Here is a 281,153-nt window from a genome sequence, read left to right on the forward strand (position 1 = left end):
GCCTAAGGTCGGATTTTGCCACGTCATGAGTTTTAGATTCACCGGTTAAGATTCAAAAGTGGTGGGTTTAAATGTAAATATAAAAATTTTATTTTATTAAATGTATTTTTAAATTTTTAAATTTACAAAGTATACCCTTCTGAATCGCGGAGAACTCATTCCGTCAAATAGTCTTCTTCCTTGGAACCGACCCTGTGTATGAGAAGAGTGAAGATTTGATGTTCTGGATTTCTCTGGAATGGGGTTGAATCTTCTTGGAATAATAGCAGTGTTGGGCTCGATCATCATCATCAGCGGATGGAGAAAGATTCAAAGACGGGTTGGACTTGGAACTGCCGACTGCGTGAAAGATACGCTTAGAACCCGGACTGGGATCTATCGAATTCTTCCATGAAGTGATACGCGTGATGTATTTGTGAGTTTGTTGGACCCAATCTTGCACCAAGCACCAAGGCGGTTGGGTGATCAAAGCTCTCCCAGATCGATCAAAGGAATTTGAGATATTTCTTAAAACAAGATTTACGAAAGGAGACTTAGTAGAATTGGAGGAGGTTGCGAGGACCAAATTCATTGATCAAATAACGATGTTCTTTGAGTCGAGGATCCACCGCATCCCACCTCCACCAACGCCCGCTGAGGAATAGTAGTTATCAATCGGGGGTTTTCCCCGTTTGCCACCCAAGTGACATCGTCCTCGAATAGAAGTACCAAATACCAATGTAGTAGTTGCCGAGATTAACAGGCGAAAAAAACCCCAAAGACCAACCACGAGACATGGCCGCCCGAATAGATCGCCGATGGAGAGGGCACCACTCCGAAGAAATCGGGAATAGAGAGAGGAGAGAAACGAACACAAGGGGAGAAACAAGACGGCTGCACCATCGACCGCCGTGTTCAACGGTTGGTCCAAGGAAGATTGGGAATGGGCCTCCGATTCAAAATGGTATACTTTGTAAATTTGAAAACTTAAAAATACATTTAGTAAAATAAATTTTTTATATTTATATTTAAACCCACCACTTTTGAATCTCAACCGTTGATTCCAAAACTGATGACGTGGCAAAAATCTCATCTTTGGCAGCTTGCGGCAGTCGCTGCCGCAAATAAAAATCCTGGTTAGGAACCTGATGGGTTCAACTCCTACTAGCGGCATATGTAATATCCATATTCCTATATATAAAAAAATGTTTTTGTACAAAAAAAAAAATCTTTTGTTTAGTTAGCCAATGAAAGGGTCCTAACTCCTAAGATGGTTAGGAGCCTGATTTTTCAGTGGAGACGTCGTGAGTTCAATCTCTACCGGCGGCAAATGTAATATGGATATACCTATACATAAAAGCACCTTGTATCCAAAAAAAAACTTTTGTTTAGGTACGAACATAGTGAATAAATACATTAGGCTACATTTGTTTGTTGAAATAAAAGTTATGTGAAAAAATAAAAATTTTTTTTAAATCTTTAATTTAAAGAAACTTGTCTTGTGATAATGAGTCAAGCGTCTTTCACCCTAAGTTTTTATTTTTTTGTGTTTTATAGGGGCTAATTTTGGCGTACCTCTATAATACATCTAGATCTTTTTTTTCCACCCACCTTTACAAACAAAGGCAGACATACGAACTATGGTTGAAAACTAGTCAAAGAGATCAAGACTCGTCAGATCGCTTGAGGGTCTTTTTGCCCTTTATTTATTGACAATCATATGTTTTTCTTTGTACAAAAATGCTTTTTATATATGGGGATAGGGATATTACATATGTCGCGGGCAGGAGTTGAACCCATGACCTCTCCACTGAGAAGTGGGTTCCTAACCATCCTACTAGTCCTCCATTGGCTTGACAATCATATGTTGTTTAAGCAAAATATAAAATTTCTTTCGAGGCCCCAAAAAGCAAAAACAAAGGGAGCAGATTACCGGCGCAGAGTCAGGGCAGTGAAAGGTCGAGTAGTAGGGGACCATTGGAAACCGATGTGACGGATCGCTGACATGTTTGAACTTTCTGAGTCGTGGATGGACGGACTCGGGTTTGTGGTGGAAGAAGACCAGTAAGGGCACTGAGTCTGCTGCTGCTGCTACTACAGCGTGAGAGGAGAGAGAGAGAGAGAGAGAGAGAGAGAGAGAGAATGAAGAAAATAAAGTGTGAGACTGTGGAAGGTAGCAATTATAGAGAGAGATTGACAGAAACACAGAGTCGAGTCGCAATCGAGGGACTGGGAGTGCCGTGAAACGCGGAGTCTAGTCGTAGTAGACCCCTTCTTACTGAGTCTTCTGTCGTCGTATCCGTTCTCGTTCTCCTCGGGAAAACCCTATCGACTCCTGTAATGTAATGATGCTCATGCTTTTTTCCCCTTCCCCTCGGCCTCAAATGCATCTGTTCGAATTCATGTAACCAAATCATTTCGGATTTCGACTTTGATCCTGCTCAGTGATGGGACATCAGGATTTCTCTTTTTCGCCTTCCTATCCACCACAGCACAGAATCCTTGTTTGCTTTATCTTTCTAATAATTAACGAACGGTACCCAAAAGGGTATATGTTTGGATGCCTAGGAAAGGAAACGTTTTTCTTTATTTTTTCAACTCAGATTTGCCTGGGAGGCTAGCTAGGAAGACACGTTATGTGGACTTCGATTGCATTTTCTGAAAAAAACTTTTTACATATTACATACAATTTAAATATAAGACAGGATTATTGACGTTTTAATTACGGGGCAGTGGTTTTATTGTAAGTTTTATCGTATATTACTAGCAAGAAAATTCCATCATTAGCAAATGCATTATCATCATTTAAGTTTGTCTATTGATGTGATAAATTAATTTTATGACTCATACACAAAGTCTGGTTAATACATTAGTTTTTATTTTTTTTTATACGAGACTAATAGTTTTTGTCAAGGTTTAAAGTATTCCACGATACATCATTTCTATTTAATTACGCTAAAATACAATATTCGATGCTAGACAATACGTCTCTTAAAATTACCTAACTAATAAGATACTTTAATGGTCTGTTTGGTTATATGAATCAGAGATTTCAAATCTCTGGATTCATGAATTTGAGAATTATCCTCGTTTGGTTGTAAAAATCTCTAGATTCATGAAATCTAGAGATTCACCTTTTTACATTAAAAACGTGAATATGTAGATTTATGGGTAAGGAGTGAAATCTAGAGATTTAAAAAAAGCTATATATTTGCACATTTACAAAAATCACGTCGATCAAATAGTTTTTTAAGATGAATCCACAGATTTCATTCCACAACCAAACATCTAATTTTATAAATTATAACTCTATAGATTTGAAATCTATAAATATTTGAAATCTCCAAACTCATGTAATCAAACAGGCCCTAAACCTCTGTTTTTGTATTGGAGGACTACGTAAAAAATTGGATAACTGGAAGTGATATTAATAGTAGGGGTACCTCAGGGACGACGTTGAGAATTTTTCTATTTTAAAATGGTATCTTTGAGTTATCACATTTTTATCAGTTCGTTAGGCTTCTCCTGCGGCACTCCGCGAACTAAACTCAAAAAGCGTAAGAAACTGTGAAATAATGGATGCTGGCGCATTTTAGGCGCTGAAACCGAGCGTACGCCTCTATCATCATCAATGCGTTACGCAGTAACTTGTCCTTCTCCCTCCCTCTCTCTCTCTCTCTCTCTCTCTCTCTCACGTCTTCTCAGTTCTCGCTCTGCGGCTCTGCCACTCTGCAACAAAGTTTCTGGGCACCCATCACAACTGCAAAGCCAAGCATACGATACTACATTCTCTTGGGACGTCAGCACATATATTCAATTTCGACAGCTTTTCTTTTCCATTCGCATGCCCTCTTTTTTCCGCCACCGTCCAGATCTCTTCCCTTCCCCTTCTTTATAATTGGGTTTTCGTGAACAAAGCAGAAATACATTCGTATCCGTGGCGTTTCCTTCTCTTCTCCTCAATCCTCACACTGTGTCTGAAGAGCATCTCCCCGTTCCTTAAAGCCACCAACCGTTTTGATTCCCTTTTTTACTCTGCTTTTTTTTAGCCTATTTTTGGTTTTTCTTCGGTGAACCCGAAGAAGCTACTCAGTTTCGAATGGTTGGAGCACTGTAAGTGTTATATTTCTACACTGATTTGGGCTTCGATTCATCATCGAACTGTTTCTAAATTTTTTGTTATTAACTTACTATCTCGAAGTAGAATCAGTTACATTTGTCAGCTACAGTTTTTGGGTTCTTTGAGGGATGGTTGCTATTCAGGTATTTAGGATTTTAGCTTGTGGGTTGGAAAATATGTATTTACTAACTAGATCCCAGTTATGGAATGCTCGAGCAAATTTTCTCTTTGCAGTTTTTTTATGTGATTAGTAGTTGTGTTCTTTGAATTTGGTTTGTTATGTCGACCTATCTGTAGTACTTTTGGCCCAGACCCCCTTTGCTTGTGTGGAACGGTTTGTTTTTTTCCTGTCTGTGTGTGGCTACCGTTTCTTCTTGTTGCTTGCTAGCTCTCTTTAGTTGCTGCTTGACTTTTTCATCCAGAAATCCACATTACTTACTTAGTAGATGAAAGGGTCACCATTATCCATTATGTAGCTTTCCTATCCAGGTACGGCTTTTCATAACCGAATGGAGAATGGGAGTAGGGAGAATTTTGCGGTTACGCTTGAAGGTTTTGGTTTTCGCAGTGATATCATGCTTTTGTCTTGTGAAGTATATATTTTGGTCTACTACATCAGCTCATTGTGCAATCTTTAGATGTTCATACTTACTTTGTCTTTGGTGAAAATTCAAAACTTGCTCTTGTTGCCGTAGTCTTTGGGTTCTCACCTTGAATCTTCATAATTCAGAGATTGTCATCTCTGGTGGAGAAAACGAGTATATGGAAATTCTTGAAGCTTCCCTGTTTCGCTCCTATTAGCTGCAAAGACAAAACTGTTTGCCCGATGGATCTGATGGGATTAAGTATATATGGAAGATTCTTGAGGCTTCCCTGTCTCCCTCCTGAATGAAAGTCAGAGCTTTCAATGGACCAGTGACAAATGACTATCCAGACAAATTTTAAAGCAAATAAAAATTTCAGAACTTTCTATTAACGGGGGTTTCTTTAGGCTCTCTTGTCTAGAGTACGAAATATAAATAGATGTATTTGGTATGATGTTATGACCCCTGTTTTTTCATTAAAATAAATTGATTAAAAGACATATTTCGTAAATGGATCTAGGGTTGTTTATGATTTATCATCATAAAACTATTAATTTTTGTTTATGTGGGTATCATTAATGAACATATCCAGAATTACTACTTAAGTAGGGGTAAATGATAAAACTACAAAAATAATAACAAAACCTTGCTTTTCTCTCTCTCAACCTCCTCCTTGCTTCTATTACCAAAAGAGAGAAAACCTCCACCCTGCTCCGATCTCCACTTCAATAATATTTTTGGTATCATGGGATACCAAAAAAACTAGCCAAACCAATAAAAGCGAACCAAAACCGAAACCAAAGTCGATATATAATATATTATTTATCCAACTATACCAAACCTATATTTTATTATATAATATATTATGTTTAGTAGTAACCAAACAATGTTGTTTATCACTCACAACCTATTATCATAATTGATTGTTGATAAATAGGTCATAAACATAACTATAGATTATTCCAAAGAGAGCATTAGTCAATGTGCCTTTCTAGATTAATTAACAGCAAACAGGAAAAAGATAAGCAATTGCTTTTTACATTCGTTTACTCAATCTTTGCTTTTCAGATGTACTGTAACCGTTATGGTCATGCATATCCAAATTTAACTGTTATAGTCATGCATATGCAAATTGAGGGATGAGTCAAAATTCTGTTTGGGTCACATTGGTTTGATTTAAGACACTTAATTTTAAGGAGACAAGTTGGTCTATGACATGTCTTCTCCAAATACCAAAGCAGTAATGTTCATAATTTCTGTGAAAAAAATTCTCATCACTCTATCCTGATTTTGAATGTGAAACTTTTTGGTAGAATACCTGATTAATTTGATCATGGCTCAAATTTCTGCTATACCTTATTAAACTTGATCGGTTCCTTGACCTTGAAAATGCTGTAGGATTATCAACCTCAAGAAAGTATAAAATAGGTAATATCTTATCAACCTAGATGCTATAGTGTTGAACTTATGACAGTTGCATAATAATATGGAGTATCCAGAAGGAGTTCTATGTTTGATGGTTTCTGCAGACATTACTGTTTTTCTGGTTTAATTCGTATGGGATAAGAGTTTCATTCTATTTGCTTGAGGTAAACAAAAAAATGTACAGCTTGATACTTAATTCAACAGCATAATATTGTTCAACTGATTGTACATTCCATATCCTGAAATTCCACAGAGAATTGTACATGCATATACATGAGGTATTAAGCCTTAAAATCAAACCATACACCTAGCAAAACTTCTATCACGTTACTGATACTCAAAATAATGGCTTTTCTTTTCAAGGGAATTTGCTATTCATGATTGGTGCAAAGTAAACAGTTCTTTTTGTTTGCCGCTGGATGGATGATTCGTGCATGATGCAATGGGTTTGTAGAGATGTAATTGATGGATAGTAATCTGAAGCCATTATAGGTATTAAGTAAAATTAAGAAAAATGGTTGAAATACTAATGGCATTTCACGCTTCCATTTTAGGTTCCTCTTTTCTCTCTTGCTTAGAACTCCATTTAAGAGATCCTTTTTGCTGTTTGAATTGAGACTATACAAGTAACATTCCCCATTCCATCTGAGGCAGATCTGATTCAAGACATTCAATCATTTTCAGGTTACACCATGAAGAATCTGTGTCCAAAGCAATGGGCAGTGGTGCTTGCTCCAGGAAATGAAGGAGAGGCAACGCTGGAGAGCTGAAGAGGATGCTCTGTTGCGTGCATACGTGAAACAATATGGTCCAAGGGATTGGAACCTTGTATCACAGCGCATGAACAGGCCACTTGATAGGGATGCTAAATCTTGCTTAGAAAGGTGGAAGAACTACCTGAAACCTGGTATCAAGAAGGGTTCTCTTAGTGAGGAGGAACAGCGTCTTGTTATCAGACTTCAAGCCAAGCACGGTAACAAGTGGAAGAAGATCGCAGCAGAGGTTCCTGGGCGTACTGCCAAGAGGCTAGGCAAGTGGTGGGAAGTGTTTAAGGAGAAGCAGCAGAGGGTGCAGGACCGTTGCAAGGCAGTTGACCCTATTGAAGAGGGCAAGTACAATCAGATTCTCGAGAATTTTGCAGAGAAGCTTGTAAAAGAGTGTCAGACACCACAGTGCCTGATGGCCACTTCCAATGGAACCTTCTTGCACTCTGACCAGACTACACCTCCACCTCCACCAAATTTGCTTCCTGCATGGCTTTCAAGTTCTAACGGTAGAACTACTGTGAGACCTCCATCACCTTCCGTTGCACTTACGCTCTCGCCCGCAACTACAATGCCAGGTTCTGCCATCCCCTGGCTACAGCCTGAAAGAGGTGGGGAAAATAATTCCATGCTCCTGGGTAGTTTGCCACCACAGGGAACAGTTCCTGCAACTGCTGTTGGAGATAGTCTGATGATATCTGAGCTTCTGGAGTGTTGCCGAGAATTGGAAGAGGGGCACCGTGCTTGGGCAGCACACAAGAAGGAAGCAACGTGGAGATTGAAACGGGTGGAGCTGCAGCTAGAGTCTGAGAAGGCAAATCGTAGGCGAGAGAAAATGGAGGAGATAGAGTTAAAGGTAAGAGCCCTCAGGGAAGAGCAAAAGATAACTCTGGACCAGATTGAAGCAGAATATAAGGAACAGTTAGCAGGTCTGAGGAGGGATGCTGAGGCCAAAGAGCAGAAGTTGGCTGAGCAGTGGGCTACAAAGCACCTGCGGCTTATGAAGTTCCTTGAGCAGGCTGGATGCAGGACTGGGCCTGCTGACCTAAGTGGCAATGGCCGGTGAGGATTGATGCTGCATTTGATTTGGGTTTCTAGCAACCAATTTGAATGTTAGATGCCATGCTTAGTCTTGTATTCCTTCACTCTGCATATGCTCAAATGGTTTTTTTTTCTTTTCTACCTGTTTTGGCTATAACATGAACAAAAGTATGAATCGTTGCTAGGACCTGAATTTCCATGTCCTGGGCACAAGTTTAATCTTGTATAATATACTTTGTCTGTGACAACGTTATAAATGGATGGACGATCCAGTTCCTTCATCAGCCTGTATGTGTATGTGGTTATTTTTCCAAAAAGCTGTTTTACGTAAAATCACTGTGCTAGTAAATGTGGAAGCTTTGGTGAGTATTAGATTGCTGAGCAGATGCTCGGAACGTATACAATTCTATTCCAAAAGTTCTAGGGATGATCTGACCTATTTTTGAATCTACAATGCTACTCCTCCAGTATCCGATTCATGTGGTATTCAGTTGATTGACTTCATCGGATTTTAAACAGAATAATATTAAAAACAAAAATAATGAGAAAATCAAATATCTGATCCAACCGATACGATACATCTCGATACGTATCTCCATTGAATTACACTAAAATACATTAGCCAGAGTGATACAATACTTGATGCAGGGCAATACATCTCTGAAAATTACCTGATACAATACTTGATACCAATACTTTAAACCTTACCTAAGATGAATTGAAGAAAAGGTAGTGATACTCTTAAATCTCATCCTTAAAACTTTCTAAAAATGTCAATATTCTCCATCTAGGTTCCATTGAATATAATCAAATACAAATATATTAACACCCCCATCCAAGCTTCATGGTAATGCAGTTCGAAAGAGTTCCTTTCATAGTAGAAGATCTTGCTCTCGAGAGAAATCTCGCTACATTGAAAAAGAGAGATCTCGACCATCTCGGTGAGATCTCGGTCGAGATATACAACTTTTTGGCGTCAACTCGGTGGCCCATCTCGGTGGGTTTTAGGGTCTCAATTGGGTTGAAACTTGGTATTTAGCTTATTTAAGGCCTTTTGAACACATTGGTAGCATTGGATTTGTTAGAAACAACCTTATGTATGATTTCTAAGTCTACCTATAGTGTAAAACCGAAATGTAGTAGGATTAGGGAATGCAATGTTATACAACATGTAATATAGAACCTTTAAGGCACATAAATGAAAAGCAAGTATATCAAATGCATCAACTAACTTAAATGTTATCAAAATTCCATCCAGTATCACAATCTCAATTTTCAAGAATAAAATAATTATACAACCATTAAAAGTTCTATATAAGTTATTAAATCATAAATTCATAAGACAAGTAGAAAATGATTGATCTTCCTTGTTGTAGATGTGCTAAGAGTAATTGCAAGTGAAAATTTAGCCAAAATCCACAAAAAAAAGGGTAAAATTTGAGAGTTCCAGCGAGATCCAGGGCGAGATATGGCGAAATCTCAAGCGAGATATCTCGCACCATGGTTCCTTCCACAATTTATCATTATCTCAATTATTTATTATTGGCTACTGAATATTTACATACATATATATATATATATATATATATATATAGATAACTTGGGGTGGGGTTCAAACTTCTTTTTTTCAAGAAAATCCGTGATAACGTTTTGTCAAGGTGCCATTTCTGGTATGAATTATTGATAATCAAATTACTTGCAAGATCAAACTATAGAACCCAAATAGGCTTCTAACGAATAAGTTGTAACTTTTATAAAGGTGCAACATTTTGTGTGCACCTTCATGACCACCTCCTGTTCATGCCCTGGGTGCACACACGTTGAAAGTCTTTCTGCAAGCATTTTAGTATAAATTGAAGTCAGATTCAACACCAAAATTCTTAAAGCATCCAGTGATGAATGTTTACCAGTACACGGAGAAACAGTTGTTGAATGTTTATTTTTGAGGCTTTGCTCACATACACTTTTCATCCATTTCAAATATAACAAGACAGACATTAGAAAAGTAAGGTACACTAGAGCAAGGGTTCATTTATACACTTAGCTTCTAATGTTCCCACACACTTCCAGGCCTAAACTGATGTCATAGAGAAGAATAACAAATGCTTCTCAAATCTGCGTTGCGTCCTTCTCTTTCAGAAGTTGTATTTACCTGCAAGTGAGAGTTGTCAGATAAAAAATAAGTGGCCCGAGATTCAGATGATACATTATGTAACCAAGGCGTTAAAATGGATGATCCCTACCCCATGTCATACACCTGAACCCGCTCACCAAGACCTTTCATCAGTCCGTTTTATGTGCAGGCTGCAACTTGTGTGGGGGTCCAAGCCCAATTCAGTTACATGATTGATGACAAAAGACTCTTTAAATCATCAAGGACAATAAAGAAAGGCCAGCAGGGGACAAATGGGTTGGGTTCATTGAACACCATAGTTCTCCACTTGATAACCTATTTAAGGGAAATGCCTGAACAGAATCAAGGCAGTTTGTGTTCATTAAACATAACATGAATCATTCCCACCAGCGACTGATGAACTGGCATCGTGACTCAGACTAGAGAAGTGCATTGTTGATGGAGTGCGCAAAACTATGTAAAGGTGATGCTCGTACCGTTGCTGAAGGAAAATATATAATTTCCCTTCACCCTAGCTTGCTTGACTCGGGCAGGGTTTCATCACCAATAAAAGGGGTCCACAACCCATTCACAGAATCAGTAAGAACCCATCGGACTTTTGCTGGCCGGCTGTTGAAATTGAAGCTTGAAGAGTTGGATCTTTTCCCTTTAGAGTTGGACCCATTTCTTCTACCATATCCAGAACTCTCTGAAACCTACAGAAGAAGTCAAAGAACATTTGATTACAATTGAACCAACAGTACTTCAAGCCAAGAAGAATTTAACCTAACTAACCATTATGTTGGTCTCGATGTTACTCTTCATTGAGTTTGCCTTCTTCCTTCCACTTGATCCTGTTTGGATAAAGGAAAGCACTTCTTTCTTTGACCGAAATTGACGTCCCGAGACTGGATCATAGAAATACTGCACGACACAGTCACATCATAATGTTTCTAGTCCACCTGAAGAAACCACGAACTTCATTGCTCCATATAGTGATAGCAGAAGTATTAACGCACTAGTAGCCATGCCAGGAAAAGAAGAATAGCTTGCAGTTTCAAAAAAATTTGGAATTCTTAGCTTCTCTAGGAATCCTATTCTTGGTCTACTGTAGAATTCCATTTTAAGTGAACTTTCATTTTCAGTCTATTTTCCTGTTTTGATTAATGTTATATGTCCTAGTTTAGGTTGGATTACCTATAACTTCAGTCATGCTATAAATAGATCTCTTTCCACTGTGTCCATGGTTTCGGAACAGCAAGTGCAGCTGGAGGTTTTTGAGGCTGTCTTGAAGTATCTTTAAGTCTATTATTCATCAATCAATTAGGTAGTCCATTATATATATAGTTTTGTCAAAGCTTCCGCCTAGGCGCCGCCGTGTCCATCGGCAACAAAATGTGAAGCATGAGCCATACTCAACATCAAGAATCAATGAATCAATAAATGCCTAGGCGGATGCTTTGACAACCATGGTTTGATGACATGAACTTATGTTTATGTTCTTTTTTTGAATAATTTTTCATAATTATGATTTTTGAATGCTTTTATTTTTATTTTTAATGAATGTGACTATTCAACATTTGTCTAGCTTATTATAGAAAGTAGTTGTATTGAAAAGTAGTGTAAAAGTAATTGAATTGCAACTTTTTACCCCAATCGCTTTATTGCTGCCTATGCGCCGCTTTATCGCCTAATCACCTAGGCGGAGCCCCCAATCACTTTGGTAGCCTTGCTGCCTTGACAGCCATGTGTGTGTGTGTATATATATATATATTCCCTTGGGGCTGTAGCCCGCCCTTTGGAATGGGTAAACAAGGTCTATGCTCAACGTAGGCGGGATCCAGAAATTAATTCTCTTACTAGGATTTTTTAGTATTCTTCAGTTTCATGGCTGATTTCAGATATGTTTTCTCTTCATGTAATAGAAGCAATTAACAATTAACATCAGAGCTTCCCCATTGGTGTAAGTGATTCAACCCCAAGTCGGGGGCCACTCTTCATGATCTCTTAAGTTGAAATCAGCAGTAAATTAGGGTTTTAAACCCTTCATAGTGGCAATTTACAGGACAGCAGATATAAGGGCTAAATACACCCTGCAGCTAGGGTTTCTAGGGTTCCAAGGGTTTTTTTTGGGGGGTAGAGGGGAATGAGGGTTAGGTTTGGCTAGAAGGTTTAGGTTAGGGTTTTGAGGATAATAAATCTGAATTCCATAATTATAGTGTTCAGATTAAATTCCAGAATTCTAGGGTTTAAACAATTAGGGTTTTCTCAACTTCAAGGGTTTCTAATGGGTGGCTAGGGTTAGGGTTATAATCGAAGTCAAGGAGAGTTTATGGAGGGTGATCCTAAGAGGAATAGGGGTTTCAATGAGTGGCTTGAAAGTTAAGAATGAAAGTAGGTTAGGGTTTTGGGGAATTTATGGCAGCAAAAGAATTAGGATTTAAACTAGGGTTTGGTTGATCTCCTTGGGATGAAATTTAGAGGGAAGGTCACTAGAGTTGGGGGGATGAGGCTGCTAAAGTTTGGGACAGATCTAACGGTCAGATTGCCATAGATCTGACCCTGAATTTTAGGTCCTAGAAAAAGTCTGAAAGTTCCTACAAAATTCCGGAGAACAGAAAAAAGGGTGATATGGGAATTAGGGTTATGGTTTTAAATTTTGCGGATGGGTAGGGGTTGACGCAAGCTACAGGGAAAGGAGAAGATGAAGGTTGCAATGGAAGATGAAGGAGAAGGTAGGGGCCGGGTTAGGATTTGGCTGTACTTACTTGAAGATGATAATGGGAGCTTGAAGAACACCCAAAACTGTGGAATCATAAACACAAACAGCCACAAGTCTCCACTCCTAGGGAATCTGATGTAAACCAGGCCTAGGGTGGTGGTAATTTGGTAATTCCCTAGGCTTAGGGTTCAGTACAGTCCAGGAGTTTCCAGCAATAGAAAGAAGGGTTCCTAAAGGTTTTTAGGGCTGTTCAAGCCTGTTGTAACTGAAGTTTCAGATCTGAAACAATGGAAAGTTTAAGTTCAGATATGAAAATAGGAGACCTAGGACTGGTCTTTAGGTTTTGGCTAGGGTGGAAGGTGGGTTAGGATGCTGGTTCTGCTTCTCAGAACTGACTTCCAACACTCTCTCCTCAACTAGAATGTATCGAATTGATTAGAAATTAAAGAAATCAGATTTCTGGAATTCTAAATTTTCTGCAAATTGCTAAGGTTGAAGATGAAGTGCAGGTTTTTTGTTAAACTTCAGAGTTGGACAGGTTTGGTTGGGAAAAATAAGAGTAGGAATGGACTCTAGAGGCTTGGGCAATTCTAACAGGTAGTTAGGAGAGCTTTGGGCTGGGACTAGAGGTTTCCTAGATGGTTTAGGATTTGCTGCCGCTGGAAGAAGAGGAAGATGGGAGAGCTTGCTGGTGCAAGGGGAAGGGTTAATGTTGGTTGAGACTAAAGAGGAAGGGAGGGAGATGACTTGCGATGGGAGGAGAAGGGTTTTTAGGGCTTAGCAGAGGGGAATTGGGGCGGGGGTGGCTACGGTCAGATGGGGAAGGGGCTGTGAGAGGTGTGTGCGCTTGGGGACGGGTGGGGAATGATTTGTACTTACTTGTGAAGGTGCTGGAATGCTGGATCCTGTGCAGGAATGTCTTGAAGATTACTTGAAGTAGTTGAAATTGAAGAAGCAGCAGAAATTCTGAACTCAAGACTCCAAACCAAGGCCCACCCGATGAAGGAGACCCTGGTCCTTACTCAACAATTCAATTAATCATCAAAAACTGAAATCATATTACAAAGAAAGGCTATTTATAGCCTGGGAAAGCAGACACATTGACTCAACTTAGGATGTCCCTTTCTGATAAGGACTCCTTTACAAACTAACTTGGACTCTTGAATTTAAAATACTGACTCAATAAATAAGATAGGAGACCTAATCCTAACTCAGCTGGACTCTTTTAAACTTAACTTGACTCACAAGTAAACTTATCCAAAACAAATCCAAACTAGACTCGAACTGGAATCTGAATGACTCAATTGCAGACTCCAAGGTTGTCAAGGAGGTAAGGCGACCAAAGCGATTGGGGCTCCACATAGGCAATTAGGTGACAAAGCGGTGCCTAGGCGGCAATAAGGAGACCAAAGCAGTTGGGTAAAAAATTTTCAATACAACTACTTATAAACTACTTTTAATACAACTACTTTCTATAATAAGCTAAACAAACATTTAATATTCATACTCATCCAAAAAAGAAAGCATTCAAGAATCATAATTATGAAAATTATCCCAAAAAAAAAACACAAACACAAGTTCATCTCATCAAGCATCGTAACAATGACTATGTACTAACAGGGTCAACACGATAAATTAATAGATCTCATTATTCCGATTTCCAAGTCATTGTCCATTTAATGATTCATTGATTCTCAACGTTGAGTATGGCTCATGCTTCACATTTTTTTGCTGACAGGTACAAGGGTCGTTTGCAATTTGGGCCTCAATTCCTAAATGATTAAGCTATTAAATTTTTTTACAGCTTTGTAGAATTAATTTTGATTTAAAAAAAAAAAAAAAAAAGTTAAGAAAAAATATTATGTACAAAATGTAAAAAAAACGGCTACTTTAGCGTCTAAGAGGCAATAAGGCGCACAAGGTGACAAAGTGGTAGCACTTAGGCCAAAAAGCAGCAAAAACATAATGCATCAATTAAGCAGTTAAAAACAAGGCGGTTGAAGAACCACCTTGCCGCCTAGGTGGACGCTTTGACAACATTGACGCAAAGCTTTGGGCAATAAGCTTATAGGACCTATACCTCTTTATCTTGCCATCCCCCCTTTTTGAGTTTATATACCCATTTACTATCAATAGCCTTTCTACCCTTTGGCAATTATACTAAATTCCATGCATTATTCTTTTGAACCACTTAAAACTCTTCTTTTATTGCATCTTCCCAACACGTTATATTATCCCCATTGATGCCATGAAAGAATGGTTCTTCATTTAAAGCTACCAATGCTCTAAGAGTATTGGGATCAACATATTCTTTATACATTTTTGACAATCAAGTTTGTAATGTAGGTCTTTCTACCAAAGGTACCCAAATTTCTTCAACATTAACTGATGCAAGATGAAAGAATTTTTCTTTGTATGCTTCTTTTTCTTTGTATGCCTTGATTATCGAGATTCATAACAACTTCATCATAAGCACCCTCATTTGAAGATCTTGTAGGTTGCATGTGAAATTAATGAGTATCCTAACAATTGACTTTTCTTATCAACTTTCTTTTCCACCATCTTAATCAACATAGAGGATTCATCAAAATGCACATCCTGGCTTATGATGATCTTATGGGTATTTGGATCCCATAATCGATACCCCTTTACATTCTTCCCATATCCCACAAAGGTACACTTATTAGATTTTGGATCAAACTTTCTCCTTCGATAAATTAGGATCAAAGCATATGGATCACATCCAAACATTTTCAAATTTGAATAATCACAAAGAGTTTCATACCATATCTCATATGGAGTCTTTCCACCCAAAGTCATTGAAAGAATTCTATTTACAAGGTAGCATGCCATTAACACTGCTTCCGTCCACAATTCTTTGTCCAAGATGCATTGCATAGGATAGCCAGAACCTCTCCAATGTCCTATTCATATAATCATATGCTCCACCACTCCATTTTCTTGTGGAGCATGCATAACCATATGATGCCACAAAATTCCTACTTCCTTGCAAAAATCAGCAAATTCATTTTTTGCATATTCCATCTAATTATCTGTATTTAAAACCTCAATGCTTCTATTGATTGTTGTCCCCACCTCAACCTTGAAATTCTTAAATGCCATTAACACAGAACTTTTTTACTTAAAAATTATCACCCATACTTTCCTTGAGAAGTCATTAATGAAAGTAACAAAGTATTGAGCACCACAATAAGACGCATTCGGTGATGGACCCCTAACATCTGAGTGAATGTAGTCAACTATCCCTTTACTTGTGTGTATGTTGGGTTTAAAAGCTCTTCTGTGATGCTTCCAATAGACACAATGCTTAAAAAATCCGTTCTCCGAGAAATTCAGATTCAGATAAGTTTGTTTTTCATCAAAACATCATCCCCTTTTCACTCATGTGCCTAAATCTTCAATGCCATAGCCTAAGAGGAACATCTCCTTTATCAACCACCACATTTGCAACATCATCCATTAAAGAAATACCAAACAACTAATTCAAGAGACCAACCCAAAGTCCCTTCGTGATAACAAGAGCACCTCTTGATACTCTGGGGACTCCATCTCCCCCCGAAAATTTTGCAACCTTCCTTTTCCAAAGTAGGTAAAGAAACTAAACCTATTGTTATATCTAGAACATGTTGAACATTTTCAAGTGTGCAAACAATATCATCAAACATCTCTAAACGTAACAATCCAATGCCAAATGTTCTACTAGTTGAGTTATTTGTCATCTTCACCAATCCTCCTTCACATGCCCATACGTGTTAAACCAAGATTTGTTTGGACACATTTGATGTGTAGCACCAATGTCGAGAACCCAATTTTGGTGAAATTCCAGATTACAACCCACCATTAACACTTCATCTTCAATAAGACTAGATGTAGTAGCCATAACTTCATTACCCGCCTTAAAATTATCACCAACATCATCTTTGCCTTTATAATTTCTGGAGTTAGAATTTTTTTTTTCTTTCTTTGTTGGGACAATTTCTTTTAAGATCTCCACTATCTCCACAAAATCAACAATTATACTTGCCATCATATCCCTTGAATGTAGAACAATGTCTTAACTTGCTCCTTAAATATCCTTAGAAGAGTCCTGACACTCCTTGCTTTTACCCCTTGGCATATTAGCTTTCAATGCCATCTCCAAAGAACTTCCCAAAGAAGCAAATTTTCAGAGTTCTTAGGTAAGTAATGTGCTACAAATCAAATCATAGTTAAGAAAATCCCCCTTGCTACAATTTAAGGTAGCTACCAAATGAAATGTGCAAATTAAAACCACCACCTTGTCTTCATCCTTTATCTTCTCTTTAACACTTTTCAATGGATAAAGCATGTTATTTTTTAACTATCCTTTATTCTTAAAGAAAATAATTTCTCATAAAAAAATTCTATCTATGAAAGACTTTGAAGTAGATACTTTCCAAATTTAACCACAAATCCGCTATTGTTTTTCATGTGCAAAATTTCATTAGACAAGCTCAACCATATAGTAAATATAGCCTTGAGATTCATCTCTTCCCAATTGTCATCCTTCATTCCCTCCTGTTTCCTATCCCTTCTTAACAACACCTTGTAACAAACATATTGGGGTTAACAAATCTTTCATCTTCGTTTTTTATAACTCTAAGATTGACTTTCCATCAAATGGCTCCACTCTAAATGTATGAACACTTAATACTCCGAAGTGGATGCACAAAACCTTGCTCTAAAACCAATTCTAGTAACCAAGACCCAATCCAAAGAATCGGGACAATCACCTTCTATTTGCTTCTTTTTTTAATTTGATGGGCCCATTTCTAGTCAAATATTAGTTAGATTATGAGTTCACATAAAGTGGGCCTTGGAAAAAAAGAAGAAGTTGAAAACTAGTTTTCTAGTGAGTTACTTTCAAGATAAGGGGGCTTTGAGAAAAATGTGAGATGAAGTTTTGGGGTTTTTTAGTCTTGTGATCAATGGTTGTCAAGGCCATGGTGGGAGATCTCGCTCTTAAGCGAGATCTTGCCACTCCAAAATAGTGAGATCTCGGTCAAGATCTACCAAAATTCTGGCATAATCTCAGTGCCCCATCTTGGTGGGTTTTAGGGCACCGGTTGGGCTAAAACTTAGTAGTAGTCTATTTAAGGCCTTTTGAACACATTGGTGGCCTTAGATTTGTGAGAAAACAACACTAAGTATGTCTTCTAAGTCCACCCTATGTGTAAAACCAAAATGTTGTCAAATACAAGGTTAGACAACATGTAATGCAGAGATATCAAGTAATTCATGTTATCAATTATCAAGTATCAAATACATTACACATCAAACAATCAAAGAACTTAAATGTCTTCAAATTTTAAAACCATAAAAAGTTTTAGACTTTTAGTAAGTCATAAATCATAATCCATAAGTTTAAAATCACAAGAGTACAAAAGTAAGATTACAAGACAACAAGAGTATCACTTAACATTCTGCATCAATTGATTCTGAACGGTGGCCACATACGACTCCCTAGTCAACTCATCACTGTAGTATGTCACATGTCGGTTTAAATATCACGTTAAATTTGTTTCCATGAAAGTGTAGATCAAAGCTAGTAAATGAACAATTATTTATACTAGACTCACACACCCATTGTAGAACATTCTATTTGAAAAAAATTCAAATTTGGGGGAAAATCTTACCTTTGTTGAAGATCTAGTTGAAATAGGCTTGAATGATGATAATCTGATGTTGTAGATGAGTTAAAGATGTTTAGAAGTTGAATCCCCAACAAATTCCAGCCAAAAATCAAGTTTCTGACAAGTTTTAAGGGTTGCAAAGGCGAGATATGCCTCTCTCGAGCGAGATAGGGGGTTTTAAAACCCCCTAAACCAGGTGTTTGGACTAGAGATGGCAAGATCTCGCCGAGATGTAACGAGATCTCCCATCTCTCTCCTCTCGTCTCGCTATCTCAAAATAGCGAGATATCTCGCGAGATCTCCCACCATGGTCAAGGCAAAGGCAAAGCTAGGCGATAAAGGGCAATGAAAACCAATGTGACACCGAGTAAGGCAATAAGGCAACACTTGATCACCTTGACCCAAAAATGGGCCTAGGTGCCTACGGCCGCCTAAGAGTACGCTTTGATAACCATGCTTGTGATTTTGCAAAAAAGGTTCCCTCCCCCCCAACCTCTCTTGCTGTCTCTTTTCAATCAAAGCTTAAGCTTGGTGTTGAAGGTTTCTTCAAAAGCTTGAAGGTGGAAGGATAGGTGTTGTTTGAGGTTTGATGAGACGTCACCGTTGTTAAGGTAACATTATATCTACTCAAACCTAGTATTATTTTGGAGTTGAACAGTGAAATTTTTTTGCCACCATCCCATGGAGTAACTAATCTTGAACATTTTCGATTAGTGAACCACGTAAAAATCTCGTGTATCTTGATTACTTTTCTCGTGTGGTCGTGTTCTTCTATTTTGCTTTGTGTTTGTCTCCATTTTATTTGCACAAGATCCTTGGGCATTATCTTCTTGTTTGTTTGGGTGATTTGTTTTATTGCCTGGTTCCCTAGATTGGGTCTTGACTGCTACACTTGGAATATAGATAGAAAAGTGGTCTACTCCAATATCCTTAAAGAAGACTGACGTGAGTCCTTTGAGCTGCTCGAAACAAAGAATCTATAAACTAACATGAACACGGTTGACCCCTCTATAATTGGGCCCAAATCTTAAACCAAAGAAGCCAATCCAAAGCTAGTCAAAATCCCATTGAAGGGCATTTTTGTCATTTTCTAGGGCTTTTACGGCTCAATAAGGATATAAAGAGAATCCCCTTGATCCAAAGGTGATGGATCTATTTGTAGTTTCTTATTTGAGTTAGTAGTTTGAAAGTTATAATCCACTTAACGTTGAGTTGACTTGAGTTGAGTTAATTAGTTGTGGATAAGATAAGATCCTTATCCAAACGGGTTCTGATCTTTTAGGAGTTTGTTTTGATTTAAAGTTATTGGTTGAGTCATAAGATATCTAATTAGCATATACTCTTAAAGATAACTTCAAAGTGAAGTAGTAAGAATTCAATCTAGGGTTGTGGTCTCGTAGTACTTTGATTCCTTTTTGAGTGAAAGTGGTCTAGAGTTGGGATCCTTATCTTTTAGGAATTCCAAAGCCTAGTCAAGGTCTTTTATTTTTAGGCTATAAATAGCCTCTTCTGGCATTGTAATTTTGAGTTCTGATGATTAATACATTTGATTAAGTTGAGGACCAGGGTCTCCTTGTTAGGTAGGCCTTGGTCCCAACCCCCAAAAAAAATTCCTTTGCCTTCCCTCCTTGTCCATGACCCCTTCCCACCCCACCCCTTTCCTTGCTTGCACAGCCCTAGAGTCCCCTCCCCTTTGCTGATGTACCTTAACAGCAGCATTCCCCAAACCCTATGGACCACCCTAAGCCCTGCCCCTAAGCCCCACAACTCCCCTAGCCCTTCTCTACTGACCAGAGCCTCCCCTTTCCCCACTCTCTTCCCAGCGATACAACAACCTAGTCCCATTAGGAAATCCCAATTCCCAGCCCCTTCCCACTCCCATTCATCCCCAATCACACTGCAGGAAACCCTAGGTTCAAGCCCTACCATTATTTTCTACAAATCAGTCCTATTCCCTAAGTTGGAAAAACATGCACTTCATCTTCCTCCTTGAGATTCCACATAAAATTTAAAATTCCAGAAATCTGATTTTTATCAAGTTCTGTCAATTAGATCCCATTCTAGCTGAAAGGATAACAATAGAAATCAGCACTGTTCAGCAGAAACTGCAAGGAGTAGCCTTCTTCTACCTAGCTGAAACCCCAATTTGGCCTCCAAATTCAAAATTCAAATCTGGAATTCTGATTACAATAGGACTCAAATTTGAAATTCAATTTCAGCAGGCTCTAAATCACCTTAAAAACCCTAAACCATCCCCCTTTTGCTGGAATTTCCTGGGCAACACCTACGTCTAGGTAAATTACCAAATTAAACCTTAGCCCTAGACCTGGTTTTCATCATAAACTCGACAAGTTGGTCGTTTTCTTAACTGTTCTCCTGCATTTCATAGCACTAGGACACCAACTTTAAGAAAGAAAAAAAAAAAAAGATATATATGATATATCCCTGCATTGCACATTTACTCAACCTACTCATAATAAGCTTCTTTAATTTCCCTTGGAATATAGCAATTCTGTGTTTTGCTAATCTTTTGCACACCATAAGGCAACATCAATTCTGAAGCACATTTACTGGATGGTGTACCACAATTTTATCATTTAACCTAGTCAGCATTTTCCAAATGTGTAGTAATAAAATATAATTTATTCGATTCATTTAACATTTCACCCGCAAAATACCTAGATGGCTCAAAATATAAAATGTGATATGCCTCGTTTTGAAACTTTTTTTGCAGTGATGTCTAGAAGTTATTCATGACCACTTCCACAAAGGCAGCAGAATGAGGTGAACAGATTGCCCGGGGGTGGAACTGGTAGATTTTCTGGCCCAACCAGATACGAACTGTTGACCATAAGGCGTTGTTACCAACTGAGCCAACCCCTTGGGCTAACAAACAACAGTTCCATTTACCCAATTTGCAAGTACAACACTGCAGCCAACCAAACAAGATGGAGCAGTAAAGGACTTCCACGTCAATATAAAACCAGGTTAAATCTCCTATGTTTTGCAGGGAATACATAAATATTCTGTTTAACAAAATTACCCGGTCTTTCATCCCGGCGGTAACACCGGATCCTCGAATTCTGCTCTCCATCAACCAACCAGATGGTAACCAGTCTGGTGTCTTGGGCGATGCCTCGATCATCGCCAGCTCCAGCCCCGTTCTAGGAGCCGCTCTCTTCCGCTGAGGCTGGGACTGAGACTCCGGTTGCGGTTCGGTGTTTTCAATAACAGGCACGGGCTCCTCTTCATTCCCACCATCCAACCCATTTGCCTCCGGAGCCACCACAGTAACTCCCTCTCCATTGATAGATGATTCATTAACCTCTGACGACGGCGGAGGAGGAGGCAGTGGCGAAGATTCGGCGGCAACTATCGGGCCGTCATCAACCGTTCGTTCAATGTCGATTTCAGCCCTTGTTGCTTCGTTGAGAGGTGTTCCAAAGTCAACTCCGCCCATCGCAGCTTCAGTTCGATAGTCTATATGAGAATCGTAAAATTCAATTTCAAGATCTAAGGTTGTGCCAGTAACGGTTCTGGCGAGCAGGTCGGATTCAGCCGGCTCATGCGATGAGGGAGGATTCATCTCTTTCTCTGAATTCTTCGAGTCTGACATGACTAACGAAGAGGCAGGCCCGGCACTCAGCAGGGTCACAGGCTTTATAGCCAAGGGACAATGTGACATGTATCGGCTCATTACTCGTCATCAAAAGTTGTAAATCGGGATTCGGAACGATCTGGAATCGCCCAGAGTCGTTGAAAAGCCCATATACAAAAATCCAAACTTAGTCAATGGTGGGTTAGTGGAGCGGTTAAAAGCCCAGACTCCTATGGGGAGGTCTTGGGTTCGCACCCATCCGGCGACATTTCAACGAAGCCCCACAAAAAAAAACGAAACAAAAAGAGCGATTGGAGGAATAATAATATGAAAATTTTCAAAAATGCACTATATAATTTAACACCCCGCCCCTGTTTTTTGCACTATGAGTGATAAGTAAAAGAATAACAGAGTGGACCATGCTGAGTAAATTATTGAACCAAACCAAGTTCGACCAAGGAAAGGTCAAATCATAAGTTCGGGAGAAATAACAGCCACAACCCTAAAGCCAATCCGAATGAAACAGGTAACCAACTCCCAAAGGACTCGAAAGGCGTAAGAGGAGAGGAGTTTGCATAAAGGAGGTGTTTGGAATCCCTCAATGAGCTCGAATACTAGAGGGAGTCAAATATCAAGATTAAACGGTCCACAATAAAGCCCCTTACAAGGTTTGATGATCGACACCCCAAGGTGAAAACTATATAAACCCTACATTCAAACTAGGGAAAAAAGCAACAAAAACATATTATACTCTGTGTGAATTATAGTTTTGGCTCTGCAACCTAGCAGGGCTCCTTGAGTGGTGCATATACTAATTTGATCATCGGAGTGGCTTCTTGACCCCGTGGTCAGCTCATGCCTAGCATTGTTTTGCAGTATTTTTCTGATCGAAGAGATCCAACACACATCACTAAGATAATATTAACTAAAAAGTAACAGCATGTGCAACAAATTGAGATAAATCACTTTTAAATTAAACTTTCTCAAGGAACTAAAAATTAGAAATAACTCTATTTCTTAGAGTTGTCAAATCCTTGGGATTTTTTAAAATTATATGTATTAAACATAGTTAAAATTACATTGTGGTGTCTCATATGCTGGTCGAGACATCATATTGATCAAAAGTCCTAAATCAATCCTAGCATATTCATTGGTTCCAGTTACTCCCGCAGTTGCTAGGGTAGCCAAAAATTCAAGTAGTTTGGATGATTGAAAAATAGAGCAAGTAGTCACTTTTGAGTTTTTCATTTTAACTACTATTTCAAGAAGACTTTCTAGATATTGAAGCGGCCACTCTGTCTTTGGAGACTTTGGTAGGAAGGAGGTGATACTTGAATACTTTCCTTCTTCACTAGTTCTAGGCCCATAGAGATTGCAAAAAGGGTAGCACCGATCTTATCATTGTCATCCACTTCACCTGACTCCACCGTCAAAAACTTTCCATTAATAACATCGGTGAGTAAAGCATAGATAATTTTTGGGCAACATCATGTAATTGGTGATTCATAATAATATCATTAATACAAGGTGGTGACGGTTCTACCTTTGGGTACTTAGATGAAATTATTTATTTGGTCATCAACCCTATCAATGTTGTCTCCATAAATTGTAGTTTTCGAAGAAACATGAGCATCTTCAGCAACTATTAACTTATTGTCCAATTGAGGACAGAGATCCACCAAAGAAGAAACAGGCAAGAGAGAGTCACAAGACAGCTTTGATGGACTATTTTCACCCGCCATGTCCTTCAAAGAGCAAGCAGTATTTAGAGCCACATCAGCCAAACAACAAAGGACTGAAAGAGTCTTCACTAGATTCCTTGGAAGGACCTCCAATCCACACGGAGAGCTTTCTAACATAGAATTAACAAATTCCTCATTAAAAACACGGGTTGGTCCTACAGATACAATTGGGGTTTGGTTCAAAGGCAAAGGATTTGGGTTTAATGAGGTCACAAAGAGCTGGCCTAGTGGTCCACAACGTATCAAATCCACCAAAAAATTAGAAATGGATTCAAATGGGCGAAGGCCGAATTGGGGTTTGGGATCCGACTCATGCAACGTGCATTATTGGAATTCATGGGTAATTTTACCACAGTTTGAATAGATAAACAACACTTCATAGGAACTTTGAGGTTGAAACATTCACCAAACCTATTTTTAATGATGACAGAAAGCTTAACAGTGCAATGGATGTCAAAGAGAATCTTCACTCTGGCAGAGTTGGAAGGTAAACCAATAGTAACAAAGTTGAGTTATGTGTCAAGGACACACCCAAGAGGTGAGGCAGCACTAAAGACCTGATCCACCGCAAAACAATTGGCTCAGATATTTCTTAACTGAATCCATATTGCAATGGGGGGGGGGGAGAGTTTGGCCTTTTTTCGATTTTCAGGGAAGGGATCGGTTGGGAGATGAACAAGATAATTCCCAACTGATCGTGTCGCTAACCAATAAAAAATAAAATCCTATACTAATATAGCAAGCAGAAAGTACGGGGTCGAACTATGGGGAACTAAAAGGCTAAGTCACAAGATTGAATTAAACAAAACTAAATTTAAACTAAATCTACTAATTAATGCAAAAACGTTAACTATAAATATGTGAAGATCTTTGGGATTTTGAATCCCCAATGCTTTTCCCTAACCGATATAACTCTACACTTCAAAGCAAATTAGGGATGGTCTTCCTAGATATGCCCTATTTTCGCAAGACTATCGTCCTTTGCAAAAGCTTGGCACGCTTAGTTTGCTGAGCTATATAACATCTTTGGCCAAACTCAAACACAATCAACTAGAAGATACAGAACAATCAAATTAATGAAATAATCATGGTTCATCTACATCCCAAGGAAAATGAACTAGTTACTCATTATCACAAAGTTCATAAGAAAAATAAAGATGAAACATAGGGAGAGAGAGAGAGAGATGAGAGCGAACGTCGCGTTCACGGTCTTCCTTCTGGTTGGCTTCTCTTTTATGTCTCCCGCACATAATGAATCTCCTCTCTTTACTCGTAGATTTGACATTTATTCGTTCAGATTTTGGAAAAACTCAAAACTAGAAAGTTGTAGATATTTTCAATATAGTTCCATAGCATCTTGAATCATCGCAATACAAGCTCATACGAGAGAGATATGCCCAAAATATTGAAGGTAGGTCTGTTTACCCGATTTTCAGATTTATTACCAATTTTGTTCCTTAGACCTCCACCTGTTTCCAATTTGGCTAAGATCTCACTTTTCATGATTTCTTGGGCAGAAATATTGAATGCCATGATTTAAAATCCACCAATATCTAAAATATTTGCCAACTTTACTCCATAATATCTCTAATAACCAATCACTTTATTCCTAAAAAATACACAAAAATACTCAATTAGCTCTCTTTAATTAAATAAATATGGGGAATTAAATCAAATAAATAATGGTAAATGCATGCTTATCACCAACCCACCAAGGAGACAGGGGACAATACGGTGCTTCGAGTTCCTTAGAGGGAAAGGTTGCACAACTATTATCTCTTCCACAAATAATAATAGTTGGGCTTCCATATTCCCTCCATAGTTATGATAAGCAACCATGGAGCATGTGAAAGGAGATGGGAGGATACCCGATAGCATCACCAAACCAAGATTGATCTAAGAGAGGATCCGGAAGAAGCTCATGTCTTCTACCATCAGCAGGCCATCGGGAAACCCTTCATGATGAATTCAGGCCTTTATCATTAGAACGAGCAGCTGCCCCCGGACCAAACCCAATAGGGGTAGAGCAATGTGAGGAATGCACCCACTTAGCAGGGGAATGAGGGAATGAAGTGGAGTTTGTCAACCTGCCCTGCATAAGGTGTTAAGAGGAGAAAAACAAACCAAGAGCATCGAGCGACCAACAATAAGAACTAACTGAAGCTAATGGAAACAATAATAAGCAAAACACCAAGAGCAAAACCAGCGAAGGCATTAACAAAAGCCAGAATAATCGAAACGTAGAGAAAGACATGACCCAACGCTATTGGATAACTTCCATTAATAGAGAGACGAAATAAGAGAAAGAAGACAAAAGGCACAACCTTAACTCACCGTGAACTCAGGATTGTCAGCCATTCAAAAAGAGCCCGCCACCTTCCTCGGGCAAGGAAACTACACAACTATTGAATGGAAAACTAGGTGAGAGGCAGAAGACGCGTGGGCATAGGAGAAGCAAAGGAGAGGTAGAAAAAACCGAGTTGTTAGGTGAGGCATAATGGAGGTAAGTGATACTCTATTACAACTTTTATTATGAGAAAAACACAAAAAGCTACCTCTACCTACCTATCACATGTTGATGATCTTTGAAGGAGGATAGAGAAGATGGGATCCCTTAAGAGTTACAAGTTATTGCAAATCCTTAGGAGTTGATAACAAAAAAAGTGAATGTACAAATTGGGGAAGAAAAACAAAGAAACAATGTCAAAGGGATTGATCTTAAAAAAGAGTATGTAAGGGCTAAAGCTAAAGGAAGTGACACTAGTTATGAATTATGGCAAAGATCCACCAATGTAAGGATTGTCTCTTTCATATAACATAGTCTCTCTTGTTCGTAAGTCTACAAAGTTTTTTGACATTCAAGCGTACCTTGTTCAATTAAATCCTTTGGGTGTCTCAGCCAACCATATTGTCGCCAACTTTAGTCGTCCTCATCCGAAACTGTGAGCTTTCCTACAATATCTTCACCAATATTTGCGCTTTTATTTTTTCAGCCATTATTTTGTGAGTAAAGCTTTTAAATTTAAAGAAAATATTGAGCATCCCTTTATGTGACTCATTAAGTGGCGTGACAGTTTGGTAGTTAAAAGGACGTGTGTGCCGCTCAAGGATCTCCCCCAAGTACACGGAGCTCCCCACAATGACATCTTCCTATGCTATTATTACATGGTCTGGTACATGAAACTCTTCTCCTTGGTGGCCGTTGATCATAAGCGATTGGGATTGTCCATTCAAAGTTTACTTGGCCATATAAAGTAGCCACATGCCTTCCACTTTTTGCAACGACTATTGTTTTGAAGCCCGTGAGAGGTTCTTGGCGAGTTATTGAAGGTCTTCCTTTGACTCTAAGGTTTCAAAGTTCTTCTTTCCCACTGTAAGTTCTCCCATTCTTGATGCTTCACTTTCTTCTAATACCATGGTTAGGAAATCGTTTCAAGGAGTTTGATGCGTGAGAGGAAATCATTCCAGCTGACCAAGGATGGAAACCTGCAATTTTTGGGGTTGTCTTCTCCAAGGAGCCTACTTAACTAGTTTCATGGTCATACTTCTACTTCCAGCGGTTTTATATAACTAGAGCCATCCTGAGAATATGATCTTTAGGAGGCAAAATGAGCTGTGAAAAAGCTAATCCCTCATTCCCAAACGGGGAACTATGAATAATAAACACCCTAGTCCTTGGTTTCTTTCAATTGTTCTTTTGATTTAAGGTTTCATACTGACATCCTCTTCTCGTTGCAGCTTCGAAAATGGTTTATCATGAAGAAATGGCTGAAAGGTACAGAGCTTAGAAGATGGCATCCAAGGAAAGTGCTGAAAAATCCACTGGCCCCCCACCACCAACCACTTATTCGAGGACTCTTGGTTAGCTTGGCTTCGTCATTTGTGATTGGAAGCTGCCTTCAATTCATGAGGAAGATAAAGGAAAGGCAAGGAAGGTAGCCAAGACAACTCCTCCTCAAGGCGAGGACATAGAAGCTCTAAAGTATTCAGAATTGATTGAAGCTGGATTATATTTTAATTTTGATTACATCGAATACATCAGAAAGCCAGTTATAGTGGTGAGGTAAAGTGTCCTAGTCCTTAGAGAGACAACATTTGTGGGCAGAATGGTAGGAACTACGTTTGCTCTCGCACGAGTACATGTAACCGTTGCAGCAACAACGACAATATTATGACCAGCGTCAACAGTAGTTTCAATGGCAAAAGTCATGCAAGGGCAAACTTCTGGAAGGGAATTCAATAGATGGGCTCCCAAGTGGGCTTTGATTGAAGGTTGTTCAGGTGGGGAGATTCTTTCAAGGCTGGGGAGTGGATAGATAATGCAATAACATCCACTAACCAACAAACTTTGAGGGAGATGGCTGATGGCAAGCTAGAATCCCTCTCAGCCATGTATGTTGTATTTGAACAATGACTTTCCAGCTTTTCTCCTTCTTGTCGCTAATTAGCTTTTCCTGCATGGACATATATCAGATTGTGTTACCTTTTTGGCTATGAACCACATTGTTTTAATTTTTCCATAGTAGCCAAAGAGCCATGATGTGCAGGTTCAACACTTTATTTTATGAGTTAATTTTCCCATGTTTAAGAATAATTTCATTCAGTTAGAGACGTAATAGATTGTTCTCATCCCAGAATTTCGAACCAAGTTGTCTCCAAACTTCTTTGTTGAATATACATCTAAGGAAAATATGATGTACATTTATCTCTAATAAGCTGTAGAAAATGCAATCTTGTGTAAGGGTGGCATCCTTTGCTGCATAGTAGATCTGCAGAAGGTAATATGTTAGAAGAGCTTTTCAAGCAAATATAAGAACTCAAGGAGCCAAGCTTAATCGCCAAAGTTTCATTCACACACTCTCTTGCGTGTTAATTGGATTTTTCTTTCTTAGTCTATGTGCTGAACAAACTGAGAATTTTCCTGAAGAGGTAGGTGATCAAATAATTTCATCATCTATTGGATAGAGAGATAGAGTGATTGTTGCAACTAAATACAATGACCACCATTCCTGTAGAATATCCACATTCCATATGTTTAATTATTGATTGATAAACTATGAAACATTGCTTATTTTTTCACGAGTCTGACAAAGGGGCAAGAATTCCTTTTGTACCCAGAATCCAATTATCATTCTATGGGCGAACATCCTTTCCATTTCCAATTAGATGAAAGAGATCAGGCATAGAAGCTTTAGCTTGCAAGAAGTGAACATCTTTAAAGTATTTTTGTTTCATTAATTTTCTCATAGTAAAGGATAAATATTTGAAATCAAATTCAAATTCAAATCTATCGTAACTAACTCTATCTTCTTGCAAGAAGTGAACATCTTTAAAGTATTTTTGTTTCATTAATTTTCTCCGAGTAAAGGATAAATCTTTGAAATCAAATTCAAATCCACCGTAACTAACTCTATCTTCGATTGATCTTTTCTCCAACTGATAAAGAAGAGTTTGTGTTATAGTTAAAGTATCAACAAGTTGTAGAGTTTGATTGTAAACAAGTTGTAATTCAAATTCAAATTCAAATAATATTAATATGCATCTTCCACTCACCAATTTGAATGTGGAAGAATTTTATCTCAAACGAAATTCTAACTCTTTTATGTGATTAGGGCTTTGCAATTCACAAAAAGGAAAGAAAAACACAAGGGGTTTGGAAGAGATGAAAGGGATGAGAAAGCCACGGACGCCACAATGGGCGGTTTCTATGGAATTTAGGGCAAAAAGGGCAAAAAGGGCAAAAAAAAGCCGTCATTTAAATATTTGAAGTAGCTACCAACGGTTATAAGTTAAACTTAAACGCCAACGTGGAAACGTTCCACGTTAGGGGAGTAGTACGTAATAAGCATACTACTAAAATAATGAAAATGTAATAAGCCATACATAGGGTCGCTGTCCACAAATTAAGACATGAAAATGGTAATAAAAAGAATGAACCATTCATTTCTAGAAGTGGCAGGACCAAACTATTTATATACGAGCTGATTTTCCGAAGTCCCTATGCTGGGAATTGTCGGTCTGACTTCCGACTTCCGAGTTTGAGAGAGATTAGGAGTGGTAAACCACTCGCAGTTCAAAGACAACATATATGGTCGGTGTCGGTGTTCCTCCGAGAGGAGTGTACGTTCCGGAATCCGGGGAGAATACATATTTACAGTTCGTGAACATGGTGGGTCGAGACTCCAGAGCGACGAACCCTAGAATCAGCTTTTCCTTTTACAGTTGTTAGCGTTTTACCTTTCCATTATCTGCAACGCTGGGGCGTGGAAACTCAAGATTCAGATTTTGGAGTTGCGCCGATTGGCTACCTTTCGTGTCTAGAATGGAGGCCGATTCCCCCACCAACTGGATTTCTCTCTCGCTGCAAGATCGAATTGTGAAGGTGCAGTGTTTGATTTTCTTTTTTCCAATCCCCTGCCCCTTTTCTGAACGGCTGCTTTCGGTTAGTTCTTATCCGGTTATTTCTCACCGCCTTGAATTGTGCAGGTGCAGTACTTGATTAGTGTTTCTACTCCCCCCCCCCCCCCTTTTTTTTCTTCTTCTTCTTTTCTCCTGTTGTAGTTCTTATCAAGTTATTCCCCTTCGTTGATTTCTGTACTCCTTCATACCGGATGATTATTGCAGAACATCGTGGGAGTGCAAATTTGACTCTGAGTTGGGGTGTCTTCACTTTTCCTGGGTTCATTCGTTCGTTTGTTTAATGGTCTTAGTTGAATTGTTCGTCTCTGAATTCGGTTTCTATCTCTGTGGTCTGTTTGTTGTTTCATGTAATTTTTACGCTGGATTCAATCCACGGTTGTCGAATAGATTAAGAATTTGGATGTGTGTTGTTCTCTTTCGAATAATATCATTCCTTGCCATTTGTTATAGAGAAATTCAAGTGAATAAAGTAGTATAATGGTTTTTTCGAGTGAGATTTTCACATTTTGTCTCGTTGTAAAACTTAATACCAGAGACTTCTTCAACGCGGGGTTCCTCTTGAGCTTGTCGATCGACTTCAACTAGGGTTAGTTGCTTCTCTGAAGGAGAACAAATCTCAGTTGGATAACCTTGTATATGCAATCTTACCGACAGACGAAGAGCTTCTGGGTCAAGCTGAGTCTGGGGAATCTGCTGGAGTTTCAAGAGGCCCTGTCTTAAAAGATCTGTTTCATGAAATTCTCTTGCGGTTACAATGGTTGATGTTTGAGGATGAACCATGCGCCTCCTTGAAGAATCTCGCAAAAATGAGTGTTGGACAGCGTGGGGTTTGTGGGGCTGTTTGGGGGCAAAATGACATTGCATATCGCTGCCGAACTTGTGAGCATGACGCAACATGTGCGATATGTGTTCCTTGCTTTCAGAATGGGAACCACAAGGACCACGATTATTCTATTATCTATACTGGTGGTGGGTGTTGTGATTGTGGTGATGTCACTGCATGGAAGCGTGAGGGCTTTTGTTCAAAGCATAAAGGAACAGAACAGATCCAACGTTTGCCAGATAAGATGGTAAATTCTGTGGGGCCTGTTCTTGATATTCTTCTAATTTACTGGAAGGGTAAGCTACTCATTGCTGAAAGTGTGAGTCATGGCAATCCTAGAATGGGTGATCATGCCAGTGAACATAGAAAGATTGCAAATGAGTGGACATTAGCATTTGTTGAAATGCTTATTGAATTTTGCAAGCATAGTGAAAGCCTCCTTAGTTTTGTTTCTAGAAGAATATCTTCATCCATTGATCTACTAGACATCTTGGTGAGGGCTGAGAGGTTCTTGGACGCAGCAGTGGTTAAGAAGCTCCATGAATTGCTATTAAAATTTCTTGGTGATCCTATTTTCAAGTATGAGTTTGCCAAAGTATATGTAAACTATTATCCAGTTGTCATAACTGAAGCCATTAAAGAGGGTGGTGATTCAATCATTGAGAATTATCCTCTATTGAATACATTCTCTGTGCAAATTTTTACAGTACCAACTCTAATACCACATCTTGTGAAAGAATTGAATCTACTGGGTGTACTGTTCGGCTGCATGGGAGACATATTTCTTTCTTGTGCTGGAGCAGATGGCAGTTTACAGGTATGGAATTGAAATTTTAATTTTCTTGTTGCATCTTTATCAAAAATTGTTCTGTTTTTGTTCCGCAAGGAAACTTTAGTTGCTGAAATTTGGATGCTCCAGACTCTTATATTCACAATCACATATTACAATTTATGTGCTGGATACTTATGGCCAAAAAGCTTATCTTGATCGTGGCTGTTAATTATATGTGAAGACACAAATATTCCCATGTGTTAGCTTATTTGGCTTCCTTTGAATTTTATACCTATGTGTCATGTAGGAAATGAATATGTTTTTTGTTTTGGGTTTTGGATCTTTCAAGTCTAATAGTGACAAATGTGTCAGTTTCTTACTTCACTTGTTCTTTTTGCTTCCACCACGCCATCAAAGCAATAGTATGGCTGAAATTTCAAGTTGTGGTAGTTCTTTCTCTTTCCTCTTTTTTTTTTTTAATGGATAGAGACAGTTTTCAATGGTTGGCCTTGTAATATAGTACTATTGGATTTGTCTCGTCATCACTGATAGTGAATGTAACATGTTTTGGTGCTGAGTTAGAACCACTGTCAACCTAGAATTTCCAATGTCTATGGCTGAACTACAACCAAGAGATGGTTGGAAAAAGAGTGGGATTGACTATGTGATGCAGGAATACAGCCTTGGACTGACCAAAACCCGATTGGGTTTCCAGACCAAGATGAATTGGGACCAATTTATATCACGAGTCTGGTAGAAATTCTGGGATTTAAATTATTTGGGGAATAATGTCTTTTAGTTTATTTTGTTTTAGAAGTTATATTTCCTAGGATACTAGTTTCTAATTACTTTTACTTGCTAGTTTAAGTTGGTTTCTTAATTAGGGAGTTAGTCTTTATCTAGAAGTCTTTTAGTTTTGTCTGTAGATATGATGTAAACCCCCATTGTTGATGGAGGTTGGAAAATATGATTTGGGTTGTGTTTGTGAGAGCCTGCTTGACTGGCTTGTGCATGTGAGCATGTTTTCCCCTTCCCATTTCTTCTGCCTATTACCCTATTCTTGAAGCCCACAATACCAGACCACTTCTCAGGTCTGCATGCATTGCTTGGCATAAGAGCTGAAGGATGCTGTTCTTCACTATCGATTTTCTTCTTCTCTACCTTCTTTGTTGTTACTGTTTTGCAACCAGTGGCAGTTCCCACTAAAAAAAAAAGAAAAAAGAGACCTGTGTTCCGGCAGCCACCCAAAAAGAAAAAATGCAGCAGAAGAGATAGTAGAAGAGAAAGAGTAGAAAAGTAGCCGCCAAGAAAAAAATATAAAGGGAAAAAAGAAGAAGAAAGAAGTAGAGAGGTGAAAGAATCTAGAAGAGAAGAAAAAAAAGAGAAAGAAGAAAAAAAGGTGAGAGATCTGAGAGAGATTCAGAAGCAGAAGTGAAAGAAGAAGAAAAAGGGAGGGTGGGGGAGGCAGAGCACAAGCAGAGATCGAGAGACAATGCAGAAAAAGGATAGAAGAAGAGAAGTAGAGCAATAGGAGAACAATAAATACTTGATTCAGAAGCCCCTGCCATCAATTCTCTCTCGGCAGTTCCTGAATCATCTCCTTCCTATAGTTCCACCTTCAGATTCCTGAGTTAAGGTATCCAAGCCCAAATGGTAAACCCCACTACATGCCTCTGATTCCATTCTCGAGTGGGGAGTCCCAACACGGCAGACACTTCCAAGATCTTCAATGGAATCAGCCCTAAAAAACAGTTTTTTTTTTTTTGTTGAACTAGGCTATAGAGTGTATTATAGGTATTTTCAATGGTCGAACTTAATTGATACTTTAAGGGATTGGTATGCAGGTCCAGAGGATGACATGGTGTGAAAATTGGCTGAATCTGATGGCTGGTTTGGAAGTCCTAAATTTGGTAGAGGTTTGAATTCTAGGACTCCTATGGTTAGTTGTAACTTGAGGGAATGCAGACCAAAGATGGTGGAAGGGTTCCTCCAAGTTTGAGGCAGTTCCGATGATCAGATTGGTAGTTGATCTGATTTTGAAATTTGTTGTCTAAGGGACCTAAAAATTGAAGAAAAAAATACAGAATGAAGAAAATAGTATGGATGGGGCAGAGGTTGAAACTTGAACCTCAAGCTTGAACGAGAAGCAGAATGTTTGAGACTCTTCTTCTCCGTCTCTAGGAATTTGAAACACTTAGAAAAGCTGGGATTTTAAATACCGACCTGAAAATCTGGGATTTTAAACACCCACCAGATTGAACTCTGGAATTTTACTATACCTTTGGTAATGTTTCTGTTTCGGGAGGCCTGTTCTTGGGTAGAACTGTTACTACATGTTTTTGTGTTGAGAGACCGTTCTTTGTTTGGAAATGGGTGTGCAATAATCTCATTTTGGAAATATTCCCAATTGGACGTGCAACATGAAAATTCTAGTTTTCGAGCAAGTCATGATTTAGGATGGCATGTTAAAGGGGTTTGTGAGTATGGCTGGGGTTAGGGTTGGTCTTGAGAGACTTTCACCATTAGGAACGGCCGTGGGAGGACCCTCAGAGAGTCTTAATTGAAATAGGACTCCTATCACCCTAATTTTTTAATGTCTTTTTTATTTTTTTTCCTAATTTGATATGTACTCCTATTACTTCTATGAGTTGTAAATCTATAAATACCTTATTAGGGTGAATGAATAAAATCAGCTTTTGGAGAGCAAATATTCTCTTGGTTTACGACATGGTATCAGAGATATATCATCTAGGGGAACTAACGATATGATGGTGGCGCTTGACGGTCATCGTCTGTGAGTCGGTTCTTTTTCACCGGTCCTTCCCTCTGTCCTTTCCAAGTCCGTTCAATTGTACGGCAATTGTTTATTGTCCAATGCCATTGTGTCTCCTCGTGTCACGAAAATCTTTCTCCGGCAAACTGAAGATTCACCCTTTTTTATCTGCTTCTAGTGTGAAAAAATAAATAAAAAAGGGGAAAGACGACTTGCTGCGACCTCCCTTGCAAACAACAAGATTTGAGCTCTATAGCTTAGGACTTATGAGAATGAAAAACAATTCCTTTTCAATGGAAAAACTCTGTTGGATTGAACTAGTAGCTCGTAAGAGCGGATAAACATAAACCCACCCATAATTGCTGGTGCTATGTTATTAGCATTCCTAGATACAAGGAGCTGCTGGGATTTTTCTATAGGTTAAAGTATGGAAAATATTTGAGGGAAACTCAAGTTTCGACCTTGTGAAAATGGAAAATTTTGTGGAAACCTGAGACTTTTTCCTGCAAATTTCGACAGGTTTTATGGGTATTTTGGTGGCGCTACTCTGCATTTAAGCTAATTAGAGTTTAAATAACACATTAGCACATTCATCTTGCTAAAAAAGCCAATGTAGGTATGTCATTCGAACTTCGAAGTACATAACATTAATGTAGAGTTTTTTGACAAATACACTATAAACATAACTACTTAAGTATATAACATTCGATATATAGCTTTAAGTTCAAAACATCAAATACAAAGTAATTAACAATAAAAGGAAGTACAACTCAGTGCCAAGAGGAGTGCCTCGGTGGATCCATCCTGTGAGCCGAGTAGTACTGTGCCTGTAATATCCTCTCCTCCGAACAACGAACAATACCCATGCCATGTTATGCCTATGGTTGTTGAGGTAATTGACAACTGTAGCTCTATAAGTCAAGTCATTGACATGCCTAAGATAACTAGTTTGAGGGAATACACAATTTGGATAGAGAAGTACTGATGGAGGGGGTATTGGTCGTGATATTTGGGGAAACGTGAAATAAAGAAAAAAAAAAGAAAATTTGGGGAAACCATGACAGAGTGCCAATGTGTGATTTATACTCTACATAGCTTATATACAGAGTCCCACTCCAAAATACCCCCTGAAACCTGTCGAAACTTGTAGGAAAAAGTCGCTGGTTTCCACAAAATTTCTCATTTTCACAAGGTTGAAACTTGAGTTTCCCTCAAATTTTTTCTCATGAACTGACTGGTCCAGCTGGGTCGAACCAGGTTTTGATCCTGTTGGGGGAAATTTTCCAGTTTCGCATGGTTTCGTTGAATTTTCCTAGGTTTCGGGGGAAACTTGAGACTTTTTTCGTTTCCCCTATAGTTTCGTTTACCATTTTCAGAAATTGGAAATTTCGTCTGTAATTTCCCGAGTTTCACGTGAATTTTGTTCCATGGGCTGAAGATGGATATTCAAATCATGAAGATCATGCCCTCAATTTTAAAAATTCGAGGATCGTTTTCCCAAGGAGTCCAGCTGATGTAGAATCAAAGGCTGGAAAAAAAGTAAACCATGGAACTAGGACCAAATAGTCCAGCTCAAGCCAGCCCATTTAGTCCATATGATCTTCTAGAAAGGCCAAAAAGAGGCCAAAACACTATTCACCTCACTTTTCACGCGAACAGTGTCACAACCCATTAGTTGGCATAGTGGTAATATTTGTAGTAGATTTATGGGCCTAGATCAAATCACGTAAAGAATTTTTTTGGGAGGTCGAGAAGTTTAGTTTAGTTTCTATTTTAGTTATTTTCCATAAGATTCTATTGTCACTAGTTATTGGGTTATAGTTTCTATTTTCAATTTTCAATTTAAAAAGTTTCTAATACTTTTAAAGCTTTAGCCTATATAGCCACTTTCATTGGGTTAGAAGGAAGACCTTAGAGAACTCAAATTTACAGGCCATGTAGCCATTGCTTATGGAGGAGTCCATGTTTAACAGCTGAGAGCCTGAGACAGCTGTGGGCAAGAGGCTCAGGGCTGAGATAGCCCATCCCCACTCCCCCTTATTCTTATCCTTTTATGTTCTTCTTTCTTTTGTTAAAGGAAAAGTTCTACGTACTGAATTTTGTCTTCAATATTTTATTGATCTTGGTTGCAACTGATCTCCCACTGGTGTATCCGGTTTGAGGTCGAGTATTATATTATTTGGTTTCTGAGCTATGGCTGAGCCTAGCTCCATTCCATTGTCCAATGATGCTTGCCGGCATGGCAAACCCAACTCCATCAGCTATTGAGGCCACCTAGAAGTACTTGCTGTTGAGCCGCAGTTGGATGACGAATGGGCTGCCAATGCTGCAGTTGAGAGTGAAGACTTGGATTATTCTTTCAATGATGTTTTTGATGACCCTGCACATGAAGTACACATTGTCTAAATGATTCTTCTTGCTGAATCTAAAGGTGAGGATTGGAAGAGACACACCATCTACAAAACATTAATGAACAGTTGGAACTCCAAGGCTCAAATGATAGCAGATAGTGGAAGTTGCATGGATTTAGTCTGTCAAGCATTTGTCATTGATGGACACTCTCAACCTTGAACCACATCCACAGCCTTAAGAAGTATCTCTACTTAATGACAACACTTTAGAGGTCAATCATGGGTGTTCTGTCTCACAACTACTTTCCGACCATGAATAAGATGTATAGTGTGATGTGATACCAATGCTATTGACTGATGTGTTATTAGGAAAACCATGGATCTACGACAACGGTGTCTTAGTGGGAGGTACTAGAAACAAGTATTTCTTTGATTTTAATGGAAACCATTAGTACTTAACCCTCTCAATGTATCGCCCTGAACCCAAAGCTAAAAGCTGCCCAAGTGTAGTGCTAACAACTCTTGAAGCCCGTAATTGAGGAGCTGCCAGCAAAGGAATAGAGTAAAGCTCTCTAACAGCTTACAAGTAAAGGGAAAAGGTTAGAAAGCCTTACTAGCTTCCATGCACACGGAGCCCTTGCAAGCTAGTAATGAAGCCAATGAAGCCCTTTTACTGGTGGAGCCCTTAATCTGATTTCCCCTCTTATGAACCAAAGGACTCTTGAATGTTGAGCATGTGGAGTTTATAATTCTTCCAAAATACCTTGAGGACACTGCTCCTTGCCTGTATGATTGCATTCTCAGATACAAGGAGTTGCCTGTATTTTGCTTTGTGCTGAAGACGATATTCAGTGCATGAAGGTCAGTCCCTTGATTTCAAAATTCGAGGATGGATTTTTCCTAAGGAAGGGAGTGCTGATGTAGAATCAAAGGCTGGAAAGAAGAAAACTATGGAACCTGGACCAAGTAGACTAACAATGGAACAGGCCAGCTCGAGCCAGCACATTCAGTCCAGATGGTCTTCTAATAGGGCAACAAGGAGGCCAAAACACTGTTCAGATCACCGTTCACATGAATAGTGTCATAGTCCATTATTTGGCCTAGACAGAATATTTATAGAAGATTTTTTTGGCACAAGATCAGATTAAGACTTTTACTTTTGGGAGATTTAGAAGTTCAGTTTAGCTTCTACTTATCATAAAGCCACGTAGTTTCTAATTTTAATTAGTTCCTATTTTCCATAAGATTCTGTTGTCACTAGTTATTAGGTTAATAGTTTCTATTTTCAATTTAAAAAGTTTCTATTGCTTGTAAAGCTGGCCCTCTCGTTGTATTAGAAGAAAGACGCTGGAGAAATCAAATTTGTAGGGCATGTCATCATTCCTTATGAAGATTCGTGTTCAACAGGTGACAGCTGTGGGTAAGAGACTCAAGGTTGAGATCCGTCTATGCTGCTTATCTTTTTATGTTGTTCTTTCTTATGCAAAAGAAGGTTCTAATTACTAAAATTTGTCTTCATCATCATATTGATCCTAGTTACGATCAATCTCTTGTTGATTTATCCTATTCAAGGTCAACCACCACGATTTCTTTATGCCCATCAAAGGACCTCGAGATGCTAATCCATGAAAAGGATATGGGAAATTCGAAATAACTCATGTGGAAATGAGGGCAACAAGTGAAAATACATCGGTTTCTTACTCGTGCAAAGGAACTATTTCTTGGCAACTTGGACAACTTCTAACAATGTTTGTCCCTCATATGATAGGGAGTGTTTGTGAGTGCACACAGCTCTTTCCACATTGAAAACATGGGGATTGGGGCATTCTTCTACTGGAAGTACCGATTTCAACCTTGTATGGCAATGATTTTGGCCAAAAACACCCAAACTGTGTTTTTGGATTTTTTTTGCCAAGTTGAAAATAGGTGCAGTGCACAGAATGTGGTACTTGTAGTCTTGTAGTATGGGGTATGAAAACTGTTAACAGTTACAACCTAAATTTGCAAAGTGAAATATTGACAATTTTGTATGTCACAGGCTTATTTCATTTAGATGGCCTGTGAAGTTGATAAATATTGTGAAATTTGGCAATGTGTGGGTAAACAACTAATCGTTAAGATATAAAATATAAGAACACATTGATTGAAGTTGAGAAGTCAACATGAAGGCTTTGATAAGTGATTGTAAAATAGTTGCATGTTAAGTTAATATTATCTGCCATGGGACTTGTGCTAAAATAAACCTATTATCCACAGCCAAGAGAAATAGGGACCACGACTTGGGATCTTATTCCTGCTCCTAATATATTACTCTGAAATAGTTGGTAAACAATTTGCATATCATTGGTTTGTAGTTGTAATGAGTCCTTGGATACGTTTAAGTTATTTTTTTTTCTTTTTTCTGAAAAATATTATTATCCATCAAATTCTTCTATAAAATACTTTAAAATATGCCAGGTTTTTCAGTGGGGTTTTTATGCATTCCAAATTACGCACTGATGTATCCTGAACCAATAATTTCCCATCCTGAGCTTACTAGGGTCTTGGGGAATACATTTAACCCAAGTGAAGCTGGTTCTGTTCTCCATCTCAAGGAAGATTGTTTTCAGCAGATCTCATGTAGTCTTTCTTGGTCTTGTTTTTGTTTTCTGTTGTACATATTGCAATTTATGATTCGTTTTCTGTTTTATTTCATGCTTTGTTTTTGGTGTACTAGGGAGAAAACAACTGATTACAATACTAATCCTTCTGCAGGTCAGTAGGTGGGCCAGTTTATATGATACAACTGTCCGTGTTGTTGAAGATATTCGCTTTGTTATGAGCCATGTTGAAGTTCCGAAATATATAACTTGTGGGCAACCAGATATTGCGAGAACATGGATGAGACTTTTGGCTTTTGTGCAGGGTATGAATCCACAGAAAAGGGTTACAGGGCTTTTTCACGTAGAAGAGGAGAATGAACATATGCATATGCCTTTTGTGTTGGGGCACTATATTGGATACATTCATTCTCTGTTGGTGACAGGGGAATTTTCTGCCTGTGATGCTGACGAAATGAAAGATTATGCTTTTGTGGACAAGGATAAACAAAATTTTGATGACACTGATGGTGTGCGGCATGCAAAAGTAGGGAGGCTTTCCCAGGAGAGCTCTGTGTGTAGCACAACAGGGAGAGGTAGTACACTGGATTGCATTTCTAAGGATGTTGAAGAGAAGGTTGATATTGGTCACCATTGTTCAGTTCCTCCTCCTGTGACTTGGTTAATGTTTGAGTGCTTGAGGGCTATTGATAGTTGGTTGTCACTGAATGTTACATCAGGAACTCCCTCTAATTTGTTAACTCCAGATGCTGGTAGTGGTGTTGGTAGTAGTTTCTCATTATTGAAGAAAACATTGTTAAAGATAAAAAAGGGTAAATATACCTCAAAGGTATACCGTGCACCCTCATCAGGAATTAGATCCACCACTTACACTGAACTTCATAGTCTGCTTGGTTCATCATCTTCCACTAGTGGTTTTATGGTGAGCAGTGACCTGGGGAGTCAAACGTTAGTGCAGGACAATAGCACTACAGATCCTAGTGAAATGGATGTTGAATGTGCCACCAGCACTGCAGATCCTGATGAAACTATTCTACAATCAGACTCTGCTGCAGATATGGAGTCCTTGCGTGTTTTGAGTTTGCCCGAGTGGCCTGATTTAAGTTATGATGTTAGTTCACAGGATGTGTCAGTTCATATTCCTTTACATCGGTTGCTTTCGGTGTTGTTATATAAAGCACTGAGAAGTTGCTTTGGTGGATCTAAAGGTACAGAGATGCATGATGCTAGTTCTGCTTTGCTGTCTAGACCATATCATGATTTTTCTAGGGAGGTTCTTGTTGGCTGCCACCCTAATGGATTTTCTGCCTTAGTAATGGAGCATCCCCTACGTATAAGGGTATTTTGTGCTCAGGTGCGTGCTGGCATGTGGCGAAAAAATGGAAGTGCAGCTATGTTAAGTTGTGAATTGTATCGTTCAGTTCGATGGTGAGTAAAGCTTTTGATGATTCCCCCCCCCCCCCCCCCCGAAAAAAAAAAAAAAAAAAAGAAGAAGAAGAAAAAAGAAAGAAGAAGACTAACGTGCTTTGGATGGTATTGGTCTTGGTCTTGATGAATTTCCATTCTGTTGGTTCTTGTGCAGGTCAGAACAGTGTCTAGAGCTTGATCTATTTCTGATGCAGTGGTGCGCTGCGTTAGCTCCACCAAACCTATATGCTAAGAGAATCTTAGAATGTTTTGGATTATCAAACTATCTCTCTCTGAATTTGGAACGACTAGATGAGTATGTATCTTATCAAGCTTTATGTAATTGAACATTATTCATGCATCCACATTCCACAAGTGCACATTTGGAGTAGGTTGAATATGCATTGGAAATGCATCCATACCTTGTCTTAGTTGCCACCTAGTGGTCACAGGTATGAGTCTGGAAACAGCTTCTCTGTGTTAAGGGTGCATACCTTGTAACCATCTGTGGACCCTGCTGTGGTGGGAGCCTCTTGCACTAGTCACGCCCTCCTCTCTTTCTTTCTTTCTTTCTTTCTTTCTTCTTCTTCTTCCCCCCCCCCCCCCTTTTTTTTTGCACATGCTTTGGGCTGTTTTTACTGTTATCATGGACTCTTTGGTAAAGTGTTAATGGTACCCATATGATGTGTTAGAAAATTTTTGTTTCCATATGTTAATTTGTTCAAACTTTCTTACCTGCTTAGTAGTTTCCCTTGATCATTTCATTCCTAGTTTTCAGTCTTTCTGGAAAAAGTAATCGATGGATCGAAACTCCCAATGAATTATTGTTAACTTCAATTCTGAAACCCTAAGCCTCTTATCCCGTTCCCCACCCAGCCCCTCACCCCTCAAAATAAAAAATAAAAACCAGTAAGTCTTGAAAAATCCAAATACAAAGTAGCACCACATCTATTATTAGCACCAGAAATGTGGTAAATTTGAGTGTGGCACAACCAATGTTGAAATTATCTGCGCTAGTCAGAACATGTGAAGTTATTAGAAAAGGCCCAGCAAGAAAACCATAATTCTAACATAGCATGCTAATTCACCTGCAATAAGAAGCTGCCTGTATATAGAGTATATAGAGAAACCCCATTTACCTTGCTTCTTTCTTCGTTTGTGCTAGCGTTTTAGAACCAAAGAGGGCTACCTTTCCAGACTCAGAAAATTAAAGCATGTGGAAGAACACCTTGACAAGTAGTAGGTTTGGGATGGAGAGCTTAAATCTTGATGTTGGCTTTGTTCTGATTTGAATCCTAGCTTGAGGATTTTTTTTTCATGTCCTTTAAAAAATTTAATCTTTTGAGACTACGACTTCATTTATTTATCCCGAGCCTTCTACCACCGAGCCAAATTCTGTCTTCTGATTTACGTACATAAATTCTTGCCTAAAGCTTAGAAAAGTATGGATGCTAAATTCAATTCTTTAGTTTACTCACATTCCCGGGCTGGCATTATGAAATTTATCATCCATAAGCTTTTGACTCAGTGTGATGGGATTTCATCTGTGCTGTCATGTCCGTATGTTGTTCCGTCTCAAATTTTGTTCACTGGATACATCATTACATCACCTCCCCTTCCCTGTCAATTGCTAATGTTTCCTCACTGTGTTCGTTCCCTTTAATTTTAGTATCCATCAAAGCTTCTCCTCACTTGTTTCCTCATGTCCGTTGCTCTTGTTGGTTCTTAACATAAGCATTCAAGCCAAGGCTAATCAAAACCTCATATACAGAAACATACTTCACCCATCTTGCTTTTGCTGATGATCTCATGATCTTCTCAAGGCCTTTCCACTTCACCAATCTCCTTTATTATGTCCCCCCTTCTTTTCTTTGAAAGTCCTCCTGGGTCCTGGCTTGGGCGATAATCTTCTGAAATCTTAGGTCTTCCTTACAGGTCTCATTTGTGCCTTTCAAGGTTTAGCGTAGGATCCCTTCCTATGAAATATCGTATGCTCCTGCAGCCCTGCTAATCCTAGCCAGGCTGACCTGCCATCATTTCAACACTGTATTGGATTCAATCAGCAAAAGTATTTAGTTTTGGAAGGCAATCTGATGTAGCCTCAATTGATTAAGGGCCATCTTCCAAGATCTGTGAGGGGCAAAGTCAACTCCAGGCTCAAAACAATGGGCTGTGATCAGTTCATGTACGGCCAATGGGGTGTTCACTGAAAGGGGATCCCTTTGAATTTGAATCTGTTGAAGTATATGCACTTTGAAATATTTACTGTTCACGGTACTGTTCACGTGAACAGTAAAGTATGATATTTACTGTTCACGGTACTGTTCACGTGAACAGTAAAGTATGATCTTTACTGTTCACGTGAACAGTAAAATATGTTTGTATGATAGTGATGCTACTCTACTTTCTATTTCTAATGTAGGAGTCTTTCTACATAAGTTTTGGTAGTTTTTAAAAAGCATAGTTTCTATTTTGGTGGTGGTTTCTATTTTCATAACTTTCTATTTTATGAGCTAGGAAGCTACTAAAGCTGTAATTTTTTGTTTTCTTTTTTCTAGAGGACAATTACTTGTCTCTCAAGTTGTATTAGAATCATTAGAAGCTATAAATAAAAGGGCTTTGTGATTCTAGACTCTTAAGCAAGAATCACGAGCCTCTTCTACTAGTTCTTCATCTCTCTTCTCTTCTTCTTCTTCTCTCGTTTCTTTGTTCAAGTTCAGCTGCTGTTTTGATTATCTAATGCTTGTTTTCTAACAGAATCACTAATCTCTAAAAATCCTGGTTAGGATAGATGGGTACTGTTGTGTTTATATGAGGTAATTTTGGATAGACTTCAGACTTTAGAGTGTCAAGCGTATGGGTTATATCGGGTGAGGTTGAGGGAAGTTCTTGGGGTAATTTAGGGGCCTTCATGATAAGAGAATGGGATGAAAACTTGGATTGGGTTTAGCTCTAATTCCCTACCAGCACATCTGGAGTATGGAAGGTTTGGGGCTGCAATATGGATCTAAGGTTAGGGTTAAGGTGGTGTTATGTTGGCTGGAGTTTTGAGAGTAATGTGATGGCTGGTTGTTGAGATATGGGGATTCATGAAATGAAGTGGAGAGAAGGGCTTGAGCCAGGGGTAGGGGATTCCAAAACAGAAATTAAAGGTTAGTAACACGGGGGAAGGCATAGGCAGCCAATGTACCTGGTTGGGGGCCTTGTAGATGCTGGAATTTAAGTGGCAGGGGGATGTAGAAGGCTGTCCTGTCAGCCACAGGAAGAAGTTAGGCTTGATCTCTCCTTAGAACCTAGGAATTTCTTTAATCTTGGATCTTTATCGACCAAATTGAACAAAACCAGAATTGCAGCAGCAAAAGACGAGAATCCTCTCGAATGGAGAAGCTTTCTTTATCATATCAATGTTCGGTGCCTTCACATCAATTGAAGGGACTTATTTATAGATCATAATATGCTGTATTCCTAATCTAATTTGGACTACTAGCTGAGCTGGGGTTAGTTAGGAAATATCTGTCCTAGACTAGGAAATACAAATATAACTAGGTTATCATAACTCAAATTACAAGGGGTAGGATCAATCATGGACATCTATTAGTGACTAAAAGCTAATTAAAGAGTTACCGCTATGTCCTCTGGTTGGGCATAGTTACAAAATCCACTACTGCCTTAGCTAGAAAAGTTAAAACAAAGATAGATGTTCTGGTGGGCGTCAACCTTAGGGGCTTTTCTTGGCCTTCTACTTGGTCTTTGTGGGCTTGGGTCCTGCATTTCTATCCTCCGCAAGAAGGGTTGAGCTAATTAGATCTGTAATTCAATCATTGTACATTTATTAGTGTGGCGTTGATGGTCTTCCAAAATCCCCCATTTGCTCCAACCTGTCTAGGTTTCTTCATCTGATCAGTTAGGCAACCATTTTCCTCCCTAAATCGGAAGTTGGCCTTGCACCTGCAGGATATGGCTGGTATCCTAAAGCTAATTGGGAAGATCTCCTTTGAGCACTCAATTTGGCTAAACTGGGCTTTCTGATATCTTCTTAAACATGATTGATATAATCCTAGATCAGTAGATAATAATCAAGTAGGAGCTAGTCTTCCAAGATCTCAATTCAAAAAGTTAGCGTTTTAGTGTTCTTGGATTTTGGGGTAGTTAATTGGGGTAAACAAGATCATAGGTTATAGTGGTTGGATGGGGCATGAAGCTTGGAGAGAACTTGGATAGTGATATATGGGGGATGGTCCTCAAAGTTTGGGACGGTTCTAATGGTCAGATACTTCAGGTTCTTTTTTTTTTTTTTTTTTTTTGGGGGGGGGGGGTTACAAAAATTCAAGAAAGGGGTTTAAAACCTTGGATACTGGATGGTAGTTTAATTTTGTACTCTTGATTGGATAAGGGGATGATATGTATAGGTAGTGGGATGTATTCCCAATATCCAAGGGTACCATGGATCCCAATATCTTGCTTGAAACCTGAATAGATCTAAACGGCTCGAGTACATATTGCAATATCATAAGGTGAAGTAACAGCAATTTTCACCTCCACTTTTGATCTTCCGCTACCACAATAAGTTTCCTGCAGGCCCAGGAGGTTGCCTTACAAGATGCCTTTTTTGTTTTGTTTTTGGTTTTCATTTTTTTTTGGGGGGGGGGGGAGGGTGTTTTGTCTTCTAAGTCCTTTCAATAACTTTACTTCTTTCTTGGTGGGATGCAGTGGTCTGTGGAGGTTAGTGTCGTTAACCCTTTCAACTTTACTTTCTTTTGCTTCTATGAAGGCTGTTGTTTCTGTTGTTGTGAGGTGGTTTTACATTATAGCTTGTGAGTAAAGGGAGTGTCTCTTTTGGCAGGGGTAATGTGGGCCATTTCCCTTCTTTTGTACTCATTTTGTCTGCAATTTGTTACGATTCAGGATTGCTCAGGGTCCTTGATTACATTTTTTGGGTTGGGGGGTGGGGATTGTATGGCAAATGGATGGGGTGGGTTTTAGCTGTTATTTTTGTAGACGCCTTATGTTCTTTGTACCAGTCGATGATGTATATCTAAGGTTCTAAAACTTGTGTGATTCTGGTATTTCAGTTTGACCGAGATAACTGAAACTTCATTGAAATCTTACTGAAAATTGGTATTTCCTCTACCAAATTTTGATGGGTTCTAAGCCACATCAAGGTTGAAAACTGCATTGAAGTCTTAACTTAGAAGCTTTTAAATATATGCACATTTAAATGATCGAATTACAAAAGAAATTGCCGGAAAAGGTGTTCGGGATTTGCGTCCTTTGTTGCTGGTATATGGTTGAATCTAAATGTATAATTACACATTTACACGTTTTTGAAGCACTAGAGTACATAGTAAGAGATTTAAAAAGCTAATAAATTAAAGATTTTTTTTACTTGAGCCCCCTCCGTTTCCACTGGAAACAGGGCAGATCCCTCTAAAATCAAAATCTTACAAATATTCCCTCTGCTTTTAACACCATTAAGTACTGTTAGTTCAGCCCAATTGGACCAACCAAACCCTCAAAGGTCAATTAGGGGTTGGGGAAGGTAATCCTAAAAGGAATTAGGATAGCAATTCCGTTCTTTTGAGTATGGTCTCAGGGATAGTGACCTTTCTCATGGCAGTAGAAACACTCATTTTGGCTGGCTGCTGTTGATGTGGCTTTTTCCCTTGTAATCTATCCTGGGAGGATTAGTATTTCATGGAGAAATTTGGTGGGTGGTGGATTCCTCTTGTAGTCTGAACCCTGATTGTTGTATCTCCTCTGGTCATGTCCACCGAAGTAGTAAGACAATATGAGCTTCCAAGGTGGGTTGTCAGTGATGATTGGGTATTTCTCTATGTGGCCGTTTTTCACCTTCATACTTGGATTCTCATACCTGGTTTTTCTGGTATGATCATTCCTGTTTCTTTCTTCTCTGTGACTTATTTTCCTTATACTTGTGATTTCCACTAGTTTCTCTAGAAGGAGGAATGACTCTATGGAATGGCTTTTTGGATGCTGTCTATTCAATTATGGCAATGATTTGTCTTGACTTCAACAAAAACCTCAACGGAATACTTTGCTTTTAGATTTTCTTTGACCAAAGTTGGCATAAACCAATAGCAATGCAAAAACACAGCGTTGGACCAACCCAAACCCAACTGGGTTTCTAGACCTAGATGAACTGGGTCCTATTTGAGCCATAGATCATGTAAAAATATCAGAAATTTATTTTATATAGATAAATTATATATTTTTACGTCAATTTTAGAAAGTGAGATACATTTGCGAGAGCTAGAGTTAGGTTGGAAATTTTATTTCCTTGTAAAGGTTGGTTTCTTAGCTTACTTGGATTCCTCTATTAGTTGGATTTTCTTCTTTTAAAATTTTAGATTGGAAGATTATGAAATTTTGTTTGTGAGAGCTTGCATGTTTTGTGTTTGAGTGTGAGCACTCTCTTCCCTCATCCCCTCCATAGAAAAAAAATTCAAGGGAATCTCAAGTTTCAACCAAGTGAAAATGGGAAACCTAGGTGGGAAACTGAGAAATTTTGAGGAAACTTGGGACTTCTTTGTGCAAATTTCAACAGGTTTTAGGGAGCATTTTAGGGTGGGACTTTGCATTTAAGATAATTAGAGTATAAAGAACACATTAACACATGCATTTTGCTAAAATATCAATGTAGATTTGTCATTCAATGTACATAACATCAATGTAAGAATTGTCCAAGAAGTACACTATAAACTTAACTACTTAAGTACATAACATTCAATATATAATTTCTAACTTCAAAATATCAAATACAAAGTAACTAACAATAAAAGGAAAGTACAATTCAGTGCCAAGAGGAGTGTGTCGGTGGATCCATCCTGTGAGCTGAGTAGTACTATGCCTATAACGTCCTCTCCTTCGACCAACCAACATAGACATCCCATGACATTTTATGCCAATGGTTGTCAAGGTAATTGACAATTGCAACTTTATAAGTCTGGTCATCAACATGCCTAAGATAACTAGTCTAAGGGAATACGCAATTTGGATAGGGAAGTCCTGATGGGGGGGGGGGTATTTATCGTGGAATTTGGGAAAACATGAAAGAAACAAAAAAATTGAAAAATTGGGAAAGCTATGAAACTTGCAGGAAAAAGTCCTAGGTTTCCACAAAATTTGAGAATTTTTTTCCTTATGAACCAGTTGGGTTGAAGTAGGTTTTGAGGTTTCGACAAAATTTCGACGGTTCCGATCGAAACTTGGGATTTTTTTCGGTCCCCTAGTTTTTAGTTTCGAGGTTCCCAAAATGCGAAATTTCAACCAAATTTTGTTATATGATCCCCTCTTATGTGATTTTGCTCTCGCTCTTCTTACTCTTCTAATTCCCTTTCTGTGGAAGCCCACCATAGCAGGTGATTCCTTGCCTACATCAAATAGTTGCAGCAGCAGCAGCAGCATACACACAAAGCCCTCAAAGGTTGGAGGGAAAATAATCTACCGTAGTCTATTCTAATCGATGGGGGAACTATTTCTAACCTTACATACGACGCCTACTGAAATTAGGATTTAGAGGCCTAGATGCTAAACTTTTGGGTGCAAAGAATAGGCCATGATCACACAAACACAAACAAAGGCCCAAAACCTATATCTATTAATCCTACGTTGATTCCATAGGGAAATGGCCAATTTGGTGCCAGATTTGCATCACTAGCGGCTTGGTAGATATTTAGATTAGCTTCCCCAGTAGAGTCCTTTTGAGTTAGTAAGCTTCATGTGCCTTGTGCATATGATCATTTATTCTTCTTTTTATTTTTCCTTGGAGTATGCTAAACATTGTAGGGCAAGGATCCACGTACCCGACTCTATTTGGCTAAGCTTCTCTTGACGTGCTGGGCTGTGCGTCTTTTCTCTTAATTTTATATATCAATTTTCCTTTAGTCTCTGTTTGCTCCCATTCCCTGGTGAATACTTTGTGGATGTATTATTTTTTATGCTGAGTGAGAAAGTTTTCCAGTGTTTCCTTTCCCCTCAAGAAACATATATTAGAACACCTTTCAACATCTTGTCAACTATGACTTGTGGAATCCTGTTTCAATTGAAATCTACGCAATGTGTGGAGTCTTGGTGTGAGTCATGACTAGTCCCTTCAGGGGATTTTCTTTTCCGTGAACTTCATTTATTACCTCTTTTTTTTTGAAGTGAAAATTTTCCACGGCCAGGTATAAATTTATTGTGCATTTGTCTTTTTCATTTCATTTTCCATCCCTCTTTCTCATCTTTACATTTCCCCTTTTTACTTTGTTTTGTTTGGATTTATAAAGCTGAGACCATTAAGTTGGGATGAGGCTGAGTTTGTTCTAAGTTGTTTAATAAGATTATGAGCACATGGAAAATGCCAGATGATTGGAGGAGAAGTGTTGTGGTTCCAATTTACAAAAATAAAGGAGATATTCAAAGTTGTAATAACTATAGGGGCATTAAATTGATGAGCCATACGATGAAATTATGGGAGAGAATAATTGAAACCCGTTTGAGACACTTAACTACAGTTACGGAGAACCAATTTGGGTTTATGCCGGGAAGATCTACAGTGGAGGCTATTTACTTAATTAGGAGACTTATGGAAAGGTATAGAGAATGTAGGAAAGATCTTTATATGGTATTTATTGACCTAGAAAAAGCTTATGATAGAGTCCCTAGAGCGTTAATTTGGCAAGTACTAGAGAAAAGAAGTGTTGCAAGTAAATATATAGATATAGTTAAGGATATGTATGATGGTTCGGTGACTGGTGTTAGAACAGTGGGGGGACAAAGTAATGAATTCCCGATAACAGTTGGGCTACATCAAGGGTCAACTTTACGCCCATATCTACTTGCATTGGTAATTGATGAATTAACCAAAGACATTCAAGATGAGGTCCCTTGGTGTATGCTTTTTGCGGATGATATTGTGTTGATTGATGAGCCCCCAAGTGAGGATTAATACCAAATTAGAATCATGGAGATTAGCTTTGGAATCAAAAGGCTTTAAACTTAGTAGATCGAAGACAAAATATTTCGTTCGTAACTTTAGTCATGATCGGGCAGATGATGAGGTGGTGATACTTGACGATAAAGAGATTCCTTAGAGTGATTGTTTTAGGTACCTAGGTTCAATCATAAGTAAAAGAGGTGATTTAGAAGATGAGGTTTCCCAAAGAATTAAAATAGGGTGGATGAAGTGGAGAGGTGCGTCCGGGGTCTTATGTGATTGGCGTATTCCATTAAAGCTTAAAGGAAAATTTTATAGGACCGTTGTTCGACCAGCTATGATGTACGGTGCAGAGTGTTGGGCTGTTAAAAAGAATCATATAGATAAACTCAGTGTAGCAGAAATGAGAATGCTAAGATGGATGAGTGGCAAAACTAGGATGGATAAGATAAGAAACGATCATATTAGAGTTTGTTTGGGAGTTGCTCCCATAAGTGATAAGCTTGGAGAAAGTCGTTTGAGGTGGCACGCCACGTTCAACGGAGACCTATAAATGCTCCTGTACGGAGAAGTGATATAATCCATATTGAAGGAACTAGAAGAGGTAGGGGTAGACCTAAGATAACCTTAGGAGAAGTGGTGAGAAAGGATATGTATAGCTTAGGCCTTGTGTCTAGCATGGCCTCAAACAGAACTGATTGGAGGGCAAGAATCCATGTAGCCGACCCCATTTAGTTGGGACAAGGCTTATTGTTGTTGTTGTTGTTGAGGCTGAGTTTGTTTTGGTGGTTAGTATGCCAAACTAAATTAAGGTGTTATTCATTTTCTGCCAATAATATCCCCCTCCCCCCTCTTTTTTTTTACTATGAGATTTTGATGACAAAGACAGCTGTTGAGAGGTTCTTTGTTGTTCCATTCTATAAAGAATCCATTTGTATTTTGTTGTTCCAATCTGTGAAGAATCCAACTGCATTTTATAATTAGTCTGCTTACTTTTGTTCATAGCCACTATGTTCTTTTTTTGTTTCTCATCACATTTTTATGTTGCTTCAAATCCATATTAATATTGGAGTTACTTTGAGGACTAGTTCTGAAAGAAATTATAGAATAATATTCCATTGGTTTCCATTTACTGAAATGTTTTGTAAATAATATTGTCTTTCAGGTATGAACCAGTTCTGGTGCAGGAAATGCTTACCCTTATCATACAGATAGTCAAAGAACGACGTTTTTGTGGGCTGTCCACCGCTGAGAGTTTGCAAAGAGAGTTGGTTTATAAACTTGCCATTGGAGATGCTACTCATAGCCAGCTGGTGAAATCTCTTCCTCCTGATCTTTCTAAGAGTGATCAGATGCAGAAGATCTTGGATGTTGTGGCCGTGTATTCAAATCCATCTGGCATGAAGCAGGTCTGGTCCTTTGTCTTAAATGTCTATTAGTTGTATGTTATTGAGTCAGATCGGACATCCTGATGGTTCTCTTAATTGCAGGGGAAATATTCACTGCGGAAGACATATTGGCAAGAATTAGATTTGTATCACCCTCGCTGGAATTCTAGGGACTTGCAAATTGCAGAAGAAAGGTACTTGCGTTTCTGCAAGGTTTCTGCTTTGACTAAACAGTTGCCACGGTGGACACAAATTTTTAATCCTCTACAAGGAATCGCTAGAATTGCGACTTCCAAGGTAGTCCTACAAATTGTTCGTGCAGTTCTATTCTATGCTGTTTTCACGGATAAAACTTCTGCATCACGTGCTCCTGATGGAGTAGTTATCACTGCACTTCACTTGCTTTCATTGGCAATAGACATATGCTGCCTGAAGAGACAATCAGGTGACAACTCATGCTTGAGTACTTCATTCCCTGTGGAAGATTTGATGGTGGTTCTAGCTTTTGCTCGTGAGGAGATAGATGTTGGAGCAACTGCAGGAATAATTGCATGGAGGCATCAAAGCATGCTGTCACTGCTTGTTTCTTTAATGAGGATGCATCATAAAGAAAGTCTAGACAGCACCACAGAAGTGGGCAGTTGCAACCTTTCCTCTTTGATTGAAGATTTATTGAAAAAAATTGCGGAGCTTGATTCTGGTTGTATGGCTGAATTGCGAAGAATTGCACCTGAAGTGATGACTCATTTGGTACAATCCAATCTGGATGTTAACGCTCACAGCTTGGGATCAGCTTCTGAGGCTGAGGAGCGGAAGGCAAAATCTCGAGAGCGTCAAGCTGCCATATTGGTGAGTTGCATGATTATTTTTACTTTCTAGTTAAGTTTCTACGTGTTTCTGCTTGCTGAGCAGCTAATTCGTCTTCTTTTCAGTTTGGAATAATGGTTCTATACAAAGAAGTTTCATTTGCATCTGGGAATGCTCACAATTTTTTGTCAATGTTTATATATGATTTTGCTTGTCATCAGTTGATAAAAGGAGGGGAAAATACACAGGCACGCAATTGTGAACATTGGTTTTATTTTTCAGTCTTGCTTTCAAGGCAAGGTAGGTGTGGAAGGTGCTTGCCTATACATTCGGTAGGGTCACATGGCTAGTTGTAGCAGTAGCCAGGATCATAGTTCTAACACTGAAATTTTGGCCAGCTTTGAAAAACTTGAGTCTCAAGTTCCTTGAGATGAGTGTATATTCGAACAGTAAACATGCACAAACTTGAATATATTGACTGGAAAAAAAACACCAACTTGATATAGACTGAGAAATTTCAATGTAACTTGATGGGGGAAGGGGCAAAACCTTGATTTCTGACTTTTTGGCCTCATCATTACTCAATACTACTAGGATAAACTACTAGGGGTTGCAACATAACAATGAAGAGTGCAATGAGTGGACTTGATCTGATGCATCATAGTTCATCAATGGTAGTTGCATACTTGTACTATTATGTTGTTGGGACTTGGGAGTTCAAACATAAAAGACTACGGTAGCAAGGCTCCAATGTCTACACGTAAGCTCTTAGCAAGAGGGCAAGTAGTTGGTAGTAATGCTGCTCACCCAAAGGCAAAAATAGAGCCTCAAATAAGGGTCTCTACAAGTCAAATACAGGTTGTTATGGACCAAATAGGCTGTATAGAATCTATAGATTATTGTGGACCAAGTAGGTAGGTAAAAGGCAGTATATGTTACTACAAACCAGGTAGGTAGGTAAAAGGCAGTATGGGTTACTGCAGACCAAGTAGGTAGGCAAAAGGCAGTTAAGTTACTACGGACCAAGGAGGTAGGAAAAATCCAACTAGGCTATTGCGAACTAGGCAGGTAGGTAATAGGCAATATGCGTTAATTCGAAAGTCTAAAAAATTTCTCTAATAAAGTGCAAGAGGGCGGCCTTTAAGCTATGTTGATGAGGCGGGGGACCTATTTGACCGGGAAAAAAAAAAAAAAAAACATTTTTTGCTTCAGAGAGGAGGGCTCTGGGGCTTTCTCAAACTTCTCTCTTGGTAATAGGCAGTATGGGTTATTGCGGCTCAAGTAGGTAGGTAAAAGGCTACTTGAGTTACTGCGCACCCTCCTCATGGTAGACTATAAGGTACATGCATGTCCCAAGCTTTAAAAATTGGTTCAAAATATCCAATATGGTAAGTTGTGGACCCATCCAAGTATGTTAATGCATAATGGCAGCGGCAGTAGAGTAGCAAAGTAGAAGATGAAATGGCAAAATATGTAGAAGGGTTTAGGATTTACTGCACGAGGAAATACTAGGTGCAATTTAATTAATGGGATTAAATAAGAAATTGACATAAAGGCAGCGGTATAATGGGACAAGAAAGTTAAAAGAATTAAAAAGCTGAAACAACTCTATTGTTGCCTATCTCAAGAGTCACCAAATACCAAAGTACCAAACTATGCAGCCAAGAAACAATGGGAAAAGCTTTTAGAAGCTGAAATTATGGAGATAATGACCCAAAAGTGTCCTTGATCAGCAGTTTGAATAAAGTTAGGTGGACAGCATGGATGGAGAGATAGATTGGACTAAGAGTAATGCCCAGCTGTGATAGAGACACACAGTACTACACAGCAGCCCGGTTTTGGTTCATATTACCATTTGAGAGCCCTTTCTTGTCAAACATAATAACCTCCGACTGGACCTGAACAATTGAACAGGCAGGGAATAACAACAGCACAGTAAGTGCCCAAAAACCTCCATAAAGCAGAGTAAATTGCAAGAGAGAAAGTGAGCAGCAAGGTAGAGGCATTGGGGCATCATAATTCCTTCAAATAGGGATTGAGTCTTCCTCTAGGTAAGTGCAGTAAACCCTAAAAACCACAATAACATCAGCAATGTAGTTAGGATGCAAATGGGATTTCAGAGATTTTGGGGAAGTGCCCAAAAACAGCAGTGGGCAAGGGTTGTAAGTCGTTTTATCCTTCATGTCATGATAAGAAAGAAAGGGTTTAACTCATAACTTGAACATAAAGTAGGTTTGCAGAAGAGCAGCATATAGGCAACAATAATTTGATGTAGGTTGAATCAAAATCTCCTTGAAATGACTCTGAAAACAGCATAAGAGCTTTACAGCCATGTATTAGGTCCAAATTCTGACTTTAAAGACTCCATCTTCATCTATGTTGTTGTCTGATTCAAAAGCAACAAAACTGAGCAGCAACTGCTGATGGATACAGAAGAGGGGATATGAAGGACGACTCCCAACATTGCAGGTGTTGTCTTCATGCAGGATCCAACTTGAGCTATGATATGATGATAGTTTTATGAAACCAGAGCAAAAGAAAGAGCATAACCAGAGGTGCAGGAGAAGAAGAATTGAATAAGAGGAGGGAGAGTTGTTAGAGATAGCTCTCCGCCTCACGTGCTGTTGTAGTAATAGCTGAAGAGATATCCCATACTTCCTAAGTCTTGTTGCACTCGATTTAAGAAAAAGGGAAACTAATCTTTCTAAGTATTGCTCGTTGGTCGAGTTATATAAAAACAGGAAGTGCAGAAAATAGAAAGTTTTAGAATCACATAATTCACATGTGAGCAAAGTTGTGGGTCATAACTAAGAGTTCGAAATCTTGTTTCATCTTGGTATCTCGAAATATCACCAAAACTTGTGACAAATATTGTCAGGTTTTGATGGTATGTTTAGGTGGGTTTTATGCATTTTCAGGTTTGGTTCTTGGAGAACTATTTTAGGGCCTCTAAACATGTACCTGGTGTTAGTTTATTTAAAGTAACAATCCACTATGGTCCTTTCGATTCACACTCTTGTTTGCTTCTATACAATCAATTCTGAATGTGTTTTCACACTTTTTGAACATTTTAATGTATAAATTCAGATTCATGGAAACTCTATTTTGAAATAAGCTTATACCCTTATACATTGGTTAGGTACTCAAGAGCATAAAGAATAAGTAATTTAAAGTTTAAACACAAAAGTAATGAAGTAAATCATTATTACATATTGTTAAACATTCATAATAAATAAATACATAATTTTCAAGGACATTATTGGAAAATGCTGTGTAAAGATGTGTAGGGAAACTGCCCCTTCAGACTCTGCTTGTGCCCAAGCCTATCTGATGCAAAAGCATCACCAAATTGGGCTTTCTTCCTTCATAATAGTCTAAACTTGGGTCATATGTATTTTTGACATTTAATTCCTTGGGCTTCTTTTGTAATTCGCCAATTTAATGGGCCTAAAATATAGGTTGGAAAACGGGATTTATTTCATGAATTTGGTTTGTAGTCCTATCTTAGATGTATCTCCTTTACTATTTCGAGCTCTTAGTCACAAGGTGAACCTAGTTTACCATGTTTCTCCGCTGGAGAAAGTTATTGGATCGAATGTAATGTCCCCTCCCTTTGTGATTGGGCGAAGGATTGGGAATTATAGTTCTTTCCAGGGGAGTTGCTACTGTTTTATTCTAATGGAATGTTAATGAAGCTATTTCCTCTACATTATATCTGCTGTTGCTCTGCTTTGGTGTTTGTATGTGTGGGGATAGTTGAGTGAAGAGTGTGAATATGTAACCAATGTTACACTGGGATTTGGGAGTGATGTAACCTAGGATCTGGGTTAACTTTCGAGGATCCTCTTTAATTAGAACCAGCTAAATAATGAGCTAACATTAAGGTTTAGGTTACCTATGAGATGGTTTGGGTGTGTTTTGAGAGGTTAGGAAACCCATGGGTAGTTTTAGGTTTATTTTGAGATGGCTAAAAATTACTGGATAACCTTTGGGATGGCTCGAGTAGGGGGAATAGGGTAATAGGTTATGAATTCCCTGGGCCCTCTGGGATGACTTAGGGTTGATGGGACCAGGGAGGGTATGTAACCCAGGGTTTAGGGTTTTTAGAAGAACCTGCACTCTTCTTGGTGTTTCGGTTAGGATTTAAAGGGTTCTACAAGGTTGTTGGAGTGCTGAAATAGGTCTGAAACTCAAGGGAATTCAAAATTCAGAATTCAGATTCTGAATTTCACGTCAACCTAGGGTTTTGGTTTGGCTGGGTGATGGATTAGAGTTGCTGCCTCTAATATTCAGAAGTAGCAGAACAGCTAGTCTGCTGATTAGAAACTGTTTCAGAGAAGGGAATTAAGTTTGGAAAGGTTTAGGGTTTTCTGAAAATTTCAAATTTTTTTCTTCTGCGACATCAATTGAAGAAGACGAAGTGCAGAAATTTCAGAATTCAGAAAATAGGACTTGTTTGGGGAAACATAGGTTAAGACTTGGTTCTATAGGCTTGGGTGACTCTACGAAGGGTATAATGAAGTGTTTTGGGGCCTGGAATGAGGGAGTTCTAGTTGGGGTGAAATCTGAAGACGTGGGAAGGAGGAGGAGATGGGGGATGGCTTCTAGGGTTTGGGAAGGGGGCTGTAACTTACTTGGGCTATTGGAAACTTGAAAAGGATGTTGTTGGACTTGATGACGGAGACTTCAAAACTTGATTGCTAGTTCGCATAAATTTTGGAATGAATGCTTGAGTGCTTGAAGTAGAAGACGGAATTTGAAAATTGCAGTAGTAGCTCAAATCCAGCCCCAGGTCACCCTCCCAGGGATCCCACGACTATACCAACTCTTTCTTCAAACTCAAGTCAATTCATTAATAGTCAGATCTGCCAAATTACAATAAGATTAGGCTGTTTTAGCCTCCTATAACTGACTCCTATTACTTGTCAAACAAGATTTCCTACAATTGACTCTGCTAGAAAACAAGCATTAGATAATCAAAACAGCAGCTGAACTTGAACAAAGAAAAGAGAGAAGAAGAAGAAGAGAAGAGAGATGAATAACTAGTAGAAGAGGCTCGTGATTCTTGCTTAAGAGTCTAGAATCACAGAGCCCTTTTATTTATAGCTTCTAATGAATCTATTACAACTTGAGAGACAAGTAATTGTCCTCTAGAAAAAGGAAACAAAAAATTACAACTTTAGTAACTTCCTAGCTCCTAAAATAGAAAATTCTGAAAATAGAAACTACCACCAAAATAGAAACTATGCTTTCTAAAAGACTCCCAAAACTTATGTAGCAAGACTCCTACATTAGAAATAGAAACTTTGCAGTTTTTACTGTTCACGTGAATAGTAACACAGTATTTACTGTTCACGTGAACAGTAACATGAACAGTAAAATAGTCCAGACTTGCATATACTTCAACATACTACAAACTCAAAAACAATCTCCTTTCAAGATGAGACTCCTAAAATTAGAAACCATATCTTCACCTACTAACGATTACAACTAGTGCCCAAATGCCGACATAACTCAACATCGAAGACTCCAAATTAAAAAATAAAAACAGAATTAAAAATCAGAAATTATTCTAAACTGAAAAGAACTGTCATGTACCCTAGTTGGGTTCTTGTTATGTGGGCCCACCTAGCACTAGGAACTGGGGTTGTGAGAGGGTGCTATGCTGTGAAGGGGAAGGGCTGGGGGTGCTGTGTGAAGAAGGGGAAGGGGCTGGGGGTGCTTACTTGGGAAGAAGGTGGCTGCTATTAGAATTTGCTGAATTTGCATAAGAATCACCCTTCAGCCTAGATCGCAGGGTTTCCTCCCCTCATGGACCAAGCCCCGGATTTTTCTTAAACTCCAGATTGCTTTCTTTATGAACACCATGGGCTATTATAGCCTTACAACCTAAGTAACTTCACTTAAATTCAAACTGGGGAACCTTATCCATAAAGGTCTCCCTTTACAAGGACTTAACTAATTAAATAAGAAAAGGACTTTTAATGAAAACCTAATTGGACTCTTACATAAGACTTCTTGAAGGAATCAAATTGCTAACTCTGAGGAGTCTTACTTGAAAATTGGACTCTAACTCAGAATATTACATAGACTGGACTCTATCACAACTCACACAATAATAATCCTAATAAGAAAATAAAGATAGATCCATGACCCTTGGATTGAGGAGGTTCCAACCAGACTCCTCTTGAGCCCTAAAAGGGCTGGGAAAATGACCAAGATACTGTTGGGGTATTCGGCCAGCTTGAAAGTGGTTCTTTTGCGTCTGGTTTTGTGGCCCAATTATAGGGGGCCCAACCCTGGTTGCATCATGGAGCTTAACATCTTATGGTGGGATTGGGAGGTGTTGTTTTTAAATAGGGTAGCATCTAAGTGCAGATCCAATGTTGCCTCCGTTGAGTTTTCCTAATGAAAACTTACTTTTTATTCATCTGCATGAGGCTTCAAATTAAAGGCTGACAACGGTATTACAGAGTCCTTTTTGGACTGAAAATTTAAATAAAAATAGTCCTAAGCTAACTCTAACGTGATATTCTGCCTAATCTTAACAACCTGCTTTCTTTTTCAAGCACAATTAAATGACACAAACTCTAACCCAACCCCCCCCCCGCCCAGGGTGCATGGAAGTTAAAGATAACCCTAAACATTTTAAAAGAGAAGGCATGAATACCCTAACTTAAATTGATCCAATAATTAAAACTAACTGAGCCAAGAAACTAGTTCAACCAACTAGCATAAAAGAAATCTGGGAAGATATTGTACTCAACCCATATAGCCTTGTCTTGGGTCCTTGAAGTTCGCTGATTACAAGAAATGTACCAACCCTAGGTCTTTCTGTAAGGAAAAGACGTCCTCTTTGCTTCCACGTCTGCCTCAAGAATTCTGGGAGCTGGATTGGGGCTTTCCTTGTATCCAAAGGGATACTGAGAATTATTCAGATATTAACCAATAATTTTTATACTTTAACACCATGATGAATTTATTTTCTATTTATGACTGATTGGTCTGTCTCTTTTTGTTTAATACCTGTTTCATAATTGTTTGAGTGCCTTGGTTAATTTTTTGTGTTCTTGACTCACTTGAGTTTCGCTTGCAGGAGAAAATGAAAGCTGCTCAGTCCAAATTTATGGCAAGCCTCAACTCGACTGCAACGGATTTGTTGGATGATTCAAAATCCAAACATGAAGAAGTTATTGTCCCCGATGGTAATCATGTCTCAGGAGATCCAACCCCAGTTATTTGTTCTCTTTGTCGTGATCCAGATTCTAAGAATCCCTTATCTTTCCTGATTCTTCTCCAGGTTGGTTATCCAATTTTTTCTTCTCTTGTTTCTTTTTCCAAGTGAAAGTCCTTTCTGAACTGTCATTTGAATTTTTGTTATAATGGCACAACATTGTTTTCTTATTTGCCAAAGCAATGGTCTGATCAGTCTCATCTGTTCCTGTCATTGTGACCAGAAATCTCGACTTGTGAGTTTCACTGAGAGAGGCCCCCCATCCTGGGATCAAGTTAATCAGTCAAGGCAGGACCGTCCTATGTTCACAACAGACCAGGTAACTGACATGGAATGAGGAAGCTTTTCTCATCCATTTTTGCAAAGTTTTCATCTTCTAACTTACTGGTATTGATTCAGAATGCAGATAATGTGTATGGACATGATGGGCTGCGTGGTGAAGTCGGTGCTATTCTGGACTTTCTGAAGACCCAGTGTTCTGATGTGAGGGATATTCATCTATCGAGTGCATCAGCAGTTACAAACATAAATACATCTTCTTTTGAGACAATGGAAGAAGGAATTTACCAGTCTATTAAGAGGGATTTGCATGATAGCTTGTCACATGTGAGTTTTCTGGACAACAATGAGGAATCTATAGCTTCATATGCTGTTGAGCAGTCAGGAGGCGATGGTGCTGAATCTTCTTTGCTTGAAAAATATGTAGCATCTCTTTCAAGAGACACATCAGAGAACCCTTCAGGCTCCAAGATTTCTCTTTCACGTAATGAAAGTGCATCATCTAAGTCCAATATTTGGTTTACACCATTTGATGGATTTGGTCCCTCTGATTGTGATGGAATTCATATTTCTTCATGTGGGCATGCTGTGCATCAAGAATGCCGTGATCGTTACTTATTGTCTCTGAAGGAAAGGTAACTAATTCCTGTCCCTTTGCTTTTCTATTCTCCTCCCCCTCCCCCACCCTCCCTAACACATCCTCATCAGGGTTGATTATTTTGAACTCATTGTGAGCTATAAGATGTAAAATGATACTGATACTGAAGAAAAGAGAAGATAAAAAACAATTCCTGAAAGATATAACCAGAACTAACAACGAGAAGAAGGGAGAGGAGACTGCCGCAAGGTAGAGTAGCAGCTTATAACCTGCATCAGTCCTATATAAACAACCAATTACAAAACTGTGAGGACTAGGAAAATTCTATGGTTGTCGTGTTTTAGAGACTAATTAACCTTAATAATGAGCATTAGCAAACTCAGCAGCAGTATTTGGAGGAGCGATCAGAAATGCCAAGGGGATGCCAATCCTGGCTTACGTGGGGAAGGAAGAAGAATCATTAGCAATGGAAACTCATGTGATTTATAGAGGGTCTTCAATTTCATACAGAAAAGGGCTTCTTGCGGTATCTATCAAGTCAGATTTTTAAGCTGGCAATTGATATAATCAATGAGAAAGTTCCAGGTCTGTGGAAGGCTTGAACCTTAAGAGGAAAATTATGCAGGAGGAAGCGAAACTCCATGATAGGAGTCTAGGCTTGTATGGCAACACAAGAACCCGCCGGCAAATTGTGTCACAGGGATGGGGGAATTAACAGAGTTTACCAAAGAGCTTAAGAATCTAATTAGGATCTACAGTCCCTATTCCCGGAGCCACATTTCCATATCAGTCATAAAAATCCCAGAAAATCCCTTACAGCCTCACCTGAAATTTCGTTCTTTGGTTCTGTTTTTCTAATTTCCCGGCAGCATTGCCCCTTTTCTTAAGCACTTCCAAGGCTTCACATGAAGCATTTGTTAGTCAAATTTCTTCTTGTTCCATTGTTGTCTTATTGTTGTGGCTCTAGTAGGGCAAAATGTAAAGTATCCACTTCTCAGTCGTAGTGATGATATTGCCTTTGCCTGCATATACATGTTTTGTGTGTGTGTGCATGTGGTTTTTTTGTTTGTCTTTTTTTTTTGGGGGGGTGGGGGGTGGAGGAGGGACTATGAATGGTATATTTCCTGGATTAGGTTGATTCTTGTTTGGTAACAAGCTCTTTTTTCCTTCATTTGTCTTCCAGTCACGAGCATAGATTATAGATTCTAGTCACTCCCATTTATTACCTATTGATCAGGAGATCGATTGGTTTTTGAAGCAAATTTTCTCATGTTCAAGCAAAAATTGTTGGGATTTTTTTATTCTTGATTTTCAGGAAGTTCCATTGATTGAACCTAAGAGGGATAAGTTTCTGATTGGTTTGGCCAGCTAGCTATTAATATATATATATATATATATATATATATATATATATATATATATATATATATATATATATATATATATGGGTAATTTTCATTTGGACCCCCTGAGGTTTGGTCCAGGTCACTTTCAGTCCAGTTTAAGTTTTCTTTTGCATATGGCTCCCCTGTGGTTTTAAAAAATGATTAAATAAGGACACACTTAACAAAAATAGTTAGTTTAATCAATTTTGTGACAAAAATACCCTTGTGTCTGTTGGACTTCTTTTTATTATTTTAGTTTTAATTTATTAACATAGATACTATCAAATTACCCTTCCGTTCACCCTCTTCGCCTCTTAGTTTCTCATCTTCTCCTCCTCCACCACCACCACCGGCATCACTTGCAACTGCCCCACCATGACTGAACTTCGCCGGAGAAGAATTACAGCTGAAAAAAAATCTCTGTTTGAAGAAACAGCAGAAGGTGAATTTAAATGGGTTTCTTCCTGCAGTAGCAGAATAGTTAGGGAGGGTGAATTCTCTGGAGTAGTCTTAGGTGGGGCTCCCGACTTTCCCTCCCTTTGCTCAATCTTAGAGTTTTTGTCTTTCAGTAATCGAATCTTCAATCCCAACTTGTTTCTTTTTGTGTAAGAACACAGGAACATCAACTTGGGTTCTCTTAGTTGTTAGTAATAATAATAACAAGGACAAGCAGCCATTGAGAGATAAAATAGCTTCCGATGCCAGAGGGGTCGATCTAATACTTCACTCTCAACAGCATAAACCAAAAGTCAAAGATTCTGCAGGTTTTTTTTCCCCAATTTGCATTCCTAAAGAATGATTTAACTGTTGCAATGAAGTGCAAAACGATAGCATAAATGTAGAGCAGTAGTAATAGAAGTTTAGGTGAGATGGGAAACAATCATTATTGTTAAGGATATCTCTTTCGTCTGGAAAATCAAACCACCATGTGTAATAATGTTGAACCCCTTCTTCTCTGATGCGAAGAATATCAAACCAAGAATACGAATTAATACACAAACCTCTCTTTCTCTCTCACTGAATGTGTTTTTCTCCCATTTTCCTTCTGGGTTTGGGGTTGAGGTTGAACGACCGTGGTGGGTGTTGCCGTCAGAGATGGGTTTTGATTTGAGTTTAGGCTTTGAGACAGATGTGGAGCCGATGAGGATGAATAGGAAAAGGAAGGAGAAGGACCAGATTAAAATCGAGCATGGCCGATTCAATTTAGAAGCGGAATCACCTTCTTAATCTTGGAAACTGTGAAATCTGTGATTTCTTTGCATTCTAACCGGCTCCATTGCTGCGGGTTTTGAGAATTTTGATGGGAGAGTATAGGAATCAAATGTTCCAACTCCATTAGCAGGTTAAGAGAGCTCAAACCTTAACTACTGCACCAGTTCTTTTCCCAAGATGCAACTATCACCAGGTTAAGAGAGCTCAAATCTCTGTTTCAAGTAATAAATTAAAACTAAAATAATAAAAAGAAGTCCAACAGACACAAGGGTATTTTTGTCACAAAATTGATTAAACTAACTATTTTTGTTAAGTGTGTCCTTATTTAATCATTTTTAAAACCACAGGGGAGCCATATGCAAAAGAAAACTTAAACTGGACTAAAAGTGACCTGGACCAAACCTCAGGGGGTCCAGATGAAAATTACCCTATATATATATATTTATTTTTTTTCTTTCAACAAAATGTTATTGTTGATCAAATACATTGCTTCTTCAATGGGTTTTGTTTTTATTTTATTTTATTTTTTTCATTGTGCAGTGTACCTAGCCTTTTTTTTTATATAGAATTTAAAGATAATGTACTAATGTGCAGTGTGAAGTCTAAAGGTCTAACTCAAATTTGAAAATTCGAATGGGACAAGTAATAAATCTCGTAAATAATATATTATATGACCTTTTAAATTTTGTCTTCTAGCGGTATGTGAAGTGACGTGGCAGATATCAAAGAATTTCCTATAAGCGTATGTTTGTTTTACTAGATCCCGCTTTTGGTAATTTCTACAATTCATTTCCAAATGAAGTACCTTTTTTTTTTTTTTTAATTTTTTTTATAACTTCTTTACTTGCTCTATGAATGGAAATTATTATCATACTTGCAAAAGTACTTACCAATTTATTGTTAATCATTTTGAATATTGTTAATTATTGTAAATTAGTTATTGCAATAGTATTAATGGAATTACTGAAATTTGCCTATACTTTATCTTTTTAGATATTTTATTAATAACTAGGGTTAATAACTAAGTAGTAACTTTTCACTAGCAACTTGATCGTCTAATTTGACTGCTTGCAACCTCTTTATTTGAATTGAAGATTAGATGTATTGGGGAAAAAATTAGATTTTTTTAGTATTAATTTTTACTTTTACAGGTACAATAGGAGACTAGTTTTTGAAGGAGGGCACATTGTAGACCCAGATCAGGTGAAATTCTCTACTTTTGTGAATGTTGGGGGTTCAATTTCTTCTTACTTCATTATTTTGCGAGTAAGAAAAGAGATACTTAACCGGATTTGTATTCTACAATTTTCTTTTCAGGGGGAGTTTCTTTGTCCTGTGTGCCGCAGACTTGCAAATTCAGTCCTGCCTGCACTCCCTGCTACTTCTGGTAATATAAGGAAACCAATAATGTCTTCAGATCTGTATTCAACAACAACTTCTAGTTCTTCAAGTGCATCAACTTCGGAAGCTACTGTTCTTTGCCTACGACAAGCCATAGCTCTCCTTCAAAGTACATCTAATGTGGTTGGGAAGGGTGTGCTCCTGAAAGCATTCTCCTCACAGCGTAGCAAAAGAATGAGACATGTTCTTGAACCTGTCTTTCGTATACTTGCAAAATTGTACTTTGCGGACAGACATGAAAAGTTTGCAGTATCTGGGAGGCTAAGCCATTCTATGGTTCTTTGGGACACCCTTAGATACTCCCTCATGTCAACAGAAATTGCTGCACGAAGTCGAAGATCTTTTATGTGCAGATTAGATTCAACCTGTGGTTTATATAAAGAGCTTGAATCTTCCAGTGGATTTATTTTGTCCTTGTTGCTCCAAGTTGTACAAAGTACACGAAGTGAGGATTCTGCTCAGGTGCTTCTTAGGTTTAGAGGCATTCAGCTTTTGGCAGAGGCTGTTTGCTCAGGTGTTTCTGTGTATGACATGTCCTCAGGCACCAGTAGTCAAAAAGGTAAGTTATCTTGCAATTCTCATTTACCTGTAAGTTGTATATATTTGCAGCTTGCAGTCTAGACTCTCGAGACATTTATTTGAGTTACCATCTTGTGTGATACCGTAGCCTGTGGTAGCCTAGTGTTTTAGCCCTTAAAATTATCTCTGGAAAACGCTTAAAGTAGTATAAATAGCCAGGTGGTGGGATTGGGTGAAGGCGAGCTGTATGTTTTATGGTTTCTATTGATTACAATTAAGTACACTTGATGGTGTAAGAACTGATTGGTAACTGGAAATGCTTTGATTTATAGCACTCCTCCATGATTGTTGCCTTGTATTGATTAGATCACTATCTTGAACTCTTTCAGATATGCAGTTCAACCATGCATAATGTTCTATGTTTTCAACTAGATACACAGTTTAACCTTCATGATGATCTCTATTTTCGGTATAACCATGCTTGATGATTTTTATTTTCCATAGTTGTCATGGTGTCTGGGGGTCACGGGAGTGATCAAAGCTAAGGTGACACCATCTGGGCAACAAGGTGCCACCTAGGCAACCAAGATGTCACTGGATGCCTGGGCACCAGTGTAGCAGCTTGACAACTTTGGTATTTTCAGTTATACTCAGACAGTTATCCCATTTTCTGTTGACCTTTTTATTTGGGTTTAATTATAAAAGGGAGGCATTTGAAGACAAAAAAAAGGAAGGGGGGGGTTCAAAGCAGCAGAGAGGTGTGGTGGCATTAATTATTCAGTTTATCCATATCTGAAGGAGCTTCTAGAGTGCTGCACACTTCTCTCTCTCTCTCTCTCTCTCTCTCTCTCTCTCTCTCTTTATCTCTCTATGTCTCACTCTCTCTCTCACTCTCTCCCTCTTATTCATTTAACTTCCTGATCTATGAGAGTATGCTCACCTTGAGTGAAAGCTCTTGTTAAATTATGAAATATTCTAATTTAGTAACGGAGATGTAAAATTTATCATACTTATTAGACTAGTGCTTTTGTATTTATTGACCTTGTTTTAACAATTGTTACAAAAACTATCAAAAGATTAGTGGAAAATCAAGAATCAGTATCCAATAGATAGTAATTGCACATTTCCTCAGGGAATGTGCAATTTTTTGATTTAGTAGCTCCTAGGATATTTGATCTCCCAGTTGCTCTTAGTATCATCTCAAGGTTTCCTTTGTTGTTTGTATTTTTTTTTTAAATAGCTTGTATTAGGATGAAATATCAGATTTAAGAATGAATTGAGGTTGAATTTATTAGTGCCAGCTTCCCGTCCCTGCACTCTTTTTCTTCATGTGCAATTTCCTCTTTCCCCTGCATCTCTTAGTTCCATCTAGGATTTTTCCTCCACTCCAACCAACCAAAGGATCAATGATCCTTTGTAAGACTAGGTTTTTGTTATTATACTCGTATGAAGTACAGAAGGTATTTATAGGTACAAGTGAAACACAATACTAAACTAGTGCTGACATAGGTGTAAGCGTAGATGCCTTATCATGCCCCCTCAAGCTAAGACGGGTCCATGACTGTGAGCTTGTCATGCATAAGTAAAAATCTAGTGGCGGAAGACCTTTGGTGAGAAGATCGGCAAGTTGATCAACATTAGAAATATATCGAAGAGAAAATTGTTTTGTAGGCACGAGATCTCAAACAAAGTGAAAATTTATCTCCACATGTTTGGTATGATGGTGAAAGATAGGATTAGCCGTCATGTGAGTCACCCCAATATTATTACACCGTATAGTACGAGCCATAGGAAAAAAGGCACCAATTTCTCCCAACAAGGACTGAAGCCATAGAAGCTTAGTAATGTAGATACCGAATTTGATTGATCAAAATAGTACCCAAATAGGACCTTCTTACAGGGAGTCAATTGCAAATTTGATGGACTTAAGGTGAAACAGAGCTTAGATGGGAAAGAGGGCTGAAACTATAATAATATTATAACGGGCTGAATAGATCTTCAAATAGGGGCAAAACTATAATGAAGAAAGTGACAATAACAATGTAACATATAACACCCGGGCTTCACACCGTAAGGTGGATCGATTGGATCGAACACCAACCTACCTTGATCAGACACAAGGGTTCTCCAAAGAGGAGGAATGCTAGCAAGCAATTTGAATTCAATTCATCAATTGTATCTTCACCTCTTACATAAGTCTCTCTATATAGCATTCTAAAGAGACATAAACACTAATGGTAACATCCAACCACTAGCTAACACCACCTACCTATTAATAACTCAACTACACAACACCACTAGTCAAAACAATCATGGAAACATCCACCTACTACACCCCACTACTAGCTCCTTTTATTGACTTTTCAAAGCTAGACTTGGCCTTAGTTCAAAATATGTGGGCTGGTCTTCTCCCACTAAAGTAATTCAAGCCCATGAAACCATGGGCTCATTTTAACCCACTACAATATTCCTAGCCCATGCAAGCCATGGGTTGTTTTGGATCATATCTTTAGGCTTTGATGGGCTTGACCATTGGGCTTTTCTCTTCCTTGTATATGTTGCCAATTCTGAATCACTTAGTAGCAGCACAAGTGATGGCCCAATGTTCTGCCTCACTGGAAGAGAGAGAAACAGCTTGCTGCCTACGTGATCCCCAAGAAATCAAGTGACTACCAAGAAAAACACAATAACCAGTGGTTGACCGATTGTCATTAGGACAACCCACCCAGTCGGCATCAGAGAATACCCAGCTAGCACCATAGAAGACTGACAGGAGTAGAACAAACCCATAGAAAAAGTCCCTCATAGATAGGGAAGGATCCTTTTCACAGCACCCTAATGTAATCAGTCTGTGTGTGCATAAATTGAGCCACGTGACTCACAACGAAGGCAATATCGGGTCGAGTATTAGCCAAATATTGCAAAGCTCCCACTGTATGTCTAAACTTAGTCCTATCCCCAAGGGAATACCATCAGAGATTGACAAAATAGACGCTAAAGGAGATGAAACCGGCTTTGCTTCAGTTATCTTAGTATGAGCCAACAAATCAAAAATATACTTTTGTTGGGAAAGAAATAGCCCCTGAGGAGTCCGAAGCACTTCAATCCCTAAAAAATAATGAAGATCACCCAAATCTTTAATGACAAAGGCAATGTCCAAGGCCTTGATGAGAGAAGAAATAGCTTCCAAACTATTTCCTGTCACTAGTATATCATCAACATAGATAAAAAAAAAAATACAAGGTAACTTGGGAATTTTTTTAGAAGAACAAAGACGTATCTATGCGAGATCCTACAAACCCTTGAGAAGTAATGAAAGTAGTAAGCTTTGTATACCAAGCTTGGGGTGCTTGTTTCAAACCATAAAGAGATTTCTATAATTGACATACATGAGTAGGATGTGCCAGGTCAATGAACCCTGCAGGCTGCTCCATTAAACTGTTTCAATGAGATCACCATGCAGAACTGCATGGGACACATCGAGTTGCCTATTAGGCCACTGATTTGTAACAACAAGAGATAAAATGAGCCGAATAGTGGTATGCTTAAGCTTAACCACAGGACTATAGGTGTCACCAAAATCAAACTGGGTCTCTGGTGAAGTCACTTAGCAACTAAACGAGCTTTACACCTATCTATAGAACCATCTGGACATCGTTTGATGCGAAAGACCCATTTAAATCCGATTATATTTTGTGAGGTTGTAGATGGAACTAACACCCAGGTACCATTTTGCATTAATGCGTTAAATTTCTCCTGTATAGCTTGACGCCATTGAGGAAATCTTGCTGCTTGAACATAAGCAGTTGGTACACTTTCATCTTCACTAGTGGCCTTAGTATTCAACAGAATCTTGGGTCTTTGAATACCAGATTTAGGCCTTGTGGTCATAGAGTACCCAATGTTAATTAGAGAAGTCTCTAACGTTGAAGATACCCCTTATTTTAATGGATCTGAAGCAATAATAGGCATCTGATCAGAATCATTATTTTGACATGTTGCTACTGTAGCTGAATTTGGATTTTCAACACCAATCTCATTATGGTGATGAGTTGGGCCAGTTTGAGGCAAAACTGGAGAACCATTATCAGCTGTTAAGCCTATATGAGGCCCGTCAGCACCCATCAGACTGTGAAGTCCAGTTGTTGGGGTTGGGGATTTTTCATTAAGAGATACAATAGTAGCTGTAGCCCTTACATCATCCTCGGCCGAGCCTACATTTAAAGGAACACCGTTTACAACCTCATTATTCACACCACTGTTGCAATCTGATTCAAAATACCTAACTGAGAAGAACAAGGCAAAACAACAGGAGCTGAAATTTGAAGCCACTGTGCAGGAGAAAAAACTGATGAAGAATGCACCAAAGACTCATATGGAAAGAGACCTTCATAAAAAACAATATGCTTTGATGTGTACACCTTCCCAGTTGTTGGTTCAAAGCAGAGATACCCTTTGTAAGCTCGTGGATAACCAATAACAACATATGGTTTTGACCTTGGCTGCAACTTATGTTTAGCATAGGGTCTCAACCATGGGTAGCACAAGCACCCGGAAACCTTGAGCAGTCCATATTCAGGCTTAACACCAAAGAGAGCTTCTAATGGGGACAAACCATTTAAAACTTGGAGTGGAATTCAATTAAGCAAATAAACAGCAGCTTGGACCGCAGTAGACCAGAAAATTTGAGGCAGATGTGCTTGAAATAACATAGCCAAGCCATACTCTAAAACATGTCTATGTTATCTTTCTGCTACTCAATTTTGTGGAGGAGTACGAGGATAGGACATCCTATGTGAAACTCCATTGTCAGCTAAGTATTTAAACAAACTTTTAAATTCAGTTCCTCCATCTGTTTGTAAAGTGCACAACTGAGTCTTATAATGTGTTTCAACAAGCACTTTGAATCTAACAAAGACAGCTAGAAGATCTGATTTATGCTTCAAAGTGGTACATCTAAGTGTATTTGGTAAACTGATCCACAAATACAACATAGTATCGAAAACGATCAAAACTAACACAGGGGGCAGTCCCCACAAATCACTGTGGACAATGTCTAAAGGACCACGACTAACACTTGTAGACAATTTGAAAGGGAGTCGATGACTCATTACAACGACTAGTGTCACAAGTGGGTAAACTTCCAAATCCTCTCAGACCCATCTTCTTCATTAACATCAAAGGTTCTAGAGGAAGCTGGATGCCCAAGTCTACGGTGCCAATCAACAACAGCAGTGTTTGCAACATGACGAGCAGCTAAGGTTGTAACAACTGAACCAGCAGCAGAACTAGCCAAAGTAGAATGAGCAGCAGCAGAACTTGAAACACCAGTGGCAGCTTTAAGCAGCAGAAAATTAACAACATACAGCCCATTAAAACACCTCGCCTGTATCACAACTGTGTGTCTCTTCTGATCCTTTATAACAAACGAATTGGGATAAAAATTAAAATAGACTCCATTCTCAGCAGAAAATTTTGACACAGACAAGATTATATCTTAAGCTTGGAACAGCCAAAACCTCAGATAACTTGAAAGAATAAGCAAAACTCTTAGAAACAAGCATACCAATATGAGAAATAGGCACAACACTACCATTCCCAACAACAACATTTTGAGATCCAGTATAAGGCTCTCGGAGGGTAAGATGAGCAAGGTTTGCAACCACATGACAATTGGATCCAAAATCTAATATCTAGCAAGAAGCATCCAAATAGCTAGCGGGTGAACAGATAATAGTAGAACACACAAGCTGTTGGATTCTATTAGGAGTCTAATAAGAGTTTGTATAGGAATTAAATTAGAGTTTGCATTCATGTAAACTTATATTCCTTGTAATAGTCTACTTTCCACTTTATTATAAATAAAGGGCTTGAGATCATGGATCAATAAGCCATTCTGCCAAACATTGTATTTCAACATGGCATTAGAGCCTAAATTCGATTTGGGAAGTGACCTACCTTCTTCTTCTTCTGATTTTTTTTCAAACCCATCGCCAATCTTCAGTTCTGGGCAGTTTTTCAGTACCATCTTGGTCGCCAACTCAAACAGAAAAAAAAAAAAGAAAAAAAGAAAGAAGAAGACGATTCTGTTCCGTCTCGATTCAATGAATAAGAACAGAAAACAGAGGAAAGAAGAAGAGAAGAAGAAATCAGCAACTTCCGCTGCTTCTGCAACAACTTCGGCTTCAGCTCCTGCAATTTTTTCTGTCTGATTCTTCATCTGAAGCCTGCGATTCTGAAGCTTGGTTAGTCATCTGAAACCTTCGATTGGGGTTTTGCTATTAAGGTTCTTCGACTGGGGCTGTTCTCCTTAAGCCTGTGAAAGACCATAACGGATCTGTTATGGTTTGAATTTGATTTTTGAATTCAATTTTTGAATTTAAGTTTTGAATTCAAGTTTTGAGGGTTATTTTGGTAAATTTGCTTTACAGGGGAATTCAAGTTTTTGAATTCAAGTTTTGAGTTATTTTGGTAAATTTGCTTTACAGGGACTTATATGTAAATTTGTATAAGTTCTGAGATTTATTTGCAAATTCCGTTTTTTCAAGGACATATTTGTCATTATTGGAAAAAAAAAAAGAGGTAGATCTGTTTGGGTTGTTTGGCTATTGCATTCTGCGACATTTCTGTTACTTCGAAAGGGTGAAGACTGAAGAACTGCAGATAATTTTGTCAACATGACAACTATTGATGATACTACTGCTCCCATTGGATCCGAATATTTTTCCACTTTTCATTCTCTTTTGGTAAGATTTGACGGCACAAATTACTTGATCTGGTCTCGATCTGCTTACCTGACTATTGCTGGAAGAGGACTAGTTGGATACATTACGGGCACTACTATCAAACCCACTACCGCAGGTGTTTTACAGGATAAATGGATATCAAACGACTCTCTTATTATGTCATTCCTTTTGAATTCCATGCATCCAAATATTGCCCAGGGTTACCTATTACTTGATACTGCAACCCAAATCTGGAAGGCTACTACTAAAACATATGGACATTTGGGGAATGATGCACAGGTTTATGAGCTACGAAAGAAGCTTCATGAGACTACCCAAAAGGAACTGACTGTGGCCCACTATTATGCTGAGTTGCGATCTCTTTGGTAAGAGTTGGATCATTATGGGGATTATCACCCACTAATCCAGATGATGTGGCAACTTATAAGAAGTACATTGATAAGATTCGAGTATATGACATCTTGGCAGGTTTGAACGTGGAGTATGATCAGATCAGAGTGCAAGTCTTAAGTCGTTCTCCCTTTCTTACACTAGAACAGTCTTATGCTCTTGTTCAGTGTGAGGAAAGTCGTCGATTAGCCATGCTTCATACTCCTATTATGGAAAAATCAACTTTACAGTTTGTTCACACTAAATCTGATCCGGCTAAGGAGATTGTCAAGTGTGAGCATTGTCACAAACCATATCATACCAAGGCAAATTGTTGGAAACTACATGGGAAGCCTGCTGATTTTGAGCAAAAACGAGTACAAAGAAAGGGAAAACCAGAGGCTAATCTTTTTTAGACAGTTTCCACCACACCCTCTGCAGACGTTGGTTTTTCACAGGAGGAGTTTGCTACCTCATGACGTATTTCTGCAGTCTTCTACTGCCGGTACAGCCTCGACCACTGCTTCCTCTACTACCCCTACCAACTCCTACCTAGCTACTTCAGGATCTGGGGAAGGAGATTGGTCGTGGTAAATGGACTTTATTTGCTCGAGCCAATTGGAGGATCTACTTCTGCTTTGACTACATCTTCTAAATCGGTCCATTCGGTAATGTCAGACCTTCATTAGTGGCACCGTAGGCTCGGTCAACCCCCTTTCAAATTTTGTCATTTTCTCTAGATTTGTTTTCCTGATACTTTTATCTTACCATTACAATTTCTTCCTTTCCAAGTTTCCCCATTGGAATTTCCTTTGTTATAATCTTCCCACGTGTAACGCTACACGTGAGGGGGAGATTGAAGATGTCTACAATTCAAAGCCTTTCATGTAGACTTCCTTATGCAGAATTTGATCTTTGTTACCTTTGAAAGTTTGTCCCTTACCTTCTCAATCTTCTACTCCTTTGAAAGTTTGTCCTTTACCTTCGCAATCTTCCACTTTGGAGATCGATCTATCTTTTTGACTGTGCAGAACTTGATCTCTGTTAACCCTGGAGATTTGCCCCTTAACTTGACATCTTCCCTTCAGAGATCTAACCTTGCAAAAGACTTGTCGTTTGACCTTTGCAGAACTTGATCTCTATTACCTTTGGAGATTGTCACTTATCTTGACAAAATTTTCCCCTACCTTTGGAGATTGCCTCTTGGCAAACTTTCCCTTTAAAGATCTAACATTGCTACAAATCAAAACTTTCACTTTGACTGTTTTACCCTAGCTATTGTTACCCCAAAAATATATTTTCCCTCAGATTTGTGCAGAAATTTAGTCTTCTCAACATTTGAAGATTCTACTTCTTTACTTGGGCGTTCTTTCTTGGAGACATAAAGTTGCAGTAAAGATGAGGACAAATCAAATGGAAGTCTGTAAGGCAGACGTAATCTATAAGTTTGAAGATCAAATTGCTGATGTTTACCTGGACAGATGTTTTATACTTTTTTGGTCAAGTTGGACATGTGTGATATCCATGCCTCAACTTGAGGGGGAGTGTTGGATTCTATTAGGAGTCTAATAAGAGTTTGTATAGGAATTAAATTAGAGTTTGCATTCATGTAAACTTCTATTCCTTGTAATAGTCTACTTTCCACTTTATTATAAATAAAGGGCTTGAGATCATGGATCAATAAGCCATTCTGCCAAACATTGTATTTCAACACAAGCATACCTATATAAGCATTATTGAATCTCTGAGGGCACTGTTCACAAAGATGGCCCTCGGTTCTACAAAGTTGACAAACAACTCTCTGTTCATTCATGAAAGATGAAGAAGAAAAACCTCCAAAACTTGAACCAGAAGAACTAGAACCAACAGTGTTATGAGCAACATTATTTCCATTTTTGTACCAATGGGAGTTTCCAAAAAAGTTATTATTACCTCCTGTGTTGTACCCATTTCTGCCGAAATACTGATGATTCCATGGCCTTCTTCCGCTAGACCTACCTCGTTGAGACACTTCTTGACCATTTCTTGAACTAGAATTCAGAAAATTACTTCAATTAGGGGCATTCTGTATCGCAACATTTGCAGGCAAGATGGAACTCACAGTCTCAGAGGAAGAGGCTCTCATCTGACTCTCTTGATTAATCAACAAACCTTGAAGATCGTCTAAGGAAACAGGATCGGCATGAAGCAGGATGGAGGTGTTAAAATCTTTATACTCTTCTCCAAGCCCTCTTAAGGTGGCCAACACCAAGTCTTCATCAGAAACAGGGGTATTTGCAGCAGCGAGCATGTCGGAAATTGAAAGAATTTCCAAGAGATAAGCCGCAGTAGACATCAATCTTTGTGGAATCTTGAACAAACGATTCTTCAATTCGAGAATCCTAACGCGAGAACTAGAGGCAAAAACGCGATTGAGCTTCTCCCAAGCCTCATGAGATGATTTTGCAGCCACAATATGAGGGAGTACCCTCTCTGAAACGGAAGCCACAAGCCGCTCATCTTGGCGATCCCAAAGAACCACCGGAGAAGAAACAGAAGACAAATGACACACCAGAATCTGCAGAGGGAGACGGCGACAACACAGGTCTTGGAAACGAACCGTCTAAAAACCCTAAAAGGTCATATCCCTTGATCAGAGGAACAAATTGGGCTTTCCAGAGGAGAAAATTACTAGGGTTCAACTTAATTGGAAGAACAGCTGCAACATTAATGGAGATGAGAGGAGAAGCAGATATCGGTGCATTCAGAAGACGGACCAGAGGCCATCACCCAGGAACGAAGAAGGGCAGAGGCCCAAAACAAGCTGATACCGTGTAAGACTTAGGTTTTTGTTATTATTCTCGTGTGAAGTACAGAAGTTATTTATAGGACAAGTGAAACACAATACTAAACTACTGCTGACATAGGTGCTGCTGTAGGTGCAAGTGTAGATGCCTAATCGTCCTTGCTAACAATCTCCAGGTTCCCCTTTATGTTTTTTCATCCTTTCCTATAATTTTTCCTACTGATGTACCTTCACTCATTCCTGATTCATGCAGCTTCTCACAGGCAGACTCGCCTTTGGTTCTGACACATATGTTATTGCCTGCCGTGAGTTCTCGAACGATGTTTTCAAGTTCTCTTTCATGGAGGACTTCAATTGTAGAGCCATATGTAACCTGGGTTCAACTGAAAATTTGCTTCAGCCTTGCTGTGTTTTCTCTTTGAGAATGGTTGGACAGAAATGGATTTGATTGGTACCTTGGTGAACTACATTCGAAGGATTGAGATCCTTGGTGAATCACATCTAAGGTGGAATATTTAGGATAGTAATATCCATGATCGTGCTGTGGTTGAGGATTCAACTCTCATCGAAACTCTGTCGTCCTCCACAATCAAAGACTAGGCTGCTCTATCAAGCTAAGCTTGAGGCCAGGAGACATCCCCCTCTTCTAGTCATCCTTTCTTTCTTCCTTTTTTCCTTCTTTCTAAAGCTGAAAGTTAGCAACCAAACCCTTTTTCTTCTAGATTCAAGAAACTTAACTTCTTATATAACAATCATTGTTGTTCCAAATTGCAAAGTTGCTACCTTGATTCCTTAGGTTGGTCTAATCATCTAGAGCTAGCCCAAATTATCTGCTAGAGGATCGTAATCCTATGTCGTTACTTGCATTCCCTCCTGGTTTCGACCATTTGGACACTTATAGACCCTAGATTCTAACTATAAAGATTTTCCTGTGTCACCCCATCTCAAGTAATACCCCGTTGCCTATAATATCAACCTTGAGCCGCCTAACTTGGATCCACTTAATCCCATACCATAACCATCAATATAGGAGCCCATATGAGATATCCCCATTGTGGTCATCCCATACCCCCCCAACCAAACATGTCTAGTCCTATCTAATTATTTTCTGTTGACACTTAGTTATTTTAATTATTTGAAAATTGTTGAATGTTTTTTGTAATTATTTAAATATTGGAAATTTTTAATTTTTAATTTCTGTTTTATATTTAAAAATAGTGGAATATTAGTACAAGTATGTATGTAATTATTGGTGTGGTTTGTTATGTAATGTTTTTGTCTTTTTAATTAAATATAGTCAATAATGTAATTAATAAATAATATATAATTATAAAAATAGTTTATAAAAGCCAAAAAATTATAGATTTTGGGAGTAATTCAGTAAATGCTTTCTTTCTGATTAGGGCTTATTATTGGAGTTCTAGTAATGCTTTTTAAGATACTTAATGTGTACTTGTATTAGACGTCTCAGTTGCTCCTATTTGAAAGATGGGAGATATTGCTTGTTTGCACAAGAGGCCATCGACAACAGATATGAAGAAGTCTGAATGTAATTACTTTAAGAAACAGATTGGAGGCTGTGGGGCCACTATGGATTAAAGTGGCATCTAGATAGAAGGGATAAGATTGTGACTGGATGTCCAAAAGTTACATTAGAGATTAAAGTAGCAGTGGCATGCTATCTCAGGGTTGGAAAAGTAAAGAGGGAGGAGAAGAGAGCATAGAGAGAGGAGTTTGAGGATGCATGTTTAGATAGGATTCAACTATCCATGTAGTACTAAACAAGGAAGAAAATTCAACCGAAACAGGAATTTTGACCTTGCAAAAGGCCGAAATTTCGGTCGAAATTTCGATCGAAACTGGACACTTTTTCTGAAAATTGGAACTTCAATTTCGGGCCTCATATGGACTCAAAATGATTTGGATTCGTGATACTACCTATTTCAAGCATAATAAACACAATGGAACTAGTATTTTGTAAAAAACAAAACTATTGAAAATTTATCATTCAAGTATACTAACAAATGACTGGTTCCGACAAGTGCAAACTGTATTGCATACATGCATAAAATCAACAACATACATGAATTGTTTGGTAGAATGGTTACATATACAACAAGTCAACAAAATAAAATGACCGACTAGATCAAGTGATGGTGTCTCAAATATATTAAGCTAAAGCCTATATATCATATATACATAAAATAAAAATACATAATTTTAGAAAATAATTATTAAAATAAAAAAATGAAAAAATGGTAGCAAATAATAAAAAGATAAGTTTAACAAAACACAATTATAGATCATAGTCCTAGGCTAAACATATATTAACTTCAAGGCAATACAAGATCATTTAAGGCATGAACAAAACAAAAATAAAAAAAGGGGAAGTTTGGAACTGTTGGGTGTGGCTCATGCTTCATATTCTATTGTTGCTGGAGTTTCCTTTGTAGCTGTTGTGGCTTAGGAGGTGTTTGGAGGCAAAAAATGAGCAAAAGTGGTGTTTGAAGGCAAAGGAGTAGTGAAAATTAGGTGAAAATGGGATAGAAATCAACAAAAGCTAAGGAAAAACAAGTTGGAATGCTGATATGTCGAAATTTTGGTCGAAATGGTCGAAATTTCGGTCGATACGAAACGATATGGATACATTTCGTGCCTACTACTACATTTCGTTTCGATTTGGATTTTTGCAGGCATTTCGGTCGAAATTTCGACCATTTCGATCGAATTTTCTTCCATGGTACTAAATTTCAGAAATTTTGAGCCTGTGCAAAACACAATGCTAGTCGAAATTGGAACTTGCAATATTCTGCCAGAATTTCGAAAACCTCGGTGAAACTTTGCCAAAATCTCAAAATTTTGGTGAAAATTCTAAGGGATTGTACAGTATGGGGCTTATAGAGATGGATATGGATATGTTGGAGTATGGTGGTTCATTTGCTGATTCCAATAGCATGTCTGTATATGGTTATGGCGATGGATTAGGTGAATCATTTCTAGACTCCATCTTTGGATATCCACTAGGACCACCACAACTAGTTATGCCAGTTCTGTATTAGGGTTACAGTTCATGGCCGTATGACACATTCTCTAGGGTAGAATATCTACTTTATGTTGATGAACCTACCTATAAAAGGGTAGTGATAGACTATATAGATAATGTTATCCATACCATGTCATGGCCTGCTTATGTCTATTATTCGAGTACTCTTTCATAATCTAAGGGATAGATCCAGCCAACACAACAGCTTTTATTAGATAAGACTAGGTGTCACTCATTGTGTAAATTTTTTATTGTGAACTTTTGAGATCTTGTATGATGTATCTTATTCATTCATGTATTGTTATACATCATTCATTGTAATTTCGTACTGAGTACTGAGTTCTATATATGTTTACATTGAATTCTACTTGTTCTTGTAGTCGTTGCATTTCAATGAAAATTTAGTGTTCTCTTGCATAATTTCCATATTTACATTTGATGCACATTACGGACTCCCAGTTTCTCCCACAAACAGCCAGGCATGTGCCAATCAGGAACACCGCTTTGGTTAGGTTTTATTGGCCTCAAGTTAGGCTGTATACCGAAAACTAGGCCCCAAAAGAAAACCTAAAACTCACTGAGATTGGGCATTTAACATGCGGTAGATTTCGCCTTTCAAAATTTTGGCCATTTCAACCAAGTCGGAATGGCGAAACAAAACAAAATTGGGTTCTATGATGGCAGAAAGCACACATTCTTGAAGAGAAAACTAAGATTTCTTTTCAATTCTGCCTATTGTAGTGTTACAAACAAATATTTAAAAGGGAAATACATGACTTCTAAATGGCTATGAAACTGAAATAACAATTTGCAATTTTAGTCTAACTCTGGCTCCTACGTAGGTAATTCAAACCAAATAAAAGACTGAAATAATAAACTGCTAAATAAATTAACTAATTCCAACCCTTCTTGGTCCAAAGACCATTGGAATGCTTCTTTTTGGATTTCTGGTCTCCAAAGCGTGCCATGCTGGCTTAACCAGCCAAGTGATGCTGCATGTATCTTTCTATTGGTTAGCCTGTTCTTGTCTATCTTGTTTTGTTAAAGAGTAACTCTGCATTAAGTGAGAAATGTGTTTGGACTTTTGAGTGCAGTTGTAAATTTATAAGTGTAATTATAATTAATTATTATTATTTGCTTTCTTCTACTACCTCATGATATGGAGAAAGTAAAGGCTATAATGGTTAAGGCGTAGTGTTGGTGTCCAGGTGCCTTGGTCTAATTAAGCACCTTGGCCACCTAAGCAGAGGCCTTGCTTTTTTACCTAAGAACCTTTACAACAATGCTGTATACAAATATGCCTATTACAATGCTTATAAGTTTCATCTTTTCAGTCCGTCTTCCAACCAGTGCATGCACACCTCTCATCTCTTCCCCTTCCCCCCCCCCCCCCCTGGTGGGGGGAGGGGGGGAACCCTCAAAAAGAGAAATGAAACAAAAAAAGGGCATCAAAGGGGCTCTCGGTGGAGGCTGGTATGCCACATCAATATTACAAAATGTAAGTTTGGGATTCTCATTGGTGTCTCGTGAGAACAGGATGGTCTAATTGTCTACTTCTATTTTTCCAGGAGTGGAACTGCCTGAAAAGGCTGCATAAAACATTAATGGAAAAAGTGACTATGAAGTAAGCACTGGTATCTTGGATGATATTATTGGAGATGGTGGAATAAGCACTGGTAGTTTAGCACTTCTAATTGAATGAGTATAATATATGCAATTTAATCGCAGTTACCACGGAAGCATTTTGTGGAGCACAGCAAGATGATACATGTTGTCAAACTAAATAATTTCAGGCTGATAAATGTTCAGTAGGCATGGTCAGAAAATATCGAGGATTTGACAATTCAAATCATGTTCTCATTGTATTAGTGTTTTCCTCTCAAATCTCATCTTGTGATATTGGTAAAAAAGAACAATAACAACGACAACAAGCGTTATCCTAACTAAATTTGGTCCGCTACATTAGTAATAAAGAACGATCCGGAATGATATTTTATCCGCTCCTTGGAGTAGAATTTGGGCTTACAGTTGAGTTCAATACCCTGCTTATGGGAAAAAGAAAAAAAAAGCCACTGGCCATAAAATATTAGAACTGCATTCTCCTTGATATGTTACTGCCTTAGGTGGAGTAGCGTTCCATACACATAGTTGATGTTTTTCCGTTTCAATCTGTTCATTCAAACTTCTGAATTCAAATAACAACCACCTAAACACCCCCCCCCAAAAAAAAAAAAAAAAAAAAAAGAAGAAGAAGAAGAAGAAGAAATAAAATAAGAAAAACCAAGCACCTCTATTCTTCTCACTAGCATGCTGCTTGACAGGTGAAATGTCTATCTTGAAACAATTTGACAAGGAGGTGATGTATCCAGACATCCAGTTTTGGAAACGAGCTGCTGATCCCGTTCTTGCTCATGATCCATTTTCGTCATTGATGTTGGCGTTGTTTTGTCTTCCACGTCCATTTTTATCAACCGTGGAGTCTTTCATACCGTTGGTGCATCTCTTCTATATTGTGTGTGTAATTCAGGTACACCTTGGAATTGTTAATTCATTCTTTGTACAGGTTATTTGGTGAAGAATTGATATTGATTAATATTTCTTCTATCTGAATGTCCTTTCTGACACATTGCTCTTCAGGTGATAATTACATGTGGTAGTCAACTTGATCTCACTAATTTGCAGCTCGGTGAATGCCCAACTATTAATTTATGCAAGATTATTGGAGAATGTGTAATTGCTCGAGAGTACTTTGTTTCCAATTATATTGATTCATCAGGGCATCCTAAAGATACGATTCGTAGATTTACTTTGCCTTTCTTACGGAGGTGTGCTTTAATGTGGAAATTACTGAACTCTTCAATGCCAACACCATTTTGTGATAAAACTCATGCATGGGATAGATCATCTCCTCATACAAACAATGATAAATGGGAGGATGCCTGTGTTCTGTCAATGGAGTTTAAAGAAGTTGAACAGTTGGAGAACATGTTCAAAATTCCCCCTCTGGATGTTGTTCTCAAGGACGCATTGTTGCACGCTATGGTGTTGAGATGGTTCAATCATTTCTTTGAGGTGTTTGGGGTTCGGAGTTATGGGCGTGCACTACACTCCACTCCAGTGGTTCCATTTAAGTTGATGCGTCTGCCCTATCTTTACCAGGATCTTTTGCAGAGGTACTCCTATGAATCTCTTTACACTTCTCTATTGGGTGGTGAGCATACAAAATCCTTTCCCTTGTATTGAGTTTAAAGTCATTAAAAACAATTATTTGCTTTACCAGGTATATTAAACAACAGTGCCCTGACTGTGGAGTTGTTCAGGATGAGCCAGCATTGTGCTTGCTTTGTGGTAGATTATGCTCTCCAACCTGGAAGTCATGCTGCAGGTTCGTTCTGGTTGATTGTTCTTTTTCTGTTTATAGCTGCTGTCTTCTAGTTGCTGACCGGGGGGGGGGGAACAACCCCCTAAATGAAGAAAAAGGGTGTTCAGTGTAATAGGTTTTTCTACAGTCTTGGGAGTCTATAAGGAACACAGCCTTAACCCCTGTAGAGAAAGACTTTGTCCCAACTCGAACCGATGACCACTAGGTTGCAATGGAGCATGTTACTGTTGTGCCAAGACCTAGTCAGTTGCCAAACTTGAGGCAAATATGCAGCTTGATTTTTTGTTGCTAACATGTTTGTTTATAATTACTTTTAAAGGGAAAGCAGCTGCCAAACTCATGCAATGGCCTGTGGTGCTGGTATCGGAGTTTTCCTTCTGATCAGGGTACAGTTTGTGCTGCTCAAAATTATTTTGATTTTTTTGCTCAAACTTCATTTTTCTTTTACTCTAATTTTTCCTCTACGGGCCTTTCTGGAACCTGGAAGTTTCCTAGCCCAGGGGTTGCCTAAACCTCTATGTGAATGCATGGTGGGTTCCCAGCAGTCTGAAATTTGATATGCTGAATTGATTCTAAAGGCTGTTGCTACTGTTCTCCCCCTTTGACAATTTTGGAAATTTTGTCTGACAGAGAACCACAATTTTGTTGCAAAGATCAGCACGTCAATCACCTTGGCCTTCTCCCTACTTGGATTCCTTTGGCGAAGAGGTATTTTTTCCTTAAATTGCTCAATTACATTTATGTAGTAATAATTACCTGTTATATGATACATGAAAGTGGCAGAATTGCTGCACTGCCAATCTTAATCAGCATTCAGTCCATTTCCGTAAAGGCATAAATTCACCCTTTTATAATCCTAGTTTTATGGTAAAAATTCAACACACAGGAAAAAAGAGTAAATTAATGAGAAGTTGGCTCCTCTTGGATTCTACAAATTTTTAACTAATATTATGGTTCCTAATATCAAAGCATGAGAAGATATGTAAGTTTGGCAGTCTGGGATTTCGTACTTTCTTTTTTGTTGTGGGGCAGTAGGGTTTTGCTTGAAATACCTGGTCTTTAAATTGCTTTCCTAGATATTGGTGTTATCGGCTTGAATTTTTCTAATCTTTACAAATTAAAGGTGCTAAGAAATGAAGAAAATAGGGTTCACACGATTACAGGTTGCAATGGTAATGTTTTGACTGACATGATACAGTCTTATGTGATGTTATTTGATGGTCCAGGTTTCTTGATTCAGTCGATTGAAATACCACAAATTTTGGTAGAAGCACATTTTTTTGTGAAACTTTTGGATTGCAATTGGAATTGAAAAATGTGATTGGTCTTTGCAAATCCAATTCCTTGCCTGTGCTTCTTTTTGACAGATCAGATCACCATTGTAGAAATTGAATTTGTGTTGCAGAGTTTGTAACGTAGAGGTGTTTGTCAAAGAACCACTTTAAATTGGACCCAGCGAAGGTCACATCAAAACATTGAAATAAAAGCTATACTTTAGTAACTTGGTGATAAAGAACCCAGCCAACCAGCAGAACAACTTCAGGTTTTTATTGGTTTAAGAGGATTTTGGAAAAGAGAAAACATTGGGGGCAGGTTTTTTTTTTTTTTTGGGGGGGGGGGTGTGGAGCTCAAAAAACTATCCAAATCCAATGCCTAGGGCTGGCCTGAGAATCTGAGCCGCAGATGAGTAGAATCTCTCCTAATGCCTTCTGTGCTGTGACCTTTTTATTGGTGATTAGTTGGATAATGATCTTCACAAATGTAGCATCAGCAATTGATACACTCTTGTGGCTGTAATAGTAGCAGGGGGATCTATTGGGAGAAGATAGGAATAGGGCTCTCTCTCTCTCTCTCTCTCCCCCCCCCCCCCTCTCGGTGTGTCTAAGCAGGATAATAACATTACACAAAAGCAGAGGTTTGTGGTTTGTGGCACAGGGTGATTAGACCAAGGTATCAGTTAGCAGGATTTGGACCAGGTTGATGCTATATTGGATTTCCTTGTGTTGTGAAGGTTGTGTTTTTCTCTTGCATTTGTACGATATTTTGGAGAATTCTAGAACTCCAGTTGTTTTTCTGAATTCTGCAAAAGGAAAGCCCAGAGCTGACTGTGATGTCATGAAATCGTAAGATCATTAAGGAGTTGGAGAGGTACTGAAATTGAAGAAAATAGAAGTTCATTTTTTGGGCAAGAGGTCTTGTGCTCGCAGCACGTTAGGGTCTCTCCTTTACATCCCACCCTTTTTGTGCCATGTGGAAGTGTAACGTGCCAATTTTAATGTGGTATCAAGCGGGTTTGTATTGTTCAACTGTTAAATTTGAAAGTTAGATTCATTTGTAATTGCAATATTGACATTATCTGATGTAGCTTAACAGTCTAGGGGCCAAGTGATCCAAAATCAAGGTTTAGAACCAGCTTTAGGACAAAAAAGTTGGGTTTTGTTAGGTGTAGTTGGGGCTTATGGGAGGCTTAAAAGCAAAAGGTTGAGTTTTTGATATGGGGAGAAAAGGATACAACTTCTTGAGTCAGGTTTGGGAGAGTCAGGGTTTTCTGTTTGGCTGGAACATGGATCAGACCTAATCTGTAATGCCTAGGAGATGCTCACCAAGTTTGGTTGGATTCTAACAGTTAAATTTCAAAATATGGCAATTCTTTATTTTAAGGTTTGAATTTAGGGTTCCAAATCAAGAATATCAACTTGTTGGCGTTTGGGCTGTTTGGCTGGTCAGCATGGCATGAAGTTTGAATCAAAAGTTTGTGGCTCTAATTGGATTATGTAGTATTGAACTTTGATGAAATTCTGATGGCTCGGTATGGGGATATAAGGTTTCTCTATATCTGGTCCAATAAGGGGTCAAATGGGGTTGAGGAATTCAAATAGAATTAGATTGGAAGAGAGAAGGGAGTTGGGGTGCTGGCTGGCAGATACCTGGATGGGGGAGCCTTGTTTTGAAATTGTGGAGGTTCTGGAGTGGCTGTATAGGTTGAATGCTCAACCAAAAGAAAGATCTTGACTTATTGTCATCAATAACCTCTGTCAAACACCTTGATAATACCTTACCAAGGCCGAAACACTATTCTAACTTGGAACAGTATAGAGAACAAGAGAACTGACAGCAAAATTGGATGCTTTTGTTATTTAATCAAGGATGAACTTGATGCAGAATTGAAGACATATTTACGAAAGAAGAAGCCCATTGAGTCAGGCCCATCAAAAGCCTAAAGCTGTCACTTGAATCAGCCCATGGCTTTCATGGGCTAGGACTGTTTTAGTGGGTTAAAGGTAGCCCACATATGTTGAACTTCATAGTTTAGACCTAAGCCCAAGTCTAGTTTTTGAAAAGTCAATAAAAGGGGCTGTGGTTTGAAAATAAAAGAACTCATTGTCAAAGGAGTTTTCATTTGTCAAAGAGTTAGGTAGTAGTTGAGTTATTAATAGGTAGGTGGTGTTAGCTAGTTGTTGGATGTTACCATTAATGTTTGTCTCTTTAGATTCTAAAGTTTAGAATGTTTTATAAAGAGATTTATGTAAGAGGTGAAGACACAACTTATGAATTGAAATCAAACTGCTTTGCTAGCATTCCTCCTCTTTGGAAAACCCTTGTGTTTGATCAATGTAGGTTGGTGTCCGATCCAATCGATCCACCTTGCGGTGTGAAGCCCGGGTGTTACATTGTTATTCTCAATTCCCTCATATTGTCCTTTCAATTTCTTCATCATAGTTTTGCCCTTGTTTTGAAGATCTATTCAGCCTGTATTTTTATGTTATTATCCTTATAATACCACTCTAGTTTCAGCCCTCTTTCACACCTAACTTCTGTTTCATCTTAAGTTTATCAAATTTGACCTTGATTCCCTATGAAAGGTCCTATTTGGCTACTGTTTTGATCAATCAAATACAGTACTACATTAAAACTGATCCATCATTTTTTTGTGTGTGCGCGGGGCTGGGGTTGGAGGGCTATTTATAGCCTTACAGTTTTGAGTCCTACTATAAATAGGGCTTGGACTTGGAGTGAAATTAGAAAACCTGTTTGGAGCTTGACTTAGGTCTTATAAATATGCTCTTACATGGACTCCCAATTTTGGGCTGCTTTACTATAATTCAATTGAAATAAAAGATTGAATTGACTGAAATCAAATAAAGGACTAGAGGTCCTCATTTGGCTGGCCATAATCACAAGACTGCCTTTGCCCAACCGGATTTATTAAACTATGAAAAAACTACTAATTATGAACTACTAATGGGCTGCTGGGCAGCAAGCTAGTGGTTTCACTTGGCTTCCTAATGCTGAGCACCAAACCTGAGAGCCCTAACTAGGGGCTTGATCTGTGTCATTTGCCCTTGTATTTTCTACTGCCATCCATTTGTTATTTGTTGGGAACCAGGATGTTATGACGAGCAATCAGCGGAAGAAACAAAGAAGAAAAACCAAGAGAGAGAGGAGGAAGAATATCGCAAGATCTGGGAGAATAAGATCCTGTGGTTAGGTTTGTGTTTCCTAATCACAGGCTGCACTTATTTATAAAAGGGATTACAAACCTTCCTAAAATAAGACATAACTGCCCTTAGCATCTTGCAGCAGTCATAAGCTAAACAGGATGTTAAAATTTCAGCACCTGCAATTAGCCTAGGGATTGAAAGAAAATTCAGAAAGAAGAAGGAAGAGTAGAAGAAGAGTGGAGAAAGAGGAGGAGAAGAAGAGAAGAGGGAGAGAGCGTGCGTTTTTCTTTGGCTCTCCCCTAGTACTTTATTCATAATGTAAAATCAAGTCCTAAACTGAGTTACAACAAAAAGGAAAAGTACATATTGCTTAGAATCTCCCAAATCTACTATAAAGGACACTATCCTAGGGAGATTACTTGTCAACTAAGCAATAAGAAAAATAGAAAGTAACCAAACAGAAACTTAAGCTAAAATAGAAAGTGATATCTAACACTCACCCTCAAGCTAGAGTATATATATCAAAGGCTTCAGCTTAACAGAACATATCTTTACGCTTGAGCATATGTAGCAATAACAAATGCCGATAGTACTTCGCTTAGGAGATAATCAACAACAATCTTCATGTCAAACATATTCTCCAACAACGAGAATAATAGGTGGTGGTGAAGATGAACCTTGTTCATAAGTATAGCACCAAGTCACCAACAATTATATCAAGGGCACTCTCTAATTAATGCCAGTATTAGGGAGGAATCTCCACATGAGAAGACAAAATGTGCAATCCAAAGTCGCATATAAGCTCTTCACACGAAGGCTAGTAGTAGGTAAAAGTATGGGTTACCGCAGACCACGTAGTAGACAAAAGGCTATATGGGTTATTGCATACCAAGTAGGTAGATAAATGTAGTATAGGTTACTACAGACCAAGTATAGAGAGTGATACCATTTTGAAATTTTGCATGCTATTGAAATCGGAAACAGACAAATAGTTCGTCCTTTCTGATTACCTATTGTGACCAATGGATTACTTTGTCTTTTTGATCAAAGTCGAGAGAGAAGCAGTCCCTAGACTGAAATCAGAAAATATTGAAGCATGTCATTTTCTGTGTTAGAAAGTGATATTCAAAACATCACTTTAACAAAATTTTAATTTCCTGTGTTAGAGAGTGATACCATGCTTCTAAACTTAGAAAATCAGAACTATCATTTTTGAATTTTTTTTAATGCAACAAAATTTTTTAACCGGTAAGGGAAATTGATTTCAATTTCACTAATAAAGTTTTGAAAGGTAGACAAGAATCATGTTCTATCTTTTAACAAATATAACTAAGTGAGATTATAATAACCGTCAACAGAACCAGATCATTATTATGCATCATCTCTGGATCAGGTTTGATATGTTTTTTCTTTAGTAGAAGGAGGTGAGGACTAAATGTATCATAGTTTACCCTTGGCCAAGATGTAGACCAGCTTGGACCCACAATAGGGCATGCAAAAACATGTCTTAAGCATATAATCCAGTGAACATCACAACCCAAAGAGCTGAAGGAAGAAAAACAACAGGAGGTTCTATTCAACAATGTTAGAACTAAAAAAAACTTGGCGTATTTTAAATAATACCAGTGCAGATTCCTTTGACAGCAGCAAGTGAGAAAATGCAGGCGGATTTGAAATCATACCAGGGCAGATTCCTTCAACAGCAGCAAGAAATAACAATATCCAGCATACCTTGTACATCATACTTGTGCAGTAAAAATCTCAGGGAATTTTCCAATAGTAATTGAGTTCATCGGCTCCTCTGGGGTCTCTGATTGTAGCAGGGATGGATTACCTCATTAGTGTTCTTAGAAGAGGGATCTGGGTCATTAGTAGAGTAGAAATGGGTGTCTGCACGCTAAAAAGGGAAAGAAAGAATGAACTGTTCAGAAGAAAGAAGAGAATGCTTCAGCTGGTTATAGGTGCTCTGATTCCATGTTAGAAACCAGGATTCTGAAACCAGCAATCAGCAGGATAAACGAAGAAGAAAAAGCAGAGAATGATGAGGAAGTATATCGCAAGATTTGGGAGAATAAGATTCTGCATATACGCTTCTGTCCTAGGTTAATCGATGGGCGAGGGGCTTATTTATAGCCTTACATAAGAAATCCTGAAATTAGGACTCAGAAATTGATTTAAACTAGGAAAATAGAAACTAACTAGCCTAAACTGACTTAAGACTCTTATAACTGAAATATAACATTCAAGAAGACTATTCTGCCGTTACAAATTAGGTTTGGCAGAATTTACAGTAATTGAATTATTTTTGTACTTACCGTACACACTAAATTTTTGGGCCCATAGTACAGACTCATGACTACACAAAAACATGTTAAACAGAGGTCTAACATCCATATCTATTAACCTTAGGTTGATTTTAAAGGAGAATAGGCCATTCTGGTGTTGGATCTATATCATTATCACTCCAAAGAATCTTGATAACCACCCTAAACTGAGTATGAATTTCAGCAACAAAGGCACACAAAACATAAAAAAACTCTTAATGATTTTTCATTAAATATATATAGGTAATTTTGGAATAATCCACAAAAGTAACAGAATACTGAAATCCCAAAATAGAAGTAACGGGACATGGTCCGTGCATATCAGAATGAACAAGAGAAAAGGGTTTTATTAGCTTGAATGTTGACCCGCAAGGGATAGCTCAAATAATGAAGCTTCCCACATTGATGTGACTCACAAGGTAAAGAAGAAATTTTACATAAACGATTATAAAAAAATTTCAGACTGTCAAATGAAGGATGGCCCTGACAGTAGTGAATTTGGTGAGAGTAGACGTGCTCAAACATGCATTGAGGAAGTGTTGTCAAACAAGTACAGCACTCACAAGTCACAGTCTCTCCTAAGCGTCATCTTCGTCATAAAATCATGAAACACACAATAACCAGGAAAGAAAGTGACTGAACAGTTGTAAGTTGTGGGTAGTTTATGAACGGATAACAAGTTGAATGGTTTGGAGTGAAAGATGCTGAAGCTGAATTATTAGTGGAGCTGGACTTGTGAAATCTCTCTAGACACATGTAGTGCTTGGGAAAAAGTCTCAAACTATGAATGCTACCTTATCTCCCCGTAGAGTTTGTGACCTTTCTAGATCAAGTTCCTCCCCAAGTCCTTCGAAAAATGCCTTGACTGCTAACTATTCCTGTTGATTTGCATCCCAACCACATTGAAATAATTGGTAAAATAGCATTCAACTCCTCATACATTTTCTTGAAGTCTGCAAATATTGGGTTAAAGGTCTCTTTTTCCTGTCAACCCTATAAAATTCTTGTGACACCTCAGAGATGCGGGAAAGATTGTTCTGTCCAGAGTATAAAATGTTCAGATAATCCCATAGCTCTGTCACTGTCAATGTGTGTTACTAGGTCAACAGTATTCCTCTCCATGAAGTTCAACATCTGTCCAAGAGTTTGGGCATTTACAGTTTTCCATGTCTCATTCCCAGCTGACACAGGACTGCCCCACAGCCTGTTAACACTACTTTCCAATGGAAATTGGTGGTCCCTTCTAGTTTTTTGTTCAGCACTATGATGAGAAATAGATGATGTCATAATTTCAGTTATAGCAGTCGTAGGTTCAGTTTTACCCTCAGACATAATGCAACTCAGATCAGTGTACATAACTAAACCCTGATCCTTCTTCTGTCCAGGAAACAACAGCCCAAACCAGAGAAGAAATATTGGGCAGCAAGAGGCAAGCAAGATAAGAAGTAACACGGTTCCCTTACCAATCCATCAAAATACTTATTCACAGTGAGATCAGGTCTGGAAAAACTTAAACAGCAGCAAAACCAGTCTTCTGGCAGAATTCTCGACAACTCTAGGTGTGAAACAAAGTGGCAGCAATATACTAGGCTGAGCAGTCTCTTTGACCAAATAAACTAGCAACCAAACAAATAGGGCAGTAGAATTCTTCAAAAGTATCTGAAATTCCTCCCTGAAACAAGTGAAGAGAAACTTAGTGCAGGTTTGCAAGGTCTGATCCAATCTATCTCTCACAGAACAGTCCTCAAATATAGGATTCAAAAACAGTCTCCTATTTATCAGCAGGGTCCAAAGAAATTTCCATAAACCAGTCCCAAAACTCTGAAAAATTAGGTTAACAATGCATTACACATACTCAAAACAGAAGAAAGGGCATTCCAACTACCTTCATTCAAACACCAGTGACTTGATTCTTTTGCATTTTATGAAGAAACAGTCTCTCATCTCAGCTCCTCAAACCAGTACCCGAAAACCAACACAGAGTACTGCCTCAAATCAACAATTTGCTGCAAAAGACCATCAAACAGTGTTGATAGCTCCACCGCTCTGCTTCAAGAAGATAGGAAAATAAATCTCAGGGTTTTCTTTGTTGGGAGATCTTGAAGGATTCGATCAGCACAGCTCTGATACCATATGAACTTTAGAGAAGCAGAGAAGAGAGAGCAGAGAAAGGACAATAGAAAGGAGAAGAGAAATAGAGAGGGAGAGAGGATGACTGGAGCCTGACTGTCATTTTGAGTTCTGTAGAACATTTAAAAAAAGTTTACAATCGAACTGGAAAATCCCAAACAGGAGTCCCATATGGACTCACATAACTAACCAAATCCTTCTCAAGATTTAGCTCCTGGTGCTAAATCTCGTGATAATTATATGTCCTATTTGGCCCTTGAACTTACAGAAAGGCGGTCTTCCTAGGTGCTACATCTCGAAACACTTTTGTGCTGTATTTTGCCCTCGAACAGGGAACTTAAAGCAAGGCGGTCTTCCCTTTGTGGTGATGGTAGAAGAGTCATCTTCCTAGATGCCTTGACCCCAGATAGCTGGGAGCGAGGAACAAAGCCAAGTGTTTTTAGCCATATATGAACTCTTCATTGAAGTTAGGTATAAAGATTGTGAGCAAATACAGTTGGCAATTCCAAGCATAGTATTGATATTATGTTCCCTCACATGTTTGTTGTTAAAAAAACTGTTTAAAGTTTATGAAAAGGTGTTGGAGTAGGCACTTCCATATTTAGCATTGAGATCGTTTTCTTTTGTAGCACGTTTGTCGTCAAAAGCTATCATAGTTAATAGATGAACCAAAATATGACTTGCTTGGTCAGTTCCTCTCGCCGACTTCGTAGCATAACATTTTTTATGGATTACAGGATATCGAAATGGTAAGGGGGAAGCCATTGTATTTGAATGAGGAACGCTATACTGCTCTTACACATATGGTGAGTAGCTTTTCACCTTGGAAGTTTGTGTGATTTTCTTTAATGATTTGATGTTCAAATTGGCATCATTATTGAATTTTGATTTCAATAATTTTCTTTGGATTGTATGACCTATTGCTTAATTTCTTCAGAGATATATCCCATCTTTGTTTTATCTCACTTGCTAGGTGGCATCTCATGGCCTCGATCGAAGTTCTGAAGTTCTTCGTCAAACGACAATTGACTCACCATTCCTGATGTTAGAATAGAAATTATATTTACGGTTATGGAGGTTAGTCTTCAACGTCTTTCCCTGTCTCTATATCTTTTCTTGCGCTTACTAGTGCTTGGCACATTACTATCTGAATGAGCAGAGAAAATGGTTGGAAAATGGGAAAATATCTTTTAAGTTTATATCTAATTCCCTCTGCAGTTATTTTGTAATTTATGAAGGCTTGGGTTAAACTTTGTTGAACCATTTTCTTTATGCTTATGAAACTCATTGGGGACCTCTATCCACGAAGCACTAAATGAGATATTTAGGGGCTTCTTTATGTTTATCTTCCCCACTTCCCCTACCAGTGGGACCTTTTGTTTCATTCAGTTGGGAACAATTTGGGATGATGTGGTTCTTATTGTGCATCTCTCTCAGGTTAGTTTCTATGTCTCCCCATCTCATGACCTGTGCTACCTTTCTGGTTTATAGTAGTGCTCTTGGATTCCTTACCTTTAACAGCACACGGAACTGTGTACGGGGTTGACTAATGAAATAAACAGATGGAAAGGTTTATTTGAAGGCATCATTATACCATATTGACCATGCAAAATGTCTCATAAAATACGAGTGTAGTTACCAAGTGCCAATGAAAAGAGCTTACAAATGTCAAGAAGGTTCTACTAAAAGACTTTTCCTTCTTTTGCTCATGTATACAAGCCATATTGCTAAAATTGGTGAGAGTCCCACAGTTTCATAGAGCCAAATACTCGAATTTCACTCACCAATAAGTATATAAGCCATCTCTTGCTTGAGTTGAAAAAAGCTCCATCAGAGCCTTAAATTCTTGGCTCTTGTTTTTAACTATAGATTAGGATAAAAAATCTTGATCAAAGTTCAATCCAGGCACATCCTAGGAATTTTGTATTTAGGCTTTGTGAAGCACAACTAAACTCGTAATATTTCTACCAGAAAAGCTTGATGGATGTGAGACTAGAAAATAAAGAGCTGGTCCCTGTTCTTCCACCACCTAGTTATACACTTATACCCTATGTTCAAAATCTTGTCTCGTCTCAGTTTCTTGACTAGGTAGTTACAACCGAGATTCTGAGATTTATAATGTACCATGTTTCAATTGAGTGTTTCGATGGGTTTAAGGAGGTTCTTGGGTCTGATTTTTTTGTGTACAACACTACAGCCTAATTTGAGGCCAATAAGTTAATGGAAATGTTATTTTTGACTAAACCCTAATACAAAATGGTCTTCTTGATTCACATATGTCTGGTTGTGTGCGGACAAAACTTGATCATGTATTTTCACAAAACTAAACATGGATAGACAAGACAACATTGAGACTTCTATTAAAATGCAAAAAAAAAGATAGTGAGTAGTAGTCAAAATCTCAATTATAGTTTAACAATTACGAATACTATTTATATCATACAACCCCTTACAGAAATTTCAGCGGGATACTGAAAATTTAGCTGAGTTTTCGTCGAGATTCAGCCAACTGACTGAATCTTGTCTCAAACCACGTTTCATCTTGCCAAGGTCGAGATGGCCTAGATTTTGTGAGATTTTGGCTATACAAAGAGCCCCATTTATTTTATTCTGAATCATATTTCTGTCCTTTTAAATTCCCTCCCTCACTTCCAATTGGTAAATGATTTTCTATTTACTTGGTAGAAAGGATGGAGTGCTGTCACAGCTTTTATATGTAGGTTGTATCTGCAGGCAATGGCTTTCGATCCTGCTTTGTGGTTTCACTGCAGGCGTGAGACTTCCACATGCATACAGAATGATTAGGTTGTATTACTTGAATGATTAATGAGATCATCAAGCTTCTATATTTATAATAGAAGAGAGAAGAAACAAAATTACAATAATAGGCACTATTTTATGAGTTGTTCATGTGAATAGTGTTAAATAATATAACCCCAAAAAGACCTGAATACCCCCACAGTATTCTGTAGTACATTATTCAACACACCCCCTCAAAGTTGGAGCATAGATATGACAAGAATAGGATGTAACAACTTTCCATAATAGTCCCTTAGTGGAAGTATTAGCTAGCTGATCATCAGACTTCCCAAAGGGAACACAAAGTTCACCTCCTAACGTGTCCTTGATGTAATGCCTGTCAACTTCAACAGTCTTGGTATAGTTATGCTGATAGCCTGATACAGCCCTTGATCGAAACAAATCAACTAGAGGGTCAGTTAACCAAGATCTCTACAAAAACAGCCAATTCAAGTAGACCATAACTGAACGTGATGCCTACTTGAGAGTTAGGGATTAGGGTTAATGGTGGGGTTGTGTCAAGATGATGTGAAGGAGAATTGATGTACATCAAGCACTGGATTGGACTATTTTCCTTTGAAATCAACCTAGGAGGATAGGTATTGGTGTTGGATTGTTGGCCCCTTGTCCCAAGTTTTATGTGGTCATGGGCCTAAAAGTTATGTAGCTTAAGTATGAAAATAGCTTCATTTATTGGTTTAATTGGTTTCACTGTGTAAATTCTGCCCAACTTAAATTATAAGGGCATGTCGTAAGCTTTGAGAGGTAATTGCTCAGAAAAAGTTAAAGAGTTTATTGATAGCTCCCATTGGAGAATTTATTGTTTACAATTTGAGCAAGTCCTACTTTGAATAGAAAAAGAAATATAAATACAAGAAGGAATAGAGAACTAATCTAGAACTGAAATAGGAAATAAAAAGAAGGCAGAAAATAAATAAAAGAAGGAATCCAATACACCAATACGAAATAGGAGCCCAGACCTAATCCAAATAGGAGAGGGATGCTCCCTCTTAATACTAGAGCTAGCGCTAGACTGAGAGAGACTATTTTATCCTCTCAACAGGGCAAAATAGTTTTTCTTATGTTTTCTTTGAGTTTTAAGTGATCTAGCCTCAATTGAATGAGGGCCAATAATCCAAGATCTTAGATGAATAAGCTGTTAGCAAATATTAGGTTTTCTAGAGAATTTTGGCCAGAACTGTTTAGGGTTTCTTTTTGGGTCGAAACAGGGATGGAAAGTGGAGTCGAGGGCCAATATTATGTTCTCGAGATCTGGGGAATTATTGATGGATGACTGTTGGATTAAGTCCTCTTTCACCCAGGAGACCCAATTTAAATTCCTAACAAGGAAGTATAGTGTATTTTGCCTGTTCGATAGGTCCCTTTGAGCTCTGGACTTAGGGTTAGGGTTTTAGGGATCCAGAGCATCAAGGGATAAGGTTATGGATTGGGAACAGGGGCTGGAATTGGGTCCAAATGTTGGTGTGTATCCTAGGATTAAGGATCTATAGTTTGGGGAGACTAATAGTTGAATATTCAACTATGGGTGGATGGCACATGGGGATGGAGCAGGACTTCAATGTGGTTGGAATCAAAATACAAAATAAATAGATGGAAGATGGGGTGGAACAGCTGCTGGCTTGTCAGTGTACTGGAAGAGTTACGGCTTGTAGTGGACTGATATGCAAGGGGGACAGAACTAGGCAGATCTCTCTCTTAGCTGACACAGAGGCTGTATTAACGAATCTTATTAGTCTGAACTGTTACATCCGTAGGGCCTTATCTATAGCCTCACAGTTGCTTGCTTAGTTTTTCTTGAAATAGAAACTGAATTAGAATATAACTCTAATACTAAATGCTAGCCTAATAGGTTATTTAATAAAATTAATTTGGATTTATCAGGCTTGTGACTTCCTGATAAGGTCTATTCAATTAATGTGCATTACCCTTAATAGAGCTGACCTAATATAGACTGACTCAAATAGAAACTAAAAGACAGAAATTAGAAGCCCATTGTGGATCTTATTACGAAACTGTTGCTGGTTGTTTGATCGGCTTCCTTATGCTGCTGGGTAGCAAGCCTAGGGCTTTTTCTGCCTTGGGAGGAGTGGCAAGCCCAGGGCTTCTTCTTGCCTTGGTCCTCCCTTTGGTGTTAGGTCTTTTGTAAATTTCACCTTTCAATACTCACTTCTACCTAGAGTGGGTAAAGTGCGAAATTTTGCCCCGTGTGTATTTTGCTCAAATCTCAGCCAATTTTCTACCTTGTCCCTGTCGCCACACACCAACTAGCGTATCTGTACCCCTACTTGATTCTAGCAACAACATACCATTCGTATAAGGTATTTGTTGGTACTGCATCCCAAAATTCACATTATGGTGGTGATTCATATCATAGGATTGTTATCTTCATTATGTTGATGATGCTACATACATGATGGTGATGTCCAGTTGTGCTCGATTCTTCTCAACTTCATGTCCTGGGATGACCATGTGGTACAAAGTGAGTATCGGGTCCAACAGACACATAATGGCTGGATGGAACCAGGCCGGCACAGTAGCTTCTGTTAAACTAGGCCTCATTCATCCTATGATGATGTATTGTGGACCTCGGATATCTGATCATGTATGGTGTGTCTTATTCATTGTAATTTTTAACTGAGCATTGAGTTCTATTTGTTTGTGTTTGTTGTTGCATTTTAATGAGATTTTTAGTGTACTCTACCAAAATGTCTATATTTGCATTTGTGAAAATGCATTTTTTAGACTTCCAATTTTGCCCACATACAGTCGAGCATGTGCAAATCATGAACGCCATTTTGTGTTGGGTTTTAGTCGAAACTAACAATTCCATTGTGCTTATTGGCTTCAAATTAGGCTATGCCTATACCCTGAAAATCTACCCTGAAAAGCAAATAAAAACCCCCGAAAGATCTTGATGTCTTGGCTGTCTCGACCACCAAGGCAAAATGAGATTTTTTGCCATGTTTGAGATTACGGGACTTGTTGGTTTCTGAGAGACCTGTCCTTGATTAGCCCCACAGACTTAATGTGCAACGAATTGTGGGTATCAGTTTAGTAGTGTGGTGTCCTATGGGAGGCTCAAGATTGCTTTATAGTTCCTGCCTTGGGAAGTCCAGTGCTGTTTTTTGGTTAATAAGATCTGTATTCATCCCGCCAAAAGAAGTAGCTAAAAACGGAAATATGATGGAAGCTTCTCTTAGTACTAATTTAAAAAACAATGTCGATTATAGATGAGTAATCTTCTTGCTTCTCAGTTTATGCATTTCAGCTTGCGGATAACTTGTATTGCATGTTCTCTCAACAGTTTTGTGTTGACTGCCAGGCATGTTTTCCTCCATCAGAACTGGGACTTGAGACACCGTCGAGGGGCTGTGAGAATGCGTACGGTTCAACATCTGTAGCCACTGTTTTGCTTAGCTGCCAATCATTATTCTCCATGCTTTGTCATCTCTGTATAGTTGCATGTGTTATGGTGTGCAATCTTCTCGCTAGTGTGAGGGTTGTATGGGCCTCCCATCTTCCTATTTGATCGGCCAAAACCAGCAACTGATCTGAGCCCTGAGAGCAGGTAATCCTGGGTGCTGTCCCCTGCGGTTTCTGTGCTGGTTTTGGGTTGTGGAAAGGTTGAAGATGTATATTTGGAGTTGAAAGTTCTGTTGTACATAGAAATCAAGATATTGTAAAGGCTTCGACTGACTTCAAATAATTTCATTGTTTCGTAAGCTTCCAAACCTGGGTGCTTGGTATTTCGAGACTGAATTTTTGGGGTTTTTGAATTGCTGGTGAGCTGAGCTTCTTGGCGGCCCCAGGACAGGAAGCTAATATCGGATCATAGTTCAAGGAATTGGTCTCAGGCGCAAATTCCGGGCTGACCAGCAGTGGGTCCACTCATTAAAGCTATCTAACACTTGTGTTGAGGAATTTCCAACCGTTCCACCATTAACTCATCCATGTTTGCATTCAAGCTTCACTGGTTTATGGTGGTCTGAGGGAAAGGCTGTTCGACGATTCTTCACCAATCACCATAGTTCATTATCCATATCGAGTTATCACCGTCGATGAAGAAAATTTTCTTTCAGGCAACGGTCAGCTAAAATCAGTGATTATGTCGTTTGAGGAATTCACAACTGGAAACTAGATCATCCGTAAAAAGTAATCCTCCTTTTAGTTTCAAGTGCAGGTACATTTGATTAATTAAAAAAATAAAATAAAATAAAATAAAACAGATGTTGAGACTCGAGAGCATCGTGTACGTTATCTACTAAAATGGAGAAGTAGGATACAAACCTATCTATCTTAATATTAGACATTTAGACGTTAAAAGCATCACGCAACCGTCCTCCTAAATCAATCATCAGGAGAATGGAAATGGAATGCCTTGGGTTGAAAAGCTCGTCCCTTCCCCAAAATCTAATTCACTATTATAGATAAAAATGGATGGACGATACTTTCTATATAACACAAGTATGTTGGGCAATAATGAAATAAATAGTTAGAAATGGATGCCAAAGATTACAACAGGTCTCTCTCGAGTCCCCCGAGTCTCCATCCACAGGACGATTTCATACTCTGATGTTTTCAACGCACTTTCATGATTTCATCTCCCTAGGAGACATATTTACACGTGCCATAACCTGCAAAAACCAAGAGAATATAAAATGAATTTAATTTTCTTTCTTTAAATTAAACGGATGGAGAGAATCTTTTCACCTAACCCATAATAAAGCTATAAATAACGTAAATCTAGAAACACAATGTATTGGACGAAACCCGGCCGAAATGCCACCACAAATCTAGGTGCCCCTAGAGATTCGTGCAGATGTCACGTGAAAGTATGACCGTTGCTGGGCGAATATATTTCTCAGTGGGCCCCACCACGAATCGGATTATCATTATTCATGATCGAAGAAACCGCCGAAGATGTAGCGTGGCGTGATTGGGATGACAAACCCCTTGCGTTACTTACACCACCATGGCACCATGGATGGATGGATGGATGGATGGATGGATGGATGGATGTGTGTTTAAACACGCTCAACAGAGAATCGGCAGTTTCTTCATTCATTGGAATTTTCCTACTTCTTTCTAATTGAGCAACGTATGAGTTAACTCGGTATGTGGTGGTGGGCCCCACTGTCGTATTCGATATCGTGGCTTTACATCTGGCAAGCAAGCAGCAGTAGCAACAGCCACCACATCTGGTGGCGAACCACCAGAGAATGCGATCCACACCGACCACGATCGATGAACCAAGAAAGAAACCAAAACGAAATGAAAATCCAAGGGAAGAAGTACTCACTGGGATCCGAAGCGGTGATGAGGCCGGTTTGAGCGAAGTCACAGTCAAAATCATGGAGACCGTTGGCCTGGTAGTAAGCGTTCATGGCGTAAGCTGCGTGAGATCTGACCGTGTCGGGATCAAAGCAGCTTCCCCCGGCTTGAATGGGCTTGCAATCCACTCCTGTGCTGCATACGTAGTTGATGTTCGCCTGGAGTGCTGCGTCACTCGCACCTCCCTTCGGCACACACCACTTTTTTGCAACTCCTGGTGGTGTAGTTGGTGTCACTGCCTGTAAAAATTTCCAACAACTACCATTACACCAAAACTCTTAAAATGTATAATTCCTTTCTTCTACTGATATGAAATTATCACATTACCTTCCCACCGCGCAAAACCCCCACGTCGTAAACTGGGGTGAAGTCCGGCTGAAAAAGGCCGAAGTTCCGTTCTGCAATCGGACCTGGTTTGAGATTCTCGTTGAACAAGGAGAAGATGTAAGTCTCGAACTGTCGTTTAGGCATCAACGGAGTGCCGCGTCCAGAGCTAACGAATTTCACTACACCGCCATTGTAGGATTGTGCGCTCTCCACGTCCACACCCAGCTGATTTGGCTCGCCGGCCGACGGCCACCCAGTCTCCGCCACCACAATGTCCACATCGCCGTACCCCAACCTATTCATTGCAGAGTAGACGGCGTCGAGCTGCGCTTCGAACATATTGGTGTACCTGATCTTCGTGTACTTGTCGTAGATCCCTGGGTTGTGCTTGAACAGAGCATAGTTCAAAGTTTTAGCGGAGTAACCGAAGTAAGGGTATGGATTCACCATGAAAGGAGATTTGGTATCTCTGTGGTACTGAAGCATCGGTGCGAAGATGACCCTGTCGTACCCACGCCGGAATCTGCCGATGCTTGGTGGCTCCGAGGCGGAGAGGATTCCGAGAGAGTGAGGGGTGGATACCTGAACGTCGTTGATCCCTGCCTCTTTCAGAGCGGCGTGGAGGGATTTCATGGCAGGGAGAAGCCTGGAAATGAGGTATTTATCGCCGGTGGCCATGATTTCGTTGCCGACGGCGATTCGGTTGATGAGGGTTTGAGGGTGAAAAGGGGCAATGTTGGCCGCCACCCAAGCCCGGGCGGTGGAAATATTAGAGAGAGAAGTGACGTCGCCGTTGCCGACGGTGACTGTGACATAGATGCCAGTGTTAGCGAAAGCACGGAGGAAGTCAGGGTTGGTGTCGAAGAGCTTGACACGGTCGATGATGGTGTTCTGTTTGAGAAACGAAGCGACTTGGCTGGGAGGTGGAAGGTTGTTGCCGGTAGCGCCATAGTTTACACCTATGGCGGCAGATTCATGAACAAGGAGGCCTGAGACGAGAGCTACAAAGAAGAAGAAGAAGAAAGTCCCTTTGACGTCGGCCATGGCTGGCGTAGTTAGCAGCAGATCAAGGAGCGTCAAAGTTTAGCAAAGGCAAACCAAAGAACGAAGAAACATCTGGGATTTGGCTCTGTTCCATTATGACTTATTTATAGAGGACGGAAAGGCGAAACTCAATGAAGAATTATATTAAATTATTAAACAAGAAAAATGAGAGATAAGAATCCAAAATATTCGGTTTGACACGTTTGACCAGGGTGGCTGGCTGGCTAGAACCAAAATGTGAAAGAGGAGAAATGCGACTGGGGAAGTGAAAGTCTCGAATCTCGAGGTGGAAGAGTGGAGGACAGGACTCAGGAGTATGGAACTTTTGCATTTCGATTTGTCCCTAGGCAGCTTATTTACACACGTGTCTGTCATCAAATTAGTGGGTTTTCATAATTTTAATTTCAGGGTCAGGTTCTCTAATGTTTCAGGTTCCGGTTCAGATCGTCGCATCAGTTTCAGTGGGTGCAGTTAACCAGTGGGCCAGTCAGGATTATTGAACCGACCTGGGAGGGAGGGCCCCACTCTAGCTATAATATAGTACAGCTGGAGCTGAAAACCGCGTGAGGAAAGTTGTCTGAATCCCAATCCCTAGGCTCCGCGTCTGGCGTCTGGCTGCGCCAACGCGGTTGCTTGCGTATATATAGGACGAATACTCACTCGTCCGAATCGGAAGCGATTCCAAGGAAGACCAGACACTGTTACACGGCTCATGGCCCATCACGCGTTGGAGTTTTGGCCTGAATCTAGGACTCCTCTTCTCCGGATAAGGGGAGAAATCCTAGGTATCACTAATTGTTAGTTCAAGAAAACCACAATTTGCTGCCATGATCATCAATTTTGTTTTTTAGTATTTTAGGTTCATTCGGGTCAGTTTGCGTTTGCGTGCACTTCAATTACATTTTCAAGGGAAACTTTGTTGTCTGCAAGGGTCTAAACTAATCCATAACCTCTCGACTGAGAAGTATGGATCTTACCACTCTATCAACTATGCATTTGAAATGATCATAACATTTAAGACCATCATATCTCATCAGCTGTAGCATACAATTTTTGCTGTGATTGTCATCTTATAAAACTGAAGCGTGCCCATGCCAGTACCGGTGGGTTTCAAATTAGAAGCATGAATTTTGTTGGTGAAGTCTGCCTAGTTGCATTGATGCCTCGTTTTTAACTCTATTATTTCATAAAGCATCATCAGATGTCGTTGAAAGAGACACACAGATACAAGTGATTATCCAATCTTGGTATCAAAAACCAAATCTTTTTTTCAAAATCCATCTTTAACCACCCAAAAGCACCAAATCCTGTAACCTGGAACTCTGTCGATCGGCTTTATTTTCATTTTCCAAAGTTTATGAACAACTTCTGAAAGAAGGGTGTCTGAAATGCTTCCTCTCCTTCATAAATGTTTGTAGACTAGCGCTGTGTACGATATCTAATCTTGGTAGAAGGATAGCAGGATCATCAGAGTGAGGTGAAGTCAGATAGCTAGCTAACAGGTCCCAACCACCAACAATGGGAATCTCACGGCAAGGCCACTTTCTTCTTTTGCCCTTTTTCAAACTCATTACTCATGCATGGCAATGACACCGTTGGGACCTGTTGTGTCTTTTTTATTGGTAAAATGTTGGGATCCATTTATGTCTTGTACGAGTCACCAGCGAACAGAAAAGCATAACTGCAGGGGGCCTCTACAGGAAATCTTTTTGGTGGTTTACAACGGCTAGCTAGTTGAGTATTTAAAAATGTCATATATTATAGCTTTTTTCAATTGCTTATGTTTTACAGTTCAAAAGATACCCTTCCAAAAAATACATCTGAAAAGAATAATCGAATGTTTTCCACTTTTCTAGTATTTGTGTCAACAATAATTTCTTCCCACATTATAGTTTAATAGCTGTCAATTTGTAGATGGAATTGGAATTTGTCATATCAGTTTTGTTGCTAAAATTAATTACTATGTTTTATATGACTTGGCAAGAATTCAGGTCCTCTCCATCCTGGCAGCCCGCCTTCCCATGGTACACGGATAAGCCAATGTCAACCCAATTATAAGGGTGGGAGAATGGTGAAACAACCTATCTGATTGGAGATGATTGAATTTGAATTCACTTGATGGCAAATTCTTGAAGTTATAATTTAAACAGATAAAAAATCCATAATAATATGTGAATGTTTGGTAAATTCAATATAGTGATACGAATACATATATATATATAGTGTAATACAAGGCATAGTAGATAGAACTCTCAAGAACGTCAGTGTAGGATATAAAGAAGGTTATGTCCTCGGAGCAGTGGGAGAAACCGTGCATGCCACAAAGGATAGTTGATGACAGTAAGCTTCAAGGGAAGAGACTGTGCAACATTGTGATGTACAAGAGCAACTGATTCAGACAAACTAAAGAGATCGCTGGAGAGATCGGACGCCATGGTGGAGAAATAGGGCTTCTCAAGAAACAAGAAGTCGAAAAAGTAAAAAAGGATTTTTCAAGATCTTAGAGGAGAAGAAAAACCACCTAATACCATGTAAATGTTTGGTAATTTAGTAGATTATTTGTGATACGAATACAATATATATAGTGCAATATAAGGCGCCATAGATAGAACTCCCTAGAATGTCAATGTAGGATATAATGCCTTAACATAATATAATTAAACAAATGGAAAGTAATTTCACCATAAAAAAAATGGGAATGAATAATATTGTGTAATTTTTTTAGTCTATTTTCATTATAAAAAAATGTTAGCCTTAATGTTAAGATTACATAAGGGCTTCTTTGATTATATGAAACTAGAGATTTCAAATCAAATGAGATATTTATATCCATTTGGTTGTGTGAATCCCTAGATTCGTGAAATCTAGAAATTCACATTTTTACACTAAAAATATTAATCTGTAGATTTATGGGTAATCCGAGATTTCAACTCTACTATAAAATAGTTAAACATTTAAACCATAACTCCATAAATGTTTTTTAGGATGAATCTATAGATTTCATTTCAAAGAGTCAAGCTAATCAAACAATTAATTTTATGAATGATAACTCCATAGATTTGAAATCTCTAGACTCAAGTAACCAAACAAGCCTTAAATTCATTACTAAATAACCAAAAGTTTTATATTGATTTTTATCCCAATAATTCATCAAGCTATAGACTGAAAATGGATTTTGAAAAAAAATCTTAAAAATAAAAATGAAGTAAAATTTTATAATTTATAATCTAATATCTCGGGTAGTGTATACTGTAATTACGCTTGTTTGCAAGCATATTGGCTATTCTGTCCAACCTCATCCCCTTCTCTTTCTATTTTATTTTTTATTTTGCATTTTTTTGGTAAAACTCATTTGTCTAATCTCTAAAATATTTTTTAATGATAAAAGAAATCTTTTAAGTTAGTTTGAAATTCTCAAATTAACACACCTTTTGAATTAATGAATTAATTATTGAAAATTTAGAAAAAGAAAAATATAAATAAAGGGTAAAAGATGAAACAAAGTGGCAGACATCATGAGGTATTGCATCAAAATTTGGAAGCAATCAATTACGCCAGCACACTTGATGAAGAGGGTTAAGTGTTTTTCTTCTTGGGGTTGGTAGAACCTTAGCTTAATTTTTCAATTTGAGATTAAATAAATAAACAAATATGAAATTATACTCATAATTTTTTTGGGTAAACAGTAAACATTCACAATATTTTTTTTTAAATGAAAAAAAAAATCTAACCATATGAACCCTAAATATTTTGGGAGATACAAAGGAATTACAGAGATATGGTAGATTAACCTTCTGAAGCTTTTGACTGTCAAATGCATCGGATTTGTTTTCTTATCCAAACACCAGGGACGAGAGATCATCCATCCTAAGAAGACTTAAAAGACTGGATTTGTTATCCGATCAAACTGAAGAAAAAACGAAAAAGAAAAAAAGGAGATCTTTTCATTCACGCCGGCAACGAGCCACAGAAGGGAGAAGAACTCGTATAGCCCACGAATGGGAGAGAAGGAGAAAGAGAAGAAGAAACAGAAGCAGCATCAAAAGGAAATCAAATCTTCTTTGGATCCCTCCTTCAAACCCAGCTCCGACGTCAAGGGTATCCGATTTGGGGGTCAATTCATCGTAAGATCCTTCACAGTTCGACGTGCAGCGCCTCTTGAGCTACTTCGCCTACTTGCTCTGCCCCCAACACAACAGCACCACCACCACCACCACCACCACCAAGCTTTCTCCTTCCCCTTCCCGTCGACCACAGCGTACCTACCGACGAACTTCACCATACTGGCTCACCACGCATGGCATACGCTCACTTTAGGATTGGGAACCAAGAAATCCAAAGTGCTTGTGTTCGTCTTCGAATCGATGATCATGAAATCAGGGGTGGAAAGGATCTGGCCGCCGGAGATTCCTCTGGGAGATGTTAATCGAAAGTTGATTAGGAGTCTCACCGGATGCGAGATGGCACGGTTCAAATTCCGGAAAGGTTGCATCACCTTCTATATCTATGCTGTTCGTCCAATTGGTAGCTCTGGTTTTTTGTTGGCAGATGATCTCAGGACTATTCTTCAAGCCGTGGTTGCTCTTAAGGATTTCTTGGATCACACTGCCATGCTCGCATTACCTAGCCAGAGGAGCATCAATTACCCCCCTCCGGTCGCCATGGCTCACTAGTTTTCTGGGTTTCACTTCATTTCCCCCCTTTTTCCTGAATGAATGACTAGTGTTCCATACTGATTCTTGGAGTTCCTTTTCTTTTATCTTCTTTCTTCGCTTTTGTTTTGGTTTGTAATGAACTCCAGCGGGAGAAACAGGAAATTTGCTGCCGTGAATACCGAAGAGATCATCAAGGAGGGGGAGGGGGACCTTAATTTGGTAGCCTGAAATTTGTATGTGAATTATATATACTGTCATTTTTTTTTCTTCTCTTTTCATTTGCGGATAGAGAAATTGTCCTCAGCTTAGGCTTCTGGCGAGTGTTTTTGCTGCTATTCTGGATGTCCAGAGAAGCAAGTGATCAAGAAGAAGAGAGAAAGGTCGATTGGCCACAAAAACAAAATCCCCTTTTTTCTGGTTTGTTCTTCAACTGAAAACCTGAGAGGTAATCTTGGTCTTGGGAAGGGAGAGTACTTTTCTTGGCTTATTGTAAGTAAAAACGATCACGCGATCTTCAATTCAATTGGTGCAATTGGTGAATCTCTGGAGGAGGGTGAGTATGAATTTATGATGATGATAGAGGCATAGATAGAGCCAAGTCCCAATGCCCAATTTAGGTAATCGTCTGGCTAATACGATTCCCTGTTAGTTAGGACTAAAGGAGACTCCTAGAGAAGCATCCAAGAATAGATTTTGGACTTAGTTGCTACCTGATTGTCCTTACTGCCGGAGGCTTGCAAAATATGCGACAGATATGATAGATTCATCGTTCGAAAAGCCATCTCTAATGGTTAAGTCAGTAAGAACACCACTCAAAGGTTTTGGCAAGTTAAGAGCTAAATTGAAAGATAAAATGGAGGGAAATGATTCAGTTACCTAGTGTTTATATTGGTCATCAATTTATATAGATCCTACCTTAGTGCTTTCGACCGTCGGATATGTTGACAAATCCTACCCTCAACTATACAATCATAGGGTTTAGTTTGCCCTTTGTGAGTTTGCTGGAGTTTCCATTTAAACAGAGTTTATCGGGACCACATTTCTTTCCTTAGTGATCGAATTCCTTCGTACCCAAGTAACCCTTGGGTCATTTTCTTGTACCAATTTTATTTGATAAGAAGTGATCTCTTTCAAACCAACAAGACCGACTCTGGTCCAACTTGGTTGGAATGTGGTTATTATTTATACCCATCAATATTGAATCTAGAGATTGATTTTTTTTTTTTTTGGGTAAATAAAAGAGGGATGAAGTAGCAGTGACCTAGCACCCCCGCTACGCAATGTTCGGACTTTTTATTGAGTCCAACCTATGCAAGCTTTAGCCCTGTTCACTACCAGCGCAAGCATTGGCTCTGCCAGTGGAACCCCATCGGAGACCTAGTATAGTCCACAGAAGCCAGTATAACTCATGCCGAGGCCAGAGAGCACACAACTGTCCAATGCAAGAAATAGAAGAGCAGAGGGGATTCAAACCTGGGACATGAGGTTTATCAAACCACTTGGGAGTGAGCTTGGGATCACTAGACCACCCCCCTGTGGTAATCTAGAGATTGAATTGACCAGACCTGAATTGGCTTGAAATAAACATGCGATAAACCAAACCGATTACTGTGGTTTTGGGAACTGCCTCCACACACAAGAGTCAAATTCAATGACAAACACAACAGAAACCCAGTTGCAGGGTTTGAACCATGAAGAGGAAATGGAAAAAAAGATAAGACCTGATTTCGTAAATTGAGAAATATTTATATGTATGAGGCTACATAAGATAAGAGGCGATTCCTTCATAAAAAGAAAAGCTGTCCCCCATTGTGGAACCTAAAAGCTTTCAAATTGGAAAAGAAAAGAAGACCGGTCAGTGATCACTGAGGGGACCAACTGCCTAATTCTAACTCTTTATTTTTCTTCATTTAAGGCGTCATTCAAGAAGTCAAAACCTGCCTCCTCAGTCATGCTTTCATCCTTTTCTCTTTCAATCTATTCATCATGTCAGTAAACTTCGCCAACCGATTTTTCAATTGAGGTTGCTAGAAAGCTACCTTTTCAAATGATTTTTCTACCTTCAATTTTGAGATTTATGATTATGTGTTTCATATAAATGTTTGTTTGACTATAACTTATGATAGAGTTTTATTCATTCTATTCTTTTTCTTTTATGAATTGAAATAAGATTATAAGGGATTGGCTTAATTGATAAAAAACATGTATCTAAAAGACTAAGAGTTCAAATCTACATATGGTAATGATTAGCCGCGGGGTTAAAAATGAATATGAAAAATGAAACTATATTAGATTTGATAAATAATAATGATAACAATATTCCAAGCAAACTACTTATAACCTGTAGGTCTATAGACTATATGATGCGTCCAAAATCTGCTCAGCCCTTGGATCTCCACGTGATGTCCTGCAAAACGAAAGCGTCAGATGTGGCCCGACCGGCGGGTCGGGAGTCCACCTCCGAAGGCTAAGTCAATTGATGAACTTAATCACAAACGGCTCTGCTAGAAGCACAGAGCTAATGAATGAAGAAACGGGAAAGGTGATATAGATAGCAGAACGCTGATAGTTTAGGTCTATCAGTATGTATCTGAACATGAGTCTCAGATAATATTATTTTTGATCGATTGATCCGTCCCTCACCTTGTATGGTAGTGAGGTTTATATAGAGTGTACCTTCAAATCTCATTTGTTGGATGCACTCGAGCCTTCTTCGGGTAGTCGTTAGATCTTTATCAATAAGATCCGTTGAGCGATAGACTTCTACTAGTTTGGGCTAGTAGAGGACTCCTGAGATAACCGTTAGGTTATGCGATAGTTATCCCTTTGATGATGATTATCCGCAGCCGTCTGTTTGAGTCTGCTGTCATCAGGGTGATTACCCTAATCCATAAGTAAGATTAGGGCATGCTTGCAGCCGAATAATCTTTCTTCTTCAGCAAGCCATCTTCTAGATCCGGTTCACTCGGGAGCGATTCGGTTTTCTCCGTCTCGACCGGGGTCGAGGGTCGGACCAGGTATGAACCCGGTCTGATCATAAACTCTCCATATCACTATATATAATGTCTTCTTATCATATTTCATACCAAGGTAAAAAATATCGGTAAAGTTCGGTGTTTCGTTGGTTACCGAAAAGAGTAAAACCTTGAAATATCGGCGAAATTTCGCCGACATTTCAGGGTATATCGGTCAAGACTCAGGATATTCACGAGTCTTCTCTATGTGGGACCATTTGGTCAGTAACCTGAGCACATGCATGATAAAAATATTAAATGGGTTACATCATTATTCACTTTATATATTTGGCGTTTTGTGAAAAAGAGGGTTTAAATATTTAAAATAATTATCTTAGTTTCCAAGCGTGAAAGGTGAAACACAACTTTTGATTTCTGAGCCACTGTAGAGGTGAAGTTCATCGGTTTGAAGGATATGTTCTTTCTAGATCTCATTGTAGCTTATGAGAACCCTGTTTAATTACTTGAAGAACTCGTTGCCGTTCAATTTCATATGAGGGACCCACGACAGAGGACACAGAGCTACATGGCTAGTAGTGTGCCTGCGGACTTCAACAGTTTTGAGACATTTGAGATATCTTATGTCATAGTAGTGGCCCTAATACCTATGTATTATATGTGTTATATTCTTCTCATCTAGTTGATGGATGAGGGTATTACTTAAATCTTTTGAGCATCTCGAGATAGTAGACTTCCGCTTTTAAACAATTTTCTTAAACTCTAATGTGTGATTTGACTAACTTTGGAGATGTTGGTTTAAACTTAAATTATGGATAACTGTAATGATATTTTTAATACTTGATTAATACTTGTCACATTAATCTTTTCTTGCTTTTTGATTATGCTATATTGTGTTGTGTTATGGATTTGGCCGTGAACCTTAATCCTGTAATGTATCACCTCTACTGGTATTTGGGTGAGGTGTGACACACCATCTCCAGCATCACAATTCATCTTCAACACACTACTGACTGGAGGCAGCCACGACCTTGGAAGACTCTTGCTCATAAAAGTAGATGACGAAGCTTGAGTAGAACCTAAAAACTCCATAGTTGGTCGGTGTGCTAATGGAAGACTTCCACTGGGTAGGGGTGCTTTTGATTTGAGATCCTCCCATTTCTTGCCAACCAAAGGCTCCCATTGGTTAATAATTTCAGCTTCATCTTTTTTGGAGGTTCCCGGAATCCTGAGAATCGAATGTAGTAGAGATGTTAGGTCTATATCTGATTTTGATCGACATCCATAGAGAATATGTGAGCTACTTTCCACCTTAGTTCCACAAAGTCTGTAGCTTGGGTCTATGTTTACATTTCTTTTCTTCAGATTTTCTCCCGTCGGCAAGGCCTCTGTGAACACAATCCATGCAAAATGTTTTACCTTAGGTAATGACTTTGCATTCCAAATGGTCTTCCAAACAATTGGCTGTACAAGGTCCCAAGAGTGAACTCTAGATGAAGAGGGTAAGGCATGACTTCTTTCTTCTTGTTGATTACTGATCAAATGCAACCCACTGGCTTCTGGCTTTTGAGCTTAAAATATGTAAATTTGAAATCCAATTACTATTCAAAATATCAACTTCCATACCATCCCCAATACTTGTTGATTTCCAGTCTTAGCATGCAAGAAAATTTGAGTTTGGGAAATATATTGCTTTCATGAAACGGACCCATAAAATTTTAGGTTCTGTCCAAATTCGCTAAGCCACCTTTGAGAGAAGTGCCTTATTATGGGTGGAGGGGTCTCTCAAGCCCGAACTGCTCTCCTATTTGGACTTACAAAGTCGATGAGATTGCTTTCTTCATTGAATCCGAGAAGACGAAAGGGCAAACGGCTGCAGAGGTAGCTGATGAGGAATTGAGGATGCCACTATATAGGAGTGTAAAAGTAATAAAGTAATTTTCAAGAGGGTGTAAACATAATAAAGGAAATTTATTAAACCTTCCATCTAGCGAATGGAGGTTGTGCATGTGCTTTCTATCTAGCAAACGGGAGGTGTGTATGTAATTTTTTTGGGTATAAAGGCGTTTTTATATATAAGGAAATTAAGAATACGGTCATAGGAATATTATATATGCCATCGATAAGGGTTGAACCCTTCATGTTTCCATTGAGAAGTAAGCTTCCTAACCATCTTACTACCCCTCCATTGTTGTGTATGTAATTTTTCTACAATATTCTTACACCCATAAATTATAGTAGAGTCCACAAGTAAAAAATAATAAAATATTTTGAAAAAATTTCATCATTTAATCTAGTGGGTCCCAGTGTAGTGGGGTTCGGACTCGTATTCTTCTCGCACATTCTATTCTATTTACAGTCGTTTTTCCTTGTCGGCGTTCAGCGTTTTCAACCCCAGACGCTTCTAACGACCCAATCTCTGCGTTTTGAAGTCAAGAACTACCTCCCGCGAGAGTGATCCACGGTTCCATCTTTGTTGGCGATTGGTGAGTTGGTGGTTTCTCTTCTTTCTTCGTTGTTTGTAACCCTAGAATATAAATCCAATTCATGTTGCGAGCCTTCTTTTCTCCCCTTTTCCCCCCTCTCTCTCTGTTCTAAGGGACTGAGACACAATATGCTAGATCTTATTCGTCTTTCTTTTTTCCTTGGGTATGTAACGAACTAGAAAAATAGTCTAATATCGCTGAACTTATTATCATTATTTAGATATAGAAGTGTATGTTCCCAAGAGTCGTGGTTCCCTCTTTTCGGAATAAGGTTATCATCTTGTGAGCCAAATTTGGGGCGAATTTGACGGGAAATATCATAATTTCTGGGAAGATTGGGTGCACCGTACTTCATCGGATAAGGTAATCGTAGTTATACAGTTCTGTTTAGTGCCAATTACATTGTGGTCATTGCACTGCTGAATTTCGGTAGGTTGCCTCTGATTTCATCAACAGTTTAATCAGAAGAGGTGGACATCAGGTCGAAGAAATCGTAGACTATTTACTTATTTACTTTTGAATGTTTAGCTGATTATCTTGATCTGATATGTAGTGTACTTTGTACCCAAAAACAAAAATATATGTTTCCTAATCTAAGAATTCTGCATATAGTTATAGTCTCAATTAGGATGCTAACATGTTCTAATTTATTTTAGTTAGATTTTGATGAGATGTAGCAGCCTTCAGTTTTAATGTTCATAGTGAGGATGTGGCGCCACTATATCCTTTTTGACAAACAATTGTAAAGAATATACTGATATGTTTTAAGATTGGCTTGTGTGAAGGGGTGAAACTTGAGTTTTGTTGCAAACTTGCAATCATCATTCTTAATTGATTATTCGAAGTAGATGAATTTATTTGATTTTGTAAAAATCATGAATCTCAGTAGGTTAGCTAAGGAACAGATTTGATTGAGTGAAAAATAATTACCATGTACCGAGTTACCTCCAAAGATTGAAAATTGAGAATACAAAATAGTGCGTTCAAAATCATTTGAAATGCATCTTGTGTACATGCCTTTGTTTGTTTCTGCACTTATGGTCATAGATCGTGTTGTTGAGGTTTTGTTGACATAGTTTCTTCTATAAGAGTGCTCAAATAGTTTTATGTTGTAGATGGTGCTTCTAATGATGTAAAGTTTAATATCCCTGTCTGTAAAGAATCTTCCTCTGGTAGTTTCATGTCTGTTAGATTTTGAAGTCTGTACTGTGATCTCAAAATGCTTATATGTACATTTTGATATAAACTTAACATTGAATTTACCTTGTTTTGTTTGCAGTGCTTGATATTCAAATTAAAAAATGCCAGCCACGGCAGGTAGGGTTCGCATGCCTGCGAACAATCGGGTACATAGTAGTGCAGCCCTCCAAACCCATGGCATCTGGCAGAGTGCCATCGGGTATGATCCTTATGCTCCCAACAAGGATGATGCAAAACAGACATCCCAGCAGAAGTCAAATTCTGAACCAGAGGCTGAGAACGCATATGCCAGTTTTCAAGGCCTTCTTGCCCTGGCACGTATAACTGGTTCCAATGCTGATGAAGCCCGTGGGGCCTGCAAGAAGTGTGGCCGTGTGGGCCACCTAACGTTTCAATGCAGAAACTTTCTTAGTGTGAACGAAGAGGCAAAAGACAAGGATCCTGAGGCTGTTCAAGCTGCTATAGCTTCAGGATTGGATAAACTGAAAGCAAACAGAGGAAAGGTGGAGAACAAGGCTGATGCAGAGAGTTCTGAAGCAAGCTCAGAGGTGGAGGATGAGACAGAGAGTTCTGATTCTGATGCTGATTCAGAGATTGAAAGGGTAATTGCTATGCGGTGTGGGAAAAAGGGTGATAGCAAATTGAGATCATCGAGTAAGAAGAAACAGGCTTCACGAGAAAGCGGATCTGATTCTGGAGATAGGAGGAAGAGAGGTAGATCAAGAAAAAGGAGGAGCCATAAGAGGAGGAATGATGATTCGGATGATGAAGATAAAAGTTGTGGCAAGCGGAACAAGGATAAGAAGAGGAAAAAAGACTCAACAGATACTGAGGATGAATGTCAAGATCGAAAGAGGAAGAAGGACAAGAAAAGGGGATATGACTCCTCAGATACTGAGGACAGACGTCATGATCGTAAGAGGAAGAAGGACAAGAAGAGGGGAAATGACTCGTCCGATACAGAGGATGAACATCATGATCATCATCGGAAGAGTAGAAGGGAGAAAAGGAGGAGGAGAAGTCATCGTCATTATGATGATTCGTCCAAGTCTGAAGAGTCTGACAGAAGACTTAAGAGAAAGAGCAGGAGGGCAAGGACACTTTCTGATTCTGATTTTAGTGACTCTGATGATTTACGGGTTGGTAGGGACGCAAAACAATGTCAAAAGAGGAACAAGGACTAGAAGCCTCTCCTCAAGATGTTGCTTGTATATGAGGTAAAATCACTGTGCTGTTTGGATGAGCTTGCATATTCTTCTGCTGTATATGTGCTTTTGCTCAAATGTGAGCTAGGAAACTATTTTGTTGTTTTTGTTGTTTGTTTTTTGGGATGATTAATTCTAATTAATTCTGATGAGGAGCTTGCATATCCTTCTGTTTTTGTGCTGCTTGTTTCTGAGGTTTCATTTGGTTGCATTTTTGGGTGGCCTGGTCACATTTCATTGGGAATACTTTAATGCGTGTCTTGGGGATGATTCAGTTTTTGTTACCCTGTTGACGGAAGCTTATCTTGGTGCTTCAATATTTGAGCCACATGTCAAGAATATAGGGCTATTCCCAGTGTTGAACAAGCATTTATAGATTTGGATTAACCATTTCAGTCTGTAATTGAAGCATCCTCCTCTATACCTCTTTTATTTTGTAGCTGTCGTTGTTGCCCTGTGCAGCCCTCTCTTCACATAGATATTGAGAGATTTTATTTTGCAATTGGCAATATCTGTTTCAGCTAAAGCTTGACATATAGGCAAGGGGGACATTGCAGTTACCTCCCACAAAATGCTCGGACTCATCCAACCACCCACCAGAAGATACTTGGGTGTTTGAGATTATTTCATCCAATGGACCGTTGAGTGACCTTAACCTTTGTTTCTAATGGCTTGTGAGTTGTGCTGTCTTATCAGTACATTCATGAGAAAATTTCACATTTTAATTTGTTTCTGTTTCTGTTTGGATCTACTTTATAGTTACATGTTTTGTGTATCATGTATGGTTGTCCACCTAAAGAGAATATGACAAAATTTGTTAATAACCGGATAATCTCTTTAATCTTTGACTTATTCTTAGTGGCCTTTACTTATTTGGAAGCTTGGAGAACTTCTCTTTCTTATAGGTAGTTGGCATTGTAGAAAGGTGATGAGTCCTAGATTGATAACTATGATGCAGGACCCCCACCAACTTGGGCTTCTAGTTTGTGTAGTAAACTTAGGGTTGGGTTATATAAGTTTTGGGCCCTTTGCTCCAAGGTGTTACTTACTAGTAGGTGATATGGGGCTGAAGGCATACTCTGAGAGAAGAAGCGCCAGGGATCAAGCCAATCAAAGGCATTAGGCCTAAGGATATGACTGAATCAGTCCATGGCTTTCATGGGCCAGGAGTACTCTAGTGGGTACTCTAGCCATCATGGGCTAGGCCTAAGCCCAAGTCTAATCTAATATAAAACTTGAGAAATGTGTTAAAGTCAATAAAAGGGGCTGTAGTGTGAAAATAAGAAACTCCATGGTCAGAGGACTCCTGATGTTAACAGCCCCAAGGCAGCTCAGAGGGGAACCAAAAGAAGGCCCATCCCGCTAGCAACTTGGGGGTATTGCCTTGGGGGGAGGGGGGCAGCAAACTCTTACAGGTTTTGGTCATTATCTGCTCCTAGTTCGAGCCAGTTAGTGGTTGATTAACCACAGATACTTTGGAGAATCTTTGTCTACTTTTATTTTGTTGTTTGAAGTCCTAGTAGTCAAGTTATTGAAGAGTCTTAGTCCATGTGGAAGCCTTAGTTGAATTCTAATCTCAAAAGATTCCAGATAGATAATTTATTTGTTATTTTTTGTGATCCTTAGGAGTTTCCTTTCCTAGTTGTCAATTAGTTATTGAGTTGTAAAAGGATTCACAATCCAAATTGGATTCTCTAATTAGAATCCAGCTCTGTTAGTTAAGCAATTTGAGTCCAAGTGTCTTTTCTTCTTGTAATTGGCTAATCAATCTTGATTCATTAAATAATATGTGAGAATCAAAGGAAGAGTGATCTAGGAATCCCACGGCTGAATGTGTGATGTAAACCCAGTTTTAGGGTTAGGGCTTTGATGAATTTTCCCCAAGACTAAGGGCTGCCTAGGATTTTCCAGTAAAGGGGATGGCTATTCTAAGATGTGTAGGGTGGGTTTAAACACATGAAACCCTGCTTTAAGGCTAATCCCAGATCTGAGTTCTAACAAAAGAAGTTTGAAACTAAGGTTTGGGTGTTCCGACTAGATGGGAGAAGGGACTGGACTTCCTGTGTTGTGTTTTCAGACCTTATTCTAATGGGTTTAGAGTATAGAGGGTTTTGATCTGGAGGTTGAATGTGGAGTGTAGAAAATTCTGATGAAGAAGATGGAGTGCAGGAATTTTTCAGACCTAGGGAAATAGGGTTTATCTTAGGAAACAACAGTGGGACTGATGCCTTGGGGTTGGTGCAATCCTAGGGAGAAGAAAGGAGGTTAATGGGCTGAGGAATAGGGAGTTGGAGGGCTCAGGGGTTTACTGCTGCCGTGGGGAAGATGGGGTGGGGAGGCCTGGGGGTAGCTAGGGGAAGTGGGGGATTGGCTGGGTAGGGTCGTGGGGATGTTAGGGGCTAAGTGGGGATGTTAGGGGCTAAGGGGTGCTGCAGGGGGATTGGGGGGCTGCTGCTGTGTTGCAGCAGTAAGGGGGAGGGGGTTTACAAGAGTGCGCAGAACAAGGAGGTGCAGTGGAGGGGATAGGGTGTTTTTTTTTTGTTTGTTTTGGGGGGGTGAGGTGAGAGGGGGACTCTTGTGTGGGTAGGGAAGAGGGGGAAGGGGCTGGGCTGTTTACTTACATGATAAAGCTGCTGTGGTAGTCTAATGGCTGCTTGAACTTGAGAATATTTGCTAATTGTAGATGATGAATGTTTCAAAATCCACCATGGCCCTCCCAAAGAGAACCACTACCCAAGTTTCTCACAAACAATCTTATTCAGTCAGGCTTGAAAAATTACATAGGTTATTTATAGCCTACTAAAGAACTAGACTCTAAATGAGATTCCTATAGATTAGGATCCCACCACATAATCTTGACCCTTGAAATAAAATATAAACATCTAAAGGTTCCTAATGGACACATGCTGAAATCGAAGTTTAAATTAACTTAAACTCTAATAAGCACATGTTTAAGTTCTATTGTAATTTAACCTCTAATTGCCTCATGTGCTAGAGTTAAAACAACTAGGGACTCAATCGCTAACTCAACTACCAACTCAAATAAGACCCTACTAACTAGGGACTCGCATCCTAATCCATCTAGGACTGACCTAAACTTATTATACTTGACCTGAAATTATAAAACATCTAACATCAGTCCCTTCCCAAGCCCAATTGAAACCCCACAGCAGCATTCTTTAAGCCCAAACTCATATATTCAGCTCTGGAATTCCAAAACAGCAGCAGCCGAACATTGGTATCACCCCTCGCAAACCCTAAACCCCGTTATACCTAAACCTAAACCCATTCCCAGATCTCAAACTGAAGTATGGGAAAGAGTTGGCCTCATCTGCATGGTATTTTGAGAAAAAATAGCTACCGTCCACAGAGGTTTGAACCCAAACAGCAAGGGTTTAAAACGTATTGCTGTTGGTTCTAATTGACAGGATCCTGGACCTGAGTTACATCAAGAAGTTCTCTGGCCGCTTTTATAGGTGGATATATAACTTCATCTTCAGTGTTTTGGTGGCTGGTGTCAAGGATGGTAAGTCCTTTCTTTTGAGGCCAGTCTCTGCATAGTGCCCTCTCTCATAGCAGTAGAAATATGTCTGGGCTGCTGCTGCTGCGGCTGTGGCCTTTTTCCTTGTAGTCTTCCCCTAGGGGAAGTGTGGTGGAAGTGTGGAGGTGGAGCCATGTGTGAATGTTTTGGTGCGTGGTGGATTCCTCTTGTAGTCAAAACCTTTATTGTTATACCTTCTCTGGGATAACGAGGTTTCAGCCTCAGAGCTTTTCAAATAAGTCCCTGATGTCATATATATCTGCAACCCCAAGAGCTATCTGAATTTCATACTTCTAGCCCTGCCTAAATTGAGTCATAGTCTGGAGTTGCTCTTTAAAAAAAACCGTATCAAAATATTAACCCTAGCTTTAAATTGTCTGCTGAAAGTCAAATATAACTTTTGCGAACTCATAAACTCATATTGGTCATACACAAAATCCGAACAGTTTAATGGAATCATCTCTTCTGTTGTGCGGGGATGTGTTGTGAATTTATCTTGGGAATTGTCTTGAGGGTTGTCCTTTGCTTTATTCTGATTGATTTATTCACCCTTAATGCATGTATTATGATGTTGGTAGTTCTAGATTTTCCTTTCTTAAAATTGTGATTCTTGAACAGGTGTGCGGTAAATAGGGTTATGGCTAATTGGGTATTTTGCAATGGATATATAACTGAATCAAGTTTCCCTTCTCAGGTTTGCGAAGTCGTGGAGGTAACCTGGAGTTTCGTTCTAGAGAATATTGTTGAATCAGTTTGGTCAGACTGATTAGTGAGTGTTCTAAATAAATACAGACTGAAATTAATTGGGTGAAGTGAAACCATTTGTATGTCTATGAGAATAGTTTTTATCTAGCTTATCCTTTATGAAAGTCTTGTGTATTTGCTGGTGGATGGAAACTTTCCTGGCCCATTATATTTGGAGAATGTCAAATAGGATATTAGGACTTGGCTAACTGTTGTAGTCAATGTTGTTTTTATTTTCTTCCCAGAGAGTTGAACAATGTAGCTCATTCCCTGTCCAGGGTGGCTTTATCCTCGCCTAATAGGACTATTTGGTCTAATATCAATCAGCGGATATTAGGTCTTGTTTCTTTGTATCCTCCGCCGTTTGGGCTTAATGAATGAAAGTGGATTACCAAAAATTAAAATAAAAAGAGAATAGTTTTTATCTTGCTTTGCAAAATTTCATGTTTTGCCTTGTTTCCTGGAAGAAGCCCTGATATATATTTCATTGTGGGGTCTAAGAACAGGTTAAGAAGATAATAGGAAAATAAGTATTAGAGCAAATTGTACTGGCACTCCAAAATGGGGGTCTTAAAGTATTGGCACCCTACTTTATGTTTAAAAAGTATATGGATCTCAAAATTAGATCTCTATTGGATATATTTGTCAAATTTATTACTGAAAATAGTTAAATCACTTATTATACAATTTGTTACTGAAAATTTTTTAGATATTATTTATTATATGACTATTTTTGAAAATTCAATTTTGGGGTTTATGTGCTTTTTAAACATAAAGTGGGGTATCAGTACTTTAAGGCCTCCATTTTGGAGTGTCAGTGTAATTTACTCTAAATATTAATAGGGAAAAAAAAATGCATACTACCTCGTCATGCTACCTTCCTGCATTAGATAGAATTTATCTTTTTCCCAATAAAGGTATTGCTTTATGAAGAAGTCTCGAATTAATGTGTTCATGGTACTAATACAATCTTAGTACAATGAATATTTTCAAACCCATTAAAAGACGTCGATAATGAGCATAAAATATAAATGCTTACTATTGTACTCCAATAGTGAAAGCATGTATTATACTTAAAGTAAAGAAAATGTTTTGGATTTGTTAGGATCTCTATTGGAATTGCACCAAGGTTAGGAGGTCTTATGTTTTCTCTGCTTAACATCACAAAAGCATTTAATACTCTCTTGAATATTCTTATGATTGTCTTCGGCAAGCGTTGGAAATCTTCTGTGGTATCCCTATTTTTAAAGTCATGGCCAAGTAAATACAAAAATATCTCAAACTGTTCATCTATACGAATGTACCTAGTATCATCTATCCACCTTCGATGTTGCATTTTGGACTCTAAGTTATAGAACACGTGTTGCTCCATCTTGAATCTCTGGTGGATGTGATTTATGTCTATTTAAGATTTCTTTAACATGTTCCAGTCTTGTGAGTTTGTTATCTCGTATTGGCTTAGGGACACGGGTCATTGTGGTTGACCCATCAGCATCTCCAAACCCAAATACTCTATGAATTTCTCTTCATCTTAATCACTAAATGTATCCCTATTAAGACTTTAATCCTTGAAAACAATCACCTGAACCTTATTCAAAAAAAAAGAAAAAGAAAAAAAGATAGCACCCACCTCCAATTCATAACAATCCATAATAAAAATTTTATAATCTATAGGACCGTACCCTATTAAAAACACACATAATCCATCTAATCTATAACAAAACTTTTATAATACATACCCTATTAAAAGCACATAATCTATACAGTGTATAGCCAAATTTTTATAGTCCATACCTTACTAAAAATCACACATAATCCATACAATGCTTAACAGAATTTTCATAGTCCACACCCTATTAAAAAGCACACATAATCCATACATTCTATAACAAAAAATAATAATCCAAACATAATCTTACACCAACTATTAATATCATCCACAAAGAAATAAAATCCATCGAAAAAAAACCATCATCAACAAATTGTTCAAGATGAGAATGATCATTGGGGTGGTTGGCTAAATGCAAGCATTGTATTAAGAGGAATCTCCTTGACTTCGGGGGAGAGGGGGATATCAACACCTCTTTAAATGTTGGGCTTGATTGACACATAAGATTGCCTTGCCTAACGTGGGGGGTTTTTAAATTCATTGTCACAAGAACATTTGTGCAATTAGCAAATTTGAGGTCATTATTGCCACTTGAATCAACAGTATCATTTAAATATTTGTCCCTCTTTGCCAAGCACATTTCTAAGAAGAATTAATGTGCTTAAACATGAAATAAGCAAAAAAGTTAGAGAACCATTCGTCTATGTCGGAGATAATTTCACTACGCAAGGGAGCTTCAACATCATGTTTCCACCGCAAATAACTTAATTCATTACGTAGCAACAATTTTGTCTCCCAAGCTCTTCGATGTCTCCACTAGACTTTAGCTCGACCTGAGGTGAAACACTTACGAGAATAAGATGGACACTAACGGTTGCTTTGATATTTTTTATACCATTCGACAACTTGCACTAGTGTTTTCATTGGTATAGCTTGAAAGGTTCCACGTGACATTGGCAACACATCGATCTTATACCCTTCATTTGCAAGTGGGATTAGTACGTATGATTAAACAACAACAACAATAAGCATCTTTGTCCCAATTAAATGGGGTCAGCTACATGTATTCTTGCTTTCCAATCAGTTCTGTTTGAGGCCATGCTAGATACAATGCATAAGCTACGCATATCCTTTCTCACCACTTCTCTTAAGGTTATCTTAAGTCTACCCCTTGCTTTTCTAGTTCCTTTAATTTTGATTATATCACTTCTCCGTACATAGATATTTATAGGTCTCTGTTGAACATGGTCGTGCCACTTCAAATTACTTTCTTGAAGCTTATCACTTTTAAGAATAACTCCCAGACCAATTCTAATATGATAATTCCTTATCATATTCTTCCTAGTTTTGCCAATCATCCATCTTAGCATCATTTCTTCTGCACTGAGTTTATCTATATGATTATTTTTAACAGTCCAACACTCTGCACCGTACATCATAGCTGGTTGAACGATTGTCCTATATAATTTTTCTTTAAACTTTAATAGAATACGTCGATCACATATAATTCCGGAAGCACATATCCATTTCATCCAAACCCTATTTTACTTCTTTGGAAAACATCATCATCTACATTACATCTTTTATTTATGATTGAACTTAGGTACCTAAAAGAATTATTCTGAGAAATCTCCTTTTTGTCAAGTTTTATCACTTCATTGCCTGCTCGATCATGACTACATTACAAATTAGATACATGATTAAATCTCAAGAAAAATCCTTTCAACCATTAGGGCCTTGGAGGTATTGATTACTTCTTTGTGCTTATACCCAAAAACCTATGTTATTCGCCTATATATAGGTCCTCAGTAGTTTTGGCCCCTTTATATCAAGATCAATTGTGGGATCGTTAATCACTGGTTTGGGTTCCTCAAAATATATACTTAAATTTTTTTTTAAATAACTTTTTATGACATTTCAGTTCTTGCTAGTATTTATTAGACACATTTTTGGGTCTTATGAAATCCCATAACGGTGTATTTTTTTTTAATATATTTCTTTCTATTTTAGAGTAAAAATATTATTTTTTTCTGTAAGAAGAAATGCAAATTTATTTCAATTTATGTACAGTTTCACTGGTTTCGATAGACCAGATCGGTCCCATGTAAGTTATTAGGCGGGTTGGTCTCCATCCAATTATCGGTTTGGTCCGAAATTGACACCCTGGGAAGATGGGCACAACGTTTTCCTTTCTGGGTATTCTTTACAGATTGTGATTTTACATCGTTTTCATGTATAGTTTTCCATCACTGCATTGTTGATCCATCAAGTCAATTTTCTCCAGAGTCCAGCCTGCAATTCATCCGCTAATTCATGATAGGTACTCTGGATAGTTTCGTTGGAAGAACAACGTCTCTTCATTCTTGTTACAAATTCCAAACAGATTTCATGTTTTAGGTTTCTAGGGCATTACTTCCAAGTTTCAGTGAACTGGGTTTTGTGCAGAAAAGATGGTTGGGAGTTCATGTGTTCAGGTGTCGACTTGCCCCAGCGTATTGCGCAGTCCTCAGTTGATCTTCCAGGGTGAGCCATCGCGCAATTTCTTGCCATATAGACCTTCGAAGAAACTCATTCATGTCCGAGCCAGCTCAGCCGACACAGGCCAGAGTTCCTCGGCGCAATCTTGTTCAGAGAAGAAGAACCACCCACTTGCGTTTATTGTGGATATCCCTGGGAGTATCTGGAGGCAAACTTTGCGTCCTCTTAGCGATTCTGGGTTTGGTAAAAGGAGCATTTGGGAGGGAGGTGTTGGGCTTTTTGTGGTTTCTGGGGCCGTTCTCTTCGCACTTAGTTGGGTGTGGCTCAGGGGTTTCCATTTAAGATCTCGGTTGAGGAAGTATCAGGCGGTTTTTCAGTTCACTCAGGCTTGTGGCATTTGCAACGGAACTCCGGTCAGGATCAGAGGGGTGACCGTTGGCAACGTCATTCGTATCAATCCCTCGTTGAAAAGCATTGAAGCAGTCGTCGAGGTGGGTTGCGTGCTATCATTTCTTTTGCATTGCAGAGCTTTATCAGGACTTCACTTCTCCCTGCCGCTTGAGTATTCCTCATTGATTTTATTGTTTTCTCATTGTCACTTCTTACCCGGCTTTTATTTAGGGAACAGTTCACAATGCTTATTGATATCATTGGGCTGGTGAGTTACAACTTGTGTTACATGACATATTCTGAACATCTACAGTAGAGTAGAGCAGATCGCTCTGCTGGAAGGGTATTATGTGACTATTTTGAATAGTTGAGCAACATGATTAGTAATGTGAAATAGTTAATAAATTGAATAAATACTCTGAACTTCTGATCATGTAAGCAGCATGAAGTCGATGTTGTAGATACCAGGCCGTCATATTATCACCATTTTTAGTTTTGTCTGCGGTGTGTGTCCTACTTAATTTACTATTCAGCTGGCACAATAAAGCCCATTATGGTGCTGATCTATAGAGAATGCTGGTTTGATAGTCATGTTAATCTACGATTGTTTGCCTTCGTAGATATGTGGACAAGTGCCGAATATTGTTTAAAGCTCTCTGTCTTAACTTCTGGTTTCCATCTGATGTGCCCTTTGTGAAGCTTCGGACAGGCAGTGCAATTACAATAGAGTTTGACTGTGAGTTGTGAACTATGAACAGATTATGAAATGCTTGTTCTTCATGCCGTTAGATTTCATGGAGTAAAGGTACCTTAGGAGATAGTTTATTGACTTATTGGCTTATGCTGTAGTTTTCTTCTTTAATCTTTTATCTCCCATGGGAGGTGTATGCTGTTTCTTCATATTATTAATTAAGTAAAATATGGAATGGAGGAGAACTCTGTCCAACACAGCATTCTACCATTCTTTCTTTCATTCTCCTTCAATTTTCTATTCTCACCTCTCCATTTCTTCTATCCTACATTAATTTATGTGGGAAATATCATCCTCTGTATCACTCTCTTTGTTAATGTTTGATCCAAGTATTTAAAGCATTCACTGTTTGGTGTCTCTCAGTCTCTCGATTCTCATGTTTGACCACTTCATTGCTTCTCTCAGTTCGGCGGAAGTTACACCTCATATTTCTTTCTTTCTTCCTCTTACCATGGAACCTCTTCACTTCAAAGTTGACCTTCACAACTCCAGTTTTGCATTGGTCTGTTTGACTATCTCATCAATCATAACAATATCATCAACGAATATAGCATATACCAAGGTATCTCATTCAAGATGATATTTCTGTATTTGGCAAGGTTTTGCATATTAGATAGCTGTACTTTCTACGCTTACAGCGCCAGATACTTCAGCCTCTAATTTGAAACCCTCTAAACCTGCTTCTTCCAGTACCTCTACGTCCATGTGGGTCATTGACTCTAGAGCCAGTGACCATATGACTAGCATATCTCAGTACTAACTCCTATTCTCCGGTCCAGAGAGGATAAGGTTCTAGTTGTTGATGGTTCCTTTTCTTCTATTTCTAATATGAGTTATGCTTGCATCACTTATTCTGTCTAGTTTGACTCTGTTCGTCATGTCCTCAGTTTAACACTATCCTCTTGACATGATTCACTTTGGAAACCCAAACCACGGGCTGATTCTAAACAGAGTTTTTTTGGTCTAGGAAGGGCTATTAATATAGTAGTAATATCTTATTTACTTTATTGTGGGTGGATTGCATAGAGCTTCTTAGGTAGATGCACTAATGTTGTCTTTATAGAAGCTGTTAGTAAGTTGGGATTGCTGGCAGAGTCACATTTAAATTCCTACAAAGTTGCATGGGTGAATGACATTAACATGAAAGTTATTGATAGATTTTTGGTTACCTATTCTATGGTGAATTCAAGAACACTACTTTTTCTAGCATGGGAATTAAGTCATGAACCCTTGATATTGAACTTAAGAAAGTAGTAGCCTCCTCCAGCGAGTTGTTTCAGATGGTCTTCTTGGTCCCTTTCCAAACTTGATGGAGTCAAGTCTTTTCAGAAGAGGAGAGCTAACGTGGTAGCATAGCCTGGTTGAACCAACATGATCCACTTTGGAAACTCAGACCATGGACTAGTTCTAAACCATTTTTGAGTCCTAGAAGAGCTAATGCTTTATTTATTTTATTGTGGATAGATTACATAAGCTTCTTAAAAGGCTTATTGTTGTTGTTGTTGTTGTTATTTCAATTGTTTCTATTCTAGTTAGATTTCCACTTTGTGTTAGGCTTATTGCCTATTTGTTTCATTGTAACCCTAGAGGATTTTGTTGTGATTTTCTCATTGAATTTTTAGGAAAAAGCTGTGCATGACCATGTATGATTGTGATAGCCACTTCCCCTTTGTTCTTCCTATTCTTTAGTTCTCTCTGTGAAAACCCACCATAGCAGACCACCCACTAAGGTCTGCACCAGTTTTATCAAAGGTTAGACGAGCTTTGGGAGAAAGGGTTAGGTTTTGTTTGGTTCAGTTAGTGCTTAGGGAAAGGTTTCTTGAGCTATGGGGTATATGGAATGGCTTCGAGACAAATGTTGAAGACAATTTTGTGAGAAGTCCCATCAGTCTCATATGGGATGGTTTGGTGATGCTTCAAGGTGATTAGATTAGGCTTCAAAGCGAAAGAGGTGAATTCTTGATATGGGGAGAAAAGGGAAAAACTTCTTTAGATGGGTTTGGGGATTTAGGGTTCCTAGGCTGTAATGCCTAGGAAATGCTCACCAAATTTGGTTGAATTCTAATGGTTAAATTTCAAGGTATGGGAATTCTTGATTTAGGCTTTCAATTTAGGTTTCTAATCAAGAATCTCAATATCTAGAGTTTGGCTGGTCAGAGTTGGATGAAGTTTGGACTGAAGATTAGTGGCTCTGAGGGGGTTATGTGGTTGAAGTTTGATGATTCTGATGACTGGTTATGGAGGTAAAATGCTTCTTGTTTTATAGTTCAAGAAGGGCCATGTGGGAGTAGGGGATTCAGATAGAAGCGAAGAAGTAGAGACAGGGAAAGGGAATCTCACAAAATAATACGATCTTATCTCTATTCAATCTATTCAATTTGTAATTGTATCCTAATACAAGGTATTTGAAAGAAGAGAAACAAATCCTAGTTGAAATATTAAACTCGAAACAAAATTGAAACCAATGTCTAACTCATTCTTACATAGGAATGCTAAAACAGTTAAAAGACTAAAAGTCAAGGCTTAACTAATTTATTATCTTAAGTCCAACTCTTGTTGGACCAAGCCCATTGAACTATTTCTTTTTGTGGTCAGACCACAATCGATTGAACCGGTCTATTGATACTGCATGATATTGCTTAGGGGGAGAGTGATCTGGTTTGTGAACTTGAGAAGTCTTCATCTGGGCTGAAACAATCACGTAAGCCATGGTTTGGTCGCTTCACTTCCATGTAACTAATTTTGGGCTGATCAGGAGTGCAAGCGATCATTCAGTATTATTTCGTAATTCTAGTGGGAGCTGTTTCTTGTAGTTTATGTTGGTGATATTGTCATTACTAGAGATGACTCTCTGGGTATTGATAAGTTGAAGGCTCACCTACAGGCTACAACGACATTTTCAGATTAAAGATTTGGGAAGACTCAAGTAATTTTTGGGCATAGAAGGCTCAATCTAAGAAAGGTATCTTCTTATCACAAAGAAAGTATATTATTGGTATGTTGTTTGAAACAAGGACACTTGGATATAAACCTCTGAAGGCGCCCATTGACCCAAATTTGAAACTTATGCTAGATGATGGAGATATTTGTCATGACCTAGGAAAATACTCGTAGATTAATTGGTAATTAAATTATTTGACAGTGAGTAGTCCTTGCATTGCCTCTTTTGTCAGTGTCATGTGTCAGTTTATGTTTGTTCCTAGGACATCTCTTTGGGATGTTGTTATGACTGATGAGGGTCTTGAGGCATCTCAAGAGTGTTGCTGGGCATTGTTTACTATATTAGATCATGGTCACAAACGGTTGAAGATTTTTCAGATGCTGATTGGGCAGGATCTCAAGTGGGGGATATTGCACTTTTTTTTGAGGAAATCTAGTGTCATGGAAAGCAAGAAGCAAACTGTGGTTGTTCAATTAGGTGCAGAGTCAAAATTGAGCAAATGGCACACGTCACTTGTGAACTAATGTGTATAAGACAACTACTCAATGTCGATTGTCATTTTTTTTGTGAGAAGCTGCAACAAGGATTATTATCTCATAGCCATGTTTGTGCAGGAGAACAGCTAGCAGATCTATTCAACAGGGCATTAGGAATTACGAGGGTTAACTATATCTGTAAAGCTTCACATGGATAACATATATGCTCCTGCTTGAGGGGGAGTGTTACAATAACACATGCAAAAAAGTGCAGTCAAGCCTATTGAGAATTAGTGCCATTCTTGATAGCCTTGGAGTTGGATTATTAATAGGACTTTGTTTAGTTTTTTGAATCCTGTAAGTATAAATAAAGTTGTTGTTTATGGAGAACTCCACAAGTCCACAAGTTCTATGTGAGGCTCCAAAGCTGAATCGATCTCTGCTTCCCATTGTATTTGACACTTACAATTTATACATTATGGGTTGGGTTTTGTAATGTATGGGTAAGAAGGTAAAAAATTAAACCAATGATGGGTAATATGGCCATTTCAAATGTTTGCTTCAGCTAATTGTCCAACTTAACAGATTGGGGGGGGGGGGCATGGTGGGAGATTTTGCTAGATATCTCAGTTTTTTCATAAACCGAGACGAGATAGAGATTGAGTTTTGCGAAATGGGATATCTTGCTGGAGATCTCGTTGGAACTCTCAATTTTTGCCAGATTTTTTACGGATTTCAATTGGATTTTCACTTGCAACTACTCTTAGCACATCTACAACATCAAAGGAAGATCAATCATTCTCTGCTTGTCTTCTGAACTTATGTGTTAATGACTTATATAGAATTTCTGAACTTATGTGTTAATGACTTATATAGAATTTCTAATGGTTGTTTAATTTTGTCATTCTATTCTCGAAAGTCAAGATTGTGATACTCATATGGATGGAATTTTGATGACATTTAAGTTATTTGATGTAAATGATACACTTGCTTTTCATTTATATGCCTTAAAGGTTCTATATTATATGTTGTATAACCTTGCATTCCATAATTTTACAGCATTTTGGTTTCACACTATGGGTAGTCTTAGAAATTATACTTAGGGTTGTTTTCTCACAAATCCAAGGCCACCAGTGTGTTCAAAAGGGCCTTAAATTGGCTAAACACCAAGTTTCAGCCCAACCAAGACCCTAAAACCGACTGAGATGGACCACCGGGTTGATGCCAAAAAAATGGCATGTCTCAACCGAGAGTGAGATCTCCTACCATGGGGGGGGGGGGGGGGGTTGCGTGTAGCAGTCCAAACACTGAAGCAAAAAGGGTGTGTGCCACTGCATATAAAAGGCGAATTGAAGATAATACCACAACCAAAGATAAGGCTCTTGCAATGCTTTTAAGAGGATCCATGCTGCTCGTTTCCAAAGCTGATTTTATAAGGATCATGGTGATGATGATTCCAATTGGAAGTTCTACTTCAGGTCCATTTTCTGGTGAAAGTTCTGTTAATAAGATTTATTGGACATTGGAGGATTCTGTTATTAAACAATGAAAAATCACAACATGCATGATATTGACCATCTTTTAAATTGACTATTTGTTCATTTCAGAGATATTACGGCCTTACGGGAATGTTATCCTGTTTTATAGGTGGAAGATGATAAAGTAGTCATACCTCAGAATTCATTGGTCGAGGTGAATCAGTCTGGTCTTCTAATGGAGACCCTGATTGATATTACACCCCAGGATCCACTTCCAACACCTTTAGTGGGACCTCTTGATCCTGAATGTGTTAAAGAAGGTCTAATTGTATGTGACAGGCAAAAGATAAAGGGGCAACAAGGTGTAAGTGTGGATGCATTGATTGGCATATTCACCCGCCTTGGGCGTGAAATGGAACACATTGGTATTTTGAACTGCTATGCATTGGCTGAACGAGTTACGTCTGTTATTCAAGAGGCTAAACCTCTCCTCCAAAAGGTATGACATCAGTATCTTAAATATGCATCTTCTTATACTAATGTGTTTATTATCCAGTTAGTTAGCTTCTGCATTTAATTACTCCGTTGCTTCTTGTTGTTCTCTGTGCAGTTCCATGGCAGTTTGCATTGTTGTAGATTGCCCTTCTTAAGATATATATGATTGTTTGCAAGAGACAGTATTTCTTTGTGAATAAATAAGGGATGAGGACATTAAGGAGAGATGGAAAGCTTATTTCCACTGTCTCTAAATGAAGACATTTGTGTATGTGTGTGTGTTGTGGGGGGGGGGGGGGGGGGGGCACTCCCTTATGGATCTAAAACGTGAGCAGCAAGGTGTTTCACGAGTTTAGGCTTATTTATTAGTTAAACTCTGTTTTATTGATCAACCATGCTTCAATTGTTTTATTTTTTTATTTAATTCAAGTTAGGAACTTAGATCATTTTGTGTCTTTATTAGCCTTCACATTTAAGTAGTTTGTATTGGGATCCACACTCCCATGCAAGAACAGGAGTTGTGTTTTGTTTAAAGTCCTTTTAGGTTGTTAGCTAGGTTTTAGGTGCTAGTTCCTTTGGTTTAGCAATTGTTTTCCATTTTCTTCATCAGACAAAACCTGATCAGCAGGTGGAGGATTTAGCGTTGGCAGGAAATGATCGTCATGTTCGATGGGAACCTCCCCTTATTTCTCAACTCAAGTCCTGAATTCAGGAGGTACCCTCCCTTAAAATTTTTCAAAGAGATTCAGAATTGGCCCCTCATGGGCCTACGGATGCCTGCTGGTGGTGGGGTTAAGTCTCCATAAAAGTAGAGCACCTCAAGAGTTGGCTGTGCGGGAGGGCTTTGCTGAAGTTGTCTGTTCCAGCCAACCTCTTCATGGGGATGAAGCTGTGGTGCAGGACGGCCTTGCTGAGGTTGTTTGTTCCAGCCAAGCTCTTAATGGGGATGAAGCTGCTATCCCTGCCTTGAATAACAGTTTGCCTCCTTGATGAATGGTCCTCTCACTCAACCTGGCACTGCTTCTGCCCTTCTTCCCGGTCCTATTAAGACTGGTGTTCTCAGCCACCTTCAAACACCTCTGCCTTGACAGTAGTCAAGATGCTGCTATCTTGGATGCTATCTGTCATCCTTTCCCTCTTTAGAGAGGGTCTTTGCAGAAACTAAATCAATTCCTCCCATGTGTCATTGAACTGTGAAGAGGTGTTGAATTATGCACGGCTGTCTGACATGCATGCAACAGCTAGATCTAATGCATTTGTTCATCGGCGTTGTCAAATGTGCATATTCTGTTGAATACTCAATAAATGGAGAAAGGGGCCCATCATACATTACTTGGAAGGTTCAAAACAATTGCACATGAGCTGCCACATCTTGCCGTCCTATGGTGGGAGCTCCTCACTGTCACAATGTTGATGGCCTTGGTCCCTCTTTGAGTCATAAGGAATTTTGGGATGATGATTCCGAGCCAGGTGTGCTGGGAGGCACTATCCAAATTGTGCTGACTCATTCGTGTTCTCAGACTGAGTTGCACAGGATGTGACTTCTGAATCCAAAGAGGGACCATGTAACATCTATGCCTAGTGCAGTCAAAATGTCTTTGGCATTAATTGTAGGGAGGTCTTGGGGTCTAATGGTGCCTTTTTGAACTGGTAGAGTCCTTTCTTAGCTTCTAACCAAGGTGGCACTGGGCAGTTCCTCCTATTCCTCCTCAACCCTAACGGGAAGAGTGTCAACATTATGTACGGTAGTTATTTGTCTGGGTCTGATCATGTCCTTTCCTTCTCTAGGTGGGGGAAGAATCCCTGTGCTTTTAATATAATTCTCATTCATCCAAGAAAAATGTTCAGAAACATCAAACTGATTTCTTATCTTCCTGTGAATCAAGGCTCACCATTTATTTTCTTTTGAATGGGGATGGTTTGGTGGCTTGGCACCATCCAAATTAAGTAGTTTAGTACTTCCATGATCCAAAATAGATACTTTGGTAGTCATTAGGATTTCCTCCTGCTGCATGCATTGACTAGGATGTTCGTAATACATGAGCCATGAAGAGTAAGACTAAAGCATTCAGTAAGCAACACTCTCATTATCTTCATCCATAATCAACATTTAATACAGGCTCATGCATGAACTTTGTTTTTGATGTAGTGATATCTCAGATAGAGGCCATGGCAGAAGATGCTCATCCTTTGCTTGCCGAGGTTTGTAATAGTAATCTTTTGAAGGAAGTGGAGAGTTTAACCAGAAGCCTGACTGAAGCATCTGAAGATTTGAGGTAAATTTCTATAGTTTACATCCTTTTGATGAGGAAAAGGAGATAGGGGATCTTATTTTTTTCATAACATGACACATAAATGTGTCCTGTCATTGAATATCATAAAAATATATGTTCGGCTGTTGAATCTCGTAACCCATACTTCTATTCTTTCTGCAATAACTGGATTCTCCATTCGTCCATCAATAAAATCTAGTATGAAATCAAGAAAAGGGAAGACAATAAAATGTACCACTTATACATGCCAGGTTGTGAACTTAATTGAAATGACATGGATTAGCTATGTGCTTTGCATTATTTTTGGTGCCAAGGCGTCTGGGCCAGATACATGCACCACTTTTCTTTGTTTCTGGGTGAAGTTTGCCAGTCAGGTGGGTTTGGATACTCATCTGCATGGACGCACCGATGCCCTTTCAATTATTCCTGGGATGGGAGGGAGTAGGTCTTGCTTCATATTTGTTAATTCATTTCTGGTTTACACGACTTCAGGCAGATAAAGCAGCTACAAAAGCTATGCCTGTCAATCGAGTAGGCAAGCTACGGCATGAATCAAAGAAGCAACAGCCCTACTACAACACAAAGGGGCCTTTTGGCCCGCCAAGCAATCAAACTACTGCGCGCTAATACAGCAAGAAAAGTTTCTTATTAGTGGTAAATATATGTGTCACTAACAGTAATGGCATTTGATTTTCTTCTTGCCCGGCAGTATTCCTATGGTGTTGTAAGAAACTTCTTCGAATCAGATGTACGTCAACACTAATAAGCATTGACAAATTACTAGGAAAAGTTTTTGCTTGGTGACCCACCTAAAATGTTTGTCTAGGAAAAGTGAAGCCCAAGTAAAATGTTTTTGCTAGGTGACCACCTAAACATCAACAAGTTAAGCCCTTTGGATTGCTTGTATGCTCCAAAGGATGTTTGATGATTTGCCCTGAAAAGCAGCCCGTACTGATTAAAAGCATATATGTGATTGCTGTGTGATTGGACACAGTTCGGCTAACATGTTCAAATGATTTGTGGCAATTCCAACCTGTCTACCCATGGCACATGGTCATGGTACTGCTTTGGAGAGTCCATCTCTTATTTTTCTGATATCTATTTTCACATGTTTTTATTGTGTCAGTAGTATTACATGCTTTCACTTTTCTTCTCTTTTTCTTTCTCACACTGTTTACTTTTGGTTTTCTAATACATAACCCAACTGATGCAGAAGGGTGCACTCAGCCGTCATGACTCCTGAAAACACTGAGCTGATTCGACAGTCTATTTACACCCTAATATTTACTTTGAAGAACATTGAGGTCAGAATTGTTTTTACGATCTTCTTTTGACTTGATTGCTCTAAATTTGATCTAGGTAATTCCATGGGAATAGAAAATTTTAAACTTAAACACTTGACTGTGTATTAGTGCTGATTTTACCTTATTATTTTTCATTTACATTTATTTTGTTTAAACAAATGGGCCTTATGTGTTGTCTGGTTGTATGTAAGAATGCAGAAAGTTAAGTTGAAAATATTAACAAGAAACAGAATGATAGGCACCAACACCCACCCCCAAATAAAGAAGGAAAGAAGGTTGAAAAATGGAAATAAAATTTCTGCATTGTCAAACTCTTATGATAAACTAGGCTTCTTTGGTTCGAATGTATTATTATATATAGTGAGTCGTTGAGTTAGTTACAACATAATTGTTGTTCATGATTAGAAGTTTCTTTGTAACATTTTACATCCAACAGGGTGTAGCTTAATTGTTTCTCATTTTTTACTTCTTAAATCCTTCCATTGCTACAGAGTATTAGTTCTGACATCTCGGGCTTCACGGGTGATGAAGCTACAAGGCGCAACTTGAAATTGCTCGTCAAGTCCCTTAGCCGGTTATTGTGAGGAGAAAGTGAAAGGTGAGCATAGCATTACAAAACATACAAGAATAAGTGAGAGATGGTTTTAGGGTCTGACGAATCAACTCTGTTGCCAAGGCCACCTGTTTTGCATATTCAGTCTAGAGAAAATATGTAGCTCAGCTTCCAGTTGTCTCTGATTTGATAAATCTGAAACCCTTTTTCAGACCAAGTAATCAGAAAATCAAGTTTCAGTAGAAGTTTACCCCACCTCCACCATTAATGTAATTTGGACATGCCTTTCTTTGGTTTTTATCTTGAATTTGTGCTATTTGAGTTTTTATGCTTGGCTAACCAGGTCCGGTTTGGGTGGTTGTTACACCACAACCTTTCTACAAATCTCGAAACAGGTGCAGTCAATAAATCAACAAGCTTCTCTTCTCAGAAAGGAAGAGTGAAATTCTTTTTCCTTTCTACAGGTGCAGTCAATAAATCAACAAGCTTCTCTTCTCAGAAAGGAAGAGTGAAATTCTTTTTCCTTTCTCTAGGGGCCATGAGATTGCATCTAGCCAAGGAGAATGCATGATATGAGTAAAAGTATTTGTGAATTTCTGTTGTGAAGTTTATATAATGGTTGTTATGAATGAAATGGAATAGGATTTCTTATTGATAAGAGTGGATAATTCTTTTCATTTTTGAGGACATTTGCTGAACGAGTGTCCTACAATCTCAAGGAAGTTTAAGGGGGGTCATTTCATTTTTCTGATCTGGGAAACGTGGTATGCTTTCTTTTAGATTTGGGATTTTTGTTTTCGATCGACACTAGGTGAACTTGAGGTGCGTAATTGCCGGCCATGAAGAGCTTGTCTCATGTTTAAGAACTGTTTCATGTTCCATATATCAGGGGGAGAGATTGCTACCAAGAGAGCATGAGGACCAAGCATTTATGCATCGGGGGTTCTGTTTTTCCTTTTACTCGTTCTTGTATGGGCTGAAATTGGCGTATTGATAGCATCAAGACTAGCAGGTGGACTGGAATTGAAGGGGGCAGCAAGATGGGTGTAAAACTTTTCAATAGGAGACAGGAGACTGATGCTCTTACCATTTCCTCCTCTGGCAGTATAGTGGTTTATTTACCACTAAAGGGTTGATTCAGTTGGCAACACTGATACTTCATAGTGAAAAGGTCAATTCTTTGGTGGTACATATCAGTTCCAGAAGGATTTTTTATTTATTTATTTTTTTGCAGTATGATGATTCATTTTTCTCTCATGCTGAAACAGAATCAATTTTTTCTTTTTCTTAGTAAAAGGTGATCTTTATTACTATACAATCCTCCATGTCCCCAAGGATTTTCCCTTCTTTCCACGCCAGTAATCGGATAAGCCAGATCTACTAGATTTGAGATCCTGTGAAAACTTCCCACATAACTATTTTTCTCCAAAACTGAACATGGGTTGGAAACGAGATGCAATCAGACGCCAAAATCTTCTCTACACTAGCTGTGTTGTTTTACTACATATTGGAAGTAAAAAAATAAGTTTGTTTCCCAGCAGGAGCACCCAAACCCAAATGACATCGTCTGCAAAATCAATTACCGGTTTTCTGCCAAAGCCCTTAAAATATCACCGCCAGGTTTTTCACATTGAAACACCCCAAGCACTCCATCATCACCGTATGCATCTCCTATACAAACAGGTAAATTTCCTTGCATCACTATTTCTCAATGGACATGTGTGACTGATTCTACTTTGATGGTTGCAGGGGTTCAACCACCTAGGAGAAATGGCTGGAGATGGGAAATCTTTTTGGTCCATAACAAATGGCTTGCATATAACAGGGTGGACTCTCGCTCTTTTGACAAGGCGATCTAGATGGAATAGTAACAGGACTACATCAAGTGAAGCTCGCTTAAGCGCACATATCACAGTTATGGATCAATTCTACATCACTTGTAAAGATGCTGCCTACCCCATCTACAGATCCTTGGCTTACTCTTTGATATCCTTTGGCTCCAACCATCTGCAGAGCTTTTCATATATTTTGATAACTACTTTCCCCCTGACAGAAGTGTTTGTAAATGTCCACTTACATATATCAAAAACTCTACGTAAGTACCCCTGGTATAACTATCTCTGTATGACCTTTATCTTAAGGAAGTTAGTTTTGCATTACCCCAAGAAAAAAAAAAAAAACACCAAAATTCACTTCATTCATACAAAATATGTGACTAATGTAAAGCCATTTCTACCAAAAAAAAATAATTTATGCAAAGCCACTTTCTCCCAAGCATTTGATTATAAAAAAAATCATCTAACACCAAGTTACTAGCTATTCTATGAGGCATTAGCAACAACTAAGCCCTTAATGCTCAAGGTTTTCAATAAACAGAGCCAAATATCATGTAACTTTCTTAGCTGCAACCTTTTTTGAGGAAGAGGAATGAGGAAAGAGAAACAACATTTTCTCATTCCCCGGAGAAAAGAAAAATCTTCAAAGGTACCCTAGTAACAATGTCACTCTAAAGCTGAAAGCTTTAATCTGGTGTTGCTGCACCTTGGTTGAGCTCTGCAAACCTCATGCCAACTCGCATTGAGTGCTTCAAAAACTTCTCAGCACACCGACGGACACACGTCTCTTCTTGCTTATCTAAGGACTTGCGCCGAAAACTGTCCACACAGTCGGTGAAACATCTCTCCACCAATGAATTATACATCCTTAGACTGCAATTTGGTCATGAAAATGGAAAATGTATAAATGAGAAAGAAAAAACAGAAAAATATCAAAATTCTAATTATTGTAATTCCAATAAATATTTCAAACCCATCAAAGTGACAATAAAAATCATTCATTTAGCCAGCATAGAGATACAACCTTAATTACAATACTTCCCACTTCCAGAAATAAAATGCTTGAGAACATGTATAGATATGATGTCCAGCAGACACAATTATACAAATAATCTGTGCACATAAATTAACCTGAAAGACGTGCTAGTGTTGCTTCACTAAATCTACTAGCATGTGTGCAGTATTTTTTACATCTACTTTAGCGGGACATCAGATGTGATATGTAAAGAGGCTTTGATGGACAGGGCACAAAAGAAATGCTAGAGCTCCTCACTCTAGATCAGCAATTTCAGCCCTTCGTTGGGCAAATGATCAAATTAGTTTTTCAGTGGCCGAACAATTGATTCGTTCCAGAGATTGATAAATATAATAGAGAACTTATCAATTGGAAGCCTGAAGATAAGAGTTCCAATGTGCATGTTTGTGCTCAATCAACAAGCAATAGCACTGGATATTGAAAAATCATATTCTGTTTGATACGATCTGTTTGATACGAGAAAAGAAGGGAAGGGGGAAAGATGAAAGAGGTGGGGGTGTTGGGGTTGATTCAGAATCCAACTCAATAAGGTCTCCAGCTAAACATTGTTCGGAGTTCAGCAAAATACGCGACGCACTGAATGCTGAAAAATCAAATTCCAGTTTCTTCTCACTCAATGAACAATTGTACTGAATGTTAAAAATCATATTCTCCTCCTTACTATAACTCGACACCAGAACTGAGGTCCAACCGAGGATACTGAAAAATCAAATTGCAATTCGATCTCGCTCAATAAGCTCTGCGCTGAATCATCAGCAACAGACAACCCCATTCTATCTACTTTAGTTACTGTGTTCCAACTAACTCTATCTGACTATTATGAGTGTCTCTCCCAAAATTCCAAAAGAATAAAGAAAAACAGGGTGTGGTCCTGCCGCCCTGGTATTCAGGATAGACAGAAGCATGTTAAAACGAAAGAAGGTTGATACAAAGTTTCAGCTCCATAAATCCCCAACCCTACCTTTAATTTCTTCTTAATTAATCATAAGATGTAATAGGAAATCAAAAAATACGAGCACGAGAGTATGTTTTGAACTATTCCAATCTCGTGATTACATAAAATTCAATTATGAAATACAAAGCAACTAATTGGTAAGAAAGCGAACCTGTCACGAATCTGAAGCTGGTCAATCATGGAAGACATTCTCAGCTTATCCTCTTCTGGTAGGGAATCTAGATCTCCGAGCATACTCTTGTCCATCTTCTTCGATTAAGCGACCTAGGGTTTTCGAAGGATCTAACGCACGGCTCAGCTTTAAAACCCTAGAAATCAAGTAATGAGAAAATAACAATACTCTTTTGTTTTCCCTACAAAAATAATAACGGTTCTCTTTTCCCTTTTTTCTGGAAATAAGGGAAAAAGAAGGGGCTAGTTCGTAAATAAGATGGAGAACCTCATATAGTCATATTTAACCAAGGGGTTCCACGTGTCACTGGCAAATCCGAAATTTTAATATATTTTTCAATTTTAGTGGAATTTTGCTTATGATAAATCTATTTGAGATCAATACAAGTCTTCAACTGTACATATATTTTTCACGCCATCTTTTTTGTAAGAATGTCTTACGTGTGTCTTAGACCCGAGCTACCCAGGATACCATTTTTCTAATTTTTTGAAAATTTCCCCTCACCTTTTTAATTTTATCTTTTAAAAAACAAGAAAAATTGTCCTGTTTACATGCGTGTTTTGTTTGGACTTAGACTACTTGGTCGTCCTGATTAAAGAAATTTTTTAGTGAATGATAGATAAACAATTTATTAGGTTTGATGTGAAATATCAGTGCTTGACCCTGACCATGCTATTAATTCATGAGTTCAAATACCTTGGCATCCATCCAACCACCCATTAGATGCCGTGCCCGTCAGTTAAATCCTATTCCAATCGGGTTTGAATTGTCTGTTGCGCTTAAAGCAGCGGCAATCTCGTGGCGTAGGACCTTTGAATGGCACGTGTCCTCAGAAAATTCCAGGCGTTGGTAGCCAATTTAACGTTTAAATGATTCAGCGGCTGGAATTTTTAGGGGACACGAGTCATTCATACGTCCTAGACCACGAGTTAGCCACTGCTTTGAACGTGGCAGACGATTCAAACGCACCTTCGCCTCTCCCTATCCAAATTAAGGATAGAGCTTCAGTATTGTGCAATTAATGCACAACACTGAGCTACTTACGTTGAAGTCGAAATCTCGACCATTCATTCCATATGTTTATTCTATATTTTTTCAGGTATACATTCCTGTAACAAAAAAATAAAATGTAAAATGAGTGGTCGAAATTTTAACCACAACCACTCCCACTCGTGCCATCGTGTCCATGTTAGATACAATCATACAAGTGAGATTTGCCCATTGGATTTGTGGAGGGAGACTGATTGACTGATGAACACTGAAAACAACCGAAACCTAAATCCACCCATGCCGACATCGACTTAAATATTTTCATTGAAAAATTAAAAAGACGGCTTTGTCACGGCATCTGGAAGTTTACCTGCTGGGCTTGAAGGTCATACTCAAACATCACCTATGGTTAATGGTCGGCCAAGAGTAAACCATGCAACTTCCAATTCAAAGGTATAATTAAAAACCAAGAAGAAGAAGAAGAAGAAGAAATATAGAAAGGGGTTAACATCTATCCATTTTGATTAATCAAATGAAATTCATAACCTCTTTCTCAGAGTAGAGTTATAGAGTTACAGTTACAAGAGAAGCAACACCATGAAACCACTGCAACTCCTAAAGACGGTACTTTATTTTTTGTTATGGGGAAGCTTATACCGAAAGGCTTCACTATAAACACACATCAACAACAGAGAAACAACACGCAGGAAACCATCAGAGGGCAGATCACATCACCATATATAATTAATTGTACATCTTATTCATCCATGCATAATCATAAATCAAGGAGCTCGATAAGATCATTTGCAGTTGCAGGGGTCGCAGGTGCAGTTAGATCCGCACTTGCAGCCACCGTTCTCGGCCCCAACTCCCATCTCGGACATCTCGAAGCTCCTGCATGTCCAACCAAATTAAAATTAACGAAATTGAATTGGAACCAGTTGCACTTTCAGTTCCACCATCGGTTACAGCTAGAAACATAAATATACAAAGAATTAGGTCATAACATAAGCATATATATATGGGTAGATACAACAGATACGTACGCTTTCTCGGGAGCGACTCCAACGATGATGGTCTCTGAGCTAGTGCTCTCCCCAGAGAAAGAGAGGTCTGGGTACATCTTGCATCTGCACAAGGATCAAAACCAAAACCAAACCCAAACCCAAATTTATTAGATTAAAAACGGTGAACCCAGAAGCCCTCCCATCCCATCCATGGAAGATATATGGCACACACCACACACAGAAAGAAAGAGAGAGAGAGAGAGAGAGAGGATTTCATACCCTCCACAGCCGCTGCCGCAACCGCAGCTGGAGCCGCAACCGCACTTTCCACTGCAGCAAGACATTGTGTTAGTAGACTTTGGGGGGGCAAAGGAAATTGATGAAGTCTTTCTTCCTGAGTCTGATATGAATGATCTGCTCAGGGTGAGGGGCTCGACTGCAATTTATAGGAAACTCAGGGTCTCTGCAAGCAAGATCCACCATACACTTGTCAGCATCCAAGGCTAACAGCAGAATTAATAATTTGACATGGATAGCTCCTTTCACACACCACCCCACGGGCTCCACCCCAAAAAAAAAAAAAAAAAAAAAAAAAAAAAAAAAAAAAAAAGAAAGAAAAAAAAGAAAAGAAAGAAAGAAAGACAAAGACTAAGACTTGATAGCTCCCAAAAAAGTCTATAAGACGACGAGTTCGCACCACAGCCATCAAGGCATCAACTAATGTTGCACCGGTTATGATGATGATAATAATAATGCCTTGCAATGACAACATAACAATTTATAAGTTGCATGGAAAGCTCGTTATTCTAGACCACATGTCCCGGCTAGAGATCTAATTTGTATGAATCGATCAATGGGGTTCTTATTACTTCTTAATGTGAGGACCTGGGTACTACGTACAGCTCTAGAAGCTAGCTAGAGGGTCCTGTCTTCCTTGTATTAAGCCTATCTTGTGTTTAGTTTTGTTTGACAAAACTTTAGCCTCTATAACTAGAGTTATGAGGAATTGATGTGAATTTGATTAATGTTGTAGTTTGGAACTAGTACTGTTGTCACATTCTTAATTTTCTACTGTGATGTCCATGCTTACGATAAACAACCATTATGGGTAACTTATATTTCTTCGTATTCAATTCTTATATTTTTCTTTTACGCCTTCTCTCAAGCATATTATAGTAATAGGAGGTAATTTAAGAAGAATCACCAATTACGTAAGAGGAGTGTTTCCCATCTAAGATGAAATGAGAGTAATGTAATAACCCTCTGATTGGATTGCCAAAAAATAAACTCCATTGCTAACTCATATTCCTTATATGTAATCCAGTCCAAAGATCATATGCATCACCTAAAAGCTTTTCTCTTCTTTTCAGGGGTTGGTGTACATGACTCTACCCTTTTATAAATCTTTAAAATAAAAATAAAAAAATTCTAAGAGATGCATCCAAGATTTGGGGTCCATTTAATTTGTATTAGCACTACCCAAGTTGCTTGGAAATTTGTACTATTGGATTCACCCAAAAAAATGTACTATTGGTTCAAAAATAAATAAATTTGTACTACACATTTCATTTGATAGTACAATAATTTTGCACATAATTTCCCGTTGACAAAAGATGAAATTGTGGTTGTCCTCTTATCATGGTGTTCCTCTTATCTACTTTTTATATGATTATGCATTACTTAGATAAATTTTAATTATTCATAGAAAATTAAAAAATAAATAAATGGATAAAAAGACCCAATCCATGATGCACTCACCATGCATATATGTTGTCAGAATTTGGAATATGGTTGATGAAGGGGTTTATTCCCAGATGTAGCTTGCCGTGAATGAATTCAACATAAGGTATAAGGATGTATATAGTTAAATATTTTAATTAGTAGATAGATATTGAGTAACTTGGATAAATTAAACGTCAAATTTGATGGTCAATTGAGGCTAATAATCAAATATCTTAATCTGTAATATTTCTCTATAACTATTAACAATTATTATAGTTTCAAAATAATTAAATAATTATTATCATATATTGGTCAAAAGATTAAATGATTAATCTAAGCATCGTGGTAAACAATATGCCCAGACCAGGTTTATAAGAGAGTTGGTTCCACACGTAAACTCTCTTTGCAAACTAAATGAACCACTAACGCTTTTCCACCACATAAAAAAATGAATCACTAAGTCTTCTGTCCCTTTGCAACTTACCCTTTTGCTTTTCATCTCATAGAACGGCAATTCACTCATTTTGTTTTTTCCCCGCTTTTATTGTTGTAGGGACTTTTTTAGAAGTTCCCGGTGGTCAGTTGTTTCACAATCGCAATCCATTATAAAGTGCATGTTGTAGTTTCAATTGTCCCAAGAAATAATGATGTATCTCTGAGTTCTTTGTTGCCACATGTGAATTTTTTTTGGGTTAACGTTTTCTCTTTGTTCCAAGGGAGGAAAACAACTCTGCTGACCCCTTGGGTTGGGTGGTCCTTTAGTGTCATGTCTGATGGTTTGGCATGTTTCCATTCCACTGTTTACGAGTTTGTTCTTTGTGAAAAATGAAAATATTCCCCGAACAATTGTGCCCAACAAGATCTTTTCTTTATATGTATTACAAGATGTTTTACATGAAAATGCATATATGAGATATATTTATGCCGGAAAAACATCATTTGCTATGCACGGTGCACATAGACTTGTATTTTGTTTGCTTATTCAGTTTATTGTTTGACATCTATATGCATTGCTGTGCACAGCATATATAGAATTTTTTTCTTCTTCCATTTATGGGCTCTTTAAAAAATTTCCCACATCCCATATCCTCCCAACCATACAGTAGCAAAGATGGATCTCATCCCAAGCAAGGAAAATTCGTTGGTTCTATTTCATTGCATGAAAGCTGTTTGAGATAAAACCTAATAAAATCTTGGTGTTATAAGTTGAAGCAAACATAGAACTACAAGTATGCATGCAGCGGAGGAGGCCATTACTGGGGATTCCTTTCTCCCACTTTAATGAAAGAAAAATGAACGGTCTTGGCCTTCTCACTGGTCTGGTAAATATTTACTTGTCTCTTTCTCATCCATCAACCAATCGATCGATCGGTTTCCATGAAAAGAAGAAAAAGGAGTTTGCTTTTCAGCTCTGGCCTTGAAAGTCCAAAAGTGTGCTTTTCATGGATCTGTTCTGTTCATGATTTGCTCTTTCACTCTGATCTCAATGACTCAGTGACACCTTGAGAATTGAAAAAGTAATTAGGCAGAAGGAGATGGGGAATAAATAATAGAGAATAATTGAATGGCCCTACGCCCACTGGTTCAGTGATTCCCAGCCTCCCATCACATCGTTGCGCCAGTTTTAAAAAGTATCAATCCATCAATTTCGGCGTTGTGTGGTGGTGAGCCCTAAGAGCATGGTTTAATTCCATCCTTCCATTGTGGAGGGGAGTGAGATACACTTTTTTGCACGGTGCGAAAGTTATAAGATAAATTTGTCTGCTTCGTCCCTTGGAAAAACTAGCAAAATTTGCTGAAATTTTAGCTGATTTTAGCCCCCATTTCAGGATATTTTAGGCCTAAATTTAATATTTAGCCTAATTTGATACCAATAAACGCATTGAGATTGTTAGTTTGGCCTAAAACATCACTTAAATTGGTATTCTGGATCGGCACATACTTGACTGCATACCTAGAACTCTAATCTGTGAGAAATCATGCTTGGTCATCACAAAAAAGGCTATAGTCATCAAGAATTGTTAAGTATGACTCATGCTTCATAATTCGTTGCTGACAAACACAAGGGTATGCTTCACATTCTATTGCTGACGAACACAGGAGTATGCTTCACATTCTATTGCCGACAGACACGGGTCCCGCTCACTTTGAGTTTGGACTTGTGAATAGCAAGATCTTGTAACATAACATCTATAACGAGTTGTTTGAGAGGAATATAATGAAAAACCTAATACTGAACGTAGTAGCCTCACATTAAGGTGAACCAAGGTAAAATTTGTGTCTCTTTTCTTCCTGTTTTTATTCAATTGTGTGCGATTAATCGCTCTAATCCTAATAAAAATGAAGCAAGATCTACCAGTATACATCGAAAATTGAAGGAAAATATAGCAAGTTGCAAAAAGTAGGAGAAAGAAGCTCTGGGAAGCTCTAGAGAAGAGAGAGAAATTTAGGAAAAATGGGTTGATAATTTGTCCTAAATTCAGCGATTTTTTGGTTTATATGGAAATCCTCAAGAATATCGGCGACATTTCGCAAAAAATTGTAGTTGGGAAAATTTTGGCCAGATATGGCCGATTTCTGGACCAATTCAGTTATTGGTTCATATATAAATTCGCCATTCGCCGAAATGACCAAAATTCGGTGATTTGTTTTACCATGCCTTTTTGGTGTCTTTCGGTTTCCATCACTAGCTAGTAGCTACCACCTCTTCCTTCTTCTATTTCTTGCGGAGGAGTCCTTCTCTTCTTTTAGATGAATATTGTTCGTTCTTTTTCTTTCTTTTATCTTGTTTATGATGTATGAGAGGCAGGTCACCATGTGTATGGATTCAAAGTAGATCGTCTACATCCAAGGTTTGAAGAGTTGCGACATGACGCCGTGTCTGTGGTAGTCGACACAATCATCACTACGACGTATCACGACTTTTCTAGTGACATTTGGAGGGGTGTCGGTGAAAAATTGACCCCCAGTTTCAGAGAATATTTGGGTTTTTGCCTGAATTTTATTTTGTAGCCTAATTTGAGGCCAATAAACACACTAAGAGCATTAATTTGACCTAAAACATCACCTAAAGTAATGTTCCTAATCGACACATGCCATGTTATATGCAGGCGAAACTATTGACACTGTACTTTCTAGTAGTATCACTGCTGTCTTTTTTGTAGCCTTAGTTGTTGTTGGAACTATGTGATATAGTTCAGCAACTACCCCTATTGAATTATTTGGGCCCACTCGTTATCAATGGGATCAAAAAGTCTAAAAAACTCATATAAACCAATGTAAACATGCGAAGAGAACACAAGTACACAACTAGTAAAGAGAAGTACTAAAATCTACAATTCATTATACAATTACAAGATACAATGCTACTACAGAAGTACAACAGTGTAGGCAAGTACATAGAGACATCCAAGCATCTCAAATTCTCAATACCAAGTATTGTGCCTAGGTGGATCCAACTCCTCCGAACCTCCTCTTGTCCAACCTATAATGGCAATCATCCTCTCCCCCAACCATTTTATATACTTATCGTATCTTATATGATATTGATAGTTGTGCAGAGAGTCCTTAATTTGCAGCTCTATAGCGGTCATCTTCCACCTCCAAGAGAACTCCCATGTAAGGGATGTGAGAATATGACCAAGGAAGGTCCAGTAGGGGTAGTGATGGTACTACTAGTGTTAGTGACTGTGCAAATAGTGGCCAATCTGCCACAAGCCAAATATGGACTCCGCAATTGACTTTGACCTTGAGAGATCATGCTCATAATAACTATCGTTGTGCGAGTGTCCATAATACGAACCATTGGAGGGGATACCCATACTCATACCATAATGTCCATGAGGAGGAGGGACACCATAAAGACCGATTGGCCCATAATTAGAAGTGAAGCATACAGACTCCTCCAAGCTCATGGACCCTATTGCTCTTGTTAAGTTGTATGTCGGATCCGGAGTTGAAGGATTTATGTAAGAACCGTGGGATTCCTGAGATCTGAGTGAAAATATGGCATCATCATAACTCCTCTGTGCTACTAGTGTTGCTTCCCATGGCCATTCCCCTTCCGATTGTGGCTCGTATCACTACCACAATTTTGCTCACCACCATAATCCTGATCCTAATCCTAGGTGGCATATGTGAAATGAATCTCCCCTGTATATCTCAATGGGAGTTGTTGTGTCTCTAGTAGTGGAACTTGCAAATGCTCTTCAAGTCCTCCACCACCACCATCATCATCATCCCTTTAAGTCGGACTAGGAGTGAGTGTGTGAAATCCCTCAAAACCGAAAAATCCATATTGTAGGTTCGAAAATTCAGAGTGCAAGAAGAAGGCAACTGTGGGCCATCCTAATTGAAACCACTGGATTTGACTTTGAACCAATGGAAGTAGATGGAGATGATGCTAAGTTGGGAACTCTGTCAGATTATGGAAGAAGACCTAACTTGAACGTTGATGGACTTGGTAGATGGATCAAGAGTATAGTAATGACACAAGTAGAAGATCACGAAAAAAACAAGTAAGACCCTTCTATAACTTAGAAAAGGACCCAAGATGAAGCTAGGGCTTTCGGAGCATCAAAAGTACCTTGCGTTGGCAGCCTAGGGCAACCAATCTGTTTTGGGGCAAAAAGGGCAGTTTGGAAAATTAGGTTTTGAAGCCCTATTTAATGTTTGTTCATTCTAAAACGTGTCAATATGTTCTAAAGCCGTCAAAGACTCTCTAGAGAACCACTTCAAGGTGAAGGAAGGTGTGGGAGCTTTCGTCAAGGTTTTCGTTTATCGTTTCACTTTCTAAAAGGTTAGCATTCATTCTCTTCATTCTAGTTCTTTTCTTTCGATTGTTTCTACCTGCTGTAGAAGGTCTATACTTGCTGTTATGACCTATCTCTACTATCCTCTATGTTCTAGAGTGAATCTCCATCCACTCTAGCTCTTCCATGAACTTCATGATAAGATTTCGGAGAAGATCTAGTATAAGATCTATTGGATTTTTATTCTCTTTGATTAGTTTGATCTCCAAACTATGTTAGACCATGATTCATTATGATTCAGACTTTTATCTACTACTCTCTTGACTCTAGAGTGAATCTCCATTCACTCTAGTCTATCCGTGAATCTTGCGATTTGATTTTGGAAGAAACCTAATATATGATTCGTTAGGTTTTCATTCTTTTTGCTATGATTGATCCTTAAACCATGATAGATAATATCCTACCATGATTTCAGAATTTTTTAGTTAATTTCAGAGTTGTTTGGAACCCAAATGAGGAATTTTCTACCGATTTATACATTTTTTATCCGTACACAATAGCCTTGGTCGCTTGCCTTGGCAACCCCGGGCGATCAAACCTCGTACCGACAAACTAGTGGCTGGATTTTGTCCTCTTTTTAACTCTAAACCTTTAAGGTTTGTTTCTAACTTTGAATCATCATGTTATTAGGACTCTTTGACAAGTCTGAACTCATAATTTGACCTATTCTTCAAATGTTTCGAATCGATAACAATGTGAGGACGTCCACTTACATATAACCCCAGTTACATTCCTATTTGTAATAGGACTTGAATGCATATTCTATATTGTTGTTATATGATTTAGACATGATTACTATGACTCTATAATTTTATAATATAGTTTAGTAATGGTGTTATTCATATATGATCTATATGTGACTGTTTTGGATTTGGAATGATTTATGATATGATAATGTGATTGGAATCATATTATAATGCATATGTTAGGTTGTGGTTGTGAATTGGGGAATGTCAGTCGGACGTTTCTATCTTGGGATATCAGTGGAGGTGGTATGGGACACAATCCTAGAATGGCCTTTTGGCACTTTTCATGATCACTAGATGTCATAACTAGGAAGACTAGTTGTGTTTGGTTAGAAACCTCATCATATCATTGCCCTATTGGCGATGTATTGATGCCGAATGACCCGTGGCAACAATATTTGGTTGGTGGGTGCCCAATAATGCGAGAAGCATGAGGGGACACACAACATTGTTGTGGAGGGCATTCATTGGTAGAGTTGCATATAATAGGCTTGGCTCGTGGGCTCCCAAGAATGTTAGAAGCATGAGGAGACACGAGAGCTTTGTGCCCATTATATGTAGATGACCAATAGGGTTAAGGGAAGGCATAGTCCGAGAATAAGGTGTTGACTTTAGATAAGAAATGATACTAAATCAAGAAGACAAGAAGCATGAGGGGAGGTATTTGGACCTAGTATGATGTGATTAAGTAGATGACTTGCATTAGGGTAGGCTTATCCCTAACACACGCCAATACTCATGCCAATGGTGTGGTGAGAGAGTGGTGACCTAAACCCCAGCCATGGTGATAGTCTAAGAAGGATGCCTTGACCTCTTACTCAGGATCTCAAGATCGGTAACCAAATCGTGAGAGGACCAGAGTGACGATACATTCTCAGAGGAGGCTAGTGTTCCATCTTAATGTGTGTCTACCATTAGAGACTAGCATCCGTTAGAGTTAGTTGCATTCTTGCATATTGTCACATATCATATTGCATTATGCTATGTTCTTGAATTGGATTGTAATTTATATTTGTATGTGAACTACTCGCTGAGATCTTTTGATATCACCCTTCGAGGACAATGTTTGCTTTAGACTTTGCTGCAGGTATAGATGACATTGAGATCCAGGAATACGAGACCTCAACGAGTGAATTGTACAGTGTACAAGGTGTTGGCGATCATGGAAATCACGATAAAGAATGTTCCTATCTCAACTACGCATACCAGGATTAACTCTACTCATGAGCCGGTCTACCCCGTACTCGATACAGAGATTTTTGAGTTTAGAAACTACCTTTTACTTAAAGAAACATACTTTTTGTAATACTTAGAACAATTTTGGTCTTTCGTTATTCTTTCAGATGTATACCCTAGAATTGATTATTCTTCCACACACTATTAATCTGATTATTTGACATCACTTCCGCATTCTAATATTTGTTTTGAGATCCTTACTTTTGAGTTTATTCTTTAGTTACATTAATACATTGATTTATTCTTGCTCATGATTGTACAATTGTGTGGAATGGTTTGATGATTGTCTGAGACTTGATCTTCGGGGCTATGGATCACACCTCCGGGTATTCGGATAGGGTATCGGTTGAGGGGATGTGACAGAGTGTGTCATTTGGATAGTCGTCCTGCGTGCTTGGTGCCACCATCTAATTCCCATCAACAATACCAGCTACCTTGGTTCGCATGCATGTGTCCGCCCATCTCGAGAGGCCATAAACTCATCCACATCAAACCCTGCAGCTCAAGCTAGCTTTGGGTCATGCCTCCCTTTAGGCTGGTCCAACACTGACTCACCCCTGTTCAAAATATACTAAATGAAGGGATCCCACTCATCTACACCCACCTCGAAATTATCACAAGGTTGATGTTCTGTCTACTATTTTCAGCCTTTTCCCTGGTATATTGTATCTTTAACCTCATATTATAGTGGAAAAACACCAGATCATTTAGGCGTTGGCTTCCTAACCGATTCCTCCTCTTGGAGTAGATCATATTAAATGTATTCCAATTCCTCTCGCACCCAGAAGCAGAGCAAGTCTGAGAGAGGATCCTGATCACAGTCTCTAAAGGTTGGATGCATTGTTCCCATAAATATACCACCACTCAACTACATTATCACAAATACATTAAGTTAGAACTTTAATACTTAACATAAAATCAACTTATCTATAAATTGTAGTAATAGTAGTAGTAGTAATTTAAGATCTAAGATCTAACCTGGATCATTGTTCTCTCTGCCCTGTACAGTAGCATTTACACTGAAGGATCCAAATGCTTCCCTAAACAACTTGATCTACAATCATTTGTATTGATGGTGAGCTAAATTCTTTAAAATAAAAAAAAAAGTTCTAATCATTCGAAATCCCTGATATCTTACCTTGTTGTGGAAAAATGATTGGACCATAAAATCTGTCTCCAACCTCGAAATCACTGACAACAAGGCATCCAGCAGGTTTGTTTCCAACCCCAAATATTCATAAAACTGACATCTAAGGTTTAGAAAATAGGCTATACAATTACAAGAAGCTAGAGTTAAGATTGAATGAATTACCAATACCTACAAGTCAACAACTCACAATATTTATTTTCTGGCCCTATATATGCAGGGGATGCATCATATTAGTAGTCCATCGTGCATACATAATATCCAAGAAAGTTTGGTGCCCTCTAGGGTTTTCTACCTCTTTGGCAACCTTCATACGCTTAAGGATTGCATACAGGTGGGGCATAATGGGTCCCCTCAAGGAGGAGTCCACTATATGCAAGATCTTTAAAATGGGCTCTAAGGTCTGTAACACCACAGTCACATTTCTCTATAACTCATCAGATGATATCATATTCTGTGTCTTGCAACAGTTGCTCGTACTAAGTTATCGCAAACTCATTAAGTCAGTAGATAGTAAATATACAAAGGTAGTCATAGTATAATAATTTGTAAATGAAATGGTAGATAGTAATCTTACTTGAATCCAACCCAATCAAACCACTCTTGGGATGCAAACATGGATTTGAAGCCCAACTTCTTGTCCTGCATACTGCTCAAGGCGATGAAATTCATCATGAATCTCGTCAGACCAGGTCGCACCAACTCACCTCCACATGACTTCCTAATCATGGCTAGATAAATGTTATGATTGTAGATGAAGTTGGTTACTTGTCTAGCCCTTCCAACTGTGTTCTGGATAATGCTAATTTTTCCGATGTCCTTCAACATGCGGTCGATAGAATGAGCTGCATATATAGGGTGTCCAAAAAATATGAGAGTTTGGTGAACTCATCAACACCTCACTAGCCTTCTTAAAGTTAGAGCCATTATTGGTAACAATTTGCACTACATTCTTCTTCCCAACCTTATCTATCACATCCTATAAGAGACCAATGATATATCTGTGGTCTTTTGTATAACCAGTAGCATCCACAGATGTCAAGAAAATGGTCATCCTATCACAGTACACCATAAAGTTCATGATGGACTTTCTCGTCAGGCCGATTCCATCCATCAAACATGATGGTGCATCTATATGTATCCTAGAAGGGTTTCACACTGTTTATATACTCATGCAGCTCCTCCTTAAGGAAGTTGATCATCAACTCTATAGAGGTGAGACCCAAGACCTACATCTACAATAGTATCAATCATGTGCCTATAGTATGAACCATGTGTTGTGTTTGTTGAAAACTTGAAATGAACTACAATACATCCACTTTGACACTGTCTTTTTAACCTTCTTAGCCATACCTTTCTATGCACCAAAATCTTGGGCTATTTGGCCCCCATTCTCCTGAAAACTTCAAGATCCTACTCCAGGATCGGGTCCCCAGAGCGTGAATAATTATGAAAAGTTTATTTTATATCCATTTTGTCAGTACGTAGAAATGGATCGTTCTCCTAAATGTGGTAAAAAGGTGCAAAAAAGCACAATCTAACTAAATTAAACATCTCTGCTCTGCGTTTGTCACATAATATTTCATTTATATATGGTAGACGAAATTCTCTCTTAGAAAGGGTTGCTGAAACCCTAAGCTCAGCCAGTAGCAAGGCCCAGTACTTTGATATTGGGCTAGAACACCCCATCCCCAACTTCAGTCCAGCTAGGCTAGATTCACCTCAAACAAAGCCCACCCCAGCATTGTTGAGAGATAAAGGATGTAATGTTTCTGAGTGGTGTGTTCTCTGTCCAAATCAAAGAGCATCTATGGAACACATCTTTCTTCAATGCAGATTTGCCAAACTTGTTAAGAAAAATTTTCAAATTTGCTGGCTCTCATACAACAGAGATCTTCATGAACAACTCGAGTGATGGATATGAAGACAAGCAGTAGAGGGAAATACTCTCTTATACTTCACCTTTTTTGCTTTGTGGCTTATCTGGCTTTGATATACTAATTTGATTCATAACCGATCAAGCAAGAAGCCACACCAGATCTAGTGATTAGCTTATGGCCTTACAATGGAGAATATAAAGAAAGAAACGTCAGCCACACCAGATCTGGTGATTAGCTTATAGCCTTACAATGGAGAATATAAAGAAAGAAACGTCAGCCACAGCAGAGCATAGCAAGATGAACATTAGATGGATGGCTCTGGAGGCAGGAAGAATCAAGATAAACGTAGATAGTGAATCAATCAGATGATGAGATAACAATTTTCAAGTAGGTTTAGGAGACGTGGCATCTGCTGCATTTCAGCAATCTTGTAATTTGTTTGTTTGTTTTTTTCTTTTTCTTTTTCTTTTTTTGGTACAATAGGGCTTTATTAAGCCGGGGATGAATCTACGATTTCTTTACTAAGAGGTGTTAGTTTCACCACTAGAACAGCTCTACATTGACTGTAATCTATTTTGTTTTAATATTCAATAAATTCAATTCTTTACCTTTACTAAAAAAACATCTTTTTTTTTGTGTACAATATATAAGCTTTTCATACTAGGCATAGATCCTAACCTCCCATACTAGGATGACTTTTCCTTCCGTAAGGGGTAAGGGTAACAAAAACCAGTTAAATTGTTTAATAACTGGTTCATTCTGATTTTTTTGGGGGTCAAAACTCAAAAGAAAAACCTGAAAAATTCATTAATAGAATGCCTTCAGAGGGCAGATCACATCACCATATATAATTAATTGTACATATTATTCATCCATGCATAATGATAAATTAAGGAGCAGTAGTCGATCGACGACCGTACGTCGACTGTTGTCTGATCATTTGCAGTTGCAGGGGTCGCAGGTGCAGTTAGATCCGCACTTGCAGCCACCGTTCTCGGCCCCAACTCCCATCTCGAACATCTCGAAGCTCCTGCATGTCCCAACCAAATTAAATTAATGAAATTGAATTGGAACCCGTTGCACTTCCACCATCGGTTACAGAAACATAAATATACAAAGAATTAGGTCATAACATAAGCATATATATATATATATGGGTAGATACAACAGATACGTACGCTTTCTCGGGAGCGACTCCAACGATGATGGTCTCTGAGCTAGTGCTCTCCCCAGAGAAAGAGAGGTCTGGGTACATCTTGCATCTGCACAAGGATCAAAACCAAACCCCATAAACGAAAGACGACGCTTGAGAAATTAATTAGTTTGTTCCATAAAATCCAAATTTATTAGATTAAAAACAGTGAACACAGAACCTCCCATCCATGGAAGATGGCACACACACAGAAAGAGAGACACAGAGAGAGAGAGAGAAAGACGATTTCATACCCTCCGCAGCCGCTGCCGCAACTGCAGCTGGAGCCGCAACCGCACTTTCCACTGCAGCAAGACATTGTGTTAGTAGACTTAGGGGTATAAGGAAATTGATGAAGTCTTCCTTCCTTCCTCAGACTTTGTCTGATATGAATGATCTGCTGAAAGGTGAGGGGGTCGACTGCCATTTATAGGAAACTCATGGCCTCTCCTGGCAAGATCCACCATACACTTGTCAGCATCCAAGGCTAGCACCAAAATTAATAATTTGACATGGATGGCTCCTTTCACACACCAACTCCTCAACCCCACAACCCCAAAATAATAAATAATAAAATAAATAAAAAAAAAAAAAAAAAAAAAAAAGAAAAAGAAAGAAAGGAAGAAGGAGGGGGAAGGAAGAAAGAAGACATGATAGCTCCCAAAGTCTACAAGACGAGGAGTTCACACCACAGCCATCTAAGTAATATTGTGCACCGGTTATGATGATGATAATAATACCTTGCAATGACGACATAAGTTGCATGGCAAGCGTGTCAAAGTGGTTTATCTCTAGACCACAAGTCCCGCTCGAAAGTCTAATTTGTATGAATCGATCAATGAGGTTCTTATTACTTCTTAATGTGAGGACCTAGGTACTATGTATAGCTCTAGAAGCTAGAGGAATTGATGTGAATTTGATTAATGTTGCAATTTGGAACTAGTATTGTTGTCACATTCTTAATTTTCTATTGTGATCTCCATGCTTACGATAAACAACCTTGATGAGTAAGTTATAGTTGTTCATATTCATTTCTTATACTTTTCTTTTACGCCTTCTCTCAAGCTTATTATACTAATAGAATGTTATTTAAGAAGAATCGCCAATTAAATGTCGTAACACATGTAAGGAGTGTTTTCCATCTAAGATGAAAAGAAAGTGATGTAATAACCCTCTAATTGGATTGCCAAAACATAAACTCCATTGCTAACTCATATCCCTTATATATAATCCAGTCCAAAGATCATATACATCACCTCGAAGCTTTTCTCTTTTCTCTTCTTTTCAGTGGTGGGTGTACATATGACTCTGCCCTTCTATAAATCTATTTAAAAAATTATTCTTAGAGATGCATCCAAGACTTGGGCGAGGGGGTCCATTTAATTTGTAATTAGCACTACACAAGTTGCTTGGAAATTTGTACTATTGGATTCACCCCAAAAAACAAATGTACTATTGGTCCAAAAAAAAAAAAAAATAATTTGTACTACACATTTCATTTGATAGTACAATAATTTTGCACATAATTTCTCGTGGACAAAAGATGGAATTGTGATTGTTCTCTACTCTTGGGGTTCTCTTATCTTCTTTTTATATGATTATGCATTACTTAGGATTAATTTTAATAATCCATAGAAGATTAATAAATAAATGAATAAAAAGACCCATTAATCCATGATGCACTCACCATGCATATATATTGTCAGAATTTGGAGTTTATTCTCAGATCTAGCTTGCCGTGAATGAATTCAAGATTAAGTATAAGGATGTATGTAGTTAAAAATATTTTAATTAGTCGATACATATTGAGTAACTTGGACAAATTAAATATCAAATTTGATGGTCCATGCCCAAGACCAGGTTTACAAGAGAATGTGTTCCACACGAAAACTCAATGAAAAACTAAAGCTTTTCCACAACACACACACACAAAAAATCACTAAGGCTTCCATCCCTTCACAACTTACCTTTTTGCTTTTCATCTCATAAAACGGCAATTCATTCCTGTAGTTTTTTTTTTTTGTTTTTTCTCCACTTTCATTTTTTCTTCCTTCAGTTATTGGTGTTGGGACTTTGGAGGTGCTTGCTCTTGTCGGGAACAAAGAATGTCTGATTTCTTGTGTTACTGCAATATTGCCCTTGTATCTCTGAGTTCTTTGTTGCTGCATGTGATTTTTTTTTTTGGGTTAATATTTTCTCTTGGTTCCAAGGGAGGAAAACAGCTCTGCCGATCCCCTGGTTTGGGTGGCCCTTTAGTGCCATGTCTGATGGTTTGACATGTTTGCACTCCACTGTTTTACATGAAAATGCATATGTGAAACATATTTATGCCGGCTTTAGAAAATTTCCCACATTCTATCTCCTCCCAACCTTGCAGTAGCAAAGATGGATTTCATCCCAAGCAAGGAAAATTCGTTGGTTCTATTTCATTGCATGAAAGATGTTTGAGATGAAACCTAATTAATTAATATTGGGATTATAAGTTGAAGCAAACATAGAACTGAAAGGAGGCCATTTCTGAGGATTCCATTCTCCAGGCCACTTCATGAAAGAAAAATGAATGGTCTTGGCCTTCTCACTGGTCTGGTAATTATTTACTTCTCTCTTTGTCATGCATCAACCAATCGATCGATCGGTTTCCATGAAAAGAAGAAAAAGGAAGTTTGCTTTTCAGCTCTGGCCACTGGTTCGGTGGTTCCCAGCCTCCCATCACATCGTTGTGCCAGTTTTACAAATTATCAATCTGATGCAGCTAAAATCTGTTCAGCCTCTAGATTCTTAGGGAAGGACGTCTACAAATAGTGTTAGACGGCTCGACCGTAGGGTCGAAATATCACCTCTGAAGGCTAAGTTAATAATGGAAGTTCTAATGAGTTGCAGAGCTTGAATTGAATATATTAATGGAGGGAAAATTCAGATACTTTCACTGTGCGTAATTTTCTTGTTTAAATAGATTTCACCTTTGATTCTCGACAGTTGGATCCATTCATGCCTCCTCTTGATGGCCGTTCGATCTAGGTTTTACCCCTCTTTCATAGACAATGGCAATTACCACGATCAGCATGATTGCCCACTTCGTATAATGGTAGTTACTGTTATAACTTGATCACGCATCCCGTATTCCACGGGATCGATCATGCTTATCCTCATAATGGTGAAGTCTTTTTATCTTCAAATTGGTTACTGGTCTGAATTTTGGACCGTTCCCGACCAGGTTTATTGACCCGATCGAGGGTAGACCCGGTTCGGTATAATTTTACCCTCATCACAATCCATCGATTTCAACTTCAACGTTGCATAATGGTGGGCCCTGAGAGCATAGTTTAATTCCATCCTTCCATTGTGTTGGTGTGTTGTGCAGTAGAGTGGAAAGGAGTCAGATTCTCCCTTTTGGTGTCTTTTGGTTTCCACCACTAGCTACCACAACTTTCTTCTTGAAAGCATTAATTTGACCTAAACCATCATCTAAACTAATATTCCTGATCTACACATGCCCGACTATATGAAGACAAAATTAGAAGTTTGAAAAACTCATATAAACTAATGTAAACATGCAAATAAAACACAAGTACTAGTGAAGAGGAGTACTAAAATTTACAATTCATTATACAATTACAAGATAAAACACTACTACAAAAGTACATCAGTATAGAAAAGTACATAAAGTCATCCAATCATCTCAAATATCAAATTCTCAATTACCGGATATTGTATGTATCTTGGCAAACATTTGTTTCATGGGGTTCATGCAAACAGCATACGATATCTAGATCCTCCACTGAGGCTGAATACTGCGCTATCGCAACGGTTGCTACTGAGATGCTTTGGATCCGATCATTATTGGGTGAAATTGGTGCTTATTTGCCTATTGCTCCAACTATGGGCCCAAATTTTCTATGGAACATGGATCCTTGCTTGGGAACTGATCAAGTCACGTAAAACATTGTGGAGCAAAGGTTATGAAGGAAAAATATTTCAGATCATGTAATTTCCTCCAAGCCTCGGCTTCCCCTAGCCTAGTGCATCTTGGGGATGGAAATCCATTATCAAGATCAGGGATGATCTTAAAGAAGGTATCTTCATCCAGGTTGGAGATGGCCAAAGCATCCACCCTTGGCTGGATCACTGGATTTCAGGTATAAAACCCAGCTCAGCCCCTTTTCCCCCCCCCCCCCCCCCTGTTGGAATAAAGAGCCCCCATACATGACTGAGTGGTGGCAACCAGAAGTAACTTCACAGCACAGCTCCCCACCCCAGCATTGTTGAGAGATAAAGGATGTAATGTTTCTGGGTGGTTTGTTCTCTGTCCAGATCAAAGAGCATCTATAGAACACATCTTTCCTCAATGCAGATTTGCCAAACTTATTAAGAAAAAATTTCAAATTTGCTGGCTCTCATACAACAGAGATCTTCATGAACAACTCGAGTGATGGATTAAGGATATGAAGACAAGCAGTAGAGGAAATACTCTCTTATACTTCACCTTTTTTACTTTGTGGCTTATCTGGCTTTGATATACTAATCCACACCGGATCTGGTGATTAGCTCATAGCCTTACAATGGAGAATATAAAGAAAGAAACATCAGCAACAGCAGAGCATAGCAAGATGAACATTAGATGGATGGCTCTGGAGGCAGGAAGAGTCAAGATAAACGTAGATGGTGGATCAATCAGATCATGAGATAACAATTTTCAAGCAGGTGCAGGAGGCATGGCAAGAGATACACTAGGGAGGTTATCTTCTGTTTTGCTCATTATGGTGGAACATTAACAGCTCTTCAAGCGAAGGCAGCAGCATTTGAATGGGCAATTATCCATGCTATTCACTTGGGACTTAAGACCATTAGAGTCGAGAGTGATAATGCTACTGTAGTAAACTTGCTGAATAAAAACACTGAACAGGATCCCTGGAGAATCAGACATTTGACATTTCCTGGAGAAGATCAGAGCTATATTTAATACTTTCCAACATAATTATAGAGCTCATTTTTGTTGTACATCACTTAGCATCTTCTGCATTTCAGCAATATTGTAATCTATTTCGTTTTAATGTTCAATAAATTCAGTTCTTTACCTTCACCCAAAAAAAAAACATCTTTTTCTTTTTTGTGCAAAAGATTCTTATATTAGGCTCTTCACACTAGGCATAGATCCTAACATCCCATACTAGGATGACTTCTTGCTTTCATAGGGGTATTGTAAGGGTAACAAAACCAGTTAAATTGTTTAATAACTGGTTGTTCATTCTGATTTTTTTGGGGTCAAAACTCAAAAGAAAAACCTGAAAAATTCATTAATAGAATGCATTCATCGAGTAGTTTCTGAATGTCAAAAAAAAAACAATTGAAACAATGAAGTTAGATGGTTTCACCTACAGACCTTAGACAATCTGTGTTTCAAGCAACCAGTAACTAAGAAGTGTGCATAAAAATTAAAAGACCTACTAATCCATCTGAAGCAAATCGAAGAGAAAAAGGAAGAGATAGTTTGGATATCCTCACTGATTTCAAATTTTATTATAAACCATCTGATTAGATTCATATACATTATAAGTTGATCTTATTCGTGCTGAGAATAAATAATTATGGTATGGAAAAAGGATAACCCTAATAAGATACCAAGAGACAATTTTTTTCACTAAAATTTTAAATACATAAACAACCAAAACCAAATTGAAGCAAATAATTCAGTACAGTAAAAACTTCATTATCTGTACAATGTATGTAACTTTGACAAGAATTTTCCTATATTCATCTCTATCTATACAATGTTTTATATAAAAAAACCCTATTACTTACAGGAGAAATAAGGAAGTAAAATTTTATGTATAACTCAAAACAATAATGGAGAAGTCACTCTTTGACTGGGTACTTAATCAGGGCACCTCAAGCTCAAGAATAACTTCCTCCAGGAGATCATCCCATATCCACTCTTCAAGCTCAAGTCCAACACACTCGCTTTCATACTCAAGGTTCATCCATCCATCAGCCTTAGCAAGATCACGAGATGCAATGTCATCCAATGACAGATCGGACTGTGGCTGATACTTCAGCAACCATCTAACACTGGCCCATACCTCCTCAAGAGCATGGAAGCGGTCGGGCAATGGACGGATGTTTAAGTTGTTCGACAAGGGCCGGGGCCAGTATTTGAATGATCTCTCATATATACCTAGTAAAACTTCATTAACTACATCGAACAAAAGCTGGTGATCACAATTGCTAACAGTATCCTGTCTGCAACAATCTACTTCTTCAAACAATGAGGGGTCGATTGCCTGGCCTGGTAAATACAATGCCTGATTCTCATCCCCACAGAAACCAGACAGCTTGATCACATCTCTTACAAAATTAAAAACAGCTTCATCTGTTTTATCTACCTGGAGACGTGGAAGCTCACAGCTGTCAAAATGCTTGCTCAGAGTAGTCACATTTTCAATCTCTGTCATACCTCCATTAGCATATGGCATGTCATTCAAAGAGCCCAGCTCATTGATATCTATGTGCTTCAGTTTTAACCCCGAGTCTACTTCTGTTTGAAGAAAATTCATGGAAAAACTACTTTTAGCAACAATATTTATTTCTTAAGCAATCAAATTAAATCAACATGGTGCCACCTAAAACTTCTAAAATATCAGTCCACAAGTTAGAATTCTATAAAACTAATTTGAAATGGCAAAAACTCAACTTCCATGAAACATTATATGGCTACCTATCAATTCTTTATTCCATAACTAGTAACGATTCACTGTTGGAAAGTCAAACTCAGACTTGTATCAGACCATTGAGATCGGGATGACAATCAACTAAGTTTTCTTATATAAGTAATTAAAATTTTATTTTTCATCTCACAAAACAAATTACTCAATGAACTTTGAAGTCAAAATACCACTTGTCGAATACATTACTATCTAAGTTGAAATAACAACGTTGAATTTTCTCTTCTGGATGTGACGATCAGAGGAAGGCAACCTCCTCTGTAGATGAAACAGTAATAGGAGAAATAAAAATTCGCTAGATCCTTTTCAAAAGCAACCAACCATGTTAACAAAACACACTTAAAAAGTGAGTAGGATTATCAAGATAAGTGTCGATTTAGTGCATGAGGGAGACAATAATTGGCATAGGGTAATTACCTTCCATGATGAAAGTCTCTAGAGGCCAGGAGTCTAAAACAGAGCTTGGACTTTGTTGCGTCTGATTAATACAGGAGTCTGTTGCTAGCTTAACCTCCTGCTGATGGTGAGAAGTAGAACTATTCTCCAGCATTGGCTGATTGCTCAAATTATCATTCATTTTATTCGCTTCACCGTCATCATCTGTATTGAGCATCAGTCCCACCTCATCTTCCCCTGAAATACTTTCACTTGCTTCAACCAAAATTTCTTGGTTAGCATTTTCTACAGAAGCTTCTAACTCATTGTAATCGTCTACACATACAGGGAGATCAGCAAACTTCTGTTGATCAGACCTGGACATTTCCACCTTAGCAGGGCTGTCGACATAAATTTTAGATGGCATCCCCAAACAAGAAGTATCCAACTCACTAACAAGAGAACAAGAGGACTTGATTTCAGGCAGAGATAACAACCTTCCAAAGGTTTTCAGGGCTGGTCCACTAGCATATCCTACATCTTCATTTGTTAACCTTAATCTGTCTGATGGATGTTGTTTAGCTTCTCTGCTGAAAGTAGAATCAAGCAGTTGAGAGTATCCATCCAGTGATTCACTAAGAGAAGCTGTTCTTCGGAGGTGATGGAGTCCACCCTTGCCATATGAGGAACTGGTACTGTCCTTAAAATCTCTGTCTGTTTTGGGCCTCTTCCAGTGGTCAGACACCTCCTTAACATCCTTTGGACACTTATGGTCAATAGTAATTTGATGAAGGGTTGCATCCATGGAAATCCGATGATGCTCCTTCTCACTACATTCAGTAGCATGTTTCTCCTTTTCCTTATCATCTGTATTGAGCATCAGTTCCACCTCATCCCCCCCTGAAATACTTTGACTCACCTCATCCAAAATTTCTTGGTCAGCATTTTCTATAGAAGGTTCTAACTCACTGTCATTGTCTACACATACAGGAAGATCAGCAGACTCTTGTTGATCAGACCTGGATATTTCCGTCTTAGCTGGGCTGTCCACATAAATTTTAGCTGGCATTCCCAAACAAGAAATATCCACCTCACTAACAAGAGAAGAAGGGGACTTGATTTCAGGCAGAGATAGCATCCTTCCAAAGGCTTTTGGGGCTGGTCCATGAGCATATCCTACATCTTCATTTGTCAACCTCAATCTGTTTGATGAATGATGCTTAGATTCTCTGTTGAAAGTAGAACCAAACAGTTGAGAGAATCTATCCATTGATTCGCTAAGAGAGGCAGTTCTTCTGAGGTGACGGACTCCACCCTTGTCATATATGGAACTGGCACTGTCCTTGAAATCTCTGTCTGTTATGGGCCTGTTCCAGTGGTCAGACATCTCCTTACCATCCTTTGGATGCTTATGGTCAATAGTAATTTTATGAAGGATTGCATCCATGGAAATCCGACGATGCTCCTTCTCACTACCTTCAGTCGCATGTTTCATCCGCTGCTTTATATTCTTGAAACGGTTTGTAACTACAAGATTATCCCCTTGGTTCTTCAATGCATGGGATGAGCCCAGAGAACAGTCTGAATCTTCACTAGGTCCAGCAGTTCCTAGCCTTTCTGGCTCATCATGATCAGCCATTAATCCCGTGATAATGTCATGTGAAGAATCAAGTGGCAAACTCCCAGCTTGCAACTGCCCTTCTTGTTTTGTAAAAGATTTAACTTCTTTCAAGTTGTTTTTGAGATTGGCTAACCTACCAGTTTTTTTGCATGACGAGTAAGGTGCCGGGAATGAACTTGACTTGGTCAATTCCCTCTCTGTATTGGAAATCTGTACATTTTGGCAGTCATTTTCAGGAGAAGACTCAGGTTCATGTAGAGTTTTTAGAAATAATTCTTTGTTTACCTGAAACACTTCCAGAACATCCAGAAATTTCTTTGACTGGGCAAGTGAATCTTCTCTGATAAGAAACTTAGCATCCATGTACTTCTGCTTCGACACTCCCTTGCCAAGCTTACCCCGAAGAAGTGGATGATTCTGAGTTAGCTGCATCCTCAACTCATCAACTTGTGCATGTCCCAATTCATTCTCAGCATTCGTTGTTTCGCACATCTCACTTGTTCTAATACGGAAATCTGTCTCAGGAGGTTTTTGCATGACTGGAACCAGCTTACTAGTACCAGTTTTCATGACATCATATTGCCGATCATTAATTCTTGGATCGTCATCTTTTTCTCTTATATCCTCAAAGAATTTGTCATCTGGTGAAGGTTCCAAATGATGGATGGAATTAGTACGCAGTAGCCGTACTTTAGCAGGGAACACATTACTTCGGCATTTTTGGTCACGTTCTTTTGATATTTCTTCAGCAATTAGTGTCTTAATTTGGGCTTTGCCAGATTTCTCATTGGTTGAGCTGGTCTCCTCAATTTTCTCTTCAAACTGAAAATGGTGAAAACCAAATTCCAACAACTTAAGAAAAATCCAAAATCTCTAGGAAGGTTAAAAAAACACTGGAAGAAGAACCCTGCAGTTATTTCATTAAATGGACACTCCATGGATGATATTTTTGCCTTAAATAAACAAGGGAAGCAAGAATAGAAAGATCACTGCATGATACTTACAATCAATTTGTCTACTTCACCATCCGTGGAGTCTTGTGCTTCAATATTAGTAGGGATATGTTGGTCCTTTTTTGAACATTTGAAGCCTGAGGAAAGAGTGATGGAAGATGAAAAAGTTACATAACTTACAAGACACATAATGGAAATAGGAGCTGTGGAATACTTGCTGACCCTGACATAGGAATTGTGAAATGCACAATTCTGCAGACATATTGCAGGACATCTTACATAGATAAAATATAAGTGTCAGGAATACTGGTTACATGGCATGAGACATGTAATCCCCAGTCCAGCTCCTTTTCATTATTTTTAGTTTGTAAATTAAATCTTTATGCATCAATGCACAGAGAACTCACATTCAGTTAAGTTTATATATAAAACATAGTATGTAAAAAAGCCAAGTAAGTCAACAGACTTTTACCTTCAGGTTGCCTTCCATGACTATGCTTTTTGTGTGGGAGCATCCTTCTGACATTGTGCCACTGATGGAAGTAGAGGATGTGAAATACACCGGGCAAGCAGCCACGATTGGAGCCATCAAATCTCATACTGGAGTAGTCACGGTGCAATTGCTTCCCCATTTGCTGTGGCACAACAGGAACAAATGATGCCACCAAGTTGTTAAACCTGATAAAGCCAACATAATCAGGAATGACTGTGAAAGGTCTTTCATGAAGTATGAATTACCCATATTCCACCAACCCCGCCCCAAAAAAGTATGAATTGCTCGTTGCACACACATAGATACATGAATATAAGATAAAATACACCCCCCCTTCCCCCCAGCCCAAAAAAAAAACCACCAGCATCATTGATGGCTAGCTTTGGAATATTTATTCATGTTCAGGAGGATTTCCTTCAGTAAGAAGGAAATTTTATTAGAGTGAATGAAGAAGCAACAGCCATATGCTCCATCCATGCACAATCACTAGGCCTAGGCATAACTCCTCAAACCAGATAAGAAGAGAATCCAAAAAACTACACAGGACTCAGAACAGCAGGTAAACAGCAAACGAAAACAGCATTCCAGAGAAAAGCTTCAACCAACAATCCAAAATCTCTAAACCAAATCTGAGATGGACTTCAAGAACCGAGGTGGAATCAAGCCCAAAAGCTTCAATAGAGAACTGAAGGGTTGGGAATTTCCATTCATTCATGTGATTTTACAAATATGTAAGGAACTAACAGAGAATGATCATCGAGACCTGATTGCTGGATGAAACGTATATATGTCTATGTGGCTGTAGAAAGTAACCGGTGCCAATACCAACTAAAGAAGAAAATTTCACACTAATCAAATATTACAGAATTAGAGGCCCTGATGCTGATCATCCAAAAACATATGGGCTGAGATGGGGTTTGATGGTGGAGGTGAAAAGCCTTCATTCGTGACAAAGTAATCAATAAAATAAGAAATAAAATGAAGAAAGCAGTCATACCTCAGCGACGGGTGGTGAAGTGGAGTCTAAAACGAGGAAAACTTTTATAAAAAAAGCGAGAAAGAGGAGCGACTCTTGGGAGTCTTAGAGGATCATTACGAGAACTCTAGAGCTGTTAGAGAGAGAGAGAGAGAGAGAGAGAGAGAGGGAGAATTACAGGACGACGAGATGGTGTGGTTCCCCGCGGGGATGTAATTTGCTCTGTACAGGTGCAAACGGATGGTTCAAGGGGGTTTCAGACAAATGATTGAACTAAGGAAGGCTGTGAAGCAGATTCAGACCAAAAGTTGGAAAAAAAAAAAAAAAAAGTGAAGAGACAACTCAAAACTTCCAACTTCTTCTTCTAATCTTCTCTTCTCTTTCTTTCGGAGTTACTTACTTACCCGCCAAATGCTCTGGCTACTCCGCCCGTTGTAGTCTTCCTCTCTGTCTCTTCCTCCTCGTTGACTGCTTCACGAAAATCACAACTTGGGATTTCCCCAACGGACGTTAACTAACTTTTTTAAACTCTACCGTTGCTTTCTGATAAAATCTCCTTCTTTGGGAATTGGGAATTGGGAATTGAGATCAGTTAAGATTTACAAACGGGTTTTTTTTTTCTTTTTTCTAATCTTATTAAACTTCCACCGATTTATCTATTTACTTATTTGCCCAAGGGGCTTGACGAGTCCAATTGATATGGACGTATATGGAACTAGGAAGTGACCAACTTCTGTATTTGGTGAGAACGAGTAATTTTGGACTGTCAAATTTAAAATTTCAGTCAAAATTAAATTTCAATCATTAAATTTGAACGGTTGAGATCAAAATTTCGACCAACAATGTCTGAGAATGAGATGTGTTTTTGATCAGGTGACGTGACCCTTTTCAATTGGATACTGTCTGTACTCAATCATTGAATTGGTCAATCAATCAATGTGTCTGGCGTCTAGAAGGGCGTCTCACCTTAACTAACTCAAATCTCTCAAGCGTAGAGTAGAGCCGCTGGAAAGTTTGAATATTAAGACGAACACAATTGTCTGGGTCAACACTTAAATCTGCTAAAGTTTCAAGATTCTTCTTTCTAACCCTAAGAATAAGAACAGAGTTAACAACTACAACAAAGATCATTAACAAACATTTGACCCCTTCCCCTTCCTCTTCTAAATTATAAGATTAATTCAACATTGTATCAAAACCCATCGACATCATGGGCTCTATCTGAGAAAGGCTGCTAATCATAATTAAAAGAATCGTTTTACTATTAACACGTTATAAGTAGGATTAGGAGGAAGAAGAATACTAACGCCACGTTTATTGTATAGGAAAGCAGAATCTAGTAGATTGATGGTTTTACCAGAAAAGAAAGGTTAAGGCCTTAAGGGTGATAGGTTCGATATAACTAATTTCTAAAAGAGGATATACATTCTAACCACGCCACCACCACCACTCAGAGGTAAAGAACCCCCCGTGCGTGTGTGTGATTGACAGAGAGAAAACAGAGAATAGTGTATAAAAGGGAAAGGGGTCTAACCAGTCCAAAAGGGAGTCCAAAACAGTGTACAGAAGGATCTTGTTGGGTGTATGGTGCAAAGTAGTACATAAATTTCTACAGTTGAAAGTTGAAACATTCTCAAAACAAGAAATGTTGGGTCCACATAAGACCCAAACACCTGATCGGCTTGTGGCTCGCCTTGCCCCTTTTGGAGGATCACGAGATCCTTGATCGATTGACCTGTAGCACCAACAACTCAACAAGGCAAGGCCCAAGCACGGTACAACATTTCGCCAAATATCCTTCGGCAGAGGGCGAAACATATTTTTAACCATAATCCGATATATTCAAATATCGGCAAATCGGCCAACTAGCAAAATACAAGCTAAAATCCACGGAATCACCAAATTTGCTGCCGCCTGACCCCTTCTTCTCCTCATTCTATCTCTCCGGCAGCGGTCGTGGATTATCATAGAGGCAAAAAATCACCTGAAAAGTCCGCAAATTTCGCCGGTTTGCCAGGGTGTGAACCGGCAAAATTTGCCAAAATATTGCACCCTGGGCCCAAGGCCCTAGACTCAGTGCTAACATTTTACCTTCTTTTTTTTGGGTAACCATTGCTAGCATTATACCTGCGATTGCACTTTTCTTATCATTAGCTTTCCTTTGGCATGCACTCTTTTTTTATTATTATTAGCTTCTCAGCCTTCCGTGGTGGAACACAACATTGCACTATTTGAAGTCATGAACAAGAACTGGCTGACATACAATTGAAGCCTTGACGGCTTGAAGCCCGCGGGGACAGTTGGACTTTGTGAATGTAGTATATGGTCCTGCGTCCAAGACCACACAGGATATAGGATTGACTGGGTAACATTTGCACGTATTACATCAATTTGTGAATCATGATCAACCAACACCCCCAAAAAAGAAAATTCAGAATACCAACATTTGCTGCAATGGAAATTCTAGAGGTCAGAGCCCTGTGCAGTTGTGCTAACAGAATTCACTACACAGCGTCAAAGCAATCACAATAAGAGAGCCAACGAGCGACCAGATATTCGGATGTTTGATGATGCTTGCTATCAGAAAATTTTCAAATTCAAGAATGGATGCATTTTTTACCTAAAGATACTTGGCATGAATATCCTATACCAGAATCCCTTTCAACAGAAAAATCATATCGCCACTAAGGATTCATTCAATTTTTTTAGGAGCCTTTGGTTGATGAGAATTCCACTGTAGTGACATCCATATTATTGATGTTCCTGTTATAACCAAGTCTTGTCAGTCCACAAGAATGAAAATATCAACTGGCTCAGAATCTTCAATCAGGCAAGTCTTCAGTAAAAACAAAAAAAGAAACCACTTTTCAGCAAGTTTAACACTAGCGCAACTTATCAAGCAAGATGGATTATGACATGAAACACAACCATTGAAAAGTAACACAAGCAATTATTATATCTTTTCAAAGAATTAAACTAACAACAAATTCCTACTCAAAGTTGGAAAGAGTGTAGAGCGACCCAGGATTTCCAGAATCCCCAAAGCTTGGCCAATTGGATCCAGATCAGGGATAACTCTGAGCCAGCTTCAATGCCGCTTCTGATGCTCCCATCAGCAACAGTGAAGCCCAGCCATGGGGTCATCTACATTGAGGAGTGTAGCAGTCGATAAAAATAATGGATCCAAGGATCTAAAGATATGGTCAGAGAGAATGAAACGGCCCTAGATATGATAGGATTTTAGAAGATTTGACTTGCCCCATCTTAAATCTGGGAGAATACTCAGCTAATCACCCATTACATACGAACCTCATCTGTTCTATGCAGCCCCTCTGTGAACTCAGGTTCACAGACCAACAGCCATAACCACACCACCATGTGGCTATGTATTCAGTGTTAATGTTCATAGAACATTTTTATTAAATTCATCATTTTTAATAAATGGGAAATACAAGCTGTACTTCAAGAAGGGGGGAGGAGATTCCATGTAAGACAGAAATCATTGATAATTGACACATTAAGATCCAAAAGATATATAAATTAATACTAGAAAAGTTAACAGCTGCAAAGATGGCAGCAGTGGGATCAGTTGAGAGACAACCAAAGGCATAGATGAATGAAATAAGCTAAATAAATCATGTTGCTGAGATGTTAAATGCACAATGATCTGTTATATCTTTCAGTACTAATGATCACAGAGATCTAGTAAAGTGTCATCCTGAAACATAAGTGATACTGAAACTCAACAACGTTATGGAAGCACAACAATATATGCAAGAGAAACAGTACAAATAATCATATCAATTTTGATCATTATTAGGAGAAGGGAAAAAAAATACCTGCAAAGATGGCAACAGTCGTCAGATTTGTAATTGCCATTGTGTGGTACACTAGGTACTCAGTCAAGAAATGACCAAAGGCATAAATGAATGACAGGAAGGTGGCCAGATACAGGGGCTTGTTTTCAAGGTTAAATGCACAAAGAAAGCAAAGAGTGCATGTCAGAAAGGTCCAGACTCCAAATGTCCTTCCATGAACTTCAGTCACTACAATAATAGTGATACTTTCCATTAGAAAAAATTGTCACAGAAAAATCACAAGATAAGGTGCACATAAGAGTTGTACCAAAAGAATACAAATTATATAAAATTAGAAACAAGGAAATAGAAACCTACACTATTCCCCTAACAAGAGAAAATATTTTCTGCAGAAGACAAATTAGTATTATATATATATATATAGATAGAGAGAGAGAGAGAGAGAGAGAGGGAACATAAAACAAGCATGACTACATAAACAACCAGTATGAGATAAAGGAAGGTCTAATTCATCTGTTCCCACAAAGAGTATGAACAAGGTAACCAGGACCACAAAGAGACACTTCTGCGGAAGATAAGTCAGCTTAAAGAGAGAAAATGAATCTTCAGCAATCATGATTTCAGTATGCAAATAGAATGGCAATAAACTGATGCCTAAAAACAACACCAAATTATTGAAACTTGGACTAAATGCAATAAGATGCTGGTAATCAAAGAGCTGCAAAAAGATAGAGATCTCCTGAGGAGATAATTTGCTCTTCCAGGTGATCTCTGGATATGGATTTGACATGTTATAAAGATAATAGAAAATCAAGACAATTAAAACAATCAAAACACAAATAGATCTTAGGCATTCGAAGAAAGCAGGAAGTAATCAGACTAGTAATGTCAAGTACAACAATGGATTGCAGACAGATAGCTGCATGGATCCAGCCTATTCTTGAAATAAACAACCCATACACACTCCGTCTCCCAAAAAGAATCAATACACCAAGCACTATGCTTAGATTCATTGAATTTGTTACTAAAATATTGGTATTATGCTGACACTCCCAGTGGATGGCCAAAAACCCAAGGAAAGGAAAGAATTGGTTACATTTCTGAGTGATCTCTTATAGATAGGACAAACAAAATCCAACAGAATTCCTTTTGTATCATTTTGCCCCTTCTGTTTTGGTATATCTTTTCCTAGATTTTTTTTTTTTATATATATTTTTATTTCTAAGCTAAATATATATTTAGATACTGTTTCATTCATAAATTCAAGTTTCAACAAGAAAGATACTTATTAGAATTAGACCCCAAGTCTCATGTCAGTGCCGAAAAAATAAAAGAAGATCAAGATAATGGAAACAATCAAAACATAAATAGATCGTATGCTTCGAAGAAAGCAGAAAGTAAATAATCAGACTAGTAATGTCAATTATAGCTATCAATCAAAGATTAATAGCTGTGCTGTCAATCCTGTAATGCATAAACAAGTCTTTCATCAGTAAAATGAAAATAAAGGAATAGAGTCAATTTAGGATTTCATCCAGTGAAAGCATTTTCATTTCGTCAACCATGTACCAAATACCCCTCTACTCAACATACGTCTGAAGCAAGAAAATTTTACCACGTAATCCCCAACCCCAACCCCTCCCAAGGAAAGAAAAGAAAAGAAAGTTCAAATGAATGGAGTTACATCACTAAATACTGATATAGACAAACTCTTTGGCAAGCAACATGCTAGGAAGTGTGCCACCTACAGACATTATAAAGGGGCTGGGGCTGGTTCTTTACACCAATTGGTGGACCAACCCAATGAACCATAAGGCCAAGTCAAATGGGCTGGGAGTTGTTAGGTCTCTCAGACCAAAATTGTGGGGGTATTCTTGTCTATTCTTCTTTAAGTCATTTAAGTTAACAGGAGGGACCAATAGGTTGTTCAAAAAGTGAGGAGCAAAAGATACTAGAGCCACCGGCAACAATTAAAGTTATTTAAAAATGCGGCCTGTAGAATTAGAATCAGCTGCAGCATCCCGAAGATTCCTAGAAGATTTTGAGACTCAAGTTAGTTTTTATTTTTTTATTACATCTAGTTTTTATTTTAGTTGCTTTCTAGTTTATTTAATTCCTTGTAACTCAAGTCACAGACCTATGAGAAGCTTTCCAATTTCTAGTTTTTAATTTGAGGCTCAACACTAGAGCATAGTTTCTATTTTTTTATTACATCTAGTTTTTATTTTAGTTGCTTTCTAGTTTATTTAATTCCTTGTAACTCAAGTAACAGACCTATTAGAAGCTTTCCAATTTTTAGTTTTTAATCTGAGGCTCAACACTAGAGCATATATTTGTAATTGCCATTGGTGGCACCCCATGATCAATGTTGATGAATGAGAATCTGCTACCAACATGTGTCCTGGTGAGAGCATGAGGGTTGAAAAAGCCGATCTATTACCCCACTTATCTTCCATTCCATCTTCCTCTTTCTTCTTCAAATCGATCCCCTGCTGTGGTGCCATCATCAGACTGCTATTCCATGCTGCAGCTACATCTGTGAAGGCCTGATTGCAACTTTGATCTTCAACAAACTCTGCTGCTCTTGCACACCTCCAATATAAGACTGCTGCTTACCTACAACCTCAGTTTCTGCCCAGTTTCCCCATCAACTTCAGACCTATGTAGTAGGAGGTCTGTCCACCAGGATCAAGTGAGATTTGGAGGACTAACCCCTGCAAAGACCTACTCTTTTTTATCCCAATCTGAATAAAGTCCGGTGCCTGATTCAGTTTGAACACCATTAACCTTCTGATTCAGAATTAAAAAGCTGTTTGACTCTGGAAATTTCAGCATCGCTTCACCTGCATTGGGCCTTGGTCCATAGGGATGCCAACCCCAGCTGAGCCCTATATTTTCTAATTCTGGTTTAGGTTATTTCTGGCCATACAACCCCCTGTTTAGGGCCTGCGGAATCCCTGTTAGCTGGCTGGTTATTATTTCTTTTGCTGGAACTGTAACTAGCATGTTATGGTTGTTATTGGGGTTAGTTTATCTGGTTAACCTACCATTGCATTAAATAGTTTTCATTACCTAATAAAAGAATGGAATCAAAATAAAGTCTTCCAATTGGGGCCTAAATCAAGTGAGTTGGAGTTCATGTTGATTCTCCCAAAAAAAGCAAAAAACAGAAAATCATAAACAAAGTACTGTCTTTCCATATAATTTAATGCATAGCCAATAATTGAAAATCCTAGAAAGGAAGATTTGGAAACTCATACTCATACTATACTAACATTACTGCAAAGGTTACATTATATTCTTACCATCATGATACTCTTTTAACTAAAAAGTGAAATTATGTGCAACATGTAAGCTATTCTTATTGCTAGTAGAGACGCTCAAGGCAACAAAAGAGGATTTTGATGAAGACAAGCTCCATATCTTAAATTCTTGCTCAAGGGAACTTGTCCAAGACCCTTAAATGTATCAGTAGAGTAAAAGTCAAAAAATAATAATAAATAAATAAATAAATAACAAAAACACAACAACAATAACAACTAGAGTATAGAAAACACAGAAGAGGATTTCATGAGTAACCCAGTTGAAATACTTTCCGCAATAATGATTAAAAGATTGAAAAAATAGACCAAGTCAGTCTGATTCTGCAACCCACATAGGCCCGATTCGAACATTGAATAAAATTTAACAACAGATGATTGATCAGTTTAAGAAGGAAAAACATAAGAGAGAGAAGTTTACTTGTAGTTTTGGAGAAGACGGCAAGGCGAAGAGCCCATATATCAAAGAATCCAAACCAAACTGAAGCCAGTCGAAGTAAACCAACAAACATCAACCACCAACCCAATGCCTTCATTTTTTTTGGCCAAAATCTTTAACCTGCTCAAGGAAATTGAACAACTCACTTTATTGTCCATCAAGAATTAACCGATGGCAATTTTTCCAAATTAGATCAAGGGTAATTTTGTCTTAAAATTTGAGAAACTTCCTTCACAAACCAAGCAATGTGGGACAGAGGTTGATGCCTAGACCAAATCAACCATTAAATTGGAGCGGTCTTATAATTGTCCACTCCTGCAATTAACCATTCCTACTACTGTATATGCTCTGCCATGACATGCAAGATGCATCACATAACAAAACCACCCACACAAACAATCTATATACATTGGTATGGCTCCTACCTATAGGTCAAGGTCATACAATATATTCCATAATTACCATCACAGACACATGATTACTAGAGTTGTCCCGTAAGCATTGGTTCTACCTTCCTAGATGGTGCATGAATTTGGCCTCGGACATGGGGATCACCCTTGCATATAATTTGTTGTTACTTCCTACAACAATGCCTTCCAATATAGTGTGCAGACAGTAGGGTCGTGCATCCCTTTTTATATGTCCAAATTTGAAAAACCAAGGATTGCAGTTTCACCATGAGCGGACTGCATGGCTTCACCCCAAGCTAACGACTACATCATGTAACCATTAGAATAATTTTTGGAGTGCAAATGTGTGATTTATGATGCAATGATAAAGCATGATTAACATAAACAAGAAAACAGAATAAAATAGAAAATGGAGTTAAAAGGTTGTCTTAATAAATTAAAAGGGATAAAGAATGTCGTTGGGTCATGTAGCTCCTGAGCTCAGACAGGGGGAATTTAAAATTACCACCCAGCCCCACTTGAAATTTGATTATAACATGCTTGCTTAGTGACCTCATTGGTGACAGCCATATATCTCCATATTGATGGTGCCACATAAATTGCTCTTTGACTTCATTTGCAATGAGTGAGTGAGTCTCCCGACAATCAAGTGCACAAAGCTTCTGTACCACATTATAATGATATATCAAACCTGTAGAGAGAAATAAAAAGAACATTCCAAGGAAGCAATACCTAACACTGTTTTGATACATCTTTAACTAATCCATTTGTTAATATTTGCATGAGATACAGATACAGCTTCTGTTGGATTGGATATCTGGATCTTCTGTAGTCTCTATTTGGTGCTGCTTTCTATGGTTTCTATTTTCTGTAGTTTCCCTTTTTCTTGCTTTTTATTTTTTGTGAACAGAATATTGGACTGAATATTCTGTCTTGATCTCTCATAATATTTTTTCTATTTTAGTGGACAGAATATTATGTCTGAGTATATTGTAGTTGCAGCCTATAAATAAAGTGGCCTGTGATTCTGGATGATCTATCCAGAATCGCAGGGAGCTGTTCTATCTATGCTTGTTCTTCTTCTTCCTTTCTTCTTTATTCATCCTAGAGTCTGGTTTCTGACACTATTCTTGATTTTAAATAGGAAAAAGCCTCTTCTGTTTGGCATTTCCTCAAACAACTGGTGCTCAATGGTCCAACCATCTAGAGCCAAGGTTGCTTGGCTAAATTTGTGGCTCTATGGCATGTATTCTGTTTTCATTAATTCAAACGGGCATTGCAGAGAAACATTTGATGGAAGTTTGCTGGACTGAATTTGCACAACACAAAGGTTAAGGCCACAAATCAAGTGATCTCTTCTGCTAATGCAATCTTGTTTCAATGATCCAAACAAGCTAGCACAACCTACATGGTTGTTCTCTGGCAGGGAAAAGTGGGAAGGGGAAGAGAAGTCTTGCGTGCTTACCTCTCGTATCTGTAACTCAAACGATTTTTGCTGGGATGAAAATGATAAGGCTCTGGTCAATCTCCAAAAATCAATCACGATTCGAGAGAGATGGGAAACTCAGATCTTTCTAAATATAAGAGGATTTTGGGTTCAATTTCTACTGTATCAATTAATTACAATAAATTTTTTTAAGTAATATATTAATTCATGTGAATACTATTTTTCTTTTGTAAGTGAAAATGTGAATACTAAGGATTTGCTTGACAACCCATTAAGTGTTTCTACTTCGAAAAATCATTTTTCATTGTTTTTCGAAGTACACTGTTTTAGGCATTTGATTAAACTTATTTTTGGTTGGACAAAAACAAAAAAATAAAACTTGTTTTTAGAAACAAAAATACTATTAATTGAATGGTTGAATTAGCATAAATAAGTAGAACTAATACTGTGGTACTTTTTCGCCAGGTTTCATTCGATTTGTTGTGGATTGGATGATGGAAAAACCAGCAAGCAGCAAGCGGGGCGCATTAGGACCCAGTAGGCAAAGATCCATCACAAAATTGGGAGACGAAGCTCCAAAATCTGGAGAAGATTGCTGACAGCAACTAGGCGGTCAATGGGTCGGTCAATGCTGTAACGAACAGCTACTGCTGCTGTTAGAAATTAAGTACATTGTTGAGGGTAAATATGTCTCACATGTGAACTAACACACATGCATAAAAAAAAGGGGGTTTGGGGAGGGAAACCGCGAAAAAAAAAAAAAAAAAAAATAAAAATAAAAAAAACAAAAACCAAAGGAGGGGGGGGGGAGGGGAGGGCCTACAAAAAAAAAAAATAAAAAAAAAAAAATAATATTAATTTTTTCTATAAATTTTTTTTTTTTGTTTTTTTTTTTTTTTTTTAAGTGTGGGGGGTGGGGGGGTTTTTTTTTTTTTTTTTTTTTTTTTTTTTTTTTTTTTTTTTTTTTTATTTTTTTTTTTTTTTTTTTTTTTTTTTTTTTTTTTTTTTTTTTTTTTGGGGTTTTTTTTTTTTTAAAGGTGTGTGGGTTTTTTTGTATTATTTTTAATATAATAAAATAATAAACGTTTCATTTAAAATTGGATTTTATAAGTGCGGAAACTTTCCTTTGTTTATTTTAGGAAAGTGTGTTATATAGTCCCACATTGGAAACCGAGATGTCGGAATCCAAGTTAATTAATAGGTACTACCTATTAACTTTGATTTAATATCAAAAGACATGCCAATGCGTGTGCGTGTGTACGAGCGAGGACGGTGTACCGTCCGGCGCGCGGCACGCGGCGCGCGCGCGTGGGCGATGGGCGTGGGTTGTTTAGGCGTTTTTGGCGCACGCACTTAGCACTTAGCACGCTTCGAGCGAGATCAGATCTGAACCGTCTATTTTGATCACAGATCTAGGGCGATGGAAGTAGATCCATAAATGTCATCTTGATGGTTCAATCTGGACCGTTAGATCGTGCGGCCGAACGATCCAACGGCTCGGATCTGAACGTTGGCATTTGTATCCCTACGAGAGAGGTGCACCCATACGAACAGAGTCATGAACGTTGTCAAGAGAGGCACCTCAATGCCTATAAATCCCCTCTAGTTTCTCAACAGCAGAAGATAAGAAGAAAATCCGAAGTTTTCTCTGTTCTGAGTTTTGTCTGTGCTTTGCAAAACTCGGGAAACAACCTTGAGTTTGGGCTTCTTTGTATCCTGGGAGACGGTTCGCTGGTACCTCATAGCACCTTCCGTGAGGGGCGAATTACGTCTTAAGGACAGCGACATAGTAACGTGCCTAGAAGCTTCAGCTGCCTTACTGTTATCTCGTGCTCCTGATTACAGGGAGGTTGTTTAAAAAAGGGGGGGGGGGGGGGGGCGCCCCCCCCCCCGTTCGTTTTTGTATGTTGTTTTGTGTTTTTTTATATATGTTTTGATTTTTTATTGTTGTTATTAGGAGGGAGGAGGGAGTACGCGCCCCCCCCCGAGGGGGGGGGGGGGGGGGGGGGGGGGGGGGGGGGGGGGGGGGGGGGGGGGGGGGGGGGGGGGGGGGGGGGGGGGGGGGGGGGGGGCGGCGGAGGCCCCACATACCATATACCCTATGGGATATAGGAGGGGGGGGGGGGGGGGGGGGGGGGGGGGGGGAGGGGAGAGGTGTAGATATTTAAAAAATTAAAAAAATATAAAAAATTGACAATTTAAGTAAATTCAAACAATCACAACACAAAATTTTATAGTATTTCGACTTTGCAAGCCTACGTCACTCTTCCATTGGCCTCAAGAGAGTATTCCACTTGTGATTCTCTTTCAATATGGTGGGTAGAGAATCTAACCCTTACAAATCTATGTTTCATAGGGCAAGAGAACCTTTACAATCTTTGTTAATAGGCAAGAGCACCCTTTACAACTCTAGTTCAACCTAAAACAAGAATTACAATAACCAACAAAATTACAAAGTTTAGGAATTACCTATCAAAGGGTGTGACACCTTACTCCTGAGTGATTGTGATGCAATATGGAGTTGAATGCAAAAATGAGATGTTTGAATCACTTTGGGATTGCTTGAGCTGCCAACTAGCCTTCAATCACCTTAGCCTTAATCTATCTTGATAGGCTTGATTCATTGGAATAATACTTCATGGTGTGCACAAAGGTAAGAGGCTACAACAATATGTTTGAGTGTGAAAATAAGGGCTTTTGATCACTAGGAAGAATATATACAATGAGCACTTGGTAGATTTCTTCCTTCCAAGGGGTGCAGGTATTCATAAAGTGAAAAGTGCCCTTGAGTTTAAGTCCCAATGGCTAGCCGTTTGAGCGGTATGACTGTTGGAATATAGTTGTTGGACTCAAGTAGATGGCTATTTCCTTCCCTCTTGAAATTTGATTACAACATTGTTGAGGTGAAAATGTGCTCTTAGCTCCCTGGTTCATTCCTGATCCGGACCTGGTTCCTGAGACCAAAACAAATGTGAGAGTGGATCGCCTCTGGGGACAGGAAGCCACCTTCAATGATTAAGTCAATTCAGGTAGGAAAACCAGAGACTCCACCTTGAGGAATAAATGTTCAAGGGGATGAAGAAGACATGTTCTTCAGAAGTAAATGCAGGAGAGTAATGGCTGGAGTATTCAAGTCTGTTTGGCTTACCGTTACTTGTGTGTCTAGAGGTTATTTATGCAGCTGGTCCATACCTAAAATGATGGTTGATTCACCGTGACCCCACGATCAGGATGACTTAAGTGAATGACGGAGATGGCCTCTTGGCAAGGCTTACACAACAAATCGATACGCATGGTTCCCAAGACACAGTGGTGATTCCACAGGCGAATCAAGAGATCAATGTTAAGTTGATCTTGATGTGACTCCATCCCTCAGTTGGGGGGACAAAACGGTGGTACATAGTACTCGAGGCAGGCTTGGAGCGAATGAGAAGCTTCTGGTCTATCCATGTGCATTTAATGAAACTCAGTACATTCAATGCTGAATTAAATGCTAGGGTTTGACATCTGGGCAATGATGCGCCAAATCTTCTGCCAGCGCTGTTTCTGCCGAAAAGTCATGCGATGACAGCTATGCACCATTGTAATGCGTGATTCCTAACTTCTCAGTTGACATCTGCTCCGAGAAGCATCATGACTGAGACCCATCAGTTGGTCTACCATGGACCAAGCTTGAAACCTTGATTCGACTCAAGTGGTCTACTCCGGTTCAAGGGTCTGGACTGTAATGTCCATAACAAACATGCTTTCCTAGTGGCCTTGTTGGTGATAGCCATATATCAGCATATTGAAGGTGTCGCATAAATTGAACTTTGACTTCATTTGCAATAAGCGAGTTTTCCAATAATCAAGTGCACAAAGCTTCTGTACCACATTATAATGATATATCAAACTGCAGAGAAAACTACAAAGAACATCCAGAGGAAACAATATCAAACACTGTTTTGATACATCTCCAACTAATCCGTTCTTGATTTTTAATAGGAAAAAGCCTCTTCTCTTTGGCATTTCGTCAAGCAACCAGTGCTCAAAGGTCCCGCAGTATAGAACCAGAGGTTGCTCGCATAAATTTGTGGCTCTAAGGCCAATGTATGCTTGTTTCGTCAATTAAAACGAGCATTGCAGAGAAGCATGAGACGGAAGCTTGCCGGACTAAATTTGCACAACACAAAGATTAAGGCCACAAATCAAGTGATTTTTTCCGCTAATGCAATCTAATTTCAACAATTCAAACAAGCTAGCACAACCTACATGGATGTCCGCTGGCAGGGAAATGTGGGAAGGGAAAGAGAAGTTGTGCGTGCTTACCTCTTGGATCTGTAACTCGAACGGTGGTTGTTGTTGTGATGAAAACGATAAAGCTCGCTCTGGCCAATCTTCAAAAAAATCAATCACGATTCGAGAGAGTAGACAGTACAAGGAGAGCTCAGGGGGACAGCTCAAGATTCAAGATTCAAATATTCAATATTCAAGTGGGAGAATGGGAAGCAGAAATCTGTGTCTACGATGCACAATGCGTTTTCACTCTGGAACGCATTCCGACAATGCTTCCCTCCAAACACAGCCTTAGATTTGATGAGTATATTATATCTATTTCTGAAAATAGGTAAAAGAGTTTTTTTTGGTGTAGGGTCCCCCACGGTACCATGTGTATCGTTGGAGGGCGACACGAAACCCCCAAAGATACTTTGATAAAGATAAATTGTCGAAATATCAAAAAAAATTAAAATTCAAAATTTTAAAATATCGCATTAACTACTCTCTTTGTCGCGGCACCTGTAGTAGGACAGAGGACTTATCGCGATGCCCACGGACCAATTTACAATGTCTCCGTCGCTTTTTTTTGGTAAACTGGGAAATTTATTTGAAATGAAATCCTCTAGGAAAAGGACACCCAGAGGCGTCCATTAACTACTCTCTCTCATCTAAAAATGTTAAAAAACCTAAGATATCTCTGCGATGGTTGATTACTGCAGTCTCTTCTATTTCTTTCCTTTCTCTTTTTCTGCAGAACGGAAGCGATAGACTGAAACCATGGCGGATGGTGACCTGAAGAAACCGTGAAATCTCGTGCTCTCTCTCATTCTTGCAATCTCTGATCTCTCTCTCGATCTCTCCCACTGCAGATCTCTCTCATTCTACACCCTCATGACTCTCTCCCGCTCTCTTTTCTTTGATCTCTCTCTCTCGGTCTCTCCCACAGTCCCACTTACCGGCGAGATTTATTTTCAGTAAGCAAGAATGACAAAAATTAGTTTTTTTATATTTTCTTACCTACAACCGCGATAGGGTCATGTCTGCGTTCAGGATTTCAGCTCTTTCCTTTTCCCTTCAGGTCTGATTGCATGCACCCATCACCATAGTATAGTTGTAGGTGTCCGTCGAACGCGCCAGATGCGAAGACCACTGATGCAGCAACACTCAACAAATCGTCGACATGTTTGTGATATGTCGTCGTGTCGGTGGCTGGCGACACCACCGACACGGCGACCTGATCCAACATGTCGGACCGTGGGGTCCCCTTACTAAACCACAAACTAATGTTAAATCCTCATACGGTAATATATTATATGTGGGTCTTAACTAAACTAACACCATTAGTCACCATTAAATATATTCAAAATTTAAATGTTAAATGACCAAAATACCCCTCATAATAATATTATTATATATTTTTTAACCATATAATTAAATGTTAATGATCAATTGTCTCTTTTTTTCTTTTTTAATGACTAATTATCTCTTTTTTAAACTATATATTCACACAATATATTAAATAACTTGAGGGGCACTTTGGTCCTTCACTTTTGAAATTTGAATATACTTAATGACGATTGATTACCGGTGTTAGTATGCTCAGAACCACACGTAATATATTGCATTATAAGGATCCAACATTAGTTTATAGTCCACTAAAGAGACTCACAAGTAAAAACCCTAGATAAAAAGAAAGGACAAAAATATAAAATGCTTGGATACTTGGTTTTTAGTGGTAAAATGCGGGATACGAGTTACTAAGTATGATATTACAAAAAAAAAATGAGATACTAAGTATGGGTCAACATTTTCAGAGTTCATGATGGAAGAAGACTCGAAAGTCTTGTTCAAGTGTTTGATTGGCAAGAGTCATATCGATCGCATATACAATATAATTATGATCAAGGTTTAAAGTATCCCACGATACTAAATGATACTTGTTGATACGTATCCATATTTGACCCAATCGATACGATACATCTCTCCGTTGAATTACACTAAAATACATTAACCAGATCGATACAATACTCAATACAGGACAATACATCTCTTAAAATCACATGACCAATACGATACTCGATACCGATATTTTAAACCTTGATTTATAATAATATAATAAAGGTATAAAAGTTGAGAAAGGAAATCGATAGTAAATTTATCTGATAATGCCAACCCAATTCACTCTTATATTCTATTAAGTCTCAGACTTCTCAGTTAAACAATACTACGCAGAAGGGCTAGGGTTTACCGGGAGCTCCCTTGTTGATCACTTTGAGTCCCCGACAGTTTTGACCACACAAAACAGTGGGGCCCACGGTGAAGCTTTTTAGAAAAAATTAAAATTTTATCTGTGGGCCCCACTAATTTTTGTGGTCGGGAACCCATGGGGAGCACTCTGTGCTACCCCAACGGATGACGATCCGAATTCCATGAAGTTTTGTTGATCATTTGAGTTGCAGTAGACAACAGTGGTAGGTTTTTCTTTTTTCTTGTTTGGAGAACCTGAAACCCAACAAAGTCTTTCTGTTATCTTCAAATTGTTTCAGTTTAATGTCATAAAAACCGACTGAGATTTCGTTGAAGATTTGCATGTGTATATGATGATGATTAGCGATTGATTGATTGATTGGTGAGCCATCAAAGCAATGCAATCCAAAATGTGTTGTTGCTGCTATTATATTTTGATTAGACACCTCTCCACTCACAATCTGGTCTGGACCACTCGACACAGATGTGAGAACTATAAGCAAGCAAGCAAGCAAGCATGCATAAACTAATTGATTTGCCTACACAATGGCTAACATGTCCAGCCATCAATGGAAGACTCAAAACCATACTTAGTTCTAGTTGGTCCCTCCATAAGCATCTATTGCCTTCTGCATGGAACCAACACTACAGGGGTTCAACTTGAAAGTTCATTTGTTTATGTTGTTGGATTAATGAACTTCCAAATATAGGAAAGTTTGGGTTTGATGAATTGCGGACTAAGAACTGAAGGATTGATTTGTGGAGGAATTTTGGTTTTTAAAGCAACTTAATATAATTTAAATATACCCGTGAACAAAACCCACCCGCCCCAGCCCACACGAACCGCAAAACACGGCTCAACCTTGTGTGGTTAACCCAGCAAGCGACCAAGAGATAATCACAACTACCAAAGAGAATCAAGAATGATCACGAGAATATGAATACCTACCACATAAAGCTTGCCTGAGGTGCTTATATAGTTTTAGATATCAGAGTTAGATTCCCAATATAACTCTAAGAAGAGTTGTGTTAGGAAAGTAACTTCTCGAAGAGTTATTTACCTGACTTATCCTTCTAGGTAGTTGACAGGTGATAAAAGTTTACTTTGATTGGGCACCCTTAACATGATGGTCGGACCATCCATTAACACTATGGTCGAGACAACTGTATTGAACCCTTTGGTCGGACCTGTCAAAGTAGAATGACTATTTTAGTCACTAACAATACCATTAGAGAGAGTTTGAATTTATAACCTTTATAATTAAGAGGTGTTGATCATTGTTAATTGAGCGACTCTCATGATAAAGTAACTAGATTTGTAGTAATGAGCATAGAATGCATATCGTTGCATCAGAAAACATTTTGTTGTTGTCTAAGTTGTAACAATGGTAAATTGATTGGGTGTTGTGCAACTAATGCGTGCACCGTATTGAAGCTGTTGACCTTGTCCACCGCTCCTTTCTGAAAAGTGTGTTTTAACACTTTGAGAAACGGACGGTTGATCTCAACCATTCGCAGCACAGTGTTGTGCATTAATTGCGCAACACTAAAGTCACTCTCTCTATAACAATGTTCAAGTTATATTTGTTGGGGCTTCAAACTAAAAAAGTGAAATAACTTCAACATTCTTCTAGGTTTTGGTATTTTTAAAATATGAGTAAATTGCATATGCATCTTCTAAACTTTATTTTATTATATTTACATTATTTATGTTTTAAATTAGAGCAAATTGGAGGCAAACACCCAAAATAGAGATCTTAAAGCACTGACACCTCACTTTAATGTTTGAAAAACACACACATTCCAAAATTGGATTTCCTTGGATACAATAGTCAAACTTGTCCTGAAAACTGTTAAATCCAAATGCCCTCGGACCAAGTCACATCGTGCCATCGGGGGTCATCTAACCTAATCTAAATAATCGGGTGAGCGAGATGAAGCTTCCTAGTAGGAAGCCTTCCGGCGGGGGCCCGGCAAAACCCCAAGGCGAACCAGATCACGAATTCATCCGATGATCGAGAATCAATGATAAATCCTATAAAACATAGATGGTTCCGCGGTATCGTCTTTCCTTAATATTATCATTCAAATTTATGCTCTGCATTAGAGCCTTTCTTTCTTTCTTGTCACAACGTCTAACCTTGTTTTGAGGCCCGCCGAGATCCGGAGGCTTAACAATTTCAAGCTCTTATACTTAGATTTCTTTTTCCTTTTACAACTTCGTAGCAAAATTTCAAGTCCTAATCACCTCCTTTCAAGGGAGAAATATGTACTCTTTTGACATTTTTTCACTACACAATAAAGGTAGATCTATCTCTAAGCATTGATATGATAAATTAGAGGTAAGACTCTCAATGAATCCGAACCTCACCCTTTTATTTGTTGGAGAGGCATCAAGGGAAAACATGCCTCTTCTTGATAATGCTTTTGATGAGAAAAAGTGATTGTAACTCCAAAATTTCACATTGGAATCTAAAGATGAAACTTTATATAGAAAAAGATCAAATCACTCATTAGTTTCATTCCATTCCATTCCACCCATGCATATATATTCACTTTTAATTTGATGGTCAAATATGAAAATCAAATCATAATAACAACCATGCTTTTATGTGAAATGTGAAATAATTTGTCTCTATCATGGCTTCAGGAATATTGGTGGAACTCCACTTCTAAAGTATCTTTAAAAGATATTAAAATTTGTTTAAAGGATGGTTCCCAAAATCTAAATTTATGGTTGACAATTCATTCATTTCCCCCACCCCACCCCACCTATTAAAAAATAATTTTTGATTATTCATGAATGATAAAGAGATCTGAGAAGAGAAAGAACCCCACAACTGCGGTGGCTGTCAAATCACATGATCATAGAAGGTACCTAAAATATTTCTTTAAATTTGACTTAAATACAAGAATGGATAAGTATTGTAATTTTTTAATAGATAATACATATTCTTTTCAAAAAAATTTGATTAAGTAAACCCACATGAGCAAATGTGGGGAATCATTCTCTCTTTACAAGTTGAGAGCCACAGAGTCATAAACAGATAATTAAGAATTAAGTATCAATTCCTTAAGACCTTGAAGAAAAAACAAAGCATAATTAATGGATTGAAGCATCTCAATCAAATGGTTTTTTACTTTTCTTAATAAAATAAAAAGGGATCAAGATGGAGATGAAGCAATGAAGCTTCTTGAAGATCATAAGTCAATGCACTTAGATAAGCACTAACTCATAAATTCTCCTAATTTAGGTCTTTGCAAGTATTTGTTGGCCCAAAAGATCAAGGTAACAATATTTTTATAAAAGAGATTATACATAGATCATAAAAGCTTTTTGTATGAGTAATAAGGTTATACATACAAATGCATATGGTAGTATCTATTTATATATAAATTATGTAGTTCATTTTTATATTATATATTTTCTAAACTAAACTTAAACAAGTTCCATCCTTTTAATGGAAACAATTTGCATTGCCCTTAATTGTATGTTGTCTATTAGTAATTTGTTTCTACATTAGCCATCAAATTATTATTATTATCATTTTTGTTTTCTTTGTTGTGTGGACTTTTTTTGTTTTTCATTTTTATAGTTGAAAAGGGACTAAGGATGTAGTAACATTCTTCAACTTGTTGTGTAACAGAATGTTTTATGTGACATTTCTCTTGTAAAGTAGCAATTTTGATCCATTTTTTTTTTTGGAGAAAAGGGAATTTTGATTTAAATAAAGGGGAAAAAAGGAAAATTACAATTTGAAGAATTTATTGCCGTTAGGATCATCCGAACAAAAGCCAGAAAGAGCTAACGGAAGAGTATCTGAAGTCAGATGGACTTATTGGGAGGTATTAAGGAAGCCTGCCAGGAAGTCAAAGCCTACCAGGAAGTCCGCACAAGCATTAATCACACGAACATGATGTACAAAATTACATATCGAAAAACCACCCCTTAGCTCCTTAATCTCTATAATCAAGTCAACAACCCTCCAAGATGTAGAAAAATGTCCCTGAATAGATTGGATGACCACCATGGAATCAGACCAAATTTCTATCATCGCCAAACTTATTTCACAAGTAGTTTCCATGCCACACTTGATCATATATATTCCAACTAAATAATATTTTTCTCGGTACTACCACCTGCCAAAGCAAAAATAACATTTCCATGACGGTTTCGAGCAATAGCTTTATACCCACCAATGTATTCTCGACTGGACCCTCACAATTTATAGCCACCCAAATTACCTTTTGGCTTGGGCCATCTATGACAAACCGCTTTTGGAAGCTGAAAATCACCCCAATGTGCCATTGTGCAAAAACATTCCTATCTTCCTAAGTGTCAGTATGTTTGAGTGGAGGGCGTGCGAATCATAAACAGGTATCTTTTGGAAGCTGAAAAATTTTGGTCTGTTTTTCTTTATATGAGAAAAACATAATACAAAGAATTTTATTTATTTATAATTAATTAGAGATAAACGTTTTTTCTTTAACATATCAAGTAACTAATTTTCTTTTAGAAATAGAAAAGAAAACAAGTATCAAGTAATTAATATTTAATTTGAGAAATGGGAAGGAAAGAAACAATTGTGAGAATATATCAAGTAATTAACATTCTTTTTTTTCATAGGGAAGGAGAGAAAATATAAAGTAATTAGTATTTTTTTAATTTAAAAATGAGTAAAAGATATATAAAGGTGAGAATTAACTACAATTAAGTGTTTGGTTAGAATCACAATTAAGGACGTAATTAATTATACTTTTGATAATGAAGGAAAAATGTAACTATCTTCCCTGAGTTCGTATTTTTATATGATAGTATGATTTATAATTTTTTTTAATTATGTTTTAAGATCTCTTGCAATGTTTGTTGCAAGTCTCTTAAGTTTATGTAATTGAATACATTCATGTAATTGTACGACAGTTTGGTCATTTTCCTCTCCTTGGTTTGGTTCGAACCTTGTGTGATCATGCAGTTGTGTCTGTATTTTCTTTAGTTATCTGAATGAAGTACTGTTTACCAAAAAGAATACATTCGTGAGATGCAAGGCTGATGATCATAAACAGACCAGATCGACTTGGAAATAAGGATGTGAGGAGGGTGAGAGGGAGAAAGATGATGATGTTGCCGTTGATGGAATAAATGAATTGTGAAGATGGTGGAGGTGGAGGAGGGTGTCTCCACTAGCTACAAAATTAAATGATGAAAGCTTTGAAATATGGAATCTCAAAATGGGAATGTTATTATGGAAATGGAGAAGGGTGACTACAACTTTCCATTGCTTTTCCATTGGCATGCACACATAGCAAATAGATTTCACTCAAAATTAAGATGTATTTCATATCCTTGAAATTTTTTTTTTACTATAGAACTTGATCAGAATAATTTTTAGCCTAGAACCTTGCCTTTGCCTCCATTTAGTCTAGAAGTCAATTGCACTTATAGTATTTCAAATGTGAATGACATTCGTCAATAATATCCTTAGAAGACCTTCAGTCTCTGACACCATCGAAAAGCTAGTTAATTACTGCATGTAAAGAATTTTCACCTCATGTTTCATGCTGCTTCTAAGATGGCAAATAAAAATAATTTTTCTATTTTAAAAAAAGGATGAATATAATATCTCTTGTTTGTGAGTAATAAAATTTATTTAAAAAAAAAAGTCAATCTTAATGAAGTCAATATCCAGCTATCAGAAAATTAAAGTAAAAGAAATATATTGGGTTCTCCAATGGCCTTCTTAATATCTGAGAAAGTCAGCGAAGAAACGGGGGTACTTCAGTCAATTTTCCTACGGAGTGTAGATGCAATAACTCAACACTATATATCCCTTCAGTGAAAAATGGAGATCCATGCAACTATTCCACCTTGTTAGTTTACAACGACTCACTCCATAAACTATTTCTAGAATTCTTCTCAATGAAGTCAATATCCAGCTATCAGAAAATTAAAATAAAAGAAAATATTGGGTTGTCGAATGATCTTCTTAATATCTGAGAAAGTCAGCGAAGAAATGGGGGTACTTCAGTCAATTTTCCAACGGAGTGCAGATGCAATAACTCAACACCATATATTTCAGTGAAAAACGGAGATCCATGCAACTATTCACTTTCTTAGTTTTCAACGACTCGCTCCATAGACTATTTCTAGAATTCTTTCAATTGTCAAAATAAAACTATAAAAGAGAAAAAAATTAAGGGAGCTCAACATATCACGCAACGTGCTTGATTTAGTGTTTGATAATATTGGAATATAGATTGGACATGAATTGGAGATATTCAAGTCACGAAAAGAATTTTTTGATAAAAAACTTTAGTTTTCGTGTACCATTTGTATTTATTTGAGTCAATAAGAAATGAACTAATTAAGTTTTTTTTTTTTTTTTAATTTAGATTAGAGGACCACAAGCTTAAGAGAGGAGAAAGAGAAGGTGCAGAAAGATGAAGGCTCGAATTAAAACTTCTTTGGTCTTATTATCTCTGAATAAGAAACTACCATCACTGTATTAGAAGCACGAATCCTTATGGATTTTTAAGATTTTTATTTTAAAAAGAAAAAAATCGAAGGAAAAGTCAGCGTGGACCCTATTTTTAAGAAAAAATTGTGTTAACAAGTTAATATCTTTTTAAAATGCTGGCTTTTTTTGGTAATATTATTTTATGGTGGGCTGGAGGGGTTGGAATGTAATTTGGTATAAATAGGGATTTATTTAATCTGTGGGGGGATTCACAACGTCACGAGTCACGACTACCATTATCAACTGACAAGCATTTTGTCAACTCTTTCATGATAATCCAACGGCGGCGGAATAGGAACACAAAACGCCATCCATCGTTGGATTTCACATTTGACTTCAAAATTTATTCCCCCCACCGCCACCATCCTTTACTTTATTGAACAACTTTTCTAATAGTAAATTACGGCCCATGCCCTTCTTCCTCTGTAAAGTCAACGCTTATACACGCACAAAACGCGAATCCCGTTTTCGTATGGATTTAAATTTTAAAATAAAATAAAAAGTTTAGGTCGATAAGATACTGAAAGTACGAAACTACCCCCAACGAGGGGGGAGAGAAAAATAAAAAGGGAGAAGTCTCATGAGATTTAAAATCCGAAACCAAAAGTCAACTCCTCTCTCCCTGGCTTCGCTACTACTTCTTTTTCTCCCCCTAACGCGTCTGCGTCATAATCCCTTGTTTTGGGTTCTTCCCAGAAGAAGAAGAAGAAAGCAGAGGAAGCAAAAGTTGAAGCTTCTTCAATTGGCAATGAAAGATCGGCTCTGAAGTCTTCAACTTCGTATTAAAAGGTTTTCGTAATTCACTTCTCTGGATCCGTCTCGATGGGTAACGGTTTTGGGAAGCTCAGCGTCTGCTTCTCCGGCGCCGGAGGAGTTCACCGTAGGAACGACATGGCTTTCGTGATTTCAGAGCCTCTGGATGAAGGGCTGGGTCACTCCTTCTGCTACGTTCGTCCGGATCCCTCACTCTTCTCTTCGTCGAAAGTTCATTCCGAGGAGACCACAACCTTCCGCTCCATCTCCGGTGCCTCTGTAAGTGCCAACACCTACACCCATCTCTCCACCGCTCTTGGCGATCTCTATTCCTCTGGTTGTCTGGATCGTTCTGCTGCTTTTGAGAGCTCTGATTCCTTCGCTTCCATTCCACTCCAACCAATCCCTCGCTCTATGTTCAATTCGGGTCCTTTGCCTGGAGGCGGTAGTGTGTTTTCAGGACCAATCGAGCGGGGTTTTATGTCCGGACCAATCGAAAGGGGATTCCTTTCAGGGCCTCTCGATCGCGGCTCGATCTTTTCTGGCCCTATAGATAAGGGCACTGACCAATTCCAGAGGAGTCTTTCTCACGCATTGAGGCACCGATCCAAAAAAGGTTCTCTGATGAGGGTTTTCTCCAGGGCGATCGCGAAGACCTTTCGCGGTGGCCGAAACTCCATCGTTGTTCCGGGAGTTAAAAGGGTCGCATCCGTCAAAGATACCGACTGGATTGCTGGGTCCGATAAGAACAACGGCGAAAATCTAATAGTTAACAGTGCTAACCTGAGCAGCGAGACGAGCTTGGACGACGAGGATTCTCTGGGTAGTCAGAATCTTCAATGGGCGCAGGGGAAGGCCGGTGAAGATCGAGTTCATGTGGTCATCTCGGAAGAACATGGTTGGGTTTTTGTTGGGATTTATGACGGATTTAATGGTCCTGATGCCCCTGATTATCTTCTGTCTAATCTTTATGCTGCTGTACATAAGGAGCTCAAAGGCTTGTTATGGGATGACAAGCACGATAACGCGAGTGCTCCTGTTGGGGATTCTTGTCGGGCGAAGGAGAAGCCGGAGGTTTCGATTCAGACAGATCCGTCTGATCACATTAGGACTGCAAATCCGAACTGTGCTGCTGATGACAGTTGTTCTCACTGTGTCCAGCCTGAAACCAGTCCCTATTCGGCAGGCGGCGGAGATGTTAACGCGAATTTGAATTCTAGTTCAAAGAGGAGAAGTAAGAGGAATTCGAGAAACAGATTTAGAGGAGCAGCGAAGAAATGGGATGAGAGTCAGAGGAGGTGGAAATGTGAATGGGACAGGGAGAGATTGGAACTCGACCTCAGGTTAAAGGAACAGTCAAACCACTCTGTTTCCGCAGATGGTATAAATCACTCGGACGTCTTGAAAGCTCTTTCTCGGGCTTTAAGAAAAACAGAGGAAGCTTATTTAGAGATTGCCGATACGATGGTCGTGGAAAATCCTGAATTGGCTCTGATGGGCTCTTGTGTTCTCGTGATGTTGATGAAAGGGGAGGATGTCTACTTGATGAATGTGGGTGACAGTAGAGCAGTCTTGGCTCGGAAAGCAGAGCCCGACCTGTGGATTGGGAAGGGTCCTCAAGACTTGGAACGGATCAATGAGGAAACTTTGCATGATCTTGAAGCATTCGATGGTGATCAGCCCAACCTGTTACCCAGTTTAACTTCTATTCAGCTCACTCTGGACCATTCTACCTGTGTGGAAGAGGTAAGTCCTTAGCATATATGATTTTGTCTATCTGTTTTGTCCTCCTCTCCTTGGGGCCATGGAATCCCTTTAGGCTTAAATGTGCTATGATGTTGCAGGAAGTCCAGAGAATAAGGAAGGAACATCCAGATGATGCTTCTGCTCTATCGAATGACAGAGTAAAAGGTTCATTGAAGGTCACACGAGCTTTTGGCGCTGGCTTTCTCAAACAGGTAAATCTTCTATGGTCTTAAAATGCCTATTGTATGACATGGATCCAATTTATGGATGAATTTGGATTTAGTATATGACAACAGACATATATGAATTATGGGTATTCAATTCATTTTTTAAAAGTACTATACATAAGCAGCTCCTTGATCATACCAGGAACTTGAAGTTCATTTCTTTTGCATATGTACCAAGTTGGATTAGACAGGTTTGGCCATTATTTTGACGAATGAATTACCTTGGGTTTCTGCAGCCAAAATGGAACAATGCACTACTGGAGGTGTTTAGAATAGATTATGTAGGAACTTCGCCGTACATCACCTGCTGCCCATTTCTCCACCACCAGAGACTGGGGCATAAAGACAAATTTTTGATATTGTCATCTGATGGGCTCTACCAATATTTTACCAATGAAGAGGCTGTCTCACAAGTTGAACTCTTCCTTTCTTTGCAACCTGAAGGAGATCCAGCACAATATCTCATTGAAGAGCTCTTGTTTCGTGCAGCAAAAAGAGCTGGTAAGTCCTGAAATATGAAATTAAAAAGAGCTGGTAGATGTAGATACCAAATCATCTATTCTGTATTGTAATTAACCTGATATTGTTTTTGGTTTATCACAGGTATGGACTTCCATGAGTTACTTGAAATACCACAAGGGGATCGTCGTCGATATCACGATGACGTCTCCATCATTGTCATCTCTTTGGAGGGAAGGATATGGAGATCAAGTGTGTAAATAGAAATGTCGTTGTTCGCCAATTAGTCGATCTTTCACAGAAAACCTGAGGCCCCCAGTTTTGTTCTCCTTGTTTACCATTTTCCTCTGTTTCCCCCATTTTCTTTTTTCCCAAAACCACCTTGTAACATACCAATTGAAACTCACAGAGAGAGACAGAGATTGTAGTTGTGTAAAGATGTAAAGACATGCTTCTTGATTCTAAGCGGTTGTAGAAAATTGTATCTACTTACCAGCAATAAGATGGTAGTGCTTGAAAAATGTAAGTTCCATCATGAGAAGTAATCATCCCTAGAAGAGTGACCAGTTGGTCCTGATTATTCCTAATGTCTCTTTCTTTTATTTGTCAATCTGGTTTCTTTATTTCTCTGTTGTAATCAGTGGTGTGGTATAAGAGGAGACCCAAACAAGCTAGCTTCAACTTTTATGTAATTTGGAATAAATTTTCTGAAAGAGTGAGTTAGCATCAGAACTCAGAAGAGGAGAGCTAGTTGGTAAACCAGCAGGAGTCAGGACCAGCTAATGCATTTTGACTCAACTGAGCTTGGAATAATATTATCAGGGCAATCAATATGTAAGTTGGTTATTTCCAATTACAGTCAGAAATTAATGGAACTTAGATGCAAGTTAGCACATAAAGTAATTAATGTCCTCATCAGAATAGAATCAGCTAGTATTCTGTTCCAAGAGCCACACAATTAATTCCTATATTCCATAGTATCTTTTCTTCAACTGCTTCATATTAATTCCTCCAGAAAGCCCTCCTAAACAAAACAAGAGACAACAGTAAAGTCAGAAGAAGAATTGTTGCCTTCTCTAATACTACTTACACTGTGAGGAGCAGGTTGTTTCTTGCAGAATCAATACTACTCAGCCTCTCTCTCTCTCTCTCTCTCTCTCTCTCTCTCTCTCTCTCTCTCTATCTATATATATATATATATATATATATATATGAATGACCACTTTAATGGGTTTGGTTGTTTGTGAGAGTCAAATTCTAACAATTAGGTGGAAGGGGTCCAACTAGTGAGCGTCGACTTCTACGATATCATATTCTTCTCAAGTGTATGTGCCGGTCTGCAGATCTATTGAGAACAAATATGATAATCAATTAACCTGGAAAATTGGCTTAGCTATAGATTTTGGGTTTTGAATTAAAAGGAAAACGTCTTTAGACCAACTGTTGATGCAGGTGGAATCAGCAATATATTATATATAAAGAGTCAATTAAAGACATGGATTGTCAATACCCAAAACTTGCTTTCTCTTTTGCTATTTTCCCTTCCAAGTTAAAAATGATTTTGGTGAAGCTCTATATACCAAAAAAAAAAAAAAAACCATTGTTTGAAAAGGACATATCTGGTGCTCTGAAAATTCTGAATTCATTGAGCCAACCCTGGCCTCCCTCCTGCTGCTTCCAATGACTTTGGTTTTCCGATCGAGTCGTGTAAAATCAAGCTAATGGGGAAGGAAACAGGTCTATTTTGCTGGCCTGATTTTTCGAATTCTATATATATATCGTCTCAGCAGGTTCTCATTGTTGGTTTCCAGGTTTGATATGTTTGAATATATCAACGCGACTAGCTTACAAAACATGGACGCGTTCTTTTGACTTCTTGGATCTTGTGGGGTTTGCGACATAACTAATTAGTTTTCTTTCAAAGGTACGTAATAGAAGAATTCCAGGAAAAACTCTTTACAGATTATGTGAATCTGGTTGGGTTTTATTCAAATTTCAACTGATCAACCATGATCAACTCCTAGGATTGTGATGGGACGTTCTGGTCTTCAGATACCACATAACCTGCAGTGTGTGAACTGTGAAGGCGAGCGTTCTCTCTTTTCTTTGAAGTTTGAACAACTGAACAACTGAACATGTTTCGTAATAGACCACAACAATGACGATGAGGGACCAATTGGTTTCATACATATATTGCTACTTATTAGTTAGAGAACTGATTTACTGATTTCCATGAGAAAAGGATGCTACCAAGTAGCAATTAATAGCATTTCCTCCACAATATCCCTCTCTCACGCTTCAGAAAGTCTTTGCCAACACAGTTTAAAGCCTTAAAAAAAAAAAAAAAAAAAACTATTTTGAAATGGAAAATTGCCACTTTTCAGTCGGTCATGATAAATATTTTTTTTAATAGGTAGTCCATAAAATTTTGTCTACATGATGGTCAGAAATGATGTACCAATGTTAATTGGTAAATAGATAGAGACAGTTTGGATAGGCCACCACTTAGAGAGTTTAATTTTTTTTTCTTCTTTTCCTTGATAAATCTTGAGAGTTAAATTTAACCATGTATATAACTAGGAAGGAAAGGAGAAGATGTCTATAAGAGAAAGACATGTGAGTCACGTATGAAGATGTCAAAGTTACTTAAAGATCATCATATTTACAATTATAAATGCAAATCCTTATCCACTGAATATGTCAATGTAAACAAAGTTTGTAAAGAAAGTTTGAGAACCATCTGTACAATAAAATATATTTTTTATATGTTTCATGAGAGAGTTTAGAGAACTTGGATTAAATATATTCCCAATTAATAGTCAAAGCACCCCTTACACGAAAATAATTAATTATTTCTGAAACTAGAAATTCAAATTGGAAGAATTTTATCCCAATGGCAATCAAAACATATTGTGGATAGTTACCACATCAATGTCAAAATGGTTTTCATGTTAATGCACAACACAATGCTGCCTACAATTCAGATAAAAAATTGAGGTCCAGATGAAATCTCGACCACTCGTTTCATCTTGTTTTTTAAGTGATTCCTTTTGAGTAAAGTTTAACTGCAAAATGAGTGGATAAGATTTCATCTCGACCACAAGTTTCAATTTAGACCGTAAACTATACCGTGTAGATATAAAATTCAGTCATCTCATTCGATCAAAAGATGAATGATAAAATTTACACTTGGGTATCTTGATTTTTTTTTTCCATATATGTAAATAAATAAATTGAGTATCGTAGGGGATTTCTTATCAATATATTAATCTATTTTAGTCAAAGTCAATGAATCGCACGTCGTATCATGCAATTGTAATAATAAAGTAAGACAGACTCAATGGGGAGTAACTTTATTAAAGTTTGTTTTCTTAATAATTCACTAGTCTTAAAAGTCTTTCTATCCGTTTACCGGAAACAAAGAAAAGAAAGTCTTTTTATCTAGAGAGTGAGAATGCTGATTGCTGAGATGAAATTAAAATTTGAAACTTGACTTTGACTATCATGGGGTGTGTTGCGTCTCAGATCTCACCGACGTCCTGAATGGAAGACTGATATCCAGTCCACGTCCCGAATGATTGAAAAATGGATCCTGCAAAAAAAATTATATACGGCCAGTTAGGATGCTGGACAACCGCCTCTGATGACTAAGTAAGTCAGGGATCAGATTAGGATTTTGAGTGAGTTCTACTCATAGATTATCCAGAAAAAGTTCATGTGTTTACCTAAGGATTGAGACCTTATTAAATAATGTGTGGGTTAGCTTTCTTAGATCCGATAGAGTTTCGCATACCTGCTCATCTAGCTGTTTTTGGGATGAACCCCCGATTAGGAGTTTCCATTTATGTTATGTCTTTTTGTTCCTTAGCGTGAATGCAACATTCCTTATTGGTTTTATTCAACCGGGGAATGTCCCAACCATCAAGCCCGGTGACAGACAGTGTGATAAGCCAACCCCGTAACCGTGTGTCCACACGTGTGCATCTCATTCGTAATAGGGTGGATGGTTAATGAGAATTAATTAATGGATGAAATAGATTTAGAACACAATAGTTGAACATCAACCAAGATGGGAGGGAGACCAAAAGTAATAATTAAAGGATAAATAGAAAACGAATGGCTTGGTGGAGTGCTGGGAGAGGGTGGTTTGAATGGGATCTATGCTAAAGAACTTGACCAGGTTCCAGGTTTGGAGGAGCAATAAATTTTCATTCCTCTCGTAAGTTGTACTTGCAAATCATGTAGAATGTAAGAAAGCCCTAGTATCTTCCTGCGGATGCTTATAGTGCTTTTATAGCACCTATTGATGGCCAAAGGAGACAGATTGCTAGACATTTTGAGAATCGTATGAAGAAGAACTGGAGAACCCCTTTCTTGTTATTCATGAAAAGCACTATTTAGCTTTAGAGAAAGAAGATAATTTAGTTTATTTTATTGCTTCCACTGAATTCGATATTTCTTCTGAACTTGATTTTACTTTTGAACATTGATTCTTTCTTTGAATATTTTATTAGAGTATTTGGACTCCTGTAATTCTTTTGATTAATTATTTGAATTTGCTATTACTCTTGATTATCTATTTCTTGCATTATTATTATTGATAGGTAAGGCCGTGGATCCTGTGACGGATCGCATCCACGGGTTGTCGGACGGATAACTGAGACCAGCGGGTGGGGTGTGACATATTCTATTCCATGATAAAAAAGACTAGGATAAAGGGTTTAACAACTATTAAAATTGATTTGGAAAAGGTGCATGATAGGATTAGATGGATCTTTTATTTATGATACTCTTCTCATCGCAAGTATTCTAACAAAATTTCTAGCTGCTATTATGTTGTGTGTTTCTTCCTCTTTTAGAATCCTGTGGAATGTTGGTGGCGGCTACAAATTCTTTTTGTCCTTTTAGAGGTATATGACAAGGAAATCCCCTCTCGCCAGATTTCTTTGTGTTGTGCATTGAGAGATTATCTCATTGTATCCAAGATACAGTGGATGTGGGTGACTGTAAACCCTTCAAAGTAGGAAGAAATGGGCCCCTCATCTCTCATCGCATGTTCGTCAAAGACCTTCTCTTGTTCTTTGAAGCTACTATCAATCAGTTGCAAACCATTCAAAACTCTCGAGATAACTTGTGTATCGCTTCGGGTAGTAAGCTGAGCATCGAAAACACTAGAATTTTATTTTCTAAAAAAATGAGCCCTACCTCCACCAAAGATATTGCTTAGTAGAATGGCTTCTCGGTTTGCTTAGATATGGGTTGATGTTTGGGAGTTCCTATTTGGCATGGCAGAGTGGGTACAAAATTTTACAACTTTATTGTTGACACAGTCAAAAATACGCTTTCTAGGTAGAAGGTTAGTTCCCTCTCCTTAGCCGAACGCATCACTTTGGCCAAAATAGTGGTTCATGGCATTACCTCAGTATCATATGCAGGTATTCCAACAAAACTTTTTTTTTTTGGATGATTAAATAATTCATTACCAAAGAGAATAAAAGAAAATACAATAGCCCAAGGGACAGAGCTTAGACAAAGCGAGAGAAATGCCTCAACTAACAAGCAACCTAAAAGGCAATGAGCTTAGCAACTACCTAAGAGCAACAATTAAAGCGAACTAGTTACATAGGCACAAGTGGCCCAAAGCCAAACAAAGAAGCAAACTCATACTTGTACTCTTCTTCTTTTTTTTTTCCTTTTTTTTTGGGAAGAATAAATAAATGTATAAAAGGCAAGGGCACACATAGGGGTAGTGGGAGAGAGAGGAGCTGAGCCAGGTTTAAAAGGATTAGGCCCATGGGCCATGGGCCCAAAATGGAGCAATTAGGAGAGGGCAAAATGGGCATATTAAGTTGATCGTGGGAGGAAGGAGGTTAAAAAAGGTTTCAGTCGAGACGCTAGTGGTATTCACTGAAATGGGAGGGGTGGAGAGGCAAAGACGAGGAGACAGTAGAGGACTTAGAGAAGGTTTCACAGAAGAGGAAAGACTTAGCGCGAGGTGCAGGGGAGAGATGCGATGGCTCTAGATGAGAAAGGAAAGTAGAAGGAGAGCCTTCGGTGACAGTGGGAGGAGCAAGGTTCCAGGCTTCGACAGGGGAAGCAATGGCGTTGACTGCCGTGAAATGGCAGAGATCCACAGAGGGCATCTCAAACAGGAGAGTAGAGCAAGGAGAGGTCACAATCTGAGCAGGCTTTAGCCTGGTTTTGCATCTCTGGTACGTACTAGCTACCGGCGGCGACTGAGAGCTTGATGGCGCAAAAGTTGAAGTAGAAGGAGCAGGGAGATCGGCGATGGCAGAAATTTCAGAGAGCTTGACGTGGGAGGATTCTCTAGTTGGAGCAGAGGAGGAATCCTTAAAACCAACATATGGTAAATAGCCTTGAACAGCAGCGGTGATAGCATCGTCAGCTAGATTTACACAGCAGCAGCAGCAGCAACAGAGGAGTTTACATGGCCTTGAGCAGCAACGGTGGTGACGGCCTCTAATAGGATAGCAGGATCGGTGTCTACTAGGGCCTGAGCAGCAGCAAGAGGCCAAGCTTGACTGAGCTAAACCTAGAAGCCACACTATTCTTTTCTTCTAGATTCGGCAAGGATTACAGGAGGTAGAGCAACAAAATTAGAAGGATATCTTGACCTAGATGCTTCCGTAGTGCCTGGGCAGCATCATAGGAATCAAAAAGTTGCAATAGCACGGCTTGGTAGGGTTGTTTCAGTTGTTGCAGAGCTGGCGAAGGATTTAGAGGCCCTAACATTAGCAATCTCAGAACCAGAGGACGAAGAGGTTGCATCGATGCGAATGCTTCATCCCAAGTAGGGCCTTCAACAGAGAAAACAGCGGCAGCATGGAGACTAGGACAAAGCATAGCAGAGGAGGCTGGGCAAAGAAGGACGACTTGGAATGGCTCTCATCATGGCAAGGATGAGAGCCATCCCCCTGGACCGGAAATCGCCGGGAATCACCTTGATTTTGCTTGGCAGTAAATGATCATTTTCTATTCCAACAAAACTTGTAGATGCTATTATGTTTGTGTGTTTCTTCGTCCTCTTTTAGAATCCTGTGGAATGCAATGGTTGCAGATTCTTTTTGTCCTTCTAGAGGGATACGACAAAGAGATACGGACATCCCCTTTCTCTATATCTCTTTGTGTTGTTGTGGATAGAGATTATCTCATTGTATCCACAATGCAGTGGATGTGGGTGATTGGAAACCCTTAAAAGCATGTAGAAATGGGACCCCTCACCTAGTCTTCTATTTGCCGACAACCTTCTCTTGTTTACTGAAGCTACTATCAATCAAATGCAACCATTCAAAACTTCCTAGATAAATTTTATGTTGCTTTGGGTAATAAAGTGAGCACAAAAAATGTGAAATCCCCTATGATCCTAATTCAAGAATCTGTATTGTAGGTCCAAGAACCCAGAGTAAGAGTAGAAGACAACTGTGGGCCATCTAGATAGAGACTATTGGATTGGAACTTGAACCAATGGAAGTGGATGGTGAAAATAATGAAGTTGGAGAGTTGTTGAAGTTTGAAAGAAGATTTATTTCAAACGCTAATGAATATGGAAAGTGGATGGAGAGTTCACACATCATAATAAGAGGCATTGAGGACAATCAAATTGTTCGAATTACCTTTTTTTATCTACCGCCTACACGGTTGGCATTAAGAAAAGGTCTCTTGCGGGAAGGTTGGCCAGAGATTTCTTGAAAAAACATTTCAATTTTTTTTTTTTGATTATGTGAATTATTATCATTATGCATAGAAGGGAGGACAACCATCATGGGCACATGGCCGATATCAGTGCTCAATTCAGATATGAAATGGACGAATTATTGGTTGCTGAATTTTGAATGGCAATTTGGTCTTTCTTGACTGATTTCTCATTTTCTTATGTAAAACGGTTGATATTTTCTAGTAGGGATATCCTTATTGATAGTTCTAATCGTCTTATACAAGAGGTTTACTAAATCACTTGGGAATGAGCTTGGGACCACTAGACCACAATACCCGGTGGTGCATTCGATCTTTTCAAAGATTATGATATTGGATAGTGTATTTTTTGTCGTCTTGAGATTGGAATCAAGGGTTTAGACTGAAGTTAGATGTGGAACTTTGTGGTCCCTGATTCAGTACATCGCCAGTGCAAAGATGCTAAGCTAATCCTATTGGTAGTATGTCGTCGGCTATCTACATGCCAATCTAACGGACTTTGTCTCTCAATGTGGTACAAATGCGTTACATGGAATCGCAAAAGTTACTGTGGAACACCCACACAGGATTATAACTGTGAGATTCCGTTCTGAGGCTTTTGAATGGGTAGATGATTCCCATGAGATTCTTTTTCGACGCTTCTGGGTGGGCAAATTTTGAACAACGATATCTTGGGCTATAGACCTTGTATTCAGGTGTTCTCTTTTTTTATTCAGGGTGATTTTTCAATATCCATCTAACAGTTTATACTCATATGAGAAATTGGAATCAAGAGTCACCGGAATATGGGTTTCAAGCTCAAATCGGATGTTGTAATTTGTAAAGCATGATCTATGGTTTGAGATAACCCAATTTTGGGGCATTTTTATTTTTATTTCAGAGCATTTATGACCTAGATGTTAGAGCTCCACAAAGTTTAATTGGCATTTTGCTCTATCAAAATTATTCTACGTTTTCTTGTGTAAGTTAGTTGAGATTTTGCCAAAAGGACAGATTCATTGACAGTGGCAACCATCACGCCGTCATGGGCACATGGACGTGATTGGCGCTCAATTCAGATTGGAAACGGGTGAGTTATGGTTAGCCGAATTCTGAATGGCATTTCCGTCTATCGGAATTATTCTCCATTTTCTTGCTTAAGAACAGTTGAGATTTGCTAATGTGATAGATTTTATCGACAGTGGCAACCATCACGGGCTCATGGCCATGATCAACGCTCAATTCACATATGAAAGTGATGACTTATAGATATTTGCTGATATGGCAGATTTTACTGATAGAATTAACCGTGACAGATGCATGGCTGCAATCAGCACTCAAATCAGAGCGGAATCGAAGAAGTTATAGCATAGATTCTCTTTTGGGCTTTGTGACAAGTTTAGAAGCTCAGAAAAACTCCTAAGTTAAATTTGACACCAAGCCTCTTCCAGCAAGAGTCATAAGAAACAGTGAGGCTCCAACCATCTTTGATGCGTTTACAAGATTTCACGTCATCTAAATTCCTCAAAATGACATGACAATGTGCAATGAATTTCCTAAATTACAGACTTACAGTCTGAAAAATTATCATTCTGCTCAGAGGGATTATACAAGAGCTCTTTTCTATTGAAGGTCAAATTCAAGCAATCAAAACATCTGAGAAAATAATGTAGGGGACTTCACATTACACAGATAACTAAGTGATACCATACCTAAGGAAGCATACCATTCAGAGGACAGCAATGAGGAGATTTTATCCTCGTTATCCCACAAGTCACACAAAACGTATTCCTGGAACAGATTCATGGCTGAGCTATTTCCTACCATCTCATCCTACTTGAGAGTTTTTGTGGAGCATCATTTCTCCATCCCACTTTCCCATATACCTGCTTTTCATAAGATACAAATCTATATACACACTAGCTTATAACAACACAATGTGGTACAAGTGTACGTGCAGATACAGAATTTTATGATTGGGAAAGCCAGTCCTGGATTGCATGCCGAAGTGCATGGTTTGCAGTAAGATGCAAGTGGCTCATCTTTAAGTTTGTCATCGGAGAAGTATCATGTTCATCTTCCAACCACCCTCGAATGGCCTCGCCTTCATAGGTAAAACCATCAGCTGCCACATGAGGATCATGCATTATCTCCTGCAAGCACATGGTTGCTGTGTCAGCACTAACCAACAACAGGAATAAAATCACACATTTTCTTCTGCAAAGTGAGGTCCTTTTGCTTGACAACATGATTTTTCACAGGTATTTTACATTCCTTACCAAATCCAACTCATGAGATCCTCCCAGTATTGGGACATGAAAAAAAAGCTAATATTCACTTACCCTAAGAATCGGACACAAGAAGAAAGAAGGCACAGGCAGCTCTTCGGCAACATGCAACTGGTCAAGCTCCCTAACCATAGCTGGTGTCAACTCTGGTCTATCGCGACTATTTAATTCACAACACTGCAAGCCCACATCAGCCAATCTTATTACCACAGATGTAGGCCATTCTCCAGCTGACATGTCTAAAATTGAAGTCAGCTTCCCACACACCATAGCCCGATGCACCTCATTGATCAGTCCCACTGGAGGCCTACCAGTGAGTAGCTGTAGAATAATGATTCCAAAGGAGTAAATGTCAGACTTAGGTGTCAGATTTCCATTCCTCTGCAATTCTGGATCTGTATACGGAAATGCGCTCTTTGGTTCTGTATTCCTCCGGAAACTTGGGAAATCAACACCTTCCTCAGGGACAAGCTTGCAAATCCCAAAGTCTCCAATTTTGCAGTTAAAATCTGAATCAAGAAGGATATTTTCTGGCTTCAGGTCCCCATGGATGATTTTTTTGGGTTTTGAGGAGTGTAAAAAGAGAAGAGCGCTTGAAATTTTGGCAGCAATTCGTGCCCGGGTCTTCCATTTTAAGGGAGGAGTGTTGCATCTTCGAAAGAGGTGATCTTGCAGGCTCCCATTTGGTAAATACTCATATACCAGGGACCAAGCTTCTGGACATGCACCAATCAATTTCACTAGATTTGGATGTTGCAGTTTGCTGAGAACCATAACCTGCAAGTATAAATTCACAATACTAAGACATATGATGCAACTACTGGCATTTTGACATCTAATTGAATAAGCACCCCTAAATATGCAATCGTATTGCCATCATATTCTTCATTCTAGTCACTAAACATGGGGAAATTACCGCATCAGGGCAGGAGAACCATAAGCCCATCTGCAGTAAACACTCAACATATGCTGGAAAGTCACTTTACCATCAATGCTTTAGATTGCAAGAAAAATTATAGCAAATGGTTGAGGAAGAAGGTTTAGCAGACATGAAATTGGTTCCACTAATATGGTATCTGTCAAATGATAGAGAAACAACGGCATAACAGGTTGGCCACAGAGAACAAAGGAGAGAATGCGTTATGGCAACTTAGTATAAAGATTGAGAGAGAGAGAAAGGTTTACCTCTTGCTGAAACTCTGATCGTCCTTGCATGCTGTAAGGATGCAACTTCTTTATAACAACACTTCGGTTAGAAATTTCTCCCTTGTAAACACATCCATATCCCCCTTCACCAATCTTAAAGCTCTCAGAAAAGTTGAATGTTGCAGTCTGTAGCTCTGACAAAGAAAACTCTGTAAACTCAGAAGATTCATTCACATAGCGTATGGAACCATCACAGTTAGGTACTTCAGCATGTCCACGACATCTCCACTGTTCCAGCAGACACGTGGCTTCAGCTTTTTGCTCTTGTAGTTTCTCCCTTTCATCCCATGTACTTGCAAGGAATGCTTGAATTAATCCCAACTCTCGAGCAGCTTCTTCACGCCGACGTGTTGATTCCCGAAGATGACTGTCAAGTACAGATACATTTCTCATCATCTCCTGGAGATCTTTAGAAGCTTCTTCTCTTTGTTCCAAGAGCTTTTCTTGTTGTTGTCTAGTAATTCTCAGTACATCCTCAATTTCCTCTCGAAGCTTAATTTCTCGTGCAAGCGAAGAATCAAATGCATTAACCTGGAAGCAGCATGTAAGGAGATCTTAAGAGGGTCAAATATACATAACCAAAGTGTGGCCCTTATTTTGGAACCTGAATTATATTTCGCAAAATTTTCTAAATGTTTCAAAAAAAGTTTCATGGAAGTTTCTTATGAAATATTGCAATAAGGTATTTAAATTCTGAATTTCAGGTATTTTCATTTTCAAATAACAATTTTTTGCATAAGAAATGTCCACCTAAACCCCATCCTCAAAAAGAAAATGAAACCAAGTCTAGTTCTACTGATAATTTCCTCCACAAAACATTCCCAGGAAATCAGGTTTATTCCTACCTTATTGATAGCTTCAAAAGCTTCTGCTTCCAAATTTTTGCACTTCACAAGCTGTGTAAATGCTTCATTCCTTGATGTCTCAGCCAGTATCATCATCTCCTTAAGTTGATTACATAAACTTTCTTCCTCTAACTTTGAGTCAGACTCTGTGGGTAACAACCTTTCAGCTGGCAGAGACTCAAACTGATTGGCAGAATGGGACCCACTTGTAGATAAAGCAACTTCTTTATTTGATGCTGTATGGACCTGGTTTTTGACTCTAAAGCAGCGTGAACCACTACTGGAAGAATCTATCTGAAGACATGAATCGTTGGACATGTGCTCAGTCATTAGATTACATGAACTAGCTCTTAATCTTTCAGAAAGTACTGTATCAGATGGACTAAGGACTGAAGGGAGACTGGTGAGGCCTTCAGAAGCATCTCTTGTCCAGACATGTTTCCCTTTGTAGATAAACCATATCTCACAGAATGGAGGAGCATTTTTGGCTGCATAGTTAGCTTTGCTTGCGGTCTTCTTTACCTTCATACAACTGCATTGATTCATTAGAATTGTACATATGAAAAAAGAATGACGTAGCACAAGTCTAAATAAGAACATTGCAAGACATCCTTTTTATTTGGTGGTGGGGAGGCTTAGAATATGTAATTGGAAATCTATAGAACTCTTCTCCCTTTTCCTGGTACAAGCGCATTTAGGGAGGCTAAACTGAAGACATCTTATAACCTTTTACAAACCAGACAATACAAAAAGCAATTTTATTATGGGTATATAACTTAATCCAAAATAGTAGTATAGTACAGCTGATAATCATGCATTTATCATTATTTATTTGATTTAATTTTCCATAATTAATTAATTAGAAGAGAGCTAATTGGGTATCTTTGTGCCTTTTTCAGGAACAAGGTCATTTTTTTGTTATTACAGATAATATGGAGCAAAGTTGAAGAAGATGTTAGATATTGGTTGATTTTAATCAAATTAAAATCATGGGATTCAATCTTGCTGCCCAAGAGTCGTAAATGCTGAGATTCAATCTTAATTAATGCAAGGAAAGGAAATAAGAACTTGGATTTATTGGTTCTCTCTCCTATAGTTTCCCAAACATTCATAGCCATTGGAACCAACCTACCTTAATCAAGCCACCTCATGTTTACTCCTCTCACTCTGATGGAAAGAGATAACCCTCACATGCATAATTACTCTACTCTCCCTCCTTCCCTCCCTCCCTCTCCCCTCCCTTCTTCATTCACACAACGTTTAAGTTACCTTTAGTAAAAAAAATAAATTCTTTTTTCCCTTCCCCTATTTCTTTCTTTATTATTATTCATATTGCTATTAATATTATTTTTCCTCTTTCCTTATTATTATGATTTTAATTCAACTCAGTTTCCAAATTTGAATAGATTGTTCGCTAACCGATGCACCTATTTATGAGAACCTTGCAAAGGCAAACTATCATCTTTGACATACTAATCTCCTCTCACCGCATTACAGTAGCAGCCATAGCAAAGCTTCATCTCATCTCACCTCGCTGCATTGGGATAGACGGCATAGTGCATGACTCGGCATGGAGGGCGAGGGATGTGTTTGCTGCCATCTTCCATCATGAGTAGCTAATTTCTTTTTTATCTTTAGGTTTGGATGAACTTTTGGAATTATTAATTAATCTTGGTTTTATGCAATTGTTTGATGTTTAGACTAAACTCCATGAGAGTGATTTTTATTGATAAATCTAGTAGGAAAATTTTGTTTTTGTGATTCATTATATTCCTTTCAAGCAATAGAATTTATTGTTAATGTGGTATTATTGAAGATAGATTATAACTGAACGAACTAAGCGTGCCAAGACGATAGTGTTTTCAAGATAATATATGCCTAGGATGAACCCTACTTTCTTGTGAATTTATCAAGCCTGATGTTGTGGTAAATTAAAGCATGAGACCATTTTAATTGATAACACCATTGGGGATTCGAATCATAAAAATAATCTTTCCAATCTATTTCTCTTGCTTTCCAATTCGCTAGTTAGATTTACTTACCATTGTCTGTTTAAATCCTTTTACTTTTCAAATTTAATTAGTTTAGTGAAATTTACTTTCAGAGTTAACTTTAACAATTTCGCCTTCTAGTTCCCTGTAGATCGACACCCTTTCTCACCGCTTGCTAGTTACTTTAGGGTTATTATTTTTTACCGCTTCACGACATGAATCAACAGCTGTTTATCCACTACAAATTTTGTCTAGAGAAGAAAATTCAGATGTTTCATCTCTGTCTAGAATTCTCAACATATAATATTAATGTTCTGCCAATCTAGAGACGCTTGATATTTCACGATCTTCATAACTTACTGATGAGAAGGAAATCCACCCACAAAGCTGACCCCAATTTAATGAATACTTAGGTATCACAACAGTTTCCAGTCCATATAGTATAACCATCCAAACCAAGATCCTAGAAAAATACTTGGCTATAGAAGAGAGGGCAACAGCTGCTGTATGTGGAACAAAAGGCATCCTAGCAAGCACCGGAACGCTAAAACCTAGTGTTTACAATCCTATTATAGCGTGACAGAGAATGGTGAAAATATGTCACGATGTGAGGAAATAGGGATTAATGGACTACAGATTGGTTCTGTTATTGATCAAAAGCAACTAAACAGCATGGCTGGTGCTTCTTGTTATTGACAAGGCAGTCTGGGACTTGAATTGAGAAGATTATGGGGTTTCTCACAGAATAGCCTCTCAGTATAAATTGCTGGGGAAAGATTGCATAGGAAATTGGTACAACAACCCCCCCCGGGTGGAGACTCTATTTGTGTGGAAGCCTTCAGCACTGGGTTTGAATTTTATGGGGTTCCTCTTATGGAGATTCAATGATGAAGGATAGAGGGATGATAGACAGGTTGTATATGCTGGCAATGACTAATGACAGACACCAGGTGACGGGGTTGATTGACCAGATTATTGCTCAGACCAGTCAAAATGTGTGTCAAATGTTAGCTTGGGTTTCTATGTAATTCTGGTTAGTTTGTGGACCTACTTGTAATTTCCAGTAAGTCTTCTTATAAATGCAACATGGCAGTGCTCATTCACATACAAGCCCTAACTGTATGCATCTTGTATTTTGAGATTCAAATCTCTAGGATGTTTTCAATCTATGATCCAGATTCCTTATTCCTCCAAAGGTCTTTGGGTGCATATGCTCAATAACCATCACCTTCCCAATAAGCTTGACCCTTGTAGCCTACACTAGATTTTTTATTTTTATTGGGTATTTAGCTACTCGCTACTCAAGAAGGGCTATAAGTGCTAACACCCACCTTCTTGCCAATCACCATACCTTTGCCACTATGGGTGTTCTATTCCATGAGTATGCTCTTTACATTCCTCTCTCAGCCCCTCTTCAGGGGGTGTCTCCTAGTGATGAGATGCCGATGATTGTTCCCCTTGATAGTCATAGCCTCTCACTCCTCTTACACCTCATGTAGGCAGAAACATTAATAGGAAAAATGGAACGTATATTTCCATAAGAGGCCAGCAACTATCATGGAAGAAGCTGAACCGCAGCTACCACCACAAGCCAACTGCTTCCCTAGACTCCGAGTCCGCAGCCTAATTCTCCATCTAGATCAGGTAACTCTTTCCCTCTTGATAGCGATCATTCAGACTTACCTATTGCTATTTGTTAAGGGAAGAGATTGTAAACACAAAATCCCAATTCTAATGTTGAATCTTATGACTCTCTTTCTCCATCCTATTGAGCTTTCATGTATTCCTTGTCTCGTATCTCACTTCCTCAGACTTGGCAAGATGCAGTAGCAGACTTAATATGGAAGTAAGCAACAATAGGGGAAATGGGAGCACTTAATGAAGTATCCAAGCCCTCCCAGTCCAAAACTGAATGGAGGGCCTAGGAAGCCACCTAGAGTTGATGTCCAGCTGCTTTATTTTCAGTTTTAATTGCTAGTTTCTACTTTAATTGCTTTTTTTTGAGCCCACTATATAGGTCAGGGCAGAAAATTCTGCCATGTGAGGGGTATATTTGGTATGTGGTTTGATGAAACCCTAATAATATTTCCCAAAAATTCATACAAGAATGCAATAAATAACAAGATAACACTGGTTTCTATGGTGCTAGTCACCCCCCACACCTCACGGTGTTCCTTCAGCCTACGGCTGCCCACAAGACTCTCCAAAATTCGATTCCCCTCTCTTCCCTCTATTTATTATCTCAAATAACCCTAACTAACCCTCATTCCACAAGGCCTCATCCCTAGGGTCCTAACACTACCGACCCCTCAAAAATCACCTTGTCCCCAAGGTGATGGAATTGTTGAAGTTTAGTCGTATGATGGTGCCGCATAACCGTAGTAATTCAATATCGTCCTCCCAGGCTGAATAACACACCCACTGCTCAAAATCAGACTTGGAGCGTTTTTTTTTTTTTTTTTTTTTTTGTCTGCAACGAAATTAATCCCCATCGCACCGCTGCATCTCAAGGAGCCTGCGTGCAGCTGTTGGAAGATGATGGATTTTCCTCAGTCGCTGCAGCCCCAGCGTTGCCACCTCCCTTTCTATTCTGAAGTTCAGAGGTTGAAGACGATGGTTCCCCAACTTGTTGGTTCGGTTGGACCATTTTTTGGCAAGTTCTTGGTTCAGGCTTGGTTTGGGTTTGGGTTTTGACCCGTTTGAATTATTTGGGTTTAAAGTAATGCTGAAAAGGCTTGGATTTTGGGTATACGAAATGGGCCAGGCCCATGAGTGATGATGCAAAGGAGCAAGGTCCAAATACTTAAACCCATGGGTGAAGAGTACTGGGCTGATCGTTGGTTTGATTGTAGGGATTGGGTTTTGGGTTATGAAACTGTAATGGGCCCAAAATAATTCAATTAGATGGGCTAGACATGAACACTTACAATCATGGGTTAACAAATATGGGTTGGATATTGAGTTAATGAAATACGATGGGCTGGGGATTAATGGAATGGGCTGGGCCCAAGGGGGTTTCTTAGGAAAACGTACGGCCCAATCTTTGAACTTGGATCTCTTGGGCTCTAAATCTGATTCTAAGCATACTTGAATTGAGCCCGAATTAGAAGCTCTTTGGCCCTTAATGTTTGAACCAAACTGATTGACCGGTTTGGGTTGAGCTGAACCAACCTCAAAAACCCTAAAACTCCACCGTCTTCTTCCTTTCCTGCGAATAGAATTTTTGGCCGCCTGCAACTTGCCGTCGATTGTACCTGGCCTCCTTCTATGCTTCTTCACTTCACTGCATCTCGATTTTATAGCAAAAATTTTGCTCCTCCACTCTGGTCCGGTAGGTATCTTCACTCAATCCTATCTTCATCTTTTTGCTCCACGTTTGGTGATGCGTGACTTCCGTAGCCGGCAGTACTTCATCCTTCATTCGATACTTCTCAACTTGGTTGTTGTCCATCTCCAAATTTGATGTCGGTTGTCTCCCGTCGCTAAACTCACACCTCAGGGCTTCTTTGAATCCCGTCCAAGAAAATGCCGTCCAATTCTTGTGATAGACCCAGTCAAGTGCCTCTCCTTCCAGATGTTGGATCGCTACCCAACCACTGCTCTTCCTCGATTTGGTTCTCCCAGCAGAAGAGAAGAACCTCTAAAATCCATCTTTGAACTCCTCCTTCACCAGAAAACGAAGGCAGTGCCATCACCTCCCTGGATCGTTACAGCTCTGATACCAATTGATGAAACCCTAATAATATTTCCCAAAAATTCATACAAGAATGCAAGAAATAACAAGATAACACTGGTTTCTATGGTGCCAATCACCCCCCACACCTCACGGTGTTCCCTCAGCCTACGGCTGCCCACAAGACTCTCCAAAATTCGATTCCCCTCTCTTCCCTCTTTCCCTCTATTTATTATCTCAAATAACCCTAACTAACCCTCATTCCACAAGGCCTCATCCCTAGGGTCCTAACATGGTTTCTCTTATTAGAAGCTTGTCTCTAATTAGGAGTTCTAAATTAGTCCTTGTACAGGTCATACGATAAGACCTTGTGATGTAAACCAAGGAGGAAGGATAAATTTTAGGCCAACTAATATAAATCACAGCAATAATTCTAGGGTTTTATGGGTTGGAGTTAGGGAAAATTAGGGTTTTGGGAACTTGAGGCTGGGAAGTTTTAGGGTTATGGCTTGCGGCTAGGTTGGAAGGGATCTAGAATTGAATGGGTTTCTTCTAATCTTGAACTTCCTGAATTTTCTGTTTACGTTTCTTGAATTGTGCAAGAGGGGAAGACCAAATTCTAGGGTTTGAAGGGTGGGGAGGGCCTGATGTTGTAACCAAAGGTTATTGGGTGTCCTATGAAGGGGTTGGGCTGTAATTTAGGGTTTGGAATGACAGGACAGCAAGGATTCTAAATGCAAAGGTATGTATAGTTAGGTTGAATTGTAACACTATTACGATTGGATGTACATATCCATTTTAATATGAAAAGGAGCAAATATACTGTGTTTACAAAAAAAATCATTTTTATTTATTAATTTTAAGAAATAATAGGAGCACAACCTTCTAATACTTTACTCCATTATCTCCCTCTTTTCCTTTTCTCTAAATCTTTAAAACACATAGTTGTTAAAAACAAATAGAATTAAAGAATATTTAGCCAAATAATGCATTACCACAAGATAAATGTACTTCGTATTATTCTATCTAATCATAATAAAAACGATATATATATATATATATATCACCATCCCCATCCCCATCTATGTGATACAGCTACACAGCATCAAAGTCGTGTCAAGTCAATTATCAGGATCCAGCAGGACAGAAATGGAGGTGCATTTTAAATGCCTAGGTGAATTATGAATTACTAACCTTAATATTGAACCTCCTACCTGTCACTCAATAATAAAGGCCAGTACCAACTCAGGCAATTAATGTTTAAAATAAAAAAGCTCTTCTAGCCAGAAATAGGCAAAGAGCTTCAGTGCTGCGTACAGCCACAATCGAATGAATGATCCAGGTCGAAATCTCGACCACCCGATTCTATGTTTTATTTTTATATTTTTTCAGCCATACCTACTTGTAACCAAAAAAAAATGCAAAATGAGTGGTCGAGATTTCGACCTCGACCACTCAGTTCAATTATGGCCATATTCAGCTTAGTGCTGTGCATTTATGCACTGACATTGAGCCCGGAAAATAGAGTTTCAACCTTCTTGGAAGATACATAAATATGTCATGTTCTGAAATTGCAGGCTTTCAGCATTCAGTCAAAGGTTATCTACAACATCACTGGACCAAGAACTAAATTAAAAGGCAAGAAAGCTAAGATAAGACAAAAGATCACTTGCTTTTCAACTAAGTTAGACCAAGATGAGCACACTTACTTATCTGGCGGTGCCCCCATCACAAGCTTCCTAACATTGTGTATATTCACCAGATCTACAATGCCTTTTTTAATTTGTGCAGCTTCAATGGTGATGACTTTTGCTTTCACCTGAAAAGTCAACTCAGTAAATTAAGACTTACCAACAAGGCAACAACCAGGGGACAGCATAAGCAATTAAGCACTTTAAACAATGATTAACTAAAGAGGTCCTCCAATCTCCAGAAGCGATAGGAACTGGTACATCAACCTTTTGAATAGATCAATTTGCACCCACTAAATATTCAATTATGTACACTTAGTTCAACTCTCACCTTGTCTCATCCAATATTCAATTGTGAACTCACTAAATAACCCCCAACCTAATTGTCTGCACCTTCTAATTCCTTGATCAGTCATTTGGTGAATCATTCCTCAGATGAAATGACAGAATCTATTAAATATGCCCTCTGGCATTTGGAAGAATACCTGTGCATTTATATTCACTCAGTCAACCAGCTACCCTGGGACTCCCGAGAGCACAATATGTTGTTATGGCAGAAAATGATTGCAGCCCCCCATTTTTTCATGATTGTCTTAACGTCAAGCAAGCAACGATTAAGTTCCACAAGTAGTGAAACAAGATTATCCTTTTCAGGGGTTAGAAAGGTGGAACATTTTTTCATGATTGTCTTTAGATCCAGCAAGGAGGGATCAAGTTCCACAAGTAGTGTAACAAGATTTTCTTTTTCAGGGGTTAGAAAGGTGAAATTGTAGGATAATGTTAGCCTGAACATGATGAAATGTAGTTGACAGTGGTGGATCCCTCCCCTCCTCATCCAGTTCCCAACCTCCGGCAACCTGCTCTCCCCCTGCCTATCACTTCTCCTTCCCCCACCCCTCCTGCTCCATGGACCTCTCTGTTTTCTTCACTTTCCAATCCCTCTAGAGCTGGGATCCCAATGCGTTTCATCCCCCTTGCTGTTGAAGATGGCCACCTCATTGCTTTCTGTCCCGATGGAGTTCTCGACATTCAAACTTCCAATCTGGGTCGGAACTCCCTTCTAATGCTAACTGCTTTGCTACTTTGTTAGCGGATGACTCCCCTGCTACCCTACCCTCCCTTATATCACCTCCAGCCACCCCTGCTACTAACGCTGCAACGAGCTCCCTTCTCCTCTCGCTATCGCTATCGGTCTCGTCCCAACCCCTCCCTCTCTTCTTCTCCTTGGTTCAATTCAGCCCCTTCCCCTTCTGTCGTTTCTCCTTCTGCCTTTTTGGATCCCCCTTCTCTCCGGCCAGTATTCCCCTACCGCCACTGGCAGCAATCTGGCAGCTTGGCCTCCATGTCCCCTGTTCTCTCTCATCATGTCACTTTCCTTGTCCCCCCCCCCCCCTTTCTCACTGACCTTGTGGCACCTGTGATAACTCTATGAAATAGAATTAATTCTAGTAATTTTATACTTGAGATAGCTTGATTTAAGAGTATTTTATCTTTGTTTTAGTGTTAATTGTTATTAAATTTCGTTTTAGCGAGTCTTAGTGTTTTAAATTTTGTAAAGGTCTTTTATGTCATTCATGCATGAATTTCTCTTGAATTAATGGATGGAATTGATCAGCCCTCTTTCTCTTGGTCTTGTAGGAAAAGAATCATAAATGAAGATATGACATGAAACGTAGAAGAGGAACAAAGAACATGTCTTCTCAATTTGATGTAAAGATGCCGCAGCATTATGTAGCAAAATATTCCCAGATTGAACTCAAGTAGTACCACCTAGTGAAATGACTGTAAAGGGGTTAACTAATTAGACATTCTTCTTGTCACCACGTGAAGGATCTCAGCCCTTGATACCAGAGGAAAGGTTCTAATCCTACAGCCCATTTTCTACCCTATCATTTGAGGAAAGTTTGGGAAAATGAGAAGGGAGGCGGATGAGTGATAAGAGGACAGCAAGAGGAAGAAACAAAGGAGGACCGGAGAGAAGAAAAAGCTGAGCTCATGCATGAAGAAGACCTGCTGGAGATTAGGAAGCTAGAGCAGTGTGGAAGCATCTCCGAGTTTTCTATTTGGTTTTATAATTCTTAATTCTTCATATTCTAGTTGAACTGTATTAATAACTGCATATATTTCTCTGCCTTTGAACTTTAATATGAGCTAAGCTCTTATTGTGTTGGGATGATAAGAGTACCCGAACTTGTGATTTAAGCTGTAATTATCCCGTTTTCTGTAGCTCTGCTGTAGCACAGTCTATTATCAATGTATTCAGCATGTTAGTTTATGAGTAATTTCATTTATTGACTGATCATCCGTGAGTGAATGCTATGGTTTTAGTTAATTGAAAAGTTAATTAGACCTAGATAAATGTTAAATGGCGTGAGTTAGCTTAATCCTTATTTGGGTTTAGCTAATTAGTGGGTGGGGTAGAAATACTCACCTACCTCATGTAATCAATATTGGAACTCTGGCGTAATATGCATCCTCAATTCAATTCTCCATAGGAATATGAGGTTTTGAAATAGGATGTTAATGCATATGTGGATTGGAAGATACCCGTATGCAATTGTGTTCCAGGTTCTTTGATATACCTTGTGCTGCAGCGTTGCTGTAGTTTTGACAGTCAAATTCAGGGGAGGGGAAATTGATTCCCAACATTCTTACCATTTATTATAGTTCCTTCTATTGCATATTTTTCATTTACTATATTTAGTTTAATTAGTTCCTTAATCACAAAGTACTTTTGTTAATCTTGTTTAAATTATCCTTTCTTTTACATTGATAGTTAACGATAAAATTCTTCATGGGATCGATACTCTACTTATTATTTACTACTTGATTGCGACATGTGCACTTGCATAGCATTTTTTTAGACACAAACAAACAAGTTTTTGGCGCCGGGGAATTTTGTCATTGATAATCGGTGTAGAAGTAATTTCTAGTTTATTTACAACATTTCTTTACTTTGATATTAGTTTTCTTTTATTCTTAGGTGCTTTGACCCTTGTATGAATAAGTAGCCTCATCAAGAGTTGATACCCTTTGACTTAGAAATCAAAAGGACATTTCAAGCTAAAAGAAGGGAGCAGCGAGGTTTAGTAGTAGTTCAAACAATGGTTGAAGCAGCAAGAAATGGGGTGAATAATAATGAGAATAATTTGGCAGGTGAAGGTGATGACAGAGATAGGGCCATTAGAACTTATGTTGTACCAATGTTGCATGAGCTGAATCCAAGCATAATAAGGCTAGAAATCCAAGCACTACATTTTAAACTTAAGCCTGTGATGTTCCAAGTACTCCAAACTGTGGGACAATTTAGTGGGATGCCAACAGAAGATCCTCACCTCCATCTTAGACTCTTTATGGAGGTGAGTGATTCTTTCAAGATACCTGGAGCAACTGAAGAAGCCTTGAGACTTAAATTATTCCCGTATTCGTTGAGGGATAGTGCAAGAGCATGGTTGAACTCTTTACTTCCACAGTTCGTAGCCACATGGAATGATTTAGTAGAGAAGTTCTTGATGAAGTACTTCCCTCCAACAAAGAATGCCAAGCTCAGGAATGATATCACTGGTTTTCAACAATTGGATGGTGAATCTTTGCATAAGGCGTGGGAAAGATTTAAGGAGCTCTTGCATAAATGTCCTCACCATGGAATTCCTCATTGGATTCAAATGGAGACGTTCTACAATGGTCAATGGTTTAAATGGACAAACTCGTTCCATAGTGGATGCTTCAGCGAATGGGACTATATTGGCTAAGTCTTACAATGAAGCTTATGAGATTTTGGAGAGAATGGCCAACAACAACTACCAATGGCCAGCTGAGAGACCAGCTGTAAATAAGAGAGTAGTATGGATTTATGAGTTGGATGCAATGACAGCCTTAACAGCACAAGCGTCCTCCTTAACTAGTGTGCTAAAATCAGTGAACCTTGTTGCAGCTGTACAAACACAACAAAATACAGTAATCTCTTGCACATATTGTGGAGGGGAGCATTTCTTTGATAGTTGTCCATCCAACCTAGAATCTGCCTACTATGTTGGTAATTTCAACAAAGCCAATAACCCATATTCCAACACCTATAATCCTGGTTGGAGGTAGCACCCTAATTTTTCTTGGAATGCTCAAGGAAAAAAATGTTGGTCCATCTTCCATCCCAACTCGACCTCATCATCTTCCAAGTGCTCAACAGCAAGTGAAGACTCAGCCTATGGAACCCTCTTCATCAATAAAGATTCTATTAAAGGAGTATATGGCAAAGAACTATGCAATTATTCAAAGTCAAGCATCTTCATTGAGGAATCTGGAGAATCAAGTAGGACAACTAGCTAGTGATTTAAGCAATCGACCTCAAGGATCATTGCCAAGTGACACAGAAAATCCTAGGCGTGAAGGCAAAGAGCATTGTAAAGTATTTACATTAAGAAGTGGAAAACCTCTAGAGCAACCTCACTCAAAGTCTAGCCAATAGAAGAAGCCTATTTCTATCCAAGAAAAAAGGGAGAAGGAAGATACGGTTACTATTCAAAAGGAACACACTGTTTTGAAAAACAGAGTTCTGAACAGAATGCCACAGCATCACTGCAACAAAGTTTCCCAAAAAAACAGAGTATTAACCCACCACCTTTTCTTCAAAGATTTCATAAGCAGCAGTAAGACCATCAATTTAAGAAATTCTTAGATGTTTTGAAGCAGCTGCATATTAATATACAATTGGTAGAAGCACTTGAATAAATGTCAAATTACGTGAAATTCATGAAAGACGTCCTTTCAAAGAAAAAGAGATTTGGAGAGTTTGAAACAGTGGCAATGACATAAGAGAGTAGTGCCTTCTTGCTGAACAAGCTCCCTCCAAATCTAAAAGATCTTGGAAGTTTCACCATCCCTTGTGCTATTGGAGATAATTATATTGGGAGAGCTCTCTGTGATCTTGGAGCAAGCATTAACCTTATGCCAATGTCAATTCCAAGAAGCTTGGTGTTGGAGAAGCAAGACCAACTACAGTAACACTACAGTTGATCTTTAGCTCATCCTGAAGGAAAAATTGAAGATGTGTTGGTAAGAGTAGATAAATTCATCTTCCCTGCTAACTTCATTGTTCTTGATTTTGAAGCCGATAAAGATGTGCCCATTATTCTTGGAAGACCCTTCTTGGCGACGAGGAAGACATTGATTGATGTACATAATGGAGAATTGACTATGAGGGTAAATGGAGAGCAAGTCACTTTCAATGTTCTCAAGGCAATGAAATCTCCAAATGCGATATAGCAATGTTCAAATGTAGATGCCATTGAAGAGTTGGTTCTAAAAGAGTTTAAGAAAGAGTGCATTAAAGACTAAAGCTTTTATTGGCATCAGAAATTGAACAAGTAAATGATGAAGCAAATAGATACATGGCTTGGTTAGAGGCAAGACCAGCTGAGGCATTTAGAGGGAGTCAATTTGAGCCTCTTGGATTATCTGAATTTGAAACTAAATCCCCTAAACCATCGATTGAAGAGCCACCTATGTTAGAATTGAAACTTCTTCCAAAACACCTTCAGTATGCCTATTTGGGTGAAGCCAAGACTCTCCCTGTTATCATTTCTGCAGTGCTAACAGAGAAGCAAGAGGATATGCTACTTAAAGTGCTGAAGAAATACAACAAAGCATTAGGATGGACCATATCAGATATTAAGGGAACCAGCCCATCAATATGCATGCATAAAATTCTGCTGGAGGATTGCTGTAATAATTTTGTGGAGCAGCAAAGGAAGCTAAATCCAATAATGAAGGAAGTGGTAAAAAAGGAAATCATTAAATGGCTAGATGCTGGGGTAGTATATCCAATTTCAGATAGCAAGTGGGTGAACCCAATGCAATGTGTCCCCAAGAAAGGAGGAATGACGGTTGTGGAGAATGATAACAAGGAGCTGATACCTACAAGGATAGTGAGTGGGTGGAAAATATGTATGGACTATAGAAAGGTCAACAAAGCTAAAAGAAAATATCATTTCCCTCTTCCCTTCATTGATCAGATGCTTGATAGATTGGCTGGAAAGGAGTATTATTACTTCTTAGATGGATACTCAAGTTACAATCAAATAGCCATTGCTCCTGAAGATCAACATTAGACCACTTTTACTTGCCCTTATGGCACATTTGCCTTTAAAAGAATGCCATTTGGTATATGTAATGCCCCCGCCACTTTCCAACGGTGTATGATGGCTATTTTCATTGATATGGTGGAAAAATTTGTCGAGGTGTTTATAGATGATTTTTCTGTTTTTGGAGAAACATATGTTGAATGCCTCACTAACTTGTCAAAAGTTTTAAAGAGATGTGAGAAAACCAACATAGTCCTCAACTGGGAAAAATGTCATTTTATGGTTAAAGAAGAGATTGTTCTTCGGCATAAGGTTTCCAAACATGGTCTAGAAGTTGATAAAGCCAAAGTTGCTATAATAGAAAAATTGTCACCGCCATCAAATGTAAAAGGGATAAAAAGTTTTCTTGGCCATGCTGGGTTTTATAGAAGGTTCATAAAAGACTTTTCTCAAATAACTAAACTATTGTGTAGCTTGCTTGAAAAGGAGAGTCAGTTCAGCTTTGATGAAGCATGTATGACAACATTTTTAGAGTTGAAGAAGAGGCTAATCTCCACACCAATCATTGTGGCACCAGATTGGTCCATTTCTTTTGAGGTCATGTGCGATGCCAATGATTGGGCTGTAGGAGCAATTTTGGGACAGCGCAAGAATAAGGTATTCCATTCAATCTATTATGCTAGTCAAACTTTATCGGGAGCACAATTAAATTATACTGTCATTGAAAAAGAACTCTTGGTAGTTGTGTTTGCATTTGACAAGTTTAGGGCTTATCTAGTGGGAGAAAAGGTTATTGTGTTCACAGATCATTCAACTATAAAATTTTTGGTACAAAAGAAGGATGCTAAACCAAGGCTAATTAGATGGATCCTATTGCTTCAAGAGTTCAATTTGGAGATAAAAGATAGAAAGGGGATTGAGAATCAAGTGGCTGACCATCTTTCTCGTTTGGAAAATCCAAACCAAGAGGCTGAATTCAAAATTAGAGAAATTTTCCCTGATGTACAACTCTTTGCTACCTCCCTTTCATAAACACCTTGATATGCTGATTTTGCTAATTATTTGGCCAGCGGACTTTTACCTCCTAGAATGAATACCCAACAAAAGAATAAATTCTTACATGAGGTTAAAAGGTACTTCTGGGATGAACCATTCTTATTCAAGCAATGTGCAGATCAGATGTTGAGGCATTGTATCCCTGAGGTAGAAATAGAGGACGTGTTGAGGCAATGTCATGATATCATGGTGGACATTACCAAGGTGATAAGACTGCTGCAAAGGTCTTGCAATCAGGGTTTTATTGGCCAAGTATGTTCAAAGATGCCCATCAATTTATTCAAAAATGTGACAGATGCCAAAGAGTGGGAAACATCTCCAAAAGGAATGAAATGCCTTTAACTAATATCTTGGAAGTAGATTTGTTTGATGTTTGGGGAATTGATTTCATGGGGCCTTTTATTCCTTCATATGGCAATCTATACATTCTAGTAGCAGTGGACTATGTGTCCAAGTGGGTGGAGGCTGTTGCTTGTCCAACCAATGATGCCAAAGTGGTTATTCAATTCATGAAGAAGAACATCTTCACTAGATTTGGTACATCAAGAGCTATAATCAGTGATGAAGGTTCACATTTTTGTAATAAGTATTTTGGAGCTTTATTGTCTAAGTATGGGATTCGTCATAAGGTTGCCTCAAGCTATCATCCCCAAACAAATGGACAAGTTGAAGTTACTAATAGGCAGATCAAGTTGATTTTGGAGAAAACAGTTTGCCTACAAGGAAGGATAGGTCTATAAGGTTGGATGACTCCCTTTGGGCTTACCGAACTGCTTGCATAACTCCCTTTGGAATGTCACCACATCAACTAGTGTTTGGAAATGCTTGCCATCTACCCTTGGAACTAGAGTATAAAGCATATTGGGCAATCAAGGAACTCAATTTTGAATCTACTTTAGCTGGTGAAAAGAGAATGTTACAGCTCAATCAACTTGATGAATTCAGACTTCAAGCATATAAGAATGACAAGCTCTATAAGGAGAAAATTAAAAAATGGCATGATTGAAAAATTTTGAATAGGGTATTTGAACCAGGCCAGCAAGTTTTACTGTTCAACTCAAGGCTTAAACTATCCCTAGGGAAGCTGAAATCTAGATGGTCAAGCCCATTTAAAGTAGTGACTGTTTTTCCACATAGAGCAGTGGAGTTGTAAAAAGGAAGCTCTAACAAGCGATTTCTGGTGAATGGGCAGCAGAGCAAGCATTATTGGGGCATAACAAATCCTCAATCATCCTTCAAGATGCATAAAAAGGGAGGCAACCCTTCTTTTTTTTTTGTTATGTTGTTGGTCATTAATCAAGTAGTTGTTTAATAAGTTAATGGATAGTTTACAATTTTGTCTTAATTTTAACTTGATAGTAAAAAAATGAAAGATGACTAGATAACATGTATTTTGACTTGCAGGGAGTGTGGGGAACACACAAGAGGATGAGTGGGTGTTTTGCAACTTTTAGCAGTAGCGTAAACTGCTGAACAGAGCATTTGTCATTTGCCTAGGAAAATTCACTATTTGCTACAGCAAAGATACAGCAAAGTTTGTTTTAAAGTTACAGGAATGTATTCTCTGACCGATGTTATAGCCATGCTGCAGCAACGCCACAGCAGGGACCAACCGCTTCAACCCGACCCGATTTTCTCTTTAACCCAGCCAAACCATGACTCCCACACCTCTAAACCACTCCCAACCCAATGCAACCCCATACTGACCCAAACCCATTTTAAACCACAAAAACACCCAACCACTAAACCAACCCATTTGAAGCCAAACCCCACCACAAACCCAAACCTAAACAAACTTCTCTTCAGCCTCTGCATCTTCTCTTTCATCTTCTTCTCTTCTCCGCCACGACGCTGCCCCCGCCTGAGCACCACTGAATCCCCTCGCCCACCACTCTTCAGCATTCTTCCCCCGTATTGCCTACACAACCCAACACCTAAACTCCTACAACATTTCCACTCTGTTTTCCTACTCTGCTGGTGGTCTTTGCCGCAACGGTGTTCCATTCCAATGTCAATTTTTCTGTGCTTGGGCTACTCGAGTTGCAATACAGCATAGCTACAAAACAAAACAACCTCTCGATCTACTTGGTGCCGACACCGGGGCCACAGACCCTGATGATGCAGAGAATATGTAGCTGGTTCAGGGAAGTCTTGTTTTGCTACTTATTCTTATTTGTTTTTCCCTTCTTTTCTAGCTGTGAAGCCACTGGTAACTTTAGGTTTGGGGGTAAGCTTTGCATGTTGCAATGTGCATGTGTCATCTAGTCATCTTTATTTTATATGTGGTCTTAGTTTCTTAATTTTTTTTTTGTTTACTTTAAGTGCAGCATATGTAGTTCTATTTGTTGATTTGTGAGTAGCATTCTAGCATTCTAGAGTTAGTTTTTGTTTTATTTTTTTATCGTATGGTTGTTCTATTCTGTTGTTGTTTCTGCTGTTCAATGCTGCAAAAATGTTAGTAGATGTTTTGTGTATATAGAGTGCATTTCTATATGTGATGAAAAAAAAAATGTGGTCAATCTAGGTTGTTATGTGATTTGGATGGTAATTAGTTGATAAGAATGTTAGTGCCTCTTAATCTGACTTTGGTGGGAGATCTTAGCACAACTCTGCTATAATGATCTGATGTCGTCATTTACTCATATTTGTGATGTCCTATTATTGAGCACCAAGTGATGCTTTGAGCCTTGGAGAACCTGGGAAAAGTTGGATCAATGTGAGAGTTTAGGATTTCAGAATTGGTTGAATGAGAACCTTGAGACTGATATATTAGGGGTCTCAATTTGGGTATGTAACTGAAAATATGACTTGTTCCAAAAATTATGTACATTGTGTGTAGTGGCAGAGGTTTGACCCCCTCCCTTCCCCCAAAAGAATAATGCTCTGCTATTTTGGGCTGCCTAGTAACCAAGAGTACGCATGTAACCCAAGTTTACTTTTGCATCAAACAGTGGCCCAGACTATGAGCATCCAAAAAAAAAGAAAGAAAGAAAGAAAGAAAGAAAGAAATAAGAATAATGCTCCGTTGATTTGGGCTGCCTAGTAATCAGGAGTCTGCATGTAACCTATGTTCACTTTTGCGTCAGACAGTGGCCCGAACTATAAGCATGCAAGTGCACTTTTGTTTGTGATCTTGTTAAGTAATCGGGTACATTCATCACAAATGTTAGTATTCGCGTAAAAAGGCAGGAATGACAATAAAGAAGAAGAAGAAGAAAAGAAAAAAAGATAGTTCATAGAGATAAAGTTTGGGGGTCAAACGCTCAAAATATTGTAAAATGGGTTTTTGGGGGTGTAAAAGGATATGGGTCCCTAATTAGTGGAGAGGTAATCATTTGGTCAACTTATGAGATCAATAAACTAAACTTGATGACCATAATTCAATTGGACTAGGGTAATCAGGGGCAAGATCCTTAACTTTCACACACACACTTGAGGGCATCCTTATGAGTAAAGTATGACATCTAAGTGTTATTTGCAAGAAGTGTTGAATCTGAAAATTAGAAAAAGATTTAGAGGCAATTTCAGTCTAACTTCTATCCTATTGTATGACTAAGCTAGGTTGTTGTCTTTTCTTTTCTTTTCTTTTGGTCTTTTAGTATTTTCCTTTGCATTTTAGTTTGTGCTTTTTCTTTTTATCGCTCGAGGTCAAGCAATATCTTAAGTTTGGGGGTGTGATAACTCTATGAAATAGAGTTAATTCTAGTAATTTTATACTAGAGATAGCTTGATTTAAGAGTATTTTATATTTGTTTAGTGTAAATTGTTATTAAATTTCGTTTAAGCGGGTCTTAGTGTTTTAAATTTGTAAAGGTCTTTTATGTCATTCATGTATGAATTTCTCTTGAATTAATGGATGGAATTGATCAGCCCTCTTTTTCTTGGTCTTGTAGGAAAAGAATCATAAAGGAAGATATGACATGAAACATAAAAGAGGAACAAAGAACATGTCTTCTCAGTTTGCTGAAAAGATGCTGCAGCATTACGTAGCAAAATATTCCCAGATTGAACTCACGTAGTACCACCTAATGAAATGACTATAAAGGGGTTAACTAATTAGACATTCTTCTTGTCACCACGTGAAGGATCTTAGCCATTGATGCCAGAGGAGAGGTTCTAATCCTACAGCCCATTTTCTACCCTATCATTTGAGGAAAGTTTGGGAAAATGAGAAGGGAGGCGGATGAGTGATAAGAGGACAATAAGCAAGAAACAAAGGGGGACCGGAGAGAAGAAAAAGATGAGCTCATGCATAAAGAAGACCTGCTAGAGATAGGAAGCTGGAGCAGTGTGGAAGCATCTTCGAGTTTTCTATTTGGTTTTATAATTCTTAATTCTTTATATTCTAGTTGAACTGTGTTAATGATTGCACATATTTCTTTGCTTTTGAACTTTAATATGAGCTAAGCTCTTATTGTATAAAGATGATAAGAGTACCCGAACCTATGATTTGAGCTGTAATTATCCAGTTTTCTGTAGCTCTGCTATAGCACAGTCTATTATCAATGTATTCAACATGTTAGTTTATGAGTAATTTCATTTATTGACTGATCATCCGTGAGTGAATGTTATGGTTTTAGTTAATTAAAAAGTTAATTAGACCTAGATAAATGTTAAATGGTGTGAGTTAGCTTAATCCTTATTTGGGGTTTAGCTAATTAGTGAGTGGGGTAGAAATACTCACCTGCCTCACGTAACCAATATTGGAACTCTGGCGTAATATGCATCCTCAGTTCAATTCTCCATAGGAATATGAGGGTTTTGAAATAGGATGTTAATGCATATGTAGATTGGAAAATACCCGTATGCAATTGTGTTCCAGGTTCCTTGATATACCTTGTGCTGCAGCGTTGCTGTAGTTTTGACAGTGAAATTCAAGGGAGGGGAAATTGATTCCCAACATTCTTACCATTTATTATAGTTCCTTCTATTGCATATTTTTCATTTAGTATCTTTAGTTTAATTTACCTATCCTTTGTTTATTTAGTTCATTAATCACAAAGTACTTTTGTTAATATTGTTTCAATTAGCCTTTATTTTACATTGATAGTTAACGGTAAAATTCTTCGTGGGATCGATATTCTACTTATTATTTACTACTTGATTGTGACACGTGCACTTGCGAAGCATATTTTTAGACGGCTCAATCTCAGTAGTATTCCCACCCGCAACAAGCCTGTCTCCTCTGCCTTGCTACCCACCTGCTATTACCCCTTCCGTGCTTTCCTCTTTTGCTTCCCTCATCTCTTCTATTCTCCTTCTCAAGTTCTCTCGCCCTTGTGTTCTCTCACTCCTACCATGGTCCCCACTAGGCCCACCCTTCCCATTTTCCCCTCTCCTCTCTCTCCTTTCGGCTCAACAGGCCTCCCGCTACCTCTTCCTTCTCCCTCTTACCCCGATCTGGGATGGGCCTAGCTCTACCTTCATCTAGGCCAACCCTTCTTTCTCTATCCGTTCCTGCTAGGCCGATCACTCTTCCTCCCCTTCCCTCCCCCTTAGGTCTTCTGATGGGCCCTTACTTGCTCCCCAATCTAGGCCTCTCTATTCCTCTGTCTCCCTGGAACCTAGCCCCTATGCCCCTACTGAGCTTTCTCTTCCCCTTCCCTAGAAACTCCTCTAGATCCCATTTCGGTGGTTGAATGTGAGCCTGGGGGCTCTTTTGATAGTAAGACCCCTTCTCTGCCTCTTCGGGAACGTTGGAGAAGTTCGCGCTCAACAAAAGGTTGCCACTCCCTCACTAAAGATTACTTAATTGAACTCCCTTCTTCGAGGAAAAAGAAGTAAAAAAATAGGAAGTGGCCGCACCTGTGTCCATATCGGTTTGTTCTTGGCCCTTGAGGCCTAGTTAGTTTTTTCCTCCTTTTGTTTGGCCTTGTTGACCTTCATAGGGCTCACCTTCTATTTTTCCAATTGTACCCCTCCCTCCCCCTTTTCTTTCCTTTTGGTAATGAATTTTTTATTCATCCACAAAAAAGAAGAAGTTGAAATTGCTAGTTTTGATGAAAAAAGTTTTTTCTTCAATTTCTCCAAATTATCTTTAGTCCACCACCAGCACCTTGCCGCCACCCCCCCCCCCACCTGTAGAGAAGATCAACAAGACATTTTTGAACATGAACAACCTTGCAAAGTCTAATAGAGAAGAGCAGAGAAGAAAGTCAAGAGGAAGAAGAAGAGAAGAAATTGAAAGATTAGAGAGTGTGAGACTTCACACGATGTGAGGAACTCCAAGAATAGTTTGAGAGCTGTAAGAGGTAGGGGAAGGGGATAGGGGCGTTGTGGGGGCCTAAGGAAGCTGCTGCCAAGGTGCTGCAGCAAGGGGAAGGGGGTTTAGGGTCTTGTGCAGGTAGGGAAGGGCTGGGGGTGGGGTGCGATGGGTGTGGGAGGTGAGGGAAGGGGCTGGGGTCTGCTGTACTTACTTGTAAGCTGTTGTAGTTCTGAATACTGTTGGTGACTGGAAGATGAATGCTAGAACTTGAAGAATGGTGCTGATCTTTGAAGAAGAAGCTTGACTCTAAATCCACCATGGCCCCCTCAACAGGAACCACGTCCTCAACTCAATTAATCTTGTTCAAATAGTCAAACTTAAGAAACATACACAAATAGAATAGGCTTATTATAGCCCATTAAAAGACTCTAAAACTAAGTGGGTTTCCTTTACAGATTAGGATCCCATTACAATTAATCTCAACTGTCCAAAGAATTAATTAAAGATGTAATGGAATCTCCTTGAAAATAGACTCCCCCTAAGACTTAAATATTGAAGGAACTCTTCTTGTAAATAAAGACTGATAAGAGTCTCTCTTTAAAGAAGAATCCCAAAGACTTAAAAACTTATCTATAACTCAAACTAGACTCCTAACTGACCAAGACTCCTCTAAAAATTTAAAAAGAACATTCTCAAAATTTAATAATTAGGGCTGGGATGGATCAAACTACCCCTCTTGGAGTGTTCGGCCAGCCTGGGTGTGCCACTTTGAAGTGGCCTTGTGCCCACTCCAGGGGTTCGGCCCAGGGTAGAATTCTGGTTCTCATCAGAGGTCAAAGGTTAAAAACGATGGAAGGTTTTGATTGGGTAATCGCAAGATGAAGGAGAGAATCACCAGCCAGGCAGGGACGAAGGGACTTGTCGTTTGTCATCTCCTCTCTTCTCCACTTCTTTCTTTTTTCGAAAGAACAGCGAGAGTGGTTTCGTGAGATGTGTTAAATTGATCTGGACCAGTTAGGTTCAGAATTGTGATTCAATCCAATTAATGGATTCAATTTGGTTCTTTTCACTTAAGTGGAGAATTCTCTACATGCTTATTTGAATGTCCCAGATTAAAGCTTGCCTCCAGGTACAATCCCAATGATGGGTAGCACAGGCTGCACAAGCCTTTTGGCCGGACAGGATCACGATCCCTTTTTGTCTTACTGGAATATCATCAAAAGATTCTAATAAAGCCCACATGAAGAATTTGATTGGACCTTTTTAAAGGCTGAAGATCTTTTATTTGTTTCTATTTTACAGAGTCCTAGTTATTATAAAAGTAGTTTCTATTTTAGTATCATGCAAGTTGCTGATTTCTAGCTGCAACTCTTAGATCTCAGACACAGAATTTTTTAATCGATTATCAGAAGTTTTGTGTTGAGTTTATTCTCTTCTCTCTTGTATAAGTGATAAGAAGGGTTAGTGCCTCACTGATGAAAGCCAAACACCTAGAGTTGAGGAACCTAGCTGAGAGACCTGAACCACCTTTATCCATTTGCTTTCTATTTTCCTATACCTACTGTCCTCTTGCTGGAACCATTCCACTGCTGAGTGTTTGTTTCTGGCGATCCTCCCAATCAATGAGGTCTTGCTGGTGTTCTCAGAGTTCTAATAGCTGAAGCCTTCTATCTGAACCAATCAATTTCCATAACATAGGGTCCAACCATAGGTTCACATTCATAATTGTGAATGGTCTTAGGTTACTAATTGCCGCCCTTGTTTGTGGCCTTGTGGGTAGCCATACGGTACTAGTACTTGTAATACTGTGATCTTGTGTTAAAAGTAATCACATTTTTTGTATTACGTTTTATTCCCAGCATAGAACGAGAATCTGGTTCATTGTGAAACCAGGTAACTTCTTGTCTTGCACAAATGGGTACTCAATATTAAGCAACCACGAATCAGCATTCACTTCAGTATATAGTTGTCTACTCTCTTATAGTATTGCAAACCTGATGCACCAGCCAAATATGCTATTTGCAAATTTTGGTGGCCAGGTTACTCTGGTCAAGATGATCATTTATCCGACAGACTTTGGTATTCAGGTCAAGATTACACATCAGATGTATAAATTTGCCTGAGAACAAGCTTGCTAACAATAAGGTCGTGCTCATTATCCAGTGATTAGGAAAATGGAATGCTTTATCTAACACATGAGAAACTGACTATTGTCCATCCACTAGTGTAACAAGCAAATGATCCATTGCACTAGTCAAATATAGCCTCTCTTCACACTCAAACAACCTTCTTCATCAATTATGAGTGCCAGCACATCATTCAAACAGCAAGGCAGTTGATGAGGATGGATCTGAGGATAACCATTAGTAAATTATCCTAGTGTGATGGTAAACTCCCTAAGATTTCTTCTTCTCAAACTCAGCAGCCAGATGAAAAGGTTGTAAAGAGAAATACCTTTATGGAAATTATGTCATATTTACCAAAAATGAAACTGCAATCAAAAGGGGTTTCCTCTTCTTTTTTTTTTTTTTTTTTTTTGGGGGGGGGGGGGGGGGGTTTGGTTTGTGGAATTATTGAAAGAGAAGATCACCTGGGCTTTCCGGCAAACTGTCAAGTAATTCAATAGAAGTTTTCTTGTCTGTTCCATCTCCTCTTTCCGATGCGCGGACACCATTTCCTCATTTGCTTGACTTGCAGGCAGCTTTCCTACTATAGGGAACCAAATAAATAAAGTAATTACAGTCAAATTGCCATTAAAAAGTAAAGGAAATTACTTGATCATGGAGCGTATACCGAAGAGTTAGGAAGAACACCAACTTACAAGGGGCATTCGAATGTATAACACAGTAGCTCAAAACAATTAGACACAAACCAAGCCATATGAAAAAGGAAGTGGCATACAGGTCAAGTTGTAGAGGAGGATTTGGAGAAGTGAAATAAAAAATCAGAGTAACAATAAAGCGCAATTAGATGAACCCTCAAAAGGAGATAATAAAAGGGAAATTAGAAAAATCATTTCAGAAATTCAAAGCAATCAACAAACAAAATCCTCTATCACAGCAACCATTTAATTCCAGATATGATGGAGAAAACTCACTCATCATACACCAAAGAAAAACACGTTACCGTTGAATTTTAAAAAATTAGGAGATACAAATGAGAGAGGGAAGAAGAAGAGGAAGACGAACTTACAGAGGGTGGGAATGGTGGTAGAAGGTTGATGGACATGAAGAAGAACGATCTCTCGGCTTCCAAACGTCCGGAAGCAGAAATGAAGCAAAGGAAGTGTTCTGTCAACCTTCCCAACTGCAACTGTAACAGTATCACCAACTTCTTCCTTAGATTCCGGCAGTCGTGGAATCAGAGCACGATCGTAATTATGATGAAGATCGGGAGGAGACCCGTGTGAGGAAAGGGAAGTCGTCGGAGAATAGAAGCCGGAGAAGTAACTCCCGGCTAGTTGGGGAGGAGGGGTCGGTGTCAAAAGCTCCATCTTCCTGTCCGGAAATCCAAAAACTGAAGACTCCGTTTGATTCTGATTCTGATTCGATTCGGTTCGGTTCTCCCTTCCTCTGAATTTGGATCCTGGAGTCTAAGGGCTACTACTCTTAATATTTGAAATACTCATAAAATGTTCCTTCATCGACGAGATTCTCCTTCTCCATCTCCATCTCCATCTCCATCACTTTCGCTGCCGAAAAAAAAACTATCAAGGTCGTGCTAAGGGCATCTTATGACAGATCCCAAACTCCCCATCGTTGTCGGACAAATTCAATTCTCCAATTCTTAGGTAGGTCAACAAAAGATGCAGTTTTGCTTCACCGGTCATTACGGTGGAGGAAAAAAAATTCCCCTGAATCAAAAATCATATTTTATGTATCATTCTTCCTTTTTATCTTTCGAATCAATCAATCAATCACTGGGGAGTTGAACAACCCACACTGAAACAGTTCCAGAAGACGGGAAAAAAGAAAAAAGATTCATAAAATGTTAAAAGTCGCCGAAACGCACAGCACAGTGCAATTTGAGAAATGAGAACTGACGTTGTGATGACTCAAATCAAGACTCCCAATGACTAAAGAAAGAAAGAATCTTCCTCTCTCCCTCTTCTCTCGCAGATGAGAATTCCATTGATGCACCACGCCCTTCCTTCCCATTCGCCAAAGACGAACGTGCAGGCAACCATCTGATGAAATGAAATTCCCCAACACGGCGGCCACTGCGGGGACGGGGACAGCTGACGTTGGCACTCACATCTCACCGTAAATTTATGGGATTTTTAAAATTCCCGGGTCGGAGCATGGGGTTGGCATCACCCGAAGTCGTTTAATTCACATTCCACGGTTAAATCCCTGCTTTCAACGTGCTTTTAGCACAGTAATCATAGTTTCCTTTCAATGACTGCGGATTGTCTCCCCTGATAGGGGCTCCACAGGTTAGGTGTTGGGATTTTTTTTATTTTTAATATTTTTTTATTTTTTATTTGTGGGTTTCACATAAATTATGGTTGTAAAGTTGTTAGGGCCGTCAAGAGAGATGATCCACACTCGCTATCAACGTGGTTTCAGCATAGTAATGACAGTTTTCTTTCCTTTATATTGATAGTCAGTCAAAAGAGATTCAATCATGTATCGGATCACCTAGCAAGGAGGGCCAAGTCACTTTCAGGCATGACTAGTTGGCCTTTATCCATTCCCTAGCTTCAGAATCTTTGTAATTCTGTTTCCTCTGACTTTGCCTTAATAAATTCGTCTAGTTTACCAAAAAAAATAAAATTCAAAAGAGATTATAGGTTCAAACCTTTGTCATTAGTGTTATACCTTTTCTAGTTGAAAAAAGTAAATAAATAAACTTGCCCACTTATGAGTCCAGATCGGCTCCTCCAATGGCTATTGACCACAAATTATAGGGGCCTATAAGGTTAGGGTGATGAAATTAATTTTTTTAATATTTTATTATTTTTTACTCACATATTTTGTCTCATCTAGTCTTGGTGTGAGCTTAGAATTTTCATTCTCGGAGGATGACAGAGACGGAACACCATTATGTGTTGTGCACAACATTGCACATATATATCATATAAAATGCTAAGAGAACAAAGGAACTAAAAGGGTATTTTGGACTTTTTAAATTTAAAGTTAAACTTTTAATCTCAGTCTTTTATTTGGTATAAAGAGTACATTGTTGTATACAACAGAGAGATGTGCACCGTAGATGATTTTTTTTTCGACGAAAACTGCTCTATAGCCTATACCCTACAATGGATTATAATTTTTAAGTTAGATATTTGATTTTATTAGGTCTCAGGACCATGATCCCTACCTAGGGTGGAATTGTTCCCAGCTCTCAATACACTAAATTTGGTTTATCCAAAAAATAATAATAATAATAATAGAGCCTTACATTTATTCTTACATAATTGTTTTTGGTTGTTGTGGAGAACTCATCTCCCGAACACCCCCTCTCGGGAGGAGCATACACCCTCATTCGGGGCAGGAAAGTCCTCTTAGGAGGATTCTGAAAAACCCTTATGGAGTATAGCGCATACCCACTCGGGACATGAGTCTTCTGCAGGCTCGGGATGAATGGTGTTCTCTCAGGAGAGACACATAAAACCTCCTCGGGAGAAAGCATATTAGCCCTCTTGGGATGAAGTACATTAACCCTTCAAGGAACATGTTCTGAATAAACTCAAGAATCCCACTTGGACTAAGTCCAAGAGTAACGTTGCAGATGGCCAAGTGAAAATATATATATATAGAAACTACTTTTCCACCACAAAAAGAAACATAAAAACTACTTCTTAGGAGAGAATAGAACTCTTACAGTGTAATTTCAACGCCTCCCTGACCAAACAAAACATAATAAAACTTGAAAAGGAAAGTGAAGGCGAAAATAAAAAGAAGAAAATGAAAACGAAAACAATCGCCAACCACAGGCGACCCATGGATTGAGTATTTGTATCCTATCGCATTGTGTCAAAATCATATAACAATCCCAACAATCAATTGCAGGATTACCAATGGTAGAGGACGTGAATTTGACATGGGGACATGGTGGGTCTTTCTACCTGCGAAGATAAAGGACTATGCTCCCGTCACACCTGTTTACCACATGTTTTAGTTGTGAATATTGTGATTATGAAAAACAAAATATTACTCTCATTCAATAAGATTACAATAATTGAAACACCATTTTTTTGTATCCTATCACAGTGTATCAATATCAAAACGTATCACAATCCTAACTGTTTATCACAGGGAATTGCAAGATTTTATAGATGATGTGTATCTAATATGGGAACATGGTGGGTCTTTGTTCATATGAGGATAAAAGACCATGCTCTTCTCACATCCCTCCACCGTATGTTTAGAAGCGAATGAAAAATCACATGGGACCCACCTAGTTAGAAGATAAAAACCCGAACATATCTTGCAATAGAAATGATTTAAATTCACCTCTAATATATTATTTTTAAAAAATAATAATAATATCGAAATTGTCTTTTGAAATGCTTAGCAATTTCTTACCCAAAAAAATGCCAGAACAATTTGCTCAAAATAATAAAAGTTTAAATTGACCCACTTTTCCGACAGAAAAGGGCAAAAGGGCCCTGCGTTGTTTTCTTGCACTCCATGGGTAATTTTGCTTGGGTCATAGGCATTTACATCAAGTCGAAATTTCGAACCGTTAGATCTGTTAGATCTGAAATTCCATTCTGCGGACGCATAATATTTGGTTTGACGCAGGACCCAAGCAAAGTCCCTACAAGGAAACCAATAGTTGCATGAATAGAGGTGGACGGTGGGCCCCTTGGTAGGATTAATTGTGTCCAAAAACGCGTGAGGAAAAGGAACAATGGGGGCCACATGTGTCGCTTGTCGTTTCTGATGATTTTAGTTTTTCTTTCGTTTTCTTCAATTTCTCATGGCCAATGTGGTTGCATTCGATGTTCCACTCACTCGCATGAAAGGGAAAAATGTCCTTTAAATGCAAAAAACCTTCTTTTCTAGAAAAACTTGGAAAATATAGGAATTCGGATATTCTTTTTCTTTCATCAAAATAAAATTGTTATTTTTCTCATTTATATGTGGGTAGCTAAAATCATTGCATTGCCAGGACCTAGTAGGATCCACATCCTTTGTAATTCCTTTCCTTATAATTCCCTGTAATTCCCTTATTATAGGTCTTACAAACTAGAATTTAAATAACATTCAAATTTATGGATGGGTTTAAATAAAATACAAATGTAGTTTAAATTAGATAACCTTTGGATTACTTAAATGCTATATGGCACAATCCTATGAGGGAATTACAGGGAATTGTAGGGAAAGGAATTACAGAGGATGTGGATCCGGACCTAGATCACCATTAGCAAAAGCCCAAAAATTCCATTATTTCCCATAATTCATGACGGAATCATCGGATTCACATCCTCTGTAATTCCCTTCCCTACAATTCCCTGCAATTCCTTCATAGGATTGTGCCATGTGGCATTTAAGTAATCCAAAGGTTACCCAACAAACTAGAGTTTAAATAAAATTCAAATTATATGCGATCAAGCGTGGCATGGAGACTGCTCGTGAAATGGGTTTGACGATGATAGAAATTCGATCTGATTCCATGGTGGCCATCCAATCTATTCAGGGATATTTTTCTACATCTTGGAGGGTTGTTGATTTGATCATGGAGATTAGGGAGTTAAGGGGTGGTTTTTTTATATGTAATTTTGTTCATCATGTTCGGGAGATTAACGTTTGTGCGGACTTCCTGGCAGGTTTCCTTAATACCTCCCAAGAAATCCATCTAGCTGCAGATGCTCTTCCGTTAGCTCTTTCTGCTTTTGTTCGGGATGATGCTAATGGTAAGAAATTCTTCGGAATGTAATTTTCTTTCTTTTTTCCCTTTATTTAATCAAAGCTCCCTTTCTCCAAAAAATAAATAAATTTATGGGTGAGTTTAAATAAAATTCAAATTTATTTTAAATTAGATAACCGTTGGATTACTTGAATGCCACATGGCACAATCTTATGAGGGAATTACATGGAATTGTAGAGAAAGGAATTACAGAGGATGTGAATCCCGGAATCATCCCATCAATTGTCATCCTGAAAAAGAAAAAAAAATCATTAAAAGAAAATTAAAATATAATTTATGACTAATCTATGTATCCTCCCCATAGTTAAAGGGTATTCATCACCTTAGTTGTTACTTTGATCAATGTAAGTTTCAATTTATTTCTAAACACCGCACAACACGTACTGTAGCGGATAGTTAGTCTTGAAGACTCGATTGTGTGAGAATACAATCTTTTGTGGCTAGTGTTCACTTCGTAGCTAAGATATTCCTACTCTCTAGTCTTGATTTTTCTCTTTTAATAAATGAATTCTCTTTAAAAAAAAAATAAAAAATTAAAGAAGGCTGATAAACGAGGCTTAGTTTATTAAATTACCTTTTAATAAACAAGCCATATCTACTCGATCCAACCACTCTGTTGTTACTCTTTTGGCTTAATTTCCTTGTTATTTTTCATAGGAATATTGAATAAGATGATCAAATCAGAGATTAATTAGCTTTCAGCTAGCATGCATGCATGGCGGCCTTAATTTATCAGTAGCATGCAAGCAAATTGCTGATCATTGATGCCAACACTAGTGATAAGGGAGAAATAAACTAGCTCGAACCAGTTTGGATAAACTAGGTCGGACCAGGTCGGTTAAACCCAGGTCGGACCAGGTCGGTTAAACCCAGGTCGAACCAGGTCGGTTAAACCCAGGTCGGACCAGGTCGGTTAAACCCAGGTCGGACCAGGTCGGTTAAACCCAGGTCGAAACAGGTCAGATATACCCAGTTCGAACAGACCAAGTCAAGGTCGGTTATACAAGCGTAAAGGCAGGATAACAAAGTGAATCCTAGTAAATTGAGAACCGAAGACAAAGTATTCGACTGGGACTCAATAACTCATATTTGAGTAAGAGTCAATCACTAAAGTTCGGATTGCAGCCCAAGTAATGTTTTAGTTCAAAACGAACTCATACGTGAAAAACGTATTTGAGTAGGACACAATGACTAAGAGTCAGATCACAACCAAACTAAGGTTTGAGTCTCACTCGAACTCGTATGTGGAAAATCTATAAAAAGGTAAAGGAGCACAAGAGAAAGGGACGCTGAATAGAACTATCACTATTCATATCATTATTGTTCATTATTTTCTTGTCTTCCTTAGTCGGATTCCTAACTAGATCGTCGGAGGTGAAAACTCGACCTCCACGGTCGAGCTCATTCTTGCAGGTTCAACCGGCTAAAGGGACGAACAGGATTGTGCAAGCAACAATTGGCGCCCCTCGTGGGAAACGCATCAAAAAGTCATGGTGATTCAAACAAGATCAATGCGGGGAAGGCAAGGAGAACGGAGAGGAGGTCGACAAGCAAAATCCTCCTCCAAAAACCACGGAAAACCCTCACTGAAGGATCGCTCGAGCAACCCGATGAACAATTGGTCACCAAAAATCGGATCGATGAACTGCAAAAATCGACCGAAAATCAAATTAATGGACTCCAAAAGCAGATCTCGTCTTTGGACGAATTGGTTAGGGTGACGATGCGTCATCTAACTACACCAGGAGCAGATAATCAGGAGAGCCCAGTCATTTTAGGGGGAACCAGAAAAGACCGACCACTAATGCCCGACCAAACTCCTCGACCATCAAAAGATGTGAACAAAGGCAAAGACAAAGTGGGAGATAAAATCCGAGCACCCGGAGAAGGAACGTCAAAAGACACTATTCCGGAGTTCGAGCAGGAAGATCAACATAGCAGCACTAATCATGTGGATAAAGTTCGACGCGAAGAAGGAGAAAAAAGAGCTCAAGCTGAAAGTACGAAGAACGTCAACAAGCAAATTGACGAATTAAAGGAAGAGCTAAAGAAAATGAAAGATTCAGGTAAAAATACTCTGTACTCAGTTCTCAAAAGAAAACCTTTTGTTAAAGCTATTGTTGAGGCAGAGATGCCTAAGAGCTTCAAATGTCCAACCTTCACCATGTTCGATGGAACAACATGTCCCCGGCACCACATTATGCATTACAAATCAGTAATGTCTTCTTATGAGCACAGTGAAGTTGCTATGTGCAAAATCTTTCCAGCATCCTTAACTGGATCAGCATCTGAATGGTTCCTGGGGCTCCAAAACGGTTTGATCGAGGATTTCGACCACTTGGGACGAATATTCTTGTCACGTTTTCAAAGCGGGATCAGTGCTCAAAGAAGAGAAGATACCTTGTTCTCCATTAAGCAAGGTCGAACTGAATCGGTCAGAAGTTATCTTCGAAGATTCAGCAATTCGACCATTCAAATTGAGAACCTAGATGAGAAGATAGCCTTTCATGCTCTATATCAAGGGCTCATTCATGAAGGATCGCTCGAGCGCTTCCGCTGAACATGCCGGAACGTACGCCGAGTTACTTGAGCAATGTAATAGGCAAGCGGAAATCTCGAAACTTTAGAGTCGAGGAAGAAAGAGTCGACCAACAACGATCGACCCGATACCGGTGGTCGTCGTGACTCATCACCGAGCGAGTTTCCGACCGGGAGGAAGACGACCGGCGACGGAAGCGGCTAGAGGGAGAATATACTCCTCTAAAATTAAGAAGGTCCGAAATATTGATGCAAATCAAGAGTCAAGGAATACTTCAAAGACCTAGCAAATTATATTCTCGACCGTGAGGAGCGTGACGAAGCCGATATTGCGAATATCACAAAGATCATGGACATAGGACCGATGATTGCGAGCAACCGAAGGATGAAATTGAAAAACTAATATCTCGGGGACAATTAAAGAAGTATGTCCAATCGGACCAAAAACCTTACCAACCACCGGTGGGAAGAAGAAAAAGAGCTAGATCCCCGAGTTAAGGAGAGCGATCGGGATCTAAATAGAAATCAATCGGAGAAAGACGAAGGAAGTAACGGACGACCTCCTATTTACTAAGCTCCCAACTAGGAAGGTCCTTACGTTGTAATACAACAAGCAGCCCCGGGGCTTACAAGTTATGCAATCCAGCTTAGCGAAGAAACAATTCCTCGAACAAGGCATGCGAGCAACCTCAGGAGATATTATTGGTAGCAAAATAGATAAAAAGAGGGATCTTCTTCCAAATTTTGTTTCTTTCAGAATTTTTGTTATAAGTGTGCTACGTTCAGTTTTTTCAAGTTTTGTTACATTCAACCTTTTCAAATAGAAATGCAAATATTTTCCGAAGTCCAAAAAAGCATAGAGGAAACTCCAATTGAACCCCCTTGCTCGGAATCATGAGCATCGGCAGTTCCCAAAATTGAACTCCCTTCTTGTTAAGCCTCGCCGGTTCCCGATTGAACTCCCTCCGTTAAGCTCGACCGTTCCCAGATTGAACTCCCTGCTGTTAAGCTCGGCCGTTCCCGATTGAACTCCCTTCTTGTTAAGCTCGGCCGCTTCCAGATTGAACTCCCTTGCCGTTAAGCTCGGCCGCTTCCCGATTGAACTCCCTTCGTCGTTAAGCTCGGCCGGTTCCCAGATTGAACTCCCTTCGTTGTTAAGCTCGGCCGGTTCCCAGATTGAACTCCCTTGCCGTTAAGCTCGGCGGTTCCGGATTGAACTCCCTTGCTTGTTAAGCTCGGCCGTTCCAGATTGAACTCCCTTGTCGTTAAGCTCGGCCAGTTCCCAGATTGAACTCCCCTTGTTCGGCTCGGCCATTCCCAAATTGAACTCCCTTCTTTGTTAAGCTCGGCCAGTTCCCAAAATTGAACTCCCTTGCTGTTAAGCTCGGCCAGTTCCCAAAATTGAACTCCCTTGCTCATCAGCTCGGCCGGTTCCCAAAATTGAACTCCCTTGTGTTAAGCTCGGCCAGTTCCCAAATTGAACTCCCTTCTTTGTTAAGCTCGGCCAGTTCCCAAAATTGAAATCCCTTGCTTATCAGCTCGGCAGGTTCTCAGATTGAACTCCCTTGCTTATCAGCTCGGCAGGTTCCCAGATTGAACTCCCTTGCTTATCAGCTCGGCAAGTTCCCGATTGAACTCCCTTGCTTATCGGTTCGGCCGGTTCCCAGATTGAACTCCCTTGCTCATCAGCTCGGCTAGGTTCCCAAAATTGAACTCCCTTGCTGTTAAGCTCGGCCAGTTCCTAGACTGAACTCCCTTGCTCATAAGCTCGTCTGTTCCCAAAATTGAACCCCCGTTGCTCAAACTATGAGCATGGGCTGTTCCCAAAATTGAATATGTTAGTCGGAAGTTTAAGCATGTTCGGCCATCAAATCTCTAAAATCCGAACAGCATGGAGCTCGGACTTCAGAGACTGGGGGGCTTATGATAAGGGAGAAATAAACTAGCTCGAACCAGTTTGGATAAACTAGGTCGGACCAGGTCGGTTAAACCCGAGTCGGACCAGTCGGTTAAACCCAGTCGGACCCGTGTCGGTTAAACCCGGGTCGAAACAGGTCAGATATACCCAGTTCGAACAGACCAAGTCAAGGTCGGTTATACAAGCGTAAAGGCAGGATAACAAAGTGAATCCTAGTAAATTGAGAACCGAAGACAAAGTATTCGACTGGGACTCAATAACTCATATTTGAGTAAGAGTCAATCACTAAAGTTCGTATTGCAGTCCAAGTAATGTTTTAGTTCAAAACGAACTCATACGTGAAAAACGTATTTGAGTAGGACACAATGACTAAGAGTCAGATCACAACCAAACTAGGGTTTGAGTCTCACTCGAACTCGTATGTGGAAAATCTATAAAAAGGTAAAGGAGCACAAGAGAAAGGGACGCTGAATAGAACTATCACTATTCATATCATTATTGTTCATTACTTTCTTGTCTTCCTTAGTCGGATTCCTAACTAGATCGTCGGAGGTGAAAACTCGACCTCCACGGTCGAGCTCATTCTTGCAGGTTCAACCGGCTAAAGGGACGAACAGGATTGTGCAGCAACAACTAGTTAATTGGAAATTAAGCTTAATTAATTCGTATATGCACTCAGCCAGAAATTAAGTATATAACCAAATCCAGCAAACACACATACAATATTTCTTCAACTAACCCATCCAATATGATCATGTTCAACTACTGACGAGGCGTACATCTCAAGCCAACATTTTCTCATTTGCTTTTCAGAAAAAAGGGAGAGTTAGAAAGTGGAAATCATCAATGGAGAATTCATGGGGATCGATGGGACTGGACTTGGGTTGGGATTTTAGTGGAGATGGATACATGAAGGGGCACAGAAAGAAAGAAAGAAAGAAAGAGAGAGAGTGTGTCTCTGTCGACTGTGTGTTTGTGTGAGGATGATCATGGCCTGAAAATGATCGAGGGACATATGGAGACATGATTCCCCATCGATCAGGGTGTGGATTGAAGGCTTGGAAGGCCAAGTGCACTCTTTTGATGATGCAACCCAAGCACTAACCCCATTATGCAAGAACCAGAAGAAAAAAAAGAGAGAGAAGAAGAAACACAACAGGTTTTTCATCAAATCTGGATACCCTACACCTAGGCAATTTGTTTGTCCATCCCTTGCACTCTGAATGAATGGTCTGCTCGTGATATCACAAGCAGATCATGTGTCCCTCATTAGGGAAACGTCTTTTTGAGCCTGTGGTTTCTAGTTATCAAGTACTTATTATTGCTATTGATCATTACACATTATTAAAAGAGAGAAAATAGAAGAAGGCTACAAAAGGATTATGATTTCCTTGCACTATGATGGCTAGCTAGCTAAGTGAACCTTACTAACCTTAATTACCAATTTTCAACTCTTTCAGTATGGGAGAATCCTATGCTCCCTAACTGCCTTTTTTTTAGTTGCCATGCTTTTGTCTTGTTTGAAGATATCCAAAAAATTAAAAAAAAAAAAAAAAAAAATCGCGGATCGAATCACATGCTTAATGATCTGTCTACGCGGCCATGCTTCACCAAGAGCTTGACACATCACACATGTCTCATTTACGTACCAACTGTTTTCAATTCGTGTTTCTAGTGAATAGTTTACAAAGAACTCGTGAGATGCTTAATTACATCGAGCAGAAATGGTCGAACGAGCAAACCAGGTGAGCATCGATGCATGAGATAGAGTTCGTAAACGAAATTTATACTTCCATGGCCGCCCTAATTATTGCTTTGCCCGCTCAATAGATACGTCATTCTAGATTTTGAAAACTAATTAAACAGATCAAACAATAATCCATGAAGAGGTTTGATCTTTGATACCAAATTTTAAAATACACTCAGAGAGTCAGAGGCCAGAGAGAAGGTCAGAGGGAGAAGAAATTATTATAGTAAAGAAATGGAGAAGAGCATGGTGGATTTGATAATTATTACAACTCAATTAACGACCCTTGTTTTCTCTTTTCGTCTTCACTTCTTGTCTCTCTCTCTATGTATATACATATGTTATTTTTCGTTTTGGGAATCGGAAGAGATATTCTGAATTAGCGAGAGGACGAAACAAGGCATGTCGAATTCAGAGCGGTTTCGAGTTGACAAGGATCCAAAAGTGATTGAATTCAACGTTTTGTTAAGATCATCGACGTTGCTGCAAGTGTCATTGGATCATGGGTGCGTAATTGATGCTTCTTCATCATCACAAGAAGATCAGAAGAAGGAAGAAGGGAGACGTGAAGGTCATGCTGTTTCTTCTACTCCTTCATCTTCTTCTGCTTCCTCTTCTCCAGTCACTGCTATTACTGTTTCTGATGATGAATTTTTTGAGGTCGTTAAGATGCGAGAGGCAGCAGCAAGAACAAGAACAAGAACAGCAATTCTTGAACTTGGAGGAGGATTGGATATAGACGAGGACGATAACGGGTTCAGAACTCCAGTATCTCTGGATCACAGAATCCCGGTGATCCAAGAATGCCCACCTGCACCAAGGAAACCCAAATTCTCATCCAAAAGAAAAGCTTCTTTTTCTTCTTCTTCTTCTTCCACCCGATGCAAACTCTTCATGCTGGATCTCTCTGATCAAGAGATTGGATCTCTTTTCCCGCCAGCTCTTCTTGCTGATCCTAGAGGTAAGATCAAGAAAGTTCGCGGAGGTGCAGATGACACCAAATGATTTTCTTCTCTCTGGCATCTATGATCTCGAAAATATGTGATTCACTGTGCGAGAAATTTCTAGAAAATATATATGTACGCGAATTACACAAATTCTGAGTTGAATACTGTATATTCCTGCTTCTCCAGATTCAATTTGATTATCGGAAATATGGAAGGCTGAGTTGCATCTGTTGAAGTTAATTATAGGTTAGTGTCTTTGTAATTTGCAACACCCAATTAAATTTAATTTTGTGTTCTTTCTCAGTTCTTTCTTTTTTCCTTTCTGGGTATATCATTATACGTACTAATGGTTGCGGGGCCTTCGATCTCTCTCAATTGTCACAGCTCAAAACATCCTTTGTGATGGTTTTACAGAGAATAAAACAAACATCCTTCTCAATCCCATCTGCCCATGGGTTGGTCTCATTCTCCACTTGATATGGATTTTCTTAGATCTCAGAGATACCTACCCATTTAAAAATCTCAAGTGTAAAAGAAAACAATTAACAATATAAATAAGAAAGATCGAAGGTCATGCATGATCTAGTACTATTCAGACACACTAGCTACAAACCTTCTCACGTTCACTGAGTTTAATTTTTTCAATTCTACTGCTTGCTTTTGGCACTTTCTTTCTGGAATGGGGTTTGCCAAGAAAGTTTTTGTCCGTCTCATGACTCACCAGTGGTCCTAGCTACTCCTTCCAAGGCGATTTGGCAATAATCTCTGCTACGTGCATGGTCCTTCAGTGGCTTCATTCTCCAGTAAAATATATAGCTGCTCAGTGACACCCACTTGCATCCTACCGCCTTCTTTCCTCTTGGGAACTCCACAAGACCCCAAGTGTGTTCTACAATGCCCTCATTTCTCCTTTCAGTACATATACTCATTTAGGATCCTTCAGAGCCTCTTGTACCCCCACAAGGAACCTTGGTTGTGGACAGATTTGAAACGGATGTCTTTAAAGGTTTTGATAATCTGTTGAGACATAATTGGCAATATCTTTTACCCAAAAAAGAAAAGTACAGCAAGAAGGGCTGGCGAACCCAAAATTGCTTAGGAAGACCCCCACCTTCCAAGAGCATCAGAGCTGTCTCCAGAATATGACGATTCTTCCTTTGTTCAACCCAATTCTGCTCAAGTTTAACACATGACATCCATGGAAAAGGCCATTGTCCTGAAAATATGTTGGTTTCCTTGGCAGGTTATGGGTTGGTCGTTGATGCAGCGGCAGGGAGGAGGTGCCATTAACGCCTCTATTTTTCAGTTCAAGGACGGTTGTGGTAAGAGACAATTAAAGAGGACAGACTGATTGGGGATTGAGGTTGTTGCAAGGTTCGGCGGGTTCAGATTCTGAATCAGAACCTGCTCTAATACCATGATGAATTAAACACTTCTTGGGGAACGATAACCTTTATCAGTATCTTTCATTTATATTGCTGTAGTACTTATATACTAATCAAGAGATAAAATCGGAAAACAACCTACTCCTACGTACTAGAAAACAATAACCTATCTTCATGTATTGTTCACTGCTTTATTTTCTCCCAGATACTTTCATTACTTTGCCCACTGAAGCCATCCCAGCCATGGAAGCTAAGCTGATAGTGAGGCTTCTCTGTGGCTCCAAACTTAGTTTTCAGAGAAAGATTTTCATGTTAACGCCACCTTAAGTAAGATATTTCTACTCAACTATTTGAAACATCATAAATGCTGAATTCTGGATACCCCTGGAGATGTCAAACTTGTTATGAAGATCTTATGCATAAATGTCGTCTTAGTTGTGACTCATTTTCTGCCCAAACAGCCTAGTACCAACACCTTTTTCCAGCATATATATGACAAATTTGAATATCCAAGTTACTTTAGGTGCTTCAAGTTATATGCATTTGAACTGTAATCTCTAAACAGTGGCTGGGAATCTTGCAGCATGAGATTATATGTTTTGATGTATCTTCCTGGGGGCAAGAATGTCCTTCATACGTATTCTATATATAGGAAGTTGTTCAATCTGCTCCTTATTTTTTTTAGCACATCAACATGAGGAGTCACTTAATTGGTATTAGGGATGATAAGAATGATTTTTCATCATTTCCCTAATTGTCTCTAATTTGAATTTTTTCCATATTATTTGCTCCTCTCATTTGGATTCTTTTCATTCATCATTCTTCCATTTCCATTCTTTCCATACCATCTCATCCTTCCATTTCATTAGTATCCTAATTTGGTTTGATTGGTTTCTCTATTAAATCATTTTCATGTATTGTATTTCTGCACAAACATTTTCATGTATTGTATTTCCATGTTGTATATATTTCTTTTATTGTTCATAGTTACCTAACAGCATGGGCTGTATGCTGCAAAGATCTCTCATATGAAATTATTCAACCATTTTTCCATTGAGGTTCTTTTTTAATAATGGGTAACCCATGTTAAACGAGGCTGGATCCCATCTTTCGTAGCATTTTTGTATTTGACAGACGAATTCAACCTTCTTTTGGTGTTCTTCTATCATTCTACAGAAGGCCCATAATTTTTTGTCTGCTATATATGTTGATTATAATTGGAGATTAAATATGTCATTGATGATATGACCTTCTAAAGAATGGATGAGTTGACTTTTTGTAGGTATAAACGCATCTATCTTATGTAAATATTTGCAAAATTTGCTTGGAATAGGAGAGTATCGTCCTGGTGCTACCAATGCTAGCTGGTGGGTTGATTTAGACTAATTCTAGTCCGGAATGAAATATGAAGTGGAGAAGTTAACACTATGTTTTACAAGATGATTCACTCATAAAAATTACACACACAAATGAAAGCAAAACATTCAATCCAAACAGCAAAGAAGAAAGAAAAATGGTTTTAAAGTAAACTCGAGATCGGAGGAAAACAATAATATGAGTAAGACCGTAAGAGATTTGAACAAATAACGATGCCCAGCAACACACCTCTCAGCTTGACAGAAAATGTGAACTAAAAATAAGTAGAGTCCTACTAGTAGAGATGATGCTCTACAAAGCAGCGGCATTTGTTCGAAGATTTACAGCGTTCGTTCAAAGACTTGCAACGGCATTCAAAGATTTGCTGCAACGTTCAAAGAGATCCAGCCACCAGTGTTCAAAGAGTTGCAAGATCTGCGAATAGGGTTTGGACGAATATTGTTCAATTCTCACAGCGTAACCTTGAGTTCTCCCAAAGTCACGAGTGATTTTGTCGAATCATGTCTATTTATACAAGCAACCAAAATTGGTAATTCTATTTGAAAACAATCACAAATTTACACTAAAAAATAGAATCACCCGATTCTCACAACCGATTCTCACAAATCACGTGGATTTCAAATCATTTATAAATCAAATGTTTTTTTTTTTTGGAATCATGATTCCCCGGAAGCCAATTCCAAGAAATTGTGGAACCAAATGCTACCTAACATGCTACAAAGCTGACTTCTACTTCGAGTACTTTCATAGTGATACTTGGTGAAGCTATGTTGGCAGGAAAGGGGTAACCTTTCGTGTGTTGAGAGTTGAGACTATCAACCACCAAGATAGAGGCAAAGTTTGAAATATCGGTTGGTGTCGTTGTGTCAATGGCTGGCGACACCATCCACACAGCAACACCAACCGATATTTTGAGCAACTTTTTGAGGAGGTTTGATGAAAAATCGATCCCCCGTTTCGAGTCGATCCCTTGTTTCGAGGGGCATTTGGGGTTATTTTGGCTTAAAATTTGACGTCTAGCTTAATTTGAAACCAATAAACACATTGGGAGTGTTATTTTGACATAAAACGTTACCTAAAATAATGTTCTTAATTGACAAATGTCCAACTGTATACGGGTGAAAGCTGTGAAACTAGAGTTTGGAAATTCATATAAACCAAATCATCTAAAGTCTACAACGTCATATCCAGCAATATGAAGTAAGATGTACTCATAGATGTCGAAGATCGGACCAAAATAATGGTGAAAGGTGCAAGAAATAAGAGAGAGAGGCTTTGGAGAGTTTGGAGCGGAGGGAGAAATTAAAAAAATGAGAGAAATTCGGTCAAAAATTCGAACGAATTTCTATTTTATCATCGACATTAGACAATATATCGCCAACAGTTGAAAAATCGACCATCATAGTGACGATATATTATCGATATTTTGAAAAAATCGTGTCACTAGGGGGGAATCGTGTCGCCCCCCTTCCCGTAGGGTGATATATCGCTGGCACATTGTACAGAGGGTAGAGGACGTCCCAAAAACAAAAGAAAAAGAAAAAGCGTCGTAGCCCTCTGTTTTTACTTTTACGTACTAGATTCTCCTCCGTTCCAATTCCATCAACTTATAATAAAAATTTTTATATTTGAACCGATTTCAATACTAGGTTGACCCAACTTGATTTGAACCTATTCAAGTTCTTGATTTGAATTGTTTATATCATCTCTACCATCTCACTTAAGTTACCAACAAGGACAACATCTTCGTTTTTAGGCTTTTAGCCAATGGAACAACAGTTTCAACAACATAGCCATCACCTGTGGAGCAGATTGCTGTCTTAGTAATGACTGATGAGTACATCTGCACCTGGTTCAAACTACAGTAGAGAGTAATAAGCAGCCGGCTCTGTGATTATGAGCATCGAGCTTCAAGTAAGTCAATCCATATATAAATGATCTCCTAAGTCCTAACTTGGAGGCTCTCTCTCTGTGTGAGACCTGATCACCTTCCTGGGAATAATTGAGGTGTTTTTCTCTAGTTTAATAGATCTTCTCTCTGGCTCTGGCCCCGGCCGTGGGTCTCTGAAATACAGGAAAAGAAGATCACCTGTCGGGTTCTGGCTCTTTTGACTGAGATACAAGAAGAAAACAGATCATCCTGTAAGGGGGAATAGAATACAAATGGGGCCCACGCCACTTCCCCATTTATGCTCTTTGATCCCCCAGAAAAACATAAAGGGTTAGGTCCTCTCGATCATATCGATCTCTCCATTATCGAGATTGGCCATGAGAGCCAGATCGATTAGAGACTAGAAAGGGCCAGCTCAGGAACAGCAGACCAGATTTATGCACTTGACAAATCCAAATCTCTTCACAACCTCCCCTAGCTTGCAGCTCCAATGTGACGTTGGTACCTGGTACGTAGTGCTTCACTAGTCAAACTTCAATTTTATTTATTTATTATTATTATTATTATTTTCTTTATCAGCATTCTCGTTTTATCGAAAAGCCCAATCCAGTCCACATGATAATCCACACGCACCCAACCAGAAAATTCCTACTTCCTGTGATTTACTAATACACAAAAAGTATTCGAATATCCATTCTTGAAAGGTTAATTTATTCTTTAACAAAAAATACAAAAGGCTATTTTATTCCTTCAGCAATGGTGGAGTATTCAGAAGATGGATGATGATGATACAAGAATACCTAAATCAAAAATCAAAAGGATGCATCTAAAGATGAATTCTTATTTGTTACTGGGCTGTGTCAGCTCAACTGCTCAACAAAACTTTGCAAGGTCTTACTGTTATCGATCGAACTCAAGCATCATTGATGATGGAACATGGCAAGTCATAATTATGACTGCTTGTATTGTCTTATTAATCCTTTTAAATTTTAAAAGATGTATACACATCGAAGCATATACATCAACCTCAACAATCTCCCGCATGTACATCCCAAGAAAAATTGAGAAACATATATATGTATAGAGTTGAAAGCCAGCCAACACTAAATTCTGTGTTGAGTTGGTAACATTGCAGCAGCCACTGAAGTATATATTCCTTAGGAGACACCAACTTCTCCTATTCAGGCGCCCAACAAGACTCTTATAATTAAAGTATATACCACTGCTTCTTCAATCTTAAGTAAACAAAATTACAATTAAGATTTCCAAGAACAGAACCCACCTGCCCATACCTGCAGAATCTTCTTCCTTACTTTGAACCTCTTCTCATTTAATTTGCTTTTTAAAGAAGCGCCCAAAATCTAACTGCCAAAGGGAGCATCACTTCATATAGATACATAGCCATAGAGAGCAAGCGAGAGAGAGAGAGAGAACTCTTAACTCTTTAAATGGGTCATGGTTTGTCAACCCAGTCACCACTGTCAGCAGCATTCCTTCCTGAACTGCGGCCACCCATCTTCCCAAATGAACCCACAGCTGACAAGCTCTTGAAGCTGCTACTACCCTCACAAAAGGTTTGTGCCTTCCTCGACCTCCATATCTTCGAGGAATTGGTTTCCCCATCCATTATTTCGTCCTGTGTCTTGTCCTTGACAACTACCAGTTGGGCAATGCTGCTGCGGCAAAATGGGCAAACAGGGGGAATCATGCATGCAGTGTTGGGATTTGGCTTGTTGTGGCAGCACAAAGCTAGAGTACATTGGGCACACATCTGGTGACCACAATCTTTGACCTCAATTGTGCAAACCTGATCAAAACAGATGCAGCACATCTCGTTGTCGCTTCCCTGTGTAGATTAATTCTCTCAATTAGACCAAAGGAAATTGAACTTGGTAACTCTGTTGCAAAAATAAACATTAAAAGAGTAGAGGACACATTTTGCTGTTGTTTTCACCTCAAAGAATTAGATATTATCCTCACTTTTAAAGCCCATTTCAGTCAAATAGTCCATTAAACTGGAATCATAAACTGAAAGTCTAACTATGGAATATGATACATGTCTATGGGAAGCATGCATACATACCAGAGGCTTTGCTATTTTCCACCAGCGGCTCGTCTTGTATCAACTCTATGCACAAGACTAGTTAATGAGGGAGCCTCCAAATTCTATAAGCACTCTCTTAGTCACCCCAGGGATGGATTATAAATATAGAAACAAAGGACTCCTGATGATTTCTTGAAAATAGAAATCTTTGACATTATTTTCTGACATTTCATTCTAACTAATGTTAGCGATGCTGATTGAGAAATATAATTCATTCCTCTTCAAAGAATTGCACAGAGAATTCCATTAATTTCTAGAATACAATTCTCCCCATAAATATCTTTTCCAAACGTTACTATAATTAATGGAAATGATTAATTTTACTTTCGACTTATAAAAAAAAAAAAAAAAAGAAGAATAAGAAATATATATTAATTTCCTCAACTTTTCAGAGGTAAAAATCATAATGGTGGGCATTCACATAGAAGTAGGGTAAGGAAAATCACCTCAGAGACATTGTCATCAATACATGCTTCATCAGAACGCGGAGGGGACATCGGGAGTGAGCCTGGTGTCCCCTTCAAGATATTCTTCTCCCTCTCTCTGTTTGCTTCCATAAGAGCCCTCTCCATCAGGACCTTTGCCTCTGAATTAAGCTCACTGATGAACTTCAATGGTGCTGGCCACACAAGAGGCTCTGCTGATGCTGGGTTCAGCAGGGCTGCACACGTCACATGCTTGTGTTTTAGAGCAACAGTGTACGGTATTCTCCTGCAGGAATGCCCCAATCCATGTACACAATTTTAGTGAATGCAGACCTTCACAAGTCCAAACTTCGGGATTCATCTATTTAACAGAAGATTGAGAACAAAAAATCTAGTTCCAGCAATATCAAGGCCTCAATGACTGTCACAAATAAACAAGTCATTCTAGAGTTCAATAATTTCTCCAAGTCATGGGCAATGTGCATATTGGTATAGTTCCTAGTTCCAGCATAAAAAAGAAGAATGAGCAAAAATTTACCCAGCTGAGTCTCTTTGAAGCCGATCTGCACCCCAAGCCAGCAGTTCACGGACACAATCCAGCGAACCTCCTCGAGCTGCCAAATGAAGTGGAGTGCTCCCAGGGCAGCTGCAATGCAATTGGGAGTTAGATCACTATAAATTTTGGAGATCACTATTGATATCATTAATGTTATTGAATTGTGTATCAAAATGGGACCTCCAGTAATGGATTATTACCCATATCCGCCTGATATTGCAGAGACAAGAGCCCCGGTATCCAGTAGGACATGAACGCAATCCGCCCGTCCTTGCCGGGCTGCTAAGTGCAATGGAGTAGCTCCGCTGCCGTCTCTGACATTAACGAAACGAGCAAAACCCCTATAGTTCAATTTCATCAGTCACAGCTAGAGATGCCATTGAAACAATCGAGTCCTAATTAAAGACATAACATAACCAGGTGGAAGAGGAATAAACAAACAGGGAAGTAAGCCCACCAAGATTCGGCAACAGGGCTTGAATGTGCAGCTGAAAGAATGGCTCGGAGACAATCTGAATGCCCGTAATAGGCAGCGTAGTGCAAACAGGTCCTCCCGTGAACAGAATCAAACATCAAAATCTGGTAAAGGAATTCATACAAAACCCAACTCAGTCCACCGTTGTGGTTCAGAATTTGTCACAATATTGAAATAAGTGTGGAAGATCAATAGGAATTTCTACATACATTTGCCCCTGCTTGAAGGAGCTTCTGCACGCATGAGATCTTGCCGTGCATTGCTGCCAGCATAAGTGGTGTCTAAACCAATTGAACACAACATGTAAAATGAGCATACGCTAACCCATAAGAAGGGTGGGGAAGAAAAAACACGCAAGATCAAGCATTTCCAAATAGAGGAAAGCGTATCAACTTCCTTTAATCACTAAAGGAACAAACCTTCTTATGACGATTAAAGATATCCGGCTGAACAGATCCATCTAAAAGGAAGGAGAGAACCTGTTCATCATTAAACCCATAAAAACTGAACATTTTTGGGAAGGAAGAAAAAGAAAAACCAACAAGGGGAGAAAGCAAAAAGAAAACCAACCTCGATCCGACCATTCGCAGCAGCGATATGAAGGGCGGAGAGCTTATGATTGACGGAGTTCTGATGAAGTAGTGATGGGTCTCTATCCGAAAGAGCAATAACGGTTTCCAGGTCTCCAATCTGAACAGCACGGAAGAGGCCATGTTCATAACTTGCTCTGCAACTCAGGCCCTGACCCATCTCCTTCCCCCGCCCACTTTCCCTCTCTGTCTCTCCTCTGAAATCGTTTCACATCCGACAGCCGTAGCCGGAGAGGAGAGCACCACCTTCTCGAGCGCCCTCCTTCCTCGGAAGGGAAGGGAAGGGAAGGGAAGAAGAGGTGGTGGTGGTGGCGTAAAGATCCTTCAAAGGGGAAAGATAAACAGTGGAAGCAGTGTGGACTAAAGAAAGACGGATCGAGGTCTCGGAGTTTGGAACTGCCCGAAGGTCAGCATTTTGTACGGATATCTGACCGTGTGACACTTCGGGCAGCTGACATGTCTGAAAATTCAAGATCCGAGTTGGGTAACGCCTATTGCGAGTCCTACGTGCTACGCTACGACTCGTCGTCGACATGTGAGAGTCGATCTCAAGTAACAACGCGGTCCACGGCCCAGGCCCACCAGATTAATATTACATTTTTCTCATTTACAAAGCAAAAGGAAAAAAATACAAATAAAATAAAGAATCTCTCTCCCCTTGCATGAAAATGACGTCCCTGTCCATCTCAATCCCATTTTTTCTTCTTGCTTCGGTGGTTAAGAAGGACATGATCATCATAAAACATTAAAACCCAACCCCACCCCAGAAGGGGAGGAAAAAAAAACAAAAAGTTGTTGGTGACGATCATAAGTTCTTCATATCTTCACGACAGGTGTCTTGCATGAAGATATCATGAAGTATCTCTCCATAAATTACATTCCAAAAGATCGATATTTGCTCATGCTAAGACTTATTTTGTTTTGGTATGTAATTAAACAAAAGAATTGTCCACGCCATTCAATGTACCTTCGCCTCTCCCTTTATGTCATCTCATAACAGATTTTAGTATTTTTTTTCTTCTTCTTTTATTATTCTTTTTCCTAGCTATATTGGTCCCATATTGATGATGATGTTTGCTGAATCGAGTATCCATTTTTTTCTTTTAACAATTAATTTGTGGAAGGGATGAGAAAAGAATGAACTTTTTTTTTTTTTAATTAATACAAAGAGAAAACCAATTACAACTGAGAAGATTATGACATGTTGTCCCAGTATTTAGGATGCCTAGTTCCTATGGATTGTAAGGCAAGGTTTCTTCATACATTTAAAGGTGTTGCATTGTTTTGGACGATCGGAATATTATTTGTATTGGATACTATGTATAGGAGATCTGAAATTGATTCTAAAGGCCACGGTTTTTGAGGAACCGGTACAAGATTTTTAATTTGCTCTCTGTTGGCCAGATGTAATCAATCCAAAGAACAAAGAGCCATTTTCAATCCATGAGCTAGTCCTTTGGTGATTGCCTTGATAATGGTGCCACCATTTAGTTTGCCACTCCAGCAATAAATCAATTGGCTGTGATGGAGTATACCCCAGCAATACCCAACCTCCTGAGTTATCATGTGTGTTTCACCTGCACAAAATAGTATTGTAAGTCCTTGTGGTAAGCTCTATTGAAGAAGTAAATAAAGAGTGTCAATATTTTCTTTAGTCATGTGTGTAGTGTTTGGGGCATCCTGATACTCCGGAGGTTGAAGCTGTATAGCATAATGCCAACAGTTAATATAGTTCAAAACCTTTATGGGATTGGGTTGTTCATTCTTGAAAGAATAGCATTATGAGTCCACCAAGTTATAATTATTATGGAAATTATCCACCTTAACATTGGACTATTAGTATGTGAGTTATAGAATAAATCCACACAAAAGTCTTGAATGCTTGAAAACGACAACAAATCCTTAATTAACCCTAGAGGTCCGCCGCCCAGATTCTTCGTGTCCATTCACAAGTGAAAAAGAGATGCCAACTTGATTCGCTGCTTCCACCACAAAGCACACATCAATATGAATTTTGAAGCCAATCGGTGAGAATCGCATTAACTAGGATTCCTGCATGAAAAAAAAAATCAGAGGAATATTGAGTTTCCATAGGAATAACCACCATCTTCAATACTTATTTAGATGCGAAGAATCAATAGAAGAAAGCAACAGTTGGTGATAAGCCAATTTAGTAGTTAGTCGCGGAGCAGAAGAAAAACTTAATCGCCAAGAATCAGGCTCAAGGGTTAACACAATATTATTAATAGCATTAGACGTCGGAGAGCAGAATGTAAGGGAAATTTCATATGCATATCGATCCCTGTTTCTCACAATCTCTGCTAATTTCGACTCACGAGGGGAAAAGTGCATATTGAAGTAACCTATCCCTCTATTAGATGTATTTGGCACCCAATGGTCGAACCAAAAGAAAGTGTCATTCCCATTGCCCACTTTCCTAGCCACCAAGTTCCTTAATAAAGAGAAGACAGAACGTAAGCTATTCCAAACATGTGACCCAGATTTATTTTGCACTCTAGGGTCAAAGAGAGAGGTTTGGGGAAAATACTTTGCTTTAAAGCATTGTGCCCAAACATTGGACTTCTCGGTTAAGAGTCTCCATCCCTATTTGACAAGAAGGGCTCTATTCATAAGTTCTAACTTCTTAAAACCCAGACCTCCAAAAGCCTTAGGTAAACAACACATATCCTAAGATATGAGAGAGAGAGAGAGAGAGAGAGAGAGAGAGAGAGAGAGAGAGAGAGAGAGAGAGAGAGAGAGAGAGAGAGAGAGAGAGAGAGAGAGAGAGAGAGAGAGAGAGAGAGAGAGAGAGAGAGATTTTTACCTTTACCAGATTTACCTAGCCAGAACCTATGGCAGAGGGAATCCATGGACTTGCATACCTTTTTGGGAACTAAGACGTATTGGATATGATATATAGGCACAGCTTGTAACACAAATTGAATTAGTACAGTTCTCCCTACATATGAGGAGTGAATGAGCCTTCCAGCTTGCTAGTTTAGAATTCATCTTATTCACAACTGGACACAAACTATTAGATCTTGTTTCTCCAGGGAATAGGGGCTACCCAAGTAAGAAGAGGACTTACTCATCTCCTTCATTCCTAGAAAATTCAGAATTTTTTCCTTTGTAGGAGAAGTATTCTTGCTAAAGTAAGCTTTACTCTTCTCCATATTGATCACCTGTCCTGTCATAGCCCCAAAAATGTCTAGCACAGTCTTGATCACACAGATGTCATCTAAAAAGGCACAACAAAAAATGAAAGTATCATCAGCAAAAAAGAGATGGGTAATTTCAGTAGCAAACTTGGCTATTTTAATGCCCCGAAAGGCATTTTCAGAATTAAAAGCCCCAAGAAGTCTGGACAGAATTTCCATAATGAGAATAAAAAGGTAGGGACTCAAGGGGCATCCTTGTCGCAAACCTTGAGATCCTAAGAAATATGAGTAAGGAGAACCATTGAGCTTGATTGAGAAAGAAGTAGAGGATATTAAACATTTAACCAAGTCACAAAATTTGGAGTCGAAACCTAGACATTCCAAGACCTTTAAGAGGACACACCATTCTACTCTGTCAAAGGATTTTGACAAGTCCAACTTGAGTGTAACAAACCCCTGCTTTGCCCTAGAAGTCTTCATAATGGAAGACTTCATGTGCTAACATTAGATTGTCGATAATTTGTCTACCTGGCAAGCTCTCTGAAGAGGAGAAATGAATTCATGTAAGAAAGGCTTAATTCTAAGGGCCAAGATTTTTGCAATAATTTTATAAGAGACATTGCAATGGATAATAGGCCAAAAATTCGATACTAAGACAACCTTCTCAGATTTTGGGATGAAACACAGGAGAGTGTGATTGGTTCCAGGAGGGAGTACAACATTACTAAAAATTTTTGATGTAAATTGTACAATATCCGATTTGAGTAGATCCCAAAAATGTTGGAAAAAGCACGCCTGGTACGCATCAAAACTCGGGCCTTGGAAGCCCCAATAGAGAAAATCGACTGATGAACTTCTTCTAAGGAAGGGCAGAAAGAAAAAGTAGAGTTATGCACTAAGGAAGGAATAGGGGGAAAGAGCATATCTAAAAGTGGGGGTAAACTCGGGCTACTGAAAGTATATAGTTCCTGCATAAAACGAGCAAAACAGTTAGCAATTCCAGCCGGATCAGAAATGAATTCATCTCCAATCTTAATAAACTCAATTTTTCATTTTTTTCCTCAGGACTTTGGCAGCTTGATGGTAGAGTTTTGTATTTCTATCTCCATCAGTAATGTACTGGTTCTTGGATTTTTGAAACCAGAATGCTTCTTGAGCATCATAAATCCATCTTAACCTGTTCAACTTTTGATTGTAAAGATCCCAATCAGGATAAAGACAATGCTCCATCACAAACAATTCTAGTTCAATTCTTTCACAAAGGTTATTAACATTACCAAAATGAGTAGCATTCCACCCTCGAAGGAAATTAGAGAGAGAAGCCAATTTGGAAGTGAGGTCCACATCACCAAAGCCCTTCCAAGCATCACCTACCATATTCAAGAAATTGGGGTGTCCCTGCCAAGCAAGTTGGTAATGAAATAATTTCCTACCATATTTAAAAGAACCATTGGTGTTTAGGAGAAGAGGTGAGTGATCAGATCCAATGGTTGGCAAAATTGACAATTTGAGATTAGGGAAACATGCAAGGAAATCATGAGTAGCCACAGCTCTATCTAGAGTTTCCAGGGTAAGATTGGGTGGCTTCTTATGATTTGACCAAGTGTATTTAGGCCCCTGCTCCAAGATTTCAGAGAGTTGGAATTCATAAATGAGGCTGGTTAGTAGGAGAGTGTTGGTAATGGTTTGAATGAGCCTCCATTTTTATCCTCTGGAGACAATAATTCATTAAGATCACCACAAATGATAAAGGGATCAGAAATTGATGATAAGTGAGTAACAAGATCAATCCAAACTTGTTTACAAAGGGGATATTGTGGTGGATAGTAGATGAAAATGATTACCCATCTGAGATTAAAATCTCTTACTTGAAATGCCGCGAAATGATTGGACGAGAATAGGAGGGACGAGAATGCTGTAGATTAGACAGAACCCAAAATCCCCCTTGGTAATCCCTGGACCCTGTACTTGGAACCATATGCAAGGATTGATAGAGTTTCAAAGTCCTATGGAATCGGTGTTGAATGGCAATAAGAATTTTGCATTTAGGTTCACAAATGAAAATAAGGTCAAGGTGGTGTTTCCTACAAATTTTTTCCAATCTCATTAACGTGAATTTTCCATTAATTCCACTAACATTTCAACTAAGAAATAACATTGTAACTAAAATATCTCTCTTCTTCCCAACTAACTAGAGCCAATGCCACGAAAGAGACAAAAACCACAAAAGACTGGAGAGAGAACACAAAACAGATGACAATAAGAACAACTAGATTAAGGGTAGAACGCATGAAAGCTACCGTTGAAAACCTGAATGAATACACACAATCAACAACCAACACAAGTTAGAAACTGCAGGCGAAGAGAATTTAGGAAAAGGATAGCAAGTTTACGAACAAATTTGAATAAGCGCAAGCAACAAGCAACACTAAAGAGAGCTAAGATATCAAGGAGCCACAAGAAATGGGAGACATGGGTCACCTGGTTGTCCATCAGGGTTTGATTTTGTGTCGGTGCTTGATAAAATGTGTTGGAATGGATGAAGCATACTCTGTTGGCCCTATCATAGATCCTCAGCAGGATATCATCTTTCATCGAGTTCAAGAGAGAGTCAGGATTGATAGAGTTAGAAAGCAGAGAGGTGACAACAGATTAGAAAGAGTCCATGGGGTAGAAAGGTTGGATTATATTATCAAAAGGCCTTATCTGCTTGCAACTGGGGTTTCTTGGCTCATCTTTCCAATTCTCATTTGTTTCGAAGATTTCCTCCTCAGTGCCATGTTCCTTCATACCCTGGCAGCCCCCTTTAGCCTTCGGATTGCTGCAGTACACATGATATATATTCACGGTCTGGGCCCCTTCCACAATATCACGTTCCACAAAGGGACCACACTTCTTTGGTTCACAATGCATGGTAGCTTTGTCTTCCTGGACAGCTTTCCCCTTGGCTTTATATTTGTCTCCAGCTGTGGTGTCTTCATAAAACAGGGTTTGTAGGGTCTATCATTCAAAGTAAACATCAACATCTTTCTCTTCAACAGTTTGTTTTGTAGGACGTTCTTCATCACAATCCATTGCCATAGGAGTAACTCTTCCAGTTCCAAAGAGATCACAGTAGAATTAAAAGTCGATTTACGATTACCATCTTTTAGATTGGAGAGTTTGATTGTTTTAAGTTCCAAGAATTTTTCCAAAGATTTTGTAGAGAAGATCTTCGAAGAGGCCCAGAGAATGGGGCGAACATTTGCCTTCACAACAGATCCCGCAAGAGGGATATCTATATTAGGCAGACCATCCTAAACTTTCTTATGAGGGTAGGAGTGGTCACCATGAGAGACACGGCCACATCATGAACACACCATCTTGATTTCAAAGAGACATTTTACTGGAAGGTTTCTCCCTTGGTATTGCGGATCGATATTTGCATTTTCATTGGCATGTTGAGGTCATACATGACCTTGTTGTAAGCCGTATCAAGGGGGAGGTTTAGAGCTTTGAGATTAAGTTGAATATCCATCACTTTTCCAAGAACCGAAGCCTCATCAGACATCAACTTTTCATTGTAGCATTCTTCATGAACATTATGGAGTTGTATCCACTGTGCCAAAGGGGGTGCCAAATCTCCAACAGAGAACTTGTCAGGAAACGGGGTAAAAGTGAGATGCAAGAGACAAGATTCCAGCCACCAGGGAGCAAACGAGAGAGTTCTGTTTCCATGCTCATTTGAAATGAACTCAGTACTAATAGTGGTTTGTTATAACAAACTATATAGGTCACACCGCCACTTTCCCATAAATGAGCCAAACGTTAGACCATCTTAGCAACAGGAGGAGCTTTGTACCCCAGTAATCGGCCAAACCAAACTCTTTTACTTCGTTTATGTGGGAGATGTCTAGTAACCGAACCTTTGATGACCACCACGCCATGACCCGAAAATCACCAATAAGTAGCTACCACTTCTTTTCCTCCTTCTTCGCCGGTCAAGTGTATCCTGTTCTTCAAGGGTGAACTACCCAAAATGCAAGAGGAGGAAGCTCTGTGAACATGACCATGCGAGGAGCAAGATGACCCAGGGCGCCCCATTGAAACTCGTTCCAGCAAGCAGACAAGACGAGAAAAGCGAGAGAAATGAAGTAAGACCACCCAGCAAGTGGGAAGAGAGAGGAGGGGAGAAAAGGAGAACAATTGTGCAGTACTTTGAATTTTGGAAACTGCACAAGAGACAGAGAGATAAAGAGTTCGTAGAGTGAGAAGCACCTAGAAAAGTAGAAAGAGAAGTATGGTGTAAGAAAAGCAGAGCAAACGTGGAGAGAATGGGAGATATAAACTGTGCTCTATTACTAAAACAAGGTTGGAGAATGATGAACAATCCATACTCTGTTTGGGTGAAGCTCTTGAAAGCAAGATATTTCCCTAACACTTCACATTTCGACCCAAAAGTAAAGAAGAAGAGAGGATCCTGGACTTGGAATAGTATAAGCAGTATACCACTTATGCTCCAAACCATGAACCTAAGAAAAATTGGAAATGGCAGAACCACATTTTTTTGGTTTGACCATTGGGTTAGAACAACCCCGGACCATATGGTGGGTTAACCTAACTTTCAAGTTTTCTCTACTAAAGCAACAATGGAAGAAGTAATCACTTCTAAAAGATAAAAAAATAGGGAGTATCTTCTCAACTCTAACCTTTACTTCTCAATCTATTTTTTTTTTCAATTCCTTCATAAGTCCTATCCACTTGTCTCAAGCCCCTGATGAATGGCTATCTTCTCAACACGCATAATGTTTACTTAAGATGGTGGAATTGTTTTTGGAAATTGCCACTTCATCCTAAGTTTAGAAACTTTTTTTGGCGTCTCATGAATGTAGGGCTCACTGTTAAGACAATCCTTTCCAAATGGACAGCAATCGGCCCAGCCTGCGAACTTTGTGGTGCTTCTAATGAATCAACTTGTCATATCTTCCTTTCTTGTGAATGGAAAAAGAGGATTTGGGCGATGGGACGGTTAGGACTTCGGACGAAGTTCATCTTCTATAACTCCTTCCAATTTATGCAATTCTTTTCTTTTGAGCTGAAACTTGGATACACAATCTAAAAAATGTTTTTTTTTTCATAATAATTTGCTATTTTATATGAATTGAAATAAACTCTAAGGTCTGTAACAATAATGACATAACCCTAATAGAGTGCTGAATAATGTAAACCAGTGGACCTACATCTATACCATAAGTTTATTATACACATCACAAACTCCAAAGCAAATCACACACATAGCACAAATCCATGCATAATCTTTTTGCTCACCCACTTTATTGTGTGCAGGGCTACATAATGAACTCCTAAACAAGATGGATTGGAGTGCAAGACTTTTTTGGAATGAAATAAAATTCTGTTTGTAAGCACAAGGGAAAAGGGGCAAAATAAGCAATCACAAGGTTGAAATCGAAGGAACTAAGCAATCAAAGAGAGGTGTCATGAAAGTAATAACTAGCCATGTCAAGCGCAATCTAACATATGGCGCGTCCCCTGGACGCAGGCGTTCCTCTAAAATGGTCCGCCGGGGCTTTCTAGGGAGGTTGGGTCTTTAACCGCTTTAACATACCACCTTTGGCAATTCCACCTAATTTTGTTGAGAACAATATATAAATCTCTTCAGCGTATGAACTATTTTCACGATATGCATTATCTTTTTTATCATACAAAAATACGAACTATTTTCACTATATGCATTATCTTTTTTATCATACAAAAATAAAAAAAATAATAATAATAATTCAAAGTGTCGAAAATGTCACCCGACGTAAATTACGGAACCGGATCCGATTCCATTTTCCCGGAACCATACGCCCGTGGGCCAGTATCCAATGGCCACTGCCGAACTTCGCAATAAAATTGCGATTTAGGGTTTCTGAAGTGTCTGTGGCGGCTCACAGTGCAACTGCGAACTCGAAGGTCGCATCTGCCGAAGGCAAAGGTAACATCATCGTAAGCTCTCTTGTTTGGGATTATTTTTTGATGATTTCTCTCTTCCTGCTCGTCGATGTCTTTAAACCATACTAATATGTGAACACTCTTGAACCACTCTGCTCCCATTTCGTGCTTAAATGCCCTGTGTAGTCGTGGCTGTGTTCGAGGGTTTCTTTGCTCTTTTGCATTTAGACCCAAGAGATAATATATGCTTTGTGAACTAGCAATCTCTGTCTGGTTGTATAATTGTTTGTGTTCTTTCGTAATTAGGCAATGGCTCCTTCAGTACAGCCTAAAAGCGGGCTGTTTGTTGGATTGAACAAAGGGCATATCGTTACAAGACGGGAGTTGGCTCCTCGCCCTTCCAACAGAAAAGGGGTAATCAACATTCCTGCGCTTCGGTTGATGCTGGAGTTTTTTTTTCTTTTGTTTTGATTCTTAATTGATGTATATACTTGGGATTTTGTGTCGTGTTTTAGAAAACTAGCAAGAGGGTGCATTTCGTCAGGAATCTCATTAGGGAAGTTGCTGGTTTTGCTCCCTATGAGAAGAGAATCACTGAGCTTTTGAAGGTTGGGAAGGACAAGCGTGCACTCAAGGTCGCCAAGCGAAAGTTGGGTACCCATAAGAGGGCAAAGAAGAAGCGTGAGGAGATGTCTAATGTTCTGCGCAAGATGAGGTGAGGCTTTCTTTTCTATTTTATGGGATATGATTATTTGGATCGAGTATATGATGGAGATAACAATCTGACTGCGCTACTTGATACATTTAATTTACTGGGAAAAAAAACTGAAGAAAAGGATTGACCATTACAGTTAGGGCTACCTATTTCCAATTTCTTTTCTACGGGTTGGTTGCAATGCTAGCAGTTTCTGGGTCTTCCCCTTTTTTTTTTCCCCTTCCTATTCCCCCTGAAGCAGATAATGTGTAAAACATGAATGATTTGTCCAAAATCAAGCTGATGATGCATGGTAGGAGCAGATAACTAGGTCATACTATCAGACCCAAGGGTTGGTGGTACACAAAATGCTGCCACTTGCTTCAACCCTCCGAGCTTCCATAAAAAGAATAGCCAAAGCTATGTTGGTAAACAATTGTGATATCTAATCCTAGAGCTGTAGAACTGAGATATCAGTGCCTCGCTGAGTTTTTTGTTAAGTGTTGATAAGACTATCAATTACATAGTGGCCTACAATGCTGGAATGAGCATAAAAGCTCTTTTTAATGGCTAAGGCTTTAATTATGTTTTGATATGGGTACTGTGTTTTGCTCCTTTTTAAGAGGGTCAAGTCCAAGATTGGATAGGAAGATATAGATGAAAAATTAAAAGAGAAAGATTAACTGAAAAGTATAAACAGAAGTGAAGTTCCAGTGTTGGTTTGGATTCACGAGGAATTGCTATACCTGATTTACATGGGATTGCATGGGGCAAATCTAGGCTTTAAGAAGTTAGCATGATCTAAATTTCTAACAGGAAGTGTCCCTTTCGCCTAAGATTTTAGAGTCTGCCTTGATCATAATTCATTATATTGTTGGCCAATCAACTTATCATAATTCATTATATTATTGGCCAATCAACTTATCATAATTCATTATATTATTGGCCAATCAACTTATCATAATTCATTATATTGTTGGCCAAGAGTAGATTCCATTCTGCAAGCTGCTGCTGATTTCTTCTATCTTCATGTTGGGCTTCCAGTCCTTGACTTCCACCTCCTCCTTATTTCTTCCTCATTATGTTGATGTCATTATGGACTGGTTGCCTATCGTGCTGATGGAGTTGTATTTGCAAATAATCAAATATTTAATCTATAGGGTATAATTTTATTTGACTTCATTTAAAAGGAGGCAAAGAAAAATGGAAAATCGATTTTTATCTTTTGTAACAATGTTGTGTGTTAATTTGGATTTTGTGTGGTAAATAATTGAAATCAATCTTTTGACTTTGATGCTGTGCAGGTCTGCTGGAGTGCATGAAAAGAAGAAATGATGATATTCACAAAATTCACTGTAATCTGGGTAGAGTTGGTCAATTTCTGCTGTTAGATCGTGATTTTTAGTTATAATCCTGACTGAACAATGAGGTTAACTCATTATACACATTGCAGTGGTGTGTGCTCTATGAAATTGCTTAATTACCCTTGGGTGGTGTAGTGGAATTTCTACTGGATTTTTGGTATTCAATTTAAGTAAACTATCTTACAATTATCTTTTATTTTTAAGGTTCTATTAAAGGAAAAAAATGCCATCTTTTAGCAAACCAGTGAGTAACCTTGAATTTCTATTATACTGGGGTTAAGGATGATTAGAACTTTTTGTGGAAATCGTTTGTATCCCTATAGAGGACAAAATTCCCATTATGGAAAGCTTTATGTGAATCCGCCTCTTCGGAGCCACTTGGAGAGCTCTTTTTGATCAGCTTCATGTGTATAGATGGGAAGTTAGTTGAGCTTGGATTGGCTGTGGCAGGTTTTGAGTCTCTTGCAGCCATATTTCTCATCATGGGTTTGTATGTTTCATTGTTTCTGTCGATGATTAATGGCGGTTGAGCAGGGTTGAATTTCGTACCAGATTTTCAAGCAGCATCTCCACTCTCCATGTAGCGAAATTGAGTTGCTGCTTTTCCATTACAAAAAATGAAGGTAAAATGGTTGTCCGAAGGCGTAAATTACCCCCTCTTTATGCAATTTTGCGTGCACGTTAGCCTGTATTTGTGTAAGGAATATGCCTCCCTCGTAGACAACTCCAGACCTTTTGTAGGTGGCAATTTTCAGCTTGGTCATCCTATTGACAATTAGGTTAAGGTCTGCTTTATGTGTTGATGAGGGCCTTAAAGGTCCGCTTGTTCAAAATTTTTTATTCTCGTCCAACCTACCGTATAGAATAAGCTTATATGGACAGCTTTATCTTTGGACTATGACTTAGTCTTGATCTGTAATGTGTATTCTTTTATCCATTTGGGAGGTTGGAGTTGGTATTCGTATTGGACGGGTCAATAACTTTTTATTAATTTGTCAATCTATAGGAAAAAGGATGTGATTATGGAAATGTTAAGAGGAATTTATTGGTGTCTAATGGTTCATGCTTCACATTGTGTTGTCGATAGACACGAGCGGGGTCTTGGGAGGCCGCCTTGGCAGAGGTGTGGGCCCTGTCTTTTGGGTGCAGCGCCTCCATAGCCTAAAGAGGGTCCATGTTTCTGTGGGTTTCGAAATTTTTTTATAGTTAGGGCTTGGGCCCATGAATAGTTGTGGCTTAGGATTTTTAAGCACATATATATATATATATATATATATATATATTTTCTTGTAACATAACATTGAATATAATTAAAAACTTAATGACGGACGTAGCCTGACATTGAGGTGAACCAAAGTAAAATTCGTGTCTCATTCTTCCTTGTTTTCTATTTGATTGTGTGTGATTGACCGCTCTAATCCTAACAATGTCTAATTTATAAAGACTTGATTGTGGTACGAGGTTAGGGAGGGTTGAAAGTAAATTAGGACCCTCAAGTATTTTGATCCAAAATTTTCCTCAATGAAATTTTGAAGTGAGGTTGCTTATTGCAAATTATATATATATTGTTTTTGGGTATAACTGTATGAGGTCACTTTTTATATGTTAGGGATGAAGACATTACTTATGTCATTAGTGAGAGTTGAACTGGACAACATCTTCACTAAGAAGTGTTGATCTTACTAATCGAGTAACCCTGCTTTGGCAATTTACTACATATTTCATGGTTGAGGCTCCTGTTTTGGAAATAGAGTTTGATTAGTAGATCTCCAAAAGAGGTCTGGTGTTCAAAATTTTCAATTTTTCTCAGTCAAATTAGATCAATAGGACCGTGAATCTTATATTATGTAATATCTCAATCCCTATTATGTAATAGAAAAAAAAAATTGTAATCAAAGCATGCATCCGGTTCGGTTTTGATGGTTCTTTTTCCATTCTTAACGGATGAGCGGTGGGAAAAGCACCTGGTTGGCTGAAGCCTAAATTTGGTAATATAAGTTCGAACATGACTCGATTCTCTGTATAATATCAATATCAGCAGCCTGGCCTATCAATCCAATCCAAATCCAAATCCAAATTCAAATTCTGAAAAGCGTGGAAGGAAAAGTGGTCCTAAGTTTAGCCAAAAATGAATAAAGAGATATGTCCAAATAGGCTGGCTATTTAACAGATTACGCAACCAACACTGAGATACGGTTGGGTTTGTGTTAAAAATGAGTATAACACGGTTGTAAATTTTCCTAATGATATAACACTGAGCTCTTTGGCCTATCAATAATAAAAACCATTGGCAAAGAGACCTAATCTTGATGATATTCTCGTTTTCAAGATGATGACTACTGGTAGCAGTTGAGCTGGCTTCTTCCCATTATTCTCCTCTTCAAAGATGTTTTAAGCCTGCTTGGGGTATTTCATCCTAAAGCTGCGTGAACAGGTATTTCCAAACTCGATTTATTAGTGAATATCCTTAGTCAAGTATATTTTTACCTAGGTTTGAAGATTCTCGTCTCGAGAATGAACCCGACGGCTAAGCCAAGCCTAATTCTACTTTGTTTGTCCGCGATCAAGTTAGGATAGGATGAATTGGCCATTGCCTGCATTAGCTCTCTTCCCTATTCCTAATCTTACCTTTGCAAATCTAACATAAAAATTATATGCTTAATCAAACAATGAAGCTCTTTCAAATTTGAAGTATTGTCGTATATTTTCTATTAATCACATCTTTAAAAAAAAATTCTGCTAAATTATTACCCTGGTGGAGAAAATTTTTAAATGCTTCTATTGGACATAATTTTTTATTATTTTTGGGGAAAAAAAGCATTCATTCTTCTGGATAATTTTTTTAAAATTTGTTTTTAACATCTTTTCATGTTGGAGTGGTGATGCCCACTAAAAGATGCACCTCTATCCTCTTATCTTAGGCATATATGTGGGGGTCTCTTTTTAATCATTTAAGACGATAATATTCTTTAGTGCAAAATTCATGTAGCGTATGAGCTCTTTCTTACTCTATCTTCACTCCTTTTCTTTTTTAGATATAAATAGAATTCAAAATATCTTCACTTCTTTTCTTTTTTTGATATAAATAGAACTTGAAGTTTATTTGTCATGCTTATAGAATATATTTATCCAATTATATAAAATGTTTTGAAACATACACACAGAGGTTTCACAAATGAAGTATGCACATAATTACTTTTCCATAAATTAAAACATATAATAGCTTTTTTATTTTTTATTATGTCAGAGATGCATATAGAACAAATGACTCAAAGAAATTTTGAGAAGGACATGACTTGAACTTTTCTTTTTTTTGGATAAACAAAGTGAATTGTATATTTATTCATATAAAATTATGATGAATCACAAATCCTTGATTCTTAATTTAGATCTCAAGTGATGGTCATGGTCCCCACTCTCGTCTTCCCCTTCTTCTCCTCTCCAAATCAACCATAGTTTAATTTAAAGCAGGGCTGTGACCTAGCTATAGGAGTACTTGACAGCTTGGCACATCTCTCGGCCGCCACTTGACTGCGAGATTGTATTCGAATAAGAAGTTATCATTACATATGTGTACGCGTGCTAAGCATTTAATGCACCTTATCTGTACAATAGACGCTTATCAAAAGATAAGATAAGTCAACTTGCCAAAATCTCTTTGGGTCTTGCTTCCCGTCGGCTTGTCGAGGAGATCAATACAAAACATGTCCCATCTAATGACGACTTTTGGCAGGCATCCCTGCAGACCTAGTAAAGAGTGCATCAATCGTGTCGCTTCAAGCACAAGCAAGCTGAAACTTCTCCTAGGTTTTCCCCTTGAGAATCGGATCAAGCCGTCCAACGGCTGTCATCCATCTTCTCCATGGAATCTTCTTCTAGTAGAAGAATGGTAATTTATACCTTCTTTTGGGAAGAGAGAAAAATAAGCCAAACTAAGCTACACTAAGACAAGAAAAGCAAGTTAATCTAACATTAACTCCAACACCTACCCAATAGTACTTCATCTCTTTGGGATTTTATTCATTTCTACGAGGAATTGTGTTATCCAAAATTTGATTTTACCATCGGAGGTGGCTTCTAGTCCACAAAGGCGGTCCGCTCTCAAGAGTTTTTTTATTATTATTTATTTACAGGTCTTAGGTTCGAGATACTTTACGGTGAGCCGGACTTGACAGATTTTTGAGCAACATTTGATGTCTTCTGTGGGCAAGAAACATATTCTTGATTCTTTCCTATGCTTTTTATCCCTGAGTAATGATGGCAAGGGTTAATTCAGACAACAATGGTTCTAAGTCTTAAGGACACAAACGAGCTGGTGGAAAAAAGAAACAAAATACTCGAAAGGAGGGTACTTCTAAGGAGACCCCTCCCTTCTCACCACCATGCGAAGTGCAAGTCCAGAACAAGCAACTGTTTTGAGTGGAGAACTTCCCTTGCAGGGAACAACCTCAACCCCTGGCTACAACTTTGTTAAGGCTCAGGCCTTGGAAAATAAGATGATGGAGATGATGACCACCTTCCAATTGATAGGATCCAGTGGACTCAACTCATGCCTACAAGAGGCCTTAGTTGGAGTAACTTTGCTCTCTACTAACTCTGCAAAGATCAAAGAAGAATAAAGGAGAGTTCAACAAACAAGGAACCAACATTTTGTCTTTGATAGGTTGGGGACACAATAGGTCAAAAATTCTTCTCCTACTGCCTTAGTTGGAAGACTACAATTTCCAAAAGGTAAGAAGGTTCAGAAAGAACACAGTGTAGAGTCGTCTGCATCTGTGAGGGATGAAAATCTCTACCAGCAAATCAAAGTCATGAACAAACATTTGAGTCAGCTGGATCAGAAGATCCCAGATGAGATGCAACATGTACGCTCACAGGATCCTTTCGTCCTAGAAATTATGGCAGCGCCTTTGCCTTTGGGTTTTGAACCCCTTCTTTACAGTGTACGATGGAACGATAGATCCCATGCTGCACATCAGTCATGTTAACTCTATCATGACTATGTGTGGCGGGGGTGATGCCATCAATTGTAGATGTTTTTCGGCCTCCTTAACTGGCCCAACAACCACTTGGTTCTCTCGTCGGCCTAAACATTCCATCCACGACTTCAACGAGCTGGTGTATGCCTTTGCTGCTCAGTTTAGGAGTGGAATCAAGAAGGAAAAGACCGAAGACAACCTCTTGGCTTTGAGACAAGGCTGCTCTAAATCCATTGGAGACTTTATAGCACGCTTTAATGATATATCTATCCTGATAAAGGATCTTAATGATAGAGTGGCCTTCATTGCCTTCAAAAAGAGCGGTGACCAATGAAGGTGTAGTTCAATCTATTGTGTAAAAATAGCCCAAAACTCTGGCAAAACTGTTTCATTTAAGCTATGAGATGACCACTGTGGAAGAAGTCTTAGAAGTCAACATGAGTGGCTATAGAAATGAAGCAAAGTCTAACCAGTAGAGTGGTCGAGAGGAGACTTCTAGCACAAAGCCAGCTTGGAAAGAACAGAGGAATAAACAAGGGTGGAGGAACTGCAGAGTCATTGAAGAGGACGAGGAAGCCTTCACTCCTTTGAACAAGTCATGATCAACCATTTTTATGCAGTTCCGAGACATTGGTTTGCTTAAGAAACTTGGAAAAATTCATGCTCGACTAGAGAATATGACTGACATGTCAAAGTATTGTCTTTACCATAAAGACAAGGGGCATCATACTAATGACTGTTGCATGTTGAAACTTGAGATTGAAAAGTTAATAGTCGAAGGCTACTTGGATCAATTTGTCAAGTCAAGGCATATCGGAAATAGATCCCCTAGGAGAAGCAGTAGGACTCCACGCAAGGATAGAGATGATGCTTAAGGAAAAGCTCTGGCAACTCCCAGAGACGAGGACCTCCCCAAAATCAATACTACTTGGGGAGGCCCCTCCCAAGCCACTTCGGCAAGCTAAAACGAACACCATATTTGTAGGCATTGTTGAGCCCTCAAAGAGTTCCCAGTTCACCTTTTGTGAGCCGATAACTTTCTCGGAGAATGAGTTTGTGGACGTGCACATTCCTCATGATGATGTTGTACTCATCAAAGTCAAGCTGGCGAATCATATGGTATACCTGGTGCTAGGGGACACAAGCTCGTTAGCTGATATCCTTTCACTGGAAGCGTTCCGTCACCTCAAAATTGATTCAGAGGCCTTGACACCAAATGGAAACCTCCTTTATGGATTTGTTGGGAGCTCCACCAATGTTGAAGGTAACATTCAACTTGATCAATAGTTGGCACTTATCTCAGGCAAGTAACATTGCCTATGATGTTCATGGTCATCCGAAATATTTCGGCCTATAATGTTATTTTGAGGAGACCAACTTTGAGTGCACTAGGGGCCATAGTATCACCCCGACACATGATGATGAAAATCCTAACCAATGAAGGGGTTGGAATTTGTAAAATTGATCAAAGACAATCTCGAAATTGCTATGTCAACTTTGTAAAAAAGCAGCCATCCGCTCTGCACGGAGGACTGATACTAGTTGTAGAAGTTCGATATGATCAAGATGAGGATCAGGTGCAAAGAGGAGAACCTGTTAAGGAACTACTACGAGTTCCCCTAAATGAAGACAACCCTTATTGAGGAACCATGGTTAGTTCCGAACAAAGTAATGAAGTCAAGCATAGGCTTGCGATATTCCTTAAATAAAACTTTTGCATGGTCGGAGGAGGATGTGCACGAAATTGGCCAACAAGTTTCCTAACACAGCCTTTGGATCAACAAGGGTGCCAAACCCGTTATCCAAAAAAGAAGGAATTCATCAATCGAGAAGCATAAGGCTATTTAGGCAAAGGTTGAGAAAGTAGAGAAATCTAGTTTCATTCAACCCATTGAATGTCCCACATGATTAGCCGATGTGGTCATGGTAAAGCAAGCCAGCATGAAGTGGAGGATATGCACAGATTATACAGATCTTAACAAGGCATGTCCGAAAGACTGCTATCCTCTTCCAGGATTTATCTATTGATCGATACCATAGTCAGGCATGAAGTCTTAAGCTTCATGGATGCTTACTCTGGATACAATCAGATCTTGATGAAGCCTGAGGATGAAGTTAATACAACATTCATGTCCAGTAGAAAAAGTTATTACTATATAGTCATGCCATTCGGTCTAAAGAATGCTGGAGCTACGTACTAGAGGGCAGTTAACAAAATTTTTTGCAAACAAATTACCCGGAACATGGAAGTCTACGTCGACGACATGTTGGTCAAAAGTGTAAGTCAAGGTGATCATATGAGTGATCTTGCTGAAGTGTTTGATGTACTCCAAACCCATAAGGTGTGCCTTCATCTCGACAAGTGTGCCTTCGAGGTGTCTTCTAGAAAGTTCTTGGGTTTTATGATCTCAAAAAGAGGCATAAAGGCCAACCATAAAAAAAATCAAGGCCATCCTCGAGATGCAGTTGCCTAGGATTATCAAGGAAGTACAATGCCTCACTGGAAGAGTCGCCACCCTCAATCGCTTCATCTCTCGTTCCGGGGACAAATGCTTGCCTTTCTTTAAAGCTTTGAAGTCCCTCAGTACAACTAAAGGACTATTATGGAATGAGGATAGTCAAAAAGCCTTCGAGGATCTAAAAAAAAGCTAAGTTCTTCTCCTCTTCTCACTTGTCGAATTCCTCGAAGAAAACTCTTTTTGTACCTAGCTACTTTACCCAATACTACGAGCTCAATTTTAATTCAAGAAGATGGGGCCATCTAGACGCCCATTTATTATGTTAGTCATGTTTTGCTTGAAGTCAAAACTAATTACCTTAAGATAGAGAAGTAGGCTCTGGCCTTGATGGTCTCTATAAGATAGCTTTGACCATATTTCTAGGCTCACCCTGTAACAATGTTACCCAATGTTCCCTTGAAAAAAGTCATGTCCAGATGTAGCAGGGAGGATGGTGTCTTGGGCTGTTGATTTACGTGAGCACCATGTCGATTTCAGACCATGGACTGCAATCAAAGGTCAAGCCTTAGCAAATTTCCTGGTGGAATCCATGATAGGATGGTCTTTGGAATCAGAGCCCGAACACTTGATGGAAATTTGGACACTTTTTGTCGATGGAGCAAGTAATATTGCATGAAGTGGAGCTTGGATAGTGTTGCAAAGTCCTGATAGTTTCACCATCAACTATGCCTTATGCTTCACATTTCAGACCACTAATAATGTCGCCGAGTAAGAAGCCTTAGTGGCCGGATTTTGCCTTGCCAAATCCCTGTGTGTCAAACATATGAAAATATAAAGTGATTCACAGCTTGTTGTGAACCAAGTAAAGGGAACATATGAGGTAAAGGAAGAAAGAATGACTCGATACTTGACCAAGGTCAACAACTTGGGGGTTCACTTCCCAATTTTTACCATTACTCAATTTCCAAGGAGAGATAATGAAAAAGTTGATATATTAGCCAATATATATCAGGCTACCATGTTATAATGGCATACAAACATGTCATTGTGGGGAGTGCCTTGAACAACGCACACGTCCTTTCAACCGCCAAACCATCGCTCCACTTAATGAGTCACATCAAGGGACGCTCAGTGCTTTGGGTTCCCTAATGACGATTTAGATCGCAAGTATTTGGAGAAGTCAGTCTTTGGATTTGACACACGAAGTGCAAATCCGAAGACTAGGGGGCTTGTGTTATATCAAACCCTTTTTGAGACTTTTGAATCGTGCAAGTTGTATGAACCAGGGTCAACTAGGTTTGGCATAATCCTTTGTCTAGCCTCTTGGCTCTCCTTGGAAATCAGTCTTCGGATCATCCCCTTAGCTCTCCTCGGAATTTAGATTTCAGACTAGCCTCTTGGCTCCGGACTAATCTCTTGGCACTCCTCAGAAAAAAGGATACTGGCCCAACCACTTAGCGGCAGTTATTTTCCGAACACATCACTAGACACATTTCTTGGCCACCACTCATCGGTGAGACCGTATTCGAATAAGAAGTTATTATTACATAGCGGTATGCGTGTTAAGCATTTAATGCACTGTGCCTATGCATTTAATGCACCTTATTTGTACTATAGGTGCTTATCAAAATCCCTTTGGGTATTGCTTCCTACCGGCTTGTCGAGGAGATCAAGACAAAAAAGCGTCCCATCTAATGACGACTTTTGGCAGGCATCCCTGCAAACCTCATAAAGAGTGCCTCAATTGTGTTACTTCAAACACAAGCAAGCCGAACCTTCGCCTTGGTTTTCCCCTTTAGAATCAGATCAAGCTATCCAATGGATGTCATTCATTTTCTCCATGGAATCTCCTTTTGGTATAAGAATGGTCATTTATACCTTCTTTTGGTAAGAGAGAAAAATAAGCCAAACTAAACTACACTACGACAAGAAAAGCCAAGTTAATCCAACATTAACTCTAGCACCTTCCCAAGATTACTTCACCTCTTTGGGCTTTTATTCCTCTTTATGAGGAATTGTGTTATCTAAAATCTGATTTTACCATCGGAGGCGGCTTCCCGTCCACAAAGGCGGCTTGCACTCACGAGTTTCCTTTGATCTACAGGTCTCGAGACACTTCATGGTGAACCGGAGCTGACAAATTTTGGAGCAATAGGTACCAAAATTGTTGATTCTCTAAAACCACTGGGAAATTTGTCCTTAAACAAAAAAATAGGATTTGACCATAACTGAAGCAAATCATATTTTCAAGCGTAATGCAATCGATCCAGGTAGAGGATGACCACAACTAGATAGGATTTAAGCTTTGCTATGAGACCCCAGTTGGCATGGTTGACTTGAAACCAAACTTAGCTTTAAAACTTGGTTTTGGAGTAATTAGATCAAAATCGGGTTGAACCGATGGATTGTCACCTGAAAACACTGGATTGACCAAGTAGACAAGCCTATGGTCCATTCCATGGTTTGTTTCTTAATGATATTCTCAATCAATCAATGTAAGCATAACATATCGTACCGTTTCGGACGTTAATTCTGTAATTCGGGGTGTGTGTGTGTGTGAGCTCGCTAGCTTTATGAGCTTGTTTGGGTCTTCTCTCTTGACTTGAAGGAAGGAAAGCCAGGAAGAAATAAGTCTGTAATGGATCTCCTTGTGAAACTTAACCTGACCTGAAACGGTTCTCTCCTCATTGAGTCTTCACTCTTGACTGAAGACCGGCAGGCTGGAGGAGCAGGAAAAAAAATAAGCAAACAAGCAAGCAAGGAACGCCCCATATATATACACAGGAGAAGCAACTTGGCAGTAAATATACAAATACAAAAACAAAAGGAGAGACAGAAAATAAAATAAAAAAATAATAAAATTAATTAAAATGAAAAAAGTGGAAACTAATAACGAACCCAGTAATAGTAAGAGTAGGTAGAAGGCACTAGCCACTAGCCACCCTCTGTCATCGTTAAATCTAAGTCTTTTGTTAATCTATCTGTCTCTCTATCTATCTATCTATCGTTCGTTCGTTCGTTCGTTCGTTCACCGGCTGCGCTGGAAAGCAGAGTTGCTGCGCGTCAATTGCGCATACGGTACAGACAGACTCCTTCTCTTCTGTCTCGTGTTTCGATTTTCGTCTGATTATCTCATGGAGACCACCACCACCACCACGAAGAAGAAGAGATGCCGCTGCCGCGTCCCTTCACCTTTCAACTGACCTTCCTCCCTCCCTCCCTCCGTTACCGTCTGTTCTCTTCTCCTTCTCCGCTTCCGTCTCAGTCAGCTCCAATCCCGATTTCTCCGCTTGTTGATCTCCGATAATCGATAGGCTGGAGAGTGTAGAGACACTCTTAAATCTCAGCTGAAAACCCATGGAAGAGGATAAGGGAGTGGTGATCCAGAAGTTGATTGACTTAGTTAATGAGATCTCTGCAATCTCCGACTACAGATGTTCCATCAAGAAGGAATTTTGCAACCTAGCTAGGCGATTGAAGCTCTTATTGCCCATGTTCGAAGAGCTCAGGGAAACCAAAGACCCCATCCCCCAGGACACCCTCATTCCCCTTACGTCTTTGAAGGAGGCCCTGCAATCCACTAAGCAACTCCTCCGATCGGGTAGCCATGGGAGCAAAATTTATTTGGTGCGTTCTCTATTAACACCCCCCCCCCTTTTCTTCTTCTGCTTCTGTGGACGGATCTTTCGATGGTCTATCTTGTTACTGCTTGATTCTGAAATTGGAAACTGAAGACTCTTGATGCTTTACTTGTACCTTACTTTCTGTCTCCCTCTGGTATCTATCCTCCCTTACAGGAGGAAGCCCTGACAAGCGTTTGCACCACTCTTTTGTGTTCCAGGATCCTTTAGGGTTAGGGTTCTGGAATAACTACAGTATATCAGGACTTTTTTGATTGGTTTTCTTCTCTGCTCAAATTTCTTCCCGGAATTACTGTTAGCAGTTTGGTGGACATTCATTCTAATGCGTAAATTTCCCTTCTTTTCTTCCGCACTTCTGCTTTAGCATTTCTAATAGATATCACACATATTTGTGGATTACAGTTAGGGCACTTTGACCTTATTATGTTTCTGTTACTTCCACCTCAGTTAAGATGGTCTGACTCCTATGTTTGGAATGGATGGACTACTTTATTTAGGACAAATTTTGTCTTTGTTTCAACCAGTGACCATTTCACAATGCTAGTCTGAAAATTCGGCCCAAAAATATGTCCGTTTCATATATTATAGCATTTGATAATCTCCATTTCACTTATTGCTCTGTTTCATTTTATATCCCTCTTTCCCTTTCTATTTATTTTATTATCATATTCACCTTTAATCTTTGGTTTTTTTTTTTTTTTTGAGGGGGGGGGGGGGGGTGTGGAATAGAATAAGGAACAATTATATAGAACTAAATTGGAAGTTTATTGATCGAGGACAAACTCCAGGATAGTCACTGAAGGTGGTATAGGCATGTCCAACGGAGAGTTATGGATGTGCCAGAAAGGAAGAGTGACTAGATTCAGTTTGAGAGAACAAAAAGAGGTAGAGGCAGGCTTCAAATGACCATCGGGGAAGCTGTAAGAAGAAATATGCTTGCTATGGGGCTCAATCCTTGTATTACTGCAAATGGAGTTCTTTGGAGGACAAAGATCCATTATGCCATCCTAGGGGTTGTTCGTGGGGTGCTTCTTTGTTTACTGCGGTGACTTACTCCGCTTACCTATTGAATCCATGCAACTTAGTCGGGATAAGATTATTATTGTTGTTTTGCAAGTGTGGAATTACCTATGTAGCTTTAGTTCATTTCTATTTCTATTTCTACTTGTATGATCCCTGCTAACATTAGGAATCCTTGGTCGTAACTGTACCTAGCTGCTTTGTATAAATAAGGCATTGTGGGGAGGGGCTGCTTAGTTCTTCAAGGTAGTTAGTCCTTGCTATCGTTCCCTATCTTTCTTGCCATTCACTTGATCTTGGTGTTGAAGGGTTTCTACATGGTATTGGAGCTCAACCAATAATTGGTTGTTCAAGTTTGTTTCAGTTTTGAAGATCTTCTCATGCTTCTCGTAAAGGGTGTACTGCAACACTATATGTATATTTCAATTTGAAAACTAAACTTTTTTATGCATCAAGATCGATTGGAGATTACAGCGATCATGTTGGGTTTCTTTTTGAAGAATTTTGTTCTGTTCACTGCATATTATTGAGGACTGCAGGTCTAATGTTTTCTTCTAGCTTATTTTAATTTTCTTATACTTGTGGCACCCTATTCAGAATTATTTTCTTTCCATCTCCAGTCGACACCTCCCTGTTCAAGTACTTGGTTTTGGTTGTGTCATCATCAGCAACAACTCAAGCCTTCTTCTCTGCTGATTTTTCAGTTTCTTAGGGGTAGACTGTTCTTCCTCCAGTCAGGGTTATCGTGCCCTAATTTATTTATTTGTTTCTCCCTCAGGGCTGCTACTGTTTTGGGTTAGTTTATAAACCTAAATTTGATTCTTTTCAAAAGCCAATTGGTGTTTTTTGTTGCTGCTGCCTTGAACACACGATTCTTCTTTGCAAAGTGGGTTCTTAAACTGTCAGTTTGTTATTGTAGCTGGTTTGAGGTTCTGAATTCCTAATTTGATTTGAAGTTTTGGTTGTTAGAAAGTCCTAAGTTCTGCTGCTGTTGACTTTTTGAACCCAACTCTGCGAGTTATTGTTATTGGTTGATACGTTGTCTTGTGCTGCTGTTGCTACTGCCAATTGTGATTGTTACTGTTTGTTGTTTCTCCAAAATACTCATGGTTGACCCTAAGCCATCAAAAGACAATGTCTGAGTTCAGGTCAGCACTATTAAATTCTTTGGAGTTTCAGAGGTCTCTTTTGGGCCCAACTGTTCAAGACTATATTCATGCTAAAGGTATGTTAAGTCCTGGATTAGCTTAACAACAATTTACCCAACTCCCACACTCACAACCTGTACTAAAGCAGCAAAAACAGCAATTCACAAGATAAGTGGATAAATAACAGTAAGCACACATTCAACAATCAATCTGGGAGAGTAATATCGAAACCTCTATTTATTCCAATGAGAATTGCTATTAAACCATTCCAAGAGTTATGACATCAGCATCACCTCACTCCTACAACCTACCCAGGAGCATTAGCCCTCCCCTGCAAGTCTACCTCACAAAAACCTATACCCAAAAACTGCCTGCCTCCCTTCTACTCTCTCCTCTCCATATAAAAAGCTCCCTTAACGACTTCCCACCCTCCAATCCCTTCCATCCACATGGCCCAACATTCTCTCCCCCAAATCATACTTGCACCTTTATGCATGGGTGTGGTTTGCCCCCAATCAGCATATGCCACTTGTCCTCCCTGTCTTTAGCTGGATTCCTCAGGTTTCCCTGCATGTGTTGGAGTGGCTGATCCCCTGTGACACCTCCCACCCTTTCGGGTGTACACTTGAGACACTAGGGACCTATCAAGGTATAATGAAAATGCATCAATGATGATGCTCCTCAAGAGTGAGAGATCCTGCTTCACAGCTTATGCTGAGTGGGTGCATGAAAATTCTGTCATCAAGATATGGCTATTGGATAGTGTTAAGCCTGCTATTGTTTCTAGTTGCTAAGTATGTCTAGAATAATTTGCAGGGGAATTTCTCTCAAGTGAGAAATATTTCTCACATATATTATCTCTATGAAAAGCTTTTCATTTTCCAATAGGGTGAAGCTCCTGAATGAGTACTGTGCAAGCTACAAAGGCATAGGTGAAGAACTCCAGCTATGTTTGCCACCTACTACCAATTTTGATCACTTGAAACTACAAATTCTATGTTGCCAAAGGTTTGCTGGACTACATCCTAGCTACCAACCTTTGAAAAGCCGGTTCATTGCGGAGAAAAAGTTCCTTCTCTCATTGAAGGCTTCTTCTGTATTAACTTGGTTGGGTTTTCTGATGCCCACTAGGCTAGTACGAATGATGATTGCCATTCGTACTGTACTTTTGTCACTGGTAACAGTCACCTAGGAAAGCTAGAAACCAGCTACTGTTGCTAGATCAAGTGCAGAGTTACAATGTTGAGCAATGAAACACACTACAGATGAGTTGCTGTTGGCAAAGTCATTGTTTCAGAAGTTAGGTATCTCTCAATCAATAGAGGTGTTATGTTACAACCATATTGAAGTTGATTGCTGTTTTGTCTGCGGTGTGGTTATGAAGAAACTTGTTACTACCCCATTTGTTTCCAGAAACAGCCAATTTCTAATGTGTTTACAGAGCCATTGTGTGCTCAGTGTGTTTCAAAGTACTTTTTTCAAGCTGGGGCTTAAGGGGAGTGCAGGAGAAGTTTGCATTTGCCTACTTAGGTTTTTTGCTATTGTATGTTCGGTGTAGTTTCTATACCTAAATTTATCATTCCTACCAAGATAGAAATTCTTGGTTGTTATTGTACCAAGCTGCTGTTACAAAATAAAGGATTATAGGAGAAAAGGGGGGGGGGGGAAGGGAAATGTTTTGTTGGGATAAGTTGCTTGGACTGTCAAGGAAGGAGTGGAGTGATACAATGTGCTGCCAAATGCTACAAAGAATGAGATCACAATGTGGTTTTACACTTCATACAGGGGTTTGTAATGTGAGAAGTATGCTTCCTGAACTTAGACATTTCTATTTATGTCATTCAGCTAACTGATTTCAATCATTGCCACATGAAAATGCTCAAATTCTGTCATATATTGTCCCGTAACTTGGTGTGCCCATGGTGGTGGTTGGGACATTGAGGAACAGTGGTAACTCAAGGCAAGGGGTGCTGTGTGAGGTTGAGGAGATTACGTAGCCAGTGAGGAGGGGGAGGACAGGTTAGGGGAGCATAGGGGAGATGAGATGGCCTGGAGCTGGAGCTGGAGCTGGAGCTGGAGTCTGAGAGGGGTGAAGGGAGGGAGGGATGATACAGTACTTCCTTTCAAAGTGAAATTTTACTAGTGACTAGTAACAAACCTGTCTTTGTTACTCAAAAAAAGTAGCTACAAGGGAAAAAGTAGTTACAAGGGTTATAAAAAGTCAATAGTGAACTGATCAGAGCCCTTTTAATTCATTTTCCAGTTCGGTTATGATCTGAAATGATATCAATGGATGGAATGTACACAGTCAAGTGTTCTTGGAACTGATTGTTAATGCATTTGCTCGAAGACACAATATCCCCTCTTTATTTATTTATTTCTGCATTGGTACCATCTGACCCATTTTCTTCATTCATCTGGTCAAACTTACAACTAACTGTTGAACCATAAGTTGAGCTATTTTATTCGTAAAATGGAGATGAAGTGGTTGGTGATGGGTATAATAGTCTTGACTAGGCTTTTAGTTGAGCCACTATAGCCAGTCTGATGGACTGAAGGAGTGACTTTGTGGTTGCTCTGAAGTAGATCCTTCTAAATTCTATTTGATGGTTGAAATTGAAAAGTGACAAGGGTTGGTGTACCACTGTTGTAGCTTAAGGTCAAGGCATCGAAATAGTCTCTCAGCAAAAATTGTTGGGGGGGGGGGGGGGTGAACTGCATAGGAAAAATGCCCCCCCCCCAAAAAAAAAAAAAAAAAAAGACTGCTTGTGTGGAAGCCTTCGGCACCGGGTTCGTCATTTTAAATCGAAAATTGATTAGGCATATCATCCGATCCAACATTGTTATTGCCAGACCTTAATCTGCTGGACATCTGGCCAGATATGGGGTGATATCTGTAAGGATCAGTCTCTGTATTGGTATTGCTGGTGAATGATGCAATCTTTTAGAGTTTGATCCAAATCTTTGCATTAACATCCTGTTCACACTTTTTAAGCTATATGTAGTTATCTTCATCAACAATCAAGAATTTATTCATGAACTTCTTCTCTTGTTCATTTGAGATTGCATTTGTTGTCATTTATACCGGCTGCCTTCCTTTATTTATGAATATCCCATCTATTGGGAACAAGGTTTTTGGTATTTGGTTTGGATTAGGTGTACTGTCAATTAATATTGACTGCACATCCCCCTTAACTCGCACATGAATTGGAGATAGTATCGTTAGTCATTGAATCCTCTAGTTGTACCTTTAGAGGATATTATTGTGCAGCCAGAAGAGTTAGGGGATTTGGATGCTTTAACTCTGTTTGACAAGAACTTCCATTCTACCAATATATGAACAAACTTGTTTGCAATAATTTTTTTTTACTTTCTTGTATTTGTTGATTACGTAAATGTGTGTACATACTAACAGAGACAAGGATACCTAATTTGATGTACACAGTTTGAAAAAATACTGTGACCTTAGGGGAGGTTATGATTTCCATCCTCTATGCACAAAATGATGACAAGCAATCTTTAGGTAACTGTTAATTCTGTCTTACCAGTTTAGGCCAAAGGTTGAAGATCAAGGTTGATCTGCTGGATTCCCATATTTTTTCTTCCATCCTATTGCTTAAGATATGATGCTGATGGAAGTATCATATTCTTGTGGTTTAGAGCAGAAAGGCAAGACTGATATGGTTGACATGCTGGGGATCGGAAGTTATGGTGTGACTTGGCAAAACCATGATCAATTAACAGTTCTAGACCTGTATTATGTTATATTTTATAGGTGTAGTATGATACCTCTTGTTGCACTGGTACGTAGTTCTTGTTTAATACCTGTAACTCCTCCTTCCTTTGATTAGAAAAGTCTGTCTTATCTGCAGAGTAATAATGTATAAAGATGCCTTCTTGTAACCCATGCCTACTGTACATGGAATGGAGGGAAGATAGATAGACAGGGGATGCAGTCTTTGATTCTGTGGTTAATTAAAATTTAAGGACCATTTGATAACACAGCAAGTGTTTCTACTTCGAAAAACACCAAAACTAGTTATGATTGTTTCTGGAAGTGGAAACACTTTTTTAGGCGTTTAATAAAAGTTGCTTTTGGGAGTGAAAACATTATCAGCAGGGATTTAGCAGAGTTCTTATGTTTAAAATGTCAAATTCTAACTCTTTCACTTCAACCTAGCTCACCCCCAACTTTTGCTTCAAGAAACAGAAGCAACAAGTTGTTGCATCAAAACTATTTCTTGAAGCAGAAATTTTCATAAATTTCAATTTATGTTTAAAAAATGACCTGAAACAAAACAGTTTTGTCAAATAGTTTACGGTTGATTTTTTTGTTTCTCGAAGCAAGAAACACGAGAAACTGTTTTTTGGTGGGTTGTCAAATGGGTCGTCAATCTCCTTTAGTTGTGATTCTGTGGTTACTTGAAATTTAAATCTCTGTTTTGTATTGCATGTTACAGTAAATGATCAATTTATGCAGGCACACATGAGCATATTATTGTTCTTGCCCATGTGTCTGCACCTATGGCTGGCATGCTAGTCTCTTTATCTTGTGGTAGTATTACAGTTGGTATTTTCAGTCCCACCCAGAGCCTCCCCCAGCCTTTTGACACTCTTTTCTTTGCTAGGTCCTGGAAAGAGAACATATAATGAACCAATTTCAGGAAGTGACAACTTCACTGGAGCAAGCTCTGAGTAGAATTTCCTATGATAAATTCGAGATATCAGATGAAGTTCGGGAACAGGTATTGATCTACCCCCTTAAGGCTGATTCTACGATGACTAGTGTTATAGAGGGCCACTGGAAACAAGCTTCTTCTACTTAACCATTTCTGTAGTGTTTTTCTTCTTCTTCTTCTTCTTCTTCTTCTTCTTCTTCTTCTTCTCTCTCTCTCCTCTTTCATTCAGTTGGATTCAATAGTTATAATACTCCAACATGAGGTCTTGAAATCCCTGGTGTCCTTAGATGAATGTTAGAATAGTTTAAGCAGCTAGCAGCTGATTATTTCTTTTTAATATCGGATACTAGTTGCAGTGTTAAAGATTCCAGAACAACTAAAAAGTGGTCTTCTGCATATTTCACTCTCTATTAGAACTTCAGGTTGGACTGATAGGAAATGTTTTCTATTTTTACTTTAGGCACCAGGGATATGAGGAGGTCCTGAGGTTTAATTTCCCCTTTTTTTCCCCTTAATGCTTGTTGTCACCCCAGGTTGAGCTAGTGCTAGCTCAGTTTAGAAGAGCCAAAGGCCGGGTTGATGCACCTGACGTTGAGCTTTATGAAGATTTGTTATCTGTCTACATTAAAAGCAGTGATGCAGATATTGATCCAGCTGTGCTTAGAAGATTAGCTGAAAAGTTACAATTGATGGGCATAAATGACCTCAAACAAGAGTCTCTGGCTTTGCATGAGATGGTTGTTTCTAATGCTGTAGATCCTGGGGAGAGCATAGAAAAGATGTCAAGGCTACTAAAGAAGATAAAGGATTTTGTGCTGACAGAAAACCCTGACACGGGAGCTCCTGAAAGTGAAAAGTGTCCATCAAGTGACAATACACAAGCATTGGCTGATGGGAATCCAAAATCTCTGGTCATACCAGATGATTTCCGCTGTCCAATATCCCTGGAGTTGATGAAAGATCCAGTTATTGTATCCACAGGACAGGTATATGGGTCACTTTCATTATCAATAGGTTTTTATTATTTATTATTTTATTTTAGATTGAGGTGCTTTTTGTATAGTTTACAACCGCTCTCTCTTTCTTTTCTTTTTTGTCGTGCTGCTTTCCTTCCATTGGAAATATTTTGGAATGGTGCCCAATAATTTTCTCACGGATTTCTCTTTGTGAAAAGAAAATGTAGGGGATTGGTCGACCATTATCCCATTTGATGGCCCTTCTTTATGCTGGAAGAGATGGGTTGTCATTTGGTATGAGCCCCGCCTTTGCTAGGTCTTAGGAGGATTTGGACTTGAGTCCATCACAACCCCAATTCTTAAGATTTGGTGGGACCCACGTTATGGACACCCAGCCGGGGCACATGACAGTTCCTCTTAGTATCAACCTGTTAAAGAGCCACAAAAAAGATGCAGCTAAACTAAACATCTCCAAGGACGAAGACAAATAACCTATTTGACAGTTTGACTCATATACATATGTATACGGTCCAAAGTCTTGTTTTACTCAAGTTTTCACCTAGTACGTAGTTGAATACATACAACTTCAAAGGACATGTATACATACCACAATTTAGTTTAACAAAACATAAGTTGCAAAAAGAAGTACCCATCTTCTACTTTAAACGTGTTCTTGGGTAGCAGCACCCTTGCCCTTGTCATGTATCTGGGGACCTGTCAACATTTATAATTTATATCGCTTATTGAGCCCGCAAAGCTCATAATTGTAAATGTTGACAGGTCCCCAGATACATGACAAGGGCAAGGGTGTTGCTACCCAAGAACACATTTAAAGTAGAAGATGGGAACTTCTTTTTGCAACTGATGTTTTGTAAATTAAGTTGTGGAATGTATATATTTCCTTTGAGGTTGTAGGTACTGGGTGGAAACTCAAATGTAAGTAAAACAAGATTTTGGACTATGTACATATGTATATAAGTCAAACTATCAAATAGGTTATCTGTCTTTGTCCTTGGAGATGTTTAGTTTAGCATATTTTTTGTGTGTGGCTCTTTGACAGGTTGTTATTGAGAGAAATTGTCACGTGCCCTGGTTGGGTGTCCGTAACGTTAGTCCCACCAAGTCTTAAGAACTGGGGTCATGACAGAGTCGGTCCTAAACTTCAGCATTTTTTTGGGGGCAAAATTGGTCACCTTCATTAAAATGTTTAGTCTCATGTATATGGATGGCTTAATAGATAATGTTCCCTACAATATGTTACTGCACTCATTTAGTTGTCATATGGAGTGCAGTCTAAAAATATGACCATTGGATAAGATTGTTATTATCATATAATGAAATTGACTTTTTCCACAGTGGGTTCTTTTGTGGAACTACTGAATGTTGGTTTAAACCCCCTGTGGCTCTGTATTGAGCAAGGTGCAGCATGGCTACTTTGCTTTCCTCCTGCCCCTACTTCTTTACTGAATCTGTCCTCTTTTTTTGTTTTTTTGGTTGTAGACTTATGAGCGATCCTGCATTGAGAAATGGCTTGAAGCTGGGCATCTCACGTGTCCAAAGACACAACAGAGCCTTTCCAGTACTGCCTTGACACCCAACTATGTCTTGCGTAGCCTTATAGCTCAGTGGTGCGAAGCTAATGGGGTTCAACCACCTAAAAGACCTGGCAATTCACGCCCCAGTAAGACCACCTCTGTCTGCTCACCCGCTGAATGTGCCAAGATTGATGTTCTCCTTCGCAAATTGACTTCTGGCAATCTTGAGGATCGACGATCAGCCGCAGGTGAGCTTCGCCTTCTTGCCAAGCGCAATGCTGACAACCGTGTTTGCATTGCTGAGGCTGGTGCCATTCCCCTCCTTGTTGGCCTCCTCTCCACTTCTGACCCACGCACTCAGGAGCATGCTGTCACTGCCCTTCTGAACCTTTCTATTTGTGAGGATAATAAAGGCCGTATCGTATTTTCTGGGGCTGTCCCTGCTATTGTACATGTGCTCCGGAAAGGGAGCATGGAGGCACGGGAAAATGCAGCAGCCACACTATTCAGCCTTTCTGTGGTGGATGAAAACAAGGTGACAATTGGTTCATCTGGGGCAATACCGGCACTTGTGACACTGCTTAATGAAGGTAGCCAACGGGGAAAGAAAGATGCAGCAACAGCTCTCTTCAACCTCTGCATATACCAAGGGAACAAGGGAAGGGCAGTGCGGGCTGGAGTAGTGCCTACACTAATGAGATTGCTGACTGAACCTGGAGGTGGGATGGTAGATGAAGCATTGGCGATACTAGCTATATTGTCAAGCCACCCTGAGGGCAAGGCAGCAATAGGAGCTGCAGAAGCTGTGCCTGTCTTGGTTGAGGTGATAGGGAGTGGGTCCCCGAGGAACAGGGAGAATGCAGCTGCAGTGTTAGTGCACCTGTGCTCAGGGGACCAACAGTACCTGGCAAAGGCTCAAGAGCTTGGAGTGATGGGTCCCTTGACAGATTTGGCGCAGAATGGAACAGAGAGAGGCAAGCGAAAAGCTGCACAATTGATGGAACGTATGAGCAGATATATAGAGCACCAGCAGGCTCAGTCACAGGCGCAAGCACTGGCTCAAGCAGAGGCTCTGGTACAGGCACAGGTGCAGGCTCAAGCAGAGGCTCAAGCAGAGGTTCAGGCAGCCCAAGTGGAGGCCCAGGGCCAGCAGCTGCAAGCCGAGGGCGAAGCTCAGGCTCTGAACCAGCAGACACAGATGAAATCTACAGCAAGTGGTGTTGATAGATGAGTGTAATTTCTATTCTTCATTTTTGCTTGGTTTCTTTGTGATGAGAAACAAAACAAGCCATTGCATTATCCAGGGGAAAAGCCGGAAAGGTGGAAGATCACCTGTCCAGCCACTGAGTTATTTGGTTTTTGTGTGGTCATGGAATTAGGTATTACACGTTTGAGAGGGGAAATTAAAGAGCCACCCCCAAGAAGGCAGGAATGCATTTTGGCATATGAGACTTTCTGATGTACAAGGCTGAAATGCAATTGGCATAAATGTGTAACCTATTGATGTAAAATGTATTACCGTAAACATATATATGTGTATATTTTTGTTTTTCAGAAAGAAACTTTTGATCATAAAGAAACTGTATTTCTCCAAATTAAATCCCGTAGAAGAAGGTTGTTGATGAACGAAGTGATGGAGTGCATTAGTGCAACATGGATTCATCATCCTGAAGCTCAGCATTTCTGAAGCCTTCAACTCAATGTTATTGGCAGACATTTTGTGGCAGAATAGGTTTTGGCTACAGATGCCATAGTGGCTCCAAGAAAATGTACTGATTTCGAAAAAGGATCAGTCAAGCTGAGGCAGCTTAAAAAAGATCACTAGTTGTTCATTCACACTAATCAGCTCGATCGAGATAGAATGACTGTTATTCTCCACACCCGGCCCCATAAAGGAAGATGCTGATCTCTCTCTCTCTCTCTTGTGAGAAGAAAACTCATTGCCTCAAAGAGCCAGTACGAGCAGTGGACTCGAATGAAGTTGTAGAATCCAAGGACCAATATTAGATTAAACTCTCAGTGACTTGTCCTCAATGAATGACCAGGCCAAGGCATCCGCCGCCAAATTGGAAGACATTGTAGCAAAAGCGAAAGATTTTTGCAGCTATATGATGTCGTGATAAATACTGAAAATCTCCATCCTAGAGGATGGATATGTAGGTGATTTGATGAAAAACCTCCATGCAATCAGTTTTCAGCCACAACAATGTCAGTTCCATTTCTAGCTACCATGAGGAGACCTGATGACCTGATCTTTAAGGCATAATCTTTTCCTATAATAGCTGATTAACAGTTCATTTAATGACTAAAAAAGCATAATCTTTTGGTCATTAAATGAAATATACATTTTTTTTTTCAAGATGTGAAAATTATTTCACCTGGGAAATTTATTACCTTCGCAACCAAGCTTCTCAATTTTCTTTTATTTGGGGAGATAAATTTTACTTTGCATCAAAATATATTGCATTCCCCATGCAACCAAATGAACTCATAGCTTTGGATAAATGTGCAAGTGTTACTAAGGGAAGTACAAGCGCACAATTTCTCTTTACCTTTGCTGATGATCTTATCCTCTTTGTCAAGCTACAAGGAAAGAAGCACACATATTTGAATATATCCTAAAACAATACTGTGAAATGTCGGGTCAAGAATTGAATGGAAGCAAAACACGAGCCCATTACAGCCCAAGCACCTCGGCATTTATGAAACAAGAGTTATCTTTACATTTTCATATTTCGCCCACTTCAGCGGAAGATACATATTTGGGTATTCATCTTTTTGCCAGAAAAATGAAGAAGAAACATTGTGCCACCCTTCTTTGACGGGTAAATGTTTGATTCCAGGGTTGGAAATCCAAATATTTGGCTTCCCCAGGAAAACTTGTTCTTATTAAGTCAACACTTGTAGCCCTCCCTTATCATTTTATGTCCTGCTTTAGATTGCCGATGACAATCATTCAATCAATAGAAAAAACAATGAGAAGCTTCTTTTGGTCTAACGGTAACAAATAGCAGGTACACACTATTGATTGATATACTATATGTTCTGCACATTCAACAGGAGGCTTGAACTTTCGCAACCTCCTAGATTTCAACCTAGCGCTTCTGTCTCGGAAGGCATAGGAATTATTAAAGAATCCGCATTCTTTGTGGGGAAGATTAATGCTCCAAAAGTACTGTCATCATACTTCTTTCCTAGAGGTCAACCCATTACCAATAGATTCTTGGGGATGGCGATCAATATTGTTGGGGAGAGACTTACTCAAAAAAGGTTTATTGTGGCAAGTGGGAAATGGACATCTCATTAATCCTTGGACTGATCCTGGATCCCCCAAGCGAGTCTTGATAAAGGTTGTTTCCCCTATGCTACTAATGCCCCTCAGACGGTATCACATTTTATTGATTTGCGCTCTCATTCTTGGAATCAAGCATTATTATCTCAATGGTGGCCTCCGGATATTGTCCAAAGAATATTGGAAATTCCATTGTCAGTTACACAACAAGCAAGATAGACAAATCGGCAAAGGACTCCCTCGGGGATATTTTCGGTTAAATCCGCATACCAAATGGCTATGACTCCTTCTACATCATCATCTCCCATCCAAACGACCACTTGGAAGCGTTTGTGGAAGGCTCCATTGTTACCTCGTGCTCAACATTTCCTGTGGAAAATCCTGCATCAAAAACTTCCCATTGCTCTACTACTTGAAAGAAGAGGATGCTCATGTCCCACTCACTGTCTCCATTGTGGTGAAATTCAAGCCACATTAGATCATATCTTTATTTCTTGCCCCCTTGCTAAGGCCGTTTGGGCAGCGTTACATTTACCAATCTTGGAGCAACAAGGTAGCTTGATGGACAAAATCATTTTTTGCCTCAACCAATGGCATGAAGACCCGCTGGCAGAAGGACCCATTACCACATTAACAACACTTTGGCTTCTCTGGAAAGCATACACCAGTCTTTTTGATAAAAATGAGTATCCTGCAACGACTCAGGTAACTTTCCAAATTTGGAAAGGCTTACAATTATATAAACAGGGACCTCAAGTTAAGCAGCCAACCAATGCACCAATTCATATTAAATGTATACCTCCTATTCCTCCATGCATCAAAATGAATGTGGATGGATCCTTGTTTAAGGATAGAAAAGTTGCGGGTTTTGGAGGCATAGCACCGGATCATGGCAGCAATATGCTCTTTTGTTTTGGTAGAGGGATGGATTCTCAAGACATTCTCACTATTTAAGCTCTAGGAGTGCGTCAAGCCTTGATGTGGGCTTGTGATTTTCATATAGAGGAGCTTGAAGTGGAAACTGACAACTGGACACTAGTTCATATTCTGAATCAGGATCCACATAAAGTGCCACGGAAGATATTCTCAATCATATCAGGCATCCAGGAACTCAGGCTACAATTTGCATCTCTCACATTCACCCATATCTATCGTGAAGCAAATATGGTAGCTGATGTTTTGACAAAAGAGAGTGCCAAAACATCTGAGCCTACCCATATACCCCAGGTAGGCTTGTAGTGGAGATCCTCTCAACCCATTCAGCCACATTTATATGAGTGTGAGATCCACAGGATACTTATTTTACATGGACAGATTCTGTGAGTGTGGGTCCCACATTGATGTGAGTGTGGCTGTATGGGTGAAAGGACATACTTAAATATGTATTTCCCACTTAAAAGGACTTGCCATATACTTTTTGTCATACTATTTCCGACTTATAAAGACTTATCATATAATATTATTTGATCAGTTGCACTGGCTTCACGGAACTCTTGTCAATCTGCTTCACTCCTGCTTCAGAATATCTTCAATGGCTTACCAGCCTACCAGGTAATCTGTTTCTCAGTAAATTCAAATTTTATTTTCTCGCCACTGCTACCTGGCTATACAATGTTAATGTCATTAATATAGTTGCTCAGATCTACGTTGTTTGAGTTGGAGTCTAAACGATCGCTTTGCAAGACTTTTGTTCTGCTAATTTATATTAGGAAGAGTATATTTTGCATTCTCTGATCTATGTTTGCGGGATCTCGCTTGTTTGTTTATTTTCTGGACAGGGTTAGTCGCTATTTTACGTAGGCATGTGATCATATCTGAATTAAAGTAAATGTGTTTTTCAGCTCGGATCAATAAATGCTAACTCACAATCTTGTAAGTATTTGGTGCGAGTTTATTTGAAGAATTCTGTACACAATACATGTGGCAAGTCAGAGTAACAAGGATTTGAAGAAAAAATTGCTAATTTGATAAACTAGGACCAGATTCGTGCCCTTGGCTTCAACTTTCAAAAAATTTGATTTATTTCTTATAGTACACTTTGATATGGCTGCATTTTTATTTTTTTTACTGGGATGGGGATGTGAGGTGGTAGGTACAAGGGATGTTAACATTTTGAACTTTAACTGTACTGATTTTTTTGCAATTTTGTGTAAGAACCTGCCCTTCAATAAAAGTCATTCTTCCTCTAGATTTAGAAGGTAAACGGGTAGCTGTCAAGTATTACTCAGATAACTAGCCCAAGCTAAATGAAAAGTTAGCTTTTGAGAAATCAGTGTTCACTAAAACTTAGAAGACAAATGCTTGGACTGAAGCTGAAACATTCTCCCTTCTCCCTAACTATAGGCATCTTGCTTTTAAGTTGTTTATATATTTATATAATATCATCTTTACCAAATGACAAAAATGAAGTGAGAGCAAACACCTTAGTTATGCAAAACTACTGAGCTTAAGCTCACCGCTTATGGACAGTGAAGTTATTATTATTATTATTTTTTTTTTTAGTGTACGTGTGTATAATGTTTTACTCTCTAGTTACGGTGGGGAGTTTGATGGGCAAAAATTAGATCTCCAATTGTCTTCATAGAAACACTGGTTTTGGTTATTAATTGTATACATATATTCAATTTGCTTTAACATAATGATGTATTTTTCAATCTCGTTTCATTTGATTGAGATATAAATGAAAATTGAACTATAAAGACCGTAGTAAGTCTTTATATCTCTCTTTTGTCTCTTTTATGATTTATGATTTCTTTCTCAGCCACTCTATCTGATAGGAACTTGGAAACTAGCTTTCACTTAGAATTTATATTTATTACTAATTGATTTTTAAAGAAATAAAGAAAGATAGGTTTTAAATTCTTCATTATGCTGCTTTTAGATGATTGCAGCTCATTTTTATTTTCAATTATTATTTTTTACTGGTGTTCCTCTCCACTCTTCAAAGCACAATGGTTTTCAAATGTCGACATATTGGAAGGAAGTTTGAGCAATTTGGGCTGGATATATATATGCATGGACAGAAGCACTTGAACTTCTTAAACTCCATGGTTTGTTGATATGATGGTGAAAAATGGAGGTTTAATCTACGCCACTATGACACATCTTTCCCTTGATCATTCTTGATAGATCCGCCTCCACACTTAATGCACAAAGCCCAGTAGGCATCTCTTTTCTGTTTTTCTCATCGTTTTTTAGCTTCTCTCCAATGCGCCTTAATGTCATTGACCCTTGTCTTATTGGCTACTTAGCTTCAAATAATAATTTGCTA

At 38.8% G+C, this 281,153-nt stretch overlaps 18 protein-coding genes and 1 non-coding gene across 29 annotated transcripts; 9 read left to right on the forward strand and 10 right to left on the reverse strand.

Moving 5' to 3' along the window:
• The first annotated feature begins 3,502 nt into the window (after nucleotides 1-3,502).
• Nucleotides 3,503-8,388, forward strand: AS1 (myb-like HTH transcriptional regulator family protein). 2 transcript variants are annotated; one of them, XM_089143694.1, is made up of 2 exons: nucleotides 3,503-4,092; nucleotides 6,793-8,388. In XM_089143694.1, the coding sequence occupies exon 2, from the start codon at nucleotides 6,850-6,852 to the stop codon at nucleotides 7,936-7,938; it is 1,089 nt and encodes a 362-aa protein (XP_088999820.1). In that variant the 5' UTR covers nucleotides 3,503-4,092; nucleotides 6,793-6,849; the 3' UTR covers nucleotides 7,939-8,388. The 2 variants fall into 2 exon arrangements, with proteins under 2 accessions (XP_088999820.1, XP_088999821.1); XM_089143695.1 differs by lacking the exon at nucleotides 3,503-4,092 and adding an exon at nucleotides 4,099-4,588.
• Nucleotides 8,389-9,497: 1,109 nt separating this feature from the next.
• Nucleotides 9,498-22,038, reverse strand: LOC149023149 (methyl-CpG-binding domain-containing protein 6-like). 2 transcript variants are annotated; one of them, XR_016171486.1, is made up of 4 exons: nucleotides 21,464-22,038; nucleotides 10,822-10,950; nucleotides 10,157-10,742; nucleotides 9,498-10,065 (listed from the first exon to the last, which is right to left on the reverse strand). XR_016171486.1 is itself a non-coding variant. In XM_089143697.1 (4 exons), the coding sequence occupies exons 1-3, from the start codon at nucleotides 22,034-22,036 to the stop codon at nucleotides 10,554-10,556; spliced, it is 891 nt and encodes a 296-aa protein (XP_088999823.1). In that variant the 5' UTR covers nucleotides 22,037-22,038; the 3' UTR covers nucleotides 9,498-10,065; nucleotides 10,524-10,553. The 2 variants fall into 2 exon arrangements, 1 of the variants encoding a protein (XP_088999823.1); XM_089143697.1 differs by having other exon boundaries at nucleotides 10,524-10,742.
• A 7,674-nt stretch (nucleotides 22,039-29,712) lies between these two features.
• On the forward strand, nucleotides 29,713-96,439 carry PRT6 (proteolysis 6). Of its 2 annotated transcripts, none has more exons than XM_089143699.1 (19): nucleotides 29,713-30,142; nucleotides 30,714-31,820; nucleotides 39,654-40,927; nucleotides 41,082-41,222; nucleotides 51,010-51,253; nucleotides 51,335-52,081; nucleotides 59,136-59,339; nucleotides 59,497-59,592; nucleotides 59,673-60,187; nucleotides 63,899-63,950; nucleotides 64,065-64,707; nucleotides 79,932-80,137; nucleotides 80,248-80,783; nucleotides 80,891-80,995; nucleotides 81,312-81,378; nucleotides 81,623-81,700; nucleotides 90,626-90,694; nucleotides 90,862-90,965; nucleotides 96,013-96,439. In XM_089143699.1, exons 1-18 carry the CDS (start codon nucleotides 30,083-30,085, stop codon nucleotides 90,940-90,942), a joined length of 6,225 nt encoding a protein of 2,074 aa, XP_088999825.1. In that variant the 5' UTR covers nucleotides 29,713-30,082; the 3' UTR covers nucleotides 90,943-90,965; nucleotides 96,013-96,439. The 2 variants fall into 2 exon arrangements, with proteins under 2 accessions (XP_088999825.1, XP_088999824.1); XM_089143698.1 differs by having other exon boundaries at nucleotides 96,031-96,439.
• Nucleotides 96,440-96,529: 90 nt separating this feature from the next.
• LOC149023151 (glucan endo-1,3-beta-glucosidase-like) lies at nucleotides 96,530-99,498 on the reverse strand. Its single transcript, XM_089143700.1, has 3 exons — nucleotides 98,367-99,498; nucleotides 98,008-98,278; nucleotides 96,530-97,342 (listed from the first exon to the last, which is right to left on the reverse strand). Exons 1-3 carry the CDS (start codon nucleotides 99,408-99,410, stop codon nucleotides 97,314-97,316), a joined length of 1,344 nt encoding a protein of 447 aa, XP_088999826.1. The 5' UTR covers nucleotides 99,411-99,498; the 3' UTR covers nucleotides 96,530-97,313.
• A 3,629-nt stretch (nucleotides 99,499-103,127) lies between these two features.
• On the forward strand, nucleotides 103,128-105,180 carry LOC149023152 (uncharacterized). Its single transcript, XM_089142762.1, has one exon. It carries the CDS (start codon nucleotides 103,409-103,411, stop codon nucleotides 104,081-104,083), a length of 675 nt encoding a protein of 224 aa, XP_088998888.1. The 5' UTR covers nucleotides 103,128-103,408; the 3' UTR covers nucleotides 104,084-105,180.
• Nucleotides 105,181-109,364: 4,184 nt separating this feature from the next.
• On the forward strand, nucleotides 109,365-116,760 carry LOC149023153 (CAX-interacting protein 4-like). The gene is made up of 3 exons (XM_089143701.1): nucleotides 109,365-109,523; nucleotides 110,803-111,940; nucleotides 116,164-116,760. The coding sequence occupies exon 2, from the start codon at nucleotides 110,825-110,827 to the stop codon at nucleotides 111,905-111,907; it is 1,083 nt and encodes a 360-aa protein (XP_088999827.1). The 5' UTR covers nucleotides 109,365-109,523; nucleotides 110,803-110,824; the 3' UTR covers nucleotides 111,908-111,940; nucleotides 116,164-116,760.
• Nucleotides 116,761-119,933: 3,173 nt separating this feature from the next.
• LOC149023154 (protein TRIGALACTOSYLDIACYLGLYCEROL 2, chloroplastic-like) lies at nucleotides 119,934-133,030 on the forward strand. Of its 4 annotated transcripts, none has more exons than XM_089143704.1 (6): nucleotides 119,934-120,791; nucleotides 126,506-126,835; nucleotides 128,992-129,107; nucleotides 130,318-130,408; nucleotides 130,900-131,006; nucleotides 131,851-133,030. In XM_089143704.1, exons 1-5 carry the CDS (start codon nucleotides 120,273-120,275, stop codon nucleotides 130,990-130,992), a joined length of 1,149 nt encoding a protein of 382 aa, XP_088999830.1. In that variant the 5' UTR covers nucleotides 119,934-120,272; the 3' UTR covers nucleotides 130,993-131,006; nucleotides 131,851-133,030. The 4 variants fall into 4 exon arrangements, with proteins under 4 accessions (XP_088999830.1, XP_088999829.1, XP_088999831.1 ...); XM_089143703.1 differs by lacking the exon at nucleotides 131,851-133,030 and adding an exon at nucleotides 131,305-131,844; XM_089143705.1 differs by lacking the exon at nucleotides 131,851-133,030 and adding an exon at nucleotides 131,357-131,844.
• A 185-nt stretch (nucleotides 133,031-133,215) lies between these two features.
• LOC149023155 (mitochondrial import inner membrane translocase subunit Tim9) lies at nucleotides 133,216-135,161 on the reverse strand. Its single transcript, XM_089143706.1, has 2 exons — nucleotides 134,939-135,161; nucleotides 133,216-133,669 (listed from the first exon to the last, which is right to left on the reverse strand). The coding sequence occupies exons 1-2, from the start codon at nucleotides 135,031-135,033 to the stop codon at nucleotides 133,483-133,485; spliced, it is 282 nt and encodes a 93-aa protein (XP_088999832.1). The 5' UTR covers nucleotides 135,034-135,161; the 3' UTR covers nucleotides 133,216-133,482.
• Nucleotides 135,162-136,389: 1,228 nt separating this feature from the next.
• On the reverse strand, nucleotides 136,390-137,375 carry LOC149023156 (metallothionein-like protein type 2). Its single transcript, XM_089143707.1, has 3 exons — nucleotides 137,236-137,375; nucleotides 136,996-137,079; nucleotides 136,390-136,843 (listed from the first exon to the last, which is right to left on the reverse strand). Exons 1-3 carry the CDS (start codon nucleotides 137,298-137,300, stop codon nucleotides 136,750-136,752), a joined length of 243 nt encoding a protein of 80 aa, XP_088999833.1. The 5' UTR covers nucleotides 137,301-137,375; the 3' UTR covers nucleotides 136,390-136,749.
• An 11,960-nt stretch (nucleotides 137,376-149,335) lies between these two features.
• LOC149023157 (metallothionein-like protein type 2) lies at nucleotides 149,336-150,086 on the reverse strand. The gene is made up of 3 exons (XM_089143708.1): nucleotides 149,945-150,086; nucleotides 149,677-149,760; nucleotides 149,336-149,528 (listed from the first exon to the last, which is right to left on the reverse strand). Exons 1-3 carry the CDS (start codon nucleotides 150,007-150,009, stop codon nucleotides 149,435-149,437), a joined length of 243 nt encoding a protein of 80 aa, XP_088999834.1. The 5' UTR covers nucleotides 150,010-150,086; the 3' UTR covers nucleotides 149,336-149,434.
• Nucleotides 150,087-155,197: 5,111 nt separating this feature from the next.
• On the reverse strand, nucleotides 155,198-161,545 carry LOC149023158 (uncharacterized). 4 transcript variants are annotated; one of them, XM_089143712.1, is made up of 6 exons: nucleotides 160,849-161,211; nucleotides 159,831-160,036; nucleotides 159,410-159,495; nucleotides 158,691-159,227; nucleotides 156,827-158,615; nucleotides 155,198-156,222 (listed from the first exon to the last, which is right to left on the reverse strand). In XM_089143712.1, the coding sequence occupies exons 2-6, from the start codon at nucleotides 159,988-159,990 to the stop codon at nucleotides 155,567-155,569; spliced, it is 3,228 nt and encodes a 1,075-aa protein (XP_088999838.1). In that variant the 5' UTR covers nucleotides 159,991-160,036; nucleotides 160,849-161,211; the 3' UTR covers nucleotides 155,198-155,566. The 4 variants fall into 4 exon arrangements, with proteins under 4 accessions (XP_088999838.1, XP_088999836.1, XP_088999835.1 ...); XM_089143710.1 differs by lacking the exon at nucleotides 160,849-161,211 and adding an exon at nucleotides 161,232-161,545 and having other exon boundaries at nucleotides 156,827-159,227; XM_089143709.1 differs by having other exon boundaries at nucleotides 156,827-159,227.
• A 794-nt stretch (nucleotides 161,546-162,339) lies between these two features.
• ERG28 (ergosterol biosynthesis protein) lies at nucleotides 162,340-174,815 on the reverse strand. Of its 2 annotated transcripts, XM_089143714.1 has the most exons (5): nucleotides 174,570-174,815; nucleotides 172,731-173,215; nucleotides 168,387-168,524; nucleotides 164,667-164,873; nucleotides 162,340-163,590 (listed from the first exon to the last, which is right to left on the reverse strand). In XM_089143714.1, exons 3-5 carry the CDS (start codon nucleotides 168,499-168,501, stop codon nucleotides 163,520-163,522), a joined length of 393 nt encoding a protein of 130 aa, XP_088999840.1. In that variant the 5' UTR covers nucleotides 168,502-168,524; nucleotides 172,731-173,215; nucleotides 174,570-174,815; the 3' UTR covers nucleotides 162,340-163,519. The 2 variants fall into 2 exon arrangements, with proteins under 2 accessions (XP_088999840.1, XP_088999839.1); XM_089143713.1 differs by lacking the exon at nucleotides 172,731-173,215 and having other exon boundaries at nucleotides 162,342-163,590.
• A 9,071-nt stretch (nucleotides 174,816-183,886) lies between these two features.
• LOC149023160 (putative protein phosphatase 2C 23) lies at nucleotides 183,887-187,499 on the forward strand. The gene is made up of 4 exons (XM_089143715.1): nucleotides 183,887-185,779; nucleotides 185,878-185,991; nucleotides 186,243-186,507; nucleotides 186,610-187,499. The coding sequence occupies exons 1-4, from the start codon at nucleotides 184,103-184,105 to the stop codon at nucleotides 186,723-186,725; spliced, it is 2,172 nt and encodes a 723-aa protein (XP_088999841.1). The 5' UTR covers nucleotides 183,887-184,102; the 3' UTR covers nucleotides 186,726-187,499.
• Nucleotides 187,500-195,174: 7,675 nt separating this feature from the next.
• On the reverse strand, nucleotides 195,175-223,417 carry LOC149023161 (U-box domain-containing protein 33-like). Its single transcript, XM_089143716.1, has 7 exons — nucleotides 222,385-223,417; nucleotides 221,783-221,901; nucleotides 205,870-205,979; nucleotides 198,497-199,028; nucleotides 197,631-198,182; nucleotides 196,500-197,222; nucleotides 195,175-196,310 (listed from the first exon to the last, which is right to left on the reverse strand). The coding sequence occupies exons 1-7, from the start codon at nucleotides 222,683-222,685 to the stop codon at nucleotides 196,128-196,130; spliced, it is 2,520 nt and encodes an 839-aa protein (XP_088999842.1). The 5' UTR covers nucleotides 222,686-223,417; the 3' UTR covers nucleotides 195,175-196,127.
• LOC149023162 (small nucleolar RNA R71) lies at nucleotides 209,394-209,500 on the reverse strand. The gene has a single exon (XR_016171872.1). It is a non-coding gene; the product is annotated as a small nucleolar RNA R71 (small nucleolar RNA).
• Nucleotides 223,418-233,529: 10,112 nt separating the features above from the next.
• LOC149023163 (uncharacterized) lies at nucleotides 233,530-234,566 on the forward strand. The gene is made up of 2 exons (XM_089142763.1): nucleotides 233,530-234,234; nucleotides 234,407-234,566. The coding sequence occupies exons 1-2, from the start codon at nucleotides 233,676-233,678 to the stop codon at nucleotides 234,415-234,417; spliced, it is 570 nt and encodes a 189-aa protein (XP_088998889.1). The 5' UTR covers nucleotides 233,530-233,675; the 3' UTR covers nucleotides 234,418-234,566.
• A 4,938-nt stretch (nucleotides 234,567-239,504) lies between these two features.
• Nucleotides 239,505-243,360, reverse strand: LOC149023164 (putative E3 ubiquitin-protein ligase XBAT31). The gene is made up of 8 exons (XM_089143717.1): nucleotides 243,004-243,360; nucleotides 242,853-242,912; nucleotides 242,643-242,714; nucleotides 242,416-242,537; nucleotides 242,159-242,299; nucleotides 241,941-242,048; nucleotides 241,424-241,688; nucleotides 239,505-240,719 (listed from the first exon to the last, which is right to left on the reverse strand). Exons 1-8 carry the CDS (start codon nucleotides 243,181-243,183, stop codon nucleotides 240,327-240,329), a joined length of 1,341 nt encoding a protein of 446 aa, XP_088999843.1. The 5' UTR covers nucleotides 243,184-243,360; the 3' UTR covers nucleotides 239,505-240,326.
• Nucleotides 243,361-252,051: 8,691 nt separating this feature from the next.
• Nucleotides 252,052-254,369, forward strand: LOC149023165 (large ribosomal subunit protein eL36x-like). Its single transcript, XM_089143718.1, has 4 exons — nucleotides 252,052-252,158; nucleotides 252,422-252,529; nucleotides 252,631-252,830; nucleotides 254,114-254,369. Exons 2-4 carry the CDS (start codon nucleotides 252,425-252,427, stop codon nucleotides 254,142-254,144), a joined length of 336 nt encoding a protein of 111 aa, XP_088999844.1. The 5' UTR covers nucleotides 252,052-252,158; nucleotides 252,422-252,424; the 3' UTR covers nucleotides 254,145-254,369.
• Nucleotides 254,370-264,558: 10,189 nt separating this feature from the next.
• On the forward strand, nucleotides 264,559-276,247 carry LOC149023166 (U-box domain-containing protein 13-like). The gene is made up of 4 exons (XM_089143721.1): nucleotides 264,559-265,238; nucleotides 272,049-272,165; nucleotides 272,633-273,085; nucleotides 274,556-276,247. The coding sequence occupies exons 1-4, from the start codon at nucleotides 264,969-264,971 to the stop codon at nucleotides 275,819-275,821; spliced, it is 2,106 nt and encodes a 701-aa protein (XP_088999847.1). The 5' UTR covers nucleotides 264,559-264,968; the 3' UTR covers nucleotides 275,822-276,247.
• Nucleotides 276,248-281,153: the final 4,906 nt, after the last annotated feature.

This window comes from Hakea prostrata, chromosome 2 (genome assembly GCF_041222555.1).
Source record: "Hakea prostrata isolate BN-2017 chromosome 2, UWA_Hpros_2, whole genome shotgun sequence".
Lineage (NCBI taxonomy): Eukaryota > Viridiplantae > Streptophyta > Magnoliopsida > Proteales > Proteaceae > Hakea > Hakea prostrata.

What these genes read in the sequence shown, in the direction of transcription:
- AS1 (XM_089143694.1), top strand. Translation starts at nt 6,850, where the DNA reads ATGAAGGAGAGGCAACGCTGGAGAGCTGAAGAGGATGCTCTGTTGCGT.
- LOC149023149 (XM_089143697.1), bottom strand. Translation starts at nt 22,036, where the DNA reads ATGTCAGACTCGAAGAATTCAGAGAAAGAGATGAATCCTCCCTCATCG. An exon ending in CCGCCGGGATGAAAGACCGG is followed by an intron (nt 10,951 to 21,463) that starts GTAATTTTGTTA and finishes TGTGTCGTGCAG; the next exon opens with TATTTCTATGATCCAGTCTC. An exon ending in ACATCGAGACCAACATAATG is followed by an intron (nt 10,743 to 10,821) that starts GTTAGTTAGGTT and finishes CTTCTTCTGTAG; the next exon opens with GTTTCAGAGAGTTCTGGATA.
- PRT6 (XM_089143699.1), top strand. Translation starts at nt 30,083, where the DNA reads ATGGAGGCCGATTCCCCCACCAACTGGATTTCTCTCTCGCTGCAAGAT. An exon ending in ACATTGTAGACCCAGATCAG is followed by an intron (nt 63,951 to 64,064) that starts GTGAAATTCTCT and finishes TTTTCTTTTCAG; the next exon opens with GGGGAGTTTCTTTGTCCTGT. An exon ending in ACCTGGAAGTCATGCTGCAG is followed by an intron (nt 80,996 to 81,311) that starts GTTCGTTCTGGT and finishes TTACTTTTAAAG; the next exon opens with GGAAAGCAGCTGCCAAACTC.
- LOC149023151 (XM_089143700.1), bottom strand. Translation starts at nt 99,410, where the DNA reads ATGGCCGACGTCAAAGGGACTTTCTTCTTCTTCTTCTTTGTAGCTCTC. An exon ending in GGGTTTTGCGCGGTGGGAAG is followed by an intron (nt 98,279 to 98,366) that starts GTAATGTGATAA and finishes AAATTTTTACAG; the next exon opens with GCAGTGACACCAACTACACC. An exon ending in CATCACCGCTTCGGATCCCA is followed by an intron (nt 97,343 to 98,007) that starts GTGAGTACTTCT and finishes TGGTTTTTGCAG; the next exon opens with GTTATGGCACGTGTAAATAT.
- LOC149023152 (XM_089142762.1), top strand. Translation starts at nt 103,409, where the DNA reads ATGGGAGAGAAGGAGAAAGAGAAGAAGAAACAGAAGCAGCATCAAAAG.
- LOC149023153 (XM_089143701.1), top strand. Translation starts at nt 110,825, where the DNA reads ATGCCAGCCACGGCAGGTAGGGTTCGCATGCCTGCGAACAATCGGGTA.
- LOC149023154 (XM_089143704.1), top strand. Translation starts at nt 120,273, where the DNA reads ATGGTTGGGAGTTCATGTGTTCAGGTGTCGACTTGCCCCAGCGTATTG. An exon ending in GAAGCATCTGAAGATTTGAG is followed by an intron (nt 129,108 to 130,317) that starts GTAAATTTCTAT and finishes CAACTGATGCAG; the next exon opens with AAGGGTGCACTCAGCCGTCA. An exon ending in TTACTTTGAAGAACATTGAG is followed by an intron (nt 130,409 to 130,899) that starts GTCAGAATTGTT and finishes CCATTGCTACAG; the next exon opens with AGTATTAGTTCTGACATCTC.
- LOC149023155 (XM_089143706.1), bottom strand. Translation starts at nt 135,033, where the DNA reads ATGGACAAGAGTATGCTCGGAGATCTAGATTCCCTACCAGAAGAGGAT. An exon ending in CAGCTTCAGATTCGTGACAG is followed by an intron (nt 133,670 to 134,938) that starts GTTCGCTTTCTT and finishes ACCAAATTGCAG; the next exon opens with TCTAAGGATGTATAATTCAT.
- LOC149023156 (XM_089143707.1), bottom strand. Translation starts at nt 137,300, where the DNA reads ATGTCTTGCTGCAGTGGAAAGTGCGGTTGCGGCTCCAGCTGCGGTTGC. An exon ending in TGCGGCAGCGGCTGTGGAGG is followed by an intron (nt 137,080 to 137,235) that starts GTATGAAATCCT and finishes ATCCTTGTGCAG; the next exon opens with ATGCAAGATGTACCCAGACC. An exon ending in GGAGTCGCTCCCGAGAAAGC is followed by an intron (nt 136,844 to 136,995) that starts GTACGTATCTGT and finishes TTGGACATGCAG; the next exon opens with GAGCTTCGAGATGTCCGAGA.
- LOC149023157 (XM_089143708.1), bottom strand. Translation starts at nt 150,009, where the DNA reads ATGTCTTGCTGCAGTGGAAAGTGCGGTTGCGGCTCCAGCTGCAGTTGC. An exon ending in TGCGGCAGCGGCTGCGGAGG is followed by an intron (nt 149,761 to 149,944) that starts GTATGAAATCGT and finishes ATCCTTGTGCAG; the next exon opens with ATGCAAGATGTACCCAGACC. An exon ending in GGAGTCGCTCCCGAGAAAGC is followed by an intron (nt 149,529 to 149,676) that starts GTACGTATCTGT and finishes TGGGACATGCAG; the next exon opens with GAGCTTCGAGATGTTCGAGA.
- LOC149023158 (XM_089143710.1), bottom strand. Translation starts at nt 159,990, where the DNA reads ATGGGGAAGCAATTGCACCGTGACTACTCCAGTATGAGATTTGATGGC. An exon ending in TCATGGAAGGCAACCTGAAG is followed by an intron (nt 159,496 to 159,830) that starts GTAAAAGTCTGT and finishes CTCTTTCCTCAG; the next exon opens with GCTTCAAATGTTCAAAAAAG. An exon ending in GTGAAGTAGACAAATTGATT is followed by an intron (nt 159,228 to 159,409) that starts GTAAGTATCATG and finishes CACCATTTTCAG; the next exon opens with TTTGAAGAGAAAATTGAGGA.
- ERG28 (XM_089143714.1), bottom strand. Translation starts at nt 168,501, where the DNA reads ATGAAGGCATTGGGTTGGTGGTTGATGTTTGTTGGTTTACTTCGACTG. An exon ending in CGTCTTCTCCAAAACTACAA is followed by an intron (nt 164,874 to 168,386) that starts GTAAACTTCTCT and finishes CTATTATTGTAG; the next exon opens with TGACTGAAGTTCATGGAAGG. An exon ending in GACTGTTGCCATCTTTGCAG is followed by an intron (nt 163,591 to 164,666) that starts GTATTTTTTTTC and finishes TGGTTATAACAG; the next exon opens with GAACATCAATAATATGGATG.
- LOC149023160 (XM_089143715.1), top strand. Translation starts at nt 184,103, where the DNA reads ATGGGTAACGGTTTTGGGAAGCTCAGCGTCTGCTTCTCCGGCGCCGGA. An exon ending in ATTCTACCTGTGTGGAAGAG is followed by an intron (nt 185,780 to 185,877) that starts GTAAGTCCTTAG and finishes ATGATGTTGCAG; the next exon opens with GAAGTCCAGAGAATAAGGAA. An exon ending in TCGTGCAGCAAAAAGAGCTG is followed by an intron (nt 186,508 to 186,609) that starts GTAAGTCCTGAA and finishes GGTTTATCACAG; the next exon opens with GTATGGACTTCCATGAGTTA.
- LOC149023161 (XM_089143716.1), bottom strand. Translation starts at nt 222,685, where the DNA reads ATGGAGCTTTTGACACCGACCCCTCCTCCCCAACTAGCCGGGAGTTAC. An exon ending in ATGGGGGCACCGCCAGATAA is followed by an intron (nt 199,029 to 205,869) that starts GTAAGTGTGCTC and finishes GAATCAATGCAG; the next exon opens with TTGTATGAAGGTAAAGAAGA. An exon ending in CTTTTGAAGCTATCAATAAG is followed by an intron (nt 198,183 to 198,496) that starts GTAGGAATAAAC and finishes TGCTGCTTCCAG; the next exon opens with GTTAATGCATTTGATTCTTC.
- LOC149023163 (XM_089142763.1), top strand. Translation starts at nt 233,676, where the DNA reads ATGTCGAATTCAGAGCGGTTTCGAGTTGACAAGGATCCAAAAGTGATT.
- LOC149023164 (XM_089143717.1), bottom strand. Translation starts at nt 243,183, where the DNA reads ATGGGTCAGGGCCTGAGTTGCAGAGCAAGTTATGAACATGGCCTCTTC. An exon ending in CTGCGAATGGTCGGATCGAG is followed by an intron (nt 242,913 to 243,003) that starts GTTGGTTTTCTT and finishes AATGATGAACAG; the next exon opens with GTTCTCTCCTTCCTTTTAGA. An exon ending in GCAATATCAGGCGGATATGG is followed by an intron (nt 242,049 to 242,158) that starts GTAATAATCCAT and finishes ATTGCATTGCAG; the next exon opens with CTGCCCTGGGAGCACTCCAC.
- LOC149023165 (XM_089143718.1), top strand. Translation starts at nt 252,425, where the DNA reads ATGGCTCCTTCAGTACAGCCTAAAAGCGGGCTGTTTGTTGGATTGAAC. An exon ending in GCCCTTCCAACAGAAAAGGG is followed by an intron (nt 252,530 to 252,630) that starts GTAATCAACATT and finishes GTCGTGTTTTAG; the next exon opens with AAAACTAGCAAGAGGGTGCA. An exon ending in AATGTTCTGCGCAAGATGAG is followed by an intron (nt 252,831 to 254,113) that starts GTGAGGCTTTCT and finishes GATGCTGTGCAG; the next exon opens with GTCTGCTGGAGTGCATGAAA.
- LOC149023166 (XM_089143721.1), top strand. Translation starts at nt 264,969, where the DNA reads ATGGAAGAGGATAAGGGAGTGGTGATCCAGAAGTTGATTGACTTAGTT. An exon ending in CAGATGAAGTTCGGGAACAG is followed by an intron (nt 272,166 to 272,632) that starts GTATTGATCTAC and finishes TTGTCACCCCAG; the next exon opens with GTTGAGCTAGTGCTAGCTCA. An exon ending in TTATTGTATCCACAGGACAG is followed by an intron (nt 273,086 to 274,555) that starts GTATATGGGTCA and finishes TTTTGGTTGTAG; the next exon opens with ACTTATGAGCGATCCTGCAT.